This window comes from Bactrocera neohumeralis, chromosome 5 (genome assembly GCF_024586455.1).
Source record: "Bactrocera neohumeralis isolate Rockhampton chromosome 5, APGP_CSIRO_Bneo_wtdbg2-racon-allhic-juicebox.fasta_v2, whole genome shotgun sequence".
Taxonomy (NCBI): domain Eukaryota; kingdom Metazoa; phylum Arthropoda; class Insecta; order Diptera; family Tephritidae; genus Bactrocera; species Bactrocera neohumeralis.
Window position 1 is genome coordinate 13,257,522 of NC_065922.1, and position 288,358 is coordinate 13,545,879.

Consider the following 288,358-nt stretch of genomic DNA (forward strand, 5'->3'; position numbering starts at 1 on the left):
TTCCATCGAATGCGATATTCGCCGTGGCCAACGCGCAAAGGACCATAAATCTTTCGCAGAAATTTTCTCTCGAAAACTCGCAACGTCGACTCATCGGTTGTTGACATCGTCCAAGCCTCTGCACCATATAGCAGGACGGGAATTATGAGTGACTTATAGAGTTTGGTTTTTGTTTGTCGAGAGAGGACTTTGCTTCTCAATTGCCTACTCAGTCCGAAGTAGCACCTGTTGGCAAGAGTTATCCTGCGTTGGATTTCTAGGCTGACATTGTTGGTGGTGTTTACGCTGGTTCCAAGATAGACGAAATTATCTACGACTTCAAAGTTATGACTGTCAACAGTGACGTGAGTGCCAAGTCGCGACTGCGACGACTGTTTGTTTGATGACAGGAGATATTTCGTCTTGCCCTCGTTCGTCATTGGACGAAAAGGCTTACCTACTGGCAAAAATCTAACACGCTAAGGAAAAGGCGTGTAAAATAACTTTACATTTTAACCAACTTAACATTTTGATGGTCAACGTCGGAAGACCGAGACAGAAGAAATGGAATATTTTAATGTCGGCAACACTGCATGTCCTGCTCTACGCACAGGGTTGCGGACATACACATTGAGTAAAAATAACCTACGAAAAGCTCTATCGTCTTGTTTAACGTCTCCAATCGAGTCAAAACGGTTTCCGGTGGAATGCTCTTTATGTACTTCAGAAAGACAAGCGTATACTAAACATTAGTGATTATTTTGATGTGACATTTGACATAGATATCACTGATAGTCATACCAACCTAGAAAAAAATATTTCGACGAACTGATTTTCGCGAGAAATTTAAATTAAAATGTGCTACTATTTTTGCTCACATAATAATCAGGGGAAGCATATCCATCGACTTACTAGGATTACAACGAGACATGTGGATGTTGAAGAAATAAGAAACAAATGTCACCACCACAAAAATGGAAATAGATAACTATATCTTGGAGCAATGACATGCTCGTTGGGAGCCAGGATGTCATGGTTGATGGTCGGCCAGGCTAATTAGAAGCATAAAAGAGTGTACAAGATAATGCATACGAAGTAGTTTCAATTCCATGAAATGTATTATAAAAAAAAGTTATACTTAACTCGAGAGAATATTTTAATATCTGATATAACTTGAGACCAGTTTAAAGTCGAACAGTCAATTTCCGCAAGCTTCTCTTGAATCAAGAGAGAAACAGGTAGTAATCACTTAGTCGGGACTATATAGTAAGTTGACTGCATATGGACTTCCAAACCAAGTTTCAGGAGCTTCTCGCTGATCGTTGTGAATAGCTGCTCGCTATGCCTATTACTCAAAGCTTCCGGGCTATTATTTCTTTCCCACGGTCCAATTGCCTACAGTACAGCTCCCAATTAAGAGTTTGGCTGTAAGGAAGCAGGTCGTAGTACATATATGATTATCTGCGAATCCTACCAAACACATAATAAAATCTTCCTTACCGTCAATCCTGACAACGCTAGATATATAGTAGATTACTAAAGCGATCTATTGGTAAAATAATGGAATTCTTTTTGCTAGACCTTAAAATATTGGCAGTAAGCTACAAAAAGTCTTTAAGTTATACTTTTTATGTTCAAATTTTATAAAGTTGAAGGATTTGAAAAAAATTTCATACATAAAACTATCCTCACTTTCTTATGCTGCAGTTTGAAAATGAGAGAATTTCGACGACAGCCAGGCCTACTTCCGGAACAATAATATTTTAGATTTCATCAGATTGTTTCACTTTTCAAAAGATAGTACAAGTTAGGCAACAAAATCGATATGGAAATTTAACTTAGAAACATAATATTACTAATGTGTTAACTTCAGCTACAGATCGAGTTATAACTTTTCAGGCCCCAGATATGGAATGTGAAGACTTGCTTGCCTATGTTTGATTTTATACTGAAGATAACGGTAAATAACTGTAAAGAAGAGGGCACATTTTTTTATGATAATGGCCTGTTATGCTGAAAATGGATAAAAATCAGTTCAGTGCTTTGCTTAGCCACCCACACTTTTGGTTTTCAAACTTCCGGTTATACCGGTTATATACCGCATATATCGGTCAACGTACAAGATATTTAATGAAATTGATAGAAATTGTGCTAAGAATAGATAAAATCAGATAATTACTAATCATTGGTTAAATATTTGGGTCCATATGAAAGATATTGGAACGGAACTCAAAGATCATCTTTTGTATTAGTATCATACTATGCTACCGAAAATTGATAAAGTCTGTCGGCACCTAAACATGGTTTCCTTTTCCTAATATTAGAATTTCACACTTTTGGTTGGCTTTATAAATACCTAACATATTGGTCCACATGCAAGTAAGATATCTTCAATCAAGTGAACATATACATAATGTGGCATCGAAGTGTAACCAACTTCAGACCGTTCGCGCAGCTGTCGCACAGGAATCAGCTGTTTATATATTTGCTGAATGACAGCTCGGAGTATTGTTCACAAGTGTAGAAAAGCGTTTTGCCAAAAGTGAACGTAAAAAAAAGTGATCAGCGATCGAATTCAAACGTAATAGTGTGATTGCTTTATATTTAGCTGGAAAATCACAGGCAGCAATTGTTCGAGAGCTCAAACACCGTAATGTGAATAAAGTTTTTGATTATCGCACCATCACTCGTTACAATGACACTGGTAGCATCGCAAAACGCCATGGAGGTGGTCATCAAAAGACTGCAACGTCACGTGAGATGGTTCGGAAAGTGAAGAAGCGGCTTGAGCGAAATCCACGACGAAGTGCCAATCAAATGGCTAAAGAACTGAAAATATCCGACCGCAGCATCCGACGCATATTGAAAAATGAGCTCAAGGTCAAGCCTTACAAGTTCCAAAGGCCCATGATCTCACACCGAAGCAGCAACAAAAGCGGTAAAAGGGCGGTCAAATTCCAAACATTGTGTTTTCTGACGAAAAAATGTTTCCAATTGAGTAATTCGCAAACTCTCAAAATGATAGGGTTTACTTGACCGACCGTTCATACGAGAGTCTAAGTCATCGGTTGGCCACCAGGAGGCAGCACCCGCCACAAATAATGGTTTGGGCCGCTGTCACCGCAGATGGGCGCTCTCCAATTGTTTTCATCGAGCCTGGCGTCAAAGTAAATGCGACATACTATTGGGAAAGTGTTCTGGAGGCTGCTTTGAAGCCGTGGGCACACAAACATTTCGGTCGCAAACCATGGATGTTTCAACAAGACTCAGCACCGTCTCACAAAGCGCGAGTGAACCAAGAATGGCTGAAAAACAACGTTCCGAACTTCATTACGACCACACAATGGCTCTCGAATTCACCAGATGCGAATCCAATGGGTTATTCTCTCTGTACCATTTTCGAGATTAAGGTCCGAAGTAAAAAATTCACCAGTCTCGAGATGCTGAAGAAAGCCATTGTCCGTGAGTGGGCCAAAATACCGGCAAGTCATATTCGGGCAGCTTGCGATTCGTTTTTTGACCGTCTCAAGGCCATAGTTAAGGCAAAAGGTGGTCATATCGAGCCAAAGTGAATTGGTTCTGAATTTATGATTCTTTTCACACATTTTGTATTTTACAATAAATAAAAATAATTTTCCAAACCGAATTTATAGCTTTTTTAATTGGTTACACTTCGAGTGCTTCGACCCTGTATTCAACAGAGTTCCTTTCAAGTGTGTTACGCTGTTTATAGCAACTCTCCAACTTTTCGATACCATTTTTATAGTACGTTTTGTCATTTGCCTCAAAGTAGGCCTCAGCTTCGGCGATCACCTCTTCATGCGATGAAAATTTTTTGTAGCGAAAGTCACGAATTTTTACCATCGTTTTCACTGACTTGGCTTGGTATATTGTTTTGGTGAAACATCACTTTCTTTTTCTTCAAATACGGCCGTTTTGCGGTGATTTCGTATTTCAAAAACGATTAATAACGCTATGTAATAGTCGCTAAAGCCCCTGTTGTTGGTCCTTCCTTCTTCAAAATAGTCAACAAACACTATTCCATGCGCATCCCACAATACAGACGCCATAACCTTGTCAATCGACTGTTGCGTTTTTCCACACTTTGAAGCGAGTGCTCGTGTGCAGTCCACTTGAATGACTGTCAATTGGACTTCGAAGTGAAATGATGGAGCCATGTTTCATATATTGAACCATAAACTCGGTCTAATTATGTTTTAACATCTTCAAGCATGCGAACCAGCATTGTTTTTGTTCATAAGTGAGTTCGCGCGGCACCCACTTTGCTTTGCTTTCTCATACCCAAATATTTGCGAATGATATGATGTACATGTTCTATTAATGCCTGAATTCATATTCATATTTTTAGCAGCACAAACTATGTACTCATCCTATGTACCGTGAAAATTACAAACTTCAGCATAATGGAGCAAAAATTGATAACTTCAAGAAAACAAAAAAAAAATTAATATTGCAAATTCCACACATTTATTGGAGCAACAAATTTTCATTATTATTTCGCATATTTACTTGTCTTCGCAAGCGCTTCCCATACTTGCATTAACTGCTGAAGCAAATTTAGAAAATATTTTTGCTCAAACTCGATAAAAATTGTACAGTGATTGCAAATTCTCTGCCAAACTCCGCGACTTCACGCAAATCACGCCAGTCGAAGTACTAACATGCTGCTTCCACCAGCTGCCGCGGGTCAGCCGCCTAAAAGTGTGCCACAGTCTTCCACTTATAACCAGTAAGCGCGTATATGTAAATGCATGTGTGCGTGTATTGGTTTGTCTGCGGCGATTGTTATTTATTTTGCTGGCGCTGTCTGCTATTTAATTCGCGAAAATATTCAATATTTATAAATTTTTCCTCAAGGCTACCAACAACAATACAGTTAATACTCGGTTGCTGTACTGCAACAGCAAGAATAGCGCAAATTCCTTGCAGAGTTCCGCCATCGAAAGAGCTGAGAGTGTGTTGCTAACGTTATTTGATAGCTTATAGTATGTTCTATGTTCCTGAAAGTAAGTTTATTTGCAAAAAGTTGAAAGAGTGAGAGCAAGCAAAAATATTTTTTTTTTCTTCTAATACTCAATTCTTGAATTTTAAGCAGGAATCATGTTAAAACGAACATTTTTCTCAGTGTAGCAAAAATTGTCCTATTCTCTTTTAAAATTATTTGCGAAATTTAAAATAAACGTATTTTCTTAATGCGTTTGTACCTTTCTTGCTCACCTTAAATATAGAGACTGTTTTGTTTTCAGGATCTCAATTTGAAAAATCAACTTTCTCAGATTTTTATGTTTATCGGCACCTGGGACTCCTATAATCGAAATCTTTGCCTTCACTCTCAATCTGTAACTCATTACTTCAGCCATAAACATAACCTAGCTAATCACAATAGAACACTACAACTCGTTTAATGACCCGATTTGGCAATGGAACGATGCGGAATACATTTTTCCAAGTCGACAAATGAGATGTACATTTTTACTGAGAGGGATAGAGACCTTAGGTATACTATCTTAATGAGAGGAAAACGTTTACTGATTGAAGAAGAAATGTTGCATACATATCCCAACCTATTTCTCGATGGTTTTTTCGGTTGTTTTCGTCAAAGGGTTTGGACATTCATTCTCTGAGCTTTCTCAATCAATAACGACTAACATTCCATATATGTACATACGAGTATTAAATATTGCCATAAATTCTGTTGCCAATCATTAACAATGCAGTGGGGACCTGGATACAATCAATATGTTGTGCGTGCTTTACAAAAGCGTGGAAAAGGAGCAAGTGAAATCTATGAGTTTCTCAACAAACTTAATATTTCGAGTATTGAATTTGTTTTTTCTAAACGTCTGCAGGTGATGACAGACAGACGAGAAAATGACGCCTTTCGAGGTTCGAACCAATTCAGCCATAAAAAGTGTTCGAGAACAGAAAACAAAAACAAAAATTTATGTCAAAGCTGTGTATATATTATCGACTAAATCAATGCCAAAACTTATGTGAAACGATCTGCACATAAAAGCCTACCTTCGGTTAACTGACAACACGCTTGAAACAAATTAGGCTCTACAGACGCTAGCAGCATCTTCAGTGGCACGCAGTTAACGAGAGATTAAAATAATTCCCTACTGAAAAAATGTTTAATAAAAAAGAACGACAAAATCGGTGCAAAAACTTCCAAAGACTCAGAAAATGTTATCTCAAAGGTTCAACGTGATCCCCATCCAGCTGCTGTAATCGTTTTTTTTTGGAGTCCCCTGTTAAGGCGAGGTGTAAGCCTTCACTTTTATGAAAATTTTGTTAAAACTGGCACAAAATTGTTCCAGCGGAATGCCTTGGAAGGCGTGGAAAAGCAATTAAAAAATATCCTCTTCGATGGATAGCATTACATCTTCCAGGAAGATTCTGTGCTAACAGACAAGTGTCATAAATTCTGTTGCCAAAAAACCAACCAGCAGTGGCTTAAAGGGTTTGCTCGGGTAAAAAATAGCCTTTATTCAACAATTTATTTCTCATATGAAAAATTAAATATTTTATTAGAATTTTTTATTGTTACAAAGATGTACTATTAACAAAGAAATTCTGAAATTTTTGAAAAAAAAAATATTTTAAACTCGGAAAACTTAACTCCTTCCAGGATCATCTAAAGAGAAAAAAAATACGTGTTTTAGTTGAAACCTTAACTCAGAACTTCTAGACATTTGATTTTTTCAGGATTTTTTAATCTTGATAACTTTTTTAAAAAAAAACTGCAAAATCTAAAAGTTCCAATTTGAAACGTTATAAACATTTACGTTGTTTTAGTCCATTGAAAGTCCTGGGCAAAAATTGAGCATATTGATGAAACCGGAATAGCCCGAATTTCGGAAAATGTTAAATTCAAAGCTGGAATAACCACTGCACGACAAAATGGCCACAAAAATACCTATAAAGGCGTTAAATCGCCATAAATAAAGTAAAAATGTGGTGAATAACACAAACCCAATTGCTGGAACGGCGACGAATATTTTTTTTTCAGAAACAGACGCAATATTCTACATTCTGCACGCTACTATTCGTGTCGTTTGGTTTAATGTCCATATTAGTAAAAAATGGAAGAAACTTAATAACAACGCATTGGAGTCGTTTGCTCACTTGGTCATTTGTAGAACCATAAAAAACCGAAATGGTTTTTCGAACCGAACAAAATTTTGAAGAAATCACTAAAAATTCGTTAATGATTTCGTTGTGGTCGAAATCTACACTGAGCATCTTTTTTTGACAATGTCTGAAATTGTCAAATCATGAAAATCAAAATCGAAAAAAATCTGTCCGAGTCTGCAAGAATTGTATCTCAAAGATCTGTGTAAAATTTCATAAAGTTTGTCTGTGTAGTTCCCGGGAAATCTTGCCAACCGACTTCAAAAACAGAGTTTCAAGAAAGACAGCGCACTTAGCTTAGCTAGCCTCGAGCGCACAAGCTCTCAAGGCTGCATCTCCGAAACTATTACTCGGATCAACCTGAGTATTTAGAACAATATTCTAGAGGTGTTGTAAAGTTTAATAAAGATAATAAAAGAAAAACTATTTTTGAAACCCGTAGACCCATGTAATTTCTTAAGGCAAAATATTTGAAGAAAGCTAAATCTTGCTTTGAGTAAAAAATATTTGTATCATTAACAATTTAAAAAGTATAAGCTAGAAATCCACTGAAACGATCAACATAGTAAATTTCAAACTTTTTCAACTCTCACACCAAGTATTTGGCATATAATTTTTATCTCATTTCTCCCAGTGCTTAACGGAAACTAATTCAAGTGGAAGCTTGCGTACATCAGTAGCTCTAGCTGCCAAATAAGTTCTTAAGCATACACTTAAAATGTGGTAAAGTGAAAAATGAGAAAAGGATAACGTAAAGTATGCAACACCCACACTACAAAGCACCTACACACACACCCACATATGAACGTAAGCAAGCGCCGTTCTAAAAGCAAGCTTAGTCCCTGTGCAGCTTAAGAGTAAGGCTGCCAAGTAGAGGCAACATCTTTCAACTTGACAAGCATTAGTTTGGATTTTTAATGGTTTTAGCGCAAAACTAATTCCCGGAAAAATAGCAATTACACGAAAATAAGAGCCAAAGCCCGGAGCAGCACTAAAATATGTGTGTGTATGGTCTGCGTGTGTGTGTGACATATTCTTAAGTCCGCGAAAGCAAGAGCAAGTTATTGGAGTTAAGAGCAAAAAGTTTCGCTAAGCAAGCCACTTTTACTATTCATCAACGACGCTCACACAACGGCTTCTTCTACACACGCTCTCACATACTCACCGACATATGCGAGTGCAAGGATGGGCCACATGCTTTCGCGTTGTCGTTTACATATTGTCGGCGGTTAGCGACTTGAAAGGCGATCATCATTTTTAACTCGGCGAACTATTAATTTTAAGTGAACGCTGTGGAAAAATACTCGGCTCCGTTGTATTAAAATCATTGCGCTCCGCCATCTTGGCCTAACTGTTGTTGGCGCGTACTCTTGAAGGCTTTTATTCCCATACATATGTATATAATGTGGGAGATAATGTAGAAGAATGTATATAAAATTATATATTTTGCTTGCACTTATTGTTGTTGTTAACGGAGTGGAAACCCAGTAGAGAAGTCGAAAGAGATTAGTGAGTGAAGAGAAGGGATGAAATCATGTAAATACCAGCAATGTGGAGTACTGAGACCAGAGCAAGCTGAAGAAAGCTCGAGAAATACAATTGGTTCGGATCTGGAGGCTTCGAGACTTCGTTGGAGGTCTAAATTCGAACCCGTTTCGCTGACCAGCTTTATTAGGAACTCGAAGATGCTAGGGCAAGCCAACTTTTTGCAGGAGAAGCTAATTTCGGGTCATAGAACTGAAATCTCCACTTGACCTTAATATTGCAGTTGGTGGCTTTAAAATTCCGACTGTCAATAACCCTAATATTTCAGGTATGACATTGGACAGCCTGTGCTCCTTCACTCCTCATATGATCGCGATTATTGCCAAATTACAGACCCGCAACAAAAACCTCAAGTCGCCAGCAGGCAGTACATGAGGAAAAGACAAAGAAAAGTTGTTGGCAACAAACAAGGCAACCGGCCGACCGGTTCTCAACTACGCCGCAGCAATATGGTCGCCTGGATGCAGTGAAACACTGACGAGGAAGCTACACACATGTCAGAACACTGCATTCTAGACTATAATGGGATGCCTCTTGATGTCTCCCATTGAACAACTGCACAGGGAGGTCCGTATGTTCCCAGTTAAGAAGCATAAATAACTCCTCTCAAAGCAGTTTCTGGTGGAGTACTTTCGAAGAAATCATCCCTGTAGTCACATGCTTGTAGCGGAACCGCCTCTCAGGAACATCAAGCGGTCATTCCTCAATTACGTCGACGGCATAAAATAATACGTCGACCATACTTCGTACGCGACAAACTTCGGACATACACCGACCGCTATTCACAGTGAAGCCATAAACATCTTTACCGACTCCCTCGCAGCTAACCCTACACATCTGACATATCTTCCATATGGTCCAATCCCGTTGAAACAGCACGTTTCCTGGTCCCACCGTTGGATAACCTCGATGACAACTTATCTGAACCTTATCATCCTTATGGGAACTAAATAACCGTTACAACAACAACAATATTAACATCGAGAATAGCCTTTTCTCAAAACTTCTCCAACATTCATTCTAAAAATAATATTTATGAGGAATGCAAATACCAACTAGTCTCAAACTCATTACAAACGTACTAGTTTGATATTAATGTTTTCTTTTATGGTTAAGCGGTATCTTCTCTGGCATTTAGCCTTCCTTGCTTTCTCTTTTCTTTACTACAACAACTCTACACACATAATTTCGCCTAAACACTCACACACACACATACACACTTTGCGCTCAAGAATGTCTAATAAATATGTGCATTGTGTTTTTAATGTTTGAAGTAGTTTTTAATCCTTTCGACTTGCGCACAACAACATAAAACAACAACAAAGACATCAATAAGCGAGTAAGAAAATATGCTGTAGCCTGCCATGGCAGCCAGTCGCCTTGCACACTTTGCTCCTTTTTCACTTTTTACTGTCAATATTACTGGCACACACACACATACACTGACATATACACATATACATATGTATGTGCTCGTTAATTTGCTATAACTCTAGCTTATATGTACGTACATATGTTTGTATGTATGCATGGAACAACAACACACTCCCGCATGTGAGAACAAATCTAATCTGCTCGAGTGCACTCATTACATCCGTCTGACACCAAAAAATCTGCCAACAACAATCTCCTTATTCTAGCCTCTGCCACAGAGATAGTCTACTGCAAACACACTCAAATTCATATTGTGCCAAAATGTGTGTGTGTGTCTGTGCAGCCGTTCTTAGTTTGCTTATGGGTCAGCTTCGTTTTTTCGTTGAGGTTTGCCGGCGAGTGAGTGTAATTAGTATTATTTTAATATTTCAAGTGGGATTAATTAAAATTTAGCATGCAGAAAAGCATTCAGCTCCAATGCGCACACACACACATACATACATATATGTGTACAGTATATACATATACATACATATGCACATATACCATTTTCAAGGCGTCGCTTGGAAAAAGGACGCGATGCTGGCAATTATTTGTGCATTGAGGATCAGAGAACAAATTGATGTGGTATTTCGAGGGCACTTCAAAAGTACACTGCAAGAAAATAGAGTTTATACACGTATATATGTATATATAGCAAAAAGCGAGGAGCGAATCAAAAGCATCAAAATTTGGCAGCAGCGGTGGCAAACTTCATGCAAAGATTTATTCCGGACATACATTCGTGGATGGATAGACAACATGGAGAGCTAGATTTCCACCTAACTAAAATACTCAGTGGTCATGGTGCTTTAGAGCTACTTATGCAAATATCCTCATGACTTTAGTCCATATTGTCGGACGTGAACAGAGTGTATAGCAGTCTCTGAACATGTACTCTATCATCTATCGCTAGACTTTCAAGTATACGGGTAAGGCTGAACAACACACTTGGAGGAGTATGTACGAGTCCTCTGTAAAATATACTGTATAATTATGATAGCATTGAGATATTTATAACCGATTAGGTCTGGGTAGTCCATACAATAGATGAGACTTCTCTTTTTTCTTCTCTCCCATGAAGTAATACTTAGTGCAGTGGTCCCGTGGGAGAGACTTGAGATGGGAGTAGGTTAGATTGGTTAGGTTTAGCGGATTAAAGTCCCATACTCCGGCTTTCGATGCTTCCTCTTACTTAAAGTAAAACATGTATTGAATTGAAATGAAACATTTAACCTTAATGGTGGCAGTTAAATGTTAATTTTATTAAAAATTTTAATTATAATAAAGAAACTATTTTTTTTTGGGTGTAGTGACCAAATCTACGGATAATATTTCAATCATGTTAAACTTTCTCAAAAATAAGCTTTGTAATCAATTCTTTGTGAAAACTAATTAACCAAATTAAGTACTATGTTGTTCTAGTTTATATAAATGTGCATAATACGGTACTTTTTTATTGCTGGAATAAACATACATATGTATGTTTTATAAATAGATTTGTGGGATAAAAATTATTCCTTTGAAATAATAGAATCTGTTCACTATACAGATTAAGGGGGTATTCTGGTCTAGAAATTAAAAAAATCGAATTTTTTTTATATTTTCAAAGTTTAACTATTCAAGAATATGTGTACAAGAGGCTTTTTCAAAATGCAAATTATTTTCGGAGATATAGGCATTTTTCTGACCCGGTATCCAAACTCGTTCGGCCGGAACTAATCGAACAAAAAAGACTTTACGCGAAACGAAGGGGTCGAGAATTTTCAAAAAATCGATTTTTTTTTTTGATAGTTCGAAAGTACAGTCCTTTAAGAATATACTGTAACATTTTTGGAAGGATATTCACATTATTTTAGCTTCTAAAGCCGTTTTTGCGGGTAGCGCGCGGTCGAGGGGCTCAATGAATGGATGCTCAAAACTAGTCTTTTTTTGGCGTGCCGACTTGAAATTTTAATATGGTGTTTATAAGATCAATATCCATCGCTGGGACTACGATCAAATTTTAATTTTTAGAACTTCGATTTTTTTTCGATCTAAAACTGTTCCAAAATAGCTGTTTTCAGAATCTGAATTTCAAAAGCGCGAATTTTTTTTAATTTTCAATTTTTTTTTGGTTGTATTCCCAGCGATAGCTGTACTCCTACTGATTAATAATTTTTTTGGTTGTAATGTTTCTATTGCCAGGGTCCGTCAACACGGGAATCATTTTTTTCTATGGCTTACCATTAGATGACTTTAAAAAAAATTTTTATACTTTTCATAAGTGTATAAATAAACTGTAAAAATTTTAAAACTTACTATTTTTTACCTTAAAAAAAAGCGCAACCTAGAAAACCGACCCCTTTTTCAAGCGTTTTTTTCAAAACTGACAGAGGGAACGAAGGCGAATTTTTTACAACCATATTTTGAAATTTATATAGATAATTATTGAAATTGCGTATAGTTGGTGGATTGTTTTTATATAATTTTTTTGAACTCTAAAATTAACAAATAACTAATAAAAAATTAATTATTAAAGAAATTACCTTTTGGTCAATACGACTTTTTCTTAACCGCGACACACATTGTAAACTAACAATCGTTTTCCTTAAACCATTCGAAAAATTTACAATTTTTAATTCTAATTACTAACATTAAATAATCTTGCCATAATTCATGAATGGTTAAAGGCCTAAGCACGCTAATAAAACGTAAAAAATTTGCTTGATATGGGAATGGACTAAATTTACTTTCATATACGCGGTTTATATCTTCTTTATAATATTAGGTTAAGTTATGTTATATGGCTGGTCAAAGATCAGCTATCTTGTCCAAAAGCAAAACGCTTAGTAGTCATTTTAGCTATGCTATTGGTATTCATGTTGGAGGTTAATTCAGGAATCTTATCCTTGGCAGATTCAAACGTCGTGTCGCCCCGCGCATCTTTAGGGCGTCGAGACTGAAGACGGACTGACGTACCGCCCCGAACTCGCTATGTCCGTAAGACTCGGACGTTCTCAATCGTCGTTTGACCATCTCCACCTGTCATATTCATCGCATACGAAGCCTGAGCGCCAACAGCTTTGGCATCCGTCAAGAGTACCCTAAGGACCATCTTTTCGAATCCATTGCTTATACATAGCTCCCTTGGTTTTGCTAAGAGGTTCGACAGACTCCGCATATAGCAGAATCAGCGCTTGTCGATATGGTACCTCGGTTCTCTCTATCGGCTATGAATCCAATCATGCGTGGGTAGTGACTGGTTGCAGTTATCTTCTTTGACGGTATGTCAATTTCATCAGTATTTGAGGATTATTTGTTTTTTAGGTTTCTTCCAGACGCGAAGGCCGGAATCATTTCAGAAGCGGTTCCTTTGATTTTCGCCTTTTCTTCAGGCTGTCACATTAGTGCTCCATGATATGGTCGATAGATTTCTTAAAAAAATAGTTGCCTACCCACCCTAGTTTAAAATATATATTATTGCATATTCATACATATGTACATGACTATTTCCATAGAAAGAAACTATTAAAATTCTCAAGCACACTAATGATCGGATATATCGTCCTACCCTTGGCGGCCACTCTAAAATGTGTTTGCATAACCATACCCATGATATGTGTGCATGTGTGCGAGAGAGGGCGGAGTTTTGTATTCTTTGTGGTTAACCGCAAATCATAATAATTCCATATTCAGTCAACAGAAAAACTCTGAAATCTCAGAGCAAAAAACTCAATCAACCAAATTTGATGAAGAGAGCGCACACGCAGGCAAACAATGAACTCACATGTGAACACGCAACACACACACACACACAAATATATGGAAATATTTATAGAACTGTGTGCGATTATGCTGAACATTATCTGTTCGATATTCACCAAAAATACCACAAATATTGCTGGCAGCAGCGGATAAGACGACAGCAAGCAGTCAGTCAATCAGACAGTGAAGCGAACGGACGCTCAAACACACACACATACACACCGACGCATTGTAACTAGTGCAGGAGAGGGATGGAAATGCAGGCAGGCAACCACTCACTGCTGAGGACAATTGCAGCAGCTGCTAGGCAACCGTTAGCATGAATTTCCAATAAGCGGACGCTTCAGTGATTAAATGCATACACACATATGTACATATTTATATATACTTGCATATAAATATACTTACATGTATATGTATGTATATGAATATATATAATTTTTTTTTGTACAAAAACTAGCAAGCGGCGTGGAAGGGTGACAAGCGCTCAAGCGCTACTCACAGTGTGAGTGCAAGCGCACGAAGACTTCGACTTCCTCCACCGTTGGCTGAGAGTGCGCCACCAATACTCGGGCGCATGAGACGAGCAGCGCCGGCGTCGTAGATCTGCCGTAAATTGTCTTCTATGAATTTTTGCGGTTAACCACAAAATATAATTGGTCGAAATCCGACTCATATATGTCTCTACAACACGAGTGTGTGTGTGTGTATGTGTGGCTATAACAGTATGTGCGCCATTTCTTCGAGCAGCAAACGAAGTTGCCATATGTACGAGCGAGAGCCACATAGTTTGACTGTATATTGAGTGAGTTATGCGGCAAGTCGATATGAAGGCATATAACGGTACTAGAAAAAAGAGTTACTACACTTTTAAAAATAAGAAACCGAAACGAAAGCTCATTAAAAATGCATTTTTATTATTTACTACACTAACTATATTTACCGTTTTGTTTAGCTGAAAAGAGCTTTTCGCTGGCAACGCCATCTAGCGTCTAAGACGTGCATTAACGTCCAGTTACGCGGCAAAGTTTTCTTAAAGACAGTAATCAACAAAACAAAAAAAAAACGAAGAGAAAATGTTAAGAAGCTCTAAACTTTTTTCCAACAACAACCTTACGCCAGCCAAGGCCGGCCACGTCGCGTAAGACGTTCTCCTTCACGAGTGCGCAAGAAAAATTCAGCGCGCAACCCCCAATGCTGGAAGCGCTGTGTGTAGTCACTCGAAAGTTCCTCAACCTCCCCTTGGTTACCTGCTTCGCGTGTCTGTCTAAAAGAAAAGTTCCAAGTAATGAAGTGCGCGCGCGTTAAACTTGGTGGGGGGGAGTGTGGGAGTTGCGTGCGTGGTGGGCGGCAGTAGAAAAATCCCTTCGTTTTCGCTTTTTATATTTTTCCACTTTTTTTTTACTCCAGCCCACAAAGGGGTTGCTGCTTCTAAGACGTTGAGCGTGAGAAGTTACTTGAAGAAGTTGGCGTTGAAGGAGAGTGAAGACGAAGCAAATGAAATTTCCCCTTTTTGCGCTCTGGCTGGCGTCGTAAGAGTCGGGTAACTGTTTAAGGTGACATCTAATGCACCGTTATGTTTGCTTCTCTTTATTTATGATTTGAGAAACAAAAAAAATTTGCTCTTATTTTTTCTATCAGAATTTTTTATTTTATAATGCCCAATAGATGGCGCTGCTAGTACTGTTTTCAGTTAATAATAATTTCGCGCTTAATAATTATACAGTTATGTACAGCTGTGGGCATTGAAGTATGAACAGTCAAAGAAAATGTGGATTTTGGGAGAACGATGGGTTCTTAATCCCCAAAACTAATCGAGAAAGATGTGTAGTTTGTATATCATAACAATCAGAATGATGACACCAGTTTAATTCAAGTGATGAAGGTCCAGGGTTGCTATACAGATACAATGTTTCTCAAGCTGTAGAAAAATTGCTGTCTGTTGAGGACGATGTCAGACTAGTGAACCCCTTTAGAGCATTCGCTCCAGTCTTGTAAGGTTCTACTCAAAATTCTATCTCCAAGAGGGTTTAAGTATAGTTTTAGGAAGATGTAGATAGAGAGATCGTTCGAGTGGAGGAGTAGTGATCTTCCTTACGGAACACTCGAAGCTTGGGGGAAAGTGAGAGACGGAGACTTCTGTAAGGAACTATCCATCAGCATTAGTTTCAGATTGCCTATACCCTTCTTCAAACCTTCGTGACGGTAGCACTAGATCTACGGTTCTGAAGTGTAGGCAAGCGTAGTTAAGGAATGTCTAACCTTAACAGAATAGAGTCATGTGTAAAATTTCACGCAAGTCAGGAAAGTTCCCTGAGCGCCATTCACTCAGAAACGATTATTTTACGTATGGCTCAGGCAGCTTACGACTTCCGGTCCAAGACCAAGTATCTTCTGGGTAGCCAAAGAACATTTGTTTGAAACCGAGAAGGTGGCTCATCCCTACCAGGGTTGTGCGCTGGGTTTGGGATCCACCACGTAAAAAAAGCCTCCAATCAAAAGGAAACAACAACCTCGCTGTTGTGAGCTCGGCTATAACTGCGTAGGCGATGTCTGTGCCAATAAAGAAGAAAAAGAACCCAAATATAAACGGCTGCGGGTGACTTCTTGATAAAACTAGTAAGGTCGGCAGCACCCAGATAAGTCACTGTTAATTCCAAAGTTGACAAGTTTGCAGGAAAGGGTGACTTCTTGATAAAACTAGTAAGGTCGGCAGCACCCAGATAAGTCACTGTTAATTCCAAAGTTGACAAGTTTGCAGGAAAGGCACCCTTGCCCAGCTATTAAGAGAATGCGTTCTACTACTGGATAGCTTAGCTTGGAGCTTGGCCAACGTCAAGTTCTTACGCTGTCTTTGAATTCTTTTTCTTTGTCTTTACTCTCAGTAAGTTCAGCATTTCCTTAATTGTAGGGGATCTAACCTGTGATCGTTCTATAGGTGTCCAAGCGGTAAAGTTAAGAATATTGCTGGAAGATAGTTATAGAAGTTTGTTGGAGGAAGATGAGGTAAAAATATTTCAACACTTTCTTCTTGATTGTGCTGTCTTTGCGAGATCAAAGCTTACATATCTACGACCTAACATTTTTAGGCATTCCGTTGTGCTGACGGGAAGAGAAATAGGTGGATTGGTATTGAGCTCAAGGCGCTTCAAATGGTTGATTAAAAAGTGAGGCGCAGGAGGGGCACTTAGGTCATCAGTGGTCCCATTGTGATACCGTGTGTTAACCAAATAACGCCTTATCCAACAACTCAAATTATTTGGTAAAATATCTGATTCTTTCCTACCACAGTTGCTCATTATCTTTTTAATTGGAGTTTGGAAATCATGGAATATATTCCGTCTTATGCGGTGGAAGTCTGAGCGTTCACAAAAATAAAGTTCCGAAGATGTGTTGTTAAGGGTAGGTGCTTTGTGGTGATTCTTACTATATTACTAAGTTCCCTTTTACCTAGTATTAGAAGCTTTCTATCATCAAAACCACCTTGAAACAACTTTGAGTTGCTAGTATTCCAAAGTCTTAGGGGTTTTTCTAGGATGCTTTGCTTCAAGCAACCCCTAAAAGAGCTAAATGGTCTGAGAATTGTGTTCCTAGCTGCCGCCAAGCGCGTCAATTCATCTTCCTCTTAATTTCCTTCTATTCATAGATGACTGGTTCGGCCAGCTGATATTAATCGTGTCGTTTTGAATACAGGAATTCTATTTACTGACTTCACAAAGGAACGTATATAGTGGTGTAAGAGTGTTCACCATCCCAAGGATCCGTCTAAGAACCTATGGAATGGTGTAATCTCTCTTTCACTGTCACCTTTTTTTTACATATACCCTGATAGCATAGACCTTTGGCTTTAAGCAGGCGCTGCTAATATCTGCAACCAACCGTACTTATTACAATGCCCGTGACTGTACGAAAATGAATTTTAAGCACATTCACTGGCGCACACATTAACTAATCGCGGCGCTTGCAACCAATCAGCGCGCCAAATGCTAACGGTATATATTTTAATGAATTTAGAAATAAAATGGAATTAAATAATAATTTTTTAAATGCCAAATTGCCAACTGCTTTATTGTTCGTTAGCGTGGTTTATTTTAATTGTTGTTGCAACGCGAGCGCACGCACTCACGCTCGCAACGCTCGACACAATGCAAACTCTAATGAATTATGTAATTATTTTGCATTTACGCTGCAAATTTGCATTTTCCGTTTTTAGTGAAAATTTTAATTAAAATGATTTGCAGTGCATTCGCAAAACCGCAAAACGATTTGAAATCATTCAATTCATTCATTTATTGGTCGTCCTTGTGTCGTCGTCCGGAAGCTCAAGTGCGCGCCTGTGTGCGTGTGTGCGGGTTACGGGCGATAGCGTTGCCACCGCGTTTGTTGCACAAGCATTTTTATTCCATTTTGCTGCTCTTGTTTTTGTTGTTGTTGTTGTGTTGTATTAGAAAGGATTTGCAATGATTATGGAAAAATGCGCACGTTTTGTAGTTGCTGTTGCTGTTGTTGTTGGTGCATTAGAAATAATGTTGTGCAACAGCTCGATAGGCGAATGTTTTATGTATATTTAACCCATTAGTGGCGGTCGCTGCCATCGACAAATGACAATGAATTGATACTGCGCGACTATTGTTGTTGTTGTTATTTTACGCAAGATTAATGGCCTTGCAATTGCTGCTATAGAAATGTGCCATAATTATCTGTACGTTGTTGGAGAGCGCCAGATTTAAGCGATTTAAGAATGGGAAAATTGAAAAATATTTGAAAATTTGAAAGAAAATCGGTGGAATTTTCTTCAACTGTTTAATGAAATTTGAAAAATTTTCGAGAAAATTCATTGTTAGTTTAAACATTAATTTCGCGGTTATGAAAATCAAATATTTTATGTAACTCTATGCATATGCCATATGATCAAATTTGACCCGGACTAGTACATATAAACAACGACAGCCGCGAAATCCAACGCAGAATCACATTTGTCAACAGGTGCTATTTCGACTGAGTAGGCAATTGAGAAATAAAGTCCTCTCTCGACGAACAAAGATCAAATTCAACAAGTCACTCATCACCCCCGTCCTGCTACATGGTGAAGAGGTATGGACGAAGACAACATCTGATCAATCGGCGTTACGAGTTTTCGAGAGAAAGATTCTGAGGAAGATTTATAGGCCTTTGCCCAAAGAAAGAACGAATGGCGCGCTGTTGTAAACTCGGCTATAACTCCGTAAACGGTGTCTATGCCAATAAAGAAAAAGAAGTCCAGTAGATAGGTATAGCCTTGTTTTTTGTTCGGGTAAAGCCATCGAGAACTTGCTTCGTGCGTGCTGTCCATGAAGCTAAGATTCCAACCGAAGACCAGAAATAAGATCAAGTAGAGCTCGCAGTGATAGAAATATGAGTGAAACCAAAAAAAAAAAAAAAATATGGGATCAGGGGGAATCATCTACTACGACTTGCTTCCCTACGGCCAAACTCTTATGTCAGACCTGTACTGTTAACCATTGAACTGGCTGAAGGATGTAGTTGCCCAAAACTGACCAGTTTCGCTCGATTCGATAGAAACCTGATAAAATAAGGTAACGTCAGGCAATACACAACGATACTCGATGGTACGTGGGAAGCTCAGGAAGCTGGTTTGAGATATTCTTTTGTATCCACCATATAGTCCGGAGCTGGCACAAAGTGATTGCTTCCGGTTCCTGTTTACGACGAATTATTTTGCTTAAAGAGAACCTTGTGAAAATCGCATGTTCCAATTTTGTGCCAATTAGGGTTCCTGCGGGTGAAAGTATGAACTTACCTTCCAAATGGCATGTTTCTGGACCTTATACGTCGTCAAGCTCTTTCAGAAATATACCTTAACGATACATTGACATGAGATTCTGCTACATACTTTTTCTAAAATTATTCGAAAAAAGTGTCTACAATTAATATCCCCCTTGAAATATTGGATATGAGAAAGATTGGAGAGCCGTCAGTTTCAGACCTTTTCGACTTCACTGTATAGAGCGGAGCTTTTCCCATTCGCGCAACATAGACTCCGCCAAAGTGAACTTTCAATTTCACTATAGCTTCGTATTCGGCTATGAAAAGAAGTGAATCCTCAAACCAATAATCCTCAAAGACAGTATATTAGTTTAAGCTATCCAGCTTTACGTAAATCGGACATAGGAAAATCGGTATACTTAATTAAAGAGAGCTAGAGATACACATTGAAAGTAGTTCGTTTCTCAATGAGTCTTCCCCGAAATGTCCACATAGTTTTACTCCGCAAGATCTTTGGAGCCATACGCGTAAGTAATGGATATCAAAAACGATGTAACCAAAAACTGTATGAGATCTACGGCGACATCCATAAAGTGAGCGCATAAAAATGCAAGAAATGCGTTGGTTAGGCTCCAATAGATAGATAGATAGTAAAGTTGAGGCTCTGCACTACGCCTACGGTCTATTGCGCCCTCCTCTATATCACATATGTCCACAAAGGTGCAGCATCCTGAATAATTCCAGAAGCCTATACCCTCCCAGAAGTAGCTTGCAATGGTGCGTTAATGCTAAAGCCTGCTGTTCCTCTCAAGAATAAAATGTTGATTAAAATGGTCTTTATTCTGTGAGCTTCCTTCGTGCAGAACAACATTGTATATATCCAGTTATATATTATTATGTAAGTGAGCGACTGCAGCGAGCGCCTAAAGTCCGACGACTATTGATTTGAATCAATTAATTCATGTGGTCGGCATTGGAATTAATCCCACGAATCTAATTAATTTTAATGCGCGAGTACACAGGCATAGGTAGACCACCCGCACAAGCACCACACAAACACATGCAAGCGAAGAGCGCTCCCACATACACACACATTCACGGAGGCATTAGTTTAAACAAATAACTGCCGAGAATGCACTGGCTGGCATCGGTCATGTAACGGACTCGCTTTCCGCTCACTGGATTTACGCAAGTGTGCACACACACACACATACATAAATGTGTAATGCATACGTGTGTGTGTGCTTAAGTCGAATTATACAATTTGCTACCAATTGATTGCATTTCTCCGTCACTGTCAGTGCACTCGTGCACTTCCCAGCCTCCTCTCCTCAGCAGGCATTTTCTCTAATCGTCTATGTGAGTGTGCGTGTGTTTGTATTGGTTTTCCTCATTTCGTTTTTCGTTTTTCCACACTCAACATTTGAATATATTGAAATTCTTGTTAAAATAATATTTGCCCATTTTGGCCAAATCATTGAAACGTTTTAGTGAATTTGCGTTCTCCCGTTGGCTGTTTTTGGTTTGTTGGTGAGACGACGCATCCGGCGGCCGGTTGGTGTGTTCGTTGGTTGGTTGGTGGGTTCGCTGGTTAGTGGCCATTTGGTGGGCGGGCGGTTTTGGCGAAATAGTTTGCCGAATTGATGAGCGTGTTTCAAGTGGCCAGTCAGAATTTAGTTTAGCTGATATAAAATTAGATTTTAGAAGTTTTGGCGGAGGATCCACTTTCGTAATAATTAGTATAACTGTTTTCTTTAAGTTTTTTTGTAATTTCCAGTCCGATTATCAGTCTGAATTATTAGTTTTTCATGAAGATGGCAAAAACCTACAAATATCTTCGAAAATACTAGATGTCATCGAAAATGTGCTATGAAAATTATTCCGGAGTCTGGTAGTTTCTCTGGTTTCTAAATGATATGGATTCCAGCTTTCTTTTTAAGCTTAGTCTTATTATAGTGCGAAGGTACTCCTTTTCAGAAACCATTTTCTCTTAATACTCTTTCTGATTTATTTTAAAAATATTTACAAGTTATTTTTTCCAAACTTACTGAAGGAAATTACAAGCAGAGAACCTTTAAATATCAATAGTGGATCTTGATATATTTTCATAGTTTGGTTGAATAAAAATAATTCCTTAGCTTTCCCGTTGTATCGCATATCGGAACTATTTCATGATTTATTAAAACTACAGCATAGGTCAGCTATATTTAATTGTAATCCAGATTTCTAGAGGAACTCAATGCTGGCTTGTTCTAGGACAATATGAAACTCATTAATAAATTTACTATCTTAAAGAACTATAATCAAGAATCTTTCAATTCGTAAAGAAAAAAAAAAATCATCAGTTGATGACAAGTTCGTACTGGATGTAAAGGGAGATCTATTTCGAAGTTCTCAAAAGAAACGAAGAAACTGCAAATTTAATTCGAAATGCTTATTATCATAAAAAGAACATTCTTTGACATTTATTTTTCGAAGATCATCTCTTTCAAATGTTGACCGCGGCCATCTCTCAAATGATCCTTTTCGACGGCTCGTTCGAGCATTTCGACTGGTAACTTGCGAATGACATGCGTGATGCTTTGCGCTAAAGAATGAATCGAAGCGGAATTGTCGGTATGGACTTTAGATTTTACATATCACAACAGATAAAAGTCTAACTTTGTGTTACCAAACGATCTTGGTAGTCAATTGACTAACCCAAATCGTGAAATCATCTGCTCATCCAAGTGTTCTCTCAAAAAATGCATTGATTGATGCGATGTGTAGAAAGTGGCGCCGTTTGGTTGAAATCTAATGACGTCGAGATCACGAGCTTCAATTTTAGGTATCAAATGGTCGGCTATTATGGCGCGATAACGGTTGCTATTGACGGTCACGTTCGCGCTGGCATCAGTATTTGAAGAAATATGGACCGATGATACCACCGACCCAACCCACAACCCACACCAAACCGTTATTTTTTCTGCATGTAATGGCAGCTCTTTAATTTCTTCAGTTTGCCCTTCGTCTCAAGTGCGGCAATTTCGCTTGTTTACGTACCTATTGAATTAGAAATGAGCTTCACTGCTGAACAAAATTTGGCACGAAAACGTTGGATATTCTTGGAACTTTTCAACAGCCGATAGAGTGATGCGATGTCGCTTGGGAAGGTTGATAGGCTTCAGTTCTTGCACAAGCTGTATTTCGTACTCTCTCAATTTAAGATCTCGACGTAGAATGCGCCAAGTCGTTCCATACGTCGGATCGAGTTGCTGCGAATTGACTCTACACGGTCTTCGTGTACACTCTCAGTTACGGCTGCTAAATTTTCTTCACTGCGTGCTGGACGTGGTCTATTCGGTCGATTATTATCCAACAATAAATGCTGTTACTCAAGATAAGTGATGGTGCTGCAAATAGTGCGCTCAGTAGGCCGGTTATTTTGTCTATAAGCTGAGCGAAGCTCACGAAACACATTCATTACAGAACGTGAATTTTCGAAATAAAGTTGAACGATTTTTAAACGGTGTAAGTCTTTCCATAATGAAATGCCAAACAATAACAAGCTCCCAGATGTTCCAGTGAGTCCTTATCGATGTCCTGTTGAAACACACTTTCTTTCCTATTGACCAAAGTTGGTCACTTCTGCGCGACTCATTACTTCAAATAGTGTAATTGCTAACAGCATAGGTCGGTACTAAGAATTATGCTGTAGTGGGGCAGTTCGTTGTTGTTGATTCCCTGCCAATTGCATCGAGCACACAAGAAAGCCTTTCTGCCTTGCTTTTGCACCTTTTGCACTGCCTCACCACGACTAGATACCGACCGCCTTTCAGAAATGCATTATTTTTTTTGTGATACAGCAGCGTTCTGCAGATAATACATTATAAATAATACCATACGTTGTTTTGCGGGATTTTTAGCCTCTGAGTGGGGCTTATATTACGGTCGGACTCAACGCTTTCCTCTTTACCAGACCTAATATTATATTCTAGAATCTCTCCAAGTTCTTTCAGTTTCTCGTTTGCATATCTCCATCCGTTTACGCCAATACCGATGACCCGGTGCAATATCTCGACTAAAATTTCAATCACAGCGCGCTAAAAGTTGTCCTGAGCTCCTCGAGCGTTGCTAGTCGATGGGTGTTGATTTAAGATACCCTAAAAGGAAATAATCTAGAGACTTGAAATCGCGTCAATCTTTAACATGAGGTGGTGCACCGACTTGTTAGAAGTAGAGACGGTCCACGCTCGCTATTGATGTTAATATAGTTGTCTCAATCTCACGGTAGTTCACATGAGGGTCATGCAATGACAGTCGAGTTTTACAACAGCGCACCAGACGTTCTTCCTTTTCGCTGTTAAGCGCCAATTGGAGATTCCAAGTGTAGCCAGCTCCTTCTTTACCAGGTCTTTCTAAAGGAGTGGAGGTTTTCCTCTTCCTCTGCTTCGGCAAGTATTGCGATGAATACTTTCAAAGCTGGAGGCTTATACACTCGTTTAGAAAGTTGTACCTTCTCTATTCAGCTTTTCAGTCGAATTATTTTCTCCACTAGTGCATTGAGGAAATCGCAAGGTAGGGAGTCACCTTGTCTGAAACCTTCTTTGGTACCGATCCAGACGGAGCTTTTTGCACAACGCCAGTTACGAGTCCTGTCAAAAGCAGTATTGAAATCGACTAAAAGGTGGGGTGCGTCGATCTTCTTTTCATGGGACTTTTCCAAGACTTGGCGCATGGTGATTATCTGATCTGTTGGTGACACAAAATGATAAGATCAATCAGTCCAATCAATTAAAGACGATTTTTCTAAATAATTCGTGAAAATCTTCTTTAATTAGTTGATTTAGTTTTAATTTACTTTTAGGAAATATTTATATGGTCTCATGGTGCTGTGTCTTAAAAAATGACGCATTATGCCTATATATGTAAGTATGCCTATATGTATATATAGTATGTATGCATTTATGTACAAAATTTCTCAACTCTTCATATAGTTAATGGCAACATTGTTTTTATGACAACAATTAGAACTGCGAGCATGTGAAAGTTTCGACAGCAAATGAAGTAAACATAAACAGCAGCTTCATTAACCTCATTAGGGCGCACATTGTCATCAGCGTAATTGAGGTATCAAGCTCATTCTGGCACTCATACTCGCGCTGCACTTGAGAACACACATTTGAATTAACAGCGAGTTCTCCTCCGCCATCATACGCGCTTCCAAGAATAAACCAAAAAAAGTGACAACAACAACAACTCATAAATGACGACAATTCATATGCGTAATAATTCACAAGTGCCTCTTGGCATGGCGAGTGGTACATTTCGCCGGTTGTTGTTGTTGTTGTTGTGGCTGACAGTGTTTGTTCTTACCCGTGTAACACTGCCGAGTTTATTGCATTTGAAACTTTTTCATTTGCATGACAAAGCCGCACGTCGCAGCGCAAACCAACACACACACAAAAGCAGAAACACACACATGCACTCAGGTGCACAGCGCTCCCTGTAAGCAAGGTGTGCGCTGCGCATTTGCTGTTTTGTTGTTGCTGTTGTTCACCTTTGGCTGCCAATCATTTGTGTCAGTGGCGCCTGTTGCGAGGTTGCGACCCGCTTGTCGCTTCATTTGGCTCATTTGTATGCGCGCGGCTCGCAAATAAACAAATACGCAAATATCCTGCGAATTATTAATCCTTCAAGCCACTTTGCCAGCGACTTAATTAAGCGGATATGAAACTTTTTTCCAACCGACTGCCAACCAAGCGACTTATGACTCCTTTCACTGCCTCCATGTGGGGATATGTGTGCATATGTGTGTGTGAGCTCGTTGCTCGTAATGAGCATTTTTGTGTGTTTGTGTGTGTGCTTCGCAGCATATTTGTTGTGCTTGGGCAAACAACAGCGCATATGATTAATTTCAAGCTCGTAAGCATATAAGCTCATGCATAAGCCCGTGTGTGCTCTCTGACGGTTTTCTTATGTTTATTTGGCCGTTCGCGGATTAGTCTTAGCTGGGAATTCGGTGCTATTTATTTGGGTATTCTATGCAAATATGGCTCATGCGAGCATAATTGTCATTTTTAAAGTGCTCTTTAATTGTGGGAAATGCTTAGTTCCGGATGTGTTGGCCTCGCAAGAAATATAAGTTAACAGGTCTTGACTAAATTTTGATTCTAAGAGATTTTGGAGAATTTTAAGCTAATATAAGCGAGCTTTCACTGTAAATTTGGGAGAGCTTAAAATAAGATACTAAATAATCGGTGATTTTGGAAGCATTTTTCTGAGCTTTAAGCTTTTGTTAAAAAGCTTACGCTGCTAAAGAAAATATGATGAAATAAAACTGATAGATTTCGGTAACTTTTAAAATAATTGAGTTTTCATTGTAAAGTTTTTGTAGAAGTTTAAGTTCATGTTATAGAGCTTTCACTGTGAAAAAAATATAACGGGTGATTCTGATGGATTTTAGAGAGCTTTGAGGTTATGTAGTAGGGCTTACACATTAAAGAAAAGATAATGAAAGACCTGAGGGACTTCGTAGAACGAATTTAAAAAAGCTTTCACTATAAATTGTGTATGAGCTTAAAGTAAAATACTAAATAATCGTTGATTGCAGAAGAATTTTGAAGAGCTTTAAGCTTATTTTATAGAGCTTACACTCTAAAAGAAAAGATCATGAACTGTAACTGAGAGATTTTTAAAGTAAGTGAGATTTCACTGTAAATTTTTTGTAGAACTTTAAGCTCCGGTTGTAGAGCTTTCACTGCAAAAGAATATGTAAGGGATGACTTGGAGAGATTTCGGAAAACTTTGAGGTTATGTAGTAGAGCTTTCACGACAAAGAAAAGATAATGATAGACCTGAGAGATTCCGAAGAACTTTCAAAATAAAGTAATTGATCTTTTTATAAAAAGTTGGAGTATTGTTTTCAAGCAGATGCGGACATATCATGAGCTACTGAGGCTTGAATTATATATGAAATCGTCATTGTCAGTTGAACTTAATTTTTTTCTAAGAAAACTTGTAAAGCCGAGAGGTTTGCAAAGCAATTGGCAAGTTTTCAATCGACTCCGATCCTTCGATTTTAATAAGCAAAGTGTGTTTGACTAGAAGGAGGAAAAATAGAGCTAATTGATATCAAAAGTGGTTTATGTTCTTTACGACAGACTCTACTTATGCGACTCCTTCTGATCGGAAATCATTGGAATCAAATATGGAGTTATATACATTAATGTAAATAATCAGGATGACGAGAAGAGTTGACGTCGAAGTGACTGTCTGCTTATCGGTGCCTTCGACCGTTGTCCCTGAGATTTGAAAATTTAAAAAAAAAGTAGGCGTGGCCCCGTCCCTAATAATTTTAATGTATATACCAACACAGAACAACTTTTTTCAACTCTTACGACAGTGTGAACATAGGTGAAATCGACTTGTGGGTGGGGTCACTCACTTCCCATATAACGGTTTTGTTAAAAACTACTAAAAGTGCGAAAAACCAATAATTAAATTCGTCATAGACATTAAAGCTTACATCCGGAATGGCACCAAAGAACTTTATATGAGCCGGTGCCAAAATTGGACGATGGGCGTGGCACCGTTCACTTTTATGTGAAATCATATATCTCGGGACCTGCAAAACTGATTTCAACCAAAATCGGTTTATGATATTCATTTTGGGTTACTTCCAAAATTATACTTTTTTTACTTGCTTTTATTTTTAGAAAATAAGGAACTTCTACAAATTTATTGTAATGAAGAATTACTTTTCGGAAATGTTATAAAGTAAATAAATGATTTTTTTTTTAATGTTCAATAATATTTGTGTTGAATATTGTAATGATTATTATAATGAAGCAAATAGTTTTACTATTTCTTAGAGAAAAACTAAATACATATACACTACTGCACAAATGAAGAATTGGATATAAGAAAATAAACGAAAATTATATTTAAAACAAAATACTACAATAACACTGCCTGCTCTCGGCGTATTCGACCACAAGTATTTCTGCAGACAATTATTCACATTAACTGCAGCAATTGTAAAAATAATATTTTTCCTTGCCACTTGCAACTGCCATTAATCACCTTAATTTCACTGCCTTTATTGCTTAGCAAAATTCTTGCGCACGAGCGCAGTGATTTTTGTAAATTCTCCGAATATTTGCTGAGCTCACATTTTTCTGCCGAACTAATAAATTCTCTGTGGTTTACTGCTTAGGTGTCTTTGATACTTTTCTTGCAATTTATTTACAAAATTTGAACAAATGTTAATGTACTGGAAGCTTATTTTCGGCAGGACTAACTCAAATAAATGGAAAGTAAAGGCATTAGAAAAAAAGCACTCGCCATTAAATATTTATTTAAATATACATATCTCACAACCAATAAACTTTCCGAGGAATTCAAAACGTTTCTAGGATTTGGCAAAGAATATCTCCATTGAACTTCATCTTTAACCTAAATTCCATTTTTACTTCAAATGCACACATGCTCGGATTAGGCATACGAACCATCATCCGAAAACCAATTGCAAAAGAGTTACTAAAATTTTAGAATCATTAGCGTATCTGAAAAGGTTGTCAAGAGGAACTCACATATCAACACTTACTAGAGAATTAGAATGCAAATTTAGTACAGCACGATCTCTCGACAATCCTACCTACTCCAAATTAATTTTTCATCGCAGTAGACAAATTAGTGAAGATAAAGGCATAAATCTTATTGTTTGCTAAAGTCTAAAGTAAAAGTTGGCGAAATCATACTATACATTTTCAGGCTCCAAGTTACATAATATGAGGCCTTAACAGCAATTAGCTTAGTTTACACCGAAACATGAGTTAATTGTATGACTTGATTCTAAAAATGGCTAGAATCGGGTCAGTACTTGCTCTATCCGCCCATATGACCAAATTATTTTAGGACTTCCGGTAAAATTATACCGTGTACATTGGGCAATGTGTGAGATAATTAATTAAAATTCAGTGAACATATTTTCTTAAACATAAAACTGGGGCCAAATCTTCCTCTATCCATCACATATCTAATATATTTTCGAAATTTCGGTTAACTTCATACAGTGGGCAAAAAATAGTAAGACTTTTTAATTTAAATTTCGCGCGAAAATTCTTTCGTCGAAATATTTTTTTCTAGGTTAGTTTGATTATCAGGGACATCTGTGTCCAATCTGAAATCAAAACAATCATTAGTGCTTAGTATTGTCTTGTCTATTTGAAGTACACAAAGTGCATTCTGCGATTATTACGATGAATGAAGTTATTCAACAAAGAGGGTCCATTAAATTTTGTTTGCGGCATCAAATTTAAGGTGCCGAAACGTTCAGAATGTTGGAAGAGCCCTTCGGTGATAACTGTTTGTCGCTAGCCAGTGTTTTTGATTGGTACAAATTATTCAAAGAGGGACGAAAACGCGTTAACGAGGAGCCACGTCCAGGACGGACTGATGAACAACTGATGTTCAGCACGTCAATAAAATAAATTAATTGGTGCTTGAGAATCGATGATTAACAGTCAGTGATATCACTGGCAACGTTGGATTATCGGAGGATCTGTGACAATCAGTTTGAAGGATAAGAAGATTGAAAGCGCAACTAGTTTTAAGAATTTTTTCCGCGTTAACTTCTATGAAACGATGCTTTCCGACTACCAGGATCTCACGTAACGTATTATTGCTGACGATGAGTCATGGTTCTATGCTTACGGCCGAGAAAAAGCCGATCAATTGGCCGAATATCGTGGCAAAGGTGAGCTGAAGCCGAAAAACCACGTAAAAGCAGGTCAAAAATGTAGGTTATATTGACAGTTTTCTTCGATTATCGAGGTGTGGTGCACTCGGTGGTCCTTCCGTCCAAGCAAACTGTCCGTAAGGAATACTATTTGAGTGTTATGCGTCGTTTGCGCGAAGCTATTGGCAAAAAGAGCCCGGAATTATTGGATGACAACTCTAGGTATTTGCAACACGATAATGCACCGTCGCATACTGCTTGATTCTTCGTGAGCTTTTCGTTAAATTTGCAATCAATATCGTGTCACAATAATCGTATTCGCATGATTTAGCTCCGTGTGTCTTCTGGCAAACTCAAAGGATCGCTCCGGGGAAACCGTTTTAGTCAATTGAAGACATTAATCGGCACTGTTTCAAGGATTGCAATAAACATTGTCACAAGTGTATTGGAACCAAAGGGGATTACTTTTAGGGGGGCGACATAGATTTTGAAGAATAAATTCAGATTTTTAAAATTATGAGCAGCGTCTTACTATTTTTTGGCACCTGATGTTGTCTTAATGAAATACAGACAGCGTCTCCTTTTAGAAAGAAAATGCCCTTGCGTTAAATATGAACCACCGAAAGATCCCTACACCAATATACTATATTTAAAGGATATATTAGGTCATGAAGTTTGTAACACCTACAAGGAAACGTCGGAGACTGTTAGCGAACTAAAATCTCAGTTCTTGAGATATCGATCTGAAATTTTCCGTACGTTCTTTTTTTTCTAAGAAAGTGCTCATTTGTCGACACCGCCGGTATCGGATCACTATAAAATATTGCTGCCATACAAACTGACCGACCAAATCAAGTTCTTATATGGAAACTTGTTTATTTTTGAGGGGTATTATAGCTTCGGTGCAAACCAAGTTAACATTTCTTTTTCTTCTGGTATAAAGTTGACTATGAAATCGGTCCTGACCTTGGTTTAGGGCGCAGACAACTTTTTTTTTCTATTTCTTCTCTTTGCCTCTTTTCTAAACTATTGCCAAATATAACACCTTCAATCATTGGAGTTAACGAGTGGTTAAAATTTGGGCTGCACCGGCATTATGCCATATTTTCTCTGAAATTCACATTGCCGAAAGTTTGCAATTGTTTTAATAAATTCTACTAAATCATAAGATCTTAAAGAAGTTTCTAGCATGCCAATTAGCTACTACTTCAAGCTCGAGCAACAACGATTCGGATGAAAGCAACGTGTGTGTGTGTGTGTGGTGGTCTCTAAGGGATGCGTGTGTTATGTGACCCAATAAAAGGGTAGGAAGCAACAAGAAAACTTAGAAGAAACCAGTGTGAGATGCGCGAAAATTTCAACAAATTGAAACGTGTTAAAATGTCGAACATGAAATAACTCACACCTACCATAACAGTAAACCTCTCTTTATGTATGCGTGTGTGTTTGAGTGCAAAGTTGCTAAAGAGTGCTTCCGACTCATACTTATGCTAGTATTAGCTGAAAGTTTCTTAGATTTTATGGATATGTAATGCACATGCACACAAACTTATTTTTGTTTGTATATGTATATGTATATGACTGTATGTATATTTTTGTATATATATGTGTACGTCAGTGTATAGTATGTGCTCACACATGTGCATTTTTAGTTGTCATATGCGTGCTGAGACACCCAGAGACCGTTGTTCTCAAGTGGTTACCAAGTGCGAAGACTTAACATGCGAGCTTAGCTACTTCTGAAGACGCCGCATACATATCTTATGAGCAAGGGTTAATTTACACACACACACACATACAGACATCCAAATAATATTGGTAGGTTAGTGAAAGTAATGTGTAGAATTTTTAATTAGGCTTTTTATTGTTGGAGTATTTCAGCATTTTCGGTTGCCAGCAGCCGCTTCTTCTTCTTCTTTCCAGCTCCTGGAGCTGCTTTCTTACGGCTTTACATACTTTAGCTCAATTCTTCTCTTCTTCTTAGCTCAATTGGGACATTTAAATCATAAGAAGATACATTTGCGCAGCTGAAGTGGCAATTGTTGTTGTTATTGTTGCTGTTAAAGGCTGTTGCTGGCTATGTTTGGCAATATTTTAGGTTGCCAGCGCTTCGTTGGAGTTGTGTGGAGTGTAGTCTTTCGAAATTGCTCATTTGAGATGCAAAACATCATTGGCATGTTGCAGACAAACACGGATTAATTAAGAATTCTTAATATGCAGATTTGAAGAATGTGAAAGGCAGCAAATTGCTTTATATTATATGTGGGCGCTTTTTTTTGAGATTTTTTTTTTGTAAAAATAAAGTGTGTACTGGCTAAGCATGTGCGTATTAGAGTGGGTCGATTTTTTTGGTTTGCCCTGAGCATGTTTGCTGAAGAAAAGGTTTGTCTAAAATCGATTTTTATTTTCAGTGATTTTTAAGGTGAAGTTAAGTTTTTGAACTTTTAAAAAAAATTTCGTCAGTTTTTGAGATATCTTTTTGAAATTATTTAATACAGAGGCGCATTTCGTTATTGTATTAGACGTTTGTAGGAACCAGCTAGATGGGGGAACTACATATAATATATACAATGTATATATACATATCTACCAAACTTTTATTTTCTGGGGTAATTTCTGGTGTACTTTCTTGTATACTTTCGGGTATACTTTTCGGTATACTTTTTGGTATACTTTCTGGTATGCTTTCTGGTGTGCTTTTTGGTATACTTTCTGGTATACTTTTTGTATACTTTCTGGTATACTTTCTGGTATACTTTCTGGTATACTTGCTGGTATATTTTCTGGAATACTTTTTGGTGTACTCTTTGGTATACCTTCTGGTATATTTTCCGGGGTATACTTTTTGTATAAAATTAAATTAAAAAATTCAAAAGCTAAAGAATCATAACTTTGAAGAAACCTTCTCTAATACGAGTATATACTTAACTAAAATAAAGAAAAGCAGACAACGACAACATATGCATGTCTATTTTCTTATACAGAAAAGGCTTAAAATAAGTTTTTAGTACATTTTCAATAACATTCGGATATCTCAAAAATTTATTAACAAAATTTTATCTGAAATTCCTAAAAGCTGAATTTCGCCTTAAAAGTAATTGCTCGAAATCGGTTTTAGACCTATAGTTTCTTAAGAAAATTTATTCAGAAGGAACCGTAAAACATTTTTTGTATATTTGGTTTCTCCGTTCATTCGACTCCTTACAAATCGACCCGCTCTAATGCATATATACCTTTGTATGGTTTAAGTAATATATGTGTGGCGATTTACCTGTTTCGCTTTCATACATTCTTCGAATTCACAGAAATTAATTTGCTAATGAACGAGAATTCTAAAAATTCTTTTTTGAATGTGTCAGAAAACAAAAAAAACTTAATTATATTCCAGAATAGGCCATAGGTCGATGAGAGACGACTCTGGCTCTACTTTTGAAGAATTGAATCTAAAATCAAAATATTAAGTTAAGTTAGTCTGGTAAGATATTGAGCTACTCATCCACCAGTTTTCGTCTTTTGAGTTCCCAGATAGAAAGTCGAGAATATTCTTTATAAGAAATTGAAATATTGGCAGAGGCCTAACAAGAATCTTGAGAAAATCAATTGAAGATCCAAATGAGAATGGTAAACCTCTATGTGGCTGACACCGCGCATTACCAACTTCACTGAGAGTGTTGAAAAAGTAGAGAAAATTGTGTTGGGTATCATCCACTCACTATTTGCGAAGTTGATGCTGAATGAAGTATGTTAGACCGTACGAGTCAAATATGATACGTGGTATATGAGACTGATCCTATAAAGCTTAGTTTCGATTTGAAGAATCGTGCCTTCAGCACCTTTCCGAAGTCATACAACTTTAACGGCGATCTTGATTTGCCGCACATAATCATGCTAGGCTGAAAATAATATGTATATTGTTCTGATCTTGATGATCTTCAACTGAATTCGATTGACCACAACCTAATGGACTAATCCAGAAGAATCATGTGCGAAAAATGTCGATCACATGTTGAATTTTTGCTAACTTTGTACTTCTACTAGTGATCGTCATTCTACTGATCATACTTCCAAGAAGAAACAACTTTGGAACGTCCCGAATTGTCGTAACCATTTAACTGTTTTCACATGGCAATGATAATATTTTAAATTTGACCCAAAAACAGACACTTAATAATTCTCCGATCCCGTCCTGATATATGGTACAGAGTCATAGAAGATGACAACATCTGATGGTCTTTTGCGAGTTGGCCACGGCGAACGCCGCAGTCGATGGAACGATTAGCTGTACGAGATATATGAATCCAGTGGATCAAGAAACACCGGATACGTTGGCTAGGTCATGTTGTCCCTAAGGATGAAAATGCAACAACTCTGAAAGTACTCGACGCAGTACCCGCCGGGGAAAACAGAGGAAGAGGAAGAGCTCCACTCCAAAGGAAAGACCATTTGGAGAAGAACCTGGCTACACTTGGAATATCCGATTGGCGCCAAACAGCAAAATGGAAGAACGACTGGCGCGCTGCTTTAAACTCGGCTAAAACCGCGCGACCGGCGTCTACGCCAATAAAGAAGAGGAAGAAGCTTAAGTGTATTTTACCTGAGTGGGAGGACTTAAAAAGGAGGAGAAATTCAAAAATGCAAATTTTCTTGCTTTAAAACTACTTTTAACTCATGTATTTCCGAACAGCCTTTAGGGAATACGTGAGATCGTTGCAACGGACTCTTGGTATACATTTTCTTTCAGACACTTTTGGTGCATAACTTACAATCAATACCTCCATGCCTCCTCCATTCAATAATAGCCAAAATAAAAAATTCTGTAATTCAATAAAACTTAAAAATTGAAAAAAGTTCTTTCGATATTTCTACGAAACGAACAACTTTGCTCATTTGTACGAATGATTTCCCTTAAACTTTCACAATTCCAACTTTTGATACTCTACCAAAAAAACCACGCTCTTCCATTCACTTCTAGCCGCCAAAGCATTCACCTTAGTGACGTGACTAACTTGAACCGCAGAGCTTCGAACTACAAGCTCTTCCACTCGCACATTAATATTTGCAGTTCCCGTATACAATTGCCGGCGGCCACCGGTTCCAATTGCTCGCCGTGTTCCACACTTTCGTCCTCATTACCTGTGTGTTGCTGTGTTTCTGCGCTTTGCAATTCATTTATTTGAAATCTGTGACCCGCAGCTATGCTCATTTGTTCCGTTTCGCTTCGTGTGGTCGACCGGTCGAATTGCTCGCCACATAGCACATTCGTGTGTGTGCTCGTTTGTTCGTTGTACTCCGCTCCAGTGCTGATTCGCATGATGTTTGTCTGCCGTCCTGTTTATCGGCGCGCGGGTCCTGTGACACGCTGGCTGTCACCCACCTTGGCGTTTGCGCCAAGTTGCTAGTTTTAGCTTAATTGGACGCCACAATGTGAAATAAATTGAGCAGAAAATTACTTTGTACGTTGCGCTTTACCAGATATACTCCATCAGTTACGCACACATACACATATGCATATATTCATATATGTTTGATTGTACCATCGATATCCTACAGATATAGCTGGAGTTCCCTATATGGTCTTTTTGCCACTTTTCTTTCGAGCGCACCAAATTTCCCTATGTTTCATAAGCAACAGTTTGTATGCAAATCTACATATATGTATATATAAAAATATATATATATATTTGTTCATATACGATCCATAGGTGTTTTCTTCTCTTCATTTGGTTTTGCTGGAACTCCATTTTTAGAATTTTGCTTTAGTCTTCATCTTATTCAGATTTATGGTGCTTCCCTTATCATTGCATATTCTATTGTTGTTGTTATATCGATTGACTTCGCTTCATTAGATAACGCAATGGTAATGATTGCTATTCTTTTCAGCCAATGTCCCACGTTGTTGCTTGGTAAATTATTAGTTTACTTCCAGCAACTTTTAATTCTTCGTTTCCGGTTGCAATTTGGAGCTTTTAATTTCATTGTGGTCTCATAAATGTATGTATACTAATAGCAGAAGAAACTTAAAAAAAAGAACTCAGTGGGATTCCCGACTTTTCATTGGGATGAAAAATTACAAAATGTGGAACAAGTTCAAGGGTAGCCATGTTCTTGCCATCTCGATTTCATATTGGCTTATGCAAGAGCCAACAACTAAACTCTCTGCGCCTTTGGATTATCACTGACAAAAACTAGATCTTTATTTAGATATACAAGTATGAGCTTTAAAAGTTCAATAACGCTCTCATAGAAATTTGACTAATAAGGCCAGGCAAAAGAACAAAAGGTTTGGTGACGGCTACTCGTTTCTCTAGTATGTCTGGCCTGCGTGATCGAAATAATCTGAATATATGTAAATCCGACTAGAGTTTTTATTTCCGCATTACAACAGAGCTGAGTGTGGTTCCATCGTTTAGTATCATGTTCTCTATGTTAATGAAGCCTTGATCATAACTCTTAGAAGAATATAAGAAAAGCCTGCGTCCAATTAATACGATCGACTCGTTGTCAAACTATTGTTTAATTAAATCAATGTTGGTGTGGAAGAGATATGTAGCTTTACTCGTTGAACGAAATTAGCGACTATTATTTTTTCGGAGTTGTCAAAAAATTATTCTTTAATTATATTTGAGAGCTTTGGCTTGCATGTTATCGGCGGAAGATATTTTACCGCACTTTTTTAATAAAGAGAAAAAAAAACAGAAACGGCCACATTTCAGATGGTCCATCCGTTGGGTCCAATTTTCGATGACTCGTTCGAGCATTTCGACTGCTAATTGCCGAATGACACACGCGATGTTCTGCTCCAAGGGCTGAATCGAAGCGGAATTGTCTGTATAGACTTTCGATTTTACATTTACCACAGGAAAAAGTCTAACGATGTGATATTACACGATCTTGGTGCCCAATCGACCGGCCCAAAACGCGAAGTAATCTGTACACTGTGTTCTCTCAATAAATACATTGATCGATACGACGTGTTGGAAGCGGCGCCGTCATGTTGAAACCAAATGTCGCCGAGATCACGAGCTTCAATTCCAGGTATCAAATAGTCAGTATTCATGCCGCGATAATGGTCCCCGTCTAGAAGAAATATTGACCGATGATTCCACTGGCCCACAAACTAATCCACACCTTTGTTTTCTTCTGCATGAAATGTCAGCACTTGAATCTCAGCTTTGCCCTTCGTCACAAACATGGCTATTTTGCTTGTTTGAGCCAGAAATGGGCCTCATCGCTGAACAAAGAAAACCTCGGATTTTCTTGGATGTTTTCAAGAAACCATAAAGTGAAGCGATGTCGTTTGGGAAGGACGGGTGGCTTCAGTTTTTGCACAAACTGTATTTCGTACGCGTTCAATTTAAGATCTCGACGTTAAATGAGCCAAGTCGTTCCATACGTCAGTCCGAGTTGCTGCGAACGGCACCGAATCGACTCTACACCGTCTTCGTGTACACTCTCAGCTACCGCTGCTATGGTATTTTTTTTTCAAAGCGTGCTCGGCGTGGTCTATTCGGTCGAATATTATCCTATAATGAATTCTGAATTTCAAGATGGGTGATGGTGTTGCGAACAGTCCGTTCAGTAGGTCGATTATGTTCAAAATAAGTTGAGCGAAGGGTACCAAACACATTCTTTACAGGACGTGAACTTTCGTAATAAAGCTCAACGATTTGTGTGTAAACTTTGTTCGGGTGCAAGTCTTTCCATGATGAAATGCCAAATAGTACTGAACAAAAATAATATGACAGCTTGACACGACTCACGCGAAATCTGTCAAAGAAAGACTATTGAAAAATGTACCTCTACTTGCATCACGCGTAGGCCCAAACTGACTTTAGAACTTGATTGTATATTGACATCATGTTTTGGATTGCTAAAATCGGTATCCTGCCAATTAGGTGGCATCAAGCTTACTCTATTTTTGACATGTTCTTTCCAGCGAAGCTTAGCATCTAAGCTTATGACTAGTTACTTAGCACTCTTATGATGTAGTTAGGAGTATTATTTAAATAAATCGGTCGGTATGTCGATTTTTTCAAGGTAAAGTCGACATGAATTATTTTGGACTCTTTTAATTTGATGCGCCACCTAGAAACCCGCTTAGTAATTGCATTGGCTGCCATCTGCACTTGTCGAACGGACGCTGAGGTTGACTTTTCTTACAAATTAAGTTCACCTTTAAGTATCGATCTCGTTCAATTTCCAACAGAACCAACTTGAGTTCGGCTGCTGACGCATGAGCTTGTCCCTAGATATAGTTATAAGGAATATATCCATTATCTTTTAATAATTTCAGAAGAATGCAGTGCAGTAGATAGAGAGAGAGATACGTTCTTAACTGTATATAACCCTAACTAATGAAATAAAACACTGAAATAATTTATTTCTATTTATAATTTAATTTTTATTTTCACAATGTAATTATTCAGAGTTATCATGGCGAATTGTTTTTGTTTTTGGTTTTTGTTTTATTAATTTATTTTATAAGTATGTTCTTTAAAATCGTTAGACACTTCATATATGTATATTTTCCTGCTCATCTCCATCTCTATTCTCAACTTGAATGCGGCTACACACACCTACAAATGCCGTTAGAATTACAAATGTGTGAGACTGCAAGCCGAACTCTTTACTATAAAGAAACTGCAAGCCCACCAACTTTACACTACAAACCGATTTTAGTTGGACAGAAATTCGACAATGCATATACATATGTACATATGTATGTATATATATATATGTGTGTATGTTTATATATATTCTCGGCTGCATTTGTTTCTTTGTAAAATTCCTAGATGAAATTCTAATCAAGACGATTTTCATTTTTCACGCACACATACATACAAATGTGCTTGGGTGCGTACGCGCGTGTGTGTCGTAGTTTTAATTAGACTTAAACGGTATTTACATTTAAAATTTTGCTACTAGTTTAAGGCATGACTGCCGTACAATTTCATATACATACATACTTAGTTCATATACTTGCATTAGTGCATGTTTTATTACAGTTATTTCGCTAGCTTTTTCTTAGGCGCACACACATGAAGTTGGGTGGTTGGAATTTTTTATCGAATGAGGGTTTCAACATACATACTTATGTACACAAATATTTTTTGTGGTTTTTGTTAAAAATTAATTGGAATTTAGGAAATTAAGCATTTTTTTGGTATAAAAATATTAAATTAAATCAGTAAAATGTTTTTTTTAAATAATATAATAAACAATTATTAGAGTACACCGAAAAAAACGTTATTAACATAGGATTGTAATGTATTTATATGACGTGATCGAAGTTCGTCCCTTGCACTGATAACTTGAGCATTTGCATCAGCATTCCTTAATGAAACCTGATACACGTCTCCCTATAAAAATATTTGTGGTTCTTTTGAATGGAATTTTTAGGGGATGAATGAAGTTTAGCTATGTGCCACCACTCTTGGCGAGAGGCTATGGTGGTTTTCGTACCGAAGGTAGGTAGAAAAAAACCGACCTATTTCAGCCTCAATCTAACTTTAGGCCTAAAATCTTAACTTCCTTTCTGCTGAAAACGTTAGAGAAAATCTTGGACGTGTACATTAGGACCGTAGCTCCCCCTAAAAGTTTGATAAAAGCGCAACACGCATACACGAAAAGCAGATCAATAGAGACTGCACTCCATACACTGCTAATTAATATTAAGAAAGCGCTCTTGAATATATGGCATACGCTCTTGGATCATTCCTGGGAATATCTGGAGCATTCAACAACATTTCTGCGGAATCTTTGCTAAATAGTATCCAGTGAATAAGTGTTGACCCTGCTATACAATGTTGGATCAACCAATGTTCTTAAACCCTAAAAGGATAAGATCAGAATGGAACGACGATAGAATGATAAAAGAAGTATACCATACCCAGTACCTGCTGTGCAAACTGCTGTGAAAGCACAATGTGGAAGAAAGAGTGAGAAAGGCTAGCAATGTCTTACATGCGTATAGGTAGATGCTCGACACAACCTGGGTGCTATTTTCCCCTCTCATGCACTGGTGCTACACAGCAATAGTACGATCATTTCTTCTCTACGGTACTATAGCTTGGGGGAAAGGCGTACGGAAATCCACCTACCGGAAGCCAATGGAAAAGGTTCAGAGGCTCGCTGCGCTGTGCATAAGGGGAGCTTTAAGAACAACTCCAACGGCGGCTTTTGAATTGGTACTAAATCTGCCACCATAGACCTTTTCACTTAAGGTAGTAGTCTGGTAACTTATGCCTATTTTCATGACTTCTTTGGAGGGTGGTTTTTTATAGGAAAATAAAAATGAATTATCTTGAATATTTAGAGTGTTTTTATTTACATATTGAAAATATAAAAAATTTAATACTTTATTACTATTATTATTGCCACTCGAAGTTAGAACTTAAAAAAAAAAAAATGCACGTGGGTGGCCCGGGTGATTTTGGCTCTTGATGTTATCTGAAATCAAATATTTTTGTTTATTCTTGATCTATATATGTATGTATGTTAGCTACGCGCAACACTCTAAACATTTATACAAGTGGATCGAAAATGAATTGGTGACGCGATAAACAGTCTAGAGTTAAGGCAGCTTTTCAAGTTGCGCGCCACTGCACTATATTTCAAGCTGAGGTCTTTGCTATTACTAAAGCCGCGGTGCTGGCCTCTAATACATCTGCAGACAATTCCAAAATCAACACCTACGCAGACAGCCGAGCAGCAATCAAGGCAGTAACCTCATATCGCATATCGGCCAGAAGTGTTTTGGGAAGCAGGGCAGCACTGGAAAGTGTTGCCAGAAGCCATCAACTTCTACTGGGTACCATGTCACAAAGGCATCGAGGGCAATGAAATAGTGGAAGAGATTGCCAAGAATAATGTACGGCAAACACCCGAAAACATGATAAATATTGGGAAACCCATGCATTGTCAATACGATCTGGGGACAGAAGCATGGTAAAAAAATCAAAAGTCATGTGAAAAACTGTAAATAAGAAGTACACAAAATTCCTACTGGCACTCGAAAGAAGAGACTGTTGGAACATGATCGGAATACTAAATGGTTACTGTCTGGGGTTGGCACACGACCGCAGAATGGAACTGACAGATCAAGAAGACGCAGAAAATGTCTAGAGTGAGGCACCAGGAAAGCAGAAGAGCATCTCTTGTGCACTTGTCCCGCATTGGCGAGACTACGCGTTAAGCATCTGGGGTTCCCACGGTATGATACACCGGAAGAGGTATCGATAGTGAGGTCACAGAGTCTGTGAAATTCGCGTCATGGACTTGGTAATTGAACTCCACCTGATATCCAAAACGATACTAAACGAATACTAAAAACAAATTCTTAAAACTTTTCTTAATTATTTTGGAATATTTTTTAGTTATAATAGTTTAAAACAATATGTATATATTCAATTAAAAAATTATTTTTGAAGGATTTTTTTTTAATAAAAATAAAATTTTAATTTTAATTTTTAGAATTTTTTAATTTCCAAAAAATCAAACATTTTTATGTTAGCATTTTTTAATATTTTTTTTTTGTCAAAAAAAAAATTAAATATTAAATAATATATTTTAAAACAAATGAAAAATTAACTTTTTCCAAAAATAATAAAGTATTAAAAAATATATTTTAAAAACCTTTTCTATAAATTTAATAAAATTCCAAAAATTAAAAATTTTCAATGCAAACAGTTTTTAATAAGTTTTTTTATTACAAAAAAAAACAAAAAAAAATATTAAAATTTTTTCTATACATTTTTTTTCTTATTAAGTTGAATTATTATTATTGCACATTTATAAAAGATATTAATTATCATTAGATGACATATTTAACGATTTTTAAAGAAAGAAATATTTTTTTCAGTGTTGTAAAACGCGCCAATGAAATCGAAAATGTTATGATAAGCGGGTTTAGGAACTTATTTATGCTCTGCTGTGGATGGTGATACACATAACATTTACATAGATACAAACATACATATGTGTTTGAGTACATACATAAATATATAGCGGACTTATTAATACATTTATTTATTTTTAATTATTTAATGTTTTTGTTTTTGTAATAGTATAACATTTTGCAATACTTAAACTACCATAAATTAGTTATTTTAAGAAGTTTTCCTTACTTTACTTTTTCGTATGTATTAGTTAATGCAGATGAAGTATATATACCCATATATATACACTATATGGTATAGTATATATGTATGTATATATACCTTTTTTTTTTGTAATTTGCTAAGGACTCTTAGAGACTTACGAGTAGAGTTTATTAAGTGTAGACTTTAATATGAATTAAATAATACTTAAAAAACAACTTGACTATTTATTGCTAATACTAATATTTTAAAACAAATTCGACTAGTTTTCTTTTTGCCTTTACGCTTTAAAATGTTTACAAAGTCACATTTAAAAGTTACTTGCTCACCTTCAAGTCGGCTACTGAGTTATTTACATTAGAATATACACAAATCTTGGCTGGCAATCCACACTCGCTACCTCAATTCACCGCATGCCACCACACTAAACCTTAACTCACCATACATGCTCCTCAGCCATACCAATATTTAGTCGGTTCACTGGTGCCGCCGGCGTTCTCACGCTCGCTCTCCAGGTTCTCGTAACACTATAGGACGGCCGAGCCGCACCAGAGCACCTGACCTCAATATGGCCGCCACACGCTACCCCCATTATCGGTGGGTGTGTGATGTCCCCGATGGGCCGCCAAGGCAGCCACCTGCCGTTGCGTATTGCTGCCGTCTTCGATATTGCGCACCGAGGCGCCACAATTGCCGATCAGCGTCAAATCGCCGGGATGCGTCACGCCGCCGCCCGCCATAATGTTGTGCTGCTGACGCACGCCTACGCCCACGCCCACACCCACATTGTTGATATGATCCATAACGCTTTGCAATTCGGCGCCGTGCACGGATGAGTTCGGTGAGGCGTGTGTCGGTGTCAGCGCATGCGAATGAAAGCCATGTGTCTGATTGGCGGCCGTGTAGAGTTGTGAGTAGAGCAGACTGGCCGGCAAGACGGGGTACAGCGAACCATTACAACCGGCACCGGCGCCGCCTGCACCGCCGCCACCTACGCCTACACCGACACCGACACCCGCACCGCTGCCGCTGCCATAGTGCGACGGGTTTTGTGTCTGATTAACCAGTCCGGGAAAGTTTTGATTGGCACCGACGAGCGTGTTATTCGCCGCGGATGAGTTGGAACCGCTGCCAGCGCCAGCGCCGCTGCTGCCATTGGCAGTGCCGTTGCCGTTGTTCGTACCATTGGCACCGCCTCCACCGCCGCTGCCAGCGCCGGCACCGCCGCCCCCCAAATTGGGCGTATTCGTGGTGAGTAGATCTTCTTGTACCGGCGATTCGGCTTGGGAGGAGTCGCTCAAGCTGCGCGGTCCATTCTGACTGGAGTGTACATTGTAATCGTTGTTGGTGTTGGTGTGATGATAGCGTGGCACCAGTATCGAATTTGTGCCGACACCGCCATTGACTGTGGAAGAGATCGCCGATTGACCGCCCGAGCCGAGTAGGCTGTGGTGTGTCATCTGTCCGGTGGTGGAGCCGACCAGATTGCTCAAGTGCTGATCCAAATCGGTGGCCGTGGAGTCGGGGAGCACTACAGAGTAGAGAGTGTATATTGGAAATATTAGCATTTTGGCGGAAGGATCGTTAAGAGATATGTATCAATAAAATGAAACATTGTACGATATTAGACATTCTTTAGAGCTAACATTTTGGTGTTGTTTTAGTCTTGGCCTCCAATACTTTTTTCCGGCACTTAAACTAAATTGTTTTCATACTTACTTGGTACACAATCTCGATTTGTGCCGCCTGTAAAGTCCTGATTGTTCGACTGATCATTGGAGGAGCAGGTAAAGCCCAAAGCTGGATTGTTAAATTGTGCCGAAGTTGGTGTTGTGCAGGACGAAAGTCCACTACCGGCTAAGTAGGGCGAATAAGCGGATGCTGAGCCATAACCCCAGTGTGTATTGCCAGCACCTGGAAATTTTAATAGAGATCATTTGTTAAAAGTACTCCTAAATTTAAGGCTTTACGTAGTGTTGAAAGATAATATTAAGATTTAGATTTTAGTATTCTCGCCTTTCTAAAACGAATTTCGGGGAATGACCAAAAGCAGTAATTTCGGTATAACTACGCTCGTTCGTTGTGCAGATGTTCGACGTTTGAGATATAATTAGAAGTCCTTGCGTTGCTGAGCTCGAAAGGGTGGAACGTTTTTTTGAAACTTTTGGGAGTTTCTTCTGAAATATTTGTATATCTATGGCAACTTTGTGTCGGAAAGTCGGTAAACTGGGACTAATAAGTTAAGTAAACAATAAGGAGTCTATTCCAAACTTTTGGTTACTCTTTGAAATTTTAAGATGTAGTCTTGATAGTATATAATTGTTTATTTTACCTCGGCTTGGAGCGTAGATCGAAACGAGATAGGACGAAGCTTTCTCGTGTGCTGATTTGGTTTGGATTAGAATAGGTTTGGGACCTTTTAACTTTAATGTAAGAAAGAAGAAATTTTGAACCTGTGACAGGCCTTACATTGTCTTAATTTTGCTTTATTGGTCTCTGAATAATCATATGATTAGTTACAGAACCGGAGTAGGAGTTTATCTAGAGCTATGTATATCGTTTGAAGATTTATGTCCCGCAATATTTACATTAATGTGATTTTTAAAGTGTATATTAGGGTGGTTCTGAAAAAAACAATCCACTTCTAAACTGAACCGATATCGACTATCGAAAATATCTCATCATATACCGATTTTGTAATGATACGCCACTTCACTTTTTATGCGCCGAACAGGATATACTGAGTTTGCCTCGATGTTTGTAACACCCAAAAGAAAACGTCGAAGGTCCTAGAAAATTTATAGAGGTATAAATGATCATTGTGATATGGTAAACTTTTGCATACGTGTTTTTCTAACAAAGAAACTGAAAGTTTGTCGGAACCGTAGATATCGGTCATCTAGAACTAGAGTTGCCATACAAACTGTTCGATCGGAATCAAGTCAACAAAACTTTTTATTTGATGATATCTTCACGAAATTTGCACAGATTATTACTATTCAATCCGAGCAGTTTTGTTGAGAACATTTTCGCAGAAATCAACTATAGCATATAGCCGTCCTACAAACTGAAGAATCGAATCCAAATAAAGATCTTTTTATACAATTTTGTGACGACATAAAACAATACGCCGACTAGACTATGGAGGCAACAAGCTTCAGACATACACTGGCCGCCATTCACAATGGAGCCATTAAAACCTTCACCGAATCCCTCTCAGTAGGTGGCGTACTTGGAGTCAAACCATCACCCATTGCAGAAGAAGAGCTCGAGTTGCCGCAACGAGTCCCCGCATTACAATAACTCCCTCTTTGCATGCCTTTCTAACCTTACACATCAAACACCTCTTTTTCTATGGTCTAACCCCGTCGAAACAGCATCCTGGGCCCACCGTTTGATGACCTCGATGACAACTTATCTAATCCTTACCATCCCAACGGAGATTAGCTACCCGTTACAAGAACAACGAGCTTAGTCGATTAAGCAATATACAATACTTCTATCTGTCCGTCTGTATATTCACGAATAAGTCTCTAAGTATTTGAGTTATCGGTCTAAACTTTTGCATACGTGTTTTTCTAACAAAGAAACTGAAAGTTTGTCGGAACCGTAGATACCGGTCAACTAGAACTAGAGTTGCCATACAAACTGTTCGATCGGAATCAAATGCTTGTATGGAAAACTTTCACATTTGACAAGATATATTCACGAAATTTGGTATATGTTATTTTCAAAGACAACAATGTAGTCTCCGAAAAAATTGTTTAGATCGGTTAACTATAGCATATAGCTGCAATACAAACTTTACGATCGTAAAAAAGTTCTTGTAAGGAAATGTTTTGCATTTAACAAGATACATTCACGAAATTTGATATAGGATATTACCTAAAGCAACAATGTAATCTCCGAAGAAATTGATCAGATCGGTTGACTATAGCATATAGCTGCCATACAAACTGAACGATCGGAATCAAGTTCTTGTATGGAAAACTTTCACATTTGACAATGTATCTTCACCAAATTTGGTATAGATTGTTTTCTAAGGCAACAATGTAGTCTCCGAAAAAATTGTTCAGATCGGTTAACTATAGCATATAGCTGCCATACAAACTGAACGATCGGAATCAAGTTCTTGTATGGACAACTTTCACATTTAACAAGATATATTCACGAAATTTGGTACATATTATTTTCTAAAGCAACAATGTAATCTCCGAAGAAATTGATCAGATCGGTTGACTATAGCATATAGCTTCCATACAAACTGAACACATAGTTACTAACAGAAATGCACCTGTGAAGGGTATTTAGCTTCGGTGCAACCGAAGTTAACGTTTTTTTTTGTTTTTATTTGAAATAATCACCTACCATAATACTTGATTATTTGAAGAAAATATATATTTGTTATAGTAAGATGTGAGAAAATTAAATAAAATGGAGACCAAAGTTCAGAAAACGCCGTGGAAACCGAGACAATTTTTTATAAAATAATTAATAATTTATTACATGATATTTATTTCGGAATATACGTAATCATCAGATTGTGGATCGCATTTTGGCACCAAACAGTGAACAGACGAGACTGCTAATTAATTGCCACCCTAATGCACCGCACCGTACATGCTTATTACAACAAAGGGAATAAAATATGGACCACCCACAAACGATCACACCGCATGTCTGCTCAGTGTCTGCAACTATTTGACGGCTATGCCACATATGGTGGCACGATACGCTGCCTAACGGTGCATTCGTGTTGTGTGCCGCATCTAACCGTTATCTGCGTGCATGTTTATAGACACATTTGTGTAAAATCAACGCGGCCGCGACGCGCTAATTACGTCAACATGGCGGCGTGCGTGTAAATGAATGAGGCTATTATGCGGGCAGGCTGCTGATTGGTTTGGATTGGATTGGATCGGACTACTGTTGGCCATTGGCAATGTGTGTGTAACGAGCAGACGTCATTCACGGCATACGCAGCAGCGCTTGTGTAATGCGCACACATGCGCTATATATGTGTGTGTGTGTGTGTGCAGCTGTGTTTGTCAGGCTTGTAATATTTACTTATGACTAGTTGCTGCAAAATCGCTCACAATAACAATAAAAATAACAACAGCGTTGTTCGGTGTTTACTCCGGCGTTATTGATTTATTATTTCTATTGCATAAAGCACCTGAAACCTATCGTTACAGCGCTAGTATTTGGAAGCGTGCATAAAAAAAACTAAAATTGCACGAAAGGTTAGCCTACATGCGGGCGCTTCGCCGTGATTTCGCTTGGCAGCGCTGCCTTTTGAACGGTTGTTTGGATTTTTCAAAGCTTTCTCACACAATAGGCGCCGTGTAATTAGGCTTAATTAATAGCTCATTTGGAAATTATTAATTAGTTTTTCGTTGAGGCATCGCCGCCGTGTGCGCTTGCTGCACTCCAAATGGTGGATATTGATTATGTGGTGGCTTTATTAATGCTATTGGCTTAAATGTTTCATATACACATCATAAACAATGCAAGTGGGTTGCTAGATAAATGCCAACAACAAATTTTCGCAAAATAATTTCGCGGCTTTTATGCAGGCGAACCGGTTTTAACTAATACAAATTTAATTTTATTTGATACATATCGAAAATAGAATAAAAAAAAAATTAAAATTAATTGCTTGTAATGCAAAAATAATCTGCGATTATTGAAGCAGCTTTCTGGCTGAAAAATTATACACAACTTGAAAATAAATTCAGAGTTAATTTCAAAGCCGAAACCCCTAAGAAATTGGAAAGCTTTTCAATCGCATCCAAATCATTTTTTTAAGTTTCGCTTTCAAAACATATACACAGAGACGTATATTGGAGTGTTCGTTATTTCACAAGTTGATTAGTTTTGTTCAAAGGCGTCCTAAAGTCTCAGTTTATGTCTTAAAATTATGCTTTTTATTTTATACTCAAACCGTGCACAAGTCACCTTACCTTTCCAATATATTAAACATATGCTATTTTGATATTTTGCAATACATTTTTTTTCTCAGCTAAAAGTAGACTTATATATTTGAAAATATGATATTCTAACACAAAATTCTCCGCTCTACAAAAAAGCTCTTAACAACTTTTTTCATAAAAGCCTTACTTAAAAAGTTATACCCAATTAAACTGATACATCAAGTGTACTGAGCATTCATACAAACGTTTTATAACTTCTGTGTTGCTCATACGACATGGTGTACCATATGAATGCTAAGTTACTGATTTACGTAGCCTCAGTGTATATGATGTTAAGGATGTTTTTAGACTTTTTCTTTCATTAATTTCATTCGAGTGGAAATAAAATTCCCATAATTTAATGTTATGGCCAACAATTAGCTTTATTATAAAGCTAAAGGCCTGCATTATGTTTAAAAGTGATTTCGCGCAAGTGATCGCCGCAGCTGCCTCGAATAAATTCCAGCCGGGAGAACTAATTTTCGAGCACTTTTTGCAGCAATTGGGACATATACCAGCAATAATGCGCCGAATATTCTCTTCCTAGGCGTAAATTGTCTCGAGCTTAGCTGCGTAGACAAGAAACTTCACATAACCTCACAAAAAATAGTCCAGCGGTATTAAAAGGCACTATCTTGAAAACCACGGCTCACTAAGCAAGACAATGCGCTCACCCAAAGTTTCCTGCAATAAATTTATTCTTTCGTTGTCTGTATGGCTTGTAGTTGGAACCAAAGGTCGACCACATCAACATCCTCCAATCGCGGCAGGAAAAAGTGATTAATTATGGCTCTACTACGTTCTCCTTTGAATATAATATTATGGGCGGATTTAGTTTTGAGGAAATTGAAATTTTGAGAATGCCCTTTGATCACACCGCACTGTGACTTCTAGAAGATGTAACGGCATCCTATTTATGGCTTGTGGATTATTATCAGTTTTATTGCAACAATTTTGTTTATTAACGTAACTAATTAAACCAGAAGTGAATTTCAACGCTGAACAAAATTTTCTTGTGCAAATCGGAATGGGTGGCCATCTCTTTTCGGCCATTTACCCAACGTGCGACGCGATTGGTAGTCGTTTGGCTTAAATTTTTGGACGAGTTGCAAGTTTGCAAGTTCGCAAACCAAGAATCTTCCACAAAATCTTCCAAAGAGAGAAAGAGTGGATAGCATAAAGCTCTAATTATTGTGTGGGTTGGTGGATGGACTCATTCGGGTCTTTTTCGGTAGTCTGTTCTACAAGTACAGGGGGCGCTAGATAGTCCTGTTTACTTTGGAAAGCACCTTGTATATACTTGAACTCTTAATTATATGAAGTATGGCCATACTTGACTAAGCTCGAGATAATGACTTTTAAATACAAAATATAAACTACACATTTTGACTAGTGATTAATGGCTGACCAAGTGGTAACTTTTGCTTGTTGACTATTGTGTGCTGCTTTTAGTCTATATTGACTATTCTCTTATTCTGAAATATTAAGTACTGGCAAAAAATTACTAAGTATGGACCTTAAATCAGTGGCTACTGATTTCATATTCTGCACTTACAAATATACGCGTCCCCTAGCACAAAAAAGTTGGGTGTAATCGGACCACTGCCACGCCCACAAATCGCCATTAACCGAAAACCTATAAAGGGCTATAATTAATAACTCCTAAACAGCTAAAGCCGCAAACACCACATTCGTCTAGCAGAAATACTATAAGAACTCCTACCGAGAGTATGTATGAAATCGAATGATAGCCCCGCTCACTCCCATATAAGGGTAGTGTGAAAAATTACTAAAAGGGTGATAAATCAATAAATGAATACGCCAGAGACATTAAATTTTACCTCCGAGATGATGTGGGAAGGCTTTATAGGAGACGCTGTGAAAATTGGAATTGGAATTCCCTCAAGTACGGAATATGTCGATCCCAGAATTGATTTTTTACCGAAAACATCGGTCAATGCATGATATATAATAAGTGATCCAAATAGATGTGATAGCCAACGCTTACAAATCGTTCAACTTTCTTACGAAAAAAATGTTCACCTTCTGTAAAAAATGTTTTCACCCGCTCCGCTCAACTCATGGTCAACATAATCGGCCTACCGAGCGTACTATTCGCAACACAATCCCTCATTCTGAGACCCAGCATTCATTATTGGATAATATTCGTTCAAGTAGACCACGTCTAGCACGCAGTAACGAAAACATAGCAGCCGTAGCTGAAAGTGTACACGAAGACCGTGGAGAGTCGATTCGGCAACTCAGACTGACGTATGGAAAGACTTGGCACAAACCACAGTTTGTGCAAGAAATGAAGTTGCTTGACTTCCCTTAGTGATATTGCTTCGCCCTATGGGCTCTTGAGAAGTTCCAAGAAGATTCGACAAATTTTGTTCAGCAACTCCATATAGTTAGCTTTAAACCTTGCAAGTTGCAAGAGTGTGAAATGTTGGGTTATACCCGAACTAAGCTCTTCCTTATTTGTTGACCTTAGATATAAAAACTTTGAAACTGGTCAACACCAAAAATTGAATGATTGACTCCAATTGATGAATAATTAATGAATAATTAAATATTTTGCGTTTTATATACGATTCCCGGGTACTTTTTTGCCGCAATGTATGTGACATTTCCATCTAATGAATTTCATATAGCAAACTTAATTGAAATTAATCTCAATTAGAAAAATCTGAGTAACTTTTCCATAAAATTTATTTGAAAATTATTTTCAAAATATTTAATTAAGTTTTCGCTTTCAAAAATATTGCAATTCGAATAAATTAAATTAAATTAACAATAAATTGAGTAGAAACAAGTACAGTTATCATTTAATATGAATCTAGATAAGCATGCTCGGCGTTTCGGTCAACTTAATTTGGCAGCGATTATTTGGAAATTTTTCTATTTCACCGCAATATTGAAGTATGGCCGCGCTAATTCGTTTAGCATTTTAAATTTGCACTAAATTAAATTAAATGCGGCGAAACTTCAAAGCAACACAAATAAATCGGTCGGATTTTTGAATAATGGCCAACACTACTACAACTACAACGACAGTAATCACTCACACACACACACACACGAACGAGCGCATTTAAATGACCGAATAATTTATTAAAAATGCATTGACAATTTCATATTAAATAACGGCAATTTTAAATTGCCAATTGCCAATTTACCGTTAGCTAAGTGTCGCGGAAAAAAGCAATGAAGTTGGAAAAACGTTAATTTATATTAAATGCACAAATACATATATAGTATGGTATAAATGTGGCGCAAATCGCAAAATCACAAACGAATTGAATGCAATTAATTTATATTCAGGCGCGCATTGACTGCTTTCAACATTAATTTAAATGCTTTTTAAAATCATAATTTAATTCTTAGGGATACATTAATAAACCCAGTGAAAGCGCATAAATTATGCATTTATTAATGCATGCAAGCCTTCATGTGCCAGGGCGTTGTGTGTGTGTTTGGCTTTGCAGGGTTGCATGTGCGCAGGTGATTGCATGCGGCATGGTGTTGTTGTTGGCGCCGAGCGTAGATAACGCATTTATTTATATGCAAAACACGAAAATCACGCAGCTCAGCAGGTGAGACACGGGCGGCGCCACAAATTTGTGCCGGAGGGGCTTTTAGAGAATATTGTTATTATTTGTTTGGCTTATAATTGTGAATATTTTACAGCTGTGTTGTTTTTTGTTATCGTGGCGGCGCAAATAAATTTTTAATAAAGTTTGTAATATTTTTTGCAACAATTTTCGATTTGATGGTGCTTGAACGTTTAGAAAGTCGGGTTCGTTCAAAATCTGTACATATCCGTATGATGACCTGATATTGCTTGCTAGATTGAACTTGATGAGATTATGAATCACAATTTTAGACGTTGATAAAAATTATTATACAATTTTTTAAATTTTTTTATCAGCATTGTGGTTAAACATTTTCTTTTCGGAATCCAATAGTTTGTGGAGGTTTTTGATAATATTGTAGTTAGTTATTCATCAATATTTATTTTGTCGCCTTCTTTCAGAGAATTTCGTTTTATCTCTTCGATCGACTGAAAACGGCTTTTATGGAGCGGTAATTTCAGTTTGGGAAACAAGAAAAAATCACACGGAGCCAAATTTGGTGAATACGGTGGTTGATGCACCAAACCACGAATATTGAAAAAACAAGTAAGGAAGCGCTAAGTTCGGATGTCACCGAACATGTTATACTCTCGCACGATAAGTGATAATCGAGATTTCACTATCCGTCATTTACATATTTTTCAAATACCGTATTTGTGTAAAGTTTTATTCCGCTATCATCATTGGTTCCTAATGTATATATTATACAGAGAAGGCATCAGCTGGAATTCAAAATTGCGTTATATTGGAAGAAGGCGTGGTTGCGAACCGATTCACCCATATTTCGTACATGTCATCAGGGTGTTAAGAAAATATTATGTACCGAATTTCATTGAAATCGGTCAAGTAGTTACTGAGATATGGTTTTTGGTCCATAAGTGGGCGACGCTACGCCCATTTTCAATTTCAAAAAAAGCCTCGGTGCAGCTCCTTCTGCCATTTCTTCCGTAAAATTTAGTGTTTCTGACGTTTTTTGTTAGTCGGTTAACGCACTTTTAGTGATTTTCAACATAACCTTTGTATGGGAGGTGGGCGTGGTTATTATCCGATTTCTTCCATTTTTGAACTGTATATGGAAATGCCTGAAGGAAACGACTCTATAGAGTTTGGTTGACATAGTTATAGTAGTTTCCGAGATATGTACAAAAAACTTAGTAGGGGGCGGGGCCACGCCCACTTTTCCAAAACAATTACGTCCAAATATGCCACTCCCTAATGCGATCCTTTGTGCCAAATCACTCACTTTAATATCTTTATTTATGGCTTAGTTATGACACTTTATAGGTTTTCGGTTTCCGCCATTTTGTGGGCGTGGCAGTGGGCTGATTTTGCCCATCTTTGAACTTAACCTTCTTATGGAGCCAAGGAGTACGTGTACCAAGTTTCATCATGATATCTCAATTTTTACTCAAGTTACAGCTTGCGGACGGACGGACGGACGGACAGACGGACATGCGGATTTCAACTCTACCTGTCACCGTGATCACTTTGGTATATATAACCCTATATTTGACTCTTTTAGTTTTAGGACTTACAAACAACCGTTATGTGAACAAAACTATAATACTCTCCTTAGCAACATTGTTGCGAGAGTATAAAAAAAAACAGTGAACATCACTTTGATTTTTGAGCGGCTTTGGTGTAGTTTCATTGGTTTCGGCTTGTTTTTTCCTATGATTGTTGACTTGTTTGTATGTCAAACTCATAAATTCATATTTTATGGGTCTTATCGGCAGTTATAATGCTCTCCATAAATGTGAGATCAGAATTAGTACGATCAATTATGTCCAAAAAGACCGCTTTAAGGTCCTCTTTTGGGATAAAATTCAATTTTATCGAGACGAGTCGAGCAAGCACGCGTTTCATACACAAACAATCTCCTAAGCCATTTGAACGGACTTCCAAGAGATATCGAGCTTTCTTGCCGTCTCTCTAACACTCGCCTGACAATTTTCAATCATTATGTCCTTCAGAACGGTTCGTTCAGAGCGATACATGTTTTCAACGATCTCTCGACCGTCTTTGAAGAATTTGTACCACTGAATCACAGTATACTACTGCGAAACTAACAACCAACTTAAACGAGTCGAAGTTGAGGTTAAAAGTACTAAGTAAGTATACGTAGTAGGTAGATCACATTTTAAAGCCTTTAAAGTTAAGAATATTTGAATCGAAAAAATCTCCCTGAATCAGATTAAAGAAAAAATGTTATGTTTTATAAGAATCTGCGATGTAAAAATTATATCCTCAACGCTTCCAAAGTTATGGTCTGTTTAACGAAAACAAATTTTTTTACGTGGCATTTATATGTTATAATATATTATTTGAATGTCAACCGACACCTTTTAAAATTAAGTTAAAAATTCTGCTTTTGAGGGTTTTTTTTGCTCGGTATATTGCATAATTTCAGTCCACAAATTCGATATTAGTTTAAATTTTTGGTTTACCCCATTATGCACCCAATCAAACCTAGTCATCTAACACCACTCGCTTAATGTTTCGACACCAATGAAACATCTCGATTTCTAGTACTCTATTTAAATGTCAAATCTCCCTCATTTTTTAAAGAGTTTGCTGCTATGAAAACAGCCACATCGACTGCACTAAAAAGAGCGAACTCTTGTTACATGGAGAGTCATCTAACGTAACTTCTTGTTTAATAGAAAAAAACTTTATATTTATTTTTTTTATTTAAAATTTTATACTTTCGTGAAATAGTTGCTATAAAAAAGCGTTCATTTTTAATCACAGTAAAAAGGTTTGGTTAGAAAGTGACATGGCAATTCAGTGGCAGCTATATGTTATAGTAAACGGACAACAGCTAAACAAGTTCTTCCGATATTGCACCAATGTCTTAAAAAACATCCCATGCAAATGAAAAGGTGCTCCATACAAGTACTTGATTCCTATCGTCTGTTTGTATGGCAACTATTTTCTATAGTGATTTGATATCGGCGGTTCCGATAAATGAGCAACTTCTTTGAGCAAAAAATAACGTCTTCAAAATTTTAAATTGATATGTACATAAAGTATAACATATATCTACCATACAAAAAAGCATAAAATAAGTTTTAAAGGTATTCTCATAAAGATTTTTAAAGTTGGTTCCGCATTCGAAAAGTATTTTCCTTTCTTTGAATTATAAATGCCAATTAAAATTTCGAAGTGACAAGAAGAAAGACTTCGTCTTTATTTAATAACACAGTACAACAGCTAATCTGGGGTAAAGTAAAACCCTCAAAGGGTTTGGCGTTCGTATGTGTCAGTTTTTTTATGACCTTTTAAATTTTTTTCTTATCCTTTTTGCGGCTCCTTTATTCGCACATGCATAGCAATTCAATGGATTGTGACCTTCGCCAGGATTAGTCCAAGTCATTGGGATACCGAATGGCATACTTTCACGTCTTCTATTTTTCCAATCCATTAGACGGTTGTAGCAGCTTTTATACACTATATTTGGTACCCAATTTTCGTTCACTATAACATTTTGGTTGAAGTACATCTCGTATGTTTGAACAAAATCAGTACTGAAATTTCCCCTTTTTTTATGTGTTGAGACATATCGAGTTATGTTAAACTACGTTTTTGCCAAAATGTTACAACTAAGCGAAAAAACATCAACCTGACTTGGAATTTCTTCCTCCCCAGACAATAATCCCAAAAATGTTCCACAGTGTAATTGGTTGTAAGACAAATATATGTTATAAAGGTTGATTCATTTCGAGGTTTCCTACTTTTTTTAAAAAGAAAAAACCTCAAAATTAACGTCGAATGTTGGTTATCATTCGAAAAAACATTCTTTGGCATTTATTTTTTGAAGATTAACTCTTTCAATTGTTGGGCACAGCTACGTCTCAGATTGTCCAACCATTAAGTCCAATTTTGAATGACTCGTTCGAGTATTTCGACTGTTAACTGGCGAATGACACGCGAAATGTTTTGCTACAAGACCTGATTCCAAGCGGGATTATCCGGATAGACTTTAGACTTTACACATCTCTACAAGAAAAAGTCTAACGGTGTGATATCACACGATTTTGTTGGCCAATCGACCGAAAACGAAAAATTATCTGTTGACCAAAGTGATTTCTCAATAAATCCATTGATTGTTGCGATGCATGGGAAGAAGCGCGGTCTTGTTAAAACCAATTGTCGCCCTGATTACGAACTTCTATTTCAGTCATCAAATAGTCGGTTATCATGGCGCGATAACGGTCGCCATTGACGGTTACGTTCTCAACGTGGTCATTTTTTAAAAAATATGGACCGATGATTCCACTGGCCTACAAACCACACCAAACCGTTGTTTTTTTCTGGATGAAATGGCAGCTCTTGAATCTCTTCAGGTTGCTCTTCGTCCCAAATGTGGCAATTTTGTTTGGTTACATATACATTAAGCCAGAAATGGGCCTTATCACTGAACAAAATTTGGCTCGAAAACGTCGGATCTTCTTGGAGCTTTTCAAGAGCCCATAAAGCGAGGCGATGTCGAGCGGCTTCATTTCTTGCACAAGCTGTATTTTGTGCGCTTTCAATTTAAGGTCTCGACGTAAATTGCGCCAGGTCGTTCCACACGTCAGCCCGAGTTGCTGCAAGTGGCGCCGAATCGATTCTCCACGGTCTTCGTGTACACTCTTAGCTACGGCTGCTATATTTTCTTCACTACGTGCTGGACGTGGTCTATTCGGTCGAATAGTACCCAATAATGAATGCTAGGCCTCAAGATGGGTGATGGTGTTGCGAACAGTACGCTCAGTTAGTCGATTATGTTCACCATAAAGTGAGCGAAGTGCGAGAACCATATTATTTACAGAACATGAGTCTTCGTAACAAAGTTAAATTGTTCAACGTTAAACGTTGTGCAGTCTTGACTCTTTCCATGATGGAATTCCAAACAATACTGAGCAAAAGTAACATGATATCTGGACAAGACTCACGCGTGAACTGTCAAAAAAAGCCTGTTAAAAAATGCCTTTATTATTTGCGGTCAAATCTTGTAGTATTTAAAGGAATCAATTTTTTTAATGCTCGCGTTGAACAGAAATTTGGTTTTGAAAATCGAAAAATGGAAACCGTCGCTTCATTATAACCGGTAAAGGGCTCTCTTTTGTAATAGAATACGAAAGTGTGGAATCAAGGCTGTTGAAAAAAGTACTTCTACTTGAATCAACCGTTAGTTACTCAATTTTCTTTGTTATTGTTAAGTGTGTATTGGTGGATCTCTGGCTTAAACCCGGTTTTGGACTAATATTCTCTTGGGAAATATTGTTCAAAATGTAGTGTAGAATATTTCTCGCATACACAATTTTTCCATTTTTTGGCTCCCTATGAAATAAGTCGCTCTAATGGTATATACTTTAAGGTGTCTCCGACATTTCCTTCCAAAAATTATTATACCCTGTTCATGTTGTAATTTTTCTGTATTCGGTCGACTTTAAACTTCACTACTCCCCTGAGTAAAACCCCAAATATTTTATAAATATTCCACATACTCTTAGCTAGTTTTAGTAGATTTATGTATATAATATATATATATATAACCCGTTATATTTAAGTAGATTTTAATTCTCCATGATAAACACACACTAATGCAGTGGCGAGTCGATTGAAATTCATTGAATGGCGACAGTCCAATATTTTAATGCTTTCATGGCTCACTTGTTCAAGTGTATGTGCGTGTGTGTGTGTGTGGTGTTAGTGGTGATTATTTAAATATATTTGCGCGCAAGCTTTCGCTACATTCCTGGTGAGCCGCCTATTTGACCAAAGCAAACTGCTTCCCAGCCCACAATTGCAACCAAAATGTCTACAAGCGTGTATGTATGTGTGCAGTTATGACAGAGTGTACATGTTTGTGTGATTGTGTGTAAACGCGAGTATGCAAACATTGGTTAAATAAAGTGGTCAACGGCTTAAATGCCAATAATGCGCTCAAACGCACACAAAAAATGTGTGTCCGAACACACACACTCGCACATTTGCGCATAAATCTCTCAATTACATCTACAGCATATGTGTGTGTGCCTCGCATTGCATGGGTTTGTAGTAAAATTAACAAAATGGTTGCAGCATAAGCAACAACAACAACAAAAACTACTGCTAGTTGTTAACTAAAGCTGTGCGCTAAGCCACCACGCGCGTGTGGTGGGTAGCAGGAGGCGAAGTGCAGCTTTCACCAATACACAAACACACACATACACGCACATTTTTATCACACGCATATAAAATTAACCAGAATATTTACCACATTGCATTGGTTGGCAGCATTTTTTTTAAGTATTTATTTTTCGGTTAATCTCACGCACTCTCTCCCGCTCGCTCTCTCTATCTTACTCCTCATTTCAGTCCGCAGCGGCATTACACAGCGCGGATTTGCGGTAATTGGTAAATGCAACACTGTGCCTACACTACTAGAGGCGACTCTGTCGATTAACGGTACTAAGCAAATGAGCACTTTACTCTCCGAGAGTTGCCGCTCGCCGCCTATTTAATTAAATTTGCGCAGCACCACGGGTATTATTTATTCAATATTCGAACAAAAAAAAAACAACAAAAACAAAAACAAAAAATAAAAAAAACAACAACAACATAAATAAAAAAACAATAACAACTTAAACAAAAAAAAAAGAAAAACAAGCCTCGTCTATCCGAGTTAAGTAGGCTTTATTTACTCGCCCATTATTGTTGGTAACTAAAATCAGCTCGTTGTTGTTGTTGTTGGCGCAGTTTTGTCCATTGCGGCAAAAAGCTTTAATAACATAATCGAATTTACCACTCGCCATTGAGCACTTTTTTCTGTGAACTCTCTCACACTTGCCCAAAACTTCGGCGTTGATGGATTACCGTTATGTGTAGAAAAAAGCGTATTTAACCGCTAGTCGTTGCGTCGTGTGTGTGTCGCGCTCGGTGGCCCGGTGGTCCGGTGGCAACCGCAACCGTTTTTGGTCAAACTTAAAGCGGGATTTTTAAAAACCGAAACTAATCGTTTTGTGTGAATTTATGTGGTTTTCGATTGTTTTTTTCGGTTTGTATTTGAGTCAGTTTTTTCGTTTGTTGAACTTTTTTCTTTATTTGTGATTTCGCGGGAAGTCGTCAAAGCACTTAAAAGCAATAAAAAAGCATCATAGAGAGAGCGATATTTGAGCATTTTTTATATATATTTTTTAATGTCAACTCATTACGGTTATATTAAAATTAATGAATGAATAAGCAATTTGAAAAGCTGGCACCTTTTTAGCAAGCAATATTTTTCCCAAAGTGAGTTTCATAGCTCAACACAACCCCACTTTGATTTTAATTTGGTGGATTCGATTTCTCGATTTTTTGCTTGAAGCACACTCTTGTGTCAGATGTTTTATGGACTGAGGCAGAGCATACTGAAATTTACAAATGGAAGTAAAAGCAATACACCAGAAGATGGTGAACCCGACTCCCCAACCGATGACGATTGAGCAGACGTTTCATAGGAATAACTCGTCTGAAGAACAACAAAGGATTGTCGACCGAGCTATTCAAAGACGGCGGCTAAGAACTGATAAGGAGCATGCATCAGTTTTTTTGTACAGGGTGGGCCATCTAACATTTTAAATTTTAATTATCTATATTTCGACATTGGAAACGTCAAATACCATTCGGAAAGTGACAGATATTCAGTAAAAAGTCTAAAATTTACGAAATGGGTCGCTATTCACTAGAAGAAAACTGGGAAATATTGAAAATTTTAGAAAGTTTGACCGAGGATGGTCAATTTTATCGAAAATCATCTTTTCGGACGAGGCCCATTTCCACCTCGATGGTTACGTTAAAAAGCAGAATTGTCACATTTGGGGCGCCACATGCCATACAGCAAACGCTACACTCAATCTTTTACGCCCTATCTTTGAAAATCGCATAATCAGCAAAAGAGGTGATGTGAATTGGCCTCCCAGAAGCTGCGAGTTAACTCCGTTGGACTATTTTCTGTGAGGAGCTGTTAAAGATAAATGTTACGCCAACCATCCAGAAACAATTTTTTAGATCTAAAGTACGAGATTCAAGCTGCTGTAGCTGCCATAAGGCCTGAAACCAAAGAGAAAGTACTACAAAATTGGGTGGATCGGATAAGCTACTGTAAACTCAGCCGTGGTAGTCATTTGTCCGAAATTGTTTTCCACAAATAAATTTCATAAAACCGCCTTTTAAATAAATGTTAGGCCTTTGAAAAATATGAAGCCGTTTTTTCTTTATTGACTTTTTAAATTTAAAATTTTATCTGGCCCACCCGTTAGAATATGGTCGGACGAAAGCATGCCCAACGATTGGAATTTGAGTGTGATCTGCCCAACCCACAAAAAGAGAGACCCCACAATTTTCGCCAACTGCCGTGGAATAAGCCTCCTCAACATCGCGTATAAGGTTCTATCGAACGTATTGTGTGAAAGATTAAAGCCCAGCGTCAACAAACTGATTGGACCTTATCAGTGTGGCTTTAGACCTGGAAAATCGACAACTACGACCAGATATTCTTTATGCCGCGATGTCTGAGTTTGGTATCCCCGCAAAACTAATACGGCTGTGTAAACTGACGTTGAGCAGCACCAAAAGCTCCATCACGATCGGGAAGGACCTCTCCGAGTCGTTCAATACCAAGGGAAGTTTCAGACAAGGCGACTCCCTATCGTGCAACTTCTTCAATCTGCTGCTGGAGAAAATAAATGATATTGATATCATCGGCCTCAATATCCGCGCCGTTAGTTTTGCTTTCTCCAGACTGGACAAGGAAGCACAGCAAATGGGTCTGGCAGTGAACGAGGGCAAGACGAAATATCTCCTGTCATCAAACAAACAGTCGTCGCACTCGCGACTTGGCTCTCACGTCGCATGTTGAACAGTCATAACTGATGAATTCGTAGATAGTTTCGTCTATCAGCTGACGAGTCAGCGTTACATGTTGTTCATGATCGTTTGCGCATTGGCAACGGCGAATATCGCATGCGATGGAACGATGAGATGTACGAGATATACGACGACATTGACATAGTTCAGCGAATTAAAACACAGCGGCTGCGCTGGGTAGGTCATGTCGTACATATGGACGAAAAAGCTCCAGCTCTGTGAGTATTCGACGCAGTACACGCCCGTGGAAGCAGAGGAAGAGGAAGACCTCCACTCCTTTGGAAAGACGAGTTGCAGAAGAACCTGGCTACACTTGGAATCTCCAATTGGCGCCACGTAGCGAAAAGGAAGAACAACTGGCGCGCTTGAACGCGTCTATACCTGCGTAAGCCGTGTCTAAACCAATGAAGAAAAAAAATGCGATTTACCTGTTCGATTTACCAATTCGAGAGTTTAGATGGATGTAGTTAATGAGAGCTTTTTGGATATACAGATATACCGATTAATGTAATTAGCTATGTGGTCTTTAGTGTTACAACACAATACAAATTTTCACGAAGTTTCATTCTAGATCGCTTTCACACAATTATTTCTTAAATGGATCTTGCTTTCACAATTCTCCCTACACACTTTTTCATATAGTTAATCAGCTCTATATAATATGTGAGTTTCTAACTGTTATATATTAAAATATTTTCCAATTCAATAATATTACAACACAAGATTTATACTTACTTTGACAATTTCCGATTGGCGGCATGCGAAAGCCTGACAAAGGATCGGCTGAGAAATGGAACGGTCGCTGTCCGAATGCGAAATGGAACTGTTGTTGTTGTCCTAAAAGCGACAACACTGAATTGTTGTAAGTTTTAAAATAACTGTTCTTATCTTAAGTTGATTTGTCGAAATAGCAATGTTATAAGTTATTGGTTATGTGTTGGTGTCAAATGTTTTGTGATGGGTGGAGTGAGGTAATGTTTCACAGTTTTTTGATGCGTTAATGCAAATTTAATTATTTTACATTATTTTTCAATGTTTTTGTTTACTTATTGAATGTGTGACATGTTTCATTCGTTATGATTAACCTGAAAGGATCTGCTTCCACAAATTGCTGGACAGTCTAGATACAGGTGTTCTGTAGTTTACCGTTCCAGTTCTGACAAGAGACTATGTCCATGTGTCTTGAGCCTGCAGTGTTCAGTATAGAGCGCGACAAGGAGACGGAATTAGTCTCAGTGGAGTCAATCTCCATATCTCTAAATCTTGCTATGTTGTAACCTTCCAAAGGCAATTTGATGTGGGATATTCCTTTTGATTGCTGCCAGTGGCGTTCTGTCCCCATTCTCTCCTCCGTGCGGAGCAACTCCTTTATAGTGATGGACCCCTCCGCTATGCATAGTTATGGCGCCATAAAATTGTCAGTGGTGTGTCTTTCCCAAAGCCTTCAATTGGCGAAATTAAGTTCACACGGCAGCTTCGATAGTTGAAGACCTACTGAAGACTGCGTTAACTTCGATGCATAAGTAGCCGCTCCATAAGTAACATTAGGCCTTCTGAACATGGTATACAGCCACCTGATGATACCGATGAAAACGTAAATGGATGCCGTCTAAAACTAGTTATTAAGCTTAAAGTCCTAGTATGTCTTTAAGATATCGAAGTTCTTCTTCAAAAGAATATAAAGGCTTATGTCAGGTATCAAAAAGCGTTGGAACCCTTTTGAAAACTTTTGAAAATAATGATACTGACAGACTGAGCAAAGAAAATTTATAGTAGAACTGCAAATGTTCCTTGAAAGAGGTTTTGCTGTCAAAGTATTTTTAGTATTCTAATGCTCTTAGATATGTATTCTTCATAAATCTGGATATTGTTAATCTTAAGTCAAGGAAATATCGTTGAAAAAACCTTTCGAGGTGCTTCTAAAGAACTCATTATTAGGAATTTCGGAAGTAACGGGTTCGGAAATTTACTAAGGTCGTTGACTCAACTAGATTCATGTCTAGTACTGCATTCCCATCTACTCTCCGATAAGATGATCAAGTGATTTCAAATGAAGGTAATCTAGTATGGGCTTTCGAAACAAATTTCTAGTTTTTTTCTTCAGTTCCATTAGAATTGAAGTGTTAGTCTGAATTTGTTAATAAGTTTTTTATTTCCCTAGAATGCTGTACATAATTTTGTTGTTGTTGTAACGGTTATCTAATCCCCATTAGTATTAGATAAGTCATCATCGAGGTCATACAACGGTAGGTCCAGGAAACGGGGTCGGACCATACGGAGAAAGGTGTCAGATGTGCAGTGTTAGCAGGGCATGCAAAGAAAAGGTTAGTGTCATCTGGTGTTTGAGTTTCGAGATGTAGAAGTTAAACAGTAACGGGGAGGGGACACCACTTTGCGCAACCTCCTGTATAATTCTTCTAAATTTTGAGTTTTATTGTCGATTGCTCAGGTGGTCCTGGCGGGAGCGTAGATTTCCGAAGTCGAAATCCCCAAGTAGGGTTATGTTGATTATGACCCACCTATGAGGATCGACTTTGGTTGAAGCCATGAACTATCTAATTTATGGCGAAAAGTGCTGTGGTGGTGTTGTACACTTTTCGGAAGCCATGCTGGTGGTTTGCTAGACTCAGGTGGTGCTTGAAAGTCGAGAGTAACAAGACCTCAAATGTTTTACTGGCCAGATGAGAGTTATTGGACGATAAGATGCCCTTGTTGGCGGGTTTCCCAGAATAAGAGACCTGTTTGAGCTTCTACGGACCGTAGAGTCCTGCTGTTGCCCACTTGGGTGCAGTGGTGGCGCAGTGCGTGAACTTGGTGCAAATTGCATAGCCGAGGATAAAGTCGCAGTAATGAGTTAGCAGTATGGGGCCAAGTAACTCCTGGTACACTTCCAGTGTGCATCAAGGACTGAGCGGGACTTAAGATGCCTCCATCTATTACATGTATTACACCTAACTGAAGTAGAGTTTATATTTTATGATGGAGCTGAAAGTACAGTCTCTGGCCGGATAAATCTGGGTCAATTCTGGTAACGTAGAACCGGCTGTTTTGGGAATTAATATAACCGTTAATCATAGGCTATGCTAAAACAGTGAACCACGATTCCTTACATTAAGCAATATACCAATTTTTATAACCGATTGAACAGTATGTCCTCGGTGAAGATACCCGAAACTATTTTAGAGACATTTTATGCCTTCATAAAAACAACAAAGTCTTTAAATGTGGCACTCATGAAAATTTTAGGTATGAAAAATGTAAGCTCGCACTAAATTCCTACTTAATTTAAGTACTTAACCCATTAGCTGGCAGCTGTAGCGCCCATGCCCCGGCCAACTTCATTATAAAATTATAACCTTTCGTCTGGTCAAAAGGGACAAGCCATTGTTTTAACTGCTGCACCCCAAGCTTGGCAAAGCGAACATACAACTAACAACAACAGCAACAACTAAAACATGCTATAAACTTCATATGTGTACTTATACTATATATATATATATTATATACTGTGTATATATGTATGTGTGGCTGTGCCGTACAATGGCAAAAGCGACTGTCTTTGGCTGTGCTGCTGCAGTTGGTGGCGAAAGATAAATCATTTGCGGATTCAATTGTTGCAACTATTTCATTTTGCATGCGGCGCAGAGACGGACGGCCAAATCCTTTTGTCCTTGACTGCCGGCGTTGGACGGTGCGGTGGATGAGGGGTGAGAGGGTTGCAGCCAGTGAGTTAGTAAGTTAGTGCAAACTAACTGTAAGCCTTTCACACACACACACACATATATATACATACATATTTCATGTGCCTGAGTGTATGTGTGTATGTTCGTTGGAGAGGCAAATGAATCTGCTGGCAAATGTGCCGCTGTAAGAGCTCATCTGTCTCGAACTGTCTGCATTTAACATATGCAAAGTAAAATATTTGCATGCTTATAAATATTTAGTAAATGGACACGGCAATGAATGGCAGGACTTTTCAATGCACGAAAGGATGAAAAGGCAGCTAAACTAGTCGGGCGGCAAAATGGTGGCAACGCCGGCAAACGGCAGACGTATTTAGTCCAACAAAGGCATATTTCATTCGCCAAAATGGTGTGCTTCCGCTCCCGAACACCACCCGGACACCCCTCGGCCCCGCTCTCTACCACTAACTACGCAGACGCTGCATGAATTCATTTGCTGTAGTTTATAGGCTTCTTCTGTGTACATGTGTGTGTGTGTGTGTTTGCATATGTTTGCTGGGATTTGCTAATGAATATTCTTAAAGATGAATTGTTTCATTAGATGGGCGCAACACATGCACAGGCTGAGTTGGTTGTTGCACGTACAAAAAGGGACTCCTGTGCGAGCAAGCAGGACAACAGCAGCAAAGCCAATGCTGTAAATTTGTATGGCCACACTGGCGTAGAGCGTAGAGCAGCACAAGGCGTGTAGCGGTAAATAAGTTGCAAACATTTCACTATCTTGCAACTAATAAATTGTTGCTGTCATTGTAGTTGCTTTGTTGCAGTCGCATATTTTAGTTCGGGCATCTAAATTAAATACTTTGTCGGCGAGCGGGGAGTGGGTTGGGGGACAGTAACTCCCTCTAAGCTTTGTTTTCTGCGCTTAGTATGCATGAGTACTCCCACATTACAAGTTTCTTTGCGTGTATGTGTGTTAATATGTGCTTGTGTCTGTGTTTTGTTTGAGTGTGTGTGTGTGTTGTTTTGTTGTTGCATACTTACTGGTCTTTGAGCGCGGTTCACGCGGTCCATCCACTGTCACTTTGATCGCTTTGTTGTAGGTGGCAATGTGTGGCGGATTCGTGGATACCGTTATTGTGAGTGTGAAACTTTTCCCTGAAAATTAAAAAAAATAAAATTATTGTTAGTGTTTTAGCTTGATGAATATATTTAACAAATTTGAATTCTGAAAACGGAAACAGTTATTGAGAAAATAGAACACCGTAGGCAAACAACATTTGCATTCTTGAGATTTCTGTAATCTCTTCTAACCCAAAGGAACTGAGTTCATAGGTTAGGTTAGGTTAATATGGTAGGCTAATAAGCCACACATAGACCAATTTTGGTCTTTTGTGATACCAGATGGATTTCAGTTGCTAGATCCAAGAGGAGTAGTGATACTTTAGCCGTGTCCGTGCTTGAGGAGAATTTCAACAGACTGTGGCCTCACTATCTATGCTTACAGTGTAGTCTTGACAATGCGGTACAAGTGCACAAGAGATGTTCCATTGTTTCTCTGGTGCCCGCTCTAGACATTTCCTGCAGTCTTCTAGATCTTTCAGCCCCATCCTGCGTGCCATTAGACAGTGACCAGTTAGTATTTCCATCATGTTTCTATAGTCTCTTCTATTCAGTACCAATAGGAATTTTGTGTGAGTACTTCTTATCTACCGTTTTGCACATGACTTTTGCAGTTTTTGCACCCAGGCAGCTCCATTCTTGGCAATTTCGTTCACTATTCCATTGCCCTCGATACTTTTGTGACCTGGCACCCAGTAGGAGTGAAGGTGCTTACTTCTGGCAACATTTTCCTCTGTTTCCCAAGACACTTCCGGCCGATATGCGATATGAGGTTACTGCCTTGATTACTGCATGCTTGTCTACGTAGATTTTGCGGCTTCGCAGTTGTAAAGACCTCAGCTTGAAATATACTGCAGTGGTTCGGCTACTTAAAAGGTTGTCTTATTCCTAACTCCATCGTCCATTTTCGAGCCATCTGTGTAGATGTTTAGAGTGTTGCGCGCAGTTAACATATCTCTAAGCCAACCATATTTTTCTACGTTTACTTTGAACCTTCTTTATTAGTTGAAAAGTGGGATCATGTAGTCGATGTTTGCGGAACTGCCATTAAGCACCGAACTATGCCGAAGTAATAATCGAATATGTAAATTCTATTGCAGCCGGTTGTGCTGAGCATCTGCCTACATGCATATAAAGCATTGTTAACCTTTCTCACTCTTTCTTCCACATTGTGGTTCCCCTGAAGTTCGCTGTCCAAGACTACACCAAGGTACTTGGTGCGGCCCTTGAGAGAGAATTATGTCCTATTTATAGAAGGAAAACTCCATGAAGGAATTTTTTGCTTTTTAGCGAACGCAAGCATATCCGTTTTCTGTGAGTTCAACCCCAAACCGTCTTGCGATGTCCAATTCTGAACTGTATTGACAGTGATGCTAATGGTCTGTAGACACCTACTCGTTATTAAGATGGCCAGGTCGTCGCATACTCTACTTGTACTATCGTAGAAGATTTGCCGTCTAAGTTCCTTAGCAGTTTATTCATCACTAATGTCCATAGAAGTGGAGATAGCATTTCAACTTGCGAAGTACCTGTACATACTTCTTCAGTCATTCTAGCGTCGTGCCGTTTTGCTCTTATCCTTGTAAAAGTCCATCGTTGTATGGCAACATCTTCAGTCTTCTTGATATTTCTTGATGTGGATGCTATTCAGAATAGATTCCGTAGATACCCAAGACGCTACAAGAGTGTATTCCTTAAGTTCAAGAGCCCTTTATGTATTAAATACCATTGTATGGAGTGCGTTCTAAACATCTACTGATCTGCCTTTCGTATATGCGTGCTGGTCTTGGATGTACTTCACCCGAACTCTTTCAACATAACCTCTCTTTAGTTAGTTTCAAGAAAACAGCAGCTTATTATGCCACAAATTGAGCTTTATTAGGTAGTTTGGTGACGAGCAAAAGTAAGCGAAACACTAGTGATTATTATGGTGTGACATTTGGTACAGATGTCACTGACATCAACTTTGCATGAAATTCAAATAAAAAAGTCTTACTATTTTTTGCCCACAGTAGTAGCCCTCTCTTAAATAAATGGCGACTCAATTAACTCATCAAATGATGAGCTCCTTTAAAGACCCTTTATTTGGGGCTTAAGTGGCAAACCAAGAAAACACAAAGTGGCAAGAAAAGTTAGCCTTTTAGCCGAGAACAACAACAAACCCCACAAAATAATGCACAAACAAACAAATAAACAAAGAAAAAAAGGTGACTGTGTAGATTTCTTGAAATAAAAAGGACCTCGAAGCAACCCCACAGAGTAAATAAAGAAAAAGAAGCAAAGAACACGCATAAAAAACGAGCGGGGCATGAAATTGCGCAACGGTGGGCTTGCGGCGTAGTATTGACACGAAGCTGTGCGGGCGGCGTAAATTTCGGGGAGCACAGCAGAGGCCGACAAGCATATCATAATCAGCTCCATTACAACTTACTCGTGTAAGACGGGAAAGGTACTTAGTTTAGTAAAGACGAAGACGTTGGTGGGGGAGACGGCGAGTGTAAGAAAGCAGGAAAGAAAGCAGCAAACACAAAAGTTTGGGTGCCGGTCCGCAGGCGTGCAACAGGAATTCCCAAATGTCATGTCATGCCCGATTATGGGCTTCCGTTTTTTCGCGCCGACACCTTGCTGTTGTTGTTGTGCGCTTTTTTCGAGTTCATGATTTTTTACTTGCCGCCTGTTGTGCCGTTATTTGTTGGCATTGGCATTACAAGTAAAAGTATTTGTTCGCATTAACACAAAAAATCGCTGAGGAGTAGAGGCGGGCGCAAAGTGCCAAAGTAAAACAAGAAGATTTATGAGGATTTCGACTTGTCGGCTTTGTGATTTGCTGCGGCGGCGCCACACCACTTGCCTCGTTTGCACTTTCTTCGTCGCTTACTTTTTGCTTGTTCATATTTGTTTTTGTTCTTATTATTGGTTGAGCTCATTATTAGCTGCGCTCTTGAGCAGCGAACCTTTACATTTGCTGGGGTATAGTTTTAGGCGCGTCAGCTTAAGTTGTTGCAACAACATTCTTTGGCTTTGAAATTTAATTAACTCATGCAACACAGTTTTGTTTTCGCATTTCTTCATGCGCGCCACAGATTCTTTTGTCAACATCAAGTGTTGTTGGCAACGCGAAAGGTGTGAAGAAGTGAAAAAGCTTTTAACTCGGCAAACAAAGCGCCCGCTTGTATGCTTCAGCTCGCTTAAAAAACATATGTGCAAACACAATTATTCTTTTGTTGCTAAAGCGGTGACAACAACAACACACGTGTCTACGAGTGTCTTCATTTTAAGCGCACACGAGCGCCGTTGAGTTGCGTGTCCTTTCGGCACACATCGCTGCTGTCGCTATGCTTACATTTCGTAAGTCCTTGGCTTCATATATCAACACGTTACTTTTTGGTGGATATTTTTTCTATTTTCTACAATTTGATTTGTTTGCATATGTCTCAGAAATAATGAAAACGATTATGTGGCATGAATTGCCATTAGCAACCCACGCGCTCCAACGTCTCCTGTGATTAATTATCTGCTTGAAATGTTCGCAGGTAAAGGGTTAAGAGGCCAAAAAACACAAGGACAACATACCTGTGCGCTTCTCAAGCGAATTTAAGTTCATATGTAGCGCTTGTAAGCCGTGGTCTCCATACGTGATTTCTTTGTTTGAATTAATTTGCTCTAGTCTTGGCGTATTTAAGTTTATTTTTAGATTCGAAGGAATTTTCAATTAAAATGGTTTTAAAATAATCTTGAGGAAGCGTTTTTATTATTGATTTCAAAGACATTGTAAAATTGACGATATAAGAATAATAATTTGAAAGATGATTGAATGAAAGGCTTGCGCAGAACTCTTACCACGCGTGTCTAAATATAAGCACTCGCGGTCCGTGCCAACTAGTTTTGAACTAAAGAAACATCAATCAAAATCTCAAGAGTATTGTTGCGCAAAATAGATCGTATACTTGTAGTTCGGGTCCATAGAACTTGAGCACAGGAACATAAAGTTAGCTTGACATCAAACAGTTGGAATCACTGTTGCTATTCCATTAAAACTAACGGGAAACAATTTTAGTGCATATTTTCAAAAAAATTAGTAAATTGTTGGAATTCTCTAAACTCCACAATTGGATCATTTAATAAAAATATTACAGCTGAAGAATGATACAGATGGATCACTTAATAAAATTATTTCAGCTGACGAAGATATCGAATTTAAGACGAGGTCATTGATGCAAAAGAATTTGAAGAACGTGAGAACGAATAATAGTTAATATTAATAAGCTTGCGGACCGGAATATACATCGTCAAGTGAGTTTTTCGACGTGATCGCGAAGAAAAAGTTCCGAAGTCAAACCAGGCCCTCATCTTAGAAGGACCATTTAGTATGTAATAAAAAAAAAGTGTCACATATCAAGCCTTACTTTCCATCTTGTCGAAATTAATCGAAGTTCTACGATTGATAAAACACGAACGTAGAGCTTGAAATTCAACGGAGATACAGTATTTGCATAAAAAGGTATTCCATTTGATTTCCGAATTTTGGCGCTATAGCTGAAATATATTGAGAAATATTGTGAGGGGTACGAACAGGTAATACAAGAGCAAAGGGAGCTCGAATGGAGGTCTTGGCTTTCTATGCGCTTAAAATCGCTAGATGCTGCTTTTTTGTCGGAATCGCCGATACCGGTTCACAATAGCATATCACTGCCATATAAACTGAAAGGAAAGCTTTATCATTTGAGGAGATATCTCAAAGAAATTTGGTATGAATTATTTTTTGAGGTAATAACGAAATATGCAAAGAAATTATTCAGATCGGATCACTATAGCACGGAGTTGCCATACAAACAGATCAATCAATCATCAAGATAAAAATCTTTTATACGCTTGAAGGTTATTATAACCTCAGTGCGTCTAACGTTAATGCTCATTGTTATACTCTCGCAACAAAGTTGCCAAAGAGAGTATTATAGTTTTGTTCACATAACGGTTGTTTGTAAGTCCTAAAACTAAAAGAGTCAGATATAGGGTTATATATACCAAAGTGATCAGGTTGACGACTAAGTTGAAATCCGGATGTCTGTCTGTCCGTCCGTCCGTCTGTCCGTCCGTCCGTCCGTGCAAGCTGTAACTTGAGTAAAAATTGAGATATCATGATGAAACTTGGTACACTTATTTCTTGCCTCCATAAAAGGTTAAGTTCGAAGATGGGCAAAATCGGCCCACTGCCACGCCCACAAAAGCGGAAACCGAAAACCTATAAAGTGTCATAACTAAGCCATAAATAAAGATATTAAAGTGAAATTTGGCACAAAGGATCGCATTAAGGATGTCTGGACGTAATTCTTTTGAGTGGGCGTGGCCCCGCCCCTTACTAAGTTTTTTGTACATATCTCGGAAACTACTATAGCTATGTCAATCAAACTCTATAAAGTTGTTTCCTTCAGGCATTTCCATATACAGTTCAAAAATGGAAGAAATCGCATAATAACCACGCCCACCTCCCATACATAGGTTATGTTGAAAATCACTAAAAGTGCGTCAACCGACTAACAAAAACGTCAGAAACACTAAATTTTACGGAAGAAATGGCAGAAAAAAGTTGCATCCAGGCCATACAAACACCCTGATGACATGTACAAAATATGGGTGAAATCGGACCACGCCTTCTTCAATATAACGCTCATCATCTGATGCCTTCTCTGTATAATAATAATATTTTATACGCTTGAAGGTTATTATAACCTCAGTGCGTCTAACGTTAATGCTTTTTTGAGTTATTTTTCTGGTTACCACTGTTGTATTGGGGTTACTTAGAATTATTTCCTTAAAGAGAGCAGGATTTCATACCAAATCTTGCAAGAGAAGGCAAATTTTTAATGATCTCGCTTTGGAGTGCGCTTTGGACCTCGTAACTTACTAAATAAGAGAGAAAACTACCGATTAACAAATTGAAGATTTATGTTATATTTCACCGTTATCAACTGTATTTGTAGGAGGTTGCAAGGCTACTACATATTAGCGAAGGTGTAATAAGCATCTACACTACTTGTACATATATACAAATATATATATGTATCTATGTATATGTTATGTTTACTTAAGTATGCAAAGAAGTGCATACATAAGTACTTGGCCATCAAATTAACCTCAAACAGTATTCACTTTGTGGCAGAGCCGATGACAATTTATTGGCAACACACAAAAACACCAAACAAAGCAAATAAATGTCCACACAAAGTAAATATTAATAATAATTGCTATGGCATTTTGCCACTACAGCAACAACAACAATAACAATACTATACTACAACAACAATACTATACTACAACAACAACAATAGTAGTGTATTACAACAACAACAACAACCAGCGTGCATATACAATAATAGGCAAGCACTTGAGCGGCAACTTAAAAGGCTTTGCGCAAACAACTACAACAAAAACATCCCAATTAAACCAACAAAAGCAACAAAGCAAGTGCAAATAAACAGCAATCGTACTAACGGCACTTAAAGCTATCGAAATTATTATTTGAGTGAAAAATATGACAACAGTTAAATATTTGTCAAAGCATTAGATTCGATTTAACCGAAGAAGTGTGCAAATCTTTTGGCAAATTTGTTGCGAAATCCCACACAGAGTCAGACGAGGAAGTCAAATGGCTGACTGTCAGTGATGGATGTTGGTGGCGGTGACGAAAGGTGTTTGCCAAGCTATGGATTATAAGCAATTTATGCACGCCGCAAGGGGAGACTGTGGGAGCTGGTGGAAGGAGGCGAGGGGCACGTGGCAGCAGTGAGGGTTATGTGAGGGGGTGTGTGTGGCATAAATGTCATGATTTCAAACAATCAATACAAATAAATCAAATGCCAGCTACAATGACAGCCGCTACAAGGCCACAAGGCTGTTACTTATACGGCAGGTTACTCATACGCCATGGCAGGCGGTGGTTAAATTGAACTGTAAGGCCAACGCAGTGCTGTAAAGCTGCTGATAGATGTGGATGGTTTAGGTAAATATGACGCAGGCTTTGATTTCAATGCGTGTGGGCTTACAGGAAACATACACACATGTATAATATGTATACATGTATATCGTCACCTAAAATGTAAAACAACGTAACATCAAAAAAATCGAAATTGAGTTTTTTATTGCTTATAATTCATTACTTCAACATATATGTATGTTTGCTTCAAATTTTAAGTTTCCGCTGACAGATATAACCAATATATAACCAGTTAGCATAACCATTTCATACCATATATAACCAATATATAACCAGTTAGCATAACCATTTCATATCATATATAATCTAAATATAACCATAGCATAACCATTTTATATCATATATAACCAAAATATAACCAGTTAGTATAACCATTTTCTAACCAAAACTCAAATTTTGTTCCAGTATGAGTGGTTTCTTTATATCCCTTTACCTTCACCTGTAAGCTTATGGAAAGTGGTGTTACGTTATTTTGCATTTTAGATGACGATATGTATTTCTATATGTACTACGTATATATGTGTGAGGACAAATGCCGTCAGCCGTGCAAGTTTCCCTTCACAAGTTTGTGGCATTTATGTTTACCAATAAATTTGTAACTCACACACACCATGTGACACACCTACACACGCACAAATTTGTCACTTAAACAACACTTGCCTCAAAAAGCAAATAAAAAACTGGCTTACGAAAAGAAATTGTGTTAACAATAACTGCCTCAACATATTGACAATTAATATTACAAATTGTGCTTTAGCACGTGACATTTGTCTTACAGCAAATCGGCCGTAAATATTTGGGCTCGCTCTCCAATAAATATTATTTTTTCCGTATTTGCTTTGTGCTTTACGGTTTTTGTGACTTTTGTCAGTTATCGTAAAAAATTATGTGTTTACCGTTATTGTGTGCTATTTACGGTGCCATTTGTACTGTCTTCTTGTTGTTTTTTATTTCGAGCGTTGTTGTATTCTTTATTGTTGTTGTATTCTTCATTGTTGTTTTGTGTTTTTACTTGTTTTTTCCAAAAAAATAACTTCATGGCTTGTTTTAGTTAATTTTATGTTGTGTGAACGCGCCATTGTCACGTGATTATTATGTGTTAGGCATGGTTAGAACTCATTTACAAAAACAAGTTGGAAATATAATAAAAATAAGCTATTTGTTGTGGCCACTAAGCACGCAACATTAGTGGGATGAGTTACTAGTTATGAGAGAAAAAAGAAAAATTCCATATTTGTATTATTTTTCGAGTTGTAAATATGTATATAGTTGAATGAACGTTTAGGAATGCACTGCGACCTGTGTTTTATTTTGCTCTCTTCAACATCACAACACTTCATTTAACACTGTTGAATTAAAGTGGCTTAGTAAAGCTCATGTGTTCTCTCATCAGATTCATTTGCCTGATAACCTGACTCCAACTTCTAACGCTTTCAGGTCCGTTAAGAAGTATATGCTCCGTGCTGCGTTGCCTCCGCCTTTTGTTCACATAAACGAGAGAAATCCTTGGAACAGACAAACAATCCGCGCAGTTGAGCAATTAGATGATTGAGATGATTAGCTTAAACTGATCTGTATAAAAACGCACAAGCTGCCTTAATTTGGTTCTGAGGACAACGTTTTTTGAAACCATTTTTATCGAACTCTCCCACAAACAGCTTGGTCCGACGAATCCGCAGCGTTTGTTGTCAGTGTGTGAACTCCAGTAAAGATCCTGTTAGCTGCATTGTCGCAGCTTTTTTTGCGAGAAGTTCGGCAAGCTCTTTTGATGCCTCTAAGAAATCATATTTTTCCTGTTAAGCATTTTTATCCATTTCCGTACCATTCTTGATTTCATTTTAACAGACGAGACTGCCTAAAGTGCGGCTTGACTATTACTAATAATGAAAAATCATTTCCCGTGAAAGTTTTTCTATAAAATAATCTCTAAGCTAATTTTAGCCGTCGATTTCAGCTTGAAAAATGTTTTGGAAATCTGCAAATGGACATTGACAATTCGCTGCCTAACTATGTCAGCCTCAATTTCATCTGCTGTTTTCGAGTCTTCTGTATTTCTGCTCCTCCAATGTCACTCTTCGAGGATGGAGTCCTCCAATTCATTTTTGCCATCCAGTGAAACTTTTAACCTTTTTTCACAGTACATGCTCTCGGTAATGGCGGTTCTGAGAAAGAGTTCTTATAAAGTTCTGATAACAACAAGGCTGAGATAGCGTCTTTTGCTGTAATTTCCACAAAGATGTGGTGCGGAGTGAAGTCCAAAGCAGCCGCTAGTCCAGCTATAGGACTCGTGATTATGGTTTCAGAGATGCATGCACTTTCAAGTAAGACTATTGCTCCTCATAATGTCGCTCCCCATGTGAGCAATGGTGTGACTATTAAGGTGTACATCCAACGTAGTATGGCTGGTTTGAAGGCTCATGTGCTACCAATTGGGTCTTTACACACCATCAACGCATTGCTGGCTTTCGCAGTCGTGGTGTTGACATGCTTCTCTCAGTTTAATCTTGAATCTCATACCAGCCTTAATGCAAAAAGTCATTCACCTATGACCTGACCAACCAGCCAAATCAGCGACAAAGCCGATTAAAAGCTCTGCATTTGGTAGGATTTGCAGGTCGTGCCGTATTATGAGCTTCTATAACCATGTGGAGCCATTAAGAGGGAACGCTACTAGCAATTATTCATCAATCGCGCGAAATTCGCGTTTAGACACGATATTATTTCCATCATAACAGTGCCCGACCTCATGTTTAGAGACCGGTTAAAAGCTATTTGAAAAACAGCGGGTGTGAAATCTTACCTCAGCAGTTTTGTTGAGATGAAACCCACAAATTATCAGAAAGATTTGATAATGATATAGTTTCAGAAAGCCAACACTTTGAATAATACAACTGTATATATGTTTCTTAAATAAAAATTTTGAAAAACAACTGCCCAAATATAGTTATAGATCCAATACATATCTTTACTATGTATAACCTTTTTTCGTTGATCTCTGCTTTCCTGAATTTTTCTAACAAAAAACTTATTCAAAATGATATCCAAACACGTAAAAATTATCGAACTGAAATATAGTATAAAGAAAATTGCAGAGAAACAAGTAAGGAAAGGTAATGATCGGGTATAACCAAACATTTTATTCTCTTCACCTCAAGTTGCAAACTGTCAACCAGAAGATCGGGAAATTCAAAGATAAGACTTTAAAACCTTTTAGCAGATATTGGCTAAACTAAATAGAAGTTTCAATCCCCTATGCACTTGCAGAACGGGGCTGACAGATCGAGAAGATTGTTGCAAATGTCGAGGTATCAGGGAAATTATACATCATCTAATAATACATCTATATTATCCCGTATTGGCAAAGCAACGCATTAATCAGTGGAGGCTCCAGGGTATGAAACACCAGCGCTGGCATCCTGAAAGATGAATAATTCTCACGAACTACGCAACGGCACTACAATTGGTATCCCAAAAGACCAAAACTTGTCTATGCGTGGCTCATTAGCCTACCATACTTACCAAACACCCTACTTTTTAGTTGAACTAGAAGCAACATAAATGATTTAGAATACATATCAGTTGTAACCAAGCATAATATACAAGGTTCTATGAGGATTTCCAATTTCCCGCAATTTCAAAATCATGGAGTTGTATAACTCAATTTGAATGCAAGCAAAAATTGCTTAAGTTCTAGAGAAATTATCTCGAAATACCATAAGCGCTAAGCAACTTCATGCAACACGTAAGCCAACAAAGTTTTCAATTAACACAAAACAAAGTACGCGGAATGCCTACAAAATCAGCCAGCGAACGGTCACTCAAAAATTCTCAGTTTTGTGCAACGGGAGCCACTGCTGCCCAGTCATGCCGGTGCGCCCACAAAATTCGTCGAATTCAGTTTGTTTGAGCGATGTAGAAATTCTAGCAGCTCGACGAAATCCAACAAACAAAATTTGCCAAAACAAAAAATGCCACGAAAAACAACAAATGCTTGTTGGAGGATAGCTGAATTTGCAATGCGGCGGCATTCCAGCGAAACGAAGTTGCGCGCAGCGTACAAATAACGGTCTAACAGTGAATAGTCAATAGTGAATTGAAAAAGCCTTGCATACAATAAGGCGCCGAGAGTGAGCGCGCAAGTGTGCGCGCTGTTGGCTTTGTGATTGTGGCAAATAGCAGCTGACGCGCCACTGCATGTTGCACACTGCCGCCACTACACAACCATCCAACGGCCTGCGCGCGGCATAACGAACACCGATACGATGCGCTGGTTTGGTGTGGCATGGTGTGGAAGAATTTTTCTGTGGTGCGACTTTGATAATTGTTGGACTTTCGCATTTGCACTCGCGAAAATCGCGCATTGAATTCGGACGCGCGCTCACATAAAAAGCTTGAGTGTGTGTGCCGCTGATGTTGCACATTGCTAAAATAAAGCCTCCACGCCGAAAAGTATGCAATACCAAAAATATACCAATGACCATTGGCACAAATAAAAGCGCCGAACACAAATAAACAGCTATGTGAGGTACAATTGGTTGCGCGCATCCCCTCTGGCCGCGCCACCTCGCGCGCCGTAGCGCGCTTTCTTGACAAGCTCGGTAAATCAGCGCAAACATCACTTTATTTACACGCAGCTGTGGCTCATATGGAGCGGAGCTCAACACCAAACACGTTACGATGGATATACGCCACGTAGAGAACGTGGCGCAGGGATAACGGTGCTGCCAAAAGCGCCAACAAATTTTACAACCAAAGCAAAAAGCGAACACCGCGTTCAAATTTTATGGACAGCGCGGCGGTGGCGGCGGTTATTGGTGCTGACTTTGATGTGAGCACAACAGCAGCTAACGTAACGGTATATTCGCACTACAGCGAGTATACACGCGTGTGTGTGCCGCGCAGCGTAGAGTCCTTATTGTCTCATATTGACAGGCGCTGAGCCCTGAGCCTTTATAATTAAATGCGCGCCGTGTAAATGAATGGCAAGTGGCAGCAGTGGCAGCAGCGGTGGCAACGTGGGCACCATTTAGCGTGCGGCCATTGGCGCACACACACGCGTGTGCCGAATAACGGCAACGCTGTGCTGCGCGTCTGAACGCCTTGTCCGGGGTCGTGTTGACGAGCAATGCGGCCTGTATTGAGGCTTTGGTTTTTGCGGTTCAACCGCAAACGGTTGCATGTTGATTCGCTGTCCTATGTTGTTGCTTTGTTGAATGCTTTTTTGAGTAGCCCGAATTTTGTTATTTGGCGCATTGTTGTTGTTAGTTGATTTCCATTGCAAATACAGTTATTCTACAATAGTTTCTCCATTCGAATTTTCGCTAGAAAATTTTGTAACAAAGTGAGGATATTTGTGTGTAGCTTGGTATAGCATTGACTTCTTATAAGCCCGAAAAAAGTTAAGCGATTAAGAGCAAAGAAGGTGCTGTCAAACCTTGTTTTCTTACGACAAAAGAAAGCTTCTGTAAATAATAATCACAAATATCCTTTTAATAAAATGATTAACTGGAATATAGTATATACCCGAATCTTATAAATCATAGTATTTACAAGTCACTTCATGGGTATTTATATATGTATATATAAATGTATGTTTTCTATATAAGTATATCCTTGAATGGTAGATCAGATTTTCAACTTAAGTTTTCTTGCTTCTTTACTCTAGCTTCGAATATTCAGTAAAAAGCCTGCGGTAAAGTATACTCTTCGGCGCTCAAAGTGGAAGGTGCCTATATAGTGGAAAAACAACCTCCTGGACTGAAATTCAACCTGCGAAAAAGTTTCATGGCGGATTTGGGGGGAGAGCCCGCGCAAACGGTGGCCAAGGTAGAAGTGACGGTCAGACAGGTTTTGCTATGTGTTTGGTATGCTTAAAAGAGAATAACTGGTTCGAAACCATGAGCTATTTCTCTCCGGCCGAACTCGTAGTTTACACCTATGCTGTCTATAATTGGACCGTCTGAAGAAAGCAATCGCATAGAAGTGCCCAGCTCTGATCAATGGGAGAGCAATTGTGCTAGGTCAGGCCCCATACATTGTTTGTTCGTTATCGACGCTAGAAACTATTGTCACTTGGTTGACAGATACTTTTGTATCCAACTTATAGTTCAAACTTCGCAACAAGTGAATACTACCTGATTCTGTCTATTTTAAATTGTTGTGCTGGTGAAAAATCCGTCTCAAGAGAGGCTTGTAAGTATGTACTCTCTCTTACTCTCTACTCCAAATTTAAGTATACCGGTTGTGTGCTCTTTTCGCCATTTTCCAAATTTATAATACAAACCGCAGAATATTAACACAAGGTAGGCAATCTATCAATTCGGGATGAGTCCCATAAGTTATGGTGGAGCGGTTTCAAGAGCTTACGCCAAATATGTGCTCGGATAGGCAGTATGGGTTCAGGAAAGGAAGCAGTATTGAGGATGTATAGTTTTATGTTCAGAATGGTGTTACAGGGAATGTCAACGAATATGTCCCCCAGCCAAGAGGACGTTTGACTACCTAAGCTGGGATCGAGTGATGTAATGACTTGAGGAGCTAGGCTATCTGGAAATTGCCCTTTTGGCGGAGCTACTTTTCGAACAGAAAAGCCTCTCTAGTCGATATGAATGGGAGTTTGGAGATCACAATAGTTCGTGGCTGCCAGCAGGGTTCCATCTTTAATCTATCTATCTGGATTGTCATGACGAACTCTCTACTTGGGCAGCCCGAGCAACTCTGTAAGTGTTGTGCGTATGTGGGTGACATTCTTCTTCTGGTTGAAGGTCGTTTGCGGTCTGAGTTAGAGCGCGCGGGAGGACAATTTTTAGAAATTGGAAAAAATGGTGACAATGTTGCTTAAGAGCTGATTGTCCCGGTAAATGGTGTCAGCATCAGTATGTGAAGCAAGTCAAATACCTGGGGCTGACCTGGCAAATGTGAAGAAGCGACTGCTAGCAACCGTAAGCAAAGTACGACGCATTTTGGGGAGTGATTGGCGTCTCAGACGTCGTGCTGTTCGCATCACATATCGTGGCTGCGGCCTGTACCACCTATGGAGTCACTGCATGGTGGGAAGCGGCCACGACAGTCTTGTGGTGCCAAAAACTCTTCATCATACAGCATTGTAAAATAATTGCCTGTTTGTCTGTATGTCCCACCGTCTCAACGGATGCTATGCAGGTTTGGTTAGGTACACCCCCTCTTGACCTGCTGTTGCATTCAGGTTAAGAAGGTGCTTGAGTGTGTCATTGCTGCGGTATGACTGGATTCCGATTTTGATGATGTGGAGAGGGAGGGTCTAGGGTCTGAGTCTGCGCCTCTGAATCCATTTTTGCATCAGAAGCTCCTATTTCAGGCTGCTTTTGTGGGGGGCGATTAGAGGACTGGGTGGAATGCCCGATGAACTCAGACATTAGGAATCTGGGTAGCTTGGAGTCCAGCTAAGACTGTTGGAAGTTTAGATGTTAGCGGTGTGATCCTTAGTCGGAATGCCGAACAGCTAGAGTGTTTTACGCCTGAGATATTTAGGCGGTGAAGGCATTTAACTGGGAATCAGTGTTCACTTCTTGTGTAAACGGTGTGTTCGTGTAATGAGCATATGAGGTCCAACCCTTCTGGTTATAAGACCAGAAGAGTATGGAAGCCCAACTGGTAGCTGTTTCGGCTACGAGGTCCAACCGGAGGCTTAGGTCTGTTACCACAGAGAGCAGGAGCCCTTAGAGTTCGCTCCAACGTGCTCATGCGGACTGGTCCCTCGGGGAGTATCGCGATGGTTGGGGTTAAAACCGGAATGCGGGTAAGTTGAATGTGGAGTTGGTTTGGAACCGGGTGCCGAACCTAAAGTACAGCAAAGGTTTTTGATGGGCCTCGTACCCTACAAATGTGGTTAGTGTGTCCATTCCACACTGCTTATTGGTACTGAAAAAGCCTGCCTTTTCAGGGTATTGGTTAACACATTGGTTTGATCCGCTGTACTCTTGATTGCAGTTGCCAGCCGGAACTAGTCTCTCAGGTTTTGGGATATCGATCTGAACACGTAATTTCCTCCGAGAAAGCTGCTCATTTGTCGACACCGCCGATATCGGAACTCTACAGCATATAGCTGCCATACAAACTGACCGATCAAAATCAAGTTCATGTATGGAAAACTTTTTATTTGTGAAGGGTATTTTAGCTTCGGTGCAACCGATTATTAAATTTTTTTTGCTGATGACGGTGGAAGACACAAAAAAAGTTTCATTATTGTATTAATAAAAACGCACTATTAATGATGCAAATTAATTTGCCACTCTAAAACGCGTTTTTCAAACACTTTTTGCTGTTGCAAGAGCACGACGAAGAGAAGTGCAGAAAAACTAAGGTCCGAAGTGGGAGTGGCGATGCAAAAAACGGCAGCCAAATGAAGCTGACCGCGTGCTGACACTTTTCCGCTTAACAAGCGGTTTAGTTCGGCTGCCATTAGAGGCAACAAAGCGACAGCTGAACAACTAAAGGGCACAGGGTAAGGAGTGCAAGAAATTAAAAATAAAACGGTAAAAATTTTAGCAAAGTTTCAATTGCTGCGAAATAAATACACGACACATTTAGACGCCTGTGCAACGGGCTCCCATAGCGGGCGGCCAAATTGGTTGATTTTGTTGCACGTTCCACTTGTTGTTGTTGTTGTTGATGTTTTTGCTTACGTTTCACGCAAAACTTTTGCCTTTTCATTTTCATTTGCGCGTTGGTAAAGCGAAAGTTTTGCACTTTTTTAATTTACTCGCATTTTGGTTGCTCTCGCTGCTGTTGTTGTTGTTGGTGTTGTGGACACTCGAAGTGGAGTGCTTTGTTTCGAAATATTTTCAATTGTTTTTTGCTGCTGACGAAATTGCATTACTTGCCGACAAAAACCAAAACAAAAAACAAAAAAAAAATCAAAAAAGTGGCAACGCCGGTCAGTAAGGCAAAGGGCGCATTTTGGACTAAAACACTGAGCTTTTGTGAAGTGGCAGTTGTTAAACGTGCCTTCGCTGTCTAATGGACAACTTTAGCTCTCCAAGGGATGTGCGAGGTATGAGGGGTCCCCAAGCGGTGTGAGGCGGCTTTTTAAGCGAGAAACCGCTGCTCTCGGCGGTGGCGACGACGGCTGTTTTTTTGTGCTGCCAACAATTTTGCCACTTTAAGTTTGACTCAACAACAATCAAATTCCAAGTGTTGCAAGATAATAGCGGCAACGACAACAACAACAACTGGGAAGTGTGTGTCGTACAACAAAAGCGAATTTGCAGCATCCAGAAGAGTTTGTGTGCGTGTGTGGCAAATGTTGCTACTAAAAGGCTCACTTTGGTTGCCAAAGTGTTGCCACTTTACGTTCCCTTCTTCGCTCGAGCGTGTGTTTGGTGTGTGTGTGTTGGTGTGCAGTGTTGCATTGTCAGCTGCTGAAAGACATTACTGCTGATGTTGCCATTTTGATTGTTGCGAATTTTCGTTGTTTTAGTTTTGCTTCCTGATTTTTTCGCCACCGCCGTATTTTGCTTTTGTTGGTGTTTCGAAATTGTTTCATTGTTCGGCCAGAACAATCCACTCAATTATGCCGGCATTCAAACAAATATTAACTCTTAATTGAGGGTGTAATTGAGAAAAAATTTCGGTTGAAGTTTTTAGAAAATAAAAAACACTGTTACTACGTTTTTTGAAGGTTTTCCTTTTAGGTTTGCAGGGCAAAAAGGAACATAGTGTTATATATGAGAGCAAATTTTGGGTACAAGTGAATTCCGTTAATACTTTATTATGAATATATATGGAAGGCGGAATATTATCTAACCATAAACTATATATCCTATCAACTTTCAGTTGACCTAGGTAACCTTAGGTTAGGTTAGGTTAAATAGTCGAGCCTAAAAGGGAACTCACTTGGACAGCTTATAACGCTGGTCCACTGTGGTATCTATGTAGGTAGGGTATGAGATTTTTAGCCTAAGACTGGACTATATGCAGGAGAAAGTGACTCTCTAAGCTTCGACGCATCCGTGACAAAGCTCAATGCGCCTTTTCTCCAGCGATTTCTACAAGTCCAAATATCTGTCGTGGCTAGAAGAGTAGAGAAACAGTCGCCGCTAGGAGTAGCTTGTTGTTGTTTTCGGCGATGCAATTGAAGGAGGAGAGAATTTCAATGTGACCCTATTCAGAACTTTAGAGCAGTTTTCGCAGTAATGCACCTGTCGCAAATATTCACGAAAGTCGTAGTAGAAAGAAATTATCATCCAGAAGAAAGAGGTATTGAGTTGTTTCTACTTCATCTTCGTACATACAACTTCTGCAGATGGCGTCTGGTAACATTCCAAGCCTTGCAACATAGACGCCAATAAGGTAAAAGCTCCACAATTAGAAAGAAACTTTTAGGGCAAAGATATCACTAAATCAATAGTCAGGAAGAAACTATAGTTGATAGAGAGACAGTAAACCCCTCCGCCAACCTTCTCTCCCCAAGCTTTTGACCCATTTGTAAAGAAGGCCCCTCTCCACCAACCCACCCCTAATCAGCCAGAGTTCGGTTTGGCGACTCCGTGATCCAAGTGATCAGGTATAAAGTCAAAGCGTCTCAGGATTTCCGAGTGCTCAGACACGTGTTCTTTTAGGATCCCTGATTGTCTCAGTCTGATAGCAACTTTCGCAGCCTTTCGATGATGTCTATGAGCACTATGTACAAGATGGCGTTAAGTGCCATGGTTGAAGTGGGCCTGTGGTGCACAGACATGCTGATGACCGCCGCCCGTTGAACGCTCTCGAGTTTCTTTGCAAGTGTGGTCTTCTCTAGAGCCCTATAAAATAATGGCCTTGACTATGGTGTCGTAGAGCCATAAGGCCACTTTTGGTGAGAGACCCCACCTTTGCCAATATCTCCTCTACAGCAGTATAAGGCAATCGACTGAAAAAGTTATGCATAAATTATACAATTGATTCTCGAATTTGATATTAATTCCTCATACAATGATTAGCGTCTCCATGGTTTTGAGTGGATCTACAAAGTAAACATGAATGGTAGAGGGGAATGACTTCAATCAAACAAAAGCTTGACAAACTTATATGTTTAATTTATAGGGATTACAACCACAGCGAAATCAAGATTATAAATTTTTGACTACAAAGCCCAATAATAGAGGTCCAGTGCCCAGTGAGTTCGAATAACCAAACTATAATTACAGAATTATAATATTTTGGAATATTGCGGAAATTTTAGCTGAGTTTTTTGCAAAATCCAAGAATTTCTGCTCATTTTGTGCTTCAATAGATTTCCACCAAGCAAATATGTTTTCCTCAAATGATCAGTAACAAAGCATCAATTATCTACTTACCTCTACCGCTGCGACCGACGAATCTCAAATCATTGAACTTCGCCACTTGATTCTTCATAACGGCCGTACAATTCCGCAACTCGGCGCAGTAGTTCTCATCATTACCGGCGCGCACCGTCACCATAGTGCCGTCCATGATATCGCCCAGCGAGACAACTTTGAAGGCGACCGGCAGCGTCTTGTTGGAGCGCCAATGCGGCGGCAGTACGGTACAGACGAACAGCGGACTGCTGGTGCGTATCAGCTCGCCGGGATGTTCGGTGAGGAAATCGCCCAAAGTCCGCTCCGCCAATATGTCCGAGGTCATCTTTGTGTAGGCTTCATTTAGCAGTTGGGCGGCCGTTGGCGGTGTGTTCTGTTCATTGGAATTGTTGTTGTTGCCATTTGTAGCATTATTATTGTTGCTACCGCCGTTATTATTTGAACTGGAATTGTTTGTGTTGTTGCTGCTATTCTGTGTCGCGCCCGCATTGTTGGCGACGACGGTGTTGGTCGTTGTGGTGAGATGCATTCTGTAGTGGTTGGGGCCGCAGGCGACTTGTTTGAGGCGAACAATTTTTGCAAATTTTTCTTTGTAGCACGGCGACAATGAAAAAGTTAGTGTGTGGAGTGATTGGTAGAGTTGCTTATGTTATATAAGTGGGCTTCTGAAAAGATGGAAGAAAGAAAAGTCATGGTTAATGTTTAATCGTGTTTAGGATTCATAAATATAGATATAACTTTCAGATATGGTGATATGATCTTTTTGGCGAACCCTATCATGTCAGTTCAGAACAGAATAGAGGTAGTTCTTCTGCAGAGGAATGGGTTACTAGTAATTTAAAATTGGTATAGATCTTTCAGATTTCCTGTTATACTAATCCGCACCTCCTTTAAGCACTTCATAAAAAATACTCCGAGCTGATGAGCTGTTTCTCCAATTTTACCCATTTGGAAGCGAGTCGGTTTTCCCATATCTTCTTACGATCTGGGCTTGGACCTTTGGACTTCCAGTGAGCACTGTGAGCGCTAGTGAACAAACAGAGCTTGTATGACTGTGAGCTGCTTCTGGCACAGTGATCCTTCTGGCGTAAGAAATTAGGAATATCCTCGACTAATTTGGTCTACTGATGGAAGCTGCACTTCCGAGCAGCTACACTAATGGCAGCCACCTTCGCCTGAATTACGCTACAGCAGTCTAGTAGTCTGAAATAAGAGTCGATTGAGAGCTCCCGTTAGAAGACTTCACCCCCTGTGATGTGTGAAGTGATCTAAATTGTGAGGAATGACAACGAAGCAGTGAAGAAGTGTGATCCTGCCCGCAGCTTGTCATATATCCGGCTTCTCTGAGTCTAAAAGCAGTCTTCGTGGCCAAGTATCTGCCTGGATTTGAAACGTGTAGACTGACATTGTTTGCCATTGTTATCCTTAGTGATTATAGTCTTTATATTAGTCATTATGCATATAGGAACACATAAATCAATGTGTTGGAATACCACGACCCGAACCCGGGATTTATCGATCTTCATTTTATCGATTTTTTATGCTTTGAATATTAAATTGATACCAGCAGCATCTGTGGGATTATTTCTCAAAGTAATATATAATATATATATATATATATATATATATATATATATATATCGAATCATAGTTTTCTGAGATCGTAAATAAAAATGACACAACAATTTAACATCAGCGCCACCTAGCGGAAAATTACTTTTCTTTCAGCGTTTTTCTTTTCGATGAAAATACACAACTTGTTCCGACTCTAAATGAAAATGGCCAGTGAACGCAAATTTTTTACAATTATTTCGACTGGAGCGCCATCTGTTAGTTCTACAGCATTTTAGGGGGAGCTCGGTGCCAGCTGGGTATTACAAGTATACAAGTAAAAAGTCAAAACACGACATAATGGAACTCTGCCAATTAATATTTATATGAAATTGATGCTGGAAAAATACCTTCTCCTTTGCTTGCTTTTCGATCGATTTTTCGAAGCAATTTTTTTTTCCAGAAATTTTTTCTTTCTAGCAATTCTTTCATATAAAAAGTAATTTCAAGCACCTTTTTTGTGCCTGAGGTGAGGCATAATCACAGTCTTGTTAAATAATTCAAAATCAAGCTATGCTACTGCCAAAGCACCCTACACCGTGCTCTGGTTTTGTTGGCAGCCGGGCACATGACAATGGCCAAGGTGCCGGAGCGTAGCCATAAGGGCGAGTACATAAATGCCAGAAGCCAGCAGCTTCGCTTACAAGTTACAAATATTACTCCAATTATTTGTGTAGTCGCTGCCAAAGAACCACAACCATTGTTCGCACATTTTTGCGCCTTTTTTCCGGCATTTTCGCAACCTTTCGTGCCACAAAGGACTATGTAAATATGCCACTTATATGCGCGCGTGTGTGTGTGAGAGTGCCTCGTAGTCTGGGGTTATTTGGCTGCGCCACCGAAACTGGCCATGTTAAATGCTTTTATGGATGGAATCACAACATGACGATGGCCTTGTTTAACACGACGATTTCCACCGATGTGCCGCCCAACCGCCGCTCAATATGTGCGCGACTACATTTTCCCAGCGAAGCTGCGGCGCAACGGAGTGATAAAAAAATGTGGCAACATGCAGAACAAAAAGGAGTCGCGCATGAAAGTGGCACAAAGTGCTGGACAACGCAACGGTAAATGCGCAAAAACAACGTGGCACAACTGATACGCTTGTGATTGTGGTGGGGTGCGCTGTGCGCGGAGTAAGCGCGGCGACCGATAAAATTACTTAAAAATGCCGCAGCTGTTGGTTGACTTCTGGCCAAAAACGTAAGGGTTTACGCGCAGTGAACGGCGCAAGCTGACCGAGGGGTTGAGATGGCTTGGGCTGGGTCCGAGCCGAGTACTGGCTTGCCGGGGTTTTGTTGCGCTCTTTGTAGCCAGCATTTTTTACGTCGCTGCTGCCGTGCGATTTTTTGCTCTCCACACATTTAACGGTGTTAACATACTTCGCTTTTGTTGCTCACGTAAATTGTTTTTTTTTTTTTTGGCGCGCACCAACACACACGCACACACACTCTCATGTGGAGGCATTTGTCTGCGCAATTTTGCATACTCATATGGAGTACGTGCAACATGCCACAAGATATTAAACAGCATACTCCATTTTTGGTGTTTTTTCGTCTGCCCGCTTTGTCCACTCTCTACCACACTCGCACACACTGCCACTTCCACACATGCATACAGGGTGTCGGTAATGTTTTATTGTTCGACAGCTCCGACAGCGTTCCGTTTAATGGTCTGCCAAGCGCCGGCCGTGGTGTCAGTGACACCAGCCGTGTATATCCGTTAGGATTAGTGCGCCCATTTCTTGTTGTTTTTGTTTCAGTCGCGGTTTGTCACCTTGCTGCCGCTATTGGTGTTTAGACTCCGGCAGCCGCTGCCATTTCATATTTTTTTGGCTACTTTTTCGCTTTCGGTAAATCAAAATTCATGGTTTCCTGACTTCCTTCCATGTCTGCGGTCAATGTATCAATCGATTTGGTGGCTTTTAGTCTGCTTCGCAATTTGTGTTGTTGCTCGCCACACTTTTTTCTAATAAGATTTGGGTTTAGCGGAATTTTTTTTTCATTTAGAATAGCACATAGTTTCATTTTAATTAATTGGTTCGCTGAAATTGCTTAAATTGTTTTAATACATTTTTTGGCTAGATATTTGAGTTGGAAAAAAATTTTATTTATGTTTTCTACTAATTTTCTTTATTAATTTTGTAGGCTAAATTTACGGAAAAATGAATATATTTGGGGCAGAAAGTTTTTTGTTAAAAATATCATATGAGATAAACGAAAACATTACGGAATTAAAAATATTTTGCTCATCCTGTCTAATATCTGAGATCAGTTACAGAAAATCTGCCATTATTTTTTATGAGTATTTTTTTGAAAATTTTACGGTAAGATGCATCGACTAACAGAAGGTTTCAGGGTCGGAGCATACTCTTCTAGAACCTCCAGAAACGATCTGGTGACTAATACCCAGAGGATACTGAAATTATGTCGGGAACACTTTTCCAGCCTGCCGAAAGGCAGTGAAAGCATAACACCAGTAGATGGTAAATCTAATTACTCAATCGATGACGATGGAGCAGACGTTCCGTTGCCCGACCAAGAAGAAGTTCGAATAGCAAATAGTAGTCTTAAGAACAACAAAGCTACGGGGACCGGTTGAATAGCTCAACTGATAAGTAGCATGCAAAAGCTTCTTTGCAGAATATGGTCAACAAAACAAAAGAACTAGAACTTATCAGGTTGGCTTTAGGCCTGATAAATCAACAACTGATCTTGGAAAAGACCCGTAAAAACTGACGTAGAGTAACACCAGAAGCTCCGTCAAGATCGGAAGGGACTTCCCAAGCCGTAAGATACCAAACGAGGTTTCGGACAGGGCAACTTTCTATCGTGCACCTTCTTCAGTCCTCTGCTGGAGTAAATATTTCGAGCTGCAGAACTGAACAGAAAAGGTGCAATCTTCCAAAAGCTGCTTACGTATGCCGATGACATTGATATCATTGGCCAAAACAATCGCGCCATAAGTTCTGCTTTCCCCAGGTTTGACAAAGAAATGATGAAAATCTGTCCTATAGTGGACAAGGGTCAGATGTAATATCTCCTGTCATAAAACAAACACTCGTCACACTCGCGACTTGGCTCCCTCGTAACTGTTGACAGTCATAACTTCGAAGTTGTAGATAATTTCGTCTATCTTGGAACCAGCATAAACACCAACAACAAAGTTAGCATCGAAGTCCAACGCAGAATAACGCTTGCCAACTGGTGCTACTTCGGACTGAGTAAGCAATTGAAAAGTAAAGCCCTCTCTCGACGAACAAAAAACAAGTTCTACAAGTCACTCATCATACCCGTCCCGCTATATTGTGCAGAGGCGGCATGGACGATGACAACATATGATAAGTCGATGTTACGAGTTTTCGAGAGAAAGTTTCTGCGGAAGATTTATGGTTCTATGCATGGGCAATGGCGAATAGCGCAGTCGATGGAAGAACGAACTGTCCGACGGCATTGACACAGCTCAGTGAATTAAGAAGCAGCGGCTACGCTGGCTAGATCATGTCGTCCGAATGTATGAAAACACTCCAGCTCTGAGAATATTCGACGCAGTATCCGCCAGTGGAAGAAGGCGAAAGGAAAGACCTCCAGTCCGTTAGAAAGACCAGGTGGAGAAGGACCCGGCTACACTTTCCAATTGGCGCCAAATAGCCAAATGGAAGAACGATTGACGCGCTGTTACAAACTCGGCTATAACCGCCAAAAAAGAAGAAAAAATTTCAATGACAATGCCATTAATTCACTTGGGCTATTCAAAAAGCAACTAAAATCTTAAAATTGTCCTTAGAGGGCCTTTTCTATCATATCATCTGAACTAGAGGTTGTAGCGTCATTCAGCTTAAAAGTCGAGTTCACCAACTTCAACATAACCAATACATTAAAAAACAATTATCAATTATCTGACAAATAATGTTTTAAAAACACGCAAAAAACTTGATAAAGAATCGAATGCTATATGAAAAGAATGAGATATTAAGAACGAGTTCAAAAATATTGAAGGTATACTGATTGTTTATAAAACTCAAAATTATCACTAAAAGTTTGCGAGCAATGTCTTTATAATATATTTCATTGCATTGGCCTTCAAGTGCTTCAAATTGTCTGGCCATTATTTGTGTTATGTCTTAATTGAGGCAATCTGATCTTTTTTTTTTAATTTTCAGCCAATATCGCTTTAAAAAGTAAAACCATTAACATCCATAAGCTAACGCTAACCGTTCTGTAACCCAAAAATCGTCTAAGCATTCCGAACCATAAAAACTTAATAACAACGTTTTGTGTGAGCTTAAGCTTGAACAATATGAGCCGGTTATACCATATATAGATCGTATATGGCTGCTAATCCACTATCATCCAGAAACTCCGCTCTATAAGCATTTCGGAATATTGCAACTCTTTCAATGGGATCGTTTTCGACAATGACAATTCTAATGTGAAACGGGAGAGTAGCTTTTTAGTTTTTCACATTTATTTACTTTTGCTCCACCCATCAAGTTATATAGAAGAACTGAATTATTTGAAGATGAATGAATAAAAAAATCAGTCCTTTATACGGATTCACTTGTTTTGCAATGCTGCGGGCGATAAGGAGGAACACAATTCAGTCATCGTTCAATCACTGTCATCTTGCAATCGCTCAGCTGTAGAATTATAGTAGATTTTGGTAATTTTTTTTTGACTGGTAGCTCCTCTAATAAAGTTGATTTTACACCCCTGGCTAGAAAACTACGAACATTTTAACTGACGCTGCTGCTACAATGTACTATTTTTTATCTGTTCATAGAAAATCGTGTAGGCAAAAATTAAGTGCTTATGGATCGGGTTTTAACAAGCAGAAAACAAACAGAATTTATTTAAAAAAAAAAAAATCAGAAACTCTATTGAATGTGGCGAATCAAAATTGTTTGTATTCAAATGCTCAGAAAAACTGAGGCTATCTTCCTCTCTCATGCCATACAGCAATAATACGAACATTTTTGCTCTTCGGTGCACAGGCTTACGGAAATTTAACTACCCAAAAACAATAGAAATGATTCAGCGGCTCGTTGTGATGTGCATAACGGGAGCACTAGAACCCTCCAAACGGCAGCTCTTAATTTAGCGCTAAATTTGCCACCAATAGAAGAAAACTTAGCGGCAAAGTCGACGGGACGACTACTGGCGACAGGAAAATTTATATATAGAAACTTAAGATATAGCTCAGTAAGTAATAGCGGCTTAGCAAGCACTGACCACATGATCCCAATTTTTCATTTGGAAAAGAAGATTCAAAGTAAAGTTAGAAACAAATGATTGGCGGATATGCATCGCTGAGCGCAACATATTAAATATGTTCACGGATGGATCAAAAATGGAGGAGGGAGTTGTTGTGGGTTGGTTGGTGGCTTTTAAGCCTCCACATCACTTCAGTATATTTCATCAGAAGTTTTTGCTATTGGAAAAGCGCTCTAATGCTTTTGGAGGCAACTCCACAGCTAACATCTACGTAGAGAGCCAAACAGCCATCAAGGCTTTAAACTCGTTCCACATATCGACCAGAAGTGCCTTGAAAAGCAATGCATTTAAAATGGTCTGGAATATGGCAAAGAAGATCAAAACAATGATCTATTGGAATGCAAAACTGCAAAATTCGTGTATCATGTCAATCGGTTGATCAGAAATACACAAAACTCTTACTTATTCTTAATCGAAGAGACTGTATGAACATGATTGCAAGAAATGTCATGAGAAAGTCACCAGGTAAACAATGTTGTGCACTTGTTGCGCATTAGACTGCCAGCACTTCACGCATTTGGGGTCCCACAGTATGACGACCTGAAAAAGATATCGTTAATGAGGTCGCAGAATCTACTGAAATTCGCTGCAAGCGCTGACATTCCGAAGACTCATGAACTAGGAAACGGTATTTCATCATCATCAGACCTCGCTAAGGACCTAAACTGGTCCATGCGTGGTTCAGTAGCCTAACAGACTAAGCTAATCTAACCTAACCTCCGGAAGTACTTATTAACTATTTTCATTATGAACTGTAAAACAAGTCTTCAATTTACATGATGATTTATTTATGACTAATCAGATTTTATTTCTGTATGAAAATGTTTAAAGATTCCTTCATAACCTCACTTTCAGCCAATTTTGTCATAAGTCACTTTAAAACCAATGATTTTTAGTGCTCCACAGCTTTGAAGTTAAATTTATGGCACCATATTTTGCCCAGTTTAAAGTGTAGGCAAAAACTACCGCCAGCAATCAACAGTCATTTAAGCGTTGCAAGGCAAACTTGCCACAACAGCATCAAGTTGCCAAAGAAATTTGTGTGTTTGTGCGCCCAATGGACATAGTTGGATTGTGATTTTTCAATTTACGAGCATAAAACAACTGGCTTTCATTGTTTGCACGCCTCCACAGCGCACAAAGCGTCATGTTGCAAGTGCATGCCTACTAAAACTTTATAAAGCAAGCAATGCGCAGGAGTGTGTATGTGTGTGTGGCAAGCCAACTGCAGTGACAAGCGCCACGAAAGCAAAATTTCGTTAATCGTTCACTCCGCAAGTGGACCGCAGAGACCGAGAAGAAAGACGCGCTGCAGGAGTTGACAGAAGACGGACCTAAGGCACGCGGAGCTCATGACTCCATATTCTAAGTGTGTGTGTGTGACTGTGTGCCGTTGCGTAAATGCAGTTTACGCACCGTCCAAAGTGATTTATCTTCCAGCCAAGTAGGGTGCACCACAGGCAACAACAAGCGGTCACACAACTCACGTTGTTGTTTGTGCAACATATACCGAGCGCTTACACAGAGCGCGTCGTCCAAGCGATAAGCAGCAAGTCGTCAACGAAGGCGCTGATGTTGATGGTGTTGGTGGCGCCTCCGACTGCATGCCGGCGACCAGACACGCCAGGACTTATTACGCCACTTTAAGCTGTGCCGAAGCTCTTGTGGCAAGCAGCGTAAAACTAACACTGCATGCGCGTGAGTGCGTTGCAAGCACACGCAAAGGAGCGCTGTGTGGCAAGGTGAAGCGGAAAATGCCAACGAAAATGCAGTCAAATCCCCAGACGGCAGCTGGCAGTGGATGAACACGTAAATTGCTGCGCTCCAAGAGCGCAAATGATGTTGCAACAGCGCGCAGGGGCCGTTGCGTATCACGCATTACAACGAACAACAACAACAACGCTGGCATTAGAACTATAATTGCTGGGAAAATGCACTTTTCGCCTTTGTGCGGCACCGTTACTGGGGCGGCATGTAGCGTGCAGCAGGATAGCCGGAAACTACCAAGGATGCATTGCGGTGTGGCAACAACACACGGCTGCCGGTCGAACGGCGTTGGCCAACACTGGAATGCTGGTTATTGCAACTGACACATGGCACCTCAGCGGCCTAAATATGCGGCGACAGTTATGGTGGTGACCAGTAGTGTTTGTGGTGTGGCATGGCGCGCGGACGCGGAGGGGGAGGTGTGTCGTGAAATGCGTGGCCAAACGTGATTTCTATGCTCAGGCGCAAACATGCACCCGCGCCCTTTAGCTGTTTGGCATATTTATCAACACAGCAACGTGCAACAACAACAACTTGCAACATGTTATGGCGCTGACTGTAGTGCTGCCACTCGACACTTATAGGCTGCAAAATTGCGAGGCGAACTCAAGTGACAGGCCGTAACCCCGAAATTGACCAAAAAGTCCAGTTGCTTTTGGCATCCGGTTTGCGGCTTTTCTGCTGTTGCACTGCTTATGCGAATGCTGCTTCTTCTTCTTCTTGATATCAACTGGCGGTGCTGCCTACCTTTCTACCCATACGTGTGTGCGTGGTGTGCGTGTGTGCCACACTAAATGCGTAAAACGAGTGCATTAAATGCACTCAGTAGCATGCAACGTGCCACACTTGCAATACCACCGCGCCGTTGAGTGCGATGAGGTCATCAACGTTGGTGTTGTCATCATCTGTAGCATGTCGTGACACTGCAATTTTGTTGTTTGTTTGTTGTTGCCACTTTGTTGTTTTTGTTGTTGTTGTTGCAACATTGCCCGTTGTGATGTACGCTGTTGCCACCATCAACGCCATCATTAGCAACGACTGTGGCAATGCTTGTGGCACAGCCACTGACCATAGATAAGGCAGCGCTTGGGGTAGTAGCCGCAGCAACGGTAACAAGACCTGTGCTACCAACAACAACACAAAAGTCGTTGACGTTTTGCAAGCAAAATATTTTGCACAATGCCATGACAGTCACAAATTGACGCACAAACACACATGCATGTTGCAATTGAAAAATTGTTGCATGCAACTTAAGGTGGCAGCATGAAAGATCTAGTCTCTTTCAAATAAGTGAGTGTAAGTGCGTGAGTGTGAGTGCATGTGGCAGGCAGCAGATGATGATGCAAGAAATGCTGTAATTATTTGCTCGGAAATCGGGGGCAGTGCATGTGGCACAGACGCAACAACTTGCGTGTGGCATGCAACATCATTCAGTGCGTTGTAAAGCGCATATTAGATGCAAAACTGCATGCTCACGTGACCGCCTGCACCCCTCCAGTGGCTGCCAAGTGTGTGTTGCAAGTGCGAAAAGAATGGCAAAGCATGTCTGCATTGTTGTTGGTAGCCTAAAGAATGCCTTGCAGCATGCAATCACTTTCAAGGCACTCCATGTGCAGGCTGACTTGGCTGCCGCCGTAAACGATTGCTCGAAAGCACTTTACTCACCAACACTGTCTGGCTCCGCATGCACAAAAACAACAAAAAAGGTAGTGCTAGTCGCTAGCTTGAGCCTTTGGCCAGGATAATTTATCAATTTTCGGTTAATTCAGTGTTGACCTCACATTCACACACACACACACACCCATCGTTATGTTGTTGCGTTGGTGTTGCAGCAACGTCTGCTTGTTTTTTGTTGTTGTAGTGTTCTGACTATGTGTCCTTGTTGTTGTTGGCATTAGTATTGGTGTCTGTGGTATTGGTTTTGAGGTCTGATTACTTGCCACTTTTTGTGCGGCTGTGTTGCAAACTTCATTTTCGGTTTCGGTGGCCAACAAAGAGGCCTTGAGGCAATTGCTTTGTTGGTTTTTGCATTTACGGAATATTTCGCAGCCTTAAATTCACTGGAAGATATACATACACTCATGCATATGCCTAAAATGCTTGCAACAATCTTTTGTGGTGCAGCGCATTGATTGCATGCGTTTGTTGTTGTTGCTGTGGTGTTACATTAATTTAGTGTTGTTGGTTGCGCAACCATTTGCTAATTTCCTTTAATTCACAGTCGTGTGCGAGGGGTATTGGGATTTGGTGTGTAGAGTGGGCTTCAAAAATGTTGCGATGAGCGCTCGGAGAAACTTTGAATATTTTCTTTCAGTTTCTATTGGATAATCTTAAGGAAGTCGGTGAAATGCTACAAAATCCTTTGTTAAAAGGGACCTATGATAGGTTAGGTCGTAGGGTTGATCCAAAATCGAATGATCCTACTTGGGCAGATATTCGTCCTTTGAGTTACCCATAAACTCTTAAATAATGGATCAGCAGATCTTCAATCCCAGTCTGGCAAAAACCGGGGAATAGAGGGGAAGGTGATTGAATATGATTCCGCCTCGCATTCCTCAATACAGTTTTTGCAAAGAGCGTTCAACAGAACTGAACAGAGTCCAGTCAGAATACCTGCAATTAAGGCGAGATTTGCCTTTTTAAAAGTCAGTAGTTCGGAGGACCTTTAACGATTTACTGTGGGCCAAAACGGCAGAGTGCGGCCGCCCCAGGGTTTGGTTGTTGGCTAGCGCTTATTGAGCTCATTGGAGATTCAACGGTCCTAATTGGAAAAGGGTGGCCTCCCTAGCCAGCTCATTGGCTTTGCAGTTTCCGACGATGCCGCTGTGACCGAGCGCCTAAACAAGTCTAAGATGGAAAAAGCTTGAAGCTGTTGTTAAGGAGGTTATGGATGATATTTGACTGACGTCCTTCCTATCTTCCTATCAAGCATGAGCTCCAGGTATTTCATCCTATCCGCCGTTGCAGCAATAGAGCTTCCTGACAGGGTAGAGTAACCTCAAGGATTTAATATCTTCTAGTAAATAAAACTAGTTCAGTTTTATTTGGATTATGGCTAATCAATTTATATCTGCTCACTTGGTAATCACATTTAGATAACTTTGGGATAGATAGTAAACGGTGTTCAGGAGTTTTCCTTTTACCAATATCGTCTGCATAGACTTCTACAGCCTCGTTACTACAGTTCCTTCAAAAGTTCACCTCTTGGATTCGTAACAAAGGGAAAAAGACCGTGCGCTTCCCCACTCCGACATAATCGTTCTCTCGCGAACGAGATTATAAATGATATGTCTGAGATTAGCTTTGACCTTAAACTTATTGAGAGTCCCAATAAACGACTCAGGTCGTGCGTTGTTGAAGATACTCTCGATGTCAAGAAACGCACCCATGGCATAGTCTTTGTATATAAAAACTCGCTTTAACGTCCTGTCTACATGTATCGAAATATTCGTTCACAGAGCTCAGAAGTCTCATGAAAAATTTCTCCGATATTTATTCTCGAGTTCGATATACTGGTGGCTCTTCGTCGACTGCTAATTTGGACTACAACAAGACAACAATCGCGTCGATTTATTGCTACTATGTCAATTTACCTATGTTCTAGGTACTCTAAAGAGTTTTCGAGAGAAAGGTTTTGCGGAATATTTATGATCGACGATGGAACGATAAGTGAGTTATACGACAGCATTGCCATTGTATTCCATTTCCTACGAAACCTGGTCTACGAATGACGGCGGAAGACCTGTGACGACAAATACCGATCAAATCATGGAAAACATCGAGTTAGACCAATGTGTGGTATCTCTGACATCATGGGAGTTAGTCACCAAACCATTTTAAACCATTTGCAGAAGGCTGGATACACAAAAAAGCTTGATGTTTGGGTGCCGCATGATTTGACGCAAAAAAACCCACTGGACCGAAGCAACGCCTGCGATATGCTGCAGAAACGGAACGAACTCGACCCATTTTTGAAGCTGATGGTGACTGGCGACGAAAAATAGATCACATACGACAATATCAAGTGAAAAGGGCTATGGTCGAAAGCCGGTGAATCGTTCTAAGCAGTGGTCAGGTCGGTATTGAGGGACAGGAAAGTTTTTTTTGTGTGTTTGGTGGGATTGGAAAGGAATCATCCACTATGAGCTGCTCCCATATGGCCAGACGCTTAATTCTACCATCTACTGCGAACAACTGGACCGCTTGAAACAGGCGATCGACCAGAAGCGTCCAGAATTGGACAACAGGAAGGGTGTAGTGTTCCACCAGGACAACGCCAGATCACACACTTAGTTGATGACTCGTCCGAAGCTATGGGAGCTCGGATGGGAGGTTTTATCACATAGCCCGGACATAGCGCCAAGTGATTACCGCCTGTTCCTGTCCTTGGCGAACGCCCTTGTTGGTGTAAAGTTGAACTCAAAAGAGGCTTGTGAAAAGTGGCTGTCCGACTTCTTCGCAAATAAGGAGGCGGAGATTATCGAACGAAACGGCGCATATTTTAACTAAATCCGATCACTGTAACACATTTTATCAAGTATTGAATAAAGAGCAAAAAAGCGGAAGGGAATGACGCACTATTGCTCATTTGGGTATTTCGGGTATAAGGAGTACCAATGCCAATACAGTAGTAGCAGTAAGCACTCTAAAACTTATTCAGATTTTTTCGAGGGGCAACGGATGGAAAATTTTACTTAGAGCTAAAAAAAATCGTCGTGGCTTGTCTTCCACACCAGCCGTTTCCACGGTAAGTAGCAGGTAGGAGAAATTGGTATCGTACTAGACTAACTCTGGCGCCAATTGGAGATTGTAAATACAGTCAGCTTTTACTCCACCTGGTATTTCCAAAGGAATGGAGGTCCTCCTATTCCTCCGCTCCCCTCCTCGGGTACTGCGTCGAATGCCCTCAGAGCTGGAGGATTTTATTCATTCGGTCGTATGTCTCTTAATTCACCAAACTACTTGCATGTCAATGCCGTCGCATATTTCGTTCAGCTCATCGTTCCATTGACCGATGTATTCGCCGTTGCCAATGCGGCAAGTATTGTTAGTCTTCTGCAGAACCTTTCTCTCGAAAACTCGGTTGTCATCGTCCATGCCTCTGCCGAGAGAGGACGAAAACTAACTCTGGATCCGCATCTCATGCGGTATATTTTTTTAAGGTTCAGCTCATTAAAACGTGCCTGGCCTTTTTAAGTCAACAATTTCTGCTAGAATGATTTTGTGCTACTTTTCGACAAACTCTAGTGGTACTGCGTTCGATTTCTTGAGGTATAGCAACGACATCGTTACCCATAGACCTATAATTCATGGAAAGATGATACTTGTAACTGAAAGCGGAAGACGATTTTACGTTATGAAATGGAAAGCGCGATTTGGAGATAGTTTCTACATAGTTTTTTGGGGTAATATTTGCTATATTTATATGACAGATAAAACTTTTATGTAACTTTCCTATGTTGGTGCATCTACACCAGTAGTAGCAGTCTACAACACAGTAGTGAGGTATGTGGACACAATATCAAATGCTGATTTTATAAGTAGCCTCTTTGGGCTCTTTTCTGAGAAGATGTCTTCTTGATAAGAATTTTGTGATTATGATATGACTATTAGTCGATTTAGCCATGCTCGTGGGTTTTTCAATTTTTCCGTCGGTATGTACATCAACTGGTCTCTCAATTTGTGAGATATCCCTGCCATTTTGCGTCATTCTTAAAAACGCAAGTCATTTGTCAGAAACAATGATATCATACAACTGTAGCATGTAGCTGTCATACAAAGTGAATCTTCAAAATGAAGTCCTCCATGGAAAAATTTTTTATTTAACCATGCAATCTCCGAGGAAATTGTTCAGATCGAGTCATAATAGTATATAGTTGCCATACAAAATGACTAATGAAACAAAATTCTTGTAATTCAAACTTTCAAAATTTAAATAGAGAAAGGGTATTATAGCTGCGGACCTCACTTATTATTAGCTTCTAGTCCAAAATTCACTAACTCTTCGAGGTTTTTCGCAAAGTGAAAAGAACGATTCAAAACACTTTAACTCAAATCTGTGCTTCAATTCTTCAGCAATGTCATAATCTTTAACGGGCCAATTAATTGCATCGCTAGAGTTCCGAACGTGTGTCCGTGTAACACTGAATGTAGGAAAATCAGAGTTTGAGTTGCAAAATTCATTAAACACTTCAAGCAAACAAAAGAGCCCAACGGGGCTTAACTCGAAAATCGCCTGCTTATGGGGAAACTTGACAAATTCTGGGCTGCAGGCGACAGGTGACACAATGTGACAAGGTGCCAACATGTCATCACGCCAAGTCAACGCACCAAACTCCAGCGGCTGGCAAAGCAATTGCGATCAAAGCTCACAAGCACGAATGTCGGAACGACATGTAGCGCGAGTGTGAGTAGATGTGAGTTGGACTGTGGTGTGAAGATTGTTGAGACAAATCGACGGACATTACCTTGCAAGTCGACACAAATCAGCAGCAATTTCCTTCCTTCCTGCCTACGTTTTCTACCTAGATGTCTTGTTCTCCTCCCAACTGTCTTGCTCTCTTCCCGACTGTCTTGTTCTCCTCCCAGCTGTCTTGCTGCCTTTGCCGCTAGGACATCAAATCAGTTTTGTAGACCGGCTCTGAGTGCTTAGTGTTGAGGTGAGGGTATGCATTCCAGTCGGTCGGTCGAATCAATTGAAGTGTCAACAATATATTCGCACTCACACACATGAGATACCAACACACAAACATATTTATATATGGATATGTGCCTGAGATGTGCGAGTCTGTGAGGCGTTGCCTGCAGTTTTGCCACAAAGTGCCAACACGCCAACACCAAGCGAGTCTTAACACCAAGTGCCCCGACCCACAAGCTCAGCAGCTGCACTGCCAACAGGGTTGCATGGCTGCGGTGTTGCATGCGTAACGAGTATGTCACAACAATGTTACGCACTGGAAGTCATTTAATTTGTTAAACTCGGCGATTGTAAAGTGTAACGCCAATCCTTTCGAGGGTTTGAGGCGTTGCAAGCACATCCTTGGCGGCAGGAGGCGTGTAATATTTAATGTCTGCCATTTCCTGCTTCCACACACCGGCACCAAAAGTGCAACTCGTAAGGTGGTGGACAGCGTGAACAAACACCTCTACGCCCACCCCCCTTAAGTGCATTCTCCGTCTATCTGTGTCTACCGGTTGCGGGGCTCTTGTCTGATGGTCTTCAGGTCAACTCAATTGATGCAATATTTTCGTAAATTTACAGCATGCCTCCACCTTAACGCATTCGATGCAACACTGCAACCCTTGCAACACTGCAACCCTTGCAACATACACCCAAGTCTTCTTCTTCGTGTGCTTGTCTGTGGAGTGCTCGCTTGGGGGCATGCTTCGTTGCATATGTCTGCGGTTTGTGTAGATTTGTTGCTCGGCTCTAACTCAGTTGTCGTTTCCATTTCAATTATTTGTTGTTTTAGTTGTAATTTTAACTGTTGTTTTCGTTAACTGCAAGAAATGCACTGAAGCTGACACTTGCAGCAAAACAATGCACAAGTGCCACCGTAGATTCGTCAAGTTCGACCAGAAGTGTCGATGTAGCTTTGAGCGTTCGCCGTTGTTAACAACAACAACAGCAATGCCAACATCATACTCATCATTATAGTCATCATCAACACCGTTGCAGCATTCTAACGGTAGTATGTGTAGATTTATATATCTATTCAGCGTGTGGATGTATGTGAATGTGTGTCTGTGTAGGCTTAGCGTCTCTCCTTCGGATATGCAAATTATGTAATGTGTCAAGTTACCGGAAAATTCATTTTAATTGCCAACGTTATGCTGGAGTCTAGCATTGATTTCCAAATGTATAATAGCTGCAATTATAACAACAACAACAATTTGTGTATTTGAATTGCAATCTATTTCTTCCAGCTTGCTGAGCCGTTTCATGGTAAAACCAGGAATCGAGTTTCAGGTAAAACTGATTTTCTGCGAAATTTTCGGTTTGAGATTTCGAGAAAAGATGGTGAAGGACCAATGGTTTATAGCGGGCAACTTGTGGAGAGTTGTAGTTGCTCTCATTGACGGTTATTGTAACAGTATACACGTCGGATTGCAAGAAAACTTCACGAACTTTCGAACTTATATTTGAATACTCTTCAGATTGTAGGAGGTCTTGTGATCTCTCGGTTCATTTATATTGACCTCAAGTTGATTGGTGTTTACCTTTTACTGAACTACCATATAGACTATTTAGATAATATAATCGACCTCCTCTGCTTTTTAATTGGCATAGACCCTGCTTCCACGATTTTTGCCGAGCTTACAAGAGCACGCCAGTCGATTTTCCTATCCAACGTTTGGCGCCAATTGGAGTTTCCAAGTATAGGCAGGTCCTTCTCCACTCCGTTGGTCCCCTTCCTCTCTTTCCCACGGCGGGTACCAGGTCGAATACTTTCAGAGCTGGAGTGTTTTCATCCATTCGGACGGCATGGCCTCACCAACGTAGCCGCTTTCTCTTAATTCGCTGAACTATGGAAATGTCGTCGTATATCTCGTATCGCTCATCGTTCCATCGAATGCGACATGCGCCGTGGCCAACGCTCAAAGAGCCATTAATCTTCCGCTGAACCTTTCAATCAAAACCTCGTAACGTCGACATATTAGATGTTGTCATCGTCCATACCACCGCTTCAAATAGCACGACGGGAATAATGAGTGACTTGAAGAATTTGACTTTTGTTCGTCGAGAGAGGACTTTACTTCTCAAATGAATACCCAATCCGAAGTAGCATCTGTTGGCAAGAGTTATTCTGCGAAGGCTTTCGTTGCACATATTGTTGTTGGTGTTAATGTTGGTTTACAGATAGGCGAAATTATCGACGACTTCGAAGTTATGACTGTTTGTTTGATGACAGAAGATATTTCGTCTTGCCCCCGTTCAATACCTAACCCATGTGCTTTGCTTTTTTTCCAACCTGGAGTAAGCAGAACTAACAGCGCGATTGTTAAGGCCAGTGATATTGAGTTCGTCGGTGGACCCCAGGAGTGGCTTATTAAAGAAGAGTGAAGAAGTCGCACGATAGGGAGTCGCCTCGTCTGAAACCTCGTTTGGTATCGAATCGCTCGGAGAGGTTCTTCCCGATCCTGATGGAGCTTTTGGTATTGCTCAACGTCAGCTTACACAGCCGTATTAGTTTTCCGGGTATACCAAATTCAGACAAAGCGACATAAAGGCAGATCCTTTTCGTGCTGTCAAAAACAGCTTTAAAATGGACGTAAAGTTGGTGTGTGCTGATCCTTTTTTTACGGGTCTTTTCTAAGATTTGGCATATCGTGAATATTTGGTCAGTTTTTGACTTTTCATACGTAAACAGGCCCAACGCTGGTAAGGTCCAATCAGTTTGTTGAAGGTGGGCTTTAATCTTTCACATAGTACGTTTAATAGAACCTTATATGCTATGTTGCGGAGGCTTATCCCACGGTAGCTGGCGCAGATTGTGGGGTCTCCCTGTTTGTGGATTGGGCAGAGCACACTCAAATTCAAATCGGCGGGCATACTTTCGTCCGACCATATTCTACGGAGAAGCTGATGCATGCTCTTTATTATTTTATATTTTGAATAGCTCGCCGGCAATCCATCGGTCCCTGACGTTTTGTTGTTCTTTTGACAGATAATTGCCATCCGAGCTTCTTCATGGTCGGGTGATGGAACGTCTGCTTCATCGTTATCGACTGGGAAATCGGGTTCACCACCTTCTGGCATTCAGGAGAATTACTTGTCCCAAAACTAGCACCTATTCATCTATGCAATAAAAGTCTGATAAAGACTGAATACTAGACGAAGTGTTTCGTTTGGTCGCTTACGGAGTTGGATTTGTGGTAAAAAGCTCTCAGTTCTAAATAATATTTTTAAGCCATGCTGTCAATATTAGTCAAGCTAAAAACGGCGAGATATTTCGCTGGTGTAACCGATAATATGCGGACTCGGTATCTCACAAACCATTCATAGCCATATTTTTTTCTCCAACATCCGACATTTTCTAGAATTTTCGGTTTCGGAAATTTGGCAAGACAAGCCAAAAATATATGAATAAGACTAAGTAAAGCTGAAAGTGCAGAAAAGGCATGCAAATTGGCTTGGCTCCTCCCACAAACACCCGACCAATCGCGCTATGACACTCAAGCGTTCAGATATATACATATGTGTGTGTGGTGGATATAAATAAATAATCTGCCATATGTTCTATATATATACAGACATATGTATGCATATGTAGCATGTACATGTGCCTGTGTGCGAATAATAGAGCAATCATCGCTAGACAGCTGTGGATCGCCTACGGACCACCCTCGCGTATTCGCTGGCCGGCAATGATGTCGCATCCTTTGAACGGGCGAATTTGATTTTTACGACAAAATTTTGTTTAAAGAAATCAAAAGCATATTTACAAATACACATGCACACACATACAAACGCACAATATTAAAGCATTAATAATGCAATATGCAACATTGTCTAATCAACTCAGCCACCGACAGCACCCGCTGCTGCCACTTCTATGCACAAACACAGGCAGCCACACGCACATGTGTGTATGTGTGTGCGCCGCTGTGCTCAAATTTATTTGATTTCTTTGTTTACGGTAATTAAATGTCTTCAAATATGCACTTCGGTTTATCAAAACACAAACAACATTCATCATTCCAGCTCCTCACCGCCGCCAGCGCTGGGGCACGCGCGTCTGCGTTGCGCTCGTAAAATGTTGCCTGATCGTGCCGCCGCGTGACGCGCTGTGTGGCAAACCAATAAAAAACGCATTTGTGTTATTTCTGTTTATAATTCGCATTATTGATGTAAACAAGTGATTTTAAAATAGTTTTATTACCGATTAGCCGGCAACGCGGAGCAATTCATATAATTTTTGTCATTCAGCGGTGGGGCGGTGGAGTTGCGGAGTTTTGTAGCAACAGCTGGCAGTTGATTGATGGATGAAGGCATAGACGAATGGCAAGCAGTTTTTTTGTGCGGATTTTGTGGTTGAATTGGTTGCATGAGTGTGTGTTTTACTCGCTAAGAAATAGCAGATTTTTTGATTTTGACTTTATATGAGAAATTTCAAGATTTCTCAATAAACCTTTGGCCGTGTGAAGTATCAAATTGGTGAATAATGAAAATTTAGTAATGAGTGTTCCACTTGTTCAGTAAATCCCTTATTTGCATTTAAACAAAATTATTGCGTGTCCTATCACTAGCTTTTAGAGGCTTTCTGAACAATATTAAGAATTTTTTCTACAGTTTTGACAAATACATGATGCCACCGATATCTAATACCAAACCAACGATTTTTACATTTCATCAGATAGCGACTAAAGAACTAAGTATCACAAAACTCCTGATGCTTATTTATATGTGATTTCATTACTATTCCGTCTGTCAAAGCTGTCTGCTAAGGATTGTTATAAAAATAACGTTTGAAAGCATACTGGCTGAGTTCTTATACCCCGAAGAGTGCTTATTAAAGGTCACGATGTTTGTAAAACCCAGAAGTAAACGTGAGAAATCCTATACAATGTAGATTATGACAAAAGACCACCCGGAAATTGTAATTAAATTCAGGCAAGTGTTAAAGAGATTGGAAGAGAGCTCAACATCCCACGCAAGTCCGTTCGAATGATTTTGGTGGACATTTTGAATATGAAACGCTTCTTGCTCGATTCGTCCCGATAAAGCTGAATTTTCTCAAAAAGAGTACGATTGGGACCGAATTTAAAACCAATGAATACCATCAATCAAACACGGTATTCCCCAGATTTGGCTCCGTGCGATTTTTTCTTGTTTCCCAAAATGAAATTGCCGCTTCGTGGCAGCTGTTTTCAGTTGAACGAAGAGATTCTTTGAAGGCGAAAAAAAATATTGATGAATTATAAAATATTTTGCGTTTTATTTACATTTTCCGGGTACTTTTTTGTAGCAATATATGTATTTTTTACATAAGCAACATTTGTGATTGTGAAAAAATTGATAAAAGGGATTTTCGCGTAGTGATAAATAATTGCTGTTTGAAGCGAAAAATACAGCTGAAGCAAAAACTTGGTTTGATGATGAGTTTCCGGACACAGCTCCAGGAAAATCAACCATCAAGGATCGGTGTGCTTAACTTAGACGTGATGAAATGAGCTCCGAAGACAGTAGGCGCTCAAAAGAGGCTATTGTCGATGAAAACAACAACAAGTCCATAAATAATTTTGAATGTCCGTAAAGTGAAGTTGTTCGAGACAGCAGGCAGTTTAAAGATATCAACTGAACATGTACATCATATCATTCACGAATATTTGGTTATGAGAAAACTCTGTGCAAAGTGGGTACCCCGCGGGCTCAATATTGGCCAAAAATTCTGATGAATCGCCGAAGTTTTTGGAGAAATGTAACAATGAATGAAACAAATGAAGCATGGCTCCAAAATTTCACTCCGAAGTCTAAGCGGCAGTCATATGAGTGGACTGAAAACGATTAACTCGCTCCAAAGATTGGAAGAACGCAACTCGGCTGGCAAGATTATGGCGTCTGTATTTTGGGTTGCGCATATAATAATTTCTATTGTCTACGATGAAAAAGGAAGAACCTTCAACAGTGACTACTTCACCGAAATCGCCGAAAAACGGTCGCATTTGAAGTAGGCGCTGTTTCGTCAGAAGTCAGTGAAAACGATGGCAAAAATCTATGATTGGGCTTCGAATTGCTTCCGCATCTATCGTATGCTACAGATCTGGTCCCAGCGACTATCTGATCTTCTCACATCTTAAATGAACTGTGTATCAGCATTGAAGTGAATGATTTTTTACTATGGTATGCCGGGGACCTTTCAATCGAACTGTTACAAAAATCAATTGTACACTAAATTTATCACTTTTCATTTATCTATTGAAATTTCGTCTGTTGCTTTTACAGATCACATTTAAACATGTGTTGATGAAAATACTTTCAACTGCAATATTTTGATCAACCGATTTAAAAGTCACTACTAGCACACAATTTTCAAAGTGTCTTCTGTTTCTCTTTTCCAGGTACTAAAAATTGCCAAAAAATTTTTTTCGAAACACTGAAATCCGGCTGTATACAAGAAGAAGGTGAAAACACGAAAATTGGCCTGGACAAGGTTGATATGTGCTTGGATTGCTTTGCAGTAAACGTCTACTATGAGCTGCCCCCTATAGTCAAACTCTTAATCCCGACCTAGAATGTCAACAATTGTACCGAGTAAAGAAAGCAACGCTCAGAAGAGTGTACTTTTGTCAAAGTCCGGTCACGCACATTGATACTGATTCGCTAGATGAACTGGCTGGTTGATTGGGAGATTTGTATGCATCCATTTCCAGGTTAGGTCATATCAGACACCAATTGATTAATGACTGTTCGTGACTACGGCGTATGATTTTTTCAGTGTAAAAGTCGTCTAAAGAGAAGCTTATATGAATCGACTGTCCCAGATTTTTGGCAACAAGAACGGGGTGGTTTTGAGAGTGGCTTTATGAAATTAACTTAAGAAACAAATTTATTACGAAACCGTTGCATCTTTGTTCTGAAACAGATCATTCTAACTATGCCAAATAAAAGCTTCAGTTTCATACAAAAATAATATATTTATTTATACGTGATCTTACAACTTTTTATATATGTATGCTTTAAAATGTTTGATAAATCTATATTTTTCAAGAGAAAAATGTTTCCTTCTTTTACAAATCACATTTGAATACACTTGGTTATGATTCAATATTACCAAATATGAGGTTTTTTGCGACAAACACATTAAGAGACATTATTTCCAAAGGTTATGTTAATAAGCCAATAAGCCACGCATACACCAGTTTGGTCCTTTGCAAGACCAAATGGAATTCACTTGTTAAGTACAAGAGAAGTAGTCTGCCTGCGCTTGACGCGAACTTTAACAGACTCTGCGGTCACACTGTCGATATCCTCTCCAGTGTATCATATTGCCGAGACCACAGATGCTTTTATTTCTAAAAAAGCGACACATAATTTATGAGCTTCTCTGCCAGCTAAAACCAAAACTGAATCACTTGCTTTTTTTGCGGAAAGTGCTTAAACTTTTACTTAAAATGATTGAGAAACTGAATTGAGGAGTAATTTTCTCTATTTGTTGGTTATACGATGGTTATGTGATAAAAAATCGTGCTTTCTTCGTCTTAAATCCGAAGGGTCATTGATTTGTAAATAATGATTAAGTAAAAACTTGTTTAGATCAGCTTCCGAAAGGCAATAAGAAGCCTCTTAGAATATTGCTGATATGGAAAAGCTTTTCACAAAATTCATTAGCTGTTAACTAAGCCGGTTCTGATAGCTTCAAACTTTGAGTTATGAACATTAAATGAAGAAATAACAAATAATATGTTTTTATATCCACAAAAATATCACAATAAATTAATATCCTCTAAAAGACAAGTAAAATATTCTAAACCAGAGTTGCAATAATTGCAGTTTCGTTTTCGAAAGCAATTGCAGATATGAGAGAAACACACTCCTGAAAATTACCTTTTGGTTGATCACTCGTTACAATTGTCATCAAAACATTAAATTTTACTTTCGGCTGCTATTTTAAGTTGCATGTTTATTTTTTTTTTAGAAAAAAATAATGATTTCACGCACACATATTTATTTCATGCATTTTACTGAACACTAAGCACTTGCCACAAAAGCTTCACTTGCTTCTCATAAGTTTCTCATACCTTAAAGTTTGATTCGAAATCAACAGATTTCCCGACGCTAACGAAAATGCACAAAAATCTCCGCTGAAATGCGGTCGAAAGGCGCTGCCGCAATGTGTTGGTCAGAGGCGACAACAATAAATGCGCAATGTTTGCAGACAGCGTTGTTTAGCGTTAGAAAATCCGATTTTTAACGAGAAATTTTTTGCAAAAAAAAATTTAAAATAATTTTTTGAAATTTTTTTCACAATACCAAAAAGTCGCGCTGAACCGCAATACACACAAGATTTTGTTTTATTTTGACTTTCTTGATTCACGTCACTTTTTGCAACAAACTTGCACGCACTACACACACCAGCCACTACAACAGCTACACTCGCTTGACCACTTGTCACTTCATTTGATTTTTGGAGGTTACGTTAATGGCTGCCGCAATCACATAGCGGGCGCGTTGGTGGCCAAGAAATCATAACCGAAATGCGGTGCGCGCTGTGGGAAGCAACAAGCCAAAATTCATGATAACAACTAAAAAAATATTAGAATAGCACAAAAACAACAATAATTACGCACGAACACTATGCGCCGCACTGCAACTATGCGTTTGTGTGCGTTTCGCCGCACGCGTGATTTGTTTGTTATGCGTCCGCGTCGGCGTGCGTGTGTGTAATGTGATGTTTTTTCGGTTGCGTCAATGATGATGTGTGGCGAATTTGTGTTGATTTTATTTCAGTTGTCGGTTACGGTTTGCCGTTGAAGTTGCCAGTGCTGGCGCATATGGCGTTGTTGAGTGGCTGGCGCTGCTGCCGCCTGCACAGTGATAGCGCCAACGCGGCACACATATGCAAGCGCTTGCATTGAGGCACGCGCACACACATACACGCCTGCTGGCAACACACACGCGCCACGCACATAGTTAAACGCACGAATGAGAGCGCAAATATTGTCTGTATGCGCGCACCCACACACACAGCGCGCTGGTGGATGCTTGCCGAACCCCCAAAAGCAACAGACACAAACAGACTCAAGCGCAACTAAAATTGCTCCAAAGCAGCGACGCGGCGCGCATCTGCAAAGCAGCGCTGTGCCACAGAGTGGCGCTGTTATTAAATGAGTGTGTGTGTGTGTGCGCGCGCTGCCACCGTGATCGACATCCGCATCCGTTCTTAATTAAAACGCGACCACTCTCACTAATTCACTTGAGCTGGGTGGGCGGAGAGCATGTGCGCTCTCATGTTCGGCTCAGCGCTGGCATGTGAGTGTATTATTTTGTGGCGCTCTCTGACCTGCACACTTTGGCGCTCAGCTCAGCTGCTTATTTGGGTGCTGCTGCCAGCTGAGTGTAACGGTATTTTAACCCTTGCCGCAAGTGCAACACAAATACAGTGGCAGCGGCTGCAAAGCGAGTGGCGCTCGTTTCCTGACAGAGGATGTGTGTGTATTTTCAATACATTTGTGTGTGTGTGTGTGTGTGTGTGTGTAGTTTTCTGGCTGCTAATACGCTCTGCGCCTGCATGTTGCAAGTTGCTTCATGCATTGCGTAGTATATGCAAATATTATTACGTTCAGGTGCTCTCGATATGTCTGCTAGTTGCACTTGCATATGTATGTGTGTGTGTGTGTATGTTCGTGGCAGCACGCATGCAAATAAATAAATTTTGCTCGGCTGCAAGTTGGTCAGCCAGTTTTCTAGTATTAACGAGGGTGGTCCCTGGCTTGTTCACAAGATAATACTATTGTTGTTGTTGTTCTTGCTGTTTTTGTAAAATCACATACATATATGCGCTTAAATTTAATTTTGGTTGTTGTTGTTGTTTTTTTTTGTTTTTTGTTGCAAATCACGCTCCAAAATGCCTAAATCCATTTTTTTCTATCCACTCCTCCTGCTACTTGCCACCAGCCACCTGTCTGCCACACTACCGCTACTTTGGTTAACCAGCAAATTCTTTTGAATTATTTGCAACCTCGCCCACAATTGCAGTAATGCTTGCCACTACCCGACGCAAGTAACGTACTTGCCTCCTACACTTGTGGCACATTTGCCGTCGGCACGCACACATGCATTTTGCGGGTATTTTAAGTTGCATATTGCGTGTTGCCCCTTAAAGTATGCTTCTTCTACGGCGATTTATTCAAATTGCATGCGTGACGCAGATGCCCCCTACGCACTGCCCCAAGTTGCCTAAGTTACCCCCAAACAGCGTTGCATGTGTGATTTTTGCACCCTTGGCCACACACACACACACATTGCACCATGCACCGTTAGCGTCGTTGCACTCTTCACTTGCCTTGCAACTAATGCATTTTACATTGCGTGTGTTAGTTCTTCTTTGCGCGCTCTCCTCGTGCTCGTGCTGTTGCTGTTGCCGCCATATTGTGGCAAGTGCAGATTTCGGTTATTACCGAAAACTAACCACGTTTTGTGGTTATTGAAGTTGTGTGGAATAATATTGGTAGGCCATAAGTTGTTTTTGGTCGGTTGTCTTCTCGGCGCTGTTGTTGTTGCTATTGCTATTGCTATTGCACTTCTTCTGCCACTTGATATTGTTGCTACAGCTATTATAATTGCTGCTTTTATTGCTATTGTTGTTGTTGCAAATGTTTATTTTGTTTTTGACGGCATTGTTGCATGCATTTGTTTATTTTTGCGTTGTTGCACGCATGTTTATATACATGTAAACATATATACATATATATATAGAGTTATGCAAGTGGAGAGTGTAAGTGTTCGATATTTGTTTAACAACAAAGCGAGAATTCACAGTTGCATCATACATATGTGCGCTTGTAATTTCTTTTCTAAATATTTATAACGTCAAATAAAATGCAAAATAACTTAACATCATTTTTCATAAGTTTACAGGCGAAAGAAAAACGATAAAGTAGAAACCACTCATAATGAACAAAATTTTGGTTTTGGTTATAAAATGGTTATGATAACTGGTTATATATTGGTTATGCATAATATAAAATGGTTATTATAACTGGTTATATATTGGTTATGTATGATATAAAACGGTTATGATAACTGGTTATATATTGGTTATGTTTGATATAAAACGGTTATGATAACTGGTTATATATTGGTTATGTATGATATAAAACGGTTATTATAACTGGTTATATATTGGTTATTTATGACACAAAATGGTTATGATAACTGGTTATATATTGGTTATGTATGATATCAACTGGTTATGATAATTGTTTCTATACTGGTTATATATGATATCAAATGGTTATGATAACTGGTTATATATTGGTGCTTTCACACCTTCAAAAAGAGCAGCAGCAGTAATTTAGTATTTCAGAAACTCTTCTTAGAGTTAATAAAAACCTATGAAGAAACCAATTGGACTGCAATTTACACAGACGAGTCCAAAGCGATAAACACAGCTTTTGCTCTCACCAAACCAAATGGAGAATTTATTACAGGCGTGATTCTTCCATTATTACTCGTCGATATTTGCAGCCGAGGCTTTTGCCGTTTTCAAAGCACTAGCATATGCGATACATAGCAAAGGCAAATTCATTATTGCTCAGACAGCTTTTCTTGTCTATCAGCTGTTTGTAACATCCGCAACATTGCCTCACTTATCTCAAACATTCATGACATGTGCGTTAAATACAGTCATAAAGTTGCACTACCCTGGTTATCAGGACACGTTGGAATTATGGGAAATGAACAAGTAGACCACGCAGCTCGGTTTTTTGAATCAGCGCCAATCCTACAATATGAGCCACATGACAGAAACCACCTTTACAATATGCTGGATCGCGACGTTCACGAAATTAAACACACGGTATGGAAACGTTACGACCAACGGTACTCAGCCTTCAATCCCACAAGGACAAAAGTTGTATATCCTAGGAATATATCTCGCCCACAAGCTACCATCTTCACACGCCTAAGTATTGGCCACACACAACTCACACATCAGGACCTCCTTACTGGCAAAGTAAAACCATCTTTCCCGCTCTGCGCAAGCACGCTATCTCTTCATCACATCTTCAACGTATGTTCGGCTTTAGCGAGTATTAGGCAAAAGCACAATTATTTTCCAAACTATCAAGAACTGTTAAAACTTCCTTCGTTTGCAAATATTATAAGCATTTATAACTTTGTTACCGATTGTAACCTACAAAATAAAATATGACTCTATATTTAGTTGGTAACCTAAGATCTTTTTCTTGTTCAGAGGCGATGGCTTTAATAGCTCGTACTCGCTTTTAAAATTAGGTTTAATACTACTTTGTATATTTCTCCTAATAAATAAATAATAATAAATATATATTGGTTATATCTGACATCGGAAGCTGAAAACTTTATGCTACATGTAGTGAATCGTAAGCAATAAATAGCTCAATTTCGCTTTTTTTTTTCAAATACGTTATTTTGCATTTTACGATGTAGTCTATCAAAATATATTGAATCTAGTAAGCACAATATAAGAAAGAAGATTCCAAAATAGGTTGAAATTAAAAACTTTGGCCCCCATGAGAATTAGAAAAATAATTTATTAAAAAAATTGGCAACAATTCAAACTCAAAAGTTGATATTCCTATAGAAATCTTAGTAGATGAACTCTGCTGTACGTAAATTATAATTATAAAAAGCGCTTAAACGCGAGAAAGCATTCAACACTGAATTGTATACTTAAAAAGTAGTGTCTAGATTCAAACAATCAATATTCCCTTTGGAAAGCCCAAAAGTCCATGAAGCCACCAGTCGACTTCATCGTGCCTAAACAAGACTTCGATGGAAAATAGACTCGAAATGACGAGGAAAAGGCTAATTGTTTTGCAAATTACCTGGAAAAGGTATTTCAAACTAATTGCCCAAAGTACAACTTTAAGCTTTCAATCTCACCTAACACAGCTATCGGGTCACTCGAGTCTTGTAAGACTTGACATTCGAAATTCTTAGAATCTGAAAAGAACTTAATCCAAAAAAGTCGGCAGGACATGATAATATTACCCGAAAAATGATAATTGGGTTAGCAAATATTGCTGTAGAGGCGCTCTCTTTGCTCTTCAATGCAACTCTTTGTCATGATTATGCTGATAGACATAACTGAGAAAGACTTAACACAGCCAGGTCTGCATACAGATCAAACAGTCTTTTACCATGTCTTTCTAAAATATGGGAAGTAGGCATGCATTTAGTCCGATTTCACAAAGTTTTGCACTATGACATAGGAATGTCGTAAGAATGACACGTACCAAATTTGTTCGAAATCTGTCGCGTATGTCTCGGGATATGTGATTTCACCTAAAAGTGGGCGGTGCCACGTCCATCGTACAATATTTACCCCCGCTCTTATACCTTAAATCATTTTTGGTATACAATTTCAATTGATTTATTGCGCAAAAGTCTTTTTTAGCCCACGATGGGCATCGTTATTTTACTCCTGTTTGCAAAACACGATGATTGTAAGTCGAATCAAAGTTCGCTCCCGCTCTTTATTAATATATGGTCAAAATGCCATAAACTTAACCAAGGTGTTTGAAAAGGAAACTGCGTCTGCACATTGATGACTTTTTTATGTGTATACTTTTGGTTATGCGAATATGTCCGATTTTTTGCCCGATAATCGTGTTGATTTTCTCCTTTCTGCCAAGGAAATCGACTGCTGAAGCACATCGGGAACTCCAAAATGTCAGATATAAGGACTTTGGGTTCCTTATGATTTGATACCAAGGGACGTTAAGCGACGCCTTTTAACCTGTGACCTGTGTAAAGGGTTTCATTACAACAATCCAAAGAAAATAAAGATATGGCAACTGTGCAGCCTTGCTCGCCTCGGCTGAATATTCACGCTGCGAAAGTTAAGTTGTTTATTTGATGGGACCACGCCGACGTTATTTATTATGACCTGCTGAAACAAAATGAAATCAGCAATGGGAAACGGTGTCGACTTCAATGGATGCGATTGAGCCGAACACTGCGCGAAAAGTAACCTCAGTACCAGGAGTGGCATGAAAAAGTGATTCTGCTGCATGGCAACGCTCGAGCTCAAGTTGCCAAAATCCTCTGAACAATTCATTCGTAACCATTTTCTTAAAATAAAATTGCATTTTCATTAAAAAAAACCAGCGAGAAATTAGTTGCGCACCTCATATATTTTTAGTCCAAAACTACAAATTTTTCTTCCAGTATTTACTTTTGGTAGAAAACATAGAAAATCTTTGGGTTTTGGTTACAGAGTCATAATTGGAGAATTCGAAGCTTTCATCATAACCTCAACTGATTTCATATATATTTGAGCATGGTTTGAAGCCCTTTGTTTAGAGTTTGTTCATACTACCAAGGACTTGGATTGAATTTTCTTCAGGTTCACCTTAAGCTCCCAATCTAACCGAAACTATGGTGAACTAACCAAAAAGCCCTAAACGTATGTAATTTACTTTTGACTCTTTGCATTTTCGAAAAAAATAGAAATTAGGTAATTTCTCAAAGCCCTTTAATGTACATATTACTGTGATCAAATTGAAAGGTGAATTTTCTCCATTTCATCTCCTTCAAAGTAATCCCCTCCCGCTGCAAAACACTTATGCCAACGAATTTTCCAGTCATCATAGCACTTGGAAAAAATCCTCCGTCGTGACGACCATCAGAGCCTTCTTCGATTCAGCTTTTATATACTCAACTTAGTCAAAACGGTAATCTCGGAGTGGTCATGTGAGTTTGCTGAATAGCCAAAAGCTACACGAAGGTAAATCAAGCGAATGCGGTGGTTGCGGCTCGTTATTAGTTGAAAATGTGGCGAAATTATCACGAATAACCAATGCAGTATGAGACGGTGCATTATCGCACTTCTTCAATAAATTCAGGCATAGTAAAAATCGACGAATTCACTTTTAGAGCCTCACAAAACGACGCGTATCTCAAATACTAATGAATGTTTTGACGTGAAATTTAGCATAAATGTCACTAACAGTACTACCAACTTACAAAGAAAAATTAGTCCTAGTAATTGAGCTCTGTAGGTTTAGATTAATGGGGGGATTAAGAGCTGATTATTTAATGCTGGCAAAGCTCCCACTAAATCACAAATCATTGGCACACTTAATTCAGTGCTATCCGAAATCTCTCCGAGACTCTGGCCCTCTAGCTGCTTAACGCTATCCTTGAGCCCTTCTTCTTCAGGTCACAAGCAGTCTGCTTTAAAGGTTTTACTTTCATAGCGGTTTAAGTAAAGTGAAGTATATCGCTCCAGAAATTTGTATGTATGTATTCATATGAGACACTGTTGACCTGTAGCATCAGCAAAATGCTAACAATGTGCGAAAGGGGGATGAGGAAGAAAAAGCAACGGTGAACAATAAATAAAACCAGAAAACAAAATAAACAACAAACAAACAGCAGAAATTGTAACTGTAACAGAAATGTACGACAAACCGTTACAATGACTTCGCGAAATTGTAAAAAATGCAACAAAATGGCGAACAACAAAAGCAGCACAGAGATAACGACAACAACAAATGCCATGTCGGGCAGAGCAACAATCAGAGTTACAACAACAACAACAAAATACAGCAACATTTATGTCTACAACAACAACAATAACAACAAGGCGGCGTGTGAAGCGCTGGCAGCGGCCATGTAAGTGGCAACATCAACGGCAACAGCGACCGCCGTTTGTTGGAAGTGGCGAACAAAAACGCAACAACAACAACAATAGCGAAACCAAAAATCACCAACCAAATGCGGTTGCCACGACTACGCGCCAACAGATGGACGGACACACACGCAGCCAAACGCACGTACACTTGGCTGTGTTTGTGTGTGTGTGTGTACGCTTGTATGCATGTATGTATGTATGTGTGTGTGTATGTATATTTATATGCTCGTGCAGTTGGGTGTCGCTTGTACGGCTTTGGGGCGCGGCGGTGCGGTGAAGTGGCAGGCATTTTTGCTGTTTGGGGTTTTCGCTGTGAACAAATAACAACAGCAACAAAAAAAACACCGACAACAACACTGCTGATGACGCCAACACGCAGGTGGCGATCGTAAAAAATTATGCTGTGCAAACAACAAGCGCCGCACAACGACAAACGACAACAACAAGCTTATGAAAAATGCACTGGAATAATTGTAATGCAAGCAACAAGAGCAACAACAACAACTACACGCATTAAAAATGCAAAATAAAATGGCAGTAGTTGCCGCCTTGCAACACCGAAATATGCGCGCACACCGCAAAAATAAGCAACAACTGCAACATGAAAATAATAACAAGGCGACAACAACAACAACCGCGACAACGGCAACAAGCAACTGAAGCAACACTTATGTTAACGAAGTCAAACAGAAACGCGAAATAAAAAGTCAACGTTGAACCGCAAAAAGTTGTTGCTTCATCATCGGCGGCAAGTGTAACGGCACTGAGATGCCGTCAACAACCAACAACAACAACATACATACATACACATACGCACAGTAGCTGCTTGCCAGGGCGGCAGGAGCTTTGTAATCACAACGAAAGCGACCAACAATAATTCAACGGACTGCTGAGGGACAATGCAACAACAATAAACACGAACAATCAACGCAACGTTGGCGAGCAGCGGATGCACGCACACGCGGACAAACGGACGGACGGACAGACGGAAGAGCAGCAAACGGAAGTGCGTTGGCCAGTTGCAGGGTTTCCGCTTCTTCTGCGAAGCTGCCAACAAAAAAAAAAAAAACAAAAACAACAATGAAATCATGAAAAAATACAAATACCAATAACGGTAAAACAGAAATTACGAATGCAAAGCGAAAAAATTAAAAATGAAATGTCAGCAGCGAGCGGCGGCGAAAACAAAAGCATCGATGATTGTTGCAAGTAAAAAAAATCAATAAAAAGTGCAATGCATGCCACACGTTGCTGTTGCACCACTCCAGGCCAGTTGAGGCACATGCTTGTGTGTGTGTGTGTGCAGGAAGTGCAGGTGGTCGTGTCGGACAGCTGTTGAGCTCAGGCAGGAGGAGGTGCGACCTGCTGGTCGTTCAAATAATCGTTGATATATTGCTGCAACAGCGACATGGTTGTGCCACACACACATTTATATATGGATACACGCATATCACACACTCACTCATCACTTGAGCAAAGTTCAAATTATAAATTAATTCGTACAATTTAAATAATGTCTGTCATTGTGCGCTTGCTTATACAGTGGTGGGCCGTAAAGTAGGGAGTCTCTTAATATCGATTAAAATAATATGTGTATGAAACAATTGTAGATTTTTTAAAAATATTATTGCAGATTCAGCTTAAACTAATTTAAATCGATTATTATCAAAAAAAATTCTTATAATATTTATCGATTATTATCGAAAAATGCTAAAACTGTAATCGATTATTTCCTAAACTTATTTAAATCGATCGTTATCAAACAAAATTCAGATAATATTTATCGATTATAATCGAAAAATGCAAAAATTGTAATCGATTATTTCCTAAACTAATTTAAATCGATTGTTATAAAAAAATCAGGTAATATTTATCGATTATTATCGAAAAATGTTAAAATTGTAAAAATTGTAAAACCGATTATTTTTGAAAACATTTATTCGAATAGATATCGATAATTATTGAAACATTCAAAACTAATGATAATCGATTACATTCCAATATAAATATGGATATTATTTATTATATAATACAAACATTCCATACTAAAGAATAACTGTGATAGTTCAAAAAGTTTGAGTAGAAATATATCGAATATTATCGGAAAATTCGAAACATCGATTGCTTTCAAAAAATCATAAACTAATAAATTTTGAATTTAATCGAAAAATCCTAATCTAATAGCGTTGGAGTATTTTCGAAAAAATTAAATCCAATAGATATCGATTATTATCGATACATACCTCTGCGAATGGCAGGAACCATGTCGTAAGTTGCAAGGCATACTCGGCACTTCTCAATTAATGTGAACGGTGTTGCTTCGCACTACTCAGAACGGTTGTCAGATTCCGCATATGGTCGGCGACCAAGAGCTCCCACCTTCTAATCCAGGAAGTTATTCCACTCCCGTGCCACTGAAAGATTTGCAGCCAGGAGGTTAATTCGGCTGTATACTAATGAATATATTTCAACACTAAGCCGAATTGGGAAGTACCGGTGACAGTCACCAAACCAACAAACCCAATTTCAACAACAATTTCCACAAGACAACGACCACTACAGACTGCAGACGGAAATGACAATAGCATCGGTTTATTAAAAAATAATGACAACATAAGGTGTCCTTGGCCTTCACGCTATTTACGTTTAGCTCCTGAACGCCTTAAATGGTACCTGAGGCACCTCCAGGAGAGAAGAACTCCTGAGGAGGCCGAAAAGATGGCTCATAACAGGCTAGGGCTAGAGTAGTATATAGCAAAGTTAAGGATTCTGGATGGAGGTAAAATCTCTGTATGTACGCTGATTGCTATAAGCTCAACCAGAAAGAGGGCTACCGCCTGAACTACCGGTTCAGCTCGGTAGTCATCAGATCCTGCAGGCCCAAAGCTACTGAGGAGAGTAGAAAGGATGAGAAAGTGCAGGTGGATGAGGAAGCTACTCACTCGGGCGCCAGAACGGCGTAGCAAGCTGCAACTGCTGAGGTTATAGAGGAAGTCCCAACGGAAGAGATCGGCGTAAAAGGGGGGTGCTACAGCCAAGAGCTCATGCAGGAACTTAAGGACCGCGAGGACCAGTTCCTGTGGTTGCAGATGTTGAATTTGCTCAGGTGAACTTGCATCACGCGGCGTCAGCAACCGCTGTCATCGCGAGTAGGCTCACATCGGGTAACCTTGGCATCCTGCTGATACAGGAGCCATAGGTCCACAAAGGGGCCTCGAAACGGACTCGAATAAGGTAATCTGAGATCTTTCTGGCAAGAGGCCCAGAACTTGTACAGAAGTTAGGAACAATATTGATTTCTTCTGTATTTCAGCAGAAGAATAGGGAGGCGTGCAAATGCAACCTAACCACTTAAAAGAAGGAGATTGCAAACCACATGAAAAAACATTACGCATATTTGTAGACACACGTGACCAACTCTGCATTTCGACAACCTTTCATTGTTATTTTCGTCTTCATCGATTTTTCGGTTGCTGGCGTGTCGACACGCGTACTTCCTTTCGCCTTCACCGCCCGACAACCTACTCTCACTCGTGGCCTCCACGCGCGGAAATGCAAATAAAAATTCAATCGGCGCGTGTCCTTTTGCCAATTTCACTGCGTCACCATTCGCACATGCATCGGGCCGCGTTGATTGGAAAAAGAGACAAAACGGCGGAGAAAAAGAAGGTAAAATAAATGCAACCCGCGCGTCGTGGAATGCAGTACGGACAAAAGGAAGGCGACTGCGGTGCATGCCACAGCGATGGTTTGCAGCGCAACAACAGCAACTCGACCAACACAAGAAGTGAAGTAACGGTTGTAGTGCTGATGCGACCCCGCTGATAGGCTTGTGGCACTCGGCCACGCATTACTTTTGTTGTGCTGTTTTTCGGTGGGCCTTTTTGATTTCTGAGGCCAACATTGCGGCCACCAATCTTCTGGCTTCGTGGTCGGCCGTTAGCTTGCCGCCTCGTTGTTGTTCCCTTGTTGGACTTGTGCTCGTTTTTTCGGTTATCCCCAACTGCTGCTCTTCGGCGCTTTCACACACTCCTCTTTGTACTTTTATTCAGTGATAGCTTGCTTGTTTTTATTTTGGTGTGTGTGTGTGTGTGAGTAGTTGGTGCTGCAGCGCGCACCGCCGTGTGGCAAGCAAATGACATGTGGAAGAGAATGCAAGAATACTCAATTTGTCACTTGATTAATGCAAGCGACGTTATGAAAACGATATTTCGTGGGTGAGAGGTGAGGGGAGAGAGTAGTGAGTTAAAGCGCGAAATATTGCAGTACTTTATTAACAGTTAGCCATTCCTTTAATCAGTCGGACCACACTTAATAAACGAGCAGGTGTTAAATGGGCACTTTTTGCTTTTGCTTCTCACTACGTGGTAAGACTCTTCATCCATGTCTCTTACTCGTATCTGTGTCTCTTCAGCTGATTCTCGCCGCTTTTAATGAAATTTATACTTTAGCCTACATAAATGGCAATATAATCGTTGGCGCTCTACTTGCAGGCGTTTCGCAGGCCGTAACCTGAGCAAACGCTTTTCCCTGCATTTTTATCTCCTTTATTTTCCACTTTGTAAGCTCCTCGTTGACCTTGTACGCTGCTTAATGCAACCACAACAAATTGAATTAATTTCTGTAACGTGAAAATCGTCCAGATCTCCGCCACTTCGCTGCTCGTCCTCGGTTTATGCACACACCCACATATATACATGAAGTATGCAGCGCCATTTGCCACACAGGCGTTGCCACATATTTAGTATATGTATATACATTTGCAAGATACAGCGCGACCATAAGCAGTTGTAAGAGGAGTAATAAGCATATGTGGTGACCGGCGAATGAATTGTAGAGTTCTTTCTCGGATTGAATATGAGATGGAGAAAAGAGTTTTCAGGAACTTGGTGCACAAGGTTCACAGATCTGAGTACAATTACCAAGTTAATACAAAAAGGAGAATTTCCTTTGTGTTAAAGATAGTAATAACGGTTACGTATAATCACTTTTAAAATAAGAAAATTAATAACGGGAGATCCAAGTAGTCGTACTCTTGTTAATAGACTTTTTTGACAGTTCAAGCGTGAGCCGTGTCAAGCCGTCATGTTATTTTAACATGGTAAGACTCACGCCTGAACATCGTTCAACTTTATTACGAAAATTCACGTTCTGCAAATAATGTTTCGCGCCCGTCACTCAACTTATGATCAATATAATCGGCCAACTAAGCGTACTACACGCAACACCAGCACGCATCTTCAGACCCAGCATTCATTATTGGATAATATTCGATCGGATAGATCACATCCATTACGTAGTGAAGAGAATATAGCAGCCGCAGCTGATAGGTTACACGAAAACCGTGGAGAGACGATTCGGTGCCGTTCGCAGTAACTCGGACTGACGTATGGAACGACTTGGCGCTTTTTACGTCGAGATCTTAAATTGAAAGCATGTAAAACACAGCATATGAAAGAACTGAAGCCACTTGACGTTTCCAAGTCACATAGCTTCGCTCTATAGGCTCTTAAAAATTTCCTAGAAGATCTGACGTTTTCTTTTAAAGCAATGAGGCCCATTTCAGGATCAGGAGGATGGAGTCATGTGTAGAAGTTCACTCAAGTGAGGAAAGTTCTCTGATTGCCATTCACTTGGGAGTGGCCAGAAACGATTCTTTTACATTTTACATTTTTTTCAAACAGCTCACGACTTCCGGTCTTTGACCAGGTAACCTCTGGGTAGCCTATGAACATCCGTTTGAAGGTGAGCTAAAGTGAAGAGGCGAAACATCCCCTTAAAATGGTTGTGCGCTGGGTTTAGGACCCGCCACGTGAAAAATGCACCGAATAAAAATAGCAATGCTTTCGACGGCATGAAAAGGAGCTGCCTTTATGCCGCGATGTCTGAATTTGGTATCCGCGCAAAACTAATACGGCTGTGTAAACTGACGTTGAGCAACACCAAAAGCTCCGTCAGGATCGGGAAGGACTTCTCCGAGCCGTTCGATACCAAAAGAGGTTTCAAACAAGACTACTCCCTAACGTGTGACTTCTTCGTTCTGCTGGTGGAGGAAATCATTCTAGCTGCAGAACTTAATCGAGCAGGTACAATCTGCCATCTTTATCAATTGTCCAGTGAGAATTTATGACATTTCATCGATTAGAAGTGAAGTTATTGCATTTTAGGTGTCAGTATGTTTGTGTTATCGGTGCGAAAATGAGCTTCGAACAAAGAACCAACTTTAAATTTTGTTTTAAAATTGGTAGAACATTTACCGAAACGTTTCAATTGATCAAACAAGTTTATGGCGATGATTGCCTATTTCGTAGCAGAGTGCACGAGTGGTTTCAACGTTTTCAAAGTAGTCGTGAGGGCATAAATGACGATCAACATGTGGGCCAATCAAAATCCGTGATCACCGGAAATTCCATCGAAACTGTGCGTGAATTCATCAAAAATCAGCCGAAATCATAATTGAAATTCATGGAAATGGAATTGAACATCTCCAAAACATCGATTTATCGCATTTTGACCGAACATTTGGGCTTACGAAAGGTGTGTGCACGGTTTGTTCCGCACAAATTGACTGACGTCCAAAAATTGCTCAGAATCCAACATTCGAAGGACGATTATTTGATCAAAAATCACATTTTAACCATTAACCACTCACCGTATTCACCTGATATGGCACCGTGCGACTTCTTTCTTTTCGGAAAAATGCATTTGCCCATGAAAGAAAGCGTTATGCAGACGTAGAGGCTATTCAAAAGGCTTGCACCGGCATACTGGCGGCCGTACCGGCCAACGAGCTAAAACACTCGTTCGACATGCTTTTGGACCGTGCAAAAAGCTGTATTGAAGCAGAAGGAGACTATTTCGAATAAAATTAATTGATTTTGCCGAAAAAACCATTTGTTCTGTTTTTTTTAAGTCCTGTTTACTTTGGAACGCACTTTGTAAATCCATTCAGCCCACCTCAAAAGTATTTTTGATGGAAATTAAACTTGAGTACGAAATTTCTTAGGAACCAATTACAAAAATGTAATTGATTGCGTTAGTTTGACTGTTACAGTAGGCAACCCTGCTCCCAATATTGCGCACAAAAATGAAATCTTTTGATTATCTAGCATATGTTTTTAACCTTTAATAGAACTAGTTTACGAAGGGTTAAATTGCTCGTATGTGGCAACTCTGCTTTCGCAAAGAGGAAGAATCGAACAGATATCCAGCTAAAAAAACTGTTTTATTCAAGAACACTGAGAGTTTACATTATACATCTAAGTTAAGTGTAAAGCGTCGGAACAAGCGTTTATAGAAATGGGGAACATATGTGGTTTTCAACTTATGGAAAAATAGGGAGGGTCGTGCTCTCATGGAAGTACTTATAATAGACATTTATACATCATACATTTTTAAAGATATCATAACAAAATTGAGATGTTACTTTTGAGCTCAGTACATTAAGGGTTACATGAGTTTACGGGTGGTAAAAAAATCGATTTTATTTTATTGTCCTATTAAATTCTACAACACCTCTAGAATATTGTTCTAAATTTTTAAGTTGATCCGAGTAATAATTTCGGAGTTACAGCCGTGAGAACTTGTGCGGTCGTGGTTAGCCAGGTTAAATGTGCCGTCTTTAAACACGTTTTTCTCGAAACTGTGTTTTTATAGTCGGTTGGCAAGTGTTCTCGAGAACTACTCAACCGATCTTCATGAAATTTTACCGGTCTTTGAGATACAATACTTAAAGACTTAGAAAAAGGATTTTTTTTTTTTGATTTTCACTGAAATTTTCATTTTGTTTGTAAAAATGTCTGTCAAAACTCCATTTTTCAATTTTTTTTACTCTTCGTCCAAGTTTTAAGTTAAGGTTTTAACTAAAACACGTATTTTTTTCATTTTAGATGACTCCTTACTATCCTGCCAACGCGGGTGCATCTTTTTTCCGAGGGGTCACCAGAAATGGCGTCGCAATGGCCGAATTTAAAACTTTTTTTCCCCCAAAAGTTTCAGAATTTCTTTGCTAAAAGTGTCTGTTTGTAACAATAGAAAATTCTAGTAAAATGTTTGATTTTTTATGTGAGAAAAAATTGTTGTATAGAAGCTGTTTTTTACACGAGAAAACCATTGCAACCCCTTAAACAAAGATTGGAACTAAATTGTACGTTATTATAATTATATAATAGTTTTTACTGTTATTGTAATAATAATCACAATGTACGGACCTCTTTGTTGTTGTTTTAAATATAATAACGATGTCGTTGGCGTTGGCTTTTGCTGTTGTTATTGTATGTATTGTGGAAGCTGGCATTAAGTCTCGTTGCAAAATATGCATGCGTGGCAAATATTTCATGCAACAAACTGCTATTTTCAGATAATTTTATATGCATACTTACATACATACATATACACGTATGTATGTATTGGATACATACGTATATTTATATTTATATATATGTATATATAGAAGACACCACCTGGCGGCGGTCATTTGTGTTAATAAACTACCAAACAATCGGTCGCTTGTTAATGCAGTAATGCCAACAAACGCACACACACACACACACACACACACCCACTCAGCAAGTGCGGCCATTAAAGCGCGTCATAGCTGGTCGCGCGTTGCCGTAAACGCTGGCTCATTCGCCACAAACGCGGCGCGCGACATACGTAAATGCGCTTTTTAAGTGGATTTAATTGACACGCATACGCCGGCCAAGAGCAAGCAACGTCAATACGATAAGCGGTCGCTTGCTGTTGCTACCGTGCAGCGAACAAGTAACTCTACAGGCACACACACACACACACAAACAAGCGCGCTTACAAGCATGTGTGAGTAATTACTACTTTTTAGTTGTATGTAAGTGTGTGCGCGCGTGTGTTTGCGCGCAACTTGTCGCTGCCTGTCCATTGATTGCCCACCGCGGCCGAACCAACAGGGCGTATACGTGTCGCGTAATCCACTTCATGTTTCCCAGGGCTCATTTTAATGAATATCGTCGGATTAAAGGAATTTGCGGATTTTTATTGAATTATGCATTTTGGACGCGCTGACCGACCCAAGCGACTTCGCCCGGCTGTGCCTGTCATGCGTGCCAATCAGCAACCGACAACCGACAGCCAGCCAAACAGCGCAGATTGCTGGCGACGATGAGGCGCTACACATGCACATACATAAATGTATATATGTGGCGACAGCAACACAGCGTTGGCGCGTAGCGAGCGGTGCGCGGCGCGTTTGTGCTTTCGCGGCTTTGTGTTGTGGTGGCAGCGTGCGCGCTTGTGTTTGCTTGTGTGCGCGCGTATGCTTTACCAATTGCAGTTGCTATTTTTGTTGTTGCTGTTATTGACAACAATTTCGCAAGTATTGCTGCTTGCAACGAATGTGCGATGATTTATTGAGTTATTGGCGTAATGGCGGCCAGCCGTCAGCCAGCGCGCCGCCGCACGCCGAGCGCAAATGTATGTAGGCGGTACGGCGGTTATGCTGAGCTGATCAGATCTGTTTGCAGTTAAGCTGCTTCAATCCGCGCTGAGCACACACAAGTGCTGTGAGTGTGTTTGTGTGCGCGCGCGCGCGCTACTGCTGCTGGTGCTGCTGCGGTTAGCGGCTGCTAGTGAACAACTTGTAATTCTTATTAATTGTCTGCGTGTCGATGCGCCAATCTGCGCATCCGAGCGGATAAGTGCGTGTCCGTCCGCGCCAGTGCAAAGTATGCCAAATTAAAACGCCCTCAGCCAATGTACACACGCGCGCGTTTGGCTGGCGGCGCGTAAGCGTTCACGGAAGGTGATATTTTGCGGATATGATATTGTTGGCGCCCGCGCTGGCAATGTTGTTGCTGTTGTTGTTGTTTTTAATGGAGAACACTTTTATAAGCGCATTAAATAATGTGACATACCTCAATCAACGCCCACGCTTGCAAGCGCACACACACACACCCGCTCGGAAAAGAAATAAAAACCATTGAGTGTGTGTGGCATGCAACATGAACGGTGTAATGTGTAAAATTAACTCATGCTCTGGCACTTTATAACCAATGTCTTTGTTTGTTATTTGTTATACTTATTTTATGAAACAATATTGCCTCGGCGCTGCTTGAAACTTAAAGCGCGCATTATTGTGGTTGGGGGGGCGTGGCATGTGGACATTTTGTGTTTATTAATTAGTGGCGCGTTGCAAAAATATGCGCAGGATTTTGCTCTACCCAAGCACACGTAAGCACTTGCATGCATAAGCACACTCACGCACAAATATATATACACACACGCATATGTACTCAGCGACAAATATTCACCTACACTCATGCACCCAAAATAAATGGCTGTTAATTTTAATTATTGACAATTTAATGTCGGGATTTGTGCAAAAATGTGCACTTAATTATCGTAAGCTCTGCAACATGGCACCGCTGCGGCGGCCGCGCGCGAAAAGCTCACAAAATTTCTTGCGCATTCGAATAAAGCGAGGCGGCGTCCGGCGGCTGGGCGCGCCGTTGACCGCTGCTTTCGTTGCTGAAAAATTGCTGCATTTTAATGCCGCATTTTGTGGCGCGCTGAAATATGATGTCGAGTTGTCATAAAATTATTTAATACGCTTTAAATCCACTGATCGCTCATTAAGCAAAAACGAAAACCGAAAAACATAAAAGAGAAACAAAATGGCGCGTTTACAGCGCGCTAATAAATCACAGTTTTCGGTTATAAAATATATTTGCCAGATTTATTTGGTGCACTTGCAGGCCTTTTATTCAATAAATAGAGGAAGCTTGCATTTATATATTTTTTAACAATTTTTTTTTTAATATCGAAATCGCTTCTTTCAATGTTGAATATAAATTTTAGTTTGCAAATGGTTTGAAAATTAAGAGACACCGCTTTTGGCGTACTGTATTTGCCCACTAAATTACTCAAATAACTTGACTACGAAAAAGTAGACGGAAATTGTAAAGAAAACGCAAAATATGTAATTTTCCATCAATATTTATTTTGTCGCCTTCAAAGTAATCCCCACCAGATGTAATACACTTATGCCAACGATTTTTCCAGTCCTCGAAACACTTTTAATAAACACTTTTTGGAATGGCCATCAGCTTATTCATCAAATTTTGTTTTATCTTCAAATCTGGTAAATATTGTGGTTATCGATGGTATTCATTGCATTTTTGGCTTTAAATTCGGTCACAATCGTATTCTTTAAAAAAAAATTCAACTTTATAGGGACAAATTGGGCAAGAGCGCGTTTTAAACCCAAAATATCCACCAACTGCATTCATAACTGCATTCATTCGAACAAACTCGCTAGTGAAGTCGAGCTCTCTTGCCATCTCTCTAACATTTGTTCGACGATTTTCCATATCCTTAACTTTTTTAATATTTTCATCAGTCGAAGAGGCCGAAGGTCGTAGAGAACGAGGGATGCCATCAACGATCTTTCGAACATCTTTAAAAGCTTTGTACCAATCGTAAGCTTGTGTGTTTTGATAAAACTAAATCACCGTAAGCCATTTCTAATATTCGCAACTATTCCGCACACGAAATTTGGTTAGAAATACAAAATTTTAGATAAATTCTTTTTACGATATTTTTATCCATTGTAAAAATAGCAACGTACTACTGAGGTGTACTGACCTAAGCAGCCGCTGTAAATAAACTGGTTTCCAGTTTGCGTTCATATTTGGCTTAGTACCTAAGCACAGTAACGCCAACTTAGCAAAATATATTTTTCTGAAATATCATTTACCCATGGAATTTAATTGATATATCCGATTGCTTTTTTATCTTAAGTAATTTGCCAACTTACTTTATGGTCAAACTTCTCCTACCATTTCCATTTGGGTTTGAACTTATCCGACATAGGAAGTGCCGCATTGAAGGCGCTATTGACTTTGCTTTGCATTTTTATTCAAAATTTAACTCTTAATCTACATTCAGATGAAAGATATATAGGCTAAAGGCAAGGTTATTTCATTTTCGACTGCTCACTTTTAAAAATTCCAGCTAAACAGAAATACCTTAAGCGAAGTTGGCTGCAGTTATTTCAAAATACATCCAACATTCCTAGTACTCTTAAAGACCTCATTCAAAATTAAGCGCTTTTTCTGTATTTCTGTTCTGTACAGTGTGTATTAAGATTATCATGAGGTTTGAAACATCCAAAAGAAATCATCGGAAACTCTTTAAATTATATACACGCAGTGCATTCAAAAAATAACGTCTTTCTTCTGTTCGATTAGTTAGCGAAAAACTGTTTTTATTTTTTTCAAAATGAATACGTTTTGATTTGCGAACCCTGGCGTGTACAATACGGTTAGTTTTTTCCGATCTTCTAATGTGTCTCAGTATAAGAAACGTTTTGAACCTGTATAGCAAAGCATTCTGAAGGTCCCAAATGGACCAATTATTAGAAAAACTATAAAGTATTTAAATACGTGCTGTACATTTTTAAAGAAAAGGTCTGGCCACTATCCAGGTACTGGAATCAAATATGAGAAGTCAGAAAGCGCGAGGAGCCACGTGACATCTAAAAGTGAGGCAAGTTTCCTTTTCGAAAAGAAATCACTCCTCAGTCTAAGAGAGATCATAAAATTTGCTTAAAAAAGGGTTAGATATATATCTAAATACAATACGGGGCAGACATCAGCGATCTGGCATCAAACGCAGCAGTACTGTAATCAAACCTCTACTTTCAAAAATACACATTGAAAAAAGTAGCATTAAACGCAGAACATTATAAACCGTGTTTAGAGAAGTGTAATATTCACAGATCATTCAAATTTTATATTCTTCAACTGCTTGAGTCATGTTAAGCTAAGAAAAGGAAAAACATTTGTTTAAGGAATGTGGAGCACAACCAAAAGGTGCATGTTTAAGGAAGCTTATCTGCGCATGGGTTTGAAGTTTTCAGGTAATTCAGGAAAATCAGAACGCTTTTGAAATCATCAATTGTATAAAAGGGGTTTATTGAAGTCCGAGAAAATGCCTTATGGCAAAAATAACTATGATTGGATACTGCTAGAAAAACTGATATGAAACATAGGAGCTGCCTCTGTAAGCAATCGAAATAAAAAAACGATATTCTTACTTTGTATTGGCGAACATAGTCACCAGGCACCAATTAAATGGGGAATGTTTGGGCTTAAATGAGAGTCAAAACATCAAAAAAAAACATTTGAGGTGAAGAAAAGATTTCATTCGGCTACTCCCGCTTACCTGAAAGTGGCTGCATGTGAAATATGGGGAAAATTTAAATGCAAGTTTGTCTGTCTGTACATATGTAGGTCAACTAGACCCTCAGTCTTTGAGATATCGTTCTGATATTACGCACACGCCTTTTCTACTCAAGTATTTGGTCCTTTGTACCTGCCGAAAGTGGCGGAATTAAATATATAGTTGCCGTGCAAACTGATGGATCCAAATCAACTTCTTTTAAGGAAAATTTTTTAATGGGGAAAAAACAGCTTCACGAAATTCGGCTCGAATTATTTGCCTAAGGTAACGCTATAATCTCCGAAAAACATTGCGCAGATCGAATAGCTATAGCATTTTGTTCTTAAGAATTGCCAGCGTACATTTTTCTTTACGTATAACATCAGAAAACGGGTCATCAAAAAAGTCAAAATTCAAAACTGTAGGTCTAAGTACCCAGATAATGTTCCTATTTTTCACAACAGTCTTATGCAGAGCGTGACTAGACGCATTGGGTCCGCAACCTGAACTTTTGGATTCATTTTCGGATTGATTCATTAAATCAAGAGCCATCGACATCGATTTTCATTGAGTGTATGGTGTTGTTCGAAAAAGTAATGTTTAATGTCACAATTCCATTTTCGTGATTCAACGGAGTTTCAGGTATTTGATTTGGGGTTTCGTTCTCTAGATGACGCAGTTTTACTCATAAAAGTCGCCAGTCTATGTCTACTCTCTGTTGCTGGTCAAATGTTCTTCCGGAAATCGTCAGCCGATCGACAATATTTTTCCAGTTTCGTTCCTACGTCAGTTGAGTTCACATAACAGGAACGGACTGCAAATTTCATCCAAATTTTCATCAAGTCTGCTTTAAATCTGCATTATTTTATTACATTTTAGGAGACTATTGCACTAAAAAAATGTTTGCAACCGAAATTTTTCAGATATAGAATTTAACTTTACATAAGCTTATCTATCGCCTTAGTAAAAGCAATAAAAAAAATTAGAAGTTTTCTTGAAAATTTTTCGAAAATAATAAGTGCTGCCCTTCACGCTGATAATGAAGCGTGGATACTCTCTACTATTGGAAATTATATTTCATCTCTCTATTCGTTCTGAGGATGACTACTCCACGCACTCAAGCCGGTCTGGTAGGCTAATGATCAATGTTAATTCTTTGCGATAATAGTAGGAGTGCCGTAACGTCGTCCATGGAGAGTAGTCATCGCTTAGAAGGCCTGTGGTGGACGCGAATTTTAGCAGACTATGTGGCCTCACAAGCGATACCCCATACAATACCTCATCTAATTACCTAATTTAAGAGTTTCAGTATAATTAGTGCCCCGGCTATTTATTCTAATATTCTTAGATTAAAATTTGCATAAACCCACGCTTGTCAATAAATTCCCATCTTTTTCTTTATGTGTCTGCATATATTTACATATAAAATGGCACTATAATTCAATTTCAATTAATACCGTTATCGATTCGTTAGAAATTCCTAGTTTAAATATAATTAAAACGCAAAATCATTCAACGCATGTGAATTCAAATGAAATGAGATGACAAAAATCTAAAAAAATAATGGAATTGAGTTGCCAATTAATTAGTGACTAATTAATTGTTTTAATTCATGCAGCAATTTTTCTCTTTTTTCGCTTTTCCAAAATAGCTCAATAATTTAATTTTTTCTTTGTTTGCAAAAGTCATATGGTTATGTAATTTTTTTCCAGTTTTGTGTTGGCCAGTCAAAACAGCAGCAAAGTAAAACCGCTGATTTACAAATCGCCACAAACACCCTGACACGCTATTTTGTTGGCCACAAATAAAAGCCACTTTTGCGGCTTGTTTGGTATCGCTGATATTTGGAGGTTGATGTTTGAAGGTTAGCGGGCAGAGGGCAGTGTCGCGTGGTGCGTGACACAATTTCTAGCACAATTGATATTATTTGTTTGAGCATAATTTTAGGTGGCGCTGGGTGATTAAGTAATGGCTTGAGGAAAGAAATGTGTAAAATTATTTAAACATTTATTATTATTTTAAAGTTTTGCAAAACCAATTAATTTTTAAATATAATTTTTTTCCGAATTTTCAGCAGAAAGACAAATATTAAGCTTTACCGTGAGGCGTGGTAGAAATAATAAAAAAACAGCACAATTGTGTGTGTTAACAAATTCTCTAAGCAAAACTTTTATATTTAGAGAAGCATACCTTTAGGCAACACGCATTTATAACAATACAATGCAAATAAATCCTAATATAATTCATTGCAAAATCGTATTTCCAAATGTAATTTTTAGAAATATTTATATTCGATTTAACTAAATTTTACAAAACAACTATAACAAATTTTTATTAGCCTTGAAAAAATGTTTTAGGTTAAAATTGTCTCCTGAAAAAATACTTAACATTTTCAATGACAATAATAAACAAACCGTTGATAAAATGTTTTATGTTCGATTTTTTCAGACGCATTTTCCTTCCTGCCGAAATTGAATTACCATTTTTATTAAACAAATTTTATGCAATTTGTTCACAACGCAAACATTTTAGTATTGAACTTCAAATTTGTTTTCTTTTTCCATAATTTTGAACTTCCGAAAAAATTTTGGTTGAAAAAAACTGTTTTGACAATATACCGCGTAAAGTTTTTACAATTTCAATGAGTTTGGCATACCTTTAGGCGTGCCAACAAACATTTTTCTAGTTTATTTTTGTAATCATTAATTAATTTGCATTATAAATATTAAATTCTTTAATAACTTTCACAATTAATTAAGCAATCTATGTACCTCAGCATACTTTTAGGCGTTTTACTGCAAAATCAAAAGCATACGTTTAAAAATTTTCAAAATTCAGATTTTTTAACAACATTAGAATACATTTGTATTTAAACTTCTCAAGAATATTTTTTAACATTTTTCTGAAAAAAAATATTTTTTATAGAAATAAGCAAAAGTTTTTTTTATGCAAAAATTAGTTTTTAAAAGTCAAAAAATTATTTTCCTTCAAGTTAACAATATTTCTACAGCAATTTTGCAAATGCAACGGTAAATCTAAAAATGCATATAATATAATTTTTTAATAATTCTTAGCATACTTTTAGGTGCTTTACTGCAAAAAATCGAAGGCACACGGTTCAGACTTTTCAAAACTCAGATCTTTTAAAGGCATTATCAGCAGATATTTGTGTTTAAACTTCTCAAGAATATTTTTCAACACTTTGCTGTAAAATAAAATGAATTATATAATCATATATTTTAAATGAATAATTTTATTTTTAAAAATGATAAAATTATTTTCCGCTAAGTTAAAAAAATTTTAAGAACTAGCTTGCAAACGAAGATGTAAATGTAAAAAGAATTATTATAATATAGAATTCTTCAAAGTTCTTAGCATACTTTTAGGCGTCTTGATGTGAAAAAATTTAAATCTCGGAATAAACCTGTTAAAACTTACTACTTTTTGCTTAAAAAATTAGTAATAAATTTTTAATAAATAATTTTAATTTAATTAATAGTTTTAATTTTTTTTATATAATTTTTATAATAAATAGCTGAAAATCGGTTTGTTTATGCTGTTTTTGTAAAATGTATTTGACTTTTAAGTGCTCCTGTGTGAATTAAACCAAAAATGCAAGAACAAAATAAGTAAAAAAAGATGTTTTCTTAACACAAGCATAACTTTAGGCGCTTGCAGAGAAAAATGTTCAAACTTTCGATTAAGCATTTTCAAAACTTATATTTTTCTAATACATTCCATGAGCATTATTTTTAAATTTGTTTAGAATTTAAAAAAAAATTTAATTTGTTAGCGCTAGAAACTTTCCTTAAATTATCATTTTCTCAAATTTCCGTGAAAAAATAATAATTAAATAATAATTATTATTAGGTTATAAAGATACTTTTGAGTGTTCAACTGTGAACAACGCAGAAAATCAATGCATTAAAGAAGTTAAAATACATTTTTCCCTTAGCTTAGCACACTTTTAGGCAATCGCCTGCGAAAACCGGTAATTTTACCACAAATAATTTTCAAACGTGGAATTTTTTGATGCATTTTATTGGTTACGAATTTAGTTAATTTTTTAAAATATTTTTAAGCGATTTAAGGGAAAAATATTTTTATGAAAATAAAAAATTAAAAACAAAATTTTTAAAGAGACATTAAATTGCATGTTTTGGGTGTAACACTCTCAATAAAACTGAAAAAAAAACGAAAGAAATTTTTTTGTTCAATTCTTTCGAAATCAAAATTTGTAGAAATAATTTTGCCGTGATATATAGATTTTTTCAAAATTTTTATTTTTTTTATTAAAACACAGTATGTGGTCTACCTTTGGCCACTCTGCGCAATAAAAAAAAACTCAACTCACAAATCTAATTGAATAACAATCGTTTTGTTTACAGTGCGTGGCATGCTTTTAGGCGCTTTTGCCCTCGCATCAGGCACACACGACCTATATTCCATGACAATTTCATAATTATCTCGTTGCTTTGTTTGTTATCGCCGTTGCTTTTGTTGTTGTTGCCGCGGCGAAGTTGTAAACAACGGCATTGTTTTTTACTTTCATTATTTATTCAACGTTGCTGTTTTTGTTGTTGTAGTATGTGTGTGTTTTTATGCATTCGCCAGTTTTTCTGTTTTTGTTTCGTTTGTGGTCGCTCAGTTGGTTGACCACTTCAAAACAAAAATTACACCAACAACTGGCCTACTCTGCGGCCAACACAACGCACACATAAGCACACACACACACACACACTAATATATGTATATATACAGGCGGTGAGCGAAGTAACTGCGCTGGCCAGTCAAGCGGCGGCAGGTAGACCGTGGCGATTGATGGCGGCGCTGGTGGCGCGTGGGTGGCGGCGGCGGGGGGAGTGCTCGGCTCGCAATGCCAAATTACTGCTGTACACTTGTGCATTTTTTCTCGATTTCATTTCGGTTAGTTCGTTTTGTTTCTGTTTTTACTTTTGCATGTAAATTTCTGCGTTTTTTCCGCAATTGTTTGGTGTTAACTCGCCGCCGCTGTTTTTGTTGTTGTACTTGAATATGAAATTCAATTTTTTTATGTTTTTTTAAGTGACTCCATGTTTATTGTTATTGTTTTGCTTTTTGTACAACTTTATGACTCACGCACACGTACACATGCAGCCACACATGCCACAAGCACACACTTAGAGCTGCAAGTACATGTTTGTGTTGGTGTGCGTTCGCGTTGGCTGCGCTTGTGTTGAAGTGCGCTTTTTATCGAGTTGCTCGCCGATATTTGCCCTCGGTAAGCCATTGAATGATCAATTTCGCGGTGAAACTTGCGGTAAATAAGTGCGGTGCGCCAGCAATTTTTCAATTTTCAAGGTTTCACTTTTTCACAATTGCCTTCGCTTCGGCTTTTTTCCTCTTTTTCGGTGCGTTTTCGTTGCGATTTTGTTTTAATTTCAATTTATTGTTATTATTTCGATTTCATGTAAGAATTTTACTCGCCATTAATTGTTGCAACAAGCAAATAAAATACACTTTTGTGGCACTTAGTGTATGCAAGCGCTGTGTGTCTGTGTAAATATTGCAATGAAGATAAAAATGCGTAAATAAAAATAAAATTCACAAAAACTTACGGTGTAAAAATATAATTCCATAAATATTCTGGCATTCGTAACATATTTGTTACAATTGTTACATAATATACATATATTAAAGATGTAATTTACATTTATTTATAAATGCAAAACAATGACACAGGTTTCCTTTGGCGGCACCGAAGTTATGAGTTCGCTCATAAATACAAGAACTGAATTTTGTGCGAACAGTTTGTATAGCGGATGTGTGATATATTAGTTTGATCTAAACGATTTCTTCGGAAATTTACGGTTGTCTTAGATAATAATTCATACCGAATTTCACAACGATATCTAGTCAAATATAACAGTTTTCTTCAAAAGGACTTGAGTTTTATCGACCAGTTTGTATGACAGCAATATGGTATAGTAGTACAAAATCGGCCATTCCAGCACATCAAGTGCTTCTTGAGGTGAAAGGAACATGTGCAAAATTTCAGATCGATATCTCAAAAACTAAGGCACAAATTCACGTATGGATATGACCAAAACGACTCATCATATCATGGTGATCTAAATATAGATATATATATTGTGTCAAATAAAGGACCCTGAAATTATAATTTAAGTTCCCCGGCTACAGCTTCAAAAAAATGTACTTGCTAAGTTGGTAGGACTCTCCTTAATTACTATGCCAAATATGAACGCAATCTGTCAATAAGTTTGTTTACAGCAGCTGCTTAAGTCGGTACACCTCAGTAACGCGTTACGATTTTTACAATGGATAAAAATATCGAACAAAGAATATGTCAAAAATTTTGTATTTCTAACCAAATTTCATGAGCGGATTGCTTGTAAATATTGGAAAAGGCTTACAGTGATTCAGTTTTATCAAAAGCACAAGCCTACGGGTGGTACAAAGCCTTCACAGATGGTTGGCAGATCGTTGAAGACATGCCTCGTTCTGGACGGCCTGCGACCTCTTTAGCTGATGAAAATATTATAAAAGTGTAGAAAATGGTATTTTAACATTATCAGACAAGTGTTAGTGAGATGGCAAGAGAGCTCGACATCTCCTCCGAGTCCATTTTAATGAATTTAGTAGATATTTTGGGTATGAAACGAGTTCTTGCTCAACTCATTCAGATAAAGCTGAATTTTTATTCTCTCGCAACAATGTTGCTAAGGAATCCTAAACTAAACTAAAGAGTCAGATATAGGGTTATATATACCAAAGTGATCAGGGTGACGAGTAGAGTTGAAATCCGGATGTCTGTCTGTCCGTCCGTCCGTCCGTCCGTGCAAGCTGTAACTTGAGTAAAAATTGAGATATCATGATGAAACTTGGTACACGTATTCCTTGGCTCCATAAGAAGGTTAAGTTCGAAGATGGGCAAAATCGGCCAACTGCCACGCCCACAAAATGGCGGAAACCGAAAACCTATAAAGTGTCATAACTAAGCCATAAATAAAGATATTAAAGTGAAATTTGGCACAAGGGATCGCATTAGGGAGGGGCATATCTGTACACAATTTTTTTTTGGAAAAGTGGGCGTGGCCCCGCCCCCTACTAAGTTTTTTGTACATATCTCGGAAACTACTATAGCTATGTCAACCAAACTCTACAGAGTCGTTTTTTTCAGGCATGTCCATATACAGTTTAAAAATGGAAGAAATCTGATAATAACCACGCCCACCTCACGTTGTTGGCATACAAAGGTTATGTTGAAAATCACTAAAAGTGCGTTAACCGACTAACAAAAAACGTCAGAAACACTAAATTTTATGAAAGAAATGGCAGAAGGAAGCTGCACCCAGACTTTTTTTAAAAATTGAAAATGGGCGTGGCGTCGCCCACTTATGGACCAAAAACCATATCTCGGGAACCACTCGACCGATTTCAATGAAATTCGGTATATACTATTTTCTTAACACCCTGATGACATGTACGAAATATGGGTGAAATCGGTTCACAACCACGCCTTCTTCCAATATAACGCTATTTTGAATTCCATCTGATGCCTTCTCTGTCTAATATATACATTAGGAACCAATGATGATAGCGGAATAAAACTTTACAAAAATACGGTATTTGAAAAATATGTAAATGACGTATAATGAAATCTCGATTATCACTTTATCATGCGAGAGTATAAAATGTTCGGTGACACCCGAACTTAGCCCTTCCTTACTTGTTTTTGCATAAATTCATTTTGAAAAATTTTTCTTCTTACTTCTTGTTCAAAATTTTTTAAATAAAAAATATTTTGTCTTATTTTTTATAAAAATTTTTTGTATTAAAAATGTATAATTTTTTTATAAAAAAATCTATTAATTTTTTGTTGAAAAAATATTTTAATTTTTTGTTAAAAAATATTTTATTTGGGTAATACTATACCACAAAGATATTTTATCACTTTTGCACACGTCATTCGTAAAGTTTAGCATACCATTAGGCCTCCTAAAGTAAACATACTAATTATAGTTTATTTTGCATAGATTATTTTCGAGTCAAAGCAATAAAGTCAATATAATACATTTTTGCGCGAAATCTGAAATATTTGAAATATTTCGAAAATATTTCAGATAACTTGTATTTGTTTTCAATTTTATCGTATTAAATTTCTTGTATCAATTTGTAAAGTCAAACAGGCTTAGAAACATTTCCAATAAAGATCTCTTGGCAAATTTAAGTTTGGTGTTAATAATGTAATGTATTACTACTTTTTAAGAATTTTTTTTACGTAAAAAATATACATATGGCAACTCTATCAAATATTGCAACTATTAACATGCATGCCTAGTTATAAAAGCCAGTTTTATCTAATAAGTTTCATTGCAGATTTTAAACACATTTAAACTCATTTCAAAATATTTTCACCTGCAAATCATTTTAAGGGGAGATTTCTTAAATGAGTCAAGTCGGCTGTGGCATAATTGACAGGATTATGAGTACCTGTCTTTGAACTTTTGATATCAGTTTTGAAAAATGTAAGGCTCATGTCCGACAATTCTCGTTTTCAAAGTCCCTGCAACGCATAATTTCAAAACTACTGCACCGTTCGTTTGGAAATTTTAAACACTATTTCAACAAATATTTACCAGCTATCGTTGGCGAGTTCTTTAAACATTTTCAAAATACTTTTCATTTTACAACAATAAATTAGGTTTTTTTTTCAAAAATCGCGTTTTTCCCCTTCAAATAGACCCCTTCGTAATTCAACTATTTTCCGAGACGCCCAAAGGAATTGCCGTAACTTCTGGATTTTTCAACATTTCTTCAAGAAAATTTCACAGAATATTTTCAAATATATTATTATAAAATACCATTGTGCTTTTGAAAATTATACTGTTTCACAAAGAAAGAATTAACACTAGTCGAGTTAGCTCGTAAACAATGTTGTTATAATTCTTTATTTATTTAATTGAAAATTTTAAACATTTCTTAAAAAAAAATTTGTAGCGATAATATAAATGTCTTTCACAGCACCCAAATTGGCTTTGTTTTTACATATTTCTTTATATATTATATACGTATAACATCCATCTGAGTAAAACAGCGAACAACTGCAAAAATATGCAAGTTTCAGGTCTCTATGGGTGCTGCGAGCGTATCGAAAGCTCAGCAGAACATGGCAATTTTGTTGCATTTTTTTCAAATGTTTACATTGGGCATCATCCATTCCCTCACATACAACTACATATATTAACAGCAATTTTTTTGTTTAATAGAAAATTTTCATTGCTAAACTTCTTTTAGTTAGCTCCTTTCATTCGTAGTCAATAGCCATTTCAAAGTTCTTAATAGCTTGCTCTTTGTAAATAATAAAAATTGTTTTCAAGTATCTGAAATGACACTTACAGTTATTTTTATGAACCCAAAAGTGTTTAATATTATTTGAAATAGCGTTACAACAAATAGAAAAGCAATTTTTTTAATCTAGGTGCCTCTGGCAGCCTTAGCATCTGGTTTAAACATAAAATACGATGACCTAAACCCCATAAATATTTTTAATAAAAGCTAATACTTTTTTTTTTAATATGCTCTTTTCTGCTACAAATGATTTATGCTTTTTTCTCTTAAGTAAAAAAAAACTTGTTTATGTCGCGACGATGATATTCTTATTATATTAAAAGCCAATCATTTTCACCAAACTTATTTACACAGATACTCAGCAACATTGTACTATCCAGAAAAAACTGCATTGTAATATGTTTAACAAAACTTTTTCCGAAAATTATTACTTTTCAGAGCCGCCGCTCTGTATTAAGTGCTTTTCACATTTGACATCAAAAACGTAGCCTACAACTTGGCGCTCAGCTGTTATGCTAGCGAAGGCAAACATTTAATATATGCCAAGGCGTTCACGAATGACTGTTTTAGAGAAATAGAGACGTAAAATAGAAATGTAATGTTTTACAGAAAAAAAATAGAGCGAATCTCATTTTTTATTTTTTAGAAGTTTTTAAAAAAATATTCACTACATTTTCATGACTAGTAGGTGGGTTAAAAGGCAATCGCTTCGTCGTTCTTAGTACATACTTATATTCTTATTTTGGCTTTAAAAGTTGATTTATTTTATACTTTTATTTTATAGTCTAAATAAGCCAATGGTTTACACATTTACACATTTTCCGAAACAATTGTTATGAGTAACTGAGTTGTGAAAAGCAGGCAATATCACTGGACAAATTTAGAAAAAAATGTGCAAAAGTTGCGAATTTGTTGGAATAAAATTGCAGTAAATATGCAACAAGTCATAGTTCACTCAATTTTAACACGTTTGTTCTAAGGATCTGAGGCCAACCACGAATTAGTTATTTTACCAACTTCGAATGATTTCTTGAATTCTTTTCTTGAATTTTTCACTCACGCCAATAAAGTTTAAATGATAAAAAAATAGCTAACAGATCAGTTTCACCAAAGAGTAAGAGAGAGAGCCACTAAGTACGAGTAGAAATTATAAGGATTGCAGTTTTACCCCAAAGTTCAAAATTAATTAAATTTTCTCTAGCAAAAATGAAATTATTAAAATCATTTTTCATTTATCGATAATTTTTATTTATTTATCTCAGGGCACTTTGATTTCGTCGTTTGGTTTCTTAAAATACACTAAAATATTGCCTCAAAGTTATGCCAATTTGTGAAGTCGCACGAATAAAAAAATGTTGATTTTCATAGAAAATTAAAATTTCGACACAGACATCCATATGTTCAACAGGATCAAGATATTTAAGTATTAAACAAGAAATAAAATTTGTCGTGAATTTTTAAAACGAAAATTATTAAAAAAAAAAATTATAACTTTTGTATTGTTGTTGTTCAGAAGAACAGATTGGTTCAATAAGGATATAAAATAACGTGAGTAGCCTAATTCCTGGTGGTTTCACAATGATTCCCTGAGCGTCTCGGTGCGTTGTTTAGCCTACCTACCTAAAAATTGTGGCACTGTGAATCTCTCTGTTAGACTTAGGTTTGGCATTTAGAAGAATTTTATCAAAAACAGCATAACGAAAAAATCATATTAGTTATTTTAAGCGGTTACTTTGGTTTTTTTTTTTTTGAAAAAAAAATGTCGCAAAATTTGCACAGAAATTTTCATTTTTTTTGTATAAATGTCTACCAAAAATCCGATTTTCAGTTTTTTTTCCTTTCGTCCAAGTCCTAAGTTAAGGATTTGACTAAAACATGTATTTTTTCACTTTAACTGATCCTGTAAGAAATTAACCTGCCAACGCGGGCGCATCTTTTTCCGAGGGGTCACCGGAAATGGCGTCGCAGAGGCCAAGTTTAAAATACTTTTTTTCCTAAAAATTTCAGAATTTCTTTGTTGATAGTGTATGTTTGTAACAATAAAAAATTCTTATAAGAATATTTAATTTTTATATGAGAAAAAATTCTTGAAAAAAGGCTGCTTTTTACCAGAGAAAACCCATGTAGCCCCTTAGAAATTCATCCTCCTTCGTTTTTTTTGCACTATTCACACTTAGGGAAGGACGAAAAATCATTGCTTGAAGTTGAAATATGTTTAATGGGCTCAAAACGCTTTATATCTAAGCGTTATATAAGCGATGATATAAAAAGTGTCCGACATTTGTAATGCAAAAATTCTTTATTAATATAAGTCTTACGGCATGGTGAGTCACTCTGTCGCATTTAGATACTGGTTTTAAAATAATGCTTTTAAAAGGCTTTTCATAGATATCCTTAAATATTTTTAGGTTTAGGTTTGTAGCATTGAAACCTTTTTCATTCAGGTAGTTTTTTACTCACTCAATTTTGGCGGCGTCAAAAGGTGCACAGATATTTTGAAAGCAGTTTTTTAGGTAGCCATTAAATATTTTTCTTTTCACACTTGTTATTTTGACAAAATTACGAGAAGATATGAGGTCGAAATCGCCAAAATCTCTGTTCAAAAAAATGCTTTTATAAGTTTTGAACCAAATTTGTAAAAAAATCTATACATGTCGAGTAGTTTTCTTACTCGCAAAAGGCAATCCACAAATGGTTTAAGAGCTATAAAATTATTTGCGTATAGTTTAATAAAATGGAGTGAATAAAAGCTGAAATCAGTATATTGCTTTCCTTACTCTGTATATAGTTGTAGCAGATTCGATAATTTAGTACTTCAAAGGAAGGAAGAAAAATTTCTTCACAGTGTCTAAGGGAGCTCTATTAGTACCGGATATAGATCAGAAACAGAAACAGAAACTAGAACAGAAACTTATTTGCTCTTCGATCTCATTTGCGGATCCAAAAATTTTACATTTACTTCTAAAAAGAAAATCTTAAGCTAGTGCTTTGCCTGCCAAACTAAAGTGGTACACGTACTTTTTATAAGACGAATTTGAAAAGATTTTCTGTTAGGCGCATCGAAGAGTTTTTAATTGTCTGGAGGATATTATACGATATATTATAATATATGTATTATTATAGAAATATTTTAAGAATTTTGAAAATATGTCGATCATTTCTTGTTAGACAAACACAAATATATGCGCGAAATAATTATGTCAGAAAGCATTACTTGGAACTTACATTTGTGATAAACACTTTTTATGAGCTTACTAAATTCGGCTGGCTGCTTTTATGTGGATATTGTGAAGAAATATTTATTTCAGCATCATCGGCAAATAGAAAGTTGACTAATTTTTCACCTTTACACAACACTTTACAAACTCACGCCAACAACAACAAAAGTAGATTTTCGACAAGTAATTTTGTACTTATTTTTTTTTATTCACAATTATGCCACAAAACTGTTATAGAATTCCCACGCACAAATTCACGATTAAATTTTCACTCGAATTTCAGTCGAACTGATTCTGGTTACACTGCACTTGAAAACGCGAATTTGCCACAATCTAAATGGCATGCAAGAGCGCGGCGACACCACCAACAAAAATCTGCCACTTGCAACCTGTAATTTTACACTTGCCACCTGGTCGCTTTTGGTCAGTTGGTCAACAAAAGTGCACACGCATTAACGGCGGTCACGCGTGAGAAAAGCGAGACGCACTTTGCAAAGGTGCGATTTTAATGCCGCGGAACGCGCGTACGATGCTGCTTTCGATGCGATGCAAAGTGCAACTTTAAATTACGCAAATTTGTGAGCCGGAAATGCGGCCGCCAAGTTGGTGGTCAAAATACCGAGTGACATATGCCACGACGACGACGACAACGAGACAGCGCCAACGGCAAACGGTAAACGGTAACACGTTAATGGCAACACCAGCAACGACGGCGACAAAAACTACTACCGGCCGCACGAGTGGCGTTACGAGTGTGGCGCGCGCGACGTCATGCACTGCCCGCAACACTGCTGCAAATGCAATGATGCGTTGGTGTTGGCGTTGCAGGCAACAACAACACACAACCACAACAACAAGGAATGAGTTGTATGCAAATTTTCGTGATATTTTTGGGCGTTGAGTTGCGGTGTTGGCGTTGGTGTTCACAAGTTCCGGTTGTTTAGAGGAGCGCGTTGCATGGCGTATGTTTTGTGAACTGCTACTAATTTGATACTGTTAACGTGTTGGCGCGCGTAACGCGTTGTAGCGCTATTTAGCAATACGAAATATAGTCGACTGGCTACACTGCTGTGGCACGGCAGAAATGCAAATAGTGATAAGCGCACGACGGCAACACAATTTTGAGTTGAAAATTTACAAAATTCCGCCTCATTTTCCGCCAGCAACGCATTATTAAGTGAAGGCGTACATATGTGCGCACACAAGCACACACATGCATGTGATGTTGTGCGTTTGTGGCGCTGAGTTGCACGCGCGCGCAACAGAGAGTTGTGGCGCTGGCTGTTGCTGCCCGCGTCAGCAGCGCGCTTGAGTCCTTTTCTCTGCTGCTTGAGTCCATTGTGTGCGTGGGCCAAGCGGCAGGTCTGCAAAGTGACGAAAGGGTTACGCGCTACTCAAGCGCTGCACAAGCTCATATGAGCGCTGATTGCAGACACAAGCTAAGCTGATGTGAGCGCTCTTTGCGGACACAAGCGCGCGCTCATTTAAGCTCTCACTTTGGCTTGCTCAGTTGCTGGCGCTGCTGTGTGAGCAGCGTTGAGCGCACTTGAGTTAGTATTTTATTTGTTATGGAGCCGGAAACGGAAGCGTAACCATATACATGCTGTCACCCACATTGCGGCGCGTTGGTAGGTCGTCTTAATAGCGCGCAACGTTATGCTACTTACTGCTGTATGTTATATATAGTAAACGAATTGTAAGAAGTTAGCGCGTTTGCTGGCGGCACGGCGCTATGTAATGCGCACTAGTTTTAATTTTGCGCGCTTCTAAACTTTATCTAATATTTTGCGCTTTAACTTTGCGACCGTTCTATATACCGTTCGCGTATGTATAAAATAATAATGCACAATATACGCGTCCTCAACACCAAGGACATGTTGTGCAACAACTTGAACACTTCCGCCGCACACAACGTCTAACCTGACCGCAGCGCCTTCAGTGCCTTTACTGGCATGCAACGCGCTACATAGTTGTAGACTTAATGCAACCATATATGAATTGGTCAAGTAACGGTGAAATGGGGTTAAAAATTAACAACAACAACAAACACAAATCTGTGCGCGCCTCATTTCATTATCATTAAAGTCGCGCGCTGAGCGCAAACAAAACACACAAAGGAGATGTTGCGTGTGGTGTGAGGCGTAATCAGCCAGCCGCGCGGTCATTCGTTGCGTTGGTCATTCATGCAAATAAATGAATGTGAAATAAATTTAAAATAAATGAAATAAAAGGCGGAAATACAACAATTCCGCTGCTGCGGCGCGCCGGTCAAAGCGAAACAAAACAAAAAAAGGATGATAATAACCCCTTCCCGACAGATGATGTCAGCATATGTAATTATATATACAAATATATACATATGTACATATGTGTAATAGATCAAAGCAACACACATACACACGTGTTGTTATCATACATACATATATGTATAAGTGTGTCTATATATATATTCAAGGCTCAGCCGTCAGCAGCGGCTTCAAACAACTTTTAAGTCTTACATATGTACACATATGCATATGTATGTGTGTATATGTATGTATACAGTAGCATCTATTTTTGTGTGGCTTTCACATTTCACTCATTTGAGTATAAAATCAGGTTTATTTCGATACAAAAACACATAAATTTCACAACATTATCAGCTAAAGGAACAATAGCAACAACACAACCACATACAAACATATATGTGAGTATTAATGAGCGGCTGCGGTGGTTGTTTGAGCAATAGAAACTAGTTTCAGCAAGCGCACACACATAAATACACACACACACATGTATAGGGATGCAAATAGTTGCTGGAAAATGCTAGCAGTGGGATGGGCCAACCTCCAGACACACACACATATATAAATATGTATATATATACATATGCACATATATTTACATATATACACCTCCACTCAACTACTAAATATATGCATATACCATATATAACGGCACTTTTTGTAGTTGCAACGCACACACACCCATGCATACTTACACATATACAAATGTAGCCAAGTGAGATGGCTATATTCATGCATATGTATTGGCGCATTAATAAACGTACGCTCATTAACATAAACGCCAGCGTTGATAGCACTAGAGCGCAGCCAGTAATACAACAACAATGCGCTGCAAACTAACGTACTATAACGGTGGCAAATGCGAACAGCAATGAAGCGATTGCAAAATGCATTGAATATGTTGCTCATACGCTTAGCAATATGAGCGGCTATTTGAATGGATAAACATGCTATATATATATATGTATATATATGTAAATACAACACATATTATATGCTCATGTGTGTGTTTTGTTCCTATGTATGCTTGTATAAAGCGGAAACTTCATATACATATATACCGTTAAGTAGCACATACATGCATGCAATGCTTTAGCAGTCAAAATATACATGCATATAGTATATATCGAAATGAGCGCAATTATTTATCAGCACATACAGTGTGGAGCAAGTGTATGGGTACGATTGGTCAGAAATAATTTTGATAACATTAGGCAACGAGTTTTATTTTAATTTAATTTATTTCTTTGTTTTTATTTTTCTTTTTGTAAATTTCAATACATTTAAAATCTGTTTAATTGTAAAATATAATTAATAAATTTCATGAAATTATGATTTATGAGCATATTTTTTCAAATAATAAAAATGTACAGATTTTTTTATTATATTAGCAAGGGTTATGCGACTAATTTTCGAATAGGAGATCGGACAATTAATCTAGTCATATTTTTTATGTTGCCAAAAAATTAAATAATAATAAGGTTGAAGCTGTTTATATGAAATTGACTACTTCTGAATGACAAAAAAAGCGAAAATCAATGGCGTTTAGGCTTTACAAGGTGCGTTCCAAAGTAAACAGGACTTAAAAAAAAAACAGAACAAATGGTTTTTTCGACAAAATCAATTTATTTTAGTCAAAATATTCTTCTTCTGCTGCAACACAGCTTTTATCACGGTCCAAAAGCATGTGAAACGAACATGTATACCGCAAAAGTGAATATTTTTTAGGCTATCAAGAAACACTATATGGCCATTTTAGCTCTGTTGTTGTTGTTGTTGCTGTTGTAGCGGCAGAATTCTGCTGAGTTGATAGTCCTTGGCCAGACAAATATCCGGATCCGTACCGGTTACGTAGACCCGAGTGACGTGGGAACGATTCACTTTAGTTCTCTAACGACTAACTCCGCAATCAAAATAAAGGCAATTAATTTGTTGTGTGACGCTCTCTGAGTACATGAGAGTATCAGCTTTTCAAGAGAAATCCAATCAATCATTTAACACCCACTTGCTTCCAAAAAAATTTTAATAAGGCGAGAAATTCATATAATTTCATTGCCACGCACACATATAAATATTTTTCTGAAATAGCTCAGTGCAATTTCGCAGTCAAAATGATCACAAAGAAATTTAAAAAATAAATAATTAAAAATTACAAATAATCACTGTGCTATTGAACTGTCCAAACTGTCCTCGTACACCCTGAATATGTCACATTTGTACCACTTAGACTGAAGCATACGTTATATTGGAAGTATAATCGGTATCAATACCTTTTATTGCATGAAAGTACATTGGCACGACTCACAATACATATAATGCAGAAAAAAATTAAAACTATTAAAACTATTATGCTATAAAGAAAATAACACATAAGAAAAGAAAAACATAATTTGTACCGAAAATTATGGCGCGACCCCTAAAAGTATGCTAACCACTAACGGCGACTCGCATTGCACTAGTTGCGCATACGCCCACGCCAACTTGACCACTTGCTATGAAGTGAAATAAAACTATTCTTTTATAAAACTGAATTTTTGAAAATGAGAAAAAATCAATGAGACGTTGAAAAAATAAAAAGTAAATAACAAAATTATTAAATTTGAAAGGGAATATTATATGTGAATCTCTACAGATTTTAAGAAAATCATGCATGACCTAAATTAATACAAGCTAAACAGCCAAAAAATTTTTTTTTTTCAAAATTTAATGCTCAAAACCAACAACCAAATTTCAAAAGTAAAATGTTTTTTAATATCAACTCAACCTTTTTTGAGATTTTAAGTAATTATTTCCAGTTATCAATTAAAAAAAATTGATTTTTAAATGCAAAGTACATAGACTTGCCCATATGAGCCTTAATATTTTGTAGCTCTTTTCGAATCTCATATTTCAAAATTTTTATTTCTATTCCAAAAAATAAATAATAGCACAAATATTTATATAAAAGCTTTATTACTCACTTAAAGTATTAAACCTGGCTTAAATTACTGATTTTAACATACATGACAAAATATTTTTTTCATGAAAATTTTGAGTTTCGTTTTGACTTGCTTACAATTTCCTTTATTTTTCAATTGAAATTTTTTTGAAATATTTTTGATCAATTCATTTATTTTCAATTTAAAATTTTTTAAAATTTATTTCATTCTTTTTATTGTTCTTTTTTTCCTTTTCTTATTCATTTTGCATTTCACATTTTTTGGTGATTTTTATCTTTTTTTTTTAATATTTTTCTTAGACTTTTTTAAAATATATATTTTTTTATTTTTCAAATATTCTTTTTAGTTTTTTTCTTAATTTTTTAAAGTATAATTTAATTCTGAGTTTCGTTTTGAGCTTCTTAATATTTGCTTAAGTTTTTATTTTTTTTTACTTTAAACTATTTTATTTTCAAATTTGCTTTTTTTCACTTAAATTTTTTTTATTACAATTTATTTTTTGTATCTTCTGTATTTTTCATTTCACATTTGTGATCATTGTTTTTTCAAATTTTTTATAATTTTTTTTTAAAATAATTTTTTAAATACTTTTTTTTTATTTTCTATTGAATTTTTATTTAAACTTTTTAAAATATAATTTATTTCTGAGTTGCGTCTTGCTTTTCTCACTATTTGTTTTATTTCTCTTTTTATATTTTTTCCATTTTTTTTTTTTAATATTTTGTTAAAAACTCTTTTATTTTTAAATTTATTTTCATTTTTTTTATTTTTTTATTAAAATCTTGTTTTCGTAACTTTTTTTTTTATTTCATATTTTGTAAATTTTTTTTAATTTTTTTTAAAACTTGTTTTTAATATATTTTTTTATTTTTAATATTTGCTTTTATTTTTTCAAATAAATGATTTTTAATTTTTTATTGATATTTTTACTATTTAAAGTATAATTATTAAAGTATTAAAAAAAATTATTTAATGCACTTTTAATTCTTTAATATTTGTTTTTCATAATTTATTTATTGCATTTTTTTACTTTTATTAAAGTTATAATTTCAAATCTAAAATTACACTTATCTCCTTTACTTTTCTATCAAATTTTTTAAAATTTTTTTGATTTTTATTTAATTATTTTTAAATTTTTAAAATATTTTTTAAAACTTTTTTAAAAAGAATTTATTTTTTAATACTAGTTTTTATTTTTCAATATATTCTTTAAATTTTTTTTTTTGAATTTTGTGTATATACTTTTTTTAACCTTTTCCAGCATAATTTTATTAAAGTCATAATTTCAAAAATTTTTTTAATTTTTTTCATCAAGAATTTAAGCAAATTATGCCCCTGTGTTATTGAAAAACCAATACCAGGTTACCACATAAGCAAAATACAACTTTTATTCGATATTTTACTTATCAATACAAACAAGCATACACATATGTACATATGTATGTACATATGTATATAAACATACACATATTTATGTATGTATACCTGTGATTACATAACCAGCTATCCTGTTTTCTAGCTTCAATAGCCTTTAACGAGCATTCACACTTGCCGACTTCAGCGCTTATCCAACAACGCCAAGCAAAGAGAAGCACAACAAAGTGCGAGGCCATGCGTGTGACGGACATTTCTAATTTAAAGTAATTTCTACATCAACTCACAATTGTGTTAATGATTAGAAAAAGCAGAGTTACGCGTAAAAAACACCGCACCACCGCACCGCTTGCCGCGCTGATGGCCTGTCTGAACTGGCAGACAGCCAGTTGGCATACATACACACACATTTATATACATGAAGGTATATGCATGTATGTTCAGATGTGCGTTTGCTTGCCCCTGCACGAGCTGACATAGCAATTAACGTGCAACGCAACGCAACGAAACGCATCCACATGTGTGTTGCAAGTGTGTGGAGGGAAGCGACGTGCTGGCTACGCACAACACCGTTATGCCGTTATGTAGGTGGCAGACTGCCAACCGTTTGCCACGCAGCGCCGCACAACTTCAAACTCTTGCGAACTGCCAACTCTTCCGACAGCCACCGTGCGTCCGGCTGACGGCCAGCCATTGCTGCCACATAGCGACCGAAGCGCGCGGGGCAGCGGCAGTGGTGTTGGCTGCGTGTCCCAGCACAGCCGAAACAATTTGCCGGCTTTTGTTTCATACACTGTGCAACTGTGCTGTTGTTTTTGTTGTTGGCGTATTGTAACTGTTTCGAGATTTTTTAGTGTAATTTAAGTGATTTTCAAAAAAGTCGGAGAAAAAGGGTTAAAAACACACACTTCGAAACTAAACACAAAAACCTGTTTGGGAAGTTTCCGACATGACGCATGTGTGGCATGTGAGCACTAGTGCAACACACATACATGTATGTGTTTGTTTGTTTGCGATTGTGCGTACGCATATGTGGCAAGTGGCAGCTACCGGACGGGGTGGTCGCTGTCGTTACGGTAAATGCAAATGAAAATTCTGTGGAAAAAAGCAGAAATGCTCGCTTTTGCGCGAACTGCGCCTGGACGGCCGACGACAGGCGAGGCGAGTCGCAAGGTAGGCGGTGGCGCAACAAAGGATACGCGCATTACAGACAGGATATCAGTTAAAAACCTGTTTGTGGCAAGTACGAGGTATTGTTGTGTGCGAAGGATATTCGAAAATGAATATATACACGCACATACATACATACATATGTACTTGTATATATGAGGCACATAGGAAAGTGCGTGGCACTCAAAGCACGCATGTTTATTGAAGCAGACGGGGGGACAAAAGTTTGGACGGAAGTTTTAGGAAAGTAGAATAAAGTTTTTGGTTAAATACCATAAATATTGAAAATTCAATATTCAAAATTTAAAATTAAAATTTCAAAAATAAACAAAATTTTTTGAAAAAACATACAAAACTCAAAATTCAATATTTAAAAAAAATTACTTAAAATCTTAAAAAAAAAATTGGAAAATCCAAAATTTCGAAATCCAGAATTAAAAATCCCAAGAGAAAATGGTAATTCAACATTCAGGACTGATAATTTGCAACTCCAGGAAAACAAAATTCGAATTTAAAATTGCTGAATTTTCAATTTCAAATTTCGATACCCAAATTTCAAAACTAAAAATTGTAGGTCCAAAAATCAAATTAGAATTGAAAAATTCAAAACCCAATGTTTAGGTTTCAGGATCTTAAATACAGCACAAAAAATTCAAAAATCGAAAATTTAAAATCGAAACAATGAAATTTCAAAATGAAAATAAAAATCAAAATGTTAAATGAAATTGAATAAAAAATTCGAAATTAAGAATTCCCAACACAAATTCAAAATTAAAATTAAAATTCAAAATTCAAAAAAAACAATACAAATTTTTAAATTCAAAATTCGAATCAAATTCAGAGTTCAAAATTCAATATTAAAAATATAAAATTTTAAATTCAGAGTTTGAAATTCGAATCCAAATTAATCCCATCACCAAAGTCAAAATTAAAATTCAAAATAAAAATCAAAATTCAAAATTCGAAGTTTAAAATTCAGAATTCAAAAAATCTAAATTTAAAATTAAAAGTTCAAAACTCAAAATTTCTAAATACAAATATCAAAATTCATAATACAAATTTCAAAATTAAAAATTCAAAACTCAAAATTCGTATTTAAAAATTCAACATTCAAAATTCAAAATACAAAGTTAAAAATTTAAAATTCAAAATGCATTCAGAATTGAAAATTCTAAATAAAAAATTTAGAATTATAACAACAAAGTTCAAATATAAAATCAATAAGTTAAAAACTAAGATTTCCAAATCCAAATCTTAGATTAGAAACAAAATTTAAAAATCTAAAGTTCAAAAATTAAAATTCAAAAGTCAAAACTAAAAGTTTTGAATCGTTAATTTAAGTTTTTTTTTAACCATTTTTGTTCTTGGTCCAACTAAAATCGAACATCAAGCCATATAAACAAACACAAACTTGCCACACACTTTTGTTGCATGCCACCACAATGTCTGCCGGCCACCAGCTAGCTGGCTTCTTCACAGCTGCATGTTTTTAACCCTTTGTGCTACAAAGCGCAAACCAAACATACAAACCGAGATATTTTAAATTCACACACACACACATATACATACATATTTAAAAACATACATAGACACATATGTTTGTGAAAATGTAAGTAGCGTACTTTGCACATGACATGTGTGTGGCAAGCAGCTCCACCATGCGCCTCCAACCATGCCACACGCATTGCGTATGCTCACCGTCTCGTTGCCACGGTTGCTGTCACACACACAGCAACTAACTGCCCACCTACATACGTGTATTAAAGCAACAACAACAAATAAAATTACAATAACAACAAGCAGCAGCAACAGCAACTCCCAGTGCAGCGCATTCAATTGGCTCCCGCTCCCGTGACGCTCGGAGTCGTCAGGCTTTTTTAGTGGCTCGGATGTGGCAGCGGCGCATATGCATAGATTTGCACGTAGATGTGTGTGCCACGCATTGAATTAGTGGCAACTGCGTAACGCGCATCGTAATTTAATGAACATGTGCGAATGAGATGGCTGCGCTTCGCTCGGCCGGCGTCGCAGCGCCTAGCTCCACATTCAACACATGTGGCATAATGAGCTGCGCGCTGCACAAAGCGCTAGTATGGGAGTGTGTGCGAAGGTGGGATTGGGTGTGTTTATATGAAGACCTCAAAATTAGAATTTATTCCACACACCCATAGATATAAACATATTAATATATATGTATGTATGTGTGTAGCATACTTTTGTGCGCCTTCAGCCAACCCAATGCGTGTAGCATCTTAGGAAACCTAAGTTGACTTTCATTAAAAATTTCAACCCTCTTAACGTCGTCGTAAGTAATTTATTATGTTTGCTTGTTAAAACACATGAAATTTAAATATTTTCACTCAAAATTTTCAACCCTTTTCTTTTGCTCTACAATTACTTCTAATAGCATAATTCTAATTTTCTAATTAGAATTTCCCTCAAAACTCATATGTTTCCATGCGCTTTGCTGTTGCACTCTCAATGCTTACATACACACATATACAACTCTACCCGTAGTACAACATAAGTGTCGTTGTGTGTATGTGTGTTTGTTCTGCATTTTTGCGTTAGTGTGAGTTTTGTTTACATTTTTGCCTTGGCTGTGTAGAGCAGTCGCAGCCACGTGCTTTCTTGCTGCCACACTTTGCAGACTTCGCTCAATTGCTGGCTGAGAGATATTCATCTTCTTGCTCTCGCTGGCGTTCGAAGTGCTCGCGGTTGCTTTGGAAAGTCAGGGCTGTTATATGAAAATGTTTTAATATGAAACTTCGAATCACATACTATCTAACAGAAACTGATTGAATGTCACTGAAATCTTAATTTTTGAGTATGTGGAGTACCGAAAAAGTTGAAAGCCTTCAAGCTCAGTCAACCCGTTGTTGAAGTGTGTTAGTGAGAAAGTGTCTACGGAGCATAATATTCAAGAAAGGAGCTAACCTAGCTTTTGGGGCTCAGTAAAACTGGCGAGCTTCCTAAATCTTGCTTAAACTTCGCAAATTTTTCAGAGTATAGCTCACTAGATCGAAGTATTATGCATTTATATTCGAGCAAATGGCATATACATTATATAAGATAAGATGCTAAATAAAAAGGGAAATAAATGTCTATACACTCATCTGTTTATATTCCAAGATGTAATAATAAGGGAAAAAACTTGCTCTAAGCTCTTTTGCAAATCTTTAATTCCTACCATATTAACCATAGGAACATTCCACCCGAAAAAATGGGTGTAGCAGGTCGATGTTTCCACGCCTGATTTCAAACCACTTATAGACCGTGTAAGTTATACTATACTATATCTGTAAGGTCAAAGTACCAGCTCTGACTCACTCTAATTATTTTTATTAGTTTTGAGCTCTGTTTGTAGCCTTACATCTCAATAAATATTGGATAGTGATTTTCCATATGGAGAGATTTAGAGAGCAGAGAACTGAGGATAAGATTTTCCAAAAGAGTGAAAAGGTCTAGAGGACATCAAGCTACCATATACACAGATAGCCAGGCGACATTGCTAGCCTTGTCGTCGCCGAAAACTAAATTCAGCATTGTCAACAAATGCAAGAAGCTTTTAAGCTCACTGGCAGGTCAATTCCATCATCCATTATCCATACCTTGGGTACTCGATCATAGGAGAATTTTTCAGCAAATGAAAAACTCGAAAATGCTGACGAGTTAGCTAAATCTGGAAGCTCTCTAGGCGAATTCAAGGCAGATATAATACCGCACCCGCTAGGAACAATCAATGGAGAGCTCAATATGGTTCACAATTTAAACAAATAGCTCAGAACAAACGAGAATCTGTAACCAAATGTAAGATAGCTAAGAAGACAGTGCGAACACATGGCAAGCCAAGAACTAAGGACTCATTAAGGGATTACATGGGTTTCCTCGGTAAAACATAATTTCTTCAAAATTTTTTTTTTCTCATATAAAAAAATAAATTTTTCATTGTTACAAACATACACTAACAAAGAAATTCTGAAATTTTTGGCAAAAAGATATTTTAAACTCGGCCATTGCGACGCCCTTTCCGGTGACCCTTCGGAAAATAGATCAGTTGGCAGGATAACTCCTACAGGATCATCTAAAGTGAAAAAATACGTGTTTTAGTTAAAACCTTAACTTAGAACTTGGACCAAGGAAAAAGCAAACTTAAAATTTACAAAAAAATACAATTTCAGTGAAAATTTCGCGACTTTCCTTCATCCATTCTTTAAGAATTTTATTTCAAAGACTTGTGTAAAATTTCATGAAGATCGGTTAAGTTGTTCTTGAGAAATTTTGCCAACCTACTTCAAAAACACAATTTCGACAAAAACCCGTTTAAAGACGCTTCACTTAGTCTAGGTAGAGACTCGAGCGCACAAGTTCTCAAGACTTTATCTCCGAAACTATTGCTTGGATCAACTTGAAAATTTAGGACAATATTCTAGAGATGTTGTAGAACTTAATAGGATAATAAAAATTCGATTTTTTTGAAACGTGCTAACCCATCCAAAGTATATATAGACTTACAGCTACCATAACGAGATATGGGTCATTTGGGGAACATGGGATAAAAATGGGGATGCGCTTTAATAACATTTGCCGCAGCTGTAGGCGTAGAAGGGAGTAAGGAAATGGTTCTACGGTTCCTCTGAGAGTACCCTGCTCTATCACAACGATATTGTTATTTGTTTGACCAGATTACCAGCTTTCTCATATTTCAGACTTTACGACAGAGAGCTTTTTAGTATCGTTCGAGAGAATGTGTTTAAAAGAAAGAGAAGTCTTTGGAATAATTAAAAGAGGGAGCAAGTAATCGAATTATTTGGTAGTGAAGAGCTGAGCGTATGTTTGATCGTGGTTATTCGCTTTGTGATCTATGTTGATCTATATCTGATGTCTATATAAGCAGCATTCATATATTTACGAGTATCTACATAAGAAACTACATTTTTATTTCTCTTTTCGTCGTTTATAGGTATCATAAACTCTTTTTGTACACAGAGTAAGGTATATTAAGTTTCCAACGAAGTATGTAATCCACAGAAAGAAACGTCGGGGACCCTATAAAGTATATGGTATATATAAATGATCAGCGTGACGAGCTGAGTCGATTTAACCATCTATGCCTATCTGGCTGTATATAAGAGAACTCAGTTTTTAAGATATCGGCATGAATTTCTGTACACGTATTTTCCTCTTCAAGAAACTGCTTATTTGTCTGATCCGCCAATTAATTGACTTAGCCATTATACAAACTGAACCATCGGAATCAAGTGCTTGTATATAAAATCTTATCATTTGACGATAGATCTTGGAAATTTGGATTGGATTATTGCAAAGGGCAGGAAGATGGAGTGTAGTGTGGAAGTTCACGCATGTGAGGAATTCACTTCATTGGGAATGTCCAGAAACGATTCTTTTACATATGGCTCAAGCAGCTCACGACTTCCCGTCTTAGAACAAGTATCCACTTGGTAGCCAAAAATACATCCGTTTGAAGGCGAACAAAAGTGAGAAGGCGAAACATTCTTCACCAGGCTTGTGCTCCAGGTTTGGGAACCCCACGTAAAATACACTGCCAATAATCTCGGATATAACCGCGTAAGTGGTGTCTGTGAAGAAGAAGACAATGGTATAATCTCCTCCATTTGTTGTTCAGATCGGACCACTATAGCATATAGTTGTCTTACAAATTGACCAATCATGGAATCTTGTGAAGGGTATTATGTGTATAGATTCCGTCCAGCTGAAGCTAACTTCTTTTCTTGTTTAGGTATAATTTTGAGTTTTACAGAGAGACAGAGAGTGGGAGAGCGATGGACAGTAATGATCGCAGGATAAGTTGTTCTAGCTACAAAAAGGACGAGAAAAAAAATATATTTTTCCTACCAATTGTTAAAGATGTCTTCCCAGCTCATTTCCAAAACTATATAACTCACTAAGCGCAGAAATCGGTCAAAACGCGCTGTGCAACACATAACGGTGACTATTTCGGCAGAGCATAAATGCCAGCGCAGCAGCCAGAATGCCGATACACTGCGAACCAGCTGCTGCAAACAACGCTCACTCACTCTCAAGCCGACACGCACTCACCAATACCACTGCGCCGAGGCATCTCCGCTGTCGTGTCGTGAATGCGCTCTATCTCCGTGCATTTAAGCGACTGCTGACTGTTTGTCTGTGCTGGCACGGCACATCTGTTGTTGTTGCTGCAGTCGAATGCTGTTGCTTCTGCATTTTGCTGCGCCGCAAACGAATGCAGCGAGCGTGGGCGATGACGCTGCAGCTGCAAGTGTGTGTGTGTGGGTGTCGGCCCCAACCATTTTTACGAGCGTATTTTTCGCAAATCTGTAATGCGTTTTTGTTTTTGTTATTATTTTTCATTTTAGTTTTTCTTGTTCTTGTTTTTGCTTTGCATTGGCCGTGTTGTTTTAGTCGCATTCGGCGGCCGCCGTCGTGTACATGCGCACTCGTGCCTCGTGCTTTGCTTTGCAACAACACGAAAAAAACCCGAGTCGTCGAGTTTGTAAGAAAGGCAACAACAAAGCGCACAGTAAATGTGCAAATTTCTAAAAAAGACATAAAAATGACAATAAAAAGGAAATTGCAAGTAAACATAAAAATCCTTTGAAGCGCCACACACACGAAGCCGGGCGAGGCGAAAAAAGCAGAAAACGAATTTTAAGGATTCTCATTTGCCAGCGCCGACGAGGGCTGCTAAGTAGTGCCGCGCCCCCTATTTTGCTTTACTTTTATTTCGCACACACACACACACGAACACACAGCGCTGGCGAACGAATGAAGCGGGCCGCTGCAGTGGCACTACGCGCGGTAGGAGCGGGGGAGGGTTAAGGGGGTAGGGAGGTGTTAGTCAATTGCATTAGAGCCAAGCTGTCGGCTGTGTGTTGCTGCTGCTGCGCACTCCCGTTATAGACGTGCTTTTTTGCTTGTTACTACATTCGTTGTTGTTTTTGTTGTTATTGTTATTATTATTATTGCAATTTGTTGTTGCATTAATTAGTTATGGCAGACGATTTTGCGGTTGCTCTGACGCTCACTGTTGCTGAAAGCTTTTCACTGTTTTGCCACTCGTTTTTTGTTGTTGTTGTTGTTATTCTTTGGTATTTTATTTTTGCTGTTTTTTCATCTACTTGTTACTCTTATTTTCCCATTTCCTTTTTTGCATTACAATGAGTGCGCCAGTAAGTAAGTGTTATGTGTTGTTGTTATTGCTTTTAAAAGCGCAAAGTAAATAGAATAAATTTTAACAAACTAAATTCAACTGATCTCCTCTGCAACGTTGCACGTTGCCACTTACTGCCTTGCCACGTCCAAATGCAACTGGTGAAAGTTTTGTGCACCATTTTTCTGTAAATCAAAAAAAAATAAAAAAGAATTTGCTTCAATTTTGCTTCGGGCGTAATTTGCCTCTTTCCTTTTGCTTGCCTCTTCGTATGCCATTAAAGTTGCTGCTTTAAAATGTTGCTGCACTTCGTTGCGTTTCATAAAGAGTCCTCCACTCGACACAATTATTTTATGTGCGCCATAAGTACAGTGGTGGTCATAACATTGGAGCGTTAGGCTTTTGCTTTCAACTTGTAATTAATTTAGCAAGTGCATCTCACTAAAGAGTAGTCTGAGAGAGTTAATTTACTTTTTATTAGAACTTAATTCATTCCGTTTATTGTTAACAATAACCAAAGAACTCTGGAACACTATAGAGTCAGTGTTTCACCAAGAAAATGGTTGCTGACCATGCTTAATCAGAGTACTGAAATTCATTCTTCTTCTTCTTTACTGGCTTAGCCAACGCTTACGCGATATTAGTTCACAACAGTGCGCCAATCGTTTCTTCTTTTCGCAATTTGGCGCCAATTCGAGAAAACAAGTAAGGTCTTTCTCCACCTGATCTCTCCAACAGAGAGGGATGGTTCGCGTTCTCACTTTAGCTCGTCTTCAAACCCAGAGAATACTTGGTGTAAGAACGGAAGTCGTGAGTTGCTTGCACTATATGTAAAAGCATCGTTTCTGGCCCCTACCAAGTGAATGGCGCTCAGAGAACTTCTTCGCTTGTATGAATTTCTACACATGACTCCATCCTCCACAGGTCCTTCTCGGAGGGTCCTTTCTGATCCCGGCCGAGCTTTTGGTCTTGTCTACGTCAGCTTCTATAGCCTTTCTAGCTTTGCGGGAATATCAAGTTCAGACATAGCGGCTTAGAGGCAGTTCCTTTTCGTGCTGTCGAAGGCGGCCTTAAAATCAACGAAGAGGTGGTGTGTGTCGACCTTCCTTTCACAGAATTTTTCCAAGATTAAGCGCATAATGAAAGTCTGGTCGATAGTAGAAGTTCCAGATCTAAAGGTATACTGATAAGAACCAATCAGTCTACGCATAATAAGACGTTATATCCGATATTAAGAAGGGTTATCAGACAGTAATTGGCGCAGATTTGTGGATTGGGCAGAGGACATTTAGATTCCAATCGTCGGGCATGCTTTCATCCAATCATATCTTCCAAAGAAGCTGATGCGTGCACCTTGTCAATTCTTCCCCGCCATATTTGAATAGGCCGGTAATCGATTGGGCCCTGCCGCTTTGTTGTTCCTTGGACGGGTAATTGCTATTCAATCTATCCCATTGCCATTGGTTGAAGAATCGTGTTCGCCACCTCCAGATGTAACATTTTCATTGCCGTTCAGCAAGATGGAGAAGTATTATCTCTATAACTTTAGTCTGGTCTGAACATCAGCCACTACATGAGTAGCTGTTCTTTCGACCTTTACGAAAACCAATGGTTTTGTTGGCAGCTGTGTGAAAGGAGCTTGATTTGGTTGATGTTTACGATGAACTTGCTCTCGTTGAGGAAATGTGCCAAAATAGTTTTCCATTATTTAAAAGTGTTGATTTCGGCTTGGAAAACTAAGATTTGGTTGGGCAAACAAATTTGATGAAGAGGAACTGGAAGCATTGCTCAATGAATATTGTTGCCAACCAAGAGAGGAGCTCGCCGTATCTTTGAAAGTCCCTCAAGCAGACATTTCTAAACCTTAAAAAGACGCCAGATATATTCCAAAGCAAAAAAATTGGGTGCCATGTGAGTTGAAATCAAAAGGTATTGGAAGAAAACAAATCGTTTTTGAATTGTTACTGTAACAGGTCATGAAAAATGGATACTTCATTATACCCTAAAATGCAATAAATCACACGTGATACGTGCCCTACCAGACAAATCAACAGCAAAACCGAATATCTATGACGTCAATTTCCTTGGCTGCGTATCAGGAGAGCGTGCTGTATTAAGAGCTTCTAAGACCGGGTGTAAGCATTAATGGGGAACGCTACCAACGCTGCGAACCAGGCCACTCTTCGGCGGCTTCCAGAATGATGGGGCTATATCCATACATGGCGGTGGGGTCTCACGCCATAAAAAAGCTACTCCGTACGGAGGAAATAGTAGGGAAAGAACGGCACTGACAGCGGACAACAGGAATGCGCAACGCTGAGTTACAATATGGTGGGGGTTACAACTAACAAGGTTTAGAGATATGATCAACCTCCACTGACCCGAATTCCGTATCATCGTCGCGCTCTATACTGGCCACTGCGGGCTCAAGAAACATTTGCCCAACGTGGTCATAGTCTCTTGTGCACCCTCCTGGTTTTGCGACATGGAACCGGAAAATCAGGAACACCCGATTCTAGATTGTCCAGCAATTTGCAGAAGCTGAGAAGAGACCCTTTGATCCACCAACGTGGACAGAGATCACATCACCTTCATCGGAGTGCTGGACCTTTGTGACCTAGGAGAGGGCAGAATACATCATAGGTCGCAGAACAAATCCTTAACGCTCGGCGTCATATTGCAATATCGATTAAAAGCTATTTGAAGAAAAGCGACTGAGAAGTTTTGTCTCATACGCCTTATAGCCCAGATATGGCCTCTACTGACTAACCATTTTTCCGATCGATAGAGATATGGTTCTCATAAGAACAGGATTTCAAAATTAAGGTTTGATTTGTATTGGATTCATTCCACAAATTGCGAGAAAAATAGAAAAGTTTTTGTCAAAAGGTTATATTTTCGATCACTTTAGTACAAGGCATCATCCTTCTTGGACTTATGGCAAGCCATCCACACAAACAATAGTCCAGCGGTATTAAACCGCACGATTTCAGATTAAACGCGACAGGATCACCATGCAAGGTGTCGCGCTCACCAAAATTTGACTTCAATAAATGGATTGTTTCATTGAATTATCGCATCTTGTTGCAACCACATAAAATTCTTCATTTCTGGTTAAAAAAAAATCATTAATCATGGCTCTACAGCGTTCCCCATGGAATGCAACAATATGGTTGGCTTAATTTTTGAAGATATATGGACCAATGATTCCATCTGCTCATAGAACACACCAAAGAGTGAGTTATTGAGCATGTAACGGCATCTCAACAATGGATTCTGGTTTCTGTTATTCCCAATTTTGTTTATAAACGTATCCTGGACCCATTCACCGAACGTGTTACGCGCTTGATCGTCAATCGTATTTGTAAGCCCACAAATCAAAATCCCTCCACAAAATCTTCCATAAAGTGATTGAGTATAGCTTCAATAGCTGCGTACGATGTTAGATGTACTCATTCGGGTCTTCTTCGATAGTCTATTGGTGGATGGGCTCTTTCGGGTTTTCTTCGATACTTTGCTCCACGGCAGCAATAGCGTCTTCGGTGCGCTTTGCACTGCGGCTCTGTGGAAAGGTACGATCGGCAGCTAAGGAGGAAAAAAATTTTAATTCTTTCAAGACAAAGTTCTTAGTCATAATTAAAAAAGTTAACTTTTCTGTTCCATTTCCATGCCCACCACTGTACTGCCGCTCAACTTTAGGTAATTTTCATTTCATGCCATTGCAATTATCGTTGAAGTGCAACAAAATAGTCAAACTGTGTGGAAAGTTTGAAATTTTAAAATTTCCCATGAAAAATGCCGCATCCCTCAGCTCTTGGCTCACAGCCGGTTGAAGGGCTACAAATTGTTTGAAAGCTTACATGAATAAATGCGCATATATTTCGGTAAACAAGATAAAAAATACGGTTAGCAAGCAATAATTAAATATTTAAGATGCCATCAAATAAATTTCAAGCACAACTACTCGGAAAAGTGTAAGGGCTAACATAACTAATAAGGATTTCGGGGATCGCTTAATTCGATGTTGGGGCTCAAAGCACTTTCAATTACGCTTGGTGGCACAAATTTCAACACAGTCGAAAATTTTACGAAACTGTGAGCAAAGCAAACGACATACATACATACAAACATGGGTGTGGGTGTGTGTGCTGAAACTATGCTGGTGATTCCGGTGCGTCCGCAGTGCCCACATAACAGGGTGTTGATTCAATTGAGCCCAGCTGACCGCACACACCCCTGCAGCCAGGCTATCATAGCTGAACACACACACACTCACATAGACAAGTGTATGAGGCACGCATAGTTGTGAATGGACAGACAAATGCACACACACCCACACGCACATAAACATTTAATCATTGCCGAAGCATTCAGTTTGTTTATTTAAAAAGCAATAAATTCATGGAAGTTTATTCTAAATTCTAAAAATTAAAAGCATTCTTGCCATGTCGAGCAACCTCCCCACTGCCACCCCCCTTCCATAGTCCAGAGTGATGGCCATACAACAGCACCGCCATTTACGCCCACTTCATTGGCAAATTACTAAAGTCAGCCAACGGTCAGCAGCGCAACGCTCAGCACACAACAAACAGCAAGCAAACAAAGGCTGGCGAGTCCTTCGTCCTTTAAGTACGCCGTGGCGTAAACACCGTAGCTGGACGCAGCGCCAAAGTGTACAACAGCAATAAAATCACTTGAAAGGGTGACCAATGTTAACCCTTTTTTGTTTACTGCCTATCCATGTGAGTGTGTGCTTTGAAGGATGCCATTATCCTTGCGCTACGCACCTTGTATGTGATTACAGTGGCGCAGTAATCGTCTGGCCAGCGCTCGTTTATGCTAAGCAGCTACTCGTTCCTTGTTCGTTGGCCGGCCGATAGACAGCCAAGTGGACACAAAATCTGTGGATCTTCAAAGGCTCATAGCAGGGTTTTTGGGAGAGTGTGCGAAAAATTGCACATCCTTGGGCTAGTATAGCGAGTACGTAGTGATTATAAATTTATTTAAGTCATTATATATTTGTATAAAAGTAATGTGTAGCTTAAGATCTCAGCGCTCATAAATCCGAAGCCAAATTCCATGTAATCAAAGTGATTTTTAAGGTATACCTATAATTACGTTGAGGTATTTGGTATTTTCGTAAATAATATAACATCGAACACCCGATGGATCGACCCGAGTTAATATGTAATTGAAGAAATAATTCTATATGAGGCAATATAAGATGAGGAAAAATAGTTTTCGATGGAACTGTTGAATAATTTTGATTACTTGTTACGAGTATTTGATTACTTGTAATGATTACTAATAAGTCTTAATAATTTTTACGAATCCCATTAAATATTTAAGATCATTAATTTCATGTTTTATGTATGAAGAGTTGATTAAAAGTAATGATTACATTTTGATTACCGCTAAGAATTCATTACTCAAAAATTTTATAAAAAAATAAAAAAAAAAATCTAACAAAAGTTCTGTTTGAAATATAAAAGGAAAAGTAGAGTAGGAGCTCGTGAAAGCTGTTAAATAATTCTGATTACTTGTAATGATTACCAATTACTTTTTACAAATAGTATTAAGAATTTACTATCATCAATTCCACGTTTAAAGTACAAATAGTCGATGAAAAGTATTGATTACTCTTTAATTACTTTTTATAAATACCGTGAAAAATTCGTTACTCAAAAATTTAATGGTCAAATACAAGAGCAATTGCCCAACAATTCATTTTAAAATATCAAAATAATGTACAGGGTAGTTTTCGGCAGAACTGTTAGATAATTATCATTACTTGTTAATAGTATAGGTAAATTTATTTACTATTATGAAGTTAAAAATTAATTCAATTCATAATTATTGTTTATCATTATAAAAAAGGTGGCAGAGTAGTTTTTTGACAGCTGTTCAATAATTGGGATTACTTGTAATGATTACTGATAAAATTAATTGCTTTCTACGATTCCTATTAAGAATTTTTTATCATTAATTCGACGTTATAAGTACCAACAGAGGATTAAAAGAAATGATTACACTTTAAAAACATTCCATAAATAACGTCAAAAATTCATTACTTAAACTTTTATCAAAAAAAATAAAATATATATATAAAAAAAATCCGTTTAACATAATAAAAGGCGGGGGAAAGAACTTTTTGATAGAGTTATTAAATAATTATCATTACTTGTAATGATTACTGATATATTTAATTACTTTTATGAATTCCATTGAGCATTTGTTATGATTAATTCCACGTTTTAAGTATCAATAATAAAAAGTAATGATTACATTTTGATTACTTTCTATAAATACCGTTAAGAATTTAATACTCCAAAATCTAATAACTTTTCAAAACTCTTAATATATACTTTATATAATTGTCGAATTTTAACTATCAATATTCATTACAAGTAATCAAAAATAATCAGAAGTAGTTAATGCAATTTTATCAAATACTTACATATTTTGGTTGCTTAATATTACACATCATTAAACTTTGAATGCTTATCTTGCATTGAGAGTTAACAATTGTCGATTGAAAGTATTTTATTGTAATCAAAAGTAATTGTATCGGTAATTTTGTTTTTATTTGTAATTATTTCTTCAATATTTATCACTTTTTAACAACAACTGGCGTTTAAAAGTATTTGAAGATTATCAAATGTAATCGAATCAATAATTATATTATTAATTCGAATATTTTATTAACTAATTAGTATTATTCCAATTTTTTTATAGATTCATGCAATTTTTGCTTCAATAATCGGTCGAGAATATTTAAAAGTAGTTAGAAGAAATCGAATAAAAAATGAGTTATTAAATTAGTAACTTTGCAGGACTTACGAATGACTTAATGAAAATCTTTATCTTTATATTTATTACCACCACTAGTCGATTAAAAGTAATTAAGAATAAGGAGAAGTAATCGAACCGGTAATTATATTGTTATTTCGAAAATGCTTCATTACATATGATCAATTTTTTTTAATTTTTTTTGTTAACTTAGTATACGTACCATCCAATGCCCAACTGCATATGAATTTAATTAATCAATACGATTACCGACTCCAGTAATTGAATTAGGCTTCATATCATAAATGTAGTATCTTTGACTTTAAAGCATATTCACACTTTTCCTCCCTTTTTTTGGGAAACCTTTTTACCCAATAAATATAACAAAGTTTTAATCTTCTTTAAGGGGAAATATATAATATATTCAGTATAATCTGAGACCAGGAACCTTTAATCAAGTCAATAACGAATAACTACTTATTTTTTTTAGATATTATGATGAACAATCAGTTGGGTATCCATACTTAAAATGTATATCTATGAACTGGTTCAAATTTTAGGTCATTTATGCCATTTTCTTTCGTTAAGTGTGCGTTTTTCTCCTCGATCGCTACAGCAGCGCCACCTATGAGTGAACTCTGACTGATCTTCATAGTAAATACGAGAACCAACGGAAATAGCGATGCTCCTTGAATCATGCTAAGGTTTTTGATGATCCTGTCCTTCATTGCTTCAAGCAATGACCGTTTTTTGACAATCTACAATGAATAATAGAGAGATCTTTGATAAAGTAAATTTTTATTTAAATGCTTGAAAAAGAGTTAAGTTTTAGTTATTTAATTATTTGTTAATGGATACTCCTTTGTTGCTCTCTTGAAAGAGAAAAGTGCTTATTGCAAAGACGCTTTGTAATTTAGTTAAATTGGCGAAATATTCGTGGTCTTCTTGTCTATGCTTCTGCATATGTGTTCATATGTACATAAGTCCTATTCCAAGTTTATACACTCATTTACTTCCATAATACATCAGGTACCTTCATATGCGCATATGTATAAACTTAATAGAATTTTCCAGCCATTCGTACGGGAGATAATTAAAATTTACCGTTACTCATTGAGAATATTTAGTTTATTAATGAATTCACTTCAAAATCAAGAAGCTGAACTTAATTTCATGGCTCGACATGTGTGGGCGTTGCCGCCACTACCAAGATGTAGGAACAACCAAGTATATGGAAATATATGTGTGGATGTGTGCATGTGTTGAGCATTTACATATGTGCATACGATTACCGTTGCATATGGGTGTATGTGTGTGTGTAAATATTTGAGGAGCCATGTTGCGACAACAACTGACACTTTGACAAATTGTTTTCGTCAATATTTCAGACTTTCGCATAGTTGCCAGCGACTCTCTGCTCTTGACTGTCTCGTGATTAATGTCACTAGTTGGTGAACTAAGGAACTTAGTAAACTTAGAATTTTTCATATGGAAATAAAATTAATTGCATTGTGGTGCTCGCTTGATGAGATGGAAATGAATGGCTTGAGAGCGTAAAAGGATTTGTGAAATGAAAAATGTAAGAGGGTTTTAAGCGAAACTAATCTATGAACTAAGAAGTTTGGTGTGGACAAAGAAGATTTTATATATACTTATGTTCATATGTGTAGTTTAGCTGATATTCAATGTTGAAACGCTACGAAAGTAGGAGCATATGTGTGTCCAGAGTAGATGAATGGAGTTCATGGCAACCATTGAAAAATAGGTTCCGTTCCCTATTGTAGATGAAGTTGCATTTCCATGTTTACCCCATAAACTCTCACATACGTATTGACCAGCTTAAGAGACTTTTACCATCCAAGAATTCCAAGTGTTTCTAGTTATAGAATATAATGACAGACGCTTTAGTATTGTGGTTATATCCGTTCCACCACAGTCGGGTTTACGTAACCGAAATTGACCCGGATTTTTATCCGGTCAAGGACTATCTTCTTCTTCTTCTTAATTGGCGTAGACACCGCTTACGCGATTGTAGCCGAGTTAACAACTGCGCGCCAGTCGTTTCTTCTTTTCGCTACGTGGCGCCAGTTGTATATTCCAAGCGTAGCCAGGTCGTTCTCCACCTGGTCCTTCCAACGGAGTGGAGGTCTTCCTATTCCTCTGCTTCCCCCGGCGGGTACTGCGTCGAATACTTTCATAGCTGGAGTGTTTTCGTCCATTCGGATAACACGACCTAGCCAGCGTAGCCGCTGTCTTTTAATTCTCTGAATTATGTCAATGTCGTCGTATATCTCGTACAGCTCGTCGTTCCATCGAATGCGATATTCGCCGTGGCCAACGCGCAAAGGACCATAAATCTTTCGCAGAACTTTTCTCTCGAAAACTCGCAACGTCGACTCATCAGTTGTTGACATCGTCCAAGCCTCTGCACCATATAGCAGGGCGGGAATTATGAGTGACTTATAGAGTTTGGTTTTTGTTCGTCGAGAGAGGACTTTGCTTCTCAATTGCCTTCTCAGTCCGAAGTAGCACCTGTTGACAAGAGTTATTCTGCGTTGGATTTCTAGGCTGACATTGTTGGTGGTGTTCACGCTGGTTCCAAAATAGACGAAATTCGGCAAAATTCGGCCAATATTGAAACAATAGTCGTGATAATATAAACTAATGAAGAATCTTACTTTTTCGTAGGACTTTAGGATAAATCAAATAATACTTAAATTCCTCCACGTAGTTCTGTAATAATATACCGGATATAGAGAATTTGAAGACAACACTACTTTTTGATTTAAAAGGTTAGGTTACACTGGCTTCTTGTCGCACCATACATAGACCTACTGGTCGTTAATAATGCCAGCTGGAGGTGTATTAATACGAGCTGTTTAATAGAGATTTTATATCTAATTCTGATACTTCATCCAGTCCCTTGAAGTGCGAAGCTTCTAGATATCTAAACCCTCTAGTTAAGGTCGGACATAAGCAGTGGAAGTGTGCCACCGTCTCTCTCATGCCTGCACTTCATACACGTGTCATTATTAATAACGCTCATACGGCTCGCATGTGCTGCCAGTAAGCTATGATGATTTGTGCCCTGTGGCTAGGCTAACAATCGTCCTGCAGTCTTTTCGAGAGCATGTGAGTCAAAGAGCAGGCGGGTTTTCCTTTGGTTCCCTTTTATATGAACTTGGCGATCCTGTGTCCCCGTTAGACTTCCTATCTCTACCTGCGCCATGCGTCAGCTCTTTCAGAAATTCCATTGAGCATCGTTTTTAGCGAGCTCCTTATTTCCTGAACTGCCAGAAGATGGCACTTTTGGCAATCTCATCGGCTACTTAAATGGAATGCTCTAACGACCTAGAACGCTTTATATATCCAATCGCTTTCCTGGAAGCTACTACATCTATTGCTACCTTGCTTCTAAGGACATTCTCTGACGTAATGCGAGCTGAGATTATTGCTTTAATTGTCGCTTGGCTATCGACGTTTATATTCAAGTTTTTTATGTGCATTATTAGCTACCTCAGCAGCTTTTTTCACCGCAAAGATTTCGACCTAGAAGATATTTCAGTATTCCGGCAGTTTGAAGGGTCGCCTGAGATCTAGCTCCGTTCATTACAGTTTGTTCCATAGCCCTCGAAAAATCTGTCTCTGTTAGTAAAATTTTAAACCATAATTTTATACTATCTAACTATTTTTTCACGTGAAATTTACTAAAAAAATAGTATTGAAGGTACCAGTGGTCATTTTAAGAACTATGAATTATATGGAAAAATTAACTTGCTCTACCATTATTTGAAGGAACAAACGCGAGTTTGTTGAGATATGTATATACTAGTACATGGTTTGGTTTTTTCCCAAATTTTTACACAATGAAGTAAACTTTTCCAACTCTTCGCCCAAATTTATCGAAGAAAAAATTTTTTTCCCAAAACGAGCGAAAAAGTCGTGTTTAAGGCGAGTTTAAAAATATTTGCGCATCTATTATATCAAATAAACACGAGTTTATGGAGACTCGAGTATAGCACATGTATGTACACACTATTAAGACAACTAGAGTAAGGGAAAGGGTCGAAGTTCCGTTCTCCTCTTGTGAGTTGCTATTGGACTGCAAATTTTTCTTGAAGTGCCCGCACGAAAAGGTTAAAAATCAGTTTCAGGCATTTGTAGGTTGATCTCATCTCAACACATTCTTCTTCATTGCCTCACATTTGTGAAATCAAAGTTAAAAACCTTGAATAGCATACCATACATTAAACATCCAAGTGAGCTGACGGGTATAGAAATTAAGCTAAGACGAAATATTCTCTGTCATCAAGCAAACAGTAGTCACACTCGCGATTTGGTTTCCACGACAGTCATAATTTCGAAGTAGTAGAGAATTTCGTTTATCTTGGAACCAGTATTAACTCCAACAAAAATGTCAGCCTCTTCCAATGCAGAATAACTCTTGCGTACTACTGACTGTGTAGGCAATTGAGAAGTAAACACCTCCACTCCGTTGGAAATACCAGGTGGAGAAGGATCTGGCTACACTGGGATTTCCAATAGGCGACAAACAGCAAAAAGGAAAGACGACTGGCCCGCTGCGGTGCCTAAGCCAATAAAGAAGAAGAATATTTGAGAGGTATAATAATTTGCAAGCCCTGGAGCCATATTTTCTGAATCAAAGTAACTTAATGGTTGAAAACTTTATTTCAATTGCTCATAAAGTAGAATACAGGTATCAAGTTAATAACCTTGAAGACTTGATAGCCAACATTTAGAATTAAATTAAAAGCTTCGAACACACATACTTTCAGTATGATATTAGGTTGTCAAATATCTCCCTTCCGCTTTTTTGCTCTTTATTCAAAGCTTTACAAAAATCCAATCAATTATTTCAAATATGCGCCGTTTCGTTCAATAATCTGTTTCCATCTAGATGGTGATGATAATATTTTGAAGTTTATTGCAACTTAAATGTAGCTTCCTCTGAAGAAATACGATTTCTATTATGTTTTTGTGGAGATCAGTTATAGTCATTGGCTTTCATTTGCCTTGCTGCCAGAAGACCACTACAGGTTAGTTGCTCTCACAACGTCCAGATTGGTCAGCAGTTCAACATACATCTGCAAGATCTCCGTGAAACTGAGTCTTCACGCGATCCACCGCAATGAAATATGTATTCCGAGCTTTGTGGATTTTCTTCACATTTCCGAAAAGATAAAATTTATTGATTTAAGATGATGATGATTACCTCGAGAACATTTGCAGAGTGTAACCACTCATTTACAAGGTTGGACTTTACGGTATGTCTGTTAGTGATATTTCTTTATTATTAGGTTGTATTAGTATTCTTTCGTCTGTTTTAAGATGGGTTACATTGAGTTAGAGACAATCTTTAAAATATTGTCTAAAAATATATTGGAAATAACTCAAAACAAAAATTAAATAAGATTATGTTATATGTTTTTTTAAACTCCACAGCAAGAATTCGAACCAAAAACTCAAAATAGTATTCAAAATAACAAAGTAAATGGTATGTGCTCTTTTATCGATAATACTTCCTTCTAGAAATTATATCCTTAAAGTGTTTATTGAGACAACATTTGTTGCTCTCTTCTTCTTTAAAGCCTACAGACGCGTTGTATTACCCTTCAGCTGTAGAATTCATATCATTCTACAATGAACCCCACGATGATCCTTTTACAAGCAGCAATAACAGCAAAGCCACATGTAGGTATCCCCACACACCGCACGCAAGCGAGCCTTCAAAGGCTAATTGACAAGAAAGGGATAATAAATCAATTATCGCTTCGGATTTCGTTACAATAAATGCAATAAAATTGATATATATTATATTTGAGTATTAAGAGCGATAAATTGTTATTTTATTGTGCAATAATATTTATTGTTTACAGTTACGGCTCGTTGGTGCGCCGCACAACAAGCGTGGCATGGATCAATGCGCGTGCGCACAGATGCAAGGAGCCAATGTGGCCGTTTCAAGGATCAGTTGGCGGTGTCAGTTACTCGTCAAGGCAATGTTACAAGGCCCCTACGCATTTAGCGCTAGCAATCAGGCATAGTAAGGGCAACAAAAGTAAGCATGGCGGTTGTATTTATTATCCTCACTAAGTCCAAAAGGAAATGCGGGGCCAACTGCTGCTAAGCCTTAGCAAGGAACGGAAACCGACAGTTGGAGCAGCGCGTCGCGGCTTTAGCGCGTGTTTTCTTGCAGCGTTGGCGGCACGTTGTTGGCCTGTGGCAGTCAGACGGCAATTAACAGTTACGTGTTGTATCCTTTGAGTTCTTTTTTATTATTTTCGTTTTTCTATAAAAGTTTTATTGCCACTTTTATGATTTTGCTTATTGAATTGTCCTTAAATTTTTTTTATTCTTTTTTTTCACCAACCAGCAGTTGGGCGCGCATTATCCTTTTGCTGTGCCGCGCGCTACTTTTCCTTTGTAGCCACTTTGTTGTTGCTTTCAGTTTCCAAATTGTTGTTTTTCTTGTTATTTTTGGCATTTCTTGTATGTGTGCATGTGTGTGCTGCAGTATTTTGGCAGATCTATTATATGCAATTAGTTAATAGCCACACACATTGCCTCCTTGCTTCCTCGCCAGGCTTGTTAGGCATTGTTCTTGGAAGCCTTGTCTTCGCTATTTTATTATCCTGCTTAGCCGGCATAGACAGTTAGTCGGGCGTGTGTGTGCTTAAGCAGCTGTATGAAGATATGGAAACGGCTCATTGTTGTTGCATATTAACTTGCAACATCCTTTTTGCAACAAAGCCGTATAAATGTAATTCCACATGCAATCCACATATGTAAACTCACACATAGGCACTTAAGCATGGATAAGTATGCAAAACAGGATTTACTGCACTGCGCATGCGTAGCGCCGCTCTGTCTTTGTGCAACGCTGATTGCTTTGTTGTGCGCCCGCCCGCCTTCCATTGTTGCCATTGTGGCTAACCGTTTCATTTTGGTTACTTTTCACCGTTTACGCGTGGTCAATAGGCAAAAATTCCCCTATTCATCTGCCAAAGCCTGTCTTAAGGGCTAAAAGTGGGCTTATGCACATGCGTGTAATTCGAACTCAACAAGTTGGAAGTAATTGCATTCTTCATTATTGATTATCTGACAGGTTGTTGCCGAAAAAAGACAATAAATGAGAGTATGTGAGAAACAATGGTCAAGTGACTACTTTCAAAAATACTATTGCTCTCAACAAAGGAAATTGCAAATAAGATTCTTAATCGTCAGGTTCTTTCGGCAGGTGCTCGCACTCGTATATTACATATTTTCTTAAACTCTACATATTAAGTCGAACTGTGTTTGATTGGAATCTTTTTGTACTAAGACAATACATCATACTATATAATGTACATGGCTTAGAATCAAAAAGAGAAATTATAGATATTTTGGATTTTTGTAAACATTTTTTAAACAAGAAATTCTATGTTTTTACTTAGGTTCTCATTAACGTGTTTCATTTCCGATTTGTCATATATTATGACTCATAATTCAGCACAGAGTATACTCGATGATTTCCTTTCCATCCCTAATTCTTCTACTTTTGTCTGGGCAAGCAAACCCAAATCGACCCCTCCGTGGATCCAACACTGCTAGTGATAATACTTCTAAAATAACTTTAGGACAATTGTCTCTGAAATCCTTTAAAAGGCTACTGCAGTATAATTTTTCGACCACATCAAATTCAGTCATAGCGACTCTCAGGAAATTTCTATGGATCTTTTCGAACCGTCGAGTAAATTTTAAAGATCGACTCTTCTCAAAAAGGATTTATTCTTTCATAACTGATAATAAAGCGTTACTCTAGATAAAGTTTGAGATTCATAAATCTCTTGGAACTTGTTTATTGTATTCAATAAACCAAGCGCAGAAGTATTTCTTCAGGAAGAAAATAGTGCTTATAATCTCTAAATCGCAACTGATGATCAAAGTAGAGGTACTTTTTTCAAACGACTTTTATTGACAGATCACTCGTCAGCCGTTCAAGCCGTCATGTTATTTTTTGTACAGTGATGTGTGGCATTTCATCATGAAAAGGCTTACGCCTGAACAACGTAAACAAATCTTTCGACTTTATAACAAAAATTCACGAATCCTGCAAATAATATGTTGTATGTCAACATAATCGGCCTACTGGTCGTACAATTCGCAACACCATCACCCATCTGGAGACCCAGCATTCATTATTGGATAATATAATTGACTGAATAGACCCCGTCCAGCACGCATTAAAGAGAATATAACAGCCGCTGCTAAGAGTGTACACGAAGGCCGTGGAGAGTTGATTCGGCGGCGTTCGCAGCAACTCGGACTGACGAATGGAACGACTTGGGGTATTTTACATCAATGTCTTAAATTGAAAGCGTAAAACTATAGCTTGTGCAAGAACTGCTCGACCTTCCTAAGCGACATCATTTCGCTCTATGGGATCTTGAAAAGTTCCAAGAAGGTCCAAGTTTTGTTCAGCGATGAGGCCCATTTCTGGCCGCATTTGGGACGAAAAGCAACCGGAAAAGATTGAAGAGCTGCCATTTCATCCAGAAAAAATAACGGTTTGGTGTGGTTTGTGGGCCGGTGTAATCATCGGTCACCGACTATTTGATGCAGAAAATTAAAGCTCGTGATCTCGGCGACATTTAGTTTCAACATGACGTCGCAACTTTCCACATATCGTAGCAATCAATGGATTTTTTGAGAGAATACTTCGATGAGCAGATAATATCATTTCGATTTGGGCCGCTCCATTATCCACTGAGATCGTGTAATATCACACCGTTAGACTTTATTTAGTGGGGACATGTAAATTTTGAAGTCTATACTGACAATCACGCTTCGATTCTGGAAGATCTGGTCTTGGATCAAAACATCACTCATGGCATTCGCCAGTTACCAGTCGAAATTCCAACGAGTCATCGAAAATTGAACTCAACGGATGGATCATCTGAGATATAGCTGCGCCAAGATTTGAAAGAGCTAATTTTCAAAAAATAAATGGCAGAAAATGATCTAAACATTCCCCACTAAATTTGAAGTTTCGTTGTTGTTTCTTTAAAAAAGTAAAGAACCTCGAAATGGATCACCCAATGGGTGTTTTTTGTTACATCCTTAACAACGTATAAAAAATGTGCCACGAAATTTAAGCCCCAGAAGGAAATATGGCAAACCCTACAAAGTGTATATTTATAAAAATGATCATCTTGATGAGCTGAGATGATTTAGCTTTCTCGGCCTGTCTGTTTGTCTCTCCGTCTGTATGTAAACGAGCTGAACCCTCGATTATTGATATATCGATGCAAAAGTTGTCACGCCTTCTTTTCTTCACAATAAGCTGTTCATTTGTCAAAAACACTGATTTTGTACCATTATAACGTATGATAACCATACAATTGACGGTTCAAACTTTTTACTTTGAGAAGGAATCTTCACGAAATTTCACATAAATTATTAGGCAAGGCATCGCTGCAATCTCAAAAGGATTTGTACAGATTGGACCATTACCCAAAAAAAGCAGCCATACAAACTGACCAATCAGACTCAAGTCCTTGTATGGAATTTTTTTTATTTCACAAGATATCTTCACGAAATTCGGCAAATACTATTGCCCAAGCCAAGGTTTCAATCTTCGTAGATATTTTTTGAATCGAACCATTATAGCGTTCAGCTGACATAAGACCTACTGAAAGAACAAAATCGAGATAAAGGCCTTTTTATACCTTTTATGCCATAAACTTGCACCAGTGAAGGGTATTAAAGCTGCGGTTAAGTGGTTGTTGTTGACTTAATGGTCATACCATAGGGAGAAGGGCGTCAGATGTGTAGGGTTAGCAGGGCATGCAAGGAGGTGGCTGGTGTCACACGCGGACTTGTTGCACGCTGGACATATATTTGATATGTCAGGGTCGATTCTGGGTTAAGTAGGAGTTTAACCTGCTACAGTATCCAGATCGAAGCTGCACAAGGGTCATTCTCGATTCTCGCAGTAACTTGAGCTTGTCTACAGCAATGAGTGGTGGTTTGACTGCAAGTACGCCATTCACTGAGAGGGAATCGGTGATGGTGTTAATGGCTCTACTGTGAATAGTGGTCAGAGCATGTCTGAAGTTTTTTGCGTCCGAAGTCTGGTCGGCGTTGAGTTGAGGAAGGATCTCTTGATGCTAGTAGGAGGCGGTTGCACCGCAAGCAGGTGACTACAAGGATGATTTCTGCGAAGCACCCCTAAACTGCTTGGAGAGGAGTTCCTTAATTTAGCATACGTTCCTCACTGTACAGGTGTTTGATGGGAGACATCAAGAGGCATCCCGTAGTCCGGAGTGCAGTGTACTGACATGTCTGTATCTGCAGCTTGCTCATCTGCATTTTGTCTTTTCACTGCATCCATTTTGCTGGTTCGACCATATTGGTAATGTGACGAGTGAAAGATCACAGGCCGTCGAATCACACCTAAAATCCTAGAGTTATTGACAATCGGAATTTCTGTTCAGTCAAATATACCGATCAAAGTGTGAGTTGTCTTTATAAAATATATATTTTATATATTATTATTTTAAATTAAAAATGACGAAGTTTGCTTAAAGCTTTGGTAAAAGCATGCACTGCATTCCAACAAAAGCGCGCCTTTAAGGAGGTGAATATGAAATTGATGCGAGCAACGAGTAAAAGTAAAACTCTTTGTTGTGCCTTTGACCCTTCTGAGATACACTTCAGCCGGTCTTATGGCCTTAAAGCGAGCGCAACGTGTGGATTTAAAGAAAATTGCCCTCATCATTAACATATACCCTACATATGCATGTGTAAGTATCTTTATAAAAACCTGTGTTTAAATGTAAATGTGTATGTGCGGCTGCTTGCTTGGCATTACGAGCATTTCTGCAATTTCAATGTCTGTGATGTGGTTACTTAGAATTCAGTTGGCCGCAGATCCATTGCAGCCACGTGTGAGCGCACAAACACACACACACATGCAAATACATAAATACAGAGTAAATATGCGCAAGTGTTTTTGCACATGCCAATTGTTTATATGTAAGTGTGTGTGAGTGTGTGCGTGTGTTTGTGGCAGCCAAAAGGAATACCATTAAAGCAAGCCGGTTGGCTGCGTGGACGCAGGCTTTGAGGCGCTGAGACAGCTTGGCGATAGCTGCATTTCCAATCGATTTATTTTCAACAAAAAAAATAATGCAAAAATGAGGAAGTATGTAAAAACAACAACACCAGAAACAATGTGAAAGCGCGCAAATTAAAACGGAAGCGAATCCTTTTCAAAGGCATGTGGCTTCAATGCGTACGTGTGTATGTGTAAATTACCTTTAAGTGCGCGCATGTGTGTGAGTATGTGTCTATGTGCGTGTGTGTGTGTCTGCTGCTCATTAAAAGTAGCGCGGCGTTTGGCTTTTTAATTCCCGCTCTTCGCCGCCACCGCGCAACGGACCGGTCGTGAAGAATTTGCTAAAAATACGCATTAATTTTCTTTTAACCCTTCTTTTGCATGTCTGCCGAGCGCGCAAACACACGCACACACGTCCGTACCAGCACATGTGTGCCCTCACACATGCTCGCGCTCATTTGTTTGCCGTTGGATTTGTGTGTGTATGTGTGTGCTTACGGCTTCGAAAAGTTATTTTGTGGATATTTAATGAATTTTTACATATGTTCCGTCGTTCGCCTGCAAAATGCCTCACTGATTTCCGCCTCATCGTGGCTCACCACTCCAACAGCCCCAACGCGCTTCATCTCCTTTCAATTGTCCGCCACTTTGTTGTATCCGCTTGTCTGTCCGTGTTGCTCATTATGTGCGCATTGTTTTAAATTTTTTTTTAATTTTGCTTCGCTTTGAAATTCGGCGCATTTTAGGCTTTGTTTCGTTCGCAGCTCTTTTGTTCAACAATTTAAGGTGGATTTATAGAATAATATGTATATGTATATCCGTTTCCCAATTGTAGTTCTGAATTAGTGCTTCTGGGAGAGAGTTTGAAGGATGAGATTCTTCCTGACTTCGTCTAAAACAAGCCGAAGCCGAAATCGTCCTATCCGAGTAACGGCATCTCTGGATTGAGGACGAATAATCATAAGCTCATGGCGACCAACGATACAGATAGAACCAGAGCCTGTATGATGGTCCGAAATGAATTCAAGGTATTTCTTTTACCAAATTTCAACAACGCTGATATGGTGACGGCAAAGCTGAAATGCGACACCAGAGATTTCTGGTTAATCTCTGCATACATGCCGCACGGCGATGAGGTGGAACCATCTCCTTTATTGTTGACCTTGACTGAAGCGTCACGAATAGGAACTACCGTCGTCATTGGTTCCGACGCCAACCCGCGGCATTCAATCTGGGTTAGCTCTCAAACTAATAACAGAGGTGAGTCGCTCTTTGATTTCATTGCTATCGAAAACCGTATCATTTGAAATAGGAGAAAATTTCCTAAATTCGCGAATTCAGGCAGAGAGGAGGTTCTTGACCTCACCCTGACCTCAAACGGAATTGCCCTACCATCAACCCATATAAAACCGAGATGGGTTTACTTACTATAAAATACACGATCCCGATGGCACCGCTGCCACAAATGGGAGACGTCCGTTTACAACTGGTGGATATAGTTAAGTATCTAGGGCTCATCCTGGATAGGAAGCTTTCATGGAAGCCGAATAACGAAGAGAGGGAGCAAAAAAGTCATCGATTGTCTTGTTTTTACCTTACAGTGGGGTTTCTCACCGAAAGTGGGCTTATAGCTCTACGACACCATAATCAAGCCCATGATGTCCTATGGAGCTTTTTTGTGGTGTAGGGCTCTAGAAAAGACCACACTTGCAAAGTAATTCGAGAGGATCCACGAGCGACCCTCATTAGCATTTGTGGTACACTAAGGTCCACTCCAACCATAGCACTTAACGCCATCATGCACCTACTGCCCGTAGACATTGTCGGATGGTGTATGGCTGCGAAAGTTGATATCATATTCAAAGAGTCTGGGTTCCTAAAAGAACACATGTCCGAAAACTTGGAAATCCTCACTCACTATGGGTTCATACTGGATCACTTGGATCATGGAGTCGCCAAATCGAACTCTGGCGGCTCCTTCCCTGCCCATATACTGGCTAGGTAGTAGCGGGTGCGAAGAAGATGTTGGAAATGTTTATCAACTCAACTCCAGTTTCAGACTTCCTGACTATCGTAGCGTTTTTCAGGCTAGCAGTAGATCTGCTGCTCCGGAGTGCAGCCTCCTTCAGAAAAGTGACTATTCATTCAGATAGCAGAGCGGCGATACCAGATCAAAGAGTGCTTTACTTCGCTATCAATATCATGGAGTGCCCTTGTGATAAGACAGGAAAGGATGCCAGGTCACAGATGAATCGCAAGAAACTGTGAAGCTGATGAGCTACAAAAAAAAGGTACCCCAGAACCGCTATCGGTAGAATGAGAGCGGTTCGATGCTTCCGTATCCTCTTATGTTCTACTACTAGATAGCTGGACTTCGCGAAAGCTTGGCAGGGGCTGAGCCACCATCGGTTCATATGCAGTTGTCCACAGTGATGAGTTCGCGAAAAGCGGAGGACACATTATACCAATTCTAAATTTTTTTATACAGTTGCAAAAGCTGACAGCTAATATAGCTTATATGTATAAGGAATAAGATAATACAGTTAGCATCAATGCAGAGAGAAAGTCGTTATAGCGAAGGGATAGTGGTATGTTTCGAGGCTCACGTCTTTGGTAATCATTTCAGTTCTGCAAAATTTCGTCAGAAAAGTCAGTTAAATTCTTACTACGAAATATAAGACTCACGAAATATGAAAATGTAGAGGAGTATACTGAGATGTGAAATGATGAATGGCAGTCTTGACAAGAAGTTTTAACCTCAAAACTTGACTAATGCTTGCTAAACGTTCATAGTTATCAAGTAACTATCACACTGGAAGCTTTTCGAGACAGGGTGAACCGACGAATTTCAAAGGATACTCAACCACTGAAGGCTATTGAAAATTTCTCACACATGATCTACCACTTCCCACGTCGTGACGTCATTACATTCTAACTAGCAGAATCTAAAATATTTGTTTTTCCAGCTCCTTAAATTACTCTAAAAGAAAGCAAACAAGTAAAGAATCACAACAGGACCACCCATATACATATGCCACAAATATGCGCCGCGCACACACCCATACACACTCAATCACCGATCACACCACTCAAGTGCCTGTCAATTCAAGTGCAGCGGCTGGAGCCACTTGAAGCCGCCAAGCTGTCTGCCGTTGTCACTTGTAACGCGTCCGTTAGTCTGTGGGCACTTGTGAGCTCCTGAAAAATTATATAATTTATAATTGTTTGTATAGGCAATGTAATTTGGGACATGTGACATGACATACCCGGCCGTAGATCCTTTTGTCTGGATGACGGCGTGGGTCACGTCCGGTTTTAGCGGTCAACCGAAGAGTGCTGCCACGACTGCGTTTCAACTTTGCCGCTATGAAATAGACTCCACCATGTCTGCGGGTACCAAAAAGAACACTTCGCCGGTTGACGGCTGAGGCAGCTAAAGATGATTTTAATGAATCAGCGCTGCAAGAAACTCAAGAAGAGTGCACCGATTTCATTCAACACTCTCAAGCGTGGAACTGCGACCATTTAAGTGGTTCGTAATTTATTTAAGAAACAAAAAATTCGGGTCCAAGGACCACACAGCGAGCCGCGAGTATCAAATGGTCAATAGAGGTGCCGCTTGCTGCTCGCTAACGGAAGTTCAAGCGGCTTGACAAATTGAAAATCGCGCCGTTCGGGCCAATAAAATTCAGTAAAAACAAAAATAAACGGAACTTGGCATATCGCATGACAAATAGGCGGAGGAGCAGAGGAAGAGGAAGAATAAAAGACAGTATATCTTTGCGGAAAGAAATGTATGCGAGAGTTAGAAGCAGGTGTGTGGATCTACATATGTATGAGTTCTTAGTCAAAAACACAACAACAAAATCGCATTTATGTAAGTTAAAAACAACAACAACAACTGACATTATTTAGTTGATGGCACAACAAAAGCAAACGAATGTGTTTTCTGGCAACAACAACAAACATATGTGTTTTTCCTGAAAAAAAAACAACAAACACACGTATTCTTTTTGTGAAACAACAATAAAAAATGTACTATATAGTAATACCCCGACTTACGCTACCCCGTTTTACGCGAATTCGAAGATACGCGGTTTTTCATTTTGATTGCCGCGCGCATCGGCTCTCTCGCTCCGCCCACTCAGTGTTCAATTTGCGACAGGTTTAAACGTGTTCCGCGTGAAATTGTTTTAAGTGCGCAGTGCGTTTTACTTATAATTTCTAATTATGTCGTCTAAAAGAACGAAAAATGAGTCATTTGAGCCTAACAAGAAAAGAAAAACACTGTCTTTGGAGTGTAAACTGAATATAATTAAAGACTTTGAAGCAAAAATGAAAATTTGTGAATTGGCAAAGAAATTTGACCTACCGGAATCAACAGTCCGAACGGTTGTAAAAGGTAAAGAAAAAATTATGACCGCTGTGAAAGACTCTCAATCTTTGAATTCAAGTATCATCCGTAAGCGTCACGGTATTATCGCACAGATGGAAACATTGCTACAGTCATGGTGTGATAATCAAGTAAGAGTGAAAAATTGTCCTGTTGATCAAAATACAGTGTGCTTTCAAGCAAAGCAGATTTTTGAAAAACTAAAAGAAGAAGCTGGGGAGGCGGCTGAAAATGAAGTGTTTAAAGCTAGTAACGGCTGGTTCAGCCGATTTAAGAGTCGTTGTAATTGGCATAGCATCGCAGAGAGTGGAGAAGCGGCAAGCGCTGATAAAGAAACTGCATCTCTCTATCCAGAAAAACTCAAAACAATGATAGATGAAGGTGGCTACACTAGTCAAACTATTTTCAACGTAGATGAAACAGGTCTTTTTGGAAGAAAATGCCTAAAAGAACTTTTATTGCGCGTGAAGAGAAAACTTTTCCAGGTTTTAAAGCCGCCAAGGATCGATTAACAGTGATGGTTGGTGCGAATGCAGCTGGAGATTGTAAATTAAAACCTCTCTTAGTTTATCGCTCAGAAAATCCAAGAGCCTTAAAAAATAAATCTAAAGCTGGTTTGCCTGTCATTTGGAAGTCTAATGCAAAAGCTTGGGTGACAGCTTCTCTTTTTGAAGACTGGTTTGGCCATCATTTTATTCCTGAAGTCGAACGTTACTGCCGATTAAAAGAAATCCCATTTAAAGTGATGCTACTAATTGACAATGCGCCAGGTCATCCTCCCGCAACTCTAATTAATTTCGATCCACGTGTGGAAGTTGTATTTTTGCCACCAAACACTACCAGCTTGCTTCAACCAATGGACCAGGGAGTCATTAAAACATTTAAAGCTTACTACACAAGGCGGTCATTTGCACATCTACATGAAGCTATGAGACAAAACAATGAGCTTTCTGTTAAAGACTTTTGGAAGCAATTCAATGTTTTAGATGCTGTAAGAATTATTGGACAATCTTGGAATGAGGTTTCACAAAAAACTCTCAATGGTGTCTGGAAAAAACTGTGTCCATTTTTTTCACCTCTGAAATCCAAGGAGAAACCATTTCAGATCCTGAACAAATCGATAGCGCCAAGCAATTAAATTTAGAGGTCGATAATGATGACGTTCAAGAATTGCTAGATTCACACAATCAAGAGCTAACAATTGACGAGGTTATAAAAATGCGTAAGTATGAGCAAGATATTGACCAAACTGATTCGCTAGACCCAGTTGAATCGGTAAATCAAATGACAATTGCAAACTTAACAGAAGGGGTCAATTCAATTGAAAAGGGGTTACAAATTTTAGAAAAAATTGATTCTAATGAAGAACGCATTTCTACTACAAAACGAGGGAAAAAAAATTACTGGTATGCTACGAGGAAATTTTACGTGGAAAGAAGAAAAATTTAACTCGTCAGGCAACACTGTTAGAATATATGAAGCCTTCGACATCAAAATAACTTCGGTTTAGCTTACTTTATTCATAACAATGTAATATTTTTTTTATTATCCTACACTTTATTAAACATTTTTCTTCTAAATTATTGTTTTCTTTAAACTCTGGTCCCGATTAAACAAACTTTATATGTATTTATATGCAACGTTGAACCCCGACTTACGCGAATTCGACTTACACGGCAACCGCTCGGACCCACCTATCGCGTAAGTCCGGGGTATTACTTATTTGTAAAACAACAACAATATATATTTTTGTAAAACAACAAAAGCAAAAAATTGTAAAAAAAAACAACAACAAACAAACATCTGTTTATGTGTTTACGTAAACAACAACAACAATAAACATTCTTTGTGAAACAACAACAACAACAAACATATATGTGTTTTTGTAAATTAACAAAATCAAACATATTTTAAAAAACAACAACAACAACAATTATATACATGTGTATGTTTAACGGAAACAACAACAAAGATACATATAATATATATTTTTCCGGAAACAACAACAACATGTTATTTTGTGAAACAACAACAACAACAACAACAATATATGTGTTTTTGTATACAACAACAACAATTATGAGTATTTAAACAAAGCAACAACAACAATAACCACCATTCAAAACAACAAAAATAGCAATAAAAGTAAAACATTTTTAACGAACAAATGACTGCTTTTATATTCCTGTCATATTGTTGTTGTTGTTGCTAGTGTTTTTACAGTTGCCTGTGATTGATTAACGCTGCAGCAGTGACAATTATCCAAGTGAAAAATAATGATTAATTATGCAACAGACGAACACACGCACGTCGAAGTGCTCACTCGACACAGACAATAATTGTCCTTCGTGCGCTCGTGTGTCTGTGTGTGTGTGTGTGGCACATATGGATGGTTAGAGTGAAAAATCACTATCGAAATCATTTATTGTGCGTTGTCAATGTGTAATGTTTATATTGCATTTTTGTCATTAATTGTAAATTTACATTTAAATGAGGCACAACTATTTCCAATTTCGCCCAGTCTGGCTACACTTACTCAAAATATTCGTATGTGATGAAATACCATACATTAAATACATATAAATATAGTATATAGTATATGTATATAGTTATAGTATATAATATTATATGTCAAGTTTATAAATGATATTAAAAGTTCGATGTTGGATTATCTCATCGTCAATATGAAGTCCTCTGCTCCCAAGTGGGATGGCAAATGGAGTGAACTTCTGGTTCTAAGATTCGATTTCAATAAAACATTGTTTCTTCGTCAGTTTAAGATTACTTATCCATCCTATCGTTTATTTCCAAGTAGATATAGAAATTTCTTGGTCAAAAACCCGAAAAATAAATGAATCGATAATGACTTAGAATTGGATTTTTGGTCTCTTTTATGAATGTTTCGATTGTTAGTATCAGCTGTATTGCTTAGAACAACAACAACTGACATTATTTAGAACTCCAGAATTTACTATGTAGTGAAATTATGTTGCAGAGAAACGCATTTTTGGAACCTCAATTTATCAAGAGAGCGTTTAGCAGACAAATCTCCACACGAGAGTCTACTGCTCATGGTTTTTTTTTTCAATTTCGCTTTTTAGATCTATGTATATGCTTTGTTTATTTGCTTGTGTTATAACCTCTGCTTTTTTACACCTTTTAAGATATGAAATTGCATAAATACAAAGTGGAAATTTGTTTGCATATGAAAACAACTCTGAAAAATCTATAAATCCGAGTATTGATTGATAGACGAGAATTTTACCGCGACCTTAGGTCTATTGTGCTCTCTCCTAAATCAGAAAGACTCACCAAGCCCCTGCATATTGATAAAGTCCAATATATTCCGAGAATGTTATCCACCTTTCATAGCTACACATTGTGGTATGTCTACTGAAATCTAGTGAACGATTGGTACACGCCGTTACAAGAATCAGCAACACCAAAAAAATAGCGAAATTTTGAAACTGAGTGAGCTAGTTAACAACATCCACATATAGAAATAAACATAATTTTTACAATTGATAAATTTTGTGATCAAAAAAAGTTCTTAAATTTATTGTTTTTTTTTTTTGAAATTCGAAAACATTAATTTTTGATCGATGCTCGAAAAACGCAAGGATGCTGTTTAAAAAATCTTCTTTTTACCAGTCCCTCACCGACTATATGCGGCGGATTCGGCTTACTGCGACTATTTCTTTTTGCCTAAACTCAAAAATTAGTTGAAGATAGTAACAAGAAAGTAACAAAATCGAATTTTAAAAGTCTGCAAATTTCTTACAAAAACTGAAAATTTCTCCAAATAAATACTGTGTCAAGGGTTATAGCTCAATTAAACGCCTTTTCTCTGTTGGGACATGAACTTTTAACCAAGATTGCTATCGGATGTCAGTTAGATAAAAGGCTGTTTAATGGAATTGACAATAGTAATTGTCTGGCCCATCGGCATATATATATATATATATATATATATAGTATATAAATATATATACTATTGTCAATTCCATTAAAAAATGAATAAGTTAAAATTTTAAAATAGCTTTAAAATTTATTAGCTCAATTTAATATAGATTTAAACTTTTTTTCAATATTTCTTTAACTATTGGATCTGCTTTTTTGTTTTCAAAGCCTAACAATAAATTATCAAATCTTAAATCTATTTAAAAACTAAACAAGCTCAAGCAAACGATTGAGCTGTTTTGGTGAAACGTTGCTCTTTAGTACGCAGACATAACTCTTCTTTTAAGGCGTGTTTGATCGCAGGAATGTACTAAAGGATTACTCAATGGGTTTGGGTGATCTCGGAGCTTAGATATATATTATAGATTCTTCTGTCCTCTATTTATTTCTATACCATAGGAATACCAAGATCTTTATGGATATTTTTATTACGCATGGACCATGGCGAACACGTGTTTGTTCTAAGCATTTTTGATTGGAACCTTTGTATTATATCAATATTAATTGTCAAAATCGGCTTTATGACCGCATTATATAAAAGCACATTGTCTAGGCTATGTTTAGAAGTTTTATTTAGAAGTCAATTCAAACTTGCAGCTCTTATCTTCTCGCAAGTTATTTTACTGGAGTTATGTTTTCTCTAGGTAAGCCTTCCATCTAGGTGAATACGAAGATATGTTACTTCGTTCGCTTGGGGTACTAAAATATTGTTTATTTTTACTGCCGGGCACATTTTTGGTCTTAGCGAAAACGTAACATGCTTACACCTTTCTTCATTCACATTTATAAGCCAGTTGGCTAGCCTTTCTTCGACAGAACTTAAATGCTCTGCTCAACAAAGCATCAACAATATTTATGTGGCATTTGTTACGGTTCCCTAAAGCTGTGTCATCCGCAAAAGTTATTTCAATACATTATAATCTGGTGGAGGATCTGCTGTATACACATACAGATGTATCGCGTAAAAAAACACTGCTCTGTGGCATATCAGCCCTTATCTGTCGTTCATCAGATATGAAATCTTCTACTTTAGCCATAACTGTCTATCTTTTAAATAGGACTCCAATATTTTATACATTTCTAAAGGTAGAATGTTTTTAATCTTATATAAGAGACCTTGACGCCACACTTTATCAAACGCCTTAGCTACGTCTAGAAATATAACTGAAGAGTACTCTCTGTACTCAAATGCTTTTCTCATTTCGTTAGTAATTCTATTTAGTTGCTCCATCGCGCTATGTTCGTATTACATTATTTTCGTGAAGGAAAGCAGACAACTTTGATAGCACCACTTTTCCAAATATTTTAGAAATATAGAAAATCAGTCTTCCATTGATCTGTATGAAGGCGGCTGTGTTAAATCTTCCCAGACTTGTCTATCAAGAAAATCTGCGACTTTTTCGGTGAAATTGAATAGAATCCAAGACTAAGAATTAAATTGATAAGCAAAGAGGTAACCTATACAGCAATATTTAGTAACTCAATTAACATTTTTGTGGTAATACTATCCTGTCCTGGCGTATTTTTTTGGAATAAGTAATTATATGATTCCTATCATTTCAGAAGGTCAAGGCTTAAGCGACTCGAGCGACTCATTAGCTGTGTTGGGTAAGATTGACTACTTAAAGTTGTTCTGCGGGCAATTAGGTTGAAATACCAATTCTAGGTGATTTTCAAAACACTTAACTTTCCCTCTTCAATTCGAGCCCAATTTCCACCCAAGTCTCGTATAGGCATGTTGGAGTCGACTGGTGGTTTCACCTACTTTTAGGGCTTTCCAAAGGGAATTTTGCTTGTTTGAATTTGTATACTTGAAAAATAAGTCTTAATTTATTTTAAATACGAAAAATCTCAAGTTCGGCTGCACCAAGTTATAAGTCCCTTCAAAGGTATATTTCTTATAGCATATATATAGGGTATAAATACATCTTTTTCTTGGGTTTGATCTGTCAGTTTGAATGGGAATCGTCTATGGGGACATGTACTTCTGCGATATTAATTCATCTCAAGGGATTCTTATTGCTTAATAAGGTTTACGGTTACGGTCTTTTTGAGATAACCGAGGCTCTAGATATATTTTATACCAGATTTTTCAGAAATGTTCAGAAGATAAATCACTGTAAGTAAGTGCTTTGATGCACGGTAAAGCTGGGAAATCTGTTTACAGTTCCTTGAAATGAAGCGAATGACAAATGAAAATATCGAAATAAAACACTTTTTAATTTTTTTTTTAAATTTATTTGAATTTATTTCAGAAAAAGAGTGTAGTGAATTAGAAAAGTCTTAGTAAAGTTAACTAATAAACTTTTTTTCTGAATAAAATCATTAGATTAAATTCTTTTTTGCTGACTAAAGAAAGCTTTTGCCATTAATTTTTTCCATAACCAAATACAGTTATTTTCCAAATTTCGAAAATCAACAAATTTTGTGAATGAATTCATTAGTAGAATTTATTTGGCTATAAACTAATACACCCAAATCTAATGTGAGCACAAAAATTGACTAAAAAATGCATTTAAAAACAACAACTAATCAGAACTACTCCCCCATCCCCAACACAGAAGTATTTCCGCATAATTAGCGTCTTTCACCAACAGAAACACTTTGTCCTGTTTTCCTCTTGACGCACCCCATTTGCACGAGCGCCGTCGTCAACGCCATGCAACAACCGCCCTGCGAGCAATGCCGCTAATTATATGCACAAAATGACAGCTGTCAGAAAAAAATATGAATTTACCAACCAACAGCAACAACAACAACCAAGGCAGGCAGCAATAACAACAATAATAGCAAACGAAGCGGTAGAAAGCGACCGTGCAGCAGTGACAGCGTGTCACGCGCAATCAAAATCACACCTTGCTTTGGTGGTAGCAACAACAACAACAACCGCAACCAGATATAACATTAAACAAATAAGCAACAACAAATGCGTCAAACAAACTACAAGCAAGCAGGAGCAACAACAACAACAATGCACACCCGCGGCGAAAGCTCACACCTACAAACACCGTGCCAATAACAACAACCAGAGTGACAATAACAACAACCAGAATGACAATAACAACAACCAGAGTAACAATTACAACAACCAGCGTGACAATCACAACAACATAAGCGCTAAAGCAACAGTCGGGCGCTGAAGTGGTGGGCGTGAGAAATAGAAAGGCGTAACGGAAGTCGCAAATATGAACAACAAGCAGCCACTTATTTTCACCCACACATACACACATGCAACCGCACACTTTACAGGCCTCAAGCCACACTCCAAAGCGCCGCACCCCCACAAGCCGCACAAAAGCTTCACGTAAAAATGCACAGATGGCGCTCGCCGCCATTGCCAGCGTAAACACCAGCGCCGTCGGCGTCATCATCGTCGTCGTCGTGACTTCGTCGCCGCCATTGCGAAAAATCTCAGCGAAAAGCTAAAAAAGCGCCACTCGCCCAACCATAATGCCGGCACTTTTCCAAAGATGGCGCCCTCATCGTTGCGCAGCGATTTTTCCTTATTTTCCATTTCAATTAAAGAGTTTTTGCTTTTGTTGCGCGCCACTCGAAAATAAAACTAATAAAATCGCAAAAAGCACGAAAGGGGAAATGCTCCGAAGAGGCGGCAGGAAAAATAAAAGAAGCGCTCGTCATTTGGGGGCGGCTAGCTGGTTAGAGACAATATGCAGAGGTGTGTGTGTGTGTGTGTGGAGGCCATAAGAAGCAGCTGGAGCTGTGAGTGCACAAGCAACAACAAAAGCACTGTAAGTTACATGCCACCGAGCGCATGTTGCACAGCCACTTTTGGTTGTTTGTGTTTTAAATTGTGTTATTGTTGTTGTTGCGCCTGTCTCCGGCAAAATGGGAGCACAGCTCATGAATTCACAATGCGAACACATGTGCGAGTAAGTATAACGGTATCCATGTGTATGTGTATATGTATGTGTGTGCGTGTGTCTAGTTGCCGTTGTGTTATGCAAATCTGTGGCAACACTTTTCGGTTGCCAAAATGTTGTTGTTTGCGTAACGTGCAACTCGTGCAACATGCGTACAACTATGTGGTGGCACGCGGGGGTGGTGACGTGTAGGCGGATGGTTCATGTGATTTCGCTCATTTTACACACGCAAAATGGCAAAAGTGAGGCATGCCACACTGACTCGCTTTCAAGTGTATATGTCATTGCAAATGTATATGTGTGTGTGTGTGTCTTAAGCACATCGTTGTATGTTGGTTTGCTTGCATGTGTCCGACTTGTGCTTTCAATGCGCTTAACTCGGATCGCTGTTGTTCTTGTATTTCTTTATTTTGGTGGGATTTTCATTTCTCTCTCTTCTTCTTGTTTATGCTGTCGTTTGGTACACTTTCAGGTAGTTTTCATTTTTTATTATCCGATTCGTAGTTTAACTTGGTTCTTAGTCCGAGATTTTTGAAATAATGATAGATAATCGGTAATTGTTCTATAGGCAAAACGGTACTGTGATAGTGCATGGGGTAAGGCTCTAAGCTTTATACTATTTCTAGTTTGAATTGCTTAAAAGAAATTTCACAAGCAATTGCTATATATAATCTAAAGTAAGGCTAAGTTCGGTTATAACCAAACATTTTATACTCTTTATATAAAAAATTGTGCGAAAGAATTCAATACTCATTATTCGAAGAAAGCGTGAAAGGTCTACAGTCATAGTTGGTATATTATTAACTTATACTATAGGTAATATACTACTATGAACAAAAAATAGTAAGACTCTCTTCATAATTTTAAATTTCTTAATTTATTCTTCAAAATTTATACTGTCACCCTCAAATTAATCCGCCTTGGCCGCACAACTCGACAATCGAAAAAACAGGCAACATAACCTTGATTTTTGACCTGCTTTGCGTGTTTTTTTCGGCATCTACTCATCTTTACCACGATATTCGGTCGATTGATCGTCTGTTACCGGGTCGTAAGCATAGATCCAAGACTCACCGCACATATTGACCGATATATAAGACATAAAGTTAACCAATTGTTAGGAAATTCTTGTATTAGGCATATGGGAGCTACGGAATCTATTCACCCTATTTCATCCGTTTTAGGATCAAGGATACACTGTTATTAGAAAGAAATGCTTGCTTAGTTGCATTAAGCTAATCACATATGGACCGATTTATGCGTTATAAAATCCTTAAGTTCGAAAATCTTTATATGGGGAATGTGGTGCTTAGGAAAAGTTTTCACTCTTTACTCTATTTTGATATTGACTTCTATGAAGCTCTTTGGTAGTATTTTGGATTTAAAATAGAGTCTCTCTGCCATGTTAATTTAGTTCAGTTAGTTGGTTGGTATAACTTTTGGTAGTTTTCTACAAAATCGTTATATGTGAAGTGGGTGGGGTTATTATCCAATTGCACAAATTTTCCATTCCATTCAAACAGATTTATCCTCCTTTGTGCTAAGACACACGTTGTTAAGTTTAATTAGTTATCGCTTGCACAGACGGACGGACAGACAGACGGTCACTCGGAATTCAAATCATCTGCTAATATTGAGTATTTATATAAACAGAACCCCTTATCTACCTATTCGAATAATTTCGGGTAAAAGCTATATATATTTCAAACACTAACAGGTGTCTGACATTTCCATTGGAAAGTTTGACATTTTTTAGCATAACATCACAACGTTTTGTCATTTTATCTTTGTTTTATTTACAGGGAATTAAAAAAACAAAAAATGGAATTTTGAACATTTTCGTGCGATCATTTTTCACAACTTTCGACGTGGATTATTATGCATCGATGAACTAAAGTCTTTGTTCCACTTCCATCCATCCTCAAAGACCCATCCAAAATCAGCTGTTGGGTGCCAAGAAAACATCGATGCCGTACGTGGATAAGTTTCATTAACCGAATAGAGGTTTCATTTCTCACAAGTTATTCGCTTGCATGAACAGACGTTGGACGACATTTGACAATCGCTCAAAAAAAGGCTCGTGTGGATTGATGTAAAGAAATGCTGAAAAATCATCGGTGCTACGTTTATAAGATCGTGTGACGAATATGGATTATGCGTATGAGCACAGCAATCGACAAAAAAAAAAATAATAAAAATAAAAAAATCATTTTTGTTGATACCTATCATTATTCGAATATATATCGGCAACCTACGTATAAAAACCATTAGGTGAACAAAACTATATAGAATCTCAACAGTAGATAATGACCACTCTCTCGATAAGATCATTATACATTTATCTTATTAATATAATAGGCGTTCCGAAAAGTTCTTGACTGAAAAAAAGGTCCATTATTTTCCAATAAACGCCTTAGTAATCTATGTTTCACGTTATGGAATGTGATCTGTTTATGGTATATGACATTAGACAGAGACATTTTCTTACTAAAATACCTTTCGAGACAGATTTATGATTGCTTAACTCCTTATTAATTTCGTCGATTCCATTTTGTAGTCAAGGTGAACAACGCTCTGGAAACCAATTATCGAAAGTAGCGCTAAAGTAATGGAAATCGTTGAGATCGACCGCCATGTAAGCACTGTTTCGATTGCCCAAGAGTTAAATATTGTACAAAAAAGCACTTGGAAACATTTAGATAAAGCTGGATATAGAGAAAATTCGATGAAAACTGCCACACTATTGAATGAGAAAAACTTGTAGACCGATCAGTAATGAAGAATGGGTCACTTGGAACAATGTCTAACGAAAACGGTCGTGTACGAAAAGCGGTGAGTGGCGCAAGCCGTGGCCAAACAAGGATTGACGGTTAGAAAGATTTTGCAATAAGTTTGGTGGGACTTCCAAGGCATCAGCTACTGTGAGTTACTCTAGTATGACCAAACCTGCTGAATGAAGCAATCCAGGAGCGGACCGGCATCGTGTTCCAGCAGCTTGGTTTGAAAGTTTTTATGTATCCACTTTATAGTCAAGACCTGGCACCAAGTTAGTACTACCTGTACTTGTCGATGGCGAATGGTTTATTGCCGAAAAATTCGCCTGAAGCGTATGTAGCTTGTGTAAATTGATTGTCTCAACTTTTTCTCTATACCTACTAGGATTTCTATGAGAGTGGTAATTTGAAATTAATCGACGGTCCGTGGCTTTTTTTGTTAATAGTAATCCCAAAGTCTGCAAATAATTCTAAAATTTCTTTTAGACGCCAACTTCTATACAATACTTTCTTCTTTGAAACATATCCTCAGTTTAAGCATTTTTAATAGAAAACACCAAAATAGCCTTCTTGCTTTCTACCAATTTCTTTAAAGTTCATTTAGAGTTAAAAGCTTCCACTCTTAAAACTTGTCTATGAATTGCTTTACCACCTCGAAACACCCTTTCTCCTTGGTATTTTTTTCATTATTTCATATACTCTATACTATTTTTGCTGAAATAACTTCTGAGAATTTCTAGACTGTCAAAATGGCACTCGTTCCGCATATATTTGCCCACAAAGCAACATCGCTTGTGGCTGACCAATATGTGACCGCTACACAGTGCCAAAAAATGGCACTTAAAAAATATTTAAAAAATCATAAATCTTTCAAAAGACAATTGTATGGTGCTTAGCTTGTGCAATGCATGAAGAATTTTTAAAAAATTTAAAAGCAAATATTCAAGTATAATAAAAATAACTCGTCAAACTATAAAGAAGAAATATTAAGCAGCAGAATTTCGAAAAGAATTATTTAGCGGTTGTTGAACAAAAACACAAAATGGCTTAACGCTGACACAAAGTAAAGGCGCAGCAATCAATTTCAGCAAATTGAGGCGTTGAAAAATAAATTTTTAAAATGAAAATACTTTTGAAATATATTATATATCGGCACCTAAAATGCAAAACAACGTATCACCAAAATAATCGAAATTGAATTTTTATTGCTTATATTTCACTACCTCATGTTACATAATGTATGTATATGGGTGCTTAAAATTTTAAGTTTCTGCTAACAGATATAACCAATATATAACCAGTTAGCATAACCATTTTATAACCAATAACATAACCATTTGATATCATATATAACCATTTATCATAACCATTTTATAACCAATAACATAACCATTTGATATCATATATTACCATTTATCATAACCATTTTGTAACCAATACCATAACCATTTTACATAGTATATATCCATTTCACATAACCAATTTATAACCGAAACTCAAATTTTTGTTCTATGAATGGTTTCACTTATATCGTTTTTCCTTCGCCTATAAACTTATGAAAAGTGATGTTACGTTATTTTGCATTTTAGGTGACGATATATGGCTGTATACATACGTATATCGCTGTGAAAGAAATATTTTTAAAAAATTCGCCTACACAGAATACCTTAATAAATATTTTATGGCATGGAGAGCGTAAGAAAAATGCTCTCTCTCAAAAATTTCATACATATGTATGTGTAAAAATTTCAACACATTTGGGATAGAAGGCGTGGTTGAAAATTTTGCTCTGCCTAAAACGAAATTGATCGCCGAAAAAACTTGAAATAAAATTTCCGAAAATAAACTGACCAATAGCATGATTTCTGAAGAAAAATTATTAACGCTTCTCCCACCACTCTCAAGTGTGGAAACATTTAATGAACAACGGAAGAAATTGAGCGTAAAGAATTTTTTTCAAAATCAATTTGAAAGCCAACGCGCCATTGCGCACAGCGCTCCCGCTACCCAAGCTTCGCCGCTATTTAACATAATTTAGTAATTAAGCAAATCCTCACACCAAGAGCGCGAACAACGCAACGAATAGTAATAAAAAGCCAGCAGCCATACGGTTAAGCAAACGAGGCGCCTCCCCCACCAGTCGTAGCGCGATTGTGCCTCATTTCAGCTGTCAGTTTGGGGCAGCCACATTCACCGCGAAACCTAAAAGCACAGCAGACCAAAGTGAAAGGCAAAGCACTGTGTCGAAGCGCAAAAGTACTTAGCGCCGAAATCCAAGAAAACAATAAATGACATTCGTTTACTTAAGAAGCAGCGCGCGCAAAATACAACAACAAATAACAATTGTAATGACAATTGCAGCTAAAAGTAAATTGTGCGCGCCGCCCCCGCCACCACCAGCGCGCTCTAGAGCAAAGTCAACCAGCTGGCTCTTACAAGCCGCCTCATTAAGTTGCCACCTCCAGCCATTTGGTGCGCGCCACACATTCGCGCTGTGGCAGACAAAGTGCGAAAATTATCATTATCACTTTGGCGGCGCGTCATTACGAGCGCTCGAGTGCCGGAGCGCTAGCCAGCGCGCACTTAGGCCAAACGGCCATTTTCACTATTGTTTCGCTTAATTAACAAGAGGCTTTTTGGCGTCTTGACACGCCTGCCGCCCCCGCCCACCAGCCATTCAGCTTTGTGGCAAGTAGCCGCTTTGCGCTCCACAAAGACATTTCCTGCGCCGCGTTGCAACATTCAGGGTGGTGGCTTGTTGCTGGCAGTGTGGCGGTGGTGGTGTTGTACAAATAATGAAAATTAAAAATAATTAAAAGTTCCACTTTTTTCTTTTGTTTTTGTTTTAATTGCTTTGGTTGTACCCAGCGCGTCTTGGGTAACGCCTGCAACCCCTTTGGGAGCCAAGAACTTTTATGCGCGCAAGAAAACTTTTTGTCTGTCTTTACATTTTAGTGCCTGTGCTTCGGTTGCAAGTACTGCGGCTGCGAAATTGTCTTTGGCTTCAAATTATTTATTCACCGCGAACGCGTTTATGGCGTTGACACGCGGGCGGAAGGTGGGCGCAGTCGCTGTTAAGGTTTCTTTTTCGGGTGCTGCTGAAATAATCGCAACAAAATTGTCTCGAATTTTGATAGTAAACATTTTATTTTCATGTTTTATCTAGACTTTAAGTAAGGTTCAAGTTTTAGACAGTGGTATTAACATACATTTCTGGAGTTTTCTCTAATCAGTTGTCACTCTATTATAGGAGTTAACATAGAGATAGCTTTCTGGTTTGAATAATATGATATCCCTACCATAAACTTACTGTTTGATAAACATACAGGTATACAATTAGGCCCAAAAACCACCAGCGACTTCCGCGAACTAAAATATTCTTCATATGGACATCACAGACAAATAAAATAAAGGTACCAGAGTTTCAACTTCTTCACAAAGTTGTTTCTTACTAAGTTTAACGGATAAAGAAAATGACAGTTCTCAAGACATCGGAATTTCCAAAACTCTCCCGAATTTCCGGATTCAGGAAAAGTCAACAGATTTTATCCTCTTAACAGTACCAACAGAGTTCTGAATTTTTTTCTTCTCAAAATATCAAACAGCATAGTCTTAACTTCGACCTGTTCACGTTCCCAGGATAGTCGGGTCTACAAAAAAGACGTCTCAAATTGTCATGTGAGTTCAGCACCAATTATAGTCAATTTAAAGGCTTCAACATTACTCCGTCTCAGTTTCTAGTTGAGTTCATGTTTTGCTGCAGATCTTAACTGTACTGAATTACAGCCTAAACAAGTAGCACATACTTAGAGTCTACACGGCCTGCAGGCAGGTCATAAGATGGCTATATATTGACCTATTGTGACCATTTGGGGAACAATAGACCAAAGGTCACAGTGCAAAGCCTCAATTTTGTTATCTACCATCTATTTAGAGTCTAGTTCCCATAGATCTCTATCTTGTCCTCATTCCTAATAGAAATTATTATTGTTCGCAGTCTGGATTAGCACATAAAACTTGACGGAATCGCACTCAAGTCCTTGGATCTCAACTTACCCAAAAACCTTAAGACTGATATTAGTTTCACACATCTGTAAAGAGTAGATTACTTCAGATGGAATCAAATAAGGATTTGGAAATATGTAGAAAACCACCACCGATACTATTTTACATTTTATTTATCTCGCGTAGAATCTCTGGTGGTGGTTTAAGCTTTTGCTAATTAGTTTTCTGACCTTTTAGTCCAATTTGGAGCAGCAGCACCGGGGTGTAGCGGTGTTATGGGTTTCTGTACATTGGTCGAACGCTCAATATACAATGTCTCGATAACTATTTACAGCGTATATAGTACTTGTACTCTTTCTGCGTGGTTTTATGACATTTCGTTCCAGTGCGGAAAGTGCTTCTTGAGGATGAAGCCGATGAATACTGCTGGCTTATTCAAATGTTATACAGTCTCTGAAAGATAGCAGGGTCTTATGAGAAGCATTATTTTGTCGAAATTATAATCGGAGTTCTTATCTAGGTGAGATCTTTGTTAGAAACATCCTTCAAATTTGCCGCTAATGACATTTGAACTCACAACTTACTTGACAACAGCAATTACTAATACTTCATTGTACTTCACAAAACAACCCCCAAGAAAATTTTCTATATTCCAAGTTCTTCTATCTCCACTGACCACTATTGTTTAAAAGAAGTATTAGTTTTACACATCATCAGCAGTTCTGTTCCCAAATTGGTCCTAAAAGCGTCAGTAGAAGATGACAATCGAATCATTTCGTCCTAAATGGGTATGTGGGAGGTAAAGCATAGTTACGTGATATTAAATTAAAGAGATTCAAGAAGCTGCCATTTCATCCAGAAAAACAACGGTTTGTTATTGAGCCAAATTTTGTTTGATAAGAGCTGCTAAATGGAATGTGGATCGATCCAAATTTCTTCAAAAATGATACTAATGAGAACGTAACTGAAAGTAGCGACTATTATTGCGCCATGATAACCGATTACTTGATGCTTGATATAGAAGCTCGTGATCTCGGGGACATTTAGTTTCAACATGACGGCGTCACTTCCCACACATCGCAACAGTTAATGGATTTATTAAGAGAAAACTTTGTTGAAAAGATAATTTCACGTTTTGGGCCGGTCGATTAGCCACCAATATATCACACCGTTAGACCGTTTTCCTGTGTGAATATGTAAAGTCCAAAGTTTATGCGGACAATCCCGCTTCGATTCATGTCATGGAGCAAAACATCACGCGTGTCATTCGCCATTTATCTGTCGAAATGCTCGGATGAGTCATCGAAAATCGGATTCAATGGATGGACTATCTGAAACGGAGTCGCGGCCAACAATTGAAGGAGAGAATCTTCAAAAAATAACTGCCATAGAATGTTCTTTCGAATGATAATAAACATTTCCCATTAAATTTGAAGTCTTTTTGTTTTCTTTAAACAAAATTGGGATCCTCGAAATGGATCTTTTCATTCAATTAATTTTAAAAAGTGAACACTTCAACCATTTGGATCAAACTCTACTTTGAGGTAAAAGCTCTCTTATATCTCGTCTATTATCACCTGAGTAGCTTTGGACTTTTTCTAATGGGGTTTTTTGGCTTTTTGATCCGATTTGAAATACCCAAACCGTTGTTAAGCGAGTTATTGGTTATGTATAGTACATAGGTTAATGAGGTCGGAATTATGATGTCTCAGTAACCACATAAAAGGTAGACTTGGAGTTTTTTGCATAGTGGTTTTTATGACATTTTGAGATAAGGTCGACTAATGAAAGCTTACTCCATTATTACCATCTTCAAAAAAATACAGAATCAGTATTCCCGAAATTATATTCATTGGTTAAATTTTATCTCTCGAGCATCCCCTGGTATTAGAAAATGTATTTTTATGCAAGTTTGGTCGGACTAAAAGAATTGCTAAAGGGTTACGGTTAACATTTCAAAGAGTTAAACATGAAATTCGCTTGTCTTCACTTTCATCACAATCTATCTACGCTTTACCTTTAATAAAACGAGTAAGTGTCCACAAACAAACATTTAACTTGAGAACAGCGCCCTTCCCCCTCCCCTAAAGCCTGCTGATGATGAATATCTGCGTACTTAACACAAGCTAAGCATCTTAAATCCACAGATAAATTATCATAAACATCTCAATGCCGCTAAGTAGCTGAGTAACGGGCATAAAACAGCCCGAGAAGGTAGTAAAAATAAGCGCATAATAAATGGTTGGTATTTAGCGATAAATCGTAGCTGAATAAAAGGGGTGAATCCACACAAACGGCGCGCCGAACAATGGCGCAGGGAAGCGCTGCGGGGGCGCGCAGCACAACAACGCTGGTGAAGCAACAACGACGCTTTTTCGACGGCAAATTTTGAGGTCATTGATTGACAACCAGAACCAGGGCAAGTACACCTACAACAACAACGCATGCAAGGCGCTTGAAGAGGAAAAATTGCCGAGAACAAAGCGCTGCTTGAGGGCGCGTTCACTGAGCCGCAGGCGCATAGGGTTGCCGCTTTTAAATTAATTAAAACAGGTTAAGCCTTTTGAGCGGCTGAAGAAATGCGTATAATAAACTCAACTAATGCCTTTGATATGATTTCAATGCGGCCATTAAATAAATAAATAGACGCTGGCAGCGACTACATGTGGCGGTTGCTGGTTTTTGTGGAAGAATTTGCTTTGTGGCAAACGCCGGGGGCAGCGTTGACATGTTTTGTGGCCGGATTAGCGCGACATGAAGTTAAGTAAACGGGGCGCGCTCGGCACGAAGGCGTAGCAGCGCCGCAAAACTAAGACGCAAAACGGCTTAGAAGCAAGCTAATCGAAAAAAACAACAAAAACAGGAGCAAACTGTATTGATGCTCTTAAACATACGCATGTGGCACGTTTGATGCACGCCGCTAATGTGTGTTGCACCTTGCGAAATGTCCGCACGGTGTGTATTACTCAACACCACACACACTTGCACACACGTATGCACTTACTTGCAACTTGCAACATGCCGCTACTTTTCGTACATTTGCCGCCGCCGCTACTTTGGTAGCAGAAAATTTCCCAAATCGCCTTAGATTATTCGCACACAAAAGCACTCTAATCAATCTCAACCTGCTGCCGGCACATGAAGACAGGTTCCAGCCACCGGTGTCGCTTACCTTGCAACGCCGCAACGCAGTTTCCCAGGCTCATCATCAGCATCAGTCGCGCCAATATGAGTGATTGCTGCAGAAAAATGCATGCATTGGTGCAGAAAGTGTCCTTTTCTCTGCCCCCGCTACATATGGACTCGTACATGCCGCATTGTGTTGCATGGTGTAGATGTCCTTTAAGCGGATGAGTTGTTTGCGCACGGTTAACTGCATTGTCCTGCGACTTGTCCGCCTGCTTGCATCATGCAACTTAGCTGAGTGCATATTACTTTTGTTGTTGTTGTTGTTATTTTTGCTTTGCAGCCGTTGCAGCACTTGCTTGGATTTCACATCTTGAGTATTTCGATCGGATGATGTATTGCACAGGATATGCTTTTTAGTTTTGTTGCTTTTTAAATTATTTCACTGATTTTTGCTTTTTTTGTTGTTTTTATCGCTTTGTTTCTCATTGTTGCCGCATTTGCTACTGTTTGCTTGTATTCTTGCTGCTTGCAAACTCAGTAATCTGCTTAACGTGTAGCTTGTGTGTTGTTGTCAAATGAAATTTTTGTTGTTGTTGCTGTCTCAAGTTTTTGGTGCTGTCTTAAGTTGTTGTTGTTGTTATTACTTTTTCCGTTCATATTTGTTGTTATTGTTGTCTCAAATTGTTGTTGTTGTCTTAAGTTGTTGTTGTTGTTATTACTTTTCCCTTCATATCACATTCATATGTGTTGTTGTCAAACAAAATTTTGTTGTTATCTTCAGTTGTAGTTGTTGTCTTAACTTGTTGTTGTCGTCTTAAGTTGTTGTTGTTGTTATTACTTTTTGCTTTCATGTCACATTCACTCACTGAATCCTGGCAAATCTACTTACCTCCTCATATGTGCGCATTCCAGGCATTCGCAGACTCACACACACACACGCACACCAACACAATGACATATCTCACACAAGTGCTACCGTTTTGTCGCTTGTCCTCGCATTGTTTCACAGTCGCATCTTCGCATTTGCCAATCATCTATGAATTGCTAATTCGCATGCGTTTTGTTGCTGTTTTTGTTGCTTTACGTTTTTTCCTCAAAGGACGATTTCCTCTGGAATTTGTCACTAGAGTGTTGCGTGATTCCTTATTGATTGCCTGTGTAATTGACATGTTGTAGCTCTCAATTGCTCACAACAACAACAATTTGCTTTGGTTTCATGCGTTTTCTTCGCTTATTGTTTGCCGATTCCTCTGCTCACAAATAATGTGGCGTGTTGCAAGGACATGTGCAGAATGCTGCTCGCTACTTGACTGATGAGCTTAATAAAAAGTCAGTATAGTCAATAAAGTGGAGGAATTTCAATGAATTTTTGCTTTTGTTTTTGCATTTTTGAAGACCATGAGAATTATGCGGACTTATGTGGAGGAAGTCGGAAAAAAATTGTATGAAAACGCAGCAGTAAAGAGATTCTTTGAGTCGGCACTTATGTGGAGCATTTGAAAGATTGTGCGCCTTACGAGCGATTATATGCGGAAAATCGTAGAATTAACATTGAGCATTATGTATTGTTAAAGCAGAAGTACTGCAAGAACTACAGAAATAGTATGGGAAAGCATAAACTGTATAAAGTGAGAAACTGAAATGTAAGGTTTGAGTGGGAATGCTGTATCCTTATTAGTGGAAAAATCAATATTTAGAAGTACAGATGAATCCAAGCAACTTACAGAGATTGAAACTGCAAGAGAACCTTATGGTTCTCATCATAAATGCTTTTGAAAATATTGAAGATACTCTTTTTTATTTTGTCAAGCAAAATATAGTTCTATCTTTAGTTAATTTCACATTAAGAACAAGAAAATTTGTTCAAAACTCCGCTATTGATTGTTGCTGTAAACAGAAAGCATTTGCTACTCAAGAAAATATGCTACTGAGTTTATAGTTCTTCGCAGAATATAAATTCAGGTATTCTTCAGTTACGTACACCAAACGGTCGAGATATCGAGCTTGTTGTTCGAAGTCCTCGGTGTATGCTTTCGACATAAATTTAGAGGCGAAATTCGTCCTAAACCTATATGTTCTTAATATTGCAAAACCTTCTTGCAAAACTCATATGATTGTTCATATCGTGAATTTTACTTTCCTCAAGTTAGGTAAATGCAACTTTTGAACTTTTGTAATTTATTCATGCTTTTTGGATTGATGTTCAGGAGAGGTTTAATTTACCGTCGACCCTAAATAAAAGTGGCATCGGCAAAATCCTTTACCACTTCTTCATTACTGGCGTAAACACCGCTTACAGGGTTATAGCACGCCGGTCGTTTCATCTTTTCGGTGTTTGATGCCAATTTGAGATACCAAGTGCAGCCGGGTCCTTTTCCGCTTGATCAGTCTGTCGGAGTGGAGGTCTTCCTCTTCCTTTGCTTCCACCAGCGGGTACTGAATCAAAAACCATCATATGGTCCAGCCATAAGTCTTCCACAAAACTTTTCTCTCGAACACTCTTACAACCGACTCATCAGATGAAGTCATTGTCTCGGCCTCCGCGTCACATAGCAGAACGGGAATGCTGAGCGACTTGTAGAGTTTGGTCTTTGATCGTCGAGAAAAGACTTTACTATTCAATTTCTTACTCAATAATGTCATTTCTGGCAATAGTGGTTTTGCTTCGAAGTTCAAGGCCGATATTTTTGTTGGTGTTGATAGTGGTTCCATGATACTCTTATAGAAGGTTGTACCTTCTCTATTTAGCTCTGCAGCTCATATTTTTTCTTCAGCATTAGGATGAAGAAGTCGCATTATAGAGAGTCGCCTTGTCTAAAACTTCACTTGGTATCAAACGGCTCGTAGAGATCTTTCCCGAACGTGATGGAGCTTTTGATATTGTTCAATGTGAGCTTACGCAGTCGTCTTAGTCTTGCTGTCAAGAGCGGCTTTAAAATCGATGAAGAGGTGGTACCGCGATTTTCCTTTCATGGGTCTTTTCATGGTGAAAACCTGGTCGGTAGTAGATCGCCGTATTTGAATAGCTCGGCCGATAATCCATAGGCCACTGTGTAGTTCCTCAGGCAGGTAATTGTTATTTGAACCTCATCCTACTCGGGCAATAGAACATCATTTCCATCGTCATCGGTTGGGGTATCGGTTTCGCCATCTTCAGATGTTTCACTTTCACTGTCGTGCAGCAGCAATGAAAAACGCGCTTCTCAACGGTTTTATCCATATACGCCAGTTAAGAACACTTCTCCGATAACACCACCGACCCACAAATCGCACGAAATCATTGGGTTTTTCTATATGAAATGGCAGCTCTTGAATCTCTTCAGGTTGCTCTTCGTCCCAAATGCAACAATTTCGCTTATCATCTTTGGCTCTAAAACGTCGGATCTTCTTGGAACTTTTCAGGAGCCCATAGAGCGAAGCGATGTCGCTTGGAAAGGTCGAGTGGCTTCAGTTCTTGCGAAAGCTGTATTTTGTATGTTGAGCATAAGTTAATTGCAGCGCTCATCACATTCTTTACAGAAGGTGAATTTTCGTAATAAAGTTGAACGATTTGTAAAACTTGTTCAGGCGTAAGTCTTTCCATGATAAAATGCCAAACAATACTGAACAAAAATAACATGACAGTTTGACACGACTCACACGTGATCTGTTAAAAAAAAAGGCTTTTGAAAAAAGTACATCTATTGGGAGATGCATTAAAAGAACACCTTTATTCTGAACTTCGAAAAATTTGAAAAGATAAAGCAACAGCAGATACGGTGGAATGAAATAGAAGTGAGTTCTTGGATTTACACTAGCAGTGTCTTAGATTCACTACTCGCCAAGGTTTGTACAATTTTTTTTTTAGATATTGTTTAAAAAAAGTTAATGAGTAAATGAGCTATTCAGATGATACTACAGCTCTTATTTCAGGCATTTACTCATAACAAAGACTACAATTCCAACAATTGACTGCGCTCTTTGAAAACAATATAAATTTTGCCAACAAAATTATTATTATTTGAGCTCAAAGTGGTGATATCTTCTTCTAAAACAGCTTGAGAATCAACTCTCTCAATGGCACAGCACGATTATTGTCATATAAATAAACAAGACCATAGAAATTGAGCAATTTGGCAACAAATTAAACCAAACACTTAAAAATGAAAACATTTCTCTTTACCACCCAGACACGTAGAAGAAACTCGCTTATATTATCCTCAATGCTTGTGTGGCCTCTGCAGAAACAAAGATAATTCAAGCGTTTGAGGACTCAATTGAAACTGCGAACAAAGACGCAGCAGGCGGAGGTAAAACACTTCCTTATACACCTGAAGAGGTTCGCAAAATTAAAGAAAAAATTTAAAAAATAAACAAAACCATTCAGATTGACAACTCATTTTGAGCAGCGCACCCGAAGTGACCACCTTGTAGACATTTACAAGAGTAACTGTTTTTATGAATAACTTAACTCAGAGAGAAATCGCCAGCCAAGCCATTGACAACTTTGTTGCCACACCTGCCTCTGCCACACACGCGTCTGAGTACCGTTTATTATTCGCCGCTGCCATAAAGTGACCTCTTAATTGTCGTCCGCCTCATGTGGAGCCATTAAGTGCTGCAGATTCAATTTCATGGAGTTCCATTGAGTTTCTCTACATTTTTGCCACATTATTACGTGTATTTTTGGCAACGCGCAACTTGCAACGTGCAGCGTGTGGCATTGTCACACCATGTATTTACGGCACACAATGTGGCGGCTCACATTTTACGAGAACGCTTGTAATGGGTTCCTAAAAGACCGTATGTCAACCATAAAACACCGTTAAATCATGTGTCAAAATTTCGCTTGCAACGGCGATACCCAGTTGGCAGTGGAGTGTGGATTTATGTTGTTCATTTAGTTCTAAAAGCAGGAGAAAGTGGAGTTTTCTTCTTTGAATTCCTGGGTTTGATAGTTTTAGAAAGAGTTGATTTGGTGTGAGTGCCAAATACCTTAAGGTCTCTCTCTCGCCATCGAGCTTGTATATAGACGTCCTTTTTCGATGAAGTAAGATAGATACTTTAGATTCCTCTTCGGTCTTAAAGGAGCTATGAACTGGAGATCCTATGGATATCAATTAATCCGACTGATTCAACTCAACCATATACAAAAGAAGATATAAATTTTGAGGTGTTCTTAGAAAGAGGACTATCCAATTTTCTTTACATGTCCGGAGATCAATGGTAACGTTTAAAGAGAGAGGGAGAGAGCCAATTTAGATCTCTTGGCCGAACGGCTTTCATGACACGTTGGCACCATCGAGAGGGCTAAGAGAGCACAATCCTTTTCAATGGAGGTGTTTTTTACGTGGAGGAATGAATCGCCTTCTCACTTTAGCTCGCTTTCAAACAGATATTTCTTGGCTACTCAGAGGATACTTAGTCTCAGGCCGGAAGTGGTGAAGTGCTTGAGCCAAGTGCATATGCTCAGAGAACTTTCCTCACTAGTGGGAACTCCATCCTCCAGATGCTCTCTAGTCGAATAAAAATCAAATTCTACAAGTAACTCCGAGGTATGGACGATAACAACATCTGATGAGACGGCCTTACGAGTTTTCCAGATATAGGTTCTACGGAGTATTTATGGTTGTTTACGCGTTGGTTACGGCGAATACCACAGTCGATGGAACAATGAGCTGTATGAGATATACGACGTCGTTGACATAGTTCAGCGAATTAAGAGACAACGGCTACGCTGGCTAGGTCATATCGTCCAGCTCTGAGAGTATTTGACGCAGTAACCGCCGGGGAAGCAGAAGAAAAGGAAGACACCCACTCCGTCAGTAAGACCAGGTGCAGAAGGACCTGACCAAGCTTGGAATCTCCAATTGACGCCAAGAAGCGAAAATGAAGAACGCAGTAAAGAAGAAGGAGAAGATTAGTAGCAGATTAAATCGTATTTCTTACTTAAAGTGGGACCAAATAGGTCAGAGTTCACCCAAAACATGCCCAATAATGTAAGAATATTAACTCTCTTTGCAAACTGGGTTAAATATGGCCGCAATGTGCATTTTGTACACTTCACTTTCGCATAGTGTATTTGACTTTGGTGGCACACAGTCGATCGACATGTACGCTGGCAGCCCACTCAACCGGAAATTGGAGGTGTGCGGCAAAACACGACGTGACGTGACATTTCCTCTTCGTCAAAATGTCAAAAGTGCGCCGAACATGAAATGCGCGAAAGGCGAATTGCGTGACCGACTGACAGATGGGCGCGTGAGCGGCAGAGCGCGTGGGCGAGTGTATGTTTGAGCTTTCGCGAAATTCGCATGTCGTGCCGAGAGTATGTGTGTGTGTGAGGTTGGTGCAGTAGCACAAGCTACCTCACCAACAGGCAGTCGGTTCGTCGCCGGCAGTCACAGCAGGTGAGCAAGTGTAACTCGATATGCTGATTTGGCAGAACTTTGATAATGTTTCCAACTTCGCTTTGCGCGAAATGTTTGGCGTGGCTCGAAGGTACGTGGAGTATGCGTCTGTGGGTGTGTGCGCTTCTCTTTGAGTGGCTGTGTGTGTTCGTTCAGGCAGTCATATTATGGGTATCGCTGCCGATTTGACACCATCGACGTTAGTTTTGACACAACAAATCGAGTGTAGTTTTTGCTTGGCAGGAAATTTGAGGTACAATATACTGCGGTGCACGTAATTGCCGAAAAATGCACTGCCACAAATGCCGAGTTTATTTTGGAATGCAAAGCCAGTTGAATTCTTTAAAATATTCTTTAAAATTATGTTCAAACTTTAACAATAAAGACTTGCGAACCTTCGAGAGTTATGTACTTATTGATGTGATTTTCACAGTATCACATCAATAAGTACGGTCTGTGTAACTATACATATATTGGCTACAAAGCGCTTCGGCAATATGTAAGTCCGAATACGGGAGTTTTTCTTTTAATGGCATCACAAAGGACTAATTTGCTAGTCTACGTGGGATTACCGATCAGCCATTTTTACCTAACCTAACCTAACCTAGTGCAGGGTTTGTCCGAAAGTAATAGGACTGATTTTCTTCCCGCGACTGTACTTCGGAGCGTGCGCGCACTGACTGAACTCGGTAGAGGGCGTTCCTAGCTAACAAACGGTTAATTGTTTCCGAGCACCTGGAGAGTCAGGACAAATATTTTTGCGCGACGTGTTTCTGTGAGTGGTGCAAAGCGAAAATGCAGCGTTCGTTAGAGCAGAGGTACGCGATGGAATTCTGTGTGAAACTCGATAAATCTGCGACAGAGACGTTTGAATTACGTTATCACAGATGACGAGTCATGGATCTTTGAGTATGATCCCGAGACAAAGAGGCAATCTTCCGAGTGGCACACGTCCCCTCGCCCAAAAAAGGAAATAATGAGCAAATCTAATATGAAAATGATATTCATTGTCTTTTCTGACATCAAAGGCATCGTCCATTGAATTTGTTCCTCTTTTACAAACCGTCAACGCCAAGTTTTACGTGGAAATCCTCAAGAGACTCAAGCGAAGGGTCAATCGGGTCCGACAAGACATCGCAGCTGATTGGAAGTTACACCACGACTATGCCTCGGTTCACACCGCCTTTCTTGTGGAGAGCTACTTATTCAAGGACGGCATCCCAACGCTTCCGCAGTCGTCCTACAGCCCAGATGTGTACTCCTTCCGGACCTTTTTTGTTTCCTTGCCTGAAAAGGCTGATGAAAGGGAAGAGGGAATCCAAGCAGAACGTTCTTCGGCGCTCAAGGCAATTCCGCAGAATGTGTTCCGTGACTTTCAATGCTTAGAATTGTAACGATTGGTTCAATAAATTTTTTAAATCGACTCAGTTCTATTACTTTCCGTACAAACCCTGTATTTCAACTTTAAAGCCAAGAAAGACATCTGTTATGCTGACTATACAATTCGGAAGAGCTGCTACAAGAGCTGCAACATCAAAAATGTGCTTCAAAATATTATTCACTTATGTATGTCTTATAATAGGCTTCACTTAACGACTTAATTTTTTCTAAGAATCCGAATTTGTGAGAAATTTACTCCGAAAAAGTTGAATAATTCGACTTTTTCTTCCTTAGTTTCCTGTCCCAACAATTTGAATTAAGGAAACTCAGACTTATCAGCAATTTTTTGTTGTTTGTAAGATAATATTAAAATGTTTCAATAAAATGTTTGTTGAGCTTATGTCTGTTAGCTTCCTTAGGGCTTTGTTCCTTAAATTTTATAATCCTTTAACTGAGTGTCCCATATTATTCTTCCTACTGAATCCACTACAAACTATTCCAGTGAGGCCTAGATATGGTTTTGCATAAGACTTAATGACCTAATTTTTTGCTTGTTCCCTGATTCTCTTTTGTAGTTACCACTACGATGCAGACATTGCTCTTCTACATACATATATTCACAAAGCTCTCGATGTGGGAAAATCATTAGGTTGATGTAGTTTTTACTCTTCGGCTATCGCGCTATAAATGATCTTAATAATCCCAGTTGGAAGTTCAGTCTAAATCGATTTGAAGCTTTTGCGAAGTTTAAAAAATACTTGCTTTCCATTTGATGCTGCATCTAGTCCCTTGAACTGGGAAGCTCTTAGATATCTTAGACGAGTTTTAAATAAGGTTGGATAGAAGCAGAGGATGTGTTTCAGCGTCTTTATTGCCTAGTACTGATTATCTTACCGTTACTAAAGCCCATGAAACTTGATATTTTTTGTGATGCCAGTTAAAGTTCTAGCGGTAACATTACGTAAGGCCAACGACCTTGATAGCACTCGGCTTCTAAAAAGAAACTGCAACTTAGATAAGTTTTTGGAGGGAATATTTGATTTATGTGTGAAGGAAGAGCAAGAAAAGCTGCATGTAGATCTCTTGACTCAATTTAGAGCATTATAGAACTGTTCAGGGAACTTCTTCTTCTTTGACAGTACACACTACAATTGTAGGTCGGTCTAGTCCTAGTACACAACACTTTTCTAGTTCAGTTGCTTCTATCCCATGCAAGGTCATGCTGATTGTACATACAAAGTATAGACTGGTCGCTATGCACTTGGGCGCCTTTGCTTCCGTTGTCCATCCATTGGTCTCAAATCGAAGGGGCTTTCCTTCCATGCGAACGCTGTGGCCTACCCAGCGCATTCGTTTGATTTTTATGCGCTTAACTGTATTTAAGTCGGCGTAAAGCTCTTAGAGTTCGTGGTTTCATCTTCTCCGATATTCATCGCTTAGCAAAGCGGAAATAATCCCGACAGTTTCAAAGCCTAGTCCAAAGAAAATTTCAAAAATTTTCTAATTCTAATTTTTCCCGCTTTCTTCCAGTGCATTTCGAACAGCGAACGTGAATAATATTGCTTTGTGGCAGCTGCATTGTTGCTATTATTTATCGCGTGCTACAAATCAGTGGCCAACAAAAAGCCTACAAAACAATTTCGACTTCGCGAATTTTTGGAAATTGCAATCGAAATTTTAAGTGCGCCATTGTGGAAGTGTGAATACACACAAACGCTTATATGTGGTATGTGTATGTATAAGTGAGTGAGTGCATTTCAAATTGACAGCCATCACTACCACAACAACACCAATTTAATGGCGTCTGCTGTTTGTCGATACGCGCTGACATGCGATTTGACATGCGAGACCTGGTGAAGGCCTCCTCGGCGATGGCAGTAACTGGTGCCACCGGCGGACGAGGTGAGTACCCACACACACACATATGTATGTAGTTTAATGGGGATCAGCAGGGGGCTTATGCGCGCTATTAACCCGCTGAAAACGTGACTAAAATGGAATATGAGAATATTTCGATAAAATGTGGCAAATATGAAATGTTTGATTGCCACGTCGCAACTAAGCGCAATCTAACGGTGCCTATTAATAAAAATACATTTGTCGGAATTACAACAAAAGCAACAGAAAAACATTAAACAAACATGAACTTTTTATGCTTGCGGAGCGCGGTTGAGCGGGCAGAGACTGTGAGCGGGCAGAGACTGTGAGCGCGCAGTGGCGCGGCAGCCTTCAACTGCTGTCATTACTGGTGGCAATAATGTGGCCGGAAAAACTTTTGTGTTAGCAGTATGCCAAACCAGTATGTAAACAAATTGCATGCTTCAGCTAGCCTGACACGCCTTGAACTTGCTGGGGAAGTATTTGTGCTTGAAGTTGATTTGGGAGCTGATTCTCCTGTGCAGTATGTACATGTGTGTGTGCCCCAAATTGAAATACTCGGCGTAGTTATTGGACTCCATTACACTTCCTCTTTCATTTTACAGTTATTAACTTAATTTTTTTGTTAACAGTATATAAAGTGCCGTTACGTCAATGACAACGCGTCTTTAACACTCTTGTACCGAAGTACTTAGTTTGCAACGCTCGGTTGGTTTCTATGACGTGGGTGCGGCAGCTTGCGCGAGCCGTCTGAGCTACTGACAACCGTTTCACTGGGCAATTGGTCAACCGCATCAGTGCTGTTGCAAGAAAGGGCTCGTCTTGTGGCAGTCGTCTGCGTAGCTGTCAGCTTAAATACGGTTAAAAGAAGAAGAGGCATGTGTTGCAAAAGCCTTCTGAAGTTGGAATGACAACTTGATTGGCTGATGGAGTCATTGAACAGCAGTCGCCGTCGAAAATTTTTATTTGACTTCAGGGGAAATGTTTCAGAGATGTATGAAATGGAAGAATGTGTCGTCAATCGTTAAATTTATGTGTAAGTTCGATCTTTGGAATGTATGTATTGGATATTTACGTACTCCTTTCAAACCCGGTTTTAAATACCACTTTCATAGACAGCTTTAAATTTAATGATCCGCTCCGCCCAAGACTACAAAGAAGTCCTAAAAGGATCATTTAAAAAATCCATCATGCAGTCAGTTATCTAAACAGCTTTACAGCTCTTCCTCATAGACTTACATTTATATCCTTCTTCTTCTTCTTTATTGACGTAGATACAGCTTATGCGGTTACAGCGCGCCAATAGTTATTCCTTTTCGCTGTTCGCCGCCAATTGGAGATGCCAAGTGTAACCATGTCCTTCTCCACCTGGTTTTCTCAACGAAGTGAAAGGCTTCCTCTTCCTCTGCTTCGCTCGACGGGTACTGCGTCGAATTTTCAGAGCTGGAATGTTTTCAACCATTCGGACGACATGACTTAGCCATAGTGGCCGTTGTCTCTTAATTCGCTGAACTTTGTCAAAGTCGTCGTATATCTCGTACAGCTCATTGTTCCATCGACTGCGGCATTTCCCGTTGCCAATGCGCAAAGGACCATAAATCTTCCACAGAACCATTCTGTCGAAAACTCGTAACGCCGACTCATCAGATGTTGTCATCGTCTATGTCTCTGCGACTTGCAGAATTTGGTCTTTGTTCGTCGAGAGAGGACTTTACTTCTCAATACAAGATTTCACTAAGTTAAAAAATTCCTAAAAATACGTTCAATCATAGAAACTATTTATCAGATAAGCGTCAAATTTTCGAGAGTTTTTCGAAATGTGTCTACCTACATTCGAAATATTATAAATAAAATCGATTTTTGGACATTCGCATGACCCTTTAAAGGCTGCAATAGGCAAATGATAAGCTCGAGATCCGAAGATAATCCAACATTTAGGTAATACATATATTCGGAAATGCATTGGACCCGCCTAAAAAGGGAAACATAAAGCACTTTTCAGAAAATTTTCAAAGAATAAACTAAATGGTATTCCAGTTTAATAAAATTAAACTCCAAGAAACGGTTAACAAATTAAGCAAGTGTGTGACAGCATTGTTCACAAGAACAAAAGCACAACTCTATATAACTAGACGTATATATATATTATATTTAATTGTGTTTTCAAAGCAAAATTTTCATTATTTCGCAATGCCACGTCTGAACTGGGCTAATGGACAATGAGGGCAAAATTTGTATTTATTTTTTCACACACACACAATATTGTACAATATTTTGTAAACATTTCCAAAAAATGTGGCAAAGTTGGCTTCCCTTTCATTGTAAAGCAGGGCAAACGAACAAAAGGAGGCGACTTTATTGAAAAGTCAAATGAAGTTGAATATATTTATATAACTATCTTGTGAGTGTGTATGTGAGTCACCGAATGCTCTCGTTTTTGGAAAATGAAGATGTTACCATTTCAATTGTTTTTGTTTTGTTTTTTGTTTTGTATTGACAGGACAATAAGCAGGACATTGGACATTCAAAGGAAATTCAATGGAATCACACCTACAATAAAAAGTGTGTTCGAACGCATGTGTGTGTGTGTAGTCACAGTTGGTTGCCTTGCTGCCGCAGACAAGCCGGAGACCTGCACAAATTAAATGGTCAAATAGAACAAATATTTCGGACAATGCCAGGACAAGCCAGGACACGCCAACAAAATTGTCACTGATTGTATCAAAATCCTTGTTAGACCTGTTAATTTATTATATTTTTTACGGTAGAAACTATTTGAGAGCCGTTGCCATCATTTGTTGCTGGCGAAATGTAGGCGGTGCCTTTGGTGCTGTGATCGAGGCAAAATACTGTCAACAATTGTTGAAAACTCGGTCAACCAGCGGTAGGCGTACGTTTGTCCATTCGCCTTCGATGCAGTGTTGACATAAAATCTATTATGCAATTTCGAAGAAAATACTCAATTATTTTGAAAAATTTAATAAAAAAAATATTTTTTTTAATTTCTAAAAAAAAAAAAAACAAAAAAAAATTGGAAAATCTGAAAAAAAAATCAACTCAAATAATATTTTTCTATAAGTGTATACATTTTATTTGTGAATGTGGCATGGCTGGCTAACATTTGTAGGCGGCAACCACTTTGATATAAATTCTTTGTCTAGCGTGAAATATTTTTTTGTTTTGTTTTTTGGAGTCTTTGCCAGCTGTAGTGGCAAGTAATTTGTTGCTCGTAAATGTTTTGGTATTTATTCGGAATTTTGTTGACAAAATATTGCGCTGACACGCCGCCTTTTACAAATATGCCATTACAATGACTTTCGTATTATGTGCAGGCTGCTGTTGTTGCCTTTCGAATTAGTAATGGGGAACAGAAGAGACACGCGGACGGGCTCCTGAACTGAAAAAGATTTTGGGTTTTCTGCTTAGTTGTTTATAAATCTTTGTTTGAAACTTTTTTTCGGAAAACTTTTTTTTTTAATTTTGTAACTTTATTTTAATTTTTAAAGTTTCTTTAGCTTTTTTCTTTTTTAATTTTTTTTTTTTGAAATTATAATTTCTTTTTTTTCGAATAATCTTAAATTTTTAGTTATGTTTCAAATAATATTAAATTGTTTTATATGTTTTTGGTTTTTGATCTCAAGATATTTTTTAATTAACTTAATAATATTTTGATATGTTTTTTTTATTTCAAAACATTTTTTTTTTATGTTTTATAATTTTTGTATGTTTTTAATTTGTTTTTTTCAAGTTTTCGAATAATGCTTGATCTTTGTTTTTTTATTTTACTTTAGTTTTCTATATTTTGTGAATTTTGCTTAAAATTTTTTTTTGGAAGTTTTTGTATGCTGTTTCTATTTTTCGAATAATTCCGATATCTTAAAATTTATTTCTTTTTAATTAACTTAATAATATTTTAATATTTTTTTAATTTCAAAATATTTTTTTTTAGGTTTTATAATTTTTGTATTTTTTTTAAATTGTTTTTTCAAGTTTTCGAATAATTTTTGATATTTGTTTTTTTATTTTAATTTAGTTTTCTCTATTTTATTTCGTTATTTTTACAATTTTTTTTGCTTAAATTTTTTAAAAATATTTTTTATCTCTTTAATGTGTTTTTTTTTTCAATTATTTTGGATAAATAAAACAATCTTTATTTTTATCAATTTTGTGAATTTTTCTACACATTTTTTTCGCAATTTTTATATTTTTTATTTTCGAATAATTATGAATTTTCATTTTTTGGATTTTTATTTTAAAATATCTTTTTATAACATTAATTTTTTTTTTAATTTTAGAAATATGTCTTTAGTTTTACTATTTTTTGCATTTTTTTATAATAGTTATAGTTAATTGTATTTTTTTATTTTTTTAATAATGCTGAATTTATATCTTTATATTTTATATATTATATTTTACAATTTGCTTCTTTTTAATATTTTTTGATGTCTTTATTGTATTTTTGTTTCAAATATTTTTTTTGATTTTTCTGTAGTTTTTTATATTGTGAGATTTTTTTTTAATTTTTTTGTTTGAAATTTGTCTGTGAATTGTAATTTTTTATCTGTGTTTTGAATATTTTTTCTTCCTTCAGATATTTTATTTTTTGGGATTTTCTATTGAAATCCTTATATATGTTAAAACTAAACATTTGGAATTAGTCGAAAAGAGAACATTTATTTTTTAGATTTTTTGTGGATATTTATTTTTCTGAAAATTAATTTGATGCACAAATTTTTTTTTCGAGTTGCATTTTGTAAAAGTTTTGAGTTTTGCGATTTCGTCTTTGAATTTTTTAGACTTTTTCGCAATGTTTTTTTGTGAAATATAATAATGCAAATTTTTTCTATGTATTTTTAATTTTTTTTAATCTTTGTTTTGTTGTATTTTTTTGAATAATTTTGAATTTTAAAATTTGTTGTTTGTTTTTGAATTTATTTTTGGAATTATTTGAAAAATTTAATTTTTAAATTTTTTTAGAATATTTTTCTATGACTTTTGAATCTATTTTAAAATATATAGTTTTCGTTGTATTTTTTTAAAAACTTTTAATTTGATTGTACATTTTTGCAAATATTTTTAAATATTTTTAGTTTTTCTATTTTTTTGTGAAAATTTTTCTTAAAAATTTTTGTGAAATTTAATTTTGAAAATTATATTTTATGGATTGTTTATGTTTCCACTTTTTAATTTTGTTTAACCCCTTCTTCCTCCTGATTTATTTTACGAATAATTCTTAATTTAATTTTCACTTTTTATTATCAATGTGTTTATGAAAGTTTATTGAGAAATTCAATTTGAAGTTTTTGTTGAATTTTTTAAATTTAATTTCTAAATTATTTTAAATATTTCCCATAAATGTTTGTCTTTCCCCTAATCCCCCTTTAAATATTTTTCCCCCACACTACAACCAACAACTGTGCCCTGTGCGCCTGCCGTTGATCACCTTTTGATGTCACCAAATCTTCAATGCATTTATTTCAATCACTTATAGCTGTTGTTGTTGTTGTAGTTGTGACTCTTTGAGAAATTAACACCTTGTACAACATTGCATTGTTACCTCATAAATTTTCCACAAAAACACCAGCGCGGCTGCCACTCTTTGAACATGTAAGCAAACGTGCAACATGCAGTTGCAATCAAAAATTCGGCAGCATCAATGCAACACACGCCTGCAACGGCAACACAACAAAGTACGTGACTTTTGGCGTTAAACGTTTTGAAAGTGTGTGTGTGTGTGTGGCACCATAACTCACATGAGCAGATGTAACCAAAACTCGCGTCCGCGTCAAGGCGAGGCAAGCAAAGACAGCGGCACACAATCAAGCGCCGCAGTGGAGCACGCTAACTGTATATACTGGCAACAAAAATATATGCAAGTGTATGGGTGCCCCCTTTGCCTGCCACGCGCCAACACAGCGACTCACCCGGCTTGCCCCAGCCGTAGAGCCCCACAAGCGGTTCCCAACTCGGTCGCTTTGTCTGCTTTGGCAGAGGCGCAACACCTTCAGCTTCTAGCGTTTCTAGTTGCAGCTATGATTTATAAATTACTCACTTAAGTGGCAGATTTGTTTTATGCGCTCGAGTGGCGCTGATCGTGGCACGATCGTGTTGCTTCTGCCACGCTGCTGCAAAAGAGTTGTCAACATCAATTTAATAGCAAAGAACACGATTTCAGGGATTGACTTGTTGCTATTTGTTGATATTTCACGCTCTTTATTTGATTGCTCACTTAATGCTCGAAATGGTTCCAAAGTGTTTTTGGAAGGAGCGCAGCTAAGAGCCTTGTCAGCGAGTTAATAGTAGCGTGGCGGTTCATTTGTTGGACTTGGCATTAAGTGGGATAAATTTTAAGTTTTTATGCACAAAGTTGAAGGGCCATTGTCAAGTGGTGCATTTGTTAGGAGGAGATTGTATGCTAATAAGCTATATTTCTTATTATATTTGTAGTTGTTTCAGGTTAAAAAAAAAAGACTTTTTCTTAAGATTTTATATTAACTTAACTCTTTTTTCGAGAAAACAATCTCAAAACTTCAATTGCTTTATACTTGCGATGATATCTAAAAATTTCAAGCGATTTAAGCAATAATTTCTAGTTTTCTAAATACCGCAAAAAAACTGACTGCCAAAACCTTCGAAATTTAAAACGATTGCTCAGAATGCTGAAACATGTGGTCTCATAGAACCGTGGCAGAAAAAATCCTTCAAAATTACCTGTGAGAGCATGAGATCATACCAAGAAGCTACGTTTCCGAATAAAATCATAGAGGATCTAGTTCTGACACTCAACCAAAAAACAAACACAATCGATCTGACTATCTAAAAAAACCATTAAAATAGCTTCCAAGTTAATTTCTTATGCACAAGTCGTTTAAGTTCCGGATCTGGAACATATGGTATTCATTATATGTATCTGCACAACGCTAAAAACTCTCATATATATTACGAGGTATTTAATTTATGAGTCAAACTTCAATTCACATATTGTGGCGTGTATCTTGGTTGCGTAGAATGGGTTTAAACCTTTTTTATACACCGTAACTTATAATCGGATGAAAGCATGCCCGACGATTGGAAGTGTGCTCTGCCCAATCCACGAAAATGGAAAATGGCGTAATCTGCGCCAATTACCGTGGGATAAGCCTCCTCATCATCGCATACCAGGTCTTATCAAGCGTAGTGTATGAGAAACTGATTGGACCTTATCAACGACTGACCAGATATTCACCATAAGCCAAATCTTGGAAAACACGAAATATTCGAGCTGCAGAACTAAATAGTGAAGGTACCATTTTCTATAAGAGTGTACAGCTGCTGGAGTGCGCTGATGATATTGACATCATTGGTCTCAAGAACCGCCAAGTAGTGAACAAGGGCAAGACGAAATATCTCCTGTCATCAAACAAACAGTCGCACTTGCGACTTGGCTCCCACATCACTGTTGACAGTCACTAAGTACTTCGAACTAAGTAGGCAATTGAGAAGTAGAATCCTCTCTCGACGAACAAAAACCAAACTCTATAAGTCACTCAGCATCCTCGTCCTGCTATATGTAAACGGTAAAACGCGTAAACGGTTTCTACGCCAGTAAATAAGAAGAAGAAGACCACATCCAGCACGCAGTGAAGAAAATATAGCAGCCGTCGCTGAGAGAGTACGCGAAGACCTTTGAGAGACGATTCGGCGGCGTTTGCACCAACTTGAACTGACGTATGGAAAGACTTGGCGCATTTAACGTTGAGATCCTAAATTGAAAGCGTAAAAAATATAGCTTGTGCAAGAACTGAAGCCGCTCAACCTTCCCAAGTGACAACGTTTCGCTCTATGTGCTCTTGAAAGGTTCCAAGAAGATCCGACGTTTTCGAGCCAAATTTTGTTCAGCGATTAGGTCCAGTTCTGCTTCAATGGGTACGTAAACAGGCAAAATTGCCGCATTTGGGACAAAAAGCTACCTAAAAAGATTCAAAGGCTGCTGTTTTATACAGGAACCAATGGTCCGGCCGGTGAGAACGTAACCGTCAATGCGGATCGTTATCGCGCCATGATAACCGACTATTTCATGCCTGAAATTGAATATGTAAAGTCTAAAGTCTATGTGGACAGGCGTTGAAGCAAAGCACTACGCGTATCATTTGCCAGTTACTAGTCAAAATGCCCGAACGACTCACCGAAAACTGGACTCAATGGTTGGACCATCTAAGAGGTATTTAGGTAGAGGATTTACTTACTTTTAGTGAAAACTTCCGGAGTGAAACAAACGACTGAATAGTAATCCCATCCTGATTTACTCTTTCTAATTGTGGTGCGCCTTTGGATATTATCAGGTTTACACTATAATTTATAAGATACTTTTTTTATGTCAGAATGTTGGGGGGAATCCCGGGCCAGCGCGATATTTTTTTCCCTAGTATAGATTGACAGCTGCAACCAACTGTTTTCGGCTCGTCTCATACTAAGCTCAGTTTCTATATAGCACTCGAGCTGTGAACACGTGTTATAACCTCTCCAATTATGAGCGTTTGGGGAATCTCGGGTCACTTATTACGGGGAATAGTTTTTTACATTTGACATGCTAACTTCATATATTTGACGTGTATAAGTGATTTTTCGTGCAGAATTTCAACAACACAATAGTTTTTCAACATTTCCTGATAGTTTCGTGCTCCGAAAAATTTTTTTTAGTCATTATGCCGCGGTACTATCCCAAACAAGAGAAAATTGTTGATTTCGACAACATTTTGGAGGCGATCAAGTCGGTGAAAATACATCACAACAGCGTTCGATAATCTGCGACGGCACACAAAATTCCGAGGACCAACCTGATGCGTTATATTGCAGCATTTGATGGTGCGAGCATCGACGTTACTACTGCCAATGCCGATGTAATGAAGAATTTGCTGACTGAAAGCACGACGATGGGCACAAAAACAGTGAGTTCTGCTGGTTTCTTTCTTTTTCTTTCATCGAATAATAAATAATTTTTTTTTTTATTTCAGATCTTCAACATCGAACAAGAAAAGGCGCTGATAAGCTACATTCTCCAGGCCAGCGACATCAACTATGGAATTAGTTTGATGGAGCTTCGTAAGCTCGCGTATGAATTTGCTCGGAAAGTTGGCGCGTCGTATCCGGATCCATGGAACGACAATCAACAGGCGAGTAAGGATTGGCAGTTGGCGTTCATGAAACGCCACAAAAATTTGTCACTGCGAACACCAGAGCAAGTAAGCCAGAGCCGTGCGAAGCGATTCAACAAAGAGAATGTCGATGCATTCTTTGCCAACCTTTCATCCGTTCTCGGTAAGACGCCGTTTGAACCTCGCCGAATATGGAACATGGATGAAACCGGGTGCCCGACCGTGCCAACCAGACCTGTCAAAACCATCGCGCGCAAAGGACAAAAGCAGGTCGGCTCATCAACATCTGCCGAAAAAGGCACCAATGTGTCTTTGGCTTTGGCCATCAGCGCTAGTGGCCAGTCTATACCGCCAATCTTCCTCTTTCCCCGAGTCAACATGAAAGAGATTTTTATGACTCATGCGAGTCATGGCGCTGTTGGTGTTGCGAACGGTTCTGGTTACATGAACTCTGACGTATTCCCTCAATTCATGCGTCATTTCATCAAGCACACCGGTACTAATGCCGATTCGCCAACCATGTTGCTGCTGGACAACCACGGTTCGCATTTATCGATCGAGGCGATAGATTTGGCGTTGGATCATGGCATCACGTTGCTGTCTTTTCCGCCGAAATGCACGCACAAAATGCAGCCGCTAGATGTTGCGGTATTTGCACCATTTAAAGGCATGATGACCGTGAAGCATGATGCATGGAAAAAGTCCAACATTGGTGTCACTTTCGATCTGCATCATGTGCCGCTCCTTGTCGATCAGTGCCTCGATGTTATGTTAACGCCGAAAACCATCAAATCCGGCTTCCGAACAACTGGCATTTACCCGTTCAACCCGCAAATTTTCACTGAAGTTGACTTTGTCGCTTCGGAACTGAGCGGCGAAAATTTGTTCGGTGACGAAGAGAAAGACGCCGCCAATCAACGTCGAGTTCTTGCCTCTGGTGATGCCATTGTGACTGCTGCGAATGAGGAGGTGTCGACGTCGGAGGCATCGACAAGTGCCCCAGCTTCAACAAGTGGTGCTGCATCATCGTCGTTGTCTCTTGTTTCGGCTCCACAGCTCCGTGATGCATTGAAATCGGTTGGCCCGTTGAAATTGGGCACACCTGCGCCGAAATCAAAACGTGGCCGCAAGACAATGGAGTCAACGATTTTGACATCGCCTGAGGTTGTCGCAGATCTGCGTGACAAGGCCGAAAAAAAGTGGCAAAAATTGACGAAGGCAGCCGATGAACCAGCAGCCAAGAAGCAAAAAGGCCGTGGCAAATCGAAGACGCCACGGAAGAGAAGCCCGTCTCCGACCGAAACCGACATCGAAGAGGATTTCGATTTTTGCACGATTTGCAAGAAAAAGATGCCGAAGCACGAGAATCGTCAAAACACGGCCCATTGCATCGTTTGTGATCGAGCCGGACCGAACCCGAACACTTACACCTGCATCCACTGCGAGTCGGAATAATTTTTTTCGCCAATTCCTATTTTTCTTATTATTTATGAATCTCTCTTTCATTTCCATTGATAAATAAACGTTTTTCATCGGTAACAATCATGTTTTAATCGACTGACTTCAAAATCGCAAAATCAGGTTTTTTGCGCCAATGGCTATAACTTTTAAATTTTTGTAGAATTTTATCAAACCAATGTTATCAAAAGGAAGGTTACGACTCGCACTACAAATCCATGCTTTGGAATTTTCACAAAAAAATAACTTTTATGTGACTTTTTAACCGAAATCAAAACGTGGCCCAACATTCCACCTTCCCCTACTCAAAATCTTAGCATTGCTTGGCAAGAGGCTACCGAATTTAGGAGAACTTCTAATATATTTCAGTCGTATAACGCTGGAGCCACTGTATTACTGCTAAACTAAATATAAAAGATTCAGTACTTGGAGTTTCTAATTCCTATCAACTTAAATATTTTATTGTCAATTGAGAGCGAGTGAGAGAAAGCATCGTATTTACAAAGCACTGCTGATTACGAATCCAAAGCCGACGGCGAAATTACAGTTGTCTTTGTGAAGACATTATTATATTTGTATAAAATGTAAATCTATATTTCAATAGGCCTACATCTAATTCACACAACACATGCCTCCAGAGCCAACAAAGCTCATTTTCCACCAAATCCACTAGAGAGTGCGCCTAAGCTGCCGATAGCATGACAAGAGAACATGACGTAGAAAACATAAATCACCAAACGACAACAAACAAACCCTCAAGCAATACACAAACACCAACAAAAACAACTCACTTTGCACGAAAGCCATTAACAAACGGTGGCTCAAAGGCTCAAACCCATAACCGACGCTGATGACAACAAACCTCGCTGATGTCTCAATAAATGGAGCGCATGATGCAAGCAGCACAAAGGCGAAGGGATGCTGTTGTTGTTGCAAGCAGCACAATTGACAATTCGTTGCAATAAACAAAAAGCAGAGCAATGCGCAACAACAACAACTAGCAGGAGATATCAAATAAATGGGAACAGATATTTTAAGAAAAGCGTCAAAAGGATTTCAACAATGGAGCGAAGAAAATTTGCTGCAGAAAAAACGATGCAGGCGAAGGACGGACAAAAGGAGACGACGCACACTGACAGTGTGACTCCGCTTTGTCTGGCGAAGACGACTAAATACTGGCGGAGACACATATTTAGTTGAGTTATTGTTGTTTCTTGAGTTGTTGTTGTTTTTGGATTGAGTTTTGTTGTTGGTGTTAATGTTGTTTTTGCAGTTTTTGTTGTTGTTAAAAGAAATGTTGTTGCAGCGCAACGTCTTATTGTCTGCTTGCAACACTAAGCGCATCAAAGGGGCTGATCATGTTGCATATAAACAGCGTAGCGCCTATGAATAGGCTTCCCTCTTACCTAAGCACCCAATGATATCCTTCTTGATAGCCAGCAAATGCAGCCTTAACGCTATGCGCATGTCAAATGTGCAACGAAGGTAAAAAAAAAACAAAAAAATAAAAAATTGGAAATGGTTATAATAGATTTTCGCATAAAAGTCAATATTTGAGAGATGTGAATGAAAGAGTGCTGCTGCAGCAAGGATAATAAGGATAACAGGGGTGTCATGTTATCCGCTGTGTCAATGTGGCAACCGACTGCTGCAGCAGCGAGCTACAACAACGCTACACACGCATGCAATGTGCATCGGAAATTAATGTCCTTTCGCTGTTGAATAAGTGATTGAGAAGGATTCGTGTGCGCCCGTGTGTGTGTGTGTGCGTGCGATTGTCAATGTAATCGTCGACAAATATTTGTATATGCGCCCTTTGTGGCAAAAACAATGCGTTTTCGCTTGCACGATTTTTCGGTATGACGCGCTATGCGTGATCATGTTGTTGTTGTGCATATTGTTGTTGTTGTAAGAAAAATTATTGTTCTCATTCATTTACGAATTCCTACTTCCAGCGAGATTTCAATGCGCTGCTGTGCATTTGGGTTACATTTTTGCGCAGCGACAAGGTATACCGTTAGCGGCGTTCGGTGTCGTTCGGGCGGTGCATTGAAAGCATTATTGACAGTTGACAAGTTTTGAGCAAATCCAATGAAATCGAAAATATCCAAATTGAGCCAAATGTCAGCGATGTGATGACTTTATTTCTAAACGCTTGTCAATGAGCGAAAGTGCCACCGGAACTGGGTAACGGTAGTGGTGTAAGGAAGGTACTGTTTGACGGCGGTGGAAAACAAAAAATCCATAAAGGCATAATGTAACAAGGTAAACAGTTTTAAAGTGATTAGAGAAATTAATCCGAAGTGCATTTCGGAAATACTACGTTTTTGTTAATGCTGTATTATGTAACATTCCTAACGGTATTTTGAACAGCAGTTTTGGCTTAAGGCATTCTCATACAGCATGAGTGCTTTGAGCCGAAGAAATTCTGACGCCATTCTTAGATATGCATATGTATATGAACATACATACATATATTAGACCTTCTTGGAATATGTCTCTTATCCGCCGTAACATCCGGTAAATACTGGAAGATGTTTATAAATGTTAACCCTATATAGATTCATATCCTCTATTTCAGGCTTTTAACCTGAGTAGCTTTCTTGTCACGTCAACACGTGACTTGAAAAGTTAAATCATTTGGCAATATTCCAAGAAATTCAAAGAAACATTTTTTCTTAACTGCAGAGCTAGTATAGTTCGCTTTTGAGGCTTTCCATCGAAAGTAATTTTTTCCAATAAAATCACATGAACTATCGAGTTACCATCAAAAACTTTGAACTTTGTAGGGTTTCTGCGTAAAAATTAAAAAAAAAATTCCCATAACGTTAAGTCATGTTAGATTTTGCTAGATCAGTCTTGTGGGTTAATGAGCTAAGATAGACTAGTTTTGGTCCTTAGCGATACCAGATGGAGGGTCGTTTCCTAGTCCACAAAAGGTGTTATCCTTTAGTATGTCAGCGCTTAACGCGAATGTCAACGGGTTCTGTAGCTTCATGAACGATAAATGAGCACAAGAAATGCTCCATTGCTTCCCTAGTGCCTAGACATTTCCAGCAGTCTTATCGATCTTTCAGCCCCATTCTACAGGCGTACGCTGCCACCAGACTGTGACCAGAGAGTATTCCAATTATGTTTCTATAGTCCCTTAGATCAAGTGCCAGTGGGAACTTTAAGTATCTGGGATCTATCGACTTTCACAGTACTTTTGCAGATTAGCACCCCGGTGGATCGTTTCGGCGTTTTGACCTTCTTTGTCAAGCTCTTGTCGAGATAGTCGTATATACAAAGTATGGGTTTACCAATCACGGTCATCTTTTTGGATGAAATTTCGATCTCTATATCACTGCTCTCGGTACCGTCCTGTTTAATCCATGTAGCAGTTATAAAAAGAAGATTTTCGAGGCGCTGAGCTGAAACTTTAATATTAATATTGCAGTCAGTAGGAAATATAGGTTTTTAGACTAAAACGCTCTTTTCTGATCGAATACACTAAGTATTCAACATCGGAGACGAAGTGAACGATCTCTTTGGAGGATATTTTCGGAGCGTAAAAATCAGGAGAAAATAAATGTTTATGACTTAAGAACTGTCCAATCGGCTATAAACGACTTAAAGCTTCTCGTAGGATTCCGGAGTGAATACGAGATTCACAGAACTTCAAGCTCTTTAAGGCTTATATATAATAAGACCTTTATCTAGCATTCAATATATTAAGCACTGAACTATTGGCTATTCTCCATGGATTTTTTGACTTCCTTAAAACACTTGACGATAAGAGTGAAGTTTTAAGTTTTTTTTTCTTGGGTGGATAGGAGGTGGAGCCCTCAGTCACGAGATCTCCACCTACTCTTGTTTAGCTCCAAAGGGCAGGGAGGTTTGCATTCATTCCGATTGTCGAGTGACTATAATGTCTCTGAGCTAGCTGACTGTACGAACGATACCAGTTTCTCTTACTATGCGTATGCTAGTCAAGATTGCATGACCTCATTAGCACTAGATTCAAACTGGAAGCTGGGTGGGTGCCCGGTAACAGCAGAATGGAGAAGGAGCGCATTCTAACTCTAATTTCATCCGATCGGAAACGAGTTACTTTCGGATGTTCTCGCCACAATTACAGGTGTTCTTACAGGACACTGTCCAATACATTTAAAGGCGGATTTTGTCAGACACTCATTGCCGAAACTATATCTGGGAAGGGGAGATGGAATTTTCTTGTCTTTTTCTCCTCTATTGCCTGTTCTTTGCCAGACTGAGTTTGCAATGTTTCAGTAGGCTCACCTTCCGTGAACCTAGCGAAGTGGCTGGGATGTATTATATTAACCGCGTGAACTATTTTTTGACAAACTCAAAAAGCTTCGTCAATTTATAAGGATCTGATGATACACTTTTAGGAGTTTTTGCATAACACAAAGGACAACTCTTCATCCAAGTGAAATCAGTCGATCAACTTTGCGACCTAACTTTACTTAAGCGAATCTTCTTAGTCTTGTTATCTTCCAAAGTCCGTAGGTGAAGTGGATCATGTTTTACGACGATCGTTTTGAAATGCATATTTATTTAATTTTTGAAAGATTTTATACATTAATCTGTCCGAAGTCCATCTTTGGCTTTATTATGGCCGAAAAGTTAGTCTAATGATGAAATTAAAAGTGTTGTCTCAGTTGTTCGGAGCTGCAATTGAAACGACAATTAAAGGTTGCCAAACGTGTTTTTCTTCCAAAAGCGTAATGAACCTAAGCTTAGTGCGGAACTTGTACATTTTTGGTTTATTTGGAATGGGGTCCACAAAAACGGTGTCGATGAACTATTCTGTGGATTACCTTTGGTTTTGTGGGAAAAGGCCATAGGACTTAGACTAGCTTCAGAAGTAAAAAGTTCCTTGGAATCACTACAGTAATATTTTCTGCTTTCAACTTTCTTTTATATTTTAGAATCTATATCTACATATATTCTCAAAATCCAAATCAAAACCGACGGCATAATTGATCAAAAACTCCAAGAATGCCAATCTAACGCCGTCGACTGCAAGGTCTTTACGACAAAAATATTTTAGTCTTGGGAAAAAATTATCCTTCTACACACTAATAAAACCATTGATTATGAAGTAAGTGAATATATATGTACATATGTATGTATACATATATCTGGGTGCCTATATTGATATGTGTAAAGGATTGTGTGTGAGAAATCGAAGCGATGAGATGAAGATGTTCGCCTCGGTTCGTTATTGTCAATCGTTTTAGAGCATTACAAATTTATAGTGCACAAAGATAATGTTACGCCATATTAGGATATATAAAAAACGAACACACACACACACACAGACACAAAACACACATATGTGAAAGCCTGCAATGCGTGTGTGTGCGTCTGTGCGCCTAAAATGAGATGGGATTTTTATGCCAGCCCATAAAACTGCAAAATCCGAAGGCAAATTGATGCCAGAAATAAAGAAGCCACAGCAACAACAACAACTGCTGGTAGCGTACAAAAGCAATTCAGCGAAAGGATGGCAAAAGGATCACACATGCGTAAGTGTGTGTGTGCGTGCCTGTGGGTATGCATACATTGCGCAACCATGGCGAATTGACAAATCGGCGAATTGGGCGCGTTAGCTCGGCCCGTTCGTCGTTTGTTGCGCGTAGTACGCTGTAACCCCATCACTGCTGCTGCCGCCGCCGCAACGATGGCAGGATAATTGGCAGCTGTTTGTCTTTCGCAAAGCACAACACCACACGCACACAGACAGAGAGGCGTAGATATGTGTGTGAAGGACCCATATAGCCGTAAATAAAGGGGCATAAATGGCGTACCGTTTGATTGCCGGCTGAGGCCACTGTGATGAAGCCATTCTGCGCAAATCCTTTGTCGTTCGTTTCGCAATTTTCATCGGCCGCTTTGGGTGCCACATTTATTGCCGCCTTGGCTAACCGAATTGATATTCAAATGGAAAATCTGGTTAACCCGAAGATAGTGTGGCGGCGTCGGCGGCGGCGCAATTTCTGTGCGAAATCCTTCACTGCACGTGTGGCAAGTGTATTGTATGTATGTGTGCATGTGTGTGGGTGCGTAAGTGCGTGGCTGACTATCGAGCGATTTGTGTGCTTTATTTGCAAATTATTTAGCGCAAAGCATAATGGCAACTTTTATCGCAATCGCTGTTATTGCTTTCTAAATAAAATGTGGCAGGCAGGCGAGCGCAGTTCGAAGATTTCCAAACAGATTGCATCTCTCTTTCCTTATGAAAAGATAACACTAAATTCTAGTTGATACGGTTTTCTTTTTTAAGTATGAGCTTAGAGTGGATTTCGGTAGATCTGATTCTGAAGAAATGAGTTTTAAATTACCGACGTGTCTTCGTAATCGGTACCGAGTCGAAAAAGGCTCCGCTCACTAAGTCGTGACATGTGTTTCCATAAAATTGTTAATAAAATATAAACGTTACTGAAAGTTGTTATCAGAAAATCAGGCCCTTCCTAATAGCATTACAATCGCCGAAAATTTCGTGGTACACATATAGGAAATGTTGGCAAAGTTAACGGTATTCTTTGAATTCCAAGCTATTAAGGTCGGGTGAGAGCAAATATTATATTTTTGAAAAAATTGAGGACAGAAGACAAGTGATAGTGAAGAAATCTTTCTTCAATCGTAAAGCATGGAGGTAGAGTGGGAGTGTATGGCAACAAGTAGAGCTGGTGGCATTAAGTTTATCGAAAATATAATGAATAAATTAGATTATCTGCATATTTTAAAACGGCAAATGAAGCAAAGTGCTCACAAATCAGGGTTGCCAAACGTGTTTGGCTTCTAACAGCACAATGAACCTAAGCTTACTGCGGAACTTGTTCACTTTTGGTTTATTTGGGCATATTTTTATTTTGAAATGCAGTCGAATTGTTCTGCGGACTCCCTTTGGTTTGGGGAAAGCGTCCTATCTCACATGTATTGACAGTAAAGAGTGGAAAGCCACATTTTGTGGGTTCCAGCTTCTGAAACCGTAAGATCGTACTAATAAGATCGTTGCAACCTAAATGTAGATATGATCCAGAAGAATTTTGATCGCTTTTAATATGGATACTTTTCTGTTGTTCATTCTTTTAAGTAGAGTCTCTAAAATATTGAAGATCTACGGAAGAATTTATATTAATTTTATCTTATATACTTCATACGTTGACTCTTCTAAGTTATAATGGATTTTAAAGTGATCTATTGTCGGTCCAGATGTGGCCGAGGGGCCTTAAGGTGACTACTGTCATGTCTATAGCCTCAGGTGCCTTGCAAAAATCTTAGTGCCATAGATTGTAAAACCAATCGAATTGAATTTTATATGTTAGAGGTTCCAGTTTGAGTATAATCGAATTGTATCAGCAATTTAACTATGAAAGAATCATGGCGTTAGATGTATATTGGCAGAAGAAAACTACCATCTTTTCACTTGAGGTTTTGATGCGTTGCGGTTCCTGGTGAACATAAAAGCAGCCATCAAGTGTTAATGTAAATTCTCGCTGCAACTATTCAGGATCCGAGTTCCATCACCATCTCTGACTATCTTCTAAACACGATTAATATACTTGTATATTGATCGCAACCCGGTAGATAACCTTCGCGCTAATTCTGACATCAAAAAGCTACTAACGGGACAACCCGAAGTAGAACAACATCAAGGAGTATTCAAGAAGACGGTTAGGTTAGGTTATATCTAGAGAGATTGCACGTGGACAGCTTTATGTAGGCTTTTGTGAAGCTATAGAACAGAAAAACTCCTGTGTGATCCGCTCCCATTCTACCGACGGAGATTATAGGGTGTCTTTCCTTTCTAGCTCATCAGCTTTGTAATTTTCTGCGATTCCGTTGTGGTCCGGTACCCATACCAGTCTTCTCATAAAGACACTTGATGCTATTGATAGCGAAGTTAGGCACAATGAGTTCAAGGCTAGTATCGCCGCTCTGCTATCTGAGTGAATGGTCCCTTCTCTGCAGGAGGCCGTACTCCGGAGCAGTATATATACTGCTACCTTATTGGCTGCAACCTCGACTTGGAAGACACTGCAATAGTCATGAAATATGAAGCTGTATTTTATAGAGAGCTCCTGACAGTAAACCCCTCCCTCAATATCAAGTAAAGTCACAAAAGCGAATTCCATAACCCTAGTAGCTTACTCAAGCCACGACAGAATGCAGTGCAGTATCCGCTGACTTGCCTTTACAATAATCATGTTGCGCCACGGATAGATAGTTTCTCGGAATGCGCCTACTTATGTACCCGTCCATCAGTCTCTCCGAAGTGATCCAGGTGACTAACTGAAACCAACCAACCAAAATAAACCAAAAACTATCGATTCACTAGTTTGTTACAAATAACATGTTCTAAAGATGTTGCAGACCGATAAAAGGAATGAATTTCTGATGAAAATTTTTTGGAAAATCTTTAATGATATTTCCTTTCCCCAAATGTGATATTTTGCTTACCCGCCAGATAGAGTGAAATGAAACTCTCCGTCTTTCAAACTTATTTTGAGTGTGAAGCTTCGTTATTTTGACTCGTTCTTCTGATGTCAATATCTTTTTGGTTAGAATGACAGTGCGACCGGCAAAATGAGATCCATGAGGAATTAAACACAATGTTTTCTTCCTCCATAGTAGTAATGTACCAATGGTTCTGTGATCGATAGTTCCAATGGCGAATTTTATATATTCACCGACGAATCAAAGGGTTAAATAAGAACTGGAGCGGACTACTTTTGTAATAATCCATACGCATAAAATAGCTGAAAAGTAGATGACAATTCAGTATTTCAAGCCGAAATCGTTGGCATAACAGCTGGTGCCAAGTAGGCTTCTGCTCTAACCAGCAAGTTCATTAACTTTAAGGTGGACAACCCGTCGGTTATTAAGACAATCCGTAGCGCTTACACTAAGTCTCACTTCGTTAGGTTATGCAAAGAGACCTGCGCTAAACTTTCTATATTTACATGATTTTCTCCAAAAAACTACGGCGAAGTGAGCACTATTGAAAGCTATTGAGTACTCAATGTCCCTTGCAACTTCAAAACTATTTCTGCAAATAAATTCTGATTCATAAATCGAAATATTTCTTACAAGGCCTGTGCGACATATATGAAAGAATAGCAGGTACACAAGATGTATACATAAAAATCCTCAATCAAAACAACGCCTCACAGCTTAAAGGTGCGAAACAAGCGCTAATCTCTTCTCTTCAAATCGCTTCAAATCGCTCAGCTCACATGCACCACTTCAGATATCATAAATAAGTATGTACCTATGCGATTGTCATATCAGTGTACAAGCTCATAAATATCTGCCCAATTCAACCCGCTTGCAACAACAACAACATGCAACAACCAACGACTGACGGCCATTATGCGAACGCAGTCGACTGAAACAGAACGCGCGCCGCTGAATGCGCCAGCGGAATTACGCGCAACACAAAGCCGATCTAAAAATGATAAACACGACACTTTTGTATCTCATGGATGCGCGCAACATTTACGATTACACACCCATAAATAAACATACAAATGCGCTTGTGTACAGTTGAGAGGGGTAGCTGCGGCATGAAGGGGTGCATATTTATATAAAGATATAAAATATATAACTCTGTATAAATGTATATGTATGTATGAGCCCAACTGTCCGTACTTGCAGTTGCATTTAATGGCGGCGCGAGCGACAAATCGTCAGTCAGGCAGTCAGTGCGACAGTTGGCGTGCACATTAATAGGGTCATTCATATTTATGTACATAGCGGGCATTAATGTGTGTATAAATATATATATATATATACATATATATAAACATATAACACGTGAGTGCATAATTTTTATATTTTTATCTGTCTCTCCATACATACATATGTGTGTATGTATGCACACATTAACATTAGCGTGCATAGTTGCATGTCTCTGATTGCGCTTCCATATACATATGTATGTAATTATGTGTGTGTTTGAGTGCCCGCATTTTTATATGAAATTCTATTCGCTTGGTTTTCCATATTGCCGCTGAATAGACGGCCTTTGCCATTAGCCCTACCGCCGGAACCACCACCAAGCGCACCACCAGCCTCGCCACGATTGTTGGTTTGCATTTCCATTCTTTTGGTTTGCTTTGCCTCGGTTGGTTTTGCGGAATGGCATATAAAAATGTGAAGCACCCATTTTAGAAATGCTAAATAGATACAACCGTAAAGACACTCAACCACACATACATACATATGTAGATAGTGTATGCATAATTTCTGATACTTTTTTGTGTTTGTGAAGCGATTTGTCGCAAGCAAAAGGTCAATGCTACTGATTTTGGAACTAAAAAGGTGCTTGATAATATAGAGAAAACTCATCACCATTGAGAAACGTTTAATGTTTTAGTTGTTTAGATGAACTTTTTCTCCTACTTCTTGGGGAAAACAGTTGTAACTGCTTTGTACGTTTGTGGGGTTGAATCAAATCTCAAAACCTCATTTTCAGTCTGGTCAGTCAGTCTTCAGGTGCACCCGTATCCTCTTGTGTTTTACTAATAGATAGCTTGGCTTCGCGGAAGCTCGGCCAGCGCTGGGCTACCATCCGTACATACGCTGTCGCTAAAGCCTTTTGACCCAAGATCGATCGCAAGAAATGTAGTTATCTCTTTGCCATAAGTAAGGCTTACCTCTGCCTAGTTGTGGGGTTTTTAACAGACCATTGCCCTATAGTCGTCCATGCTGTAAGGTTGGGAATCTTACCAGACGTCATCTGCAGAACTGCATGGAAGATGATGGGGTTGAAACAACTCAACATTTCATTTTTTACTGTCCCGCGTTTGGGAGGTCAAGACTTAAACACTTGGGCGCGCATATCTTCAAACATTCCACCATACTAGCGAGAGTGGAATTTAAACTTCTGTACAAATTTGTATTGGCTACTAAGCGTTTTGCTAATTTATAAGTTCGAAGACAGGAGTTCTTCTTTTCTATGGCTTCACAATGCGCTACATATAGCAGTCCACGTGCGAACTCTCTAGAACAGCCATCTTGCCTAACCTAGTCACCAGGCACACCTTAGGAAAGTTCTTGACCGTTACCGTAGTACGAATCAAATTATTTAGTTTCTCTAAGAAAATATTCCAGGAACATTTGCTGTGAAAAACAGGTCGGAGTGACTGTTACTCTCCCCTAAAGACTCGACTCCTTCTAACCACTTTGTGTGATGTGATTTGGAAAGCAAAGTATACGTTAGTAATACGGGACATTAGTGATTTCAACTTTAGTCTTGAACTGTTTAGACAAAGAGACCGAAATCCACATCTTCGTCTTCTTGAGAGTCGAGTTTTTATACCCTGAACAGGGTATATTAAGTTTGTCACGAAGTTTGTAACACCCAGAAGGAAGCGTCGGAGAACCTGTAAAGTGTATATATAAATGATCAGTATGTTGAGCTGAGTCGATTTAGCCATGTCCGTCTGTCTGTCTGTCTGTATATATATGCGAAATAGTCCTTCAGTTTTTAAGATATCGGTTTGAAATTTTGCAAACATCATTTTCTCTTCAAGGAGCTGCTCATTTGCCGTACAAACAGAACTGCCGATATCGGACCACTATAACCACGAGAAAATTTTGTGTGATGTGATTGAACACATAGCAAACTGAACGATTAGTATCAAGTTCTTGTGAGACAACATTTCGTCTGTAACATTTGACAAAGAAAGATATATTCACGAAATTTGAGATTATATTATTTCCTCGCAAAGCAACAATGTAATCATAACGGTTGTTTGTAAGTCCTAAAAAAAAATTGTTCAGATCGGATTACTATAGTCCGAAGCTTCGTCCGTCTGTACGTGAACGTCCGTCCATGCAAGCTGTAACTTACTAAAAAAGAAATTCACATGCCACGCCCACAAAATGGCGGAAACCGAAAACCTATAAAGTGTCATAACTAAGCCATAAATAAAGATATGTGAAATTTGGCACAAAGGATCGCTTCATATTTGGTGTGCTTTTTTTGATTTCCATATTTTTTTTGACTTACAAAGGTTCGTTCTTTTCGACATCAGCGCCCAAATCCGTCTGTAACTATTGCTATTGTCAAAGAAGACACTCACAAAATAAAACTACAATAAGATTTATGGACCCGTTTATTCTACATAAGGAGCGGTAGAAGAAATCACAAACGCTGATTTTTAATAATGAATGGAATAGTTAGGTTTGTTTAATCTGGTAGGCCAATAAGCCACGAATATACCAGCTGTGGGTCATTGTGATACCAGATGGACTACAGTTGCTAGGTCCAAGAGGAGTAGTCATACTTTAGGATGCCTGCGTTTGACGCGAATCTGATATAAGTATTTAAGTAATATTATAATTTTACAAGACACATATGTTCACGGAATATTATTTTACGCATTTTAACCATTTTAACGGATCAATTAAATCATCATCTCACAACAGATAAATATGCTAACATCTCCCCAAAAACTTACGGTAGCAACTGATTCGGGGCCACAGTAAAGCATTTATCATACGGTACTTACCGATGCGCGAAGAGAGCGCATATTCATTTCATAACAAACAAAGTTCATAAAAAACAAGGACGATGCTAAGAAAACATGAACGAGTTTATTTAGCAACCGAAGGAAATAAAAACCGAAAGAATTCCAAATATTTACTTGACATGAAACTCGTAAAAAGGTGAATGTTTGGCCAAAGCAAACACGAACGAATTAATTTTGAAGAGTTTCCAAATGCGCAAACCACCGAAAGGGGAGCGAAAAGCGCCGTTAGACGAAAAATTGGCGCCAAAAAATTTAAACAACAACAAATATAAATACTTTTAACAAAAATATAACATTAAACTGGGGCGAGCGCTTGGTATACTCGAAAGATTTCGCATTTTTTGAATGAAAAAAGCGCAGCAGTGGAGAGAGAAAGAGGTGAAACGCAGCGAATGCAACAAAATGTGGCAGGAACTAGTAAATTATTTGCAAAGAATGTCGAAACACTAATTTGAATATCGAACAGCGGCATTTAATTTGTAATTGAAACGCCCCCTGCCGGCGCTGCGCCGCGTTTTTATGAACTTTGATTGAGTCGAAGGCGCGCTGGAGTCGCGTTATCCTTTTCGAAATGCGCCAACAATATTTTGGGGTGAACGCACGCACACAAGCCTACATATAAATTTACATCAAAGTATTCCAAACACAAAAACAACAAAGCGCGCATAAATAAATAAAATGCCGAACACGGTACAGGGTGCATACAGCCACAACGCGGGCATAATCGCAAGGATCATCAGGATAAAAATTTGCGAATTGAATTCGCCACACGACTACCCACACGCGGCTCGCCAAAAAACAGCACGAAACGAACGCACGCAACCAAAATGAAAGTGGCAAAAGACAATCATGTTGTGGGTGGTGAATTGGCGTATGGCGAGGGTGAATGCGTGCCAGCGTATAAAGAAAAGTGCGCATGTGTGTGTGGGTGTGTGGCGCGATGTTAAGCGACGGGATATCAACAAGGCTAATAAAGATGTGCACAGAGGCCAAGGAGCATGAACTTCGCAAAACACACACACGCGTATACACACATACATACTGCGCAACCACCCACAACTGCGCTGATAGCATCACAATTTACTTGCATGTATCTGTGTGTGTGTGCTTTAACTTTTGACTGGGGCTATCAGCAGTCAGTGTCTAACATCTTTTGGTCGTGTTTTTTATGTACCGTTAGCTTTTGTATGTTAATACCGGCGCTCTTCAGCACACACATAAGTCGAAACTCACACATCCAAACACATATTCACGAATTCTCATTGCTGAAAATCAGTTTTCGCCAGCTTTAGCGTTGGGTGTCAGTAGGCGTGGGTTCTTCCTTGCCATCGAGCGGCATCATCAAAGTCAATTGTTTGGAAAAGTAAGTAGATAAATTATCGGAAATATATAGTCATCTAAATGTGTATAACTGTACATATGTATATATGTATTTATTGATATGCATTTGGCTATAAAGTAAGACAACTTTATTATCAGCTGTAATGGTTGAGGCATAAATTCTGCCATTCCAGAACATTTTTTGCGCCTTTGGCTTCGTCTTTTTCTTCTTTATTGGCGTAGACACCGCTTAGGCGGTTATAGCCTAGTTATAGCCTAGCGCGCCAGTCGTTCTTCCGTTTCGCTGCTTGAGGCCAATTGGAGATTACAAGTGTAGCCAAGTCCTTCTCCACCTGATCTCTCCAAGGGAGTGGAGGTCTTCCTCTTCATCGGCTTCCCCCGGCGGATACTGCGTTGGAAACTCTCCAAGCTGGAGTGTTTGCATCCATTCGGACGACATGACCTAGTCAGCGTATCCGCTGTCTCTTAAATCGCAGAACTATGTCAATGTCGTTGTATATCTCGTACAGCTCATCGTTCCATCGACTGTGGTATTCGCCGTTGCCAATACACAAAGGACTATAAATCTTCCGCAGAACCATTCTCTCGAAAACTCGTACCGCCGACTCATAGATGTAGTCATCGTCCATAAATATTGCCGCAGAACCATTCTTGTATTTTTCATCGAAATTTCTTCGTCAATCAAGCCTACAGTCCGAAGTAATTCCTGTTGGCAAAAGTGATTCTGCGTTGGACTTCAAGGCTGATATGTTTGTTGGTATTAGTACAGGTTCCAAGAAAGACGAAATTATCTAAAACTTCGAAGTAATGACTGTCAACAGTGACGTGTGAGCCATGTTGCAAGTGCGACGACTGTCGGTTAGATGACAGGAGATATGTCGTCTTACCCTCGTTCATTTCCAGACCCGTGTGCTTCGCTTTCTTATCCCGTCTGGAGATTTGGACGCTGTGACTTCGTATAGATGTAATTTACTACTGTTATTGCGAAGAGTGCCTCGCAAGTACGCAGCCGCTTTTTCATATATATCAGCATATATGTATATTACTTAGAAGTATTATTCGATCTTATGCCATAACTGATCTAAAAAATAACTGCTGTGGCTAAATCTTTCTCTTATGCTCTCTAAATGCTGGGTATGCCAACCCTCACCAAAAAGCGGAAATAAGACAATGCTCCCACTTAAGCTCCCTCCTGGTCATCAACATTTTTTATTGTTATGTCCAAGGATTAAGCTTTGTTATTGAAATAAGAGTTTATCATTATGTTTTAAGAATGGCAAATTACCCCGTTGGTTACTTCGAATAAGTTTCTGCCAAGAAACCCAATTTTCGACAACTTTTTGCAGCAATTGAGGTCGTATGTCAGCAAAAACGCGTCGTCTATTTCCAAGGCAGCAATCATCTTTGGGCTTATCTGCGTGGACAAGCGACTTCACATAATGCCACAAAAAGTAATCCAGCGATGTTAAATCGTATGATCTTGAAGGCCAGTCCACTCTCTTACGACATGAGATAATTCGCTCACCAAAAGTTGCGCTATCTTGTTGGAATCAACGATAGTCCACATCAGCATTCTTCAACCAGGCACGAAAAACTCAATATCGTTTTCCATTAACTCTAATCTTATGACTGGCTTTATTTTGAAGAAATATCGACTACTGGTTCCCTCTGCCTATTGAGCATATAAATAGTGACTTTTTGAAGATTTAACGACGTCTCAACAATGGCTTATGGGTTGCCATCTCTCCAAATGTGACAATTTTATTTTTAAACGTACTCATTCAACCAAAAGTGAGCTTCACCGGTGAACAAAATTTTCTTGCGAAAATCGGGATTAATATCCATCTCGGTTTAAGCCCATTCATCGAACGTGCGATGCGCTTGATCGCCGTGTGGCTTCAATCTTTCCACGAATTAAATTTTGTAAACCTGCAAACCAAGTTCTTTCTTGAAAAAAACATTTTAAAAAGGGCTTCAGGTTAAGTTCAATGAAAACAAGAAAAAACGTTAACTTCGGTTGCACCGAAGCTAAATACCCTTCACAGGTGCATTTCTGTTAGTAACTATGTGTTCAGTTTGTATGGAAGCTGTATGCTATAGTCAACCGATCTCATCAATTTCTTCGGAGATTACATTGTTGCTTTAGAAAATAATACAAACCAAATTTCGTGAATATATCTTGTCAAATGTGAAAGTTTTCCATACAAGAACTTGATTCCGATCGTTCAGTTTGTATGGCAGCTATATGCTATAGTTAACCGATCTGAACAATTTCTTCGGAGATTACATTGTTGCTTTAGAAAATAACATATACCAAATTTCGTGAATATATCTTGTCAAATGTGAAAGTTTTCCATACAAGCATTTGATTCCGATCGTTCAGTTTGTATAGCAGCTATATGTTATAGTGTTCCGATATCGGCCGTTCCGACAAATGAGCAGCTTCTTGAAGAGAAAATAACGTTTGCAAAATTTCAAAACGATATCTTAAAAACTGAGAGACTAGTTCGTATATATACAGACAGACGGACAGACAGACGGACAGACAGACGGACAGACAGACGGACTGAGAGACTAGTTCGTATATATACAGACAGACGGACAGACAGACAGACAGAGACAGACAGACATGGCTAAATCGACTCAGCTCGACATACTGATCATTTGTATATATACTTTATAGGGTCTCCGACGATTCCTTCTGGGTGTTACAAACTTCGTGACAAACTTAATATACCCTGTTCAGGGTATAAATATCGGAAGAAAAAAAAAGAATATCTACAGCACTTGTTCTGAAGGAAACATATTGCACAAAAATAGAATAAGGTAGGGAAAGATCATTACAACGATATAGAAAGTTATTAGTAAGGAAAGTATGAGAACAGTCATAAATGTCCCTTGGATCAGTTTACTCATCGTCTTATTTCTTTCGGATATAATTAGATCGAGTTCACAGTTCACATCAAAAGTTTTTAAAATATATTATTGACTGTTCGAAACTGAATGACATGGTTGTAAGCGACATTCACTCTCGGATTCGTTTTGGTAACATTAGGTTCTCAGGAAAACAACTCACAGAAGAGCAGGACGGGGGGAGTTCAAAAGCTAAGTATAGACTTAGGGTAATATAGCGGGTGATCCAAGTAGAAGTACTTTTTTAATAGCTTTTTTTTGACAGATCACGCGTGAGTCGTGTCAAGTTTTAATGTTATTTTTGTTCCGCATTGTTTGTCACTTCATCATGGAAAGACTTACGCCTGACCAATGTTTACAAATCGTACAACTATACTTGTATTACGTAAATTTACGTTCTGTAACGAATGTGTTTCGCGGGCTTCGCTCAACTTATGGCCAACTTAAAAGGCATACTGAGCGTACTATTTGCAACAACATCACCCATCTTAAGGCCCAGCATTCATTATTGGATAATATTCGACCGAATAGTCATCACGTCCAACACGCAGTAAAAAAAATATCGCAGCCGTAGCTTAGAGCGTACACGAAGACCGCGGAGAGTCGATTCGACACCGTTCGCAGCAACTCGGACTGACGTGTGGAACGACTTGGCGCATTTTAAATCGAGATCTTAAATTGAAAGCCTACAAAATATAGCTTGCGTAAGAACTGAATCCTCTCGACCTTCCTCAAAAGTTCCAAGAAGATCCGACGTTTTCGAGCAAAATTTTGTTCAGCGATAAGTCCCATTTCAGACTCAATAGGTATGTAAACAAGCAAAATTGTGGCATTTTGGACGAAGAGTAACCTGAAGAGATTCAAGAGCTGCATTTTATCCAGAAAAGCAACAGCTTAGTGTGGGCGCCATGATAACTGACTATTTGATGACTGAAATTGAAGCTCGTGATCTCGGCGATATTTGGTTTCAACAAGGCGGCGCCACTTCCCACACATTGCATTTATTAATGGATTTATTGAGAGAATACTTCGATGAGTAGATTACTTCACGTTTTGTTCCAGTCGATTTGCCACCAAGATCGTGTGATATCACTTTTTTCTGTGGGGATATGTAGAGTCTAAAGTCTATGCGGACAATCCCGCTGCTATTCAGGCCTTGGAGGAAAACATCATTCGTGTCATTCGGCAGTTACCAATTAGACTCAAAGGATGGACCAACTGAGGCGTAGTCGTGAACAACATTGAGTGGAAGAGAGTTGGGTTTGTACCCGTACAAGGACTCTCAAATCGACAACATGCTACAAAAATATTTGGTCATTACTAATACCATAGTCCAATGACCAACATATAATTGGACTATAGCCTTATTGGTGAGGTCATGTATTAGCTGCTCTATCTTTTGAGTACTTTCCACGGCTTAAGCAGAGATGCTCATCTCTAGTCTAATTTAGACCCAGCCATATTGGCAGATTTCTATGGAGCTCGCCAAATAATTTTTGGTTTGCTTGAGAATAAAAAGGCATAAAGGCTTGGTGTCTGCCTAGAAAACTATGTGATTTTGGTCGCTTTTCATCTATTTATGCCATTTTCTTTCAATGGAATTCATATCTGTTGGTTCTAAGGAGCTTGAATAGTAATCCTTATATCTCCCACATATGTATTTATACCCTCTGCAATACTTACTTAATTTTATTGACTTTTCTAAACGCATACTTTTATTTTGCGCCGCGTATCGCCGCGCCACAATCAGTCGCCCACAATTACAGTTCCAATCACAACGCCACCATCAAAACCGCTAAAGTTCCAAGTGAAATGTGAGCGCAATAAAAATTTCCATAGCAAAAGCGAAAAAACGACGAAATAAATATTAACTCCAACGGCATTCAATGAACAAAATGTCATTTTGCCGCTGGGAAGTGGGTGCGCGGAGACACGGCGTACCGCTGGTTGTGGCGGCAGCGCAATTTCGCAACGAACTCGCGCCGCAGTGAATAAGAATGTATTCACTTTGTGAATTACTAAAATTGCCACCAAAGCAATTGCGGAGAGGAAAAATCCATTTCAGGTTATCCGCGAATTTCAATCAGCCCGCCGAGACGCGGCGCGGCGGCCAAGAGTGAGTGCCTCGCCGGAGCGCGGCTGACAGTAAATGCGCCAGCCACTAACAACACGTTGGCGCAATTGTGGCAACAACAAACAGCTTTATGTATATAACTGTGCATAAAAAAGCGACGGTGAAATAAATAAACAAAGAGAATACGTGATGCGCGCGCGGCAGCAAGATGAAAAGATACAAGACACAGCCATGCAAATGCCAAAGGAAGAAGGGACAGCAGTGGTGGCAGCAACAGTGGCAGTAACGTGCCATAGTTGACATAATAAAATGTCGGAAGACTATTTTCATACATCGGATATACATATATCTAAGAACAAAAGTGCCAGCGCAATAGGTGGCGGTAGTGTGTGTGTGTGGCATGCAACAAATTTAAATATTGAAGGCGCTTATATTAAAGGTGAATGTCGAAGGAAAATCCAAAATCCACTTAAGACGACAAGTTAAGCAGCGCAATGTCTTGCGCTCAGTGAAAGGGGTGCGCTGCTGCCACTTCATGCAACACACACAGCCATAGCTGCCACACAGCCTTTAATGCAGAGCAGATACAAGAAAGTGTCGCGCAAATCACAGCTTTCAAACAAATCTTCAGCCAAATTGCTGCCACTTACTTATCCATCTTTGTTGCAGGGCTGTCTGTCCTAATGCGCCGCATGGCAAGTAAATGATCGCTGCAGCGCTAAGCTCTTCGAATTGAATGAAGGAGTTATTTCTGGCGCAGCGGCAATGTAGCTCTGCAATAAATCTCGTAACAGTTAAACACATCAGCTGCAACAGCAATCACAGAAGCACAGCAACACAGCAACAATGCAGTGCATATGCAAACAAACAACAATTTAATACATTTATTTGTGATTTATTGCTCTACTTCTGCCACAAATTCTCCCTTGTATGCGCCACACACTTCAGGTTCCCATGCCTCGACGCTGTGGCGTGATGTGCCACTTATGAGGGGCAGCAATATGCTGGCGCTGGCAGCGCACAATGGTGTGTGGTGGGGCAATAAATAAACAAAATGCCGTTATGAGGATCAATAATTTTTTTTCAAAAGTGAGAGAACTTCGACGTAAGCTCTTAAAGTATCATTTCGAAATTTCTCTCTTTCTTCTTTTTTAAGTTCTACTGTACAACATTTAGTGAGATAAAGAAGCGCGTGGGTAACAAACCGGAACGAAAATCCGAACTAAAATTTTGTCAATTTCTGAGATGTCCCACCCTTTCTTTCGTCCAAGGTGAAATACTACGGGAAAGCTATTCAGCAAGCGCTAACTCGGGCGGCATTGCTAGCCTTGTCGACGTCACTTATTAATTCCAGCGTGTTCAGTAATTGCAGGAACGCTTTAAACCAATCAGCAAGTCAGCTCAATTTGTCCATAATTTGGGTTCCTGAACGAAGGTATGTAAGACCAAACGAGTCGGCCAGTGAATCCAAGGAGAAGTTAATAGCTTACCCGCTGGGAACGATCAAAAAAGCGTTTTATACCCACTTTGATCAAATAGCTCAGAGGAGATGGCAATCAATAATCCACTGAATGATAACGGGGCAGATATGACTCAAGCACGACAAGACTAGAACTAAGGACTAATTAAATAGGTCCCAAAGGATACTTGGTTTAAGAGCGGACCGGAATTCATAAGCTGCTTGAGTCTTATGAGTGGCGCTCAGAGAACTTTCCACACTTCTACACATGACCTCATCCTCGGACTCTGCTAAAACCGTGTAAGCGATGTCTACATACGCTAATAAGAAAAAAGAATAGTACGTACCGACTTAATATTCTCGACACTACGGGCATTTCTTTGTCTCACTGGCACGGGAACATTTTGTACTGTGCCTGTGGATTCAAATTTGTCCACAAGAGGTTCAACTGCTCAACGAGAAGCGCTCTTAAAGTTGAGTCCACTGACTCCGAATTTCGATAGTAAATTTTAATAATTTCGACTTGTTGTTGGATCGTATATCTTTCCACGATGAAATGGCAAACCTTACTGAAGAGAAATGTCCGAAGAGCAGGAAAAAGTATGGCGTACCTATTGGCCTACTTTTGTAGCGTCCCTTTATAAGCTTGAGAAGACAGGCAAGAAAGTTTTCAAACAATCAAACCTTAAGTTGGCGTTATACTCGGCGGTCATGGAAACAATTATTTGAAAAGCTACTCGAAAGCGATAATAAGATCTTAAGGCATCTGTCGTTGAGTTCCAAAATTGACATGACGTTACCTGCTATGCTTTCAGACCAATGAAGATCACAACTAACAGGAGTGGTTAAAATTCTGAATGAGACCTTTCGGATGGAAGTCCAGCCTTTTTTTCCAGAGTTGTAGCCTTTAAAACTCTTTTCATATGGTTCTGACGCAAAGAAAGTTAAATAGCTGACAACCGAACCGAATCCCAACTTAATCTACACAGATCATTCCAAATAGGGGAGTCGACAAGGGAATGTACTCAAGTCAACTAAATGTTCCATATAAACACGCACCTTGTCAGTGTTTTCCAGAAGAGGAGAATAGTAAAATACATCCGACCAAAGTGTCAAGCCCAGCTACAATCACTATTACCGCCAATGTCAGTTCCAAATACACAAAAAGATTAAATGTTCTTAAATCCGGTATCTAAGCAATAAAGTCCTTGGTTTCTGGCAACAGAAACACATAGCACACCGACAATACTGATGAATTCGCCAAAAGTAGAGTATCTCTTAAAGTATTTTAAAATTTTCCTCAATTTCGAAAGCTTTTTGAGTACCGTATCGAACAAACAATTGGTATAAATCGCATAAGCTGGCATAATTAAAGGCAGACTGTAAAATTTCATTTACTATACCTTTGGAATACGTAAATTAAATTGAGCTTGAGATTTAAACAGATGTTCTAGGTCCATTAGAAAAATCCATTGCCACCAAGTACTCAACATGGACTGACTTTCGACCAAACTCATTTTGGTTTTAAACACAATATTTCATCTTCATTGAGAGACGATGCAGAACATCGATATTAATCTTCATGCTGCGTAAGGGACTCGGAACATGACAAGTAGATCTGAGCTTAGCCTGATTACCCTGTTTATTATTTTCGTGGATACATCTCATATTCATCTACCGAGTTGGCAATTTAAATAATTTTTTTTCCTGCCACCTTTCTCGAATAAATTTTTGCTGAAGAAGTTTTGAGGAAGAAAATAACAACCTCAAAACACTGTGGCTGCAGTGAAGGAAAGTCGAGCGTGGAAAAAACTTGTTGCCACACTAAAGGCGGGAATGCCGTTAGTAGTGAATACATACTTACATACATATATACGAGCATATAGTGTTTAGAGGACTTACATGTGCAACTTTATCGCCATCTGCATTTGCATCCTCTCGGCTGGTTAGACATTGTTATAGTGGCGCCACTCTCAGGTTATTGCTAGCAAAATAAATAAGCGAATTTACCCCATAATACCTCAAATTGCGTAGTTTCAAAATCTTTATTGTATTTTGCTTTAGTTTCTTTTTTTCTAGTTTTGCCTTTGCATTTGAAATTGTTTATACTTTAGACATGATTGCTGCTGGGGGCTCGGTTTGTGGCGCTGTCGTTTGACGTCTTTTGGCCCCGCACATTATTTGTTATCTTTTCGATACTTGATTATGTAAAATGGTAAAATAAATAAAGCAACTGGAGACTTTATGGGCAGCGCCGATTAACGATCAACTGATTATGGGTCCACGTTTATGGTTAGTCTGAGGCTTCATGGCATTTTTACGGACCATAAAATGTGTTCGGGCATAAATAAACAAAGCGCCACCAGAGATTGAGGCATCTATTGGCTTCTTCTCCTTAATGTGTTGAAAGGTGATAAAAGTTGATTTTTGTTGATGAATTGCGTTCCCATGGCGCTGTCTTTGCCGACATATTTATATACAAATGCCAAATGTGTGGAAAATCGTTTTAAATAGTCCATAGAGGCATTTCGTAAGAGCGAAGTAAGCATCCTAATTGTGGTGGTTTACAGTTAAGTATTACGTGAAAATTTTGTTTATCGAAACTTTTTACGTGTGGGTATATATTTACATGTACTACATACATATGTGCATATATTGCAGTCATTAAATGAGGAAAGCAAAATAAATAAAATATATTCAAATTCGATTTTTGTAGTTGCAGTTGCTAGGTAGGTCAGAAGGATTTCCGTTTTCTAATTTGATGATCATACCAAAATATTTGGAATTCTTCTAGTATCAGCTGTAAGGCGAAGAACCACTACAAGGAAAAATGCAATGAAAATGAAAAATTTAAACGAGTCCATATGCCATTTTTCATAACATTGCTGAAACCAAAGATGTCAAGATCTGTCTCACGATCTGATACGTCATCAGTGAATATCACGAAAATGACAGGCCAAATAAATAGCTCGCATGACAGTTGCAGAAATGAGGAGTCCTCCTTAAGGAAGCCTGGATTTGTGAATTAGAAAAATTTTTTTTTTGAAGAAATATCGAGTGTATACATATGCGGTTAACTTAGTAAAAACGGCACCCGAAACTTTAAACGCGTTTTTCTCGAAATGCTGTTTTCAGTGAAGGTGAGAAAAATTTTTCCGAAGAGGCTAGACCGATCGAATTGAAAACTTCACATAATCTTCTAAGCTGTGTTGAGCATGAAATACCCAAAAAAATCTGAATTTTCCCATGATAAGAATCAAGAAAACTTTTTCTGCTAGTGTATCCAAAAGCTCTGTTTCGCTATTTTCCATGTTTCTCAAATGAAGTGAGAAGGCGAAACGCCCTGTTTTTGTGCGCTGGGTTTTGAACCCAAACGCAATTAGAAAATCCAAAGGAACAAACTGCAGCCTTTCTTCACCTGGTCTTTTCCAAAGAGAAACCCCTTTTGATGACGTACTGCATCAAATTCTCAGAACTGGAGTGTTTATGATTCAACCGGCATGCACCTAGTCATGTCCGGTTAGATTTCGTTATACGCGAGTATGATCGCCATTTTCCAATTAAATGGTTCCTCTCAATTCATTGTGTCTATATAAGGGTCGCGTAAAGCTTGACATCTTAACGCCGACCACAATTTTTTATATGGAATGAGACAATGATTCGGCTATGACGAGCAAAAAGTTTCTTCAAAGGTTGCATTTAAAGTTACAACGACGTAGACCCAAAGCTCACTCACTTTTGCGTACAACTTTCTTTGATGAAGTCAAACATTAAGTTTATATTCTAACAGAACTGAACTCGTTCCATCGACAGCGGTATTCGCCAGCTCGGAAGAGAAACCCACTTTTGATGACGACCACAGCAAATGTAATAAGGACTATGATTAAAGGGCATGCACCTGCAATGTCCGGTCCCGGAAAGTACCGCTGGCCAGCTGGTCGATGTCCTCATAAGAGTAAAGGCTGACATCACCGCCGTCCAAGAAGTGTAATGGGTGGGACAAGAATTCAAACGAGTAGGTCCTTGTGGCATTTACTACAGTGGCCATATGAAGGAGCGCAAATTAATGGGATTCGTGGAGAGAAAAAGACTCCATCGCCGAGTCCTGACATTCACCCCGACGAATAAACGTCTATCCAAAATCCGCAGAAGAACGTTGTAACCAAAGATCTCTTCTATGAGCGCTTGGAGCGCACTTATGAGAGTTGCCCCGCCACGATGTCAAAATCATGCTTAGCGACTTTAACACCAAGGTGGGCAAAGAAGGTATCTTTGGCGTAACAGTCGGTAAATTCAGCCTCCACGAGGAAGCATCCTCAAATGGGTTGAGGCTGATCGACATCTGTAGTGCTAGATTCCAGCTTAGGAAAAATTATCAAGCTAACTGGATGTCTCCGGATCGAAAAGCCACCAACCAGATCGATCATGTTGTGATAGACGGAAGACACATCTCCAGTGTTCTGAACGTGCGTTAGCTTCGAGGTATTAACATTGACTCGTAACCTTTCTCACAAATCACTTTGTATATTTATGAAGGTCTGTGAAAAGTTTATGGAGGATAATTTTAAAAACAAGTGACCGGCGTTAATAAGCAGTAGGACAATGAGTTCTCCAATTGCCTTAGAGGATCGACCATTTTAAAACCTGAATATGCTATGTTTTCGTATATTTCATAAGTTCTCCAAGAATTTTTTTCAGTCGGATATAAATATATATAGAAATCACTTTTAGGTCTTTGAAATCAGATCATACTGATTCTTAGATGATCAATTTGTTCTAATATCTATTTCGTCTTCCTGTTAGCACATTTTATGAGCGTCAACTAATGACGTTTTAACTGATGTTTTATAGAGTTCTAGTACCAAAAGAAACGGCGTTTTAAGCTATCCCAGTGAGATACCTGTCAGGATCGACCATTTAAACTAATCTAACCATCAAGCTAGCTCCAATCAGATGGAAATAATTGTCCATTGTTGTTAGACCCATAACCTAATTTCTGAATCAATTCAGAGAACTCGAAATGCATCCGAAATATAAATGATTAGAAAAACATGGCTCTGCTCTTATTCTTAAAATAATTGCTTAGATAATAGCGCCTTTCAAAGTTGCAGCCTGTGCATACAAAATTGTTACACAAAAACAATACAACCGATATCTACAAACAAACCCCATACAGCGCGGTATTCAAATCATTCTACCGTACTCCAAACCGCCCTCGAGCGCTGTAATCCTCTCAACCTCAGTTACATAAAAAATTGCTTAGTGCCACCTTTATTTGCTTATCGAAATGCCGAGAATCCGAGAATGTCACAACGGTGATTGTCAAATGTTGACACAGTTGACACTTGCATCGTCAAACAAAACAACGATTGTGACAACAAAACCAATAACAATAACAAGCTCATACGCAACAATAACTACTTACTCGCATACAAACATAACGGTGAAGTGAGCAATCACCATGGCTGGATGGCCACAAGCGACGCTGTCATCAAGTAAAAGCAAACACTAAACAATCGTCAGGAAGACAGGGTGGAGTTGGTCGGGGAGGAGGCGTAGTGGATGGAAGGTGAAGGCATATGCAACACGCACAGCTGTCAGCTGTCAAACTGCCACGCACACAACAAACACACAACAGCAAGTCGCTTCATCTTCAAGGCAAAGCAAAGTAAATCAGTCTTCGGTGCTGCAAGTCCAAGGGTTGCAACTTGCAACGCGTATGATTTGAATTTCTTCCTGCCTAAAATGAGGTGAGTTTTCGTCAATGCAAACGGGCACCAGTCAACACCCTCAGTCAACGCCACAAGTGCCGCTAAACCTCTTGGGATGTCATTTGTTGTAATCGAAAAATGAAGAAGCTTCACTCGAAATACAAAAAAGACGACTTTAGCTAGTTGTTGTTGCCTCTTAAGGAAGTAATGGCGCGTCATTAAAGAAAGAATGTGAAATGCAAATATGATTATCCTTGCAGTGCACGCCTCCGTTGAACCGTTGTTCTGCGCTCATGGTAATCCGCCGAATTTGACATCTGTGTGAATTGCTCGCGGGGAAATTGAATTAAAGGTGGGGCAAGCTGCTGACTGGGTGCATAGTTGAGATTCCTGTCAGGTTATGAGTCAATTATGAGTACTCAAAATAAAATGTTATGGAAATTGTTTCAATTTATGGCTTATTACTTACCAGAACTACCTTAAAAGTGGTTCTCTGTTTTGTCAAGCTTTTAAAATTTTCAACATTCTGTATGACAATGGATGCTGGAAACAACTGAGCCATGAAGCATTAAGCAAATTTCCTCAAGAAAATTAATGAATCTAAGCTTTTGTTGTTGTGAATATAATAACAAATGTTCTTTCTTTTTCCTGTTTTGAAAACAGTAAAGTAAAATAGCCCAAAATCGTAAACTTTTTCATCATCAAAGATTGGTATGCTACGTGCAGATGGGGTGAAATGAGCACCGCAGACCGAAGGGGAACCGCCCCAAATAGGTCGTTACCGACGAAAACATCAAAAATGTCTACAAACCAAGTTTAGATGACCGTAAAGTGAAGTTCTTAGAGATAGCAGGAGCTCTGAAGATGCCAACTGTACGTGTACATCATATCATTCACGAATGTGGGGCCGCGCGAACTCACTTTTGACCGAAGGCAATGGCGAGTTGATGATCTAAAACTTACCGATCCAAACGGGGTTAGATCTCTGAAAAAACAGCCAGTGGCCGTATAAAATCCGGTCCATAGAACCGGCTTTCTTGAAAATTGGCGTAGAACCGGCTGTCATAGGAGTCCCCCGGACTACAACGGATGCTTCTTGATGTCTCCTACCACACATGAAGCCTGTATGCTCCCAGTTAAGAAGCATAGTGAACTCCTGTCCAAACAGTTTCTGCGGGGAAGTTTTCATAGCAATCATCCCTGCAGTCACCTGCTTGAAGCGGAACTGCCTCGTAGGAGCATCAAGAGATACTACCTCAACCACGTGACGTCCTGACTTCGGACGGAAAAAACTTGAGACATGCATTCACCGCCATTCACAGTGGACCCATAAATATCTTCACCGACTCCCTCTCAGTAATTGGCGTACTTGGAGTCAAACCACCCCCCATTGTGGACGACGAGCTCGAGTTGCCGTGAGAATCGAGAGTGACTTTTGCGCAACTTCATTCTGGATACTGTAGCAGGTTGAACTCCTGCTTATTCAGAACCGACCCCGACATTTCGATTATATGTCCAGCATGCAACGATTCCTCGCATGACTTTAACGACCTCTCAACATGTCCTGCTAACCCTAAATATCTGACAGCCCTCTCCTTATGGTCCAACCTTTTCAAAATAGTAAGTTTCCTAGGTCTACCGTTGAATGACTTCGATGGCAACCTTACCAACCTAACCAGGACTTGATAACCGTGACAACAAAAACAACGAGTTGATAATATGGAGCAGTGTTGGAAGCTGTCCATGCGTGATAAACCCGGGTTTTCGCGTCAATATGTGACAATGGATGAAACATGGCTTCAAAGTTTCACTCCGAAATTCAATCGACAGTAATCCGATTGGACTGCGTATGATGAATCCACTCCAAAGCGTAGAAAAACGCAAAGGCGGATGTCAAGGTTATGGCGTTCATATTTTGGGATGCGAATATAATAACTTTTATTGACTACCCTGAAAAAGGAAGGATCAACAGCGACGACTATTACACAGTTTAATTGGAGCGTTTGAAGGACGAAATTGCCGAAAACCGGCCACATTTGAAAAAAGGAAGTGACTTTTTTACCAAGACAATGCACCGTGTCACAAGTCAGTGAAAACGATGGCAAAAATCCATGAAATGGGCTTCGAATTGCTTCCAAATCCACCGTCTTTTTCAGATCTCTCCCTCAGCGACTATTTCCTGTTCTCAAAAGAATGCTGCTGCGAAAAAATTTTAGTCGAATGGGTTGGTAATCGCCGAAACGGAGGCCTATTTTGAAAGAAATTTCGTTGGCATCGAAAAGTTGTAGGGTCGCTATAATCAGTGCCTCACACAAAAGGATGTTGCCTTTTCGCTTGTATCTATATGCTATAGTCAACCGATCTGATCAATTTCTTCGGAGATTACATTGTTGCTTTAGAAAATAACATATACCAAATTTCGTGAATATATCTTTTCAAATGTGACAGTTGTCCAAGAAACTTGATATCGATCGTTCAGTTTGTATGGCAGCTATATGTTATAGTGGTCCGATATCGGCCGTTCCGACAAATGAGCAGCTTCTTGAAGAGGAAATGACGTTTGCAAAATTTCAAAACGATATCTTAAAAACTGAGAGACTAGTTCGTATATATACATGGACAGACAGAAGGACAGACAGACGGACATGGCTAAATCGACTCAGCTCGACAACTGATCATTTATATATATACTTTATAGGGTCTCCGACGATTGGCAGGCCCGGGACTTTTCAATTGACTTGTTAGAAGAGAGAGAAGCACATTCATTTAGATTTTATATACATAGCTCACATAAAAGACTAAAACCTGACTGACAAAACAATGGGTTCTTTGACCATTCGGATATCTCCGCTTTCACGTACTGTAAGAGCATATAAAAGAAACAATGTTTCTATCAGATATTTACAATACTCGCACAATACATACATATGTATATATCCATTAAGTAATTAGCTATTGAATAAACACATATGCTCTCACACTTCATCTCCTCTTCCATCAATTCAACGCCGCTGCAGCTTCCATCTAATCTTATATAATTTCGCACTCGCCAACGCATCATTTAACAATTCCAACGGATATCTGACAGTAAAAAGAAAACAAAAATCAAATGAGATACACTTTGAGATAGCCGAAAAAATGGCCAAACGGGTGCACTAAACGGATCAGCTATTAATGATTATCAATCAAATAAATCAGAAGCGTTGCATATGAGCAGGGTTGCAACAAAACAAACAGATATAGGTCATTGCTGCTGATCCCGAGGCAATAATTGGCCTGCAAGCGAAACAATAAGCGAATAAACAAGATGAGCCGATGATCCCAGATGTGCGATCGCCTTTCAGCGAGGTGTGCGAATGAGGAGAATGCAAGCAGTCGAACAAAGGGTGACGCACAGTAGTGAAGGATGCAACATATTACATATATGTATATGATTGTATGGATGTGTGGCGGTAGCTGGAGCATGTGTGCGTGATATGTAAACGCCTTAGATACCAGATTGCGATCGAAGTTGTTAGCGATCTTGCAATTATGATCGCAATTCTTGTGCCTCACATAGAGGGTACGCACTGGGGCATGACTAAATTTAAGCTGACAGATTATTATTAGCGTAACATTAACAACAAATTACGTAGGTGCTCACACACTCACACACATACTTCACTTCATGTGAGGCAATTAGCGCAGGACCTTTCTTTTTTTGGTTTTGATGGAAGGAAAAGCAAGCGATGAGAAAGGAGCCGACACACATGAGATTGCGTTGATGCTGCAACAAGTTTGTTTGGGTGTGTGCTTGTTGAAAGGTGCACTAAGCCATGTATGTAATGGCCACATTAGTAAGATTTTGCTTGTCTCGGAAATATCCCCGATTTTTTTAGGAGAAATTATTAAAAGAATATGCAACAGCTCTTGACCAAATAATGCCGCCGCTTTTGTGGAGCCACAGATGGTTTGGAGAATAATATAATCCTGAAAGTATATAGTTGGCCTACATTGTTAGGTGTCTTTCAAATTAGATGCTTATAAACATATGCAGGTGGGTAATTACATACTTAAATAACAACATATTACATAAAAAGGTCTTAAATAAAAAAATATAATTTTGGTAAGTTTACGATTTATTTCTGAAAACAGCCTGCTTATAGGAATGAGGAGGAGTCTCTGGAGAAGAGACGCAATGACGTTTTTCACGGATGGATCGAAGATGGAAGGTAAGGTTGGAGGGGTAGTGTTCTATAAGGAGTTCCCTGAGATTCTCAGTTTTAGACCACCGAGCCTTTTTAACGTTTTTCAGGCAGAATTAACTACTATTAAGGTTCCATTAGTTTCTGCAACTAAATGTAGCCTCTTTCAGGGAGATGAGCATTCACTCCAACAGCAGAGCGACAATACTAGCGCTGAGTTCGCTAATTGTAGTCAAGAAGTTTTCTGGAATCTACAAAGTTGATGAGCTAGCTAGAAGGTGCTCCTTTGCCCGACCTACGATCGATCTCTATTGGTATATTTCGTTATAGCAATGGACCAATGGCCCTCGTGTGCGCTAGTTGGCGCTGGTTGAGGAGCCGCGACTAAAAGATCCTTTTGACTTAGAGTAGAACACAGAAGATCTACTGAACTACTTGGCCTGCTGCACTAAGTCCAATACGCATTCATCCCATAAGGTTAAAAATATTGTGGGAGGCAAGTTATCAAAGTTGTATGGAGGAAAGTAATGAGGAAACAAACAGGCCCTTCTCCTCCATTGCCTTTGCAAGTCTGAGATTGAAACATCTCCGCAGTCTTACCTTCGGCGATCGAACAAATGTAGCCGACACTGACATTAGCCGCCTCAAAGCGCCTTGTCGATTTGTAAGGGTCTTATGATTTACTATGTAGAAGCCTCAGGTACCACAACGGAATAGTTCCAATTGTTGTGACAAAATAGGGCTCTTTATTGATCGTTTTTGTTTTCATAGAGTTAGTTAGTGAACGACACACCACATGAATATCAGTAAAAGGTGGCCACTCTTTCGACTGTTCGTTGGTCTTGAACTCCAGTGGATCTGTGTTTCATCCAAGTTGGGCTACGGAATGACGTACTGAAATTCTTTAAGAAAAAAAGGTAAAAAAGGTTTCGTTGGTCTCTGCTTTGTACCAGTGGATCCATGTTTCGTTGACGTCACGGAACGATGTAGAACTCTTTCAGCTCGCGTTGAAACAGTGTCAGTAAACAAAGGCGGTTTTCATGTAGGATATGACCCACACAGAGTTCTTTTAGCCGCTTTCGAAGGAGAAGAATGATTTAACAGCGCAATTCTCCTTTCAAAAATTAATATTATTACTGCTCTTTATTTAAATAAAATCTGTGAACAAATAGAAAAGGCTGAAATTTTGACGGGGCTGTCTACGATACTACTATAGATAGTAAACTCCAATCGTAGCGCCATCGAACGGTATGTACTTATCGCTGGCTTGATGCCAGTGTGGTTCTTCGTCCGTTTTTGTTCCTCACTACTTACAGAGTCGTACTAATACCTCGACCTTTCAACTGGTCGGTGCTTATTAAGTTCGAGAAATGAATTGAGAGGCGCAGAGAGACAGAGAGAAATGTCAAGATCTGCAAATAGTATTTGTACTTCCAAACTTTAAACTCTTCATTTGGGAAGACACAAATGGATATCTGCTCCCAATCTCTGCTTGAGGGCAGTTCTATTGGAAAATGTTTTTGCTGTGCCATAAATGATTATATTTATTAAAAGCAAACTATTTGAGCTCATGCGGCACTTTTTGTGTGCTCGCGTAACACTCGTCCCTCGCACCGAAGTAATTATTTGCCGACGCACGTCTTGCGATTTCATTAATTGAATTGTTGTAAATCGGCTTAAAGGAAATTATGTCATTACAAATATCAACAGCGTGGTGACAGACACCTGTATAAACTCTCACACACCAAAAACACCGAAAACAGTGAAAAAGTGCGAGCGCAGCGCTTAGGCTGTGCAGCCTCGTGGCCTCGCGTGTAAAGAAACCTGCCGCCTTTCCAAGCCGCAACAAAAACACAGCAATTAAAATATATACATATACCGTTATAGTGCATTATTTATGCTTATAACTGTATAAATTCGCATTGTCAACAGAATTAATGGAATGAAAACAACTTGAATCCGCTGCAAAGTGCCACAACAATGTGGCAAACCGAGCGCGCACACACAACAGAAGATGTCTGTGGGGGTGTGTGTGTGTTTATGTGTTAGTGGTGCACAAACACCGTTAAGCGTGCGTCCTTTGAATGCTGCGCGCATCGAGGAAAGCTCACCAAGAGCCGCCCAACTGCCGCGCGCAATTATTGACACAGAAGACGCAGCGCGCAGCAGCGACGCCGCCCGACAATTCAATAGGCATTAAATCACGTCCAACGATCAGGAATCAACAACCACCAGGACATATGTGTGCTGAGTGTGTGTGGGTGTGTGTGTGTGTGCGCTTTAAGCCGTTCCGCAAACAATGCAGCAGAACATGAAGACAAATACTCGTAGATACTTGCAACACGTGACAATTTCCCATATGGCGTGCCAACAATAGCTAAATTCAAATAGAAAGTGTAATAATCGTTTGGTACTCTCTTGAGTAAAAAACTATGTACTTGCACCTTCCACACTTATGCTTGATTGCAAGCACTGCTGACCTTTAAAAATTCAATACAACGTAGCTCCATATCGAGAGACGCACACACACTCGCTTCGATTTGCGCTTTTCATGTTGCCCCCGCTGCCACAACACTCAAGTGTTTGCTTACAAAATCACTTTGATGTCAACATTTGCAACACTTGCAACGCACCCTCATATGACAATAGCTTGTTGTACTATACAGGCTTGCAACACGCCCCCACATTTCTTGGTTATAACTTTCCGTAGTTATCTATCACCCATGTATCTATCGAAAGTCCGCTCCACCAGCTTCCTTTCGGCCACTCAGCGTAGTCGTGCGTGTAATTCAATCAAACAAATCACTTGCAACCCACTGAGGGTATATGCGAAGCAAAATTGAAAAGAGGCAATCAAGAAAAAATGTTATACAAATTTGGTCTTGTCCTGCTGAAGGAGAGTCGTAGGCAGTAAATCACTCCAATAAACAAAAAGTTTTCTTCGAAGTTTCCAAAAGTTTGCATTTGTGTGTCTAGTCGCATGCAACACATTTTTCGGTTTACCAAAACAGGCCGAGTTGAGTTGCCACAAAGAAGCTTCCTTACACCCAAAAGTGCCGACAAATTTACGCCTACTAACGCTCGGCCGTTTAAAAGCTTCTAATGAACCTACGCTCTAACATATGAGCATATGAGTTCAGTGCTGGAGACCCCACAAGTGATGATGCCACAATTTGTTGCTCAATTTAGGCACTCACCAACTTAAACGTTGAACCTTTATACTTGTATTTGAAAATCTGAGAGAGGAAGTATTAAATTGAGTCACCTAGTGTGTTGTTCACACACACGCAATTTAGCGCTCGTACAATTAATATGTGACAGCTGTCAGTTAAACGTTTTAGTTTTACTTTGAAAAAGACAGATATGCTGCGAATCTGAAAATATTTAGACACTTAATAATATCAAGAGTTTATGTTAAGAACTTACGAGTTTAAGAAACTCGAGCTTCGATCGCAGACTGACTTTATGTGAAGAAATAAATAAAGTTAGATAGTTTCAATTTAGCTAATGAACCAAATTTTCAAATAAATTAAACGAAAACGTCTTCAAATTTTCTGAAAATAAATTTTATGAACCCTTTCATTAATTGATTGCATTAAAAGTATATATCCTTAATAACTCATTAATGAGACAATTGAGTTTTTCCAGCAAGATGCAGCTTTTTCTTACTCAAAGCTTAAACTAGACAGTATTTAATATACTCCCTTAAATATTGTCTAGTTAAAGCTTTGAGTAAAAAAAAAAATATTTTGTCAATCAACACTTACATAATGAAGAGGCAATTACTTACATATAATAAATTGAGTGTTTGAATGAAAAAATTGTGATACAATTAAGGCTCCAACTGTTTCAAATATTTTAGTTTTGGACAAACTGTTAGCTTAAATTAAGTTGTTTCGAGTCATGCAAACTAACAGGCCAAATTTGACACTTTTTAAGTCTATGTCTCTAATAAAAATAAACCTAAGATGGCTTAACAAATAATTGAGGCTTTGCACTGTGACCTATGGTCTGTTGCGTCCTCTCCTACTTGTATATCACATATGGTCAGGTCCAGCACTCTGAACAATTCCAGGAGTTTGCTGGGCGCGACTGAGGTGATGTGATTCCAGTCCCTGTAGATGGATGCTTCTAGAAATTGCTTGACAATCTAGAATCAGATGTTCTGAAGTTTTGGACGGCTTGGAAATATTGGAATATATAAATTTCGAAGGATTTAAGACTGCTTAGATTTTCTTATCATCACTCAAATTTGATTACGCAGTCGCTTTCTTCAAATCCTAGCTATCAAATTGTGTTGAACTAAACTAAAATTTCAACCATAAAAACATTGTGTATACTGAACACAAGCTTTCGGGATCCCGAAAATGAAAAATTTTCCACGAAATAACTATTACTTAAAAATCTTACTTGAGATTGTACGTTAAATGTTTCGAATTTTTTTATTTATTAATTCTTGAATGGTGTCTTTGGTAAAAACATCTCTGAGTGTTCTTCAATTCGAATAAATAGACAAAACTTAGATTAAATAATTTATGTAGCACTTCGGCAATGTTAACGTTGTAACGCGAACAATTTAAACGTTTTATTTTATTAATTAAATTTATTAAAAGAAATTGTTGTTGTTTGATTATAAATCAGTTTCGGGATTGGTATGAAATTTAAAATCCCAAAACTTCGGGATTCAGATTATGAATACCTTTTGAAGCCATAGCGTTGTCAACGTGTTGTATAACAGAGTCGGAATCAGTATTAAAATTAAAATCCCGAAATTTCGGGATTCAGATTATTTGTAACTTTTAAAGCTTTGGTCACCGTGTTTTACTTCAGGAATGGTATCGGGTTTTTTCTGATTATTCATAGCTTTTGAAGGTGTAGTGTGGTCATCGTGTTGTATATGTACATATGTATGTATCAGAGTCGGATCGGGATTGAAATTTAAATCCCGAAATTTCGGGACTCGGATTATTTTTACCTTTGTTTGTGGTCTTCGTGTACTATATCAGAGATGAGATAGGGATTGAAAATAAAATCGAATTTGCGGCATACAAATTATTTATACAATTTACGACCCGATTCATGTTGTTGTATATCAGAATCGGGAGTGCGCATTGCAATTAAAAACCAGGAATTTCGAAATTTAAATATATATATATATTGCCCGGTTTCGTATCTCAGATTATTAAAGTGTTGTCATCTGAACAGAGTCGGAATTGGGATTATAATTACAATCCCGAAATTTCGGTGTTCAGTTTATTTATATTTTTTGAAGCTTTGGTCACCGTGTTTTTCTTCAAGACTAGGTTCGGGGTTGAAACTAAAATTTTGAATTTTCTGGATTCAGATAATTTATACCGTTTGAAGACCGAGCAATGATGTTGTATATCAGAATCCAAATCGGAATGTGGTTTGCAATTAAAAAACAGGATTTTCGGCATTTAAATAATATTAGAAATTGTTTTGCTTAATTATGAATCAGTTTCGGGATTGGCACTAAAATTAAAATCCCGAAATTTCGGGATTCAGATTATTTAAATTTTTTTGGAGTTTTAGGCACCGTGTTTTACTTCAAGGATGGAATCGGGATTGAATTAAAAATCCCGAATTTTTTGGGTTTAGATAATTTACACCATATGAAGGCTAAGTCATGGTGTTGTATATAAAAATCAGATTCGGGATGGGGATCGCAATAAAAAACTAAGAATTTCGGCGCTTAAATTAAATGAAATTAGAAATTGTTGTTGCTTAATTATAGATCAGTTCCAGGATTGGCATTAAAATAAAAATCCCGAAATTTCGGGATTCAGATTATTTATATATTTTGAAGCCGTAGTGTGGTATAGCAGAGTCGGAATCGGTATTGAAATTAAAATCTCGAAGATTATTTATATTTTTTGAGAATTTAGTCACCGTATTTTACTTCAAGGATGGGATCGGGATTGAAATTAAAATCCCGAATTTTCGATATTCAGATTTATACCGTTTGAAGGTTGAGTCATGATGTTGTGTATCACAAACAGAATCAGAATCTGGATTGGGATTCGAATGAAATACACGAAATTTCGGGATTTAAATTATTTACAACTTTTGAATAATATTTTTGAATCTAACTGTGGAAAGTTTAGAAAAAATTAAAGAAGTAGAGAAACGTAATAATGTCTACAATCATGAATACAAAATTCAAATCCCCTCAAAGTTCAAACAAAAAATTTCCCTCAATTTCCCATTTTTAAAACCCATCAAACCAAGCTTCCTTAAACGCAAATCATTACGAGCACCACTACCAACCAACTAACGAATCCAACAACCAGTCCCCAGCCTTAAATTGTCTTTGTCAAATTCACTTAACGAAGCGACCAAAACAACCCCGACGGGGAGTGAGGGCGACAAAGCAACATTAAGCTCGCTGCTGAACGCACAAATCAAGTGGAAATGCACACAATTTACCCTCAAAAAGATGAAGCTAACAAAAATGTGCAAAAACATTAACAAAGCCAGCAACAACAACAACTACTACTGAGTGATGATGATGATGGCAAAGAGCCACATGGCGGCTAACCCAATGCCAAATGTTGGCCACAAGAACAAACCCTCAGAATCCTGTGTGGCATGCAGCACATTTTTGATGCCCCCCAGCCACACGCACTGACTACAAACAACAACAATGCGCAAATAGTAACCAAATTTTAAAGTGGCAATACAAAAAGGGTGGCAACTTAGCTGGAAATTCGCAAAGAAAATGCAGACGCATGAACGGTGGTTGGCGAGTTGATGAAGTTGTCGGGGGCGGAGTGGCAGTGAGGGTGTGCCAGCAGCAAGTTGCAAGTGCAAAACAAGCGATTTAATGAACAAAAACACAAACAACAACAACAGCACTAACGGAAGCTGCTCGAAGCCGGAGCCAACGACGCTTTTTTGGGGCCCAAACGAAATGAGGAACGCACTGATCGGCTAAATGCACTCGATGAACGCTCCAAAGTGTGCAGTTTAACGAAGAGACATGTGAAGAGACGGACGGTGGGTGGGGAGCGTGCAAATTGGAATGCAAATGCAATGCAATAAGGCAAAATGAAACTGAAAACTCAATTGATACTCGGCAGAAGTTTAAGCGATTTGCTGCACTTACAGCGCACACACACGCACACACATGCACAGGGCAAGAGACACACAGCCATATTCGAATAGTCTTTCATATAGGCACACACACAGCCACACTTAAGTAGTCATGGCGTACAAACGGCAGAAGTGGCAACACTTTTCGGCCACATTAGACGTGCCGCATGCCACAATTTCGGTTCGCCTCCAAGTTTACTCTGAAGTGGTTAGACTCACCGAGCAACGGTACATAAGTTGCAAGCTTACGCACTGTCATTTAGGCAGCCCAGCACACACAGACACACAAATAAAGTAGTTGCAAATGTATGTGTGTGTGTGTGTGCCTGTGGCAAAGCACTTTACGCTCTCGGCATTCTTAATGCAATCGAATGCAATTTCGGCCCGACTGAGAAAACTTCGTGGCAAATGCATTTTCGCCTCACAAAGGCAACGCAAATGAGGCTGCATGCCACACACGAACACACATGCACGTGTGTGTGTGTGTGGTTACTAGCATGCCCTCAGCTGCTTGCGTGTGTGTGTGTGTGTTTAGGCGTCCTTGTGCTTGTTCGCCTCTTTTGTTTGCCCTGAAGCCTGTCGCCGTAAGCCGACATGACAACACTTTGAGGCGAAATTTGTGGCTTTAATGAAGGCAAGTTGCAACTTACTCATGTTGCAAGCAAACTACCGCACACACACACCAGCACACATATACACATTGTGCGCCCAGTGCCGGCTGCAATTGCTGCCATCTGTGGCCACTGCAACCGCTAGTCAATGTTTTGTTGCTCTTCGCAATTGCTTCCGAGGCAGCAGACAAACCGAAAATCAACTTGGACATTGCTATTTTCGGTTACCGTTTTTATTGCTCGCTTACATACATGCGTTGTTGCTGTTGCATGATTAAATGTGGCCCAAGTTGTTGGCGTGTGGCAAAAATCCCAACAATTGGTCAATTGCATTAGAAGATGAAGAATCACATTCATTTGCTGTTAACGGTAATTTAGACAAAGATGTGCGGTATGTACCGTTAATTTATGTTCTCGGTGAAAATAGAAGAATGTCATAAAGCTATTACTTTTAGTTTATCTTCCTCATTTGCTTTGATTTGTATCTCTTCTTCTTTTTAATCTAAGAATAATAATTCGGAGATTGACTAACCCGATTCTAGCTTTAACCGTTTGGATATTAAGCGTCTTATTTTGCCTATTTCAAATTTAATTTTGGTAAGTGTGAGATTCGACCATGGATCATGGATTGGTTTTGCACCACCTTTACCCTAGTGGACGATGCGCATCCTTAAAGACATCATAGAGTGCGCACCGAAGACGCTATTGCTGGTCTATCGAATGAGTTCATTCGCCATCGCGTAACGATTGGAGCTGTGCACATCCACTTTACGGAAGATTTTGCATAATGAGAATGAGATTTTGGTGAATGGGCCACGGATCCCGATTTTCAAAGAAAAATTTTGTGTTAAAGTTTCAATCAATGATCCAGAAATAATGTCTTTTTCGTGCCTAAATGTTGATGTGAACGACCTTGGGTTCCAAAAAGATGGCCCTACATGCTATCCTACCAACGAAATAATCAATTTATTGTAAGAAACTTTTGGTGAGAGTAATATCTCGCGTGGTAAGGACTCCATAAGTGGGCTACTTAAAACCGCTGGACTATGGAGTCATGTGTAGAAGTTCACGTAAGTGTGGGAAGTTCTCTGACCAGAAACCCTTCTTTTACATATAGCTCAAGCAGCTCACCATCACTCCCCAGGGTTGTGCTCCGGGTTTGGGACCAGTCTCGTAAAAAACTCCACCTTTAAGAAATTGAAATATCCGGTCTCTCAATTGGGAAGGTGCCGCTGCCAAACTGGTTGATGTCCTCCTAAACATACGAGGGACAAGGACTGAGACGCGTGGTCTTACACACAAATTCGTTATGGGATACGTGGTGGGAGAGAGACTCCGTTGCCAAGTCCTGGCGACGATGTAACCAAAGATGCCTTCTTTGAGTTATTTGTATGGTTATTTGTAGTACTAGATTCCAGCATAGGAAAATTCACGAAGCTACCTGGCTCTTGTGGTTTAAACTTGCGTACGCTCCGAGGTCCTAACATCGACTCGGACAACTATCTTGTTGCAGCCAAAATACGCTCCCGCCTCTATGCAGCAAAAAACGCACGTCAGCTCTTTTGTAGAATATGGTTATATAAAATAGACCCCACAATCCGCGCCAACTAATGTGGGAAAAGCCTCCTCAACATCGCTTATAAAATTCTATCGAGTGGTAACTACATTTTGCTAGCTGATTTTCGTCCTTCGATCCAGCTTGATCTTTCCATGTATCAAGTAAACGGATCTTTTGCACATAGCATAGATAATTAAAGGATAGAAGATCGTATTTTGCCAATGGATACATCCTATATGCTCAGACCCTTCACCGTCTGTCTGAGCAGCTGTCAGTGTTTGCTGCGCAGCGGCGCATTACTCCAAAGAAATCAGGCTTGTGGATGAAGCTATCACTTTGATTACGACAAGGTGTTTCCAAGTAGCACGGAGTAACACTCTTTAGTGTCAATGCCAAGCTCTTTCTGGACGCTCATCATCCTTTTTCCATCCCTATTTTGGAAGGTTAATTCCAAATTCTATTCTTTCCTGTAGTATTCTTTCACCTTTTTATAAAAATATAACAAACTTTTATCCCAATGAGGGATTTCAGACAGTTTTGATTGTCATTTCTTCAAATACTAGTTTTTTTCAACTTACAAGCCTAATAAAGCGATAATTTCCATTTTTTTAGTAAATAACCTCGATAAAGAAAATCCAAGTTCTCATAGAATTCCAAATCTACTAAAATTTTAAACCAGAGTTCCAGAGTTGTTTTAGCAGCCTTGCAGTGTTACCGAAGGGGCCACGCCTTTCCTCGAAGTTGTCGAATGATTTTCTTCTCGCATTTCCCTCGAAGTTAAACTCTACCAAACACCAATATAATGAGGTAAAAGAAATAATGCAAATAATTAATTATCTTCTAAAATGCATGCCCTTCTTCTGTCCTCCATATCTCGACTTCAACTATAATTTCGATATTATCCGGAATGCTTGCATGTGCAACATATTCATATTCGTTCACACCTTCGCACGGGACATGCCATAAATTACGATATTTTTTCTTCACATCTCATGGTTGTTGTTGTTTTTATTGTTGTCGACATCGTTATGACCGTTGTCGTAGTCATTATAGCCAGCGCAGTGGATGCGCCTCCGCAGCGGAGTTGCATTTTTGTAATTCCGCCATTAACACTGCTGCCATGACTGCTTGATGTTGCTAGTGTTGTTGTTGCTACTGCTACGCGAATATTTACCGATTAATACATGCATGCATATGATAATTATAATGTCGTCGCGGCAACAGATGCAGCAACGGCAACAACAGCAACAGCCAATGGCCAAAAGCAAGCGCTGGAGAGCCGAGGGTCGGAAGAGGATGCCGAGCAGAGTGGCGGCTGCTGCAGAAGCTGTTGTGGCCAGGCTCATTTCAATGTGGCCACGAACTGTACACGCATCCTTGTAATCATGTATTTGACGCACACACACACACACGCACTCAGACACTTGCGGCGTGCGCATTAAAAGGCTTGCAACGCGCTGTAGCATGTGTAACTGTTTGTCGTTCCAGCCGCTGGCTCCTTTCGGCTGCTGCCCGCGCGTTGGCCTGTGCATTTTTGATTTACGAGTTATGTGTTGGCAGTAAAAATTTCAGCGCGAAAATTCCGTTGCTTGCACATTTTTCAACCGTCCCCCCAAGGTGTGGCAGCGAGTGGGTGTGGCTTGAGGTGCGGCATGTTGTAATAAAGCGGCCAATGTGTAAGTATAATCAGCGCATTAATTTTAATGCAAATTGCGGATCACACGGGCTAGTTGGGCGTTGAAGATGAGCGATGTTTGCAAAGGATAATAAGGATTTTGGAATTCAAACCATAAATATTTATAATTTTAAGTTTTTGCGGACACTAATAACGGATCTTATATGTATATTTCAACGGTAATCCAGAAATATTTTTCATTAAAAATGTTAAGCCGTTCTGATTCACCTGGGCGTCAAGATCAAGTCGGAGCTTTATGTCGGAGGTTTGCTCTATGGAGGACCAAGAGTTAAAATAAATTCTTCTTATGTGAAATTTGATCATCTTCAAAATTATTTTCCACTTTTTTTATTTTAAAGATATGATATATTAGGACATGATATATTTTTCATTCCTTCTTTCAAACCATTTTGGTGTCACCTTAAGTTCTTTATACGTAGGTTGCTATATGTGACCTGGTCTACGAAAAGGGGGCTAACGTGCGGAAACTAGTTTTCTGGGAAAAGCTGTTAAAAATAATCGTCAGTTTCTCGTTATCTCATTAATTATTCTCCTTTTTTTTTGACACCTAAGCCCTCTTTTCGTAGGCCAGGTCACATATATATTTCTGGCCTAATAATGTAAATAGGCATATTTATCAAAGAAAATGTTTTTTTTTGATTTTATTTTTTTTTTTTTATTTTTTTTTTTGTCGATTGCTGTTTTGTTTCGGGCTCATACGCATAGATCCATGATTCGTCACCTGTGACGATCTTATAAACGTCTTTTGAAGCACCGCGATCGTATTTTTTTAGCATTTCTTTACACCAATCCACACGAGCCTTTTTTTGAGCGATTGTCAAATTGTGCGGGATCCAACGAGAACAACCCTTTTTTATGGCCAGGTGTTCATGCAATATCGAATGTATGCTGGTGGGAGAAATGCATAGGCATGCCTCTATCTGAAGATATGTTACATGACGGTCTTGCATTATCAGTTCACGTACGGCATCGATGTTTTCTGGCACAACGGCTGTTTTTGGACGACCTTCACGGAATTCGTCTTTGAGCGAGCGTCGGCCACGATTGAATTCGTTGTACCAGTTTTTCACAGTGCTATAGGATGGTGCTTCATAGCCATACAAAGATTTTAGTTCATCGATGCACTCTTGTCGTGATAATCCACGTCGAAAGTTGTGAAAAATGATCGGACGAAAATGTTCACGAGTTAATTCCATTTTTTGGCCGAGATGAATTTTTTAATTCCCTGTAAATAAAACAATTCACAATTAAATGACAAAACGTTCTGAGTGATGTTATGCTAAAAATGTCAAACTTTCCAATGGAAATGTCAGATTGCACCTGGCAAAACTTAGTGTTGCCCTAGGCCAGAATATATATAGCAGCCCTCGTATACGAAGGCATGAGACATTTTTATCATCTCTTTCAAACTCTTTTGTGGTCACCTTGAGTTCTTTATAGATACCAAAGAATAAAGTTTTAGAGGCATGCTTGCAGTGCTATTTGTGCCTAAGTTTGATCTTCTCCTGTATAGAGTGTAATTCCGGTGCTTTGAGATTTGGGACATCTACTACTATGAGCACACAACTGTAAGACTTTGTTCATAACATTAAAATGATACAAATACGGTGGTTGAAATGCAATATTGGTTAAAAATTTGGCAAAAACTCACATAGAATCCATGCAGTATGCGACAGATCATTATAGTGGCATAAAGACCAGTAGTTGTCGGCCCATAATTGGGCACATATTACGAATAGCTTCGCGCATATGACGCATAATACGCAAATAGTATTCTTTACTGACATCTTGATCGTCGGAAGGAATTTGGAGTGCACCACACCTCGATAATCGAAGAAAACTGACGTACATAACCTTGGTTATTCGGCCGATTGATCGTCCGTTTCCGGGTCGTAAGCATTGATCCAAGAAAAGCATTGTTTCACGGATGTACACGCGACGCTGCTTTTCGTAAAAAATGTGTAATTTGGAAGACAAGATTGCCTGCAGTTTTCTTAGAGACAAATGATATTTCAAATAGCTTTCACTGAACCTTCCTATATTCCAACGATGCCAGTAAGTTCTCTGACTGTTAATCGGCGATTCTCCAGCACCAATTTCTTTATTTTATCGAATTGCTGATCATCAGTTTATGTTGATGGCCGTTCTGGGCGTGGTTCGTCGTCAACGTGTTCTCGACCCTCTTTGAATAAGCACTTGCCCGCGACAAACGCTTTCCTTCCTTTCCTTTCCAATATTCTGAACATCGGAATGATATGCATGGAACTACTTTGTTGAATAACTTCACTCATCGTAAAAATCGCCGTATGCTTTATATGTACTTCAGAAAGACAAGCCCATACTAAACACTAATGATTGTTTTTATGTGACATTTGGCGCCTGTGGCACATACAGTCATACCAACCTAGAAATAAATACTTCGACGAATGGGTTTTCGCGCGAAAATTACAGTACTTAACAAATCTGAAGGAAACATTTGCAACTAATGGATCTGTGGGGAAATTGAGGCGTTCTGATTACGAATTAGAATTCACAAATTTTTCAAAAAACTTTACGTGTTAAGAAATTTTTACAATTTACAAAAAGTTACTAAGAATTTTTAGTATTGGCGTGAGTGAGTTTAGTAACAAGAATCAGGTTCCTTTCCATATCGTAAGTCGAGATTCAAATTTATTTTTTTTTCATTATCACCTAAGCAGCGTATATTAAGTTCGTCACTATGTATGTTTGCATCTACCACACGGAAACGTCGGAGGACCTATAAAATATACATATATTTATATATAGTCTCTTAAAGTTATAACTTATAACGATCCGAAAGCATAGCATTGAGAATTGTAATTATGTAAACTCGTTTTTTGTATGTAATCCAATAACAATTTTTTTTAAAGAAGTGTAAAAATTTATGATTTTACAATGTATTATGATAAGTTATGAGTCCCCCAAGTATCTAAAAGAAAAGTGTAGTAAGCTGAGACGATTTAGCCATGTCCGTCTGTTTATATATACGCTTTTGGCATCAATATAAAGATTTTGTATAATCTTTTGTGTTATAAGAAATGCACCTGTGAACTGTATTATAGCTCCGGTGCAACCGAAGTTAACGTCTGTTCTGACCAAAACTGTCTGCCTCGGCTAGTAAGGTACTATTTAATGCACTGGGAATCCTTCACACCATATAGCCAACACTGTTGCAATTGAAATGGAAACTCCAGTCAGTATATTAATTATGAATTTTTGTAAAGAACGACAGACAATTGTATAAAAATGCCATTGAATAATAGTTTTCGCCAGGCTGTGAAGAAGGCAAATAAAAAATGCGTTGAACGTGTCTATTAGATATCGAACAGATGTTGTAAATGTGCGTGGCAGCCACCTGTTTTTATTGTAATAAATTTGAAATAGGCAGAAAGGCCATTGCTACTTCCGTTTCCACAATATGAGAATGATATAAATGATGCATAGCAAAGTTAATTAAACGTTTAATAGTTTTCAGTAAATTATAAGTTTTTAGGAAATTTTTAGTAAACATATACTAGTTAAGTTGGATAGTTGAAACCATGAAGTCCTTTGTGAGGCGTTCTTTTCGTATACGCTTAACCGCTTACTAAGGCTAGAGCTCTGCTTTTTATGCTAAGAACAGTTTTCTAGAGTATTTGGAATTAACTTTCGTAGAGAAAGTGTTCAAAACATAGTTAAAGGACTCAGCTACCCACAATCACATGTCGGAGTTTTCGTTTAAATTGAAAACCGAATAGAAAATGTTTTTTTAAAGATGAAGAAAAATAACGAGTTGCCAAATATTGACATTTGATTCCGATCGTTCTGTTTGTATGGCAGCTATATGTTATAGTGGTGATATCGAGATTACATTATTCCAACAAATGAGCAAAGTAGAAAAAAACAAACAAATAAAACTAAAAAATATTATAAATAACGCTCATATTATAGGATATTTTTATTAATATTTGAAACCCTCATTAAACAAGCTATTTATCGCACACGATCCGTCAATAATATCCTTAATAGTTTTCCCATAAAAAACGGAAAACATTTTTATTGCCTGTTTAACAGTAATTTTATCGCTTCAGCAATTTTCACTTCTCCTCATTGCCTGTTTTGTAGCTCATTACTTAATTACTAACCAATCAATGAGAAAGTGGCTGTAGAAATTTCCAAAAGGAAAACTATCAAGCGCACACATATGTTTTACTTACAACAACAACGACAAGCATTGCTACAACTTTGACATTGACATTTAAATTGTTGGCGCAGGCGTTGCATGAATGACATTTGAATGAAAAACGGCAACTTCCGCTTCAAATGGTGTGGACACCGTTGCGCATGCGCAGTGAACTTGCGCAATTAGTGCTCATTAAAATTGTTCCGCCACAACATGCCAGCACTTACTAGCTGGGGCGACTGTTAACAAAACAGTGTAAATCAATAACAACAACAACAGTAAAAAATAGTTAACATGAAGTTCAACGCCGTTTTCAGGAAGTCTTCATTTAGGCCACAAACAAAGGCGTGCTAGAAAGCGAGGGCGACTTGTTGGCTCTGAAGAGAGCGCCTATTCGCATACGAACATATGAGCTATGTAGTACTCCACTTGAGTGGAAAATTGAATTGCTGCGTTGACCGCCGTTAGGGTTGATCGCGCGGTCGATAGCTTGGCCAGCCGGTTGGCAGTTGGTGTTGGCCGATTTTATGGTTGGTTTCTTGGTCGTTTGATTGGCATGTGAGGCTTGGACATGCACGCTGGCCGTGGACTGTGACAACTGCTGTCGCGAGGTCGTCAAGTGATATGTGTCAGCTGAATTGATCGTTTAATGGGCACTTTTTGTATTCAAATTTACGGGGGAGTTGTATAAATATAAACCATCATATATGTATGTATGTGTTTAATATACATATATATGAATGTAGAAGAGAATGTTTTTTTTTATTATATGAGGATCGTTTCCTAATTATTAAGAAATATGAATCAAATACACAGTTCTCCTTTCGTAGAAGAAAAAAAACTGAAACCATGTGAGTAATAACCTTTACACATACAAAGTTTTCTTACAAGAACTTTGTTCGGTAATTTTATATATAACTATGCTGCTATATATGCTATATGCTGTAAAGAATCGTTCGGACATATTTTTCTCGGAGTTTATAACGTTGCCTTGGATAGTTATTCGCGCAAAATTTCGTTAGGATACTACTGGAGCCAAAAAATAGTAAGACTTTTTAATTCGAATTTCGCGCGAAAACTCATTCGTCAATATTTTTTTTTTTTTCAGATTGGTTTTAGCTAACGATTTTCTTTCTGTATTTTGTGTTCGGACTCAAATTTCTGGTACCGAAACGCTCAGAACGTTAGAAACGGCATTCTGTGATAATTGTTTATCACGAGCAAGTTTTTGGTACAAATTATTCAAAGAGGGACGAGAACTCATTGACCATGAACCACGTTCAGGGCGGCTATCAATATCAATTGATGATCAACTCGTCAATTAAATAAAGGAATTGGAGAATTTGCCTGAGAATTTACGAGCAGAGATCTTACTGGCATCAACAGGATCAGTAAAAACCATTTTGAAACATCATTTGGACCTAAGAACAAAAAAAAAAGATTGATTCCAAAATCACTTAATTTTTTCGAAAAACAGCCACCACGATGTCGTGAAACGTATTCTTACTGGCGATAAGTTTTGTATCTATGCCTACGACCCGGAAACAGATGATCAATCGACCGAATATCATGACAAAGGTGAGCCGAACAACTTAGGTATTTGCACCACGTTAATGCACCATCCCATACTGTATTGTTTCTTCGTGAGTTTTTCGCCAAATTTTCAACCAACATCGTGCCGTAAGCATCATTTTGAGTCAATTGAAGGCATTAATCGTGAATCGTTACCCGCATTGGATGATGTTCCGCCCAAAGGGAATTGGTTTGTGGTGAACGACATAGACTTTTTAAGTATAAATTAAGATTATGAAGAAAATTATGAACAAAGTCTTCCTTTTTCTTGCTCAGGGTAGTTGTTGTACAAGCACCTTATTCCCATCATTTAGTTTGTATGGCAGCTGTATGCTATATCGATATCGGTTCCATATCGGCGGTTCCGACAAACGAGCAGCGTCTTGGTGAGAAAACGACGGTTGCACTTTTTCACATCCATATCTCGAAAATCGAGGTCCTAGTTCGTATATATACAAGCAGACGGACGGACAAATAGACGGATATGGCTGATTTGACTCACTTCGTTATGCTGGTCATATATGGTATAAACGTATATACTCTAAAGGATCTGCTGTATATCATTCTTCTTTCTTCATACTTCATACTTAACTTAGGATCTTCACCCTGTTCAAGATATAAGAATAATCATATGCTGATTACGTCATATAGCGGTCTGAAAATTATTTATTGTTAAAAGAAGTGTTTGTAACTGTCCGTCATTCATGGCTCCATGAATATCCCGTTAACTTTTATTAAATGTATTTCTTCCATTCGATGAATGAGGTAAGAACAGAGTTTACTCTCTTCGGACAACCGCCGACTGATTGCCTGAAAATCAATTTCTTGATTCAGTGTCGTCTCACTACATAATGAGATCTGAAGCAGCAAAACGTCTTCACCTGTCTATATTTTTTCAATGTTTTAAAATATACGTTTTATGGAAAAAACTCTCTCGGTTTCTCCCGTTTTTGTTTCATATACATCAACATTTGAAAAGGAATGAAGCATTGTTCCATCATTTCATGCCAGAGTCCATTCGAAGCTCGACCGAGTGATCGACAAGAAATGAATTTAACCTGTTTCCATCATTTCTCTCCAGTGTCTAAATAATAAACTACAGTGTAACCGACTACAAGCGACGAACCCAAGGCAGAAAACTCGTAACAGTTACCTGGGACTGACATGGTCTTCGACAATTAGGAAAACCCTCAATGGTCCTAGAACAAAGCGTTGTTTCCGTTAGACAATGTATCGTAATCGACAAATATTGAAACCAAATAATATTTAATTGATCTTCTGTATTCTCCAAATATAGTTCCTCAGAACTTGTTGCTGTTCTTTGCAGTCATGTCCAGTCTTATCTCAAATCCAGCTCCAAAATCCGACATCCAAACCTCAAAAAGTGCTCGTAGAAAAGATGTTTAGCGACAATGAAGACGCAGAGAGGCAACATCTCCAAAATTGTATTTGTACATATAAGACGGAAATATCCGTACTTTGATAGTTCATTTCAAGATGACAATTCTTAAATAGACGCAATCAATAATCGAATATATGTAGCTTAGATCTTCGAAACTTAACAAAATTGGAAGTTAAATATATCATATTATACTTAAAGCTAGTGAATGTCATATACATACATATACTATATGGAAGCATACCATAAAGATAAGCCTAACGGCCGACGAGCGCAAAGGGAAGAGAAACACAAGTCTCGATGAGTAGCAAAAGCAATAGGATGCGGCAGATAAAGTTAGTTGGACATATAGACTAATTAAGAATGTACCGGCCTGGATTGACAGACAACACGATGAGACAGTTCTTATCGCGCCATGGCTCTTTTAAAAAATGCCTGCACAAATTTGGCTACGATGATGAATATTCCTTTTGCGGAAATGCCGAAGAAAACGCAGATCACATCTTTTCCTCCTGCTCAAGGTATGTAGTGGAGAGAACCACCATAGAAGAACTGTAAAGAAAGCTGAGTGGGCTAAAATGAAAGAGTGGGTCGCAAAAGCGCTCCAAGAACTAAGAATGATAGAAAGACAGCGGAGAATCATGAGACCACATGTTTAACGACAGTCCCGCAAGTCCAAATACAAGCTGCAGCAGCCCGTGTTAAGGGTTTGGTACGTAAGCACACTGTTCCGCAAGTCCCGCATAGTTACAAAATACTGTCTGGTCGTGGTCCCGAAAAAGGTGTACTCTAGCGGACAATATGAATCGTGCATGCTCCCAGTTTCAACTCGGCAGTATTTTTGGAAGATTCCGCCAGAAGCCACAAAAGTGGGTTAATATTTTCGTTCTGCAATCATAATCGAAGGTCTGGAATCACCATAAAGAAGCAAAAATTATTTTAATTACATTTCCAAATAGTAATTATAAGCCACATTTTAGCAAGGAAACCTATAATCATTCAAACGCATATATTTATCTCGTCAACAAACAACGAAGAGCCACGGCTTTTAACCGTCAACGTCAGCGACTATAATTGACCTGCTATAGAAGCCACGAAGGCATATTAACCACAGCATGCCTGCTTAACTCATTGAAATTATCCTTTTTAGCACTTTGACTAACTCATTTTCGACGAAAAACTCTTGGACGGCGGACGGGCAAATTTTGTCCTTGACAAAAAACAACTATGAACTATAAATAACGGAAAGCAGAACACGAAAATAGCACAAACATAATGCGAAGGAGTTAAAAAAGAGTTAAAAAATGCACTGCTTTTTACGCTTGAAAATCGTTTTGTGCGCTCGCCACCAAAACAAAGCGCTGCAACTCACTCACACTACACGCGCTCTCGCGCTCTATGCACGGCCTTGCGCTCGTTTTTTATATGTCACAGGCGAGTAATTGTCACAATTGTCACGACAATTCTTGGTAGCTGAGAATGCGCTTTGTCATTTAGCCTAACACATTTGTCGGGGGTTAACCCCTTTGCTTTGGCGAAATCCTTTTTTAAGCGTTACTTAGCAGTAAAACGATTTTTTAACGTGTCCTCTGTGTGTTGTTTCCTCTATTCGTTCGTTTTTTTGTTCGTTTTTTCCTTTGCGCTCTTGTCATCTAGTCACTAGACTCGAGGACATCGCACACAATTGTCCGATTGAGTAGCGTGTATCAGCAGTTCGGGCGTTGTATTTAGTGAAGACAATTGCAAATTGTATTTGTAGGTCAGTGGTGATGGCGTGGCGAACGAGTATTTTGGGAAGTCATAAAAAGGATTTCGCACACAAAGCGGCTGATTCATAAAAAAACACAATGAATGTATGTATGTGAAAAGCAAAGCAAAAGTGCGAACAAGGCAAGTAGCAGTAAGCGGGAAGGGTTAAAAAATGGGCTTCAACTAATTTTTTCGATATTTGAGTTGTTGGCTGCTGCGCGTTAATGGTTTTTTAGTGGCCGCAGTGCTGTGACCGATCGCCCAAACAAACGACCGACCGCCGGAGCGACCAATGCAATAAAACAATAAATCTATAAATAATGGAAATGCCAACCGAAACAGGCAATAAATATTGTGAAACTGCGAGAAAAAAATTGGACTTCCAAGCATAGACAACTAGATTGCTGACGCGCTTCGACAGTCGAAAAGCAACCGACAGCTCTTCTAGACAACTGAGAGCGCGGCGCGTGAAGGCTATTTGACGCGCGCCCTGTAAGTGTTTGACACATTTTGTTGTAGTCTACTATGCGCTCTGTTTTTTGTTGTAACTCGCATGTTCTCCTCTCTTTTTATGCTTGTAACGCGCCAATTTCCACATAATTACAACAACAATGGCATGTTGCTGTCATTGTATTGTGGGTGAACCGCTGTGATTTCGCTATTTAGAGCGAAAAGGATTGAGCATGCTTGAGCCACAAGCCATAAAAATGAGTGTTCCAAAAATGTAAAGAATCTTTTATGAGTTTTGAAAGGACATGACTTTGATTTTTTCAGCGAATGCCCCAAAGACTGCACGGTCAATACGCGGAAATGCGTTTTATTGTGTTGTTGCAACAATAAGAAAAAAATGTTTTGGAAAATTTTTCAAATAAAAATGTTTTCGAAATTTTTTATAATTGTTTTTCAAACAAAAATGTTTTTGAATTTTTTTCTTCTGTTTTTTTTTTAATTTTTATACAAAATTAAAATTCGATTTTGTGTTTTCGGGAAACGCATTTTTGGTTTGACTTGCTTTCCATGCATAAATTTTATCTTTTTTTCCTCACAACCGCTTGCGCTTTAACTTCTGGCGCGTTAGGCGGCTTTGACTTTATGCCTTCGAGGTTAGCCGCGTTCCACCAAATTTTAACTGCCGCGCCGCATGTTTTCCAACTCTAGTTTTTGGTTACGCTTTGTTTTGGATTTGAATAAAATTGCCATTAACCCGTTAGCCGCCGCCAGCGCGCTTACCGCCACTGTGGCACTTACTTCGTGTGCGCGCATATTCAATTTTATAATTTTTGTTGTTGTTGTTGTTGCATTTTAATAATTTCTCTTAATTTTCTCACCATATGACGTTAGTCTGGCGTCTGTCGTAAATGTCACAATAAGTCAAAATTTGGGTTACTTGACCGCCGCGCCAGCCAACGCCAGTGTCGCCGCTTCCTAACCGCGCGTTGCGCGCATCAAACGCGGCGCTTTGATCTTCTGCGCGGCGGCTTTCTATATCTCAATTATGAAATTATGACAGTTGCTTGGGCTCCACAGCGCGTTGCTGGTCTGGCGTTCAATGCAATTAGACTCATATTTACATATATTAAGCGCTGCCGTTTTCAACAAGCGCTCGATCGTAAACGCGCATTTCATTCTGCTGTCGATCAGCGTTCAATCCAACGAACGTCCACTCACGGCTGATCCCCGCTGTTTTACTTTGCATCCGCTGCGCCTTTGTTTCTTCTTGCCAACAGTTGGCTATCCACTTGTCTCGGCGCGCACATCTTGTTTGTTCTGCGTATCAGCCGCTTTATCTGCTTTTCCCAGGCTTATCAGCTACTTGATCGTCGCGCTGATCGTGATTAGTTCCGTGTGCGCATTTTCCCCCCCGCAATTGCGGTGGATTTCTATGTCAGACAGGTCATTGAGTGTGGCTGCTTTTTGATCGCTTATCGCGTCGTGTTCGATTCGCCATGCACATGTTTTCACTGATCGTAAACGCGTTCACTAATCGTCGATCATAACGTGCCCCAACCATCAGATGACCATATCAGGTGCATCATTTCTATGTTAATCAAGTTGTTAAATTTCTGATTTCTAATTGATTTCGCTGTGCGGCGTTGAGTGAATGAAGACATCAAATATCACGCTGATCCAACTTCTTATGAGGCTCGACGAATTGATGAAGCGTTAATTTTCGGTGCAACTTGGTGGTCAACAGCTGGTTGCTTTGGGGATATGGTTAATGGTGGTTGGCATTTTAAAGCGTTGGCGCTGAAGGCAGTTAGAGCAAAGTGATTGAATGTAAATGGTTTTTGATTGGAGCGAAATTTTCTGGATACGGTTTTCCAACATTTTTCTCAGACACAATGAAATTGTAGAACAAATATGTTTTTGTCTTCTACCTATTTTAAATATTTACTGTAGAATTATTTTTCATATCACGAGGAAAGTAAACTGGAGACAATGAGTATATTTCTCCAACGTCTTTTTTATGTTCTATGTATTTAAAAGTTCGAAGTCGATTTATTTTTAAAGCTTTCTCCTCGTTCGTTTCGCAACTCTCTAAGCGTTAGTGATTCGAAATACGTCAAGTGTCAGTTTGACAACTGCTTCCCCAAATATTTCGAGATTTTTTTATCCGAATTCGTGATTTGTAGAAAACATTGTTCAAGAAAGCGAAAGTAAAAAATGAAACTCCGTTGAAGTGGAATTGATAACAATTCTTACTCAGATCAGTTCCAAATTTTTGTGCGCTAAACTCCGGGGAAATGGAGAACGGTGTCAGATTAATAGGGTTAGCAGGACATGCAAAGAGATGGCCAGTGTCATGCGGGCACTCATTGCACGCTGGATATATATTTGATCTGTCACAGTCTATTCTGGATAAGTAGGAGTTTATTCTGCTACAGTACCCAGAACATAGCTGCGCAAGGGTCACTCTCGTTTCTCGCGACAACTCGAGCTCTTCGTCTGCAATGGGTGGTGATTTGACTTTAAGTGCGCCATTCGCTGAGAGGGAGTCGGTAAAGGTTGCTGGCTCAGTGGTTGATGCTCCTAGGAGGCGGTTCCGCTCCAAGCAGGTGACTCTAGGAATGATTTCTGCGAAAGCCCCCCAGCAGGAATTGCTTTGAGACGAGTTCATTATGCTCCTTAACTGGGAAGTGGAGGATCAAGAGGCATCTTGCCGCAGTCCGGAGTGCAGTGTTCTGCCAAGTTTGTAGCTTCCTCGTCTGCGTTTCACTGCATCCAGACTACCATATTAGTACGACTTGTATAAGGACCGGCAGACCGATTGCCTTGTATGTTGCCAACAACGCTTCTTTGTCCTTTCCCCATGTGCTGCCGGCTAGCGACTTGAGGATTTTGTTGCGGCTCTGCATTTTGGCGACAATCGCGGTCGTATGAGGAGTGAAGGAGCACAGACTGTCGAAAGTCACACCTAAAATTGTAGAGTTATTGACAATCGGAATCCTAACGCCATCGACTACAATACAAAGGTCAAGTCTGTACTCCTTCGTCCACTTTGTGAATATTGTCGCTGTAGATTAAGTGGGGGAGAGCGTTAAGTACCATGCAGAGAGGAAACTAGAAATGTCGGAGAGATAACGTTTTACTTTTGATTACATGGCATCGATTCCATTGACCGACGACATTATCATGCAGTCATCAGCGTACGAGGTGATAGAAGTTCCCTCTGGTGGTTGCGGTAGTTTCGAGATGTAGAAGTTAAACAATAACGGGAAGAAGACACCACCCTGCGGAACCGCTTCTTTCATTATTTTCTTTTTGAGTTTATACCTCGAAATAGTGCGGATGATTGACGACCGCTCAGGTAGTTCATGGTGCACCTCTTCAGTCCTGTAGGAAGCGTAGATTTCTCGATGCCCTCAAGTAGCGTTTCGTGATTGTTTGTGTCAAACGGGATTTAGCTATTAACTTTAGGAGCTCAAAATTTTGTCTTGGGAGGTAAAAGCTTGTTTCACAATTCCGGGATTGGGGTGCGGAACTCGAACTATAAGAACTGTAGATATAATCTTAAAAGTTTATTTCTTGTTTCGTGAGTTCTCTATTGTGTAACGGGAGCCAATACCAAAAGCTTTAAGAACTCTAGATTGAGTTTTAGAGGGTTATATCTTGTTTGGTAAAATTTAATTTAATTCCAGAAAGATATGTTCGTATATTCGAGATTGTGTTCAGAAATTTCAGTATTTATTTTAAGAACTATCTATTGAAATCTAAGTACCAGTTTCTTCATTTCGTGATTGAAATTCGCAATTTCAGTATTGGTTCGAGATTGGGTTTCGAAACTTCGGTATTGGCTTTTATAACTCTAGATTTGATCATAGATTATTATTTCTGATTCCGCATTTTCGGGACTACAATTCGGGATTTCGGTACTGACTTTAAGAACTCCTGATTTAGTCTTAGGTAGTTATTACATGTTCCTTAAGCTTCGGGATTTCGGTATTGACTTCAATATCTCTGTATTTAATCATAGAAGATTATATCTTGTTCAGTAAGTTCGGGATTGCGTTGAGCGATTCCGGTATTGATTTTAATAACTCTAGATTTGATCATAGATGATTATTTCTGATTCCGCATTTTCGGGATTAAATCTCGGGATTTCGGTACTGACTTTAAGAACTCCTGATTTAATTGTAGGTGGTTATTTCATGTTCCATAAGTTCGGGATTTGGTTTCGGGATTTCGGTATTGACATTCGGAATTAAAATTCGGGATTTCGTTACTGACTTCAAGCACTCTTAATTTAATCATACATTTCATGTTCTATAAGTTCGGGATTGGGTTTCGGGATTTCAAGATTGACATTCGGGATTTTGGAGTTCAACATTTCTGATAACAACTGCTTTCGTAACTACAAACTTCCTAGAAAACATAAATACTGAAAATATAAAATCAAACAAGTGAAGGATTTTGAGCAGCAAGAATACCCTTTTGCTAATTAATTATATAAAAAAAGGAATAAAAATTGGGCAAATAGTTAAATGGATTAACAAAACTGTGTACATGAAAAACGTCTACATAAATATTAAAATTTTGATGTTGATCAATGAATTCGCTGGAAAACCACCACTGTGGCATGGCACACTAAGACACGACTTCAGACGCAGCCTTTTGAGTAGGTGCAACGCGCCACTGGCTGTTTGGTGGATATGTAAATTTTCCAAAACTCAAGATTTTCACGTTGATTTGTGATGTTTGCGCTGGCAAGTGATTCCTAGAAGCCAAAATATCAACAACAAGCAAATAACAAAAAGAGTAGCCTTTAACGACGCGGAAACCCTTTCAGGTCCATTCAGCCTTTACACGATATTTGTGCAGGAATTCTTCATTATGCGCCGCATTTTAGCATCCGCTTTCCGCTCGTCCATGTGACCATTGACCAGAATGTTTACACACAAAAAAGCAACAACTCCTGCTGTATGTGTATGTGTGTTTGTGTTTGCGGACTGGACTGCTGCAAACCCCTTTTAATGGTGCTGCCGTTTGCGGTGATGTTGGTTTTTCGCGGCCTAATAAAAAACAACAAAACACCAATGGGAACGGGTTTATTGTGGCCGGTGCTGGATTTCCGAGCATTTCCGAGAATTTGGTCAGTGCATTGGCAACAACAACAGGCACAGTCGCACTGGTCTTTTGTTGCACCGAACAATCCTTTCTGCGTTGGCTGCTTTTGGTGGCATTACTAGCTAATATAAACGCACATACACATACATATATATATACAGATATATATACATATATACACATACAGCTATTTACGCGTGTTTGCCTATTTGTTTTTGTAGGCTTTGTGCTGCTTTTCGTCGACTTCGCATGGGTGTGATGTTTGTCCTTTTACGTCAAACTCGTACAAACATAACGAAACACGCATACACCTTGCCTTGCACTTGCAACATACTCATACTCACATATATGTACATGTGTATATATATTTGTATATGTATGTGTGTGTGGCGTCGCTCGCATTAATTGCGTTGGTACTTTGCATCAATAAGTCCGCTGAAACCAGAGAAAAACGGCCTTTGTTGTGGAGAACCGAACATAAAGTCGCACAAAGCCAGCCGAACTTGACCGATTGCGTTGGTGGTCCAATTTTTTTCCACTCCACTCTTTCAGTCGGCTAAACAAAAAAATTAATAGCAATGCTTTATTCTTGCATTTCGGCTTGAAACGTGTTTGGCGGCAGCAAATGCCATTTAACTAATTAGCTCTACACAAATAGCCAAACACACACACAGGCACAGCGAATTCGTATGAAAACGAGTTAGAATTTTGAAATTTATGCATTTTTATGCAAGGAATGCGCTAAAATTTCATAATTTGTATAATTCAGCAGAACATAAACGTTTTTGAAATAAAATATTTTTAGCTTTTCGAAATGATTTTTCTTTGTTTCCCTGTCGACCATACTAAATGTTTATATTTTAAAATTTTTATATTAATTTGCGATATATGCCTGTTGATAACCTTTTTATCACTTTTTATTTTTATATGTGGCAACACCGTTCTTCTTAAATGCATGTTTTTGAGTTTTATTACGTTTTCCGACGCATTTAGCAAATTTTAATCTAAATAAGTGGCAACACCGTTTTTTATTTTTATAGGTGGCAACACTGTTTTCCTAAATACACTTTTTTAGTTATATTAAGTTTTTCGACGCATTTAGCAAAATTTAATTTAAATATGTACATATGTACATAGGTGGCAACATCGTTTTGACAAAATCAGTTTTTTAGAGTTATATTAAGCGTTTGAACGCATTTATACAATTTTAATTCAAATACATAGCAGCCACTTTTTTAAAGTTATGTTAAATTTGAATTTAAATAGGTGGCAACATCGTTTTTCCTAAAAACATTTTTTTGTGTTCTATTAAGTTTTTCAACGATTTTAGCAAAATTTAATTTAAATAGGTGGCAACACCGTTTTTTACGAAATCATCTTTTTGACTTCTATTAAGTATTTCGGACGCATTTAGCAAATTTTAATTCAAATATGTGGCAGTCGCCTTTTAAAGTTATATTAAATGCGTATGTACATATGTAAATAGGTGGCAACACTGTTTTTAGAAAATATTTTTTTTGTATTATATTAATTTTTTTGTTGCATCTAGCAACTTTTTATTTAAAAATCTGGCAACACTGTTTCAACTAAATTTGTTTTTGAGTCTTTATCAGTAATATCAGGTAACTCCAATTTTACGAAAATTAAAATTTTTCCCTATTTTGAAATTTTATTTACATAAAGCTTAAATTCTTCTAAATATATGTACACATGTACATATAGAATTACATAAACATTAGTATAAGTAAAAAAAAATATTGCGCGCTGATCACCTTGGATGTGAAGAATGCCTTAAACTCAGCAAAGTGGGCAAACATAATCAATACTTTGTATGACATACGCGCTCCACAATATCTTATGAAAACTATTATGTGTTATATTGAAAACAGGCGCCCATTATTCGATACAGATGAAGGCCCCAAGAGCTACTCTATTTCGAGTGGAGTACTGCAAGGCGGGGTTCTAGGCCTCTCCTATGGAACCTAATGTATGATAGGGTGTTAAGGAGACATCAATAAAATCCATTAAATCGGTGGCTAAACACAGATGATCTCCGGAGCAAATGCAGTGAGTGCATAAATGGTCTACGCCTTTGGTTCTTCTCAATAAGTTTAGAAGTGGCTGGGCAAAAAACAAAAGTATTGCTCTTAAGTACAAGAAAAAGCGAAGAAACTATATCTCTCACCATATGGGAGTGCGAGATTCATTCACAGCCACAACTTAAATATCTTAAATAAACTCAAGTCTCAAAAATAAGGATCACCTAGAATACACTCCAGGTAAAGCGAATAAAATCCTAAACGCTTTATCAAGAATTATGGCAAATAAAGGATACGTGTGTTCCAGCCGGCGACTTTTACTCGCAAATATAATGAGATCGGCTGTATTATATGCGGCTCCAATATAGATCCAGGCGCTAGGCATTAAGGCATATGCCAGACAAATGAGCATAGTGCACAGGCTGTCGGCACTAAGAGTTGTCAGTGACTGACCACTGACATTCTGGCTGACGAATAAGAGCTAGTATACAAGTTACCAGAAACGTTTATAGGAGCCAAAGAGATAGTCAAACGCTAAACAATAAGGCAGCAGCGGTGCCAAACCTCACTCAAAAGACAGCGGACCCACAGACCATTCGTAGATAGACAGATGACTTGGGAACCTGGATTTTTACCTAACCAAAAACTAACCTGTACAGATTCCAGCACGATATTACTCCGAATTGTCTGACGTGTTCAGAGTGCTTTGAAGACTCTGAGTATGTCTTCTCTCATTTCTTAAGTACAAGGGAAAAACTAAAAACTATACTCGGTGGTAGTTCTACAGTGGAAAATTTTAAGACACTCATGAGTCAGTCCACTGAGAACTGGAAAGCTGTCAGCGAAACGGCAGCCTCAATCATGACAAAACCGAGAGATGTAGAGCAGCTTAGGTGTCTGTCAGTGCGTGCCATAGAGGAGACTTAAATGACTTGTCACTTCCACGAAGTAATACTTAATCAGGTGGTTTCATGATAGACTCTGGAGTTGGGAGTAGGTTAGGTTTAGCGGATTGAGTTCCGGACTCAGCTTTTAATTTCTCCTCCCACATAAAAAAAAATATATTACTAAAATAATGATTTGGTCTGCTTCTGCTTCGGTCGACATAAGCGCCCAACAGCGTCGGTAAATCGAACAACCATAGAGCGGTTTCGCATCACCTTGGCTCTGGTGAAAATTGCTCATCCTCAGAGCCGCCGAACACTGCGCACGAAAGACACAATTGCTGCCGTCGAACAGACTATCCAAAAGGACGCGAGTGAGTCCATCCACCAATAGACTATCGAAAAAGACCACTAAGAGTGCATCCACCAACTCACACAATAATTGGAGATATATGCCATCCATTTTATTGAAGATTATTTGAAAGGAGCTTGGTTTGCGAGCTTAAAAAACTCAAATCGGGATAGAATTGAAGCCGAACGACCATCAAGCGCGTCTTAAATATCTTTTAAAGTTTACTAATAACTCCATAACAAAGACGAAATTTCTTTATTGATTTATTTAGAGCTTTTTTGTAACTTTCATTGTTTCACGTTGCCTACATTTAGGCTGAAAATTGTAAAAAAAAAAATAATTAAAACAAATTATTAAATGATTAAAAAGTCTGCATAATAAATACTCGCATTGATTTCCCCTAACTAGCACGTTACTCATATGGCATTTGCAATAGCGGGTAGGGTAACTCATTGTGAGCATTGCCGCACCCAGTTTTCGCTTATTGAGAATGCATAACATAGAAACCGCGACCGCTTATAGAGATTTGGAGCAAACGATGAGTCGACAGAAATTAAAACAAGCCAAACATACACACACACATACATGAATACATACATACACACATGAGTGGTATATGAGAACGGATATACATACTCACAAAGAGCGCCTATCGCTCAGGAACACGTCATCGGCCACGGAATGGCAATGCCACAAGTGTCAGAGCCGAAGCGATAAGGCGCTACTAGCAGCCGCTGTTACAAAGATTTATTAGTTAATAATTAACCGTTAGCCGATTTGATGAACGATAAATTATTTTTAGCACAAAAATGTGGGAAAATAATAAAAGTTAGAAGTGATATCTTGAACTTTATTGCTACTTCAGCATTATGGGCCGAAAATAATAGCACTTGACAGCCATGGCGTAAGTGCTTGAGTGCTTTAGTACTTAAGTAAGTACTGGCATGAATATTGACAGTTTCAAAGTACCGCGAGTGCTCTGCGATTCGTATGAAAAAACCGGTTCGCGCTCTCTTCGCACATCTCTACCGCAGCTTTTTATACTACATATTTGTATGTATATGTGTATAGATGTATTTATAGCTGCTTCGGCACGTTGTGACAGCGCAAACCGCAAAGCGATCATATATTTTACTAGCGTCCACGCTAATATTTACATATGGACATACGTCAAAATGTTCTTTTTGTGAGTTCAAATTGAACTTTGGAACGCTCTCAGCTCAAGTTTGTTTACGCAGAGCGTTCGCGGTGGTGCTGGTGCTCGTGCATGAACGATTTCATTGCTATTCACTTAATTACTGTCACTAGGAGGCCCACTGGCTTCGGTAATTACTCACTAGAACATTTGAAAAAAAAAAAAATCTAAGCGAAAGAGGGGGGGTCTGCGTGGCCACATTTGCATATTAAGTCGAATATGGTAATTGCTCGTTGCCTGGCTGATCGATAAATCACACGTTTGTGTAAAAACAAATAATAATGTACAAAGTTTTTGCTCAATCATTTTATGTTTCCTTATTGATTTAAATGGAAAGTATGCCCAACGCAAGATTGCTAGTGTGGGGAGCTTACATCTACAAGACATTTTCGTGTTATAAGAATTATTTTCATCAATAATTCATTTTTATTTTATCTGAAACATTTAGCCATTGAAATATTTTTTCAGAGTTGCCACTTTACTAAATGTAATTTTAGTTATAAAAAAATAATTTGTAAAAATTAATTTAAGTAAAAATTAAAAAAAAATTAATTTTCAAAATTTGCTCTTGAATTTAAAAAAATTTAAAAAGATTATAATTATTTAAAAAAATTTAACTTCAAAAATTAATTATTTAAAAAAATTATTTTTTCTTATATACTAAAAATTAATTAAAGTAAATCAATATTAAAAGAAGTAAATAAAAAATAATTTTAAAATTATTAAAAATAAAACTAATTAATTAAAAAAAAATTAAAACTTAATTTAGTAATAATTTTAAATTTTATTTAATAATTTAAAAAATTTATTTGTTCTTATATTCAAACTAAAAATAATAATTTAAAAAAAATTAATTAATAATTTTAAAAAGTAATTTATATATTTATATACAAAATAATATCAATTTAAAAAATTAATTATTACTAATTATTTAAAATTAAAAATTAACTAAAAATAATTAAACATTAATTTTTAAAATTATTAATTTTTAAAACATGAAGCATTTTGCATGAAAAAATTTAATTAAAAAAATTAAATTAAATACGAGTATTTGAAATAAAATTGAATCGAATCGCACACTGAAGGCCGTTTACATTAAGTGGCATTACCTAAGCGCTTATCGCTGAATAAATGTTGAGCATAAGCAAAACAAGTGGCAAGTGGAAGAGCACCGGCAGACAATAAGATATGACTGCACACTCACATAGCTGTGCAAAAGCCGAACAAAACATACCCTACGTACCAGGCTATATAAATTCTAAACTCAAACTTCAATATTTTTTTTTTACATTTTGTAAAAAATTTTATTTTTGAAATGTTAATATTTTTAATTTCCAAAATCTTTTTATTCTTGAAAATCTCGTTGTCTTTGAAAACATTTTAATTTTTAGTAACTTAAAATTTTTTATTTTCGAAAATTTAGAAAACATTTTTATTTCCGAAATTTTTTTTATTTTCAAAATTTTTTTTAATATTGAAAACTTAGTAACTTTTTTCGAAATATTATTGTTTTTAAAAATTTCTTTAATTTTGAAAAATCAAACAATTAATTTTTTTATTTTTAAATTTTTTTTAATTTTGAAAACTTTTTAACTATTTTTTCGAATTTTTTTTAATATCTTTAATTTTGAAAAATCAAACAATTAAGTTTTTTATTTTTGAAAATTTCTTTAATTTTGTTAACACTTTTATTTTTGTTTTATTTTTTTCTTTTTGAGAATTTCTAAAATTTTTGAATTTTTTTTAAATGTTTTTTTTATTTTTTTTTTGTTTCCGAAAATTGTTTTTTAATTTTGAAAATTATTTAATTTTTGTTGTTTTTTAGTGCTTTAAATGTTGTTTATTTATACACCAAAAAAATTAGATATTTCTTTAAAAATTTCCAAAATTTTCAAATTTTGTTATTGTTGCTGTTTTTTTTTAGTTTTTTAATATTATTTGTTGTTGTACATATGTATATGTGGAGTACAAATATTATTTTGAAATTTATTTATTTTATAATTTTTTTGTGAATTCTAAATTTTTCAAGTTTTTTTTTATGTGGTAAAACTTTAGTTAAACATAGTTTTGAAATTTTCCCTAAATTTTGAATTTTTTTATTTTTGGAAATTTTTAAAATCAATTTTTTTTTATTTCTGAAATAATTTAATTTTTAAAAAAATTTTTAATTATATACAAAAAAAAGTAGATCAACAGTAAAGTAGAATTTCTGTACTTAAATTTTAAATTTTTTTAATTTTGAAAATTATTTATTTTTGGAATTTTTTCTATTTAAGAAAATTTTTCTTTTTTATTTATTTTTTTTTTTAATACTTTTATTCTTGAAATTTTTTTGACTTGGATTTTTTTTTTAATTTTTTATTTATATATTTTTTAATACACCATAAAAATTTTAATAAAAGTCAATTTGAAATTTCTTTTATATTAAACTTTTTTATTTTTGGCAGTTTTTTCACAAGTTTTAAAAAAATTAGATCAAAAGCAAGAATTTTTTTTATTTCGAAAATTTTATAATTTTTGATTGCTATTTATTTTATCCTTTAATTTTTGAAACCTTTTGATGTTTTAATTCAAAATTATTTCAATATAAGTAAAAAACTAATTTAAAAATTCCTTACAAAGCAATTAGACCGCTTGTAGGGTGCTGCCTTAGCCGCAGTCTATCTTGTTTGCGGTTGGAGAGCATTAAATTGTGAGCAAAAAATGAGGCGCGCGCTCAGCGCTTCGCACTTAATCACTCCGCGTGCTGCTTGGCCACGTCGCTGCCTACGCGAATATGAGCTGAGACGTCGAAAATGGGGCCTGTACTGGAGCGTCGGCAGAGCTTCGGTACAAATTCGCCAAAGAGCATGCAGGCAGTCGCTTGCTTTATTTTGATTACGCCGGTACGCGTTGTTCTCGTTGCGCTTTTGTGTTGTGGCGTGGCGTGGCTTGGTGTTGTTTGCTTTGTTTTCACAAACAAAACACGAAGAGTGCATTCAACCGCACAAACAAACACTTACAATAAACGCGCATACAAAGTGGTTTATCAACTCGAACAAGTGCTTGCACACTTCTGCCTAGCATTTCACTATAAAGTATAAATATAGTAATTAATTTTAGTAATAAATATATATAAGTATAAGGTCAAGCGGTGTACGCGTATAACGCCCGCGTTGCCATAGAACTTTGCGTGCGTGAACAATGGTGGACTCCACTAGCGTGCTGCTCGTGTTCGTCACCGTGCTGACAGCTGTGTTCGTTTGGTCGCGACGTACATATGTCTACTGGCAGCGGCGCCGTGTCAAGTTCGTGCAGCCCGTACATCTGCTGGGCAACCTGAAAGACGTGCTGTGGCTGCACACTTCATTTCCGTTGCTGCTGCGCGACTACTACTTCGACGCACAATTCAAAGACGAGCCGGTGGTGGGCATTTATTTGTTCCACCAGCCGGCGCTGCTGATACGCGATCTCAATTTGGTGCGCACCATTTTGGTGGAGGACTTTGTCAGCTTCTCGATGCGCTTCTCCAAGTGCGACAAGCATGTGGACAAGCTGGCGGCGAACAGTTTGTTCTTCGTGCGCAATCCTGAATGGCGTGAGATACGGACGCGGCTTTCGCCGGCATTCACCAGCGGTAAGATCAAGCAGATGTTTGCACTCATGGAGGAGGTACTTTCACTTGTTCAACCAACTGTATTTGCCCAGCGCACCACGCTTACCAACGTATAATTTTATTTTTTCTTTATTTCTTGCGCTTGCCTTGGGTAACACAGGTGGGATGTGATCTCGAGGCCTATTTGCAGCGTCTCACGGCCAACGGCAATCAGCGCCGCAACGCTGTGGTGAATGTCAAGGAGATTTGCGATCTCTACAACACGGATCTGATCGCCAGCATAGCGTTCGGCCTGCGCTCATACAGCTTGCGCAACAAACAGACGGAGCTGGGCAGCAATTGTAGCGAAGTGTACACGCTCACCTTTACGCGCGTCATCGATTTGTGTGTCATCTTCTTCCTGCCCAAATTCGTATCGCTTTTGCGGCGCCATCTCTTGCCACCGGCACATGCGGACTTTTTGCGTCGCACCGTGTTGCAGGTGATTGAGGAGCGCGAACGCAATGGCATACTACGTAATGATCTCGTGGAAATGCTGCTGACGCTGAAGATGGAGGCGGCGCTCAATCAGGATCGCACGCATTTCACGCACCAACAAGACTATTTGGTCGCGCAGGCGGCCATGTTTGAGCTGACGGGCATCGAAAGCTGTGCCATGACCATGACATTTGCGCTGTATGAGCTGGCCAAGCAACCGCTATTGCAAGCGCGTTTGCGCGCCGAAATACGACAGACGCTGGGTGATGCGCAAGCGCATGCCATTACTTATGACAAGGTGCAGGGTATGCGTTACCTGACGATGGTGGTGGATGAGACGCTGCGCAAGTATCCGAATGTGCCGATTTTGGAGCGCGAATGCACGCCCATCAATAAGAAGCGTTTCGTCGCGCTGCGCCCATACGCGGACTGCTTTGTGCGCCGCGGCATGCCCGTCTACATATCGAATTTAGCGATACACCATGACCCACAGGTGAGCGCGCTTGCTTGTTGTTGACAATTTTTAATCTTGTATTATAATATATCTTCTTCTTCTTCTCGAACAGTATTGGCCCGAGCCGGCGCGCTTCGACCCCGAACGCTTCTCGCCGGAGAACCGCACACTACACATGCCTATGTCGTATCTGCCCTTCGGCGCCGGTCCGCACAACTGCATCGGCATGGCCATAGCGCAGATGCAGATCAAACTTGGCCTCATACATTTTCTGCACACTCATCGTGTGGAGTTTTGCGAAAAGACTGTCGACAACATCGAATTCGATCGGAAGTTTCTGTTGTTGTCGAATAAAAGCGACATCTATCTGAGCGTCGAGCGCTGCTTGTGATGCCGCGCAGAGATGACAGGAGCGGCTCGCGCGTCACACAACTTTGTGCTTATCAGTTAATACTTCAGCCGATATCTTAAACATGCGCGCTTTCTTAAATCCCGCAGCGCGTTTGCTTACCTCAAGCAGCCTCCGCGCGCGCTGTTTGTGCGCGCTGAATGAACTAGAGCAGAAGAATTTCTATTAGCCTTTTTAAACCAAAATACCAATGTAAAGCTTGCTTGTGTCGCTGCAATGCGCTTTCCTATTCAATGTTGTCGCTTTTACAACAAACACATATATATTTACTTATACATACATATCTACACCGTTTTTACTCTTCTGCTATGTTTCTTTATTATTATTATTATTGCTAATATTATTATTACTAAATGTTTGTATTGTATTTGTAATTTTTATTGTATATATAAAAAATATTGTTAATAGAGCATTTTTTTATGAATGAGTAAGCGCGTCTATTATTTATCTTTCTCTTTTATTTTTTTTTAACTCTTTTGCTGTTTGTAGGTGCGATCACGCCACCGGTGACGTCGAAATCGCTTATCTTTATAAGGGGATTTCGATGACAAGCAACTAAAAATTTATATCTGTTAATATGTTTGTAGAGCAAAGACGTGAAAAGAGCTGCGCGTGTGTTTGTACGCATTTACCTTTAATTGTGCACTTACTTGCCTGTGTGCATGTGTTTGTGTGTGTGCGCCTAGTCTTTATGTTTATCGTTTCGGTGTCTCGCTTTTTCTTGTTTTTCTAATTTTATGTGCTCCGCTATGCCATACATCACGTTACTTAATTATTTCTGAGGTCGCAGTAAGACAACTTTGTTGTGAATGATTTGAATTCTTGACGCTCAGCGCGCTACAGTCAGCTAAGTTCGACTGTTAGAAAAAAAAATACATGTTAAAATTAAAAAAAGACAAATTTGATAGTCTTAATGAAATATTTCGGGATTTTAGTTGAGGAATTTGAGAAAAAAATCTATAAAATAGGATTGGCTATTTTCCTGTCAATTTACAACAATAAACAATAAATTGATAGTTCAAAAATTAAAAGCATTGATCTCTGCTAGAACTATGTCAAAACAGAAGTAACTAACTAGTTATAAATATTTTCTGAAAAAAATATTTTGCCTAATTTTATTTGCAAAATTTTTCAAAGTTGTGTCATATTTTTGTCATTATTGCTGTTCAATTTGCCATCAGTGACTTTTGATAACAAATTTCTTCATATTTTCAAAAGTTCCTACACACTTAAGACAGTTTCATATATTCCTTCAGGAAATAACACTTTAAATATTAATTTCTTCTCAATCCATTTTCATTCTTGCAGTGTCTCATATATACATATGTATGTATATGACGTTTTCAGTATATCAAATTTACTGAATTTCTGTCAAAACAATAAAAACTCTTATTACTTTACTTCTCGAGCTTATGACACGCTTTTGAAGCCTTTCAATTTGGCTGTAGCAAAATATTAAATTTTTGTTTGCCAGTTCAGTGTCATTAAATTTGACATAAATAACCCAAGTATTGGACTACATGTTTTTCATCGATAAATAAGTTGTTAACAATTTTTGGTTTTCCTCTCTTATGTGCTAGTTTCAGTATACCAAATTGACTGACTTTTTGTCAAAACCATGAAAATACTTAACACCTTATTTCCATGGCAATTTATGACAAGCTTTCAAAGCGAAATTGACAACCTGGTGGAAAACACCAAAATTGTGCTTAGTCAGTTTCCCGTCATTGAATATGACATGGTAACAACGCATCTGTCGGCATATTTTTTAACCCCAATAAACAAGTATCTAATAAATATTTTAACTATTACTTTATTATGCCCAGCTTTTTATATGTCAAATTTAATGACAGTTGGTGTCAAAACATCGAAAATCCTTTTCTTTTTATTTCTACACCAATTTATGACATATATTTTTAAAACCAGTCAATATGCCTGCCTTAAAATGGAAATTGATATTTGGCAGTTTAGAGTCTCTGAATTTGATATAATGTAACCCGCTCATTGGTCTGCAAGTCTTTCAATCGTAAGTAATGAATAATATAATTGTCATTACTATTTTTATTATTCATGTACTATGTACTGTTTTCAATATGCCAAATTCTGTGACATTCGCCGTCAAAGAAATGACAATAACTGTCATTTTATTTTCACTGTAATTTTTGTATTACAAACCGTATTGGCCAGTCTGATCCAAAATGTCAATTTTGCATTTGTCAGCTTAGCGTCAGTGAATTGGACATAATGTAAACAAGCCATTACTCTCTAAATCCTTCACTCCAAATATTAAATATCTAATAAATAATATCTACGCATATGAATGATCTTATTATTACCAATATATGCCTTGTGAGATATAGTTCGCGCACAGCGCCATCTATTGAATGTATATGATTTTTTCTTAATGATAAATTGTGATTCAAAATCACACGCGGCACACATCACAATAACTTATATCAACATTTATCGTAGACTCTGTACCATACGAAACGGTAGACGTTGATTATGCAAGCCTTCAAAAGCCCTGATAAGTTGAAGAATACTCAAGTTTAAGTGGTTAATTAAAACTTATCGATGAAAAAAGTATATATTTGAAGAGAGTTGTCACAAACTAAACAAAAACTATCGAGTTGTGCAACATAATACACGGAAAATTATTTTTAAAAATTTACAACCTTGCCACCTGTTGAATAATTTAAAGTCAAGAGAATTGAAAAATTTCCAATGCTGCTACAACGAAACATACTATTTCACTTTTTAGGAAAGCTTAACGTAGAAAATATTTTCAGAAGGTGTTGCCACTTGTTGGATTTTTTTATTCACATAAATTGGCGATATTACATTAAAATCATTGTTACTCTAATTAAAAAAAAATTAGAAAATATTTTTGCAAAAAATTGTACGGAGTGTTGCCACTCTTTTGTTATTTTTTTAGCAAACAATTTGGATGTTGCCACTTTTTTGGAAATTATTTTAAGCAAACAATTTGGTTGTTTATATACCACTTTAGCATTTAGCTGCCATACAAACTGAACGACCAAACCAAGTTCTGGCATGGCAGCTTTTTTATTTGACAAGGAATCTTCGAGAAATTTGCCATAGATTTCTTCCTCAGGCATCGCCACACTCTCTGAAAAATTTTTTCCGACCGAATAACTATATTATAACATATAGCTGTCATACAAACTGACTGATCAAGTTCTTTATGGTAGCTTTTGTATTTGTGAAGGGTATTACAGCTTAGATGCAAGCGTAGTTAACGTTTCTTCTTGTTTTATATTGAGATAGAAAGTCTTTGCCAGTCTCTGTAGATATGAATATTTAATATTATTTTCAAATACTTACACGATATATGATTTTCTATGCCAGAAAGAAGAATGGAAGTTAAGCAAATATACTACATGTTTCCAGGATGTGTTCTGCTATTCAAAGCCAGAAAAATGAAGTACATAGCTACATTTCAACTTATCAAAACATAAAATTAGGCCACTCCATGCATAAATTATGAATACAAATCCCTCAAAAAAAATTTCAATGCAAATACTACAACAAGAAAAACAAATTGACAAAGACAACGAATAAAATTTCAACTTTGTTGACAAGCGTGTAAAGTGAGTGATAACTACGGGAGCAAAAACAACAAACATTATAATATGATTTTATAAAAAACATGAAAAGTAAAAGATAGACATATCTTTATCATAACCAAATACAAATACATATGAGCGTAACTAATAACCATATAAGTGTGTGAAAGATATACCTGAAGCGGCCGCGTGAAGAGCGTATAATGATGAGATTTGTAATGAAGGCAAAGAGGCGTTTGAAGGGTAAGTTTACGCACATACACGTTAGGGATGGTGTAAGTTATAGGAGAATATATATGTACATATGTATGCGAGAGGAAATATTTTTCTCGACTATGTGAACTATGCGGCCCTTAAAGCGAGCATGCACCACCTCACGAGAGAAATATAGAGGCGTGCAGGGTAACTGTAATGAGGATGTCACACACATTACGTAATGCAATCATAACAAGGCTATGCTGATAGGTAAAACAAAAAGCAATTCAAGCCCAGAAACAGCCTTGATAACTGTCAGACAAGATAGGTGTTATAACGTGGATATACGGTAGAATCCTATTCACGGAAGAACGCTATATGAGAATTTTTATTTTTATTTAGAGGTTAGTTTGGTGTGTTGGAATTCGACCAAAAGTTAATAAATTCTGAAAAAAAAATGTTATCCTAAATGTAGGCAACAGTGTTTTTGATTATGAAACAAAGCATACATTTAGGTATAACAGCGTCTTTATATGCGATTATGATTCGAGTGGAAATGAAAACAACAGAGAGTGACCAAAAACAGAAGAATCCACAAAATTTATGTGAGTACCATATTTTCAATTGTTATATTGTCCAATGAGCACATTTCAGCGATGAGAATGAGAACTCTTCAACATTACTAGGTTAGATTAGGTTAGATTAGATGGCTGATCTAGAGAGATCGCAGTGGACGGCTATAGGTAGACTTCGTGTGGCCATTAAAAATAAGAACTCCGTTTAATTTCCATCCCCGCCAGTTCGATAAGATGTGTGAATGTATGCGCCCCCAAAAACCACGGACCAGTCAAAAAGAAAGTGTTCGGTTGTTTCCGCCTCGTTTTCTTCCATTCACCATTATCTGCGATTCCGCTATGGCCTGAAACTCATACCAATCTTATCACAAAGAGACTCGATGCTATTGATAACAAGGTTGGGCACTCATATCTGAGTGGATGGTCACTTCTCTCAAGGAGGCTGCACTCCGGAGCAGCAGCTACTGCTATCTTAATGGCTACAACCTCGGCTTGGAAAACTCTACAATAGTCTGGAAGTCTCAAGCTGAAGTTGATAGAGAGCTCCTAACAGTAAGCCCCTCCAAAATGACATTAAGTGCCATGGTTGGAGTGGATCTTAGTGGACACATGAGCGTCACCCGTTGAACGGTCTTGAGTTTCATTGCAAGTGTGACCTTTTCTAGAGCCCTTCATCACATAGTGTCATAGAGGCAGAAAACCACTTTCGGTGAAGGACCCCACCTTTTGCCAATGATGCAATGGATGCTTTCTACGTGCGGCACTGGGGTCTGGTATCTTCTAGTTATTGAAAGCTCCCTTAATATTAAGGAATGGCGTCCACAAGCCATAACAAGATAGTCTGCAGGGAAGTATCAACTGACCTACCTTTAGAATAAACATGTTACGCTCCTGATAAAAGGTTCTAGAGAATGCGCCTCCTTATGTAGCAGTCCATCGAAACTCTCCAGAGTTTCTAGTAAGAAGGAGGAGATGCTGAAGTCCTTGGCCGTTACGTGGGAGCCTTTACAATCCTTCGGAATGAACGTAACTCCGATTCTTCTCCAGGTCCCCGGGATGTATCCCAGTCTTATGTAGTTCGCATAGATAGATACCAACCAGCTGCATATCACCTGACTGAAACTGCTGAAGCTCCGCTGGTATGATGCCATCCGGTCGCAGGGACTTGAAAGGTTTGAACGAATTGATCGCATAAGTCAAGTGCCGTTCATCCAGAAGGTCGATAAAGGCTGCGCAATCCTCTTGAAGCACTCTGAGAGATACCATTTCAAAGCACGTATTGCTCGGCAAGTGAGCATCAAGAAGCATCCGAATTGTATTTTCACTGCTCACTTTTCCATGAAGTGCTTTTTGCTTTTCTTATTTCGTCACCTAAGAACTGACGAACGAAATTTCTGAATTATTTAGAGAAACAAGACTCTTATATCTCTTTATAATAATTAATAGAACTCTACGAATCAAAGGTTTCCCAAGGACAAATTTAAGCATTCAGAGTCATTTATTTCATATTTTTCTATTTGCATCAGCTGACCATCGAAACAATTCCTAGCACCTTCCCAGTGAAATTAGAAAGCAAAATTTCTTGGAATTCCTTCCAAGTGAAAATGTCAAAACAATTGAACTTTGCAAAATCTTCCAAACACCAGTAGCAATCACAATCAGCAGGCTCCAAACACCTTTACCCTTTTAGCCAACTGTCTGTACTTGCCTCCGTAGACACTTCCCTCCGCATGCCGCTTTGATCTTTCGCCGCACAAGCGAGAAATTAATTGCGAATACATTTTCGTGATGATTTGCAAATTTTCGCTGACAACTCATTTAGCAGGCGATTACAATTGCTAATGGTTTCATTAGCGCGAACAAAGCGCTGGCGGCACCGACAACTCTTTCACTCTCCGCTTTTTTAGCGCTAAAAATTTTCCAAAAGGAAAAGGACAAAAAGGTTTGCTACTAAAAAGAATGACTTTGATTTTGAGTGAGAATGTGTGTGTGTCAGTGTGTCGGAAAATTGCGAATCATGCAATGTGTGCCAGTCGTTCGAGCGGCTGCGCGGCGCACTGGGACCAGAGTTAGGTGGAAGGCATGATTCTCGAACTATTTCGCTTTGCAAATAAACGATTTTCGAAATCCTAATGATCTGCGATTTTTATTGATTTTTTGTTGATAATTTTGTTTTGGTGAAAATATTTGGCTACTGTGTGGCCAAGGAGCCTAAAATACACGCATTGTGTGCTGGCGACGGGGCACGCCTAGCATGTAGGAACCACACCACGACGGAGTGCGGCACGTTAGAGCTCGAGCAGCAGGCGACCGGCTCGTGTGACACTTGCTACTGCTCATGCTTACTTGAAAGGAAGTTTTTAAGGTTTTTAAGGTGCTTTATGGAATGGTGAGGTGGCTTGTTTGAATAGTCTTCAATATTAATTTGGAAAAAACGGTACGTGTAATGCATCAAAGGAAGATAAAGGCGATATATTTGTCAAGAAAATGGTGGTGTGTGCTTTCGAATATATGTATATCTTAAAAAGTATTTTAATTCCTGGTAACTAGTTCAGAACTTTTTGGAGACATTACTCCCCGCCAGTCAACGTTTAAGAAAATTTCATTCCTAAGATCTAAAATCTCGTCCTATGCATCCCTTACCGTAGTGTTGAAGATAAGATTGCCGCCTTCTTGTAGTCACTGGAGCTATACACTACTACTACATGCCCAAAACCATGAGCCAGGTTTTTGACAATATTCTAGGAGCGATCACCTATCGATGGCCATCAGCTGAGTCTGCTCTTAGGGATTTCAAGATATGATTTTAGTGAGAGCAAGCGTCTCAAGCCATATCGTATACACATTAGCTTGCATATATAGACAAAAAATAAAGGCTCGAAATATCTATTACCAACAGATATTGCAATTTTGGATTCCTAACGTAAAATAGTCGAGTCAATTTAGACTACTTGTAGATCTTCTGCCCCGGAGCGCAGCCCCCTTCAGAGTAATGCCTACACACTCCGATATTAGGGGAGCGATATTTGCTTTGAGCTCGCTGAATGTGCGCTCAAGTCTAGTGCAGAGATGTCTAGACTTCTTATATCCAGCAAACAGTAATTAGATGATTAGACTTTAGATTGATTAGATCAGTTTTGGTACCTGGCCACAGTGGTATTGCAATAAACTACAAGGCTGATGAGCGTGCTAGGACAGGTATTCTAGTGTCAATAAATGCGGGATTGAAACGAGTTAGAGCTCCGTTTGCTTCTTGTGGTTAATTACTAGATTGTTGGGCCTCAAGCCAGCTCAGCAAGCGAAGTAGCTGGCTGTGCAGTCGAAAGGCCCTTCTGGCCAGGGTAAACCATAAGAGGCCTAATGAGCTTTTCGCTCTCCAACTTTCAATGGAAGTAGGAGTTCTAAACGGGCACTGTCCTATTGAGTTTTATGCGGTAAAATAAAGCATATTACCGGAGTTAGAATCATGTCAATACTTCCTTCTAGAAAGTCCCACTTTTCCAGATCAAGACTCGAATCACATATTTTTAGATATCGTGGTGAAATAGAACATCTAAGTAGATTTGAGATAGATTCAGAATGTTTTGCCGATAGCTGATAACTAACTACAGGATGTTTTCGTCTGGTTTAATAAAGAACTGTACATAACAGTCTATGTGTGATCGGCATGTTGAGAGATTAGTCCGTTAAACCAACGAAACCTGACCTAACCTCTTTTCATGGTCTATTGCTAACTTATAGAATATAACTAGATAGTTATATTAAGTTTGCCAAGAAGATTTAAGATCTAGAAGAGAACGCCGCAAACCCTATATATATATATGTATATCTAAACGATCAGCGTGACGAGCTGAGTCTGTTTAGCCATGTTCGTCTATCTATTTGTCTGTCCGTCTGAGATATCGATCTGAAATTTTGCACATATTTCCAA

The 288,358-nt window shown here is 38.4% G+C and overlaps 2 protein-coding genes across 3 annotated transcripts; one reads left to right on the plus strand and one right to left on the minus strand.

The window, feature by feature from the left end:
- Positions 1 to 41,115: 41,115 nt before the first annotated feature.
- On the minus strand, positions 41,116 to 140,723 carry LOC126758282 (runt-related transcription factor 3). Of its 2 annotated transcripts, none has more exons than XM_050472497.1 (6): positions 139,766 to 140,723; positions 83,020 to 83,666; positions 64,633 to 64,746; positions 60,641 to 60,742; positions 43,144 to 43,338; positions 41,116 to 42,955 (listed from the first exon to the last, which is right to left on the minus strand). In XM_050472497.1, exons 2-6 carry the CDS (start codon positions 83,528 to 83,530, stop codon positions 41,988 to 41,990), a joined length of 1,890 nt encoding a protein of 629 aa, XP_050328454.1. In that variant the 5' UTR covers positions 83,531 to 83,666; positions 139,766 to 140,723; the 3' UTR covers positions 41,116 to 41,987. The 2 variants fall into 2 exon arrangements, with proteins under 2 accessions (XP_050328454.1, XP_050328453.1); XM_050472496.1 differs by having other exon boundaries at positions 60,641 to 60,757.
- Positions 140,724 to 277,962: 137,239 nt separating this feature from the next.
- Positions 277,963 to 280,255, plus strand: LOC126758728 (probable cytochrome P450 6v1). The gene is made up of 3 exons (XM_050473092.1): positions 277,963 to 278,786; positions 278,891 to 279,700; positions 279,774 to 280,255. Exons 1-3 carry the CDS (start codon positions 278,319 to 278,321, stop codon positions 280,050 to 280,052), a joined length of 1,557 nt encoding a protein of 518 aa, XP_050329049.1. The 5' UTR covers positions 277,963 to 278,318; the 3' UTR covers positions 280,053 to 280,255.
- The last annotated feature ends 8,103 nt before the right edge of the window (positions 280,256 to 288,358 follow it).

Excerpts from the sequence above, each read along its gene's own strand:
- LOC126758282 (XM_050472496.1), bottom strand. The coding sequence starts at position 83,530 with ATGCATCTCACCACAACGACCAACACCGTCGTCGCCAACAATGCGGGC. Across the intron at positions 64,747-83,019 it reads CGTCGGTCGCAGCGGTAGAG|GGAAAAGTTTCACACTCACA; the intron begins GTAAGTAGATAA and ends TTTAATTTTCAG. Across the intron at positions 60,758-64,632 it reads TGAACCGCGCTCAAAGACCA|TGTTGTCGCTTTTAGGACAA; the intron begins GTAAGTATGCAA and ends ACAACAATTCAG.
- LOC126758728 (XM_050473092.1), top strand. The coding sequence starts at position 278,319 with ATGGTGGACTCCACTAGCGTGCTGCTCGTGTTCGTCACCGTGCTGACA. Across the intron at positions 278,787-278,890 it reads TGTTTGCACTCATGGAGGAG|GTGGGATGTGATCTCGAGGC; the intron begins GTACTTTCACTT and ends TGGGTAACACAG. Across the intron at positions 279,701-279,773 it reads CGATACACCATGACCCACAG|TATTGGCCCGAGCCGGCGCG; the intron begins GTGAGCGCGCTT and ends CTTCTCGAACAG.